Raw genomic sequence first — 288,358 nt, 5'->3', positions numbered from 1 at the left:
TATTTTAGGTCCAGCTTTATATTTTAAATATATTTTAAGTGTTTTCTGGGTCAATATGTGGGATGAGAAAAACAAAGTAATGTTTGAGCAGGAGCTTAGAAACAGTGGTATAATTATTTCTTGGCCTGTATCGCCTTGTTATGTTCAACTCATCCCATAAAGAGTTTGAAAGATAAAAATCCTGCTTTTTCTAAGGTTTACATTTTCTGGGATCTAGTTCTGGTACGCAAGGCCATGCCAAGTCTACTTCTGTGATTTGGATGAACTCAAGCACTTGTAAGTAAATCATAGAACATTTAGCTATTCCTTTTTAGTAAACATCAAACCAGCATCAGCAGCCTTTCTAAACAGGGTTGTTTTTAGAGTGTTTCAGAATTTTATGATCTTTCCAAAGATACCAATGCCATCTAATCTATGAACTGCAAAGATCATCTTCCTTTCCGTCATTAAAAGGAATATAATGAAAATAATTATAATTATGCCCAATGCACGATGGACATTTCTAGGGTAACATGGTTTGAAATTGGACGCAGATTTTAATTATCTCTGGCACTTCCAAGCTATGTGACTTTGACAAATTACTTACATTAATTTTTTTTAGTTAAGTAAAATAATACATGATTTATAAGCTTCTGTGTGAAAAATATCTACTCATTACCTAGAACATTGATAAATATTTTCCCTCCTTCTATAACCTTGGTGTGATCCTCAAGTTTTCAGGTCATTCTCTGGAGGGGTAAATTAAGTTTACAGGCCATAAGAGAGTTATAAATTTGCTCTCTGCTCCTCAGGCCTCCCAACAGAATTAACAAGAACCTCTGAAACTGTTTTCTTCCTCAAATGGCCCACCTGGAAATTCTATGCAGTAATGAGAAATAATAGGACCAAAAAGAAAACCCAGGTAAACTTTTCCTAACCTGCTACCAAACTTCTACCAACCACCGCAGGCCAGGGTCTGAAGTCAGCCAACCCACAGCCTTCTGGTGCCCCCTGGAGGCTGCCAGCATCATACCTCACTCTGCAAGGAACCCCAACCTTTCAAGGGTGAAAAAGGGAAATTCAACGTCTCTTACATGTGTTAAAGTTAAAAAAAGAAATTATCTCAACTTTTCATTATCAGATACAAGCATCCATTTTTAGTTTCTCACATAGAAGAGTTTTCTTTCTGTGCTCATTAACTTCCTGTTTTAGACATCTGACTTCTTTAGAAGAAATAATAACAAACACTGGAGACAAGATCATAAAAACCAACATTCTCGGGAATTGAAAATCAAAATCACAATGAAATACTACTTCAAACCCATTAGGACGGCTATTATCAACAACACAGAAAACAACTAAGTGTTGGTGGAGATGAGAAATTGGAACCCCTGTGTGTTGCTGGTAGGAATGTAAAATGGTACACCTACTTTGGAAAGCAGTTAGTTCTTAAAAAAAATAAAAATAGAATTACCATATGGTCCATCAATTCCACTTCTGGGTATATATCCAAAAAAATTTGAAAGCAGCTACTTCTACTGCCGTATTCATGGAAGCATTATTCACCACAGCCCAAAGGTGGAAGCAACCCGTATCCATTGATGGATAAATGAATAAACAAAAATGTGGTAGATATACAAAGGAACATCATTTAGCCTTATAAATTAAGGAAATTTTGACGCATGGCATAACACGCATAAATCCTGAAGACAGAATGCTAAGTGAAATAAGACAGTCACAAAATGACCAATACTGTGTGATGCCCCTTGTGAGGGACTGGCAAGTCGTCAAATTCATAGAGAGGGTAGAACGGTGCTCTCCAGGGACTGGAGGCAGGGGTGAATGGAGAGTTTTTAGTAACAGTTACAGAAATTCAGTTTTACAAGATGAAAAGAATTCTGGAGATGGTTGGTTGTAATGGTCGCACAATAATGTGAATGTATTTACTGCCACTGAACTATGTGCTTGAAAATAATTAAAATGGCAATTTGTATGTCCTATATGTATTTTACCACAATTTAAAAAAATAAATTAATTTAAAAGACTTTTAAAAACACAACATATCAAGAAGAGCCATATATAATGTCCTTTGAGAAAAAGTATAGAGTGCTTTTTAACAAAATGATGAGTTTGAAACTTTGGGGACAATGAATATATTTTCCTTTGCTGAGGCAGGCATGGGACATATGTGGAAGGCAAACAATATATGCCAACTTCCTCTCCTTCATTTTCAACAACAGGGCCAGACCCAGCCCCTCAACTAAGCTGGTAGGCAATAATTTTCTTTAGTAGCTCCCTCCGCATGCTAAGGTTTCCCCTGTCTCTTCTTTCCATTCAGAAAACCTCATCGGAAAGATACAACACTCATCCACCCACAGGTGAAATATCTCATCACAGCTTCAAGTGGCACCTCCCCAGGAATGGAGAGGTGACATTTGGCCAGCCTCGAAACCCTCAGCTAAATGAAAAGCATGCTTACATTGAAATTTGAGTCTTAAGCTGCAGGATGAGAGTGAGCACTTGGGTTTTATTTCACAAGGCACTTAAGCCACACTATCTCACTATTTCAGCCTTGGGTGATCAGGCCTTGTATCATGGAAAACTTCTTTTAATACCATTTCAGCTTTGGGTGATCAGGCCTTGTATCATAGAAAATTTATTTTAATGCAATTTCAGCAATGGGTGATCAGGCCTTGTATCATGGAAAATGTATTTTAATGCCATTTCAGTTTTATACCCTTAGTAAAATAAGAATAGGAACAATGTGATTTACATATATATATTTTTTAAATTAGACAAGTTCATTCACCAATTACATGCCAACTATGCACCTGAAACCAAAGCAGGCCCTGGATAGTCAAAACTGATAATGCACAGTCCTTAGTCCAAAAGAAACAAGAAAGGTAGTTAAGCAAAAGATTATTCATAACATGTCATGTCCCCTTTTCCCCTTCCACCAAGACTGCAGGGGATAACCCTCATAACACTGTTGTACATGTTTTATTATAGTATTTATTGAATCACATTTAAGTTATGTGTGTTCATATAATTTTATTTTATTTTTATTGTTTCACATTCACTGAAGGTACAAAGAATTAGGTCACACTGATTGTATTTGTTAGGTAAAGTCCGTCTTATAATTGTGTCCTGCGCCCAAGAGGTGTGCCATATACCATATGCTCCCATGCCTATCCCCGTCCCCTCTCCCCACTCCCTCATTCCCCTGCCCCCTACCTTGAATTGATTTGAGTTTTTCTCTTATGAAAGTATGTATTAGGTCATCTACTGGCTTCATATTAGGATTGAATACATTGGATTCTTGCTCCTCCATTCTCCTGATGCTTTCTTTACTAAGAAGAATGTTCCAACTCTATCTTTTTAATTGCTGAATAGTATTCCATGGTATACATATACCACAGCTTATTTTTTTATTTTTTATTAAATAATAGCTGTGTACATTGATATGATCATGGGGCATTATACACTAGTTTCACAGAGCGTTTGACACACTTTCATCACAATCATTGACATAGCCTTCCTGGCATTTTCTCAGTTATTGTGCTAAGATATTTACATTCCACATTTACTAAGTTTCACATACACCCTCGTAAGATGCACCACAGGTGTAATCCCATCAATCCCCCTCCCTCTACCCCTCTCCTCCCTTCCTCCCCTGTCTTCCCTCCTCCCCCTATTCTTAGGTTGTAACTGGGTTATAGCTTTCATGTGAAAGCCCTAAATTCATTTCATTGTAGGGCTGAATACATTGGATACTTTTTCTTCCATTCTTGAGATACTTTACTAAGAAGGATATGTTCCAGCTCCATCCATGTAAACATGAAAGAGGTAAAGTCTCCATCTTTCTTTAAGGCCGCATAATATTCCATGGTGTACATATATCACAATTTATTAATCCATTCGTGGATCAATGGGCACTTGGGCTTTTTCCATGACTTAGCAATTATGAATAGGGCTGCAATAAACATTCTGGTACAAATATCTTTCTTATGATGTGATTTTTGGTTTTCTGGGTATATGCCCAGCAGAGGGATTACAGGATTGAATGGCAGATCTATTTTTAGATCTCTAAGTGTTCTCCAAACATCTTTCCAAAAGGAATGTATTAATTTGCATTCCCACCAGCAGTGTAGAAGTGTTCCCTTTTCTCCACATCCACACCAACATCTCTGGTCTTGGGATTTTGTGATATGGGCTAATCTTACTGGAGTTAGATGATATCTCAAAGTAGTTTTGATTTGCATTTCTCTGATGATTAAAGATGATGAGCATTTTTTCATATGTCTGAAGGCCGCGTGCCTGTCTTCTTCAGAGAAGTTTCTCTTCAAATCCCTTGCCCAGCCTGCGATGGGATCACTTGTTCTTTTCTTGCTTATACGTTTGAGTTCTCTGTGGATTCTGTTATTAAACTTTTATCGGAGACATAACCTGAAAATATCTTTTCCCATTCTGAGGGCTGTTTGCTTGCTTTACTTACTGTGTTCTTGGCTGTGCAGAAGCTTTTTAGTTTGATCAAGTCCCAGTAGTGTATTTTTGAGGTTGTTTCAATTGCCCGGGGGGTCCTCCTCATAAAATACTCGCCCAGACCAATTTCTTCAAGGGTTTTCCCTGCACTCTCCTCAAGTATTTTTATAGTTTCATGTCTTAAGTTTAAATATTTAATCCAGTGAGAGTTTATCTTAGTTAATGGTGAAAGATGTGGGTCCAGTTTCAGTCTTCTACAGGTCGCCAGCCAGTTCACCCAGCACCATTTGTTAAATAAGGAATCTTTTCTCCACTGGATGTTTTTAATTGTCTTGTCAAAGATCAAATAACAGTAAGTAGCTGGATTCATCTCTTTGTTCTCTATTCTGTTCCAGACATCTACCTCTCTGTTTTTGTGCCAGTACCATGCTGTTTTGATCACTATTGATTTGTAGTAAAGTCTGAGGTCTGGTAGCGTGATTCCTCCGGCTTTGTTTTTATTTCTGAGTAATGTCTTGGCTATTCGAGGTTTTTTCTGATTCCATATAAAATGAAGTATTTTTTCAAGATTTTTAAAGTATGACAGTGGAGCTTTAATAGGGTTTGTGTTGAAATTATATATTGCTTTGGGTAATATGGACATTTTAACGATATTGATTCTTCCCAGCCATGAGCATGGTATGTTTTTCCATTTGTTGACATTTTCAGTTATTTCTTTTCTTAGAGTTTCATAGTTCTCTTTATGGAGATCTTTCACGTTCTTTGTTAGATAAATTCCCAAATATTTCATCTTCTTTGGCACTACTGTGAATAGGGTAGAGTCCTTAATTGTTTTTTCAACTTGACTATTGTTGGTATATATAAAGGCTACCTATTTATGAATATTGATTTTGTAACCTGAGACGCTGCTGTATTCCTGATCACTTCTAGGAGTTTTGTAGTAGAGTCCCTAGTGTTTTCCAGATATACAGTCATATCATCTGCGAAGAGTGAAAGTTTCATCTCTTCTGACCCTATATGGATACCCTTGATCACCTTTTCTTCCCTAATTGCGGTGGCTAAAACTTCCATTACAATGTTAAAAAGCAATGGAGACAATGGGCAGCCTTGTCTGGTTCCTGATCTGAGTGGAAATGATTCCAATTTAACTCCATTCAATATGATATTGGCTGTGGGTTTGCTGTAGATGGCCTCTATCACTTTAAGAAATTTCCCTTCTATACCGATTTTCTTAAGTGTTCTGATCATGAAGGTATGCTGGATATTATCAAAAGCTTTTTCTGCATCAATTGAGAGAATCATATGGTCTTTGTTTTTTAATTTGTTTATGTGCTGGATTACATTTATAGATTTACGTATATTGAACCAGCCTTGAGACCCTGGGATAAAACCGACTTGGTCATGATGTATAATTTGTTTGATGTGTTGCTGGATTCTGTTTGTTAGGATCTTGTTGAATATTTTTGCATCTATATTCATTAGTGATATTGGTCTATAATTTTCTTTTCTTGTTGGGTCTTTTCCTGGTTTGGGGATTAGGGTGATGTTTGCTTCATAGAACGTGTTATTATACCACAGCTTATTAACCCATTCCTGGGTTAGTGAGCATTTAGGTTGTTTCCATATTTTGGCAGTTGTTGATAAATTGAGCTACAATAAATAGTCTAGTACAAATGTCCTTATGATAAAATGATATTTTTCTTCTAGGTAGATGCCTAGTAATGGGATTGCAGGATCAAATGGGTGGTCTAGTTTAAGTTATTTGAGGATTCTTTTATTAGGGTTTCATAATTCTCATAATTCCATACTTCCTTCCAAAAAGATTGTACTACTTTGCAGTCTCACCAGCAGTCCCTTCTCTGCACATCCATGCTAGCATCTACAGCTTTGAGACTTTGTGATGTAGGCTATTCTCACTGGGGTTAGGTGATATCTCAGGGTAATTTTGATTTGTAGTTCTCTGTTGGTCAGGGACAATGACCATTTTTTTCTAATATTTGTTAGCCATTCATCTGTCTTCATCAGAGAAGGTTCTGTTCATATCTATTTCCCAGTGGTAGATGGGATTGTTTACTCTTTTTTTGTTGATTAATTTGAGTTCTCTATAGATTCTAGTTATCAACCCTTTGTCAGACTCATATCCTGCAAATCTATTTTCCCATTCTGAAGGTTGTCTTTTTGCTTTACTTGTTGTGTCCTTAGCTATGCAGAAGCTTTTCAGCTTAAGTCCCATTTGTTAATTTTAGTTGTTGCAATGGCCACTGAAGTCTTTGTCATAAAATCTTTCCCCACTCCAACATCATCAAGAGTTTTTCCCACACTTTCTCCTAAGATTTGTATCATTTTGTGTCTTGGATTTAAATCTTGTATCCGTCTTGAAGCAATTTTTGTAAGTGATGAAAGTTATGGGTCTGGTTCCGGTCTTTTACATGTGGTTATCCAGTTCTTCCAGCACCATTTATTCAATAGGGATCCTCTTCCCCACTGTAAGCTTTTGATGGGTTTATCAAAGATCAGCTGGCAAGTAGAGACTGGTTTCATCTCTTGGTTTTCTATTCTGTTCCATATGTCTGTCTCTTTTTTGTGTCAATACCATGATGTTTTGATTACTGTGGACCTGTAATCTAGGCTGAAGTCAGACAGACTGATGCCTCCAGCATGTTTTTATTATTAAGAATACCCTTGGCTCTATGGGGTTTTTTCTGGTTCCATACAAAATGAAGTACTATTATTTCCAGTTTTTCAAAATATGATGTTGGTATTTTAATGGAGATGGCATTCAATCTACAGACTCAAAATGCTTTGGGGTAGAATAGACATTTTTGGTAATATTGATTCTTCCCAGCCAAGATGGAAGATGGTAATATTGTTCCATTTGTAGTTTCTTCTTCAATTTATTTTCTTAGCATTTCATAATTCTCTTTGTGAAGATCCTTCAACTCTTTTGTTAGGTATATTCCTAAGTATTTCATTTTCTTTAAAGCTCCTGTGAAGGAAATTACATCCTTGATTTGCTTCTCAACATGGCTGTTATTGGTATATACAAAGGCTACTGATTTGTAGACATTGATTTTATACCCTGAGACATCGTTTCCTGATCATTTCCAGGAGTTTCACACAGCTAAATTTTAGAAGACACCATAAACAAAATGAAAAGATAAATCATAAACAGAAAATATTTGAAATGCTTTTACTCAACAAAAGGTTATATACAAACTTTACAAAGAATCCCTACAGACCAATAAGGAAAGATAAACAATACAACAAAAAACATGGCTAAATGATATGAACAGGTAGTTCAGAGAAAATAAAACTTGAATGGCTAATAAGTATGAGAAAATATGGTGGTTGGCATGGTGGTGGCTCATGCCCATAATCCTAGCACTCTAGGCTGCTGAGGCAGGACAATCCCTTGAGCTCAGGAGTTCTTCCAGACCAGCCTGAGCAAGAGCAAGACTCCATCTCTACTAAAAATAGAAGGAAAAAAAACTAGTGGGGCCCTGTGGCTGGTGCCCATACTCCCAGCTACTGGGGAGGCTGAACTGAGGCAGGAGATTTGCTTGAGCCTAGGAGTTTGAGGTTGCTGTGAGTTTGGCTGATGCCATAGCACTCTAGCCTGAGTAACAGAGTGAGCTGTCTCAAAAAAAAAAAAAAAAAAGAAGAAAGAAGAGAGAGAGAAAGAAAAGAAAAGAAAATATGGTATTTATTTCTTCATGATCAGGGAAAATAAATTGACAGTAATATACTACTACACATCCACCTCTTTGACCAAAAAGAAATGTAAATACTGGCAGTTTTAAGTATAAACAAAGTAATCGGGAAAAGGAGTAAAAACTGCAAGAGGAAATGTCTATCAGTGCCACCACTTTGGAGAGCAACTTGGCAACATTAAGTTCAGTGAAATGTGCCCAACAATTCCATTTTTTAGGACTATACCTTAGAAAATCTCTTTAATTTTTCCAAAGAAATTTGGGTTAGAATATTAATTATCATGTAACTTACAATTGCAAAAAAATGAAAACAATCTCAGTATGACCATATAATCTGGGTTACCAAATTTTGGTATGTTCAAATAATGAAAAACTGAATGAACATTAAGATAAATTACTGGCTAGGCAAGCTTTGAAATGAGCAAACATGATTCATTTATACTCAGAAGAATATACACAGTTTGATGCGATTTGTATAAATTTTTATTTTATTTATTTATTTTTATTAAATCATAGCTGCGTACATTAATGCAATCATGGGGTACAATGTGCTAGTTTTATATACAATTTGAAATATTTTCATCAAAGTGGTTAACATAGCCTTCATGGCATTTTCTTATTGTGTTAAGACATTATATTTTACGCTTAGTAAATTTCACATGTACCCTTGTAAGATGCACCGTAGGTGTGGTGTATGAAATTTTAAAAATTTATAACATCTATGTGTTAGATATAAAGTTCACGCATAGTAAACACATAAAAACCAAAATAAGATGGTTAAACATCAAATGCAGTTATCTCCATGGGAAAGGAAGGAGAATGGAACAGAAGGAAGTATATAAGTGGCTCTTACTACATTTGTAATGTTTTATATCTTTTTAAAAAATATGAAGCAAATTTGGCAAATTAAAATTTAACAAAACTTGTTTTTCTTTTAGATTTTTTTATTAAGTCATTTGTACATAGATCATAAATACATTTATGCCATTATGGGATTTGATGTGTTGATTATTTGCACAAATTGGTAGTGCTTACATACTACTAATCAACATAGCTTTCACCTCATTTACCCAATTACAGCATTAAGACATTTGTGTTCTACACCTGATAGATCCAACTTGTACTTGCAATATGTTCCATAGGTGTGGTCCCCCTACTAACCCTCCCTCTATCAACCCATCCCCCTCCCTTCCCCTCTCCTTCCCCTTCCCTCCTTCATCCTAGGCTATAGTTGTGTTTCATTTTTCATATGGAAGTATAAGTGATTATAAATTGGTTTCACAGTAGTACTGAGTACATTGGATATTTTTTTTTTCCATTCCTGAGATACTTTACTAAGAAGGATATTTTCCAGCTCCATCCATGTAAACATAAAAGAGGTAAAGTCTCCACTTTTTTACTGCTGCATAGTATTCCATGGTATACATATACCACAATTTATTAATCCATTCATGAGTCAATGGGCACTTGGGCTTCTTCCATGACTTGGCAATTTTGAATTGAGCAGCAATGAACAATCTGGTGCAAATATCTTTATTGTCAAATGAGTTTTGGTCCTTTGGGTATACACCTAGAAGAGGAATTGCAGGATCAAACGGCAGGTCTACATTTAGATCCCTGAGTGTTTTCCAAACTTCCTTCCAAAAGGAACATACTAGCTGATGAGTAACGAGGTTTTTCTATAGACTACTTCAGGCTTCTTCAATACTTGACATAGTTTTTAAGTTTTGTGTTTCTCAAGATTTTTTTTTTCTTTTTTTGAGACGGAGTCTCACTATATCACCTTCGCTAGACTGCTGTGGCATCACAGCTCACAGCAACCTCAAAGTCTTGGGCTTAAGTGATTCTCTTGCCTCAGCCTCCCAAGTAGCTGGGATCACAAGCACCCACCACAATTCCTGGCTATTTTTTGGTTGCAATTGTCATTGTTGTTTAGCTGGCCCAGGCCAGGTTCAAACCTGCCACCCTCAGTGTATGTGGCTGGCACCATAACCACTGTGCTACGGGTGCTAAGCCTGTATTTCTCCAGATTAAAATGTCAGTGTGGTGGCAATCTCAGGGATGTTTGGGAAGGAATGAGTATGGAGACAGGGAGACAAGTGAGGGAGATACATGTGCAGGAGAGAACTAATGAAGAGCTGAACTATTGCTGGGGCAGTCGGGATAGAGAGAGGGGCCCGGATTCAGGCTGTGGTTAAAAGCTGGTCTCCATGTACTCCATGTATTTGGTGACCTATTGAAGGTGAGTGATGTAAAGACAGACAGGAGACCAGGCTGGTGTGGCTGCTCACCAAAATGGAAATTCCTGATGAAGAAACTAGAAAATATTTAGAGATTAATACAATGAATTCAGTCGTGGATATTTTGAATTTGAAGTGCCAATGCAGTGTTCCAATGGTAGAGTCCTGTACATGAGTGGAATTGTGGGGATTGAAGTTCAAAGAAAAGGTCTCTGGGCTAGAGAAGCAGAATTTGGAGTCATGATAAAAGTGATGGTTGAGGCCTTGGAAGTTCTGGAAGTTCTAGACTTTTGGTAAGGTAAGAATGACCTTTGGCAAAGTTCAGTGTTTGCTTAATGACAAGGAGTTCATGATACGTGGGGCACATTAAGTGTGTGTATCAAAATGTGATATTTTGGGTCAGCTACTCGACCTCTTCTTATCTCAGACCTCTTACTGGTCTGGGAAAAGGCAAGAAAGATATCACTAAGAAGAACATCTCTAGGATCTCAGACAGAATCTGTTTTCTTGGCTCTCTCTACCTCTGCTTACCCTAAGTAGACAAATGTCAGGGGGCAGCTCTGAAAGTAACTCAACTATAATATCCCAGACAATAGTAGCCAGACTGGAACCTGGAAGCACCAGATAAAGACAGGACAACATCAGGGACAGCTCACCTGGATTTACAATTTACAGGGGCAGCTTCGCGGGCACGTAACACGTGCACACAGAGCTCCACTCTCAGAAATGCCTGCACTTGGTTAAAAGCTCTGCTGTTGCATCTGACATTCTTAATAATTTTTGTCTTTGAACTTGTGTTTTGTAAATGAAGTTTAATGAGACAATAGATCGTGGGCACGAGAGAGGAGATGCAGAGGAACACGTCCACAGTGCCTTGCACTTATTTATACATAGTACTAGTAATTACGATGCAACTTTCCTAACACTCGTAACTTGTTCTAACTTTGAGCCTCATTGAACTCCTGCATCATGAGTTCACTAAAATTCTGTGCCACTTCCATAGGAACACATCTAAAACTGAGTAAGTGGGACCCTGACAGCCCTGAGAGTCAATACTTTTCATTTGAACCAGAACTTTCTTCAAACAAAGAAGGTAATGGTGTCCTCAAATACACAAGTATCCAAAGAACTCTATAATATTCTTTCATATTCACATCACTTCCCTGTATTAAAATTGACACTTAATTGACATTAAAAAAGCCTGTGGCTCAAAGGAATAGCGCACCAGCCCCATATGCCGGAGGTGGCGGGTTCAAACCCAGCCCCAGCCAAAAACTGAAAAAAAAAATAAATAAATAAGGAAAGATAAGACAACCCTGAATTCTTTTTCCTTGCAGGTCTTCCTTACTCATCAGTAGGTCAAAGACAGCCAGTGTTGGTAGAATGTGTATGCAACAAGAAGCAAATACAATAGTTGCTTGCATTTTAATTGTTCAGATGAGAATGAAATATTTATGCACGTACAAACTACAAAATACCAGTAATTCCACATATGAGTAAAATACTCTGATTAAAATTAGCACTGCATGATGTAAAGATGAATAGTAAAATTCATGCTAATAATTTGAATTTAAAATTTTTCTCCACTTAGAATGATTACCCCCATTATGTATTATAATTAATAAAGCAATTTCACAAGGAAAAGCTTTATACGTTAGTACTCTTCATGGCACTTTTTCCTGCTTGTGAACAAAGGGCCCACATGTTTATTCTGCTTCGAGCTCCACCCAGAATGTAGCCAACCTTGGTAAATTTCTGTCTATTCCAACTGTGACAAAAGTTTATTTTTTTCCTTATTTATTCAACCAACTTAGAGCTTTTTATCCTTCCACAGTGACCAAGTTTCTACTTGTTACTGAGGATTTGGAAAAGGTAGAGGAAAAGCACCCGAGGGAGAACACAACTTTTACATTTGGGGGTTATTGTAACTAGGATGTGAACCCACCCTTTTTTTTCCTTTTTTTTTTTATTGTTGGGGATTCATTGAGAGTACAATAAGCCAGGTTACACTGATTGCAATTAAAGAAGGAGTAGGTTAAATGCATTCATTTACATTTGGGGGTTATTGTAACTAGGATGTGAACCCACTCTTTTTTTTTTTGAGACAGAGTTTCACTATGTTGCCCTCAGTAGAGTGCCATGGCATCACAGCTCACAGCAACCTCAAACTCTTGGGCTTAAGCAAGTCTCTTGCCTCAGTCTACCAAGTAGCTGTGACTACAGGTGCCCACCACAATGCCAGGATTTTTGTTGTTGTTGTTGTTGTTTTTTAGAAGGCCCAGGCTGGGTTCAAACCCACCAGCCCCTGTGCATGTGGCACAGGCCCTAGCCACTGAGCTATGGGTGCCAAGTCTGAACACACTCTTTGATCTCATCCCACTACACACCAGAAGAGGAAGCAAAATATGATACTTTCGTTTCTGCACAGTGAAATACCCCATCCCACCCCATCTATGTTTTCCTGTCCTGCCTGAGACCTGGTGTGGGGTTAACAGACAACCTATCCTCACTCCCAGCCTAAACTGCCAACATCCCGTGAATTAAATACTCTGCGCTTCAGTCCAATCTTTCTAGTTTTTTCAGAGAGGCACACCCTCTATATATTTGTTCACTTTCTACTTGGGGAGCAGGATTTTTCTCAGGTGTGCCCACCACTATCACAAACTTTAAGGCTGAGAGAAAAGGGACTTCCTAGGTAGCAAACGTAAGGATCTAATCCTGTTCCCCTGCAAGTCCTGTCTGGAAAGTGATCCGGTAGGTTACCGTTGTAGGTTATGTCACTTTGCACAACGGACACAAACTTGGGGATGTTTCCCACCTCTAAGTTCTGCGCAGCCCGGGAGCAATTACTGAATCTGTTCCATCCATAGCAAGAGTTAGAAAAGTGCCTCACAAGGAACAAGGTGAAGGAACTTAACGATCCCTCTGTGATACATCCTGCACCGTTGTCAGCCTGGTCAGCATTGGAGCTCTTACTCGGGGGGCCCCATTTCAAGGGCAGAGGAAGAACACCTGTCCCCCTTGTGGAACTGGATCCCAACTCTCCCGCTCAGCGGGCGTTCAGGAGCTTCAGAGCACCAAGCACCGCACTATTGCCCCCTGGTGGATGATGAGGTGTAACAGCTTTTCCAGGCTGAACGCCTAAGGGAAGAGTATTTTTCTAAGCTCCGTTACCAATGTGATGCGTGAAGCCCAGTAACCGGCACCTTAATTTATGCTCTCTCCAGAGCAGTGAAGCATTTTGCCATAGACCAGGCAATTTAGCTGCAATACTTCTCAATCACCAGCAGTTTCCACCACTATGTCATTTATGGGTGAAGTGAAAGTCCACTTCTATCTCTGGAATGCTACTTCTTGCAAAAGAATTCCAAGTAGCAATTAGTACCAGAACAGGCACTCAGCATCCACGGCATCCAGTCCCCGGCTGTTGGACTGGCCGGAAACTTCTAGTTACAAGAGCAGTTCAGTCACCGACCTCCTCTTCTCTTCCAGGAATGAAACCCACTTCTTAAGAACTAGGTGAGCATGGGTGGAAAATGAACGTTCAAGCATTCCAGATAACTAGTAGGTAAATCTAACATTTCCTCCTCCTAGGATACAACCAGATCCTAGAGAGTTTATGTAAAAAGTATACATCCTTGTCTGAAAACTACTCTATATCATTCTGAACATAGAACTTTTAAAAATCGATATTGAGAACTCTTCTATTCAACATGATCCTTTATCCTACATGTTGGGATACCCCATCTTAGTTCACCTGTATTGTCCTATCCTAGACAGCATAGGAAGGGAAGAAAATAAAAATAAATAAGGATTGTAAATAAAGAGAAATATATTTCTTTACAGATGATACTAAAATACAAATATTTTTAAAAGAAATTATTCAAATTAATAAAAGTATAGCAAAGTAACTGGATATAAAATCAATATTTAAAAATCAGTTGTATTTCTGTACACCACAAAACCCCAAAACTTAAAAAGCCTACTTTTCCAGAAAGTGCTATTTTCCATAACAAAAATGTAAAGTAAATCTAGAAATTAATCTGATAAAATATGTTTAAAACTTTTATGAGAAAAATCATAAAACATTATTGCAAACCATTCAAGAACATCTAAGGAAATAACAAGGGTACCTCAAATCTTAAAAGTCCCAACTCATTCTAAAGTAACATATGGATTCTATGCATTACAATTAAATTTATGCAAGCATTCTGCTAGGAATTTGACAAATGTTAAAATTTCAGTGGAAAGGGCCCAGACAGTGTAAGGAAAGTGGAATAAAGAGAGAGGGGGGGTGACAGAGGAAGAATTATTCTATCAAAATGTATTATGAAGTCAGAGTGATTGGCAAATTGGCAATGTAACTTACTTGGAAACAATGTAGATGTTTGCAGATGACTAGGGAAAATTTTAACTATTCGGTAAATGGTACTGGGATGTCTGGACATCCATTTATCTCTACCTCATAGTACCTACAAAAATCCATTAAAATGAATCAAAGACTTGAATGTGAAAGGTAATTAAAACAGACATGGTAAAATTTTATTCTTGGTTTGGGACTAGGTAATGATTTTAATTCAAAGAGCAGCCTTAAGTCCAAAATCTTAGATGAAAGCTTTTACAATGCACAAATAAATCAAGGAGCCCAATGAAAAGAAGCCATGATGTAATGTCTCATTCAAATAATTACAGTCAGCAAATAAGTACTTAAACATACCTAATTTTCATTAAACCTGAAAAATACCCCAAAGCAGAGAGGCATTCTGAAATACATACAGGCTTACACATCTTGCAACTTCCTGTTAAAATGTTCTTTTTGTCACTAAAAATAACCCACTTTACTCTAAAACAAATTTTAGCTAAAACTTTACTTACTGTGATATTGATATTATTCACGTCTTTCTTTTCATGGGAATTTGATATGTCTTATTCCATCTATTTACTTTCAAATTCTATATTTTATAATACTTGCCTTAGATGCTGTCCTTACAAGAGCATAAAGCTACATTTTCAAACTAAATAATGATCTCTTTTGTTTTAAAGGCATGTTTTTTACATTTGTTACCTTAACAGATAAGTTTGAACTTATTTCTACCATCTTTTTTTTTCCTGGTAATCATGTGGGGGGTTTTGGCCTTTTATATTCTCCTTTGCTTCTTTCTAATGAATTGATGAATTTTCTTTATTTTCATTTCTTTCTTTCTTTTTTTAACTTTATTGTTTTGGAAGAAATGCATTTTATGTATTTTATATCTGTGCTTTTTTCCCCTCTGGTTAACAAAGTCCAACATTAATTAAAATCCCTGTCTTCCTTTCAAATAGTACAAGGACTTTGGAATATTGTAACAATGACCACTCTCCCTCTCCACTTTACTATTGACTATTTTTGTCCAAATTATCTTTTGTTGTTTATTTCTAGTTGAAGATCCCTCAGATTTACCATTTTATTTGCTGACCATGCCTTTTTTATTTCACCCCTCCCCTTTGGGCTTGATTTCTTTCTTCTTGAAATACATGCTCTGTCTTCTTTATGTATGTATCTATTTATCCTAAATAATAGTTTACCTAAGTATGGAATTCTAGACTGACAGAAAGTTTTCCTCAGAACTATGAAAATACTGTTCCATTTTCTTCTAGCATTTTGTGTTATTGATGAGAAGCGTCTTATTCATCAATTTTTCATTCCTTTATAAATAACTTGTGCTTTCTTTCTGATTTATGTTCTTTTTGTATTCTAAGGTTTTATGAGGTGTTTGCGTGAATTTGTCCTATTTATTCTGGTCACAGCTTAGGTTTCTTCAATCTGAAAATTCACATATTTTGGCGATTCAGGAAAATTCTTGCTATTCAATGTGTAGCATACTTCCTCGTTGTATTTTCTAATTCTCTTATTCTCCATTTAATACGTTTCTTCTTTTTAATTTCCTTGTGCTACACTCAACTAAGTTCTTTATTTTTCCCGTCAAGATTACTACTGCTTCTCTATAACATGACTAATCTGCTAGTTACCCTATGGTTTGAGTTTTTTCATTTTTATGACTATGTTTTTATTTCTACATACACATATTTTTAAAAGCTGTCTCCTCTTTTTTGTGATGTCCTTTTTCACAATAGTTCCTATTTCTTTTTTAACTCTTTAAATATTTTGAACTTGGGTGGCACCTGTGGCTCAGTGGGTAGGCTGCCGGCCTCATATACCGAGGGTGGCAGGTTCAAACCTGGTCCCAGCCAAATTGCAACAACAAATAAAATAGCCGGGCGTTGTGGCGGGCGCCTGTAGTCCCAGCTACTCAGGAGGCTGAGGCAAGAGAATCGCCTAAGCCCAGGAGTTGGAGGTTGCTGTGAGCTGTGTGATGCTACGGCACTCTACCAATGGCGATAAAATGAGACTCTGTCTCTACCAGAATTAAAATAAAATAAATAAATAAATAAAATATTTTGAACAATCTTATTTTAGTGTCTTTTTTTTTGAATTGTTCTGTTACCTGCATTCTCAAGGCACTAGTTATCTGGTTTCATTTGCTCATCCTCAGTTATTTATTTTGATTTATTGGAGTTCTTTCCTCGTGAAAGTATCTTACAGAATAGTTTTGTTCTTTTTTCTCTTGCAACCTAATAGATTTCAAAGATCCTAAATATATTGTTAGGTTATGTTAGCTTTGAGTTCCTAAGCCATGAAGTAATACAAATTTATACCCAAATCTGGATGTGGTGCAAATTTGAGGCAATAATTTCGAATAAATGCCTTTTTCTTCTAGTCAAAATGTTGGACAAATAAAAACACCTTCATTCTTTCTTCCAGCCAAGGGTAGAGATTGTTTAGTTCTCTTCTAACCAGTAAGGCAGTGCAGCCAGGGCTCACCCTTTATCCAGAAATCTCACTTCCATATTTCCTTGGACTGAAGCCATGTCACCTCCTCTAAGGGAGTATTATAATCCCAAAAGATAGCTTCGGGTTGGTTTCAGCCTTTGGTCATTGCTTAGATTTTATTTTTCCTTTGTATCTGGAACCCAGAAATTTCTCTTGCTTTATTTTGAGCTTGATTAGGGGGTCACAATTTTTAAGTATATTTTTTACCCAACATTTTTAAAGTTATATTATGAGGACCTATCTATATTAATATAGACTTTCCACCACCCATTTTAGGAAAAAAAAGTGCTAATAGAATTTCACCCACCTGGTACCATCTCTAATGGCACACCCTACCCTTCCTCCCAACAACAACCCTTTTCACGATTCTGCTATTGATTTTTCCATGTGTCTCTTTGTTCACTTACCACCTACTTAAATGTCTGTAATGGCCTGGCTGTGCATAATTTAAACTTCATAGGTGCATGTGAATGTATGTAATACCACATTAAATTGCTTTATTTTATTCAACTCTATGTTTTCAGATTCAGTCGTGCTGACATAAGTAACTCCAGTTCACTAACTTTCTCTAGTGTATAGTGTTCCTTTTTGTGACCATTTCATGATTTATGTTATCTATTCTCATATGGTATGGTCTGAATGTGTCCCTCAAAGTTCTATGTGTCAGAAACTAAATCCCCAATGCAACAAAGTTGAGAAGCGGGATCTCTAGGAGGTGATGAGAGCATGCCTCATGAAGGGTAATGGCCATTACCATGGAGTGGGTTAGCGATTACAAGAGTAGGTTCTTGATAAAAGAATGAATCCAGCCCCTTTCTCTCTTCCACATGTACTCTCTTGCCATGTTATGCCTTTCGCCATATTATAATACATTTATATTTGCATTTTTAGCTTTACTAAAAATTAACACATTTATTCAAAGTTATTGTATAAAAGTTATAAGCTGTGCCTCTATGTGTGATAAACATCTTACAAATTCTCCCATTCCTTTGCTTTCCTCTTCATAGCTTCCACATAGAGCACAGATATTTCACCACATTCTCTCTCCCATTCTCAGTCTCAACCCCCAAATCTCCACATGATCTTAACATTCTCTAGGCCTTCTACTTCCACAGCAGGAGTGCTTGGTGGGCTTCCCCACCTCCCACTTTCCTTTGACTCAATGAAGGTAAATATCCCAACCACCTAATAAATAACTCTTTCCCCTCTCTCCTTTTTTAACTCACTTTAATACAGGACATTACCTTGTGAATAAAATTCTTTAAATTTTTATACAAGTGACATCTGAAATTAAATTAATACATTAATCTAAGTATATGTGCTCTCTTTGGTAATGATCTACATGTTTATTTCAACATCTATATGCTAACGGAAATAATGGAATATAAAAGGACTTACTGTGATGCAAAAATTCTGGGCTTCGTAGTTGACCTTCCTGGGGAGAATGCAAAGCTCCTGGAATACATACACCAGTGTGGATAAATACATGTACATTTGATTTGGGAGAAGCTCTATAACTTCCACCAGATTTTAGAAGAAGCTATGGCTCCATAACAACGTGTAATCAACTTTCTACTTACGGGATAACTTTCAGGTACATATGGATGAGATCAGCTCCATTCCAGCCCACTGGACAGGAGGGGCTCCTCAGCACTCTTCCTCACTATACACAGCTCTTTGGCATGGTCTGGGTCTACTTCTTCAGGGAAGCAACTATAGATTATAGCTAAACTATCTTTCTGATCTATAATTTTACAATTTAAATTATAAATTAATAACCTTGCCCACCTTTGTAAATATTTCTAAGTTAAAGCCACAGATACATAAAACTGGTAAGTAGACATGTATTTGTTCTGATCAATTAAAACAATATTAAATGGCAAAACACTAATTCCTTCACATACACAATTAACATACTAGAGCATTTTTTAAAATGTGTTTAAGATATATTTCTATGGAACTTCAAGGAAATTGTTCATTTTTATGAAAAAGAAGAAAGAATAGAAGAATAGAAGAATCACAGAAGATTGTTAGGGCAGTGAAACTCATCTGCAGTGATACTGTCATGGTGGATACATCATTACACATTTGTCCAAACCCATCCAAAGGTGAGGAGCCTGCAGCCTTGGGGCCACATGTGACCGTCTGGATCCCTGAGTGAGGCCTTTGACTGCATCTAAAATTTGCAGAACAAATTCTTTTATTAAAGATTTGGTCAGGGGGTTGCACTTGGGGATCTGGAGGGCCACATGTGGCTTTGAGGCTGCAGGCTCCCCATCCCAGCATGTATCAACATAAGTTCATCAATTGTAACAAATGTGCCACCCTGGTGGGGAATATTGATAATGGAGAAGGCTATGCATGTGTCCAGGAAGGGGGTATATCATAAATTTCTGTATTTTCTGTTTAATTAAACTGTGAAACTAAAACTGCTCTAGAAAATAAAGCATGCTCTATGTTTAAAAAAAAAATAACTTTTTTGACCTCAACTAATTGCTAAGGATATACCTTTCTCAATTTATTTATGAAGGTCCAGTTAATACATCCATAGAGGAGGAGGCATGGAGCCATCCACATTCATGGCTTAATTTCTGAACTGATGGAGTAAATTTCTGACAACAGAAATATTTGTATTGACAAAACATGTGGTTTGATTAAATTTGCTCATTTATTTTATAAATGTGGTGTAAAGTCATTAGGAGAGTTTTATTACTCAAATTATGAGGCTAAGTCAGAGTGGCCTTTTAAATCTATAAGTTAATTAGAACTCTATTTTCAGAGCACTGAACATAGCTACCCCTTTCTTTCAGCAAATATATTTCCTTTCCCTATTACAAATAAATTGCAATGTAATTCATGATTTCTCCAGTTTGCCATCATTCATATTATGGTATTTGGATAGATCAGCAAATATAATTATAAGTTACTTTACGATCCATGTCTGGGTACATGAAGGGAGCCTACATATGCATATTATAGAAGAAATGAATCTCAATTCAAGCACTTTCTGAATTCAATGTACAGTTTAAACACATGCCCAAGCATGGCTGTCATTTTGATCTATCTTTACTCTTTATACATTTTTTTTTTTTTTGCTTTCTTTGTAACTTCAATGTGGAAGTTAACTCAGCATTTCTGCTTTCTATTATCTTTTCTTTTTTTGCCATCACTTATTTTTACTACTTTATCATCACTTTCTTTTGTTTTTGTTTGTTTGTTTCTTTTTTATGTGTGGGGGGTTTTTGGCCAGGGCTGGGTTTGAACCCGCCACCTCCGGCATATGGGACTGGCGCCCTACCCCTTTGAGCCACAGGTGCCGCCCCATCATCACTTTCTTGATGTCCTTTCTATAAAGCTTTTATCAGTTCATTCTTGTTAAGTCTGCCAAGTTTTTTCCCATCTCGAATTCTCATATGCCAGATCTGACTACTTTTTCCAGCTCCATTGGAAATCATACCTGACTGTCCATGTGATTGGGACAGGGCTGACTCCACCACCTTCACCTCTGAGCCACAGTAACTGGTCAATAGGCACAATATTATGGTAAAATTAAACTGGAAACAGTGAGTTCTTAATTTTTCCAGGGTTTTCCAGGCTGGTAGAATTTAAGATTGGAGCTAATGAAGCCATCTTGCCTCAAAGGAAGATTCTGTCTGAAGATTATCCCACTACAGAGGTGAACAGAGCAAAGTAAATGAAAAGTTCTAAAGAAATTTTTCAAACTGTAGATCTAGTTGTGCTTGACAAATCCCTCAACTTTTCATTCATATGAAACCAGTGATTTGCTTAGACCAATTTGAATCATGTTTGTCTTGTGTTAAAATGAGTTTCAATATCTTATTTTATTGTAAAGTATTTTATTTCCATTCAATAAAAGGCAAGATCCTCCTATCTAAATCCTAAATGTCCCCAGAGAAGAACACTGCATTAGTTGATATACATTAGATTGGAAACACTAGAAATGGAAAGAAGAATTAGGTGTATTCAACTAAATTAAAAGGGTTATTTATTTGCTCATCTCTGTAACATTTCAGAGGTGAACGAGTTTCAAGCATGACTGAGTCCCAGAAGTTATGCGAATTTTACCAAACTTTAGTTCTCCATTAATCCCTCATTCAGCTTGACATCATTCTCTGAGCTTGACAGATTTTCTCCTTGTGGACATACTATGTAGAATGATCACAGGCAACTCCAGAATTGCACACAGCTAAAGCTTCTATGATCTTTAGAAGAAAGGCTAGGCTTTCTCCATTTCTAAGTATTCTGTTTATCCCTTCATTTCTACATCTGAAAAAAAAAAATTTCACCACAAACATACAGAGTCTGCAAACGTCCAGCTCTGTGGTCAGGAGGAAGGTTCTTGGGATTAGAGGTCTCACTGATGCCTCCCAAACTGGGGCAGGTGGAGGTGTAGAGAAGCAATTTCCCAAGTGGAAAAAACACTAAGTTGACCAGCCACATTTATCTCTTGTCCTTTACAAGAATCCACTAAAATGAGTGAATAAACTGATAAAAAAAATTATGAGATTGGAAGAAGCAATATCAGTGAATGAGAGAATGCAAAATAATCTCGGAGAGCAAAAACCAAATACAGAAAGAACCAATTATCTAGTTGGAAGAAGTCAAAGCCTAAGGAGTGGGCAAACAGTGACAATATCTGGAAGGACCTGAAGTCACCTGGCGTGACTGAGGGTAAAGACAAGGTGAAGAGCTGTAAAAGAAGATAGGGGTTGGAGTCTTTATATGGAGTAGTCAATTCCTCCCGCTTGCTCACGAGCAGAATTCCAGAAACCTTTCATTTCCACACAGCAGGCAGTTCCAATACTGCTCCGACAGGCTACTGAAGTTTCTTCTCTGAAGAATTTGAATGAGACACACTAAAGCCTCACAGACAGCCAGACCAGCAGGGTAGGATATGGGCTTAATAATAGAGAATTAAGTTACAGGCTCTGTGTAGCTTCACAAGACCCACCACATTAAACCTTAGTGCAGAATGCTTGCAAGCTGCTTATCTAGTCCCAAGAAGGAGATGAGAGGTTTCTATGTTTCACCACATATTTATATGTGGGCCAGCTGCAGTGGTGCATGCCTGTAATCCTAGCACTGTAGGAGGCTGAGGCACGAGGATCACTTGAGCTCAACGATGCCAGACCAGTCTGAGCAAAAGTGAGACCCCATCTCTACTAAAAGTAGAAAAACTAGATGGGCATTATGGCAAGTGCCTATAGGCCCAGCTACTCGGAAGGCTGAGGCAGGAGGATCACTTTAACCCAGGAGTTGGAGGTTGCTGTGAGTATGATGCCATGCCACAGCACTCTAGCCAGTGTGACAGAGTCTCATTGATTTTATTTATTTATTTTTTTTGAGACAGTCTCACTTTGTCACCCTTGGTAGAGTGCTGTGGTGTCACAGCTCACAGCAACCTCAAACTCTTGGGCTCAAATGATACTCTTGCCTCAACCTCCCAAGTAGCTGGGACTACAGGTGCCCACCACAACGTCCAGCTATTTTTAGAGAGAGAGTCTTGCTCAGGCTGGTCTCCAAACTCCTGAGCTCAGGCAATTCACCTGCCTTGGCCTCCCAGAGTGCTAGGATTATAGGCATGAGCCAACTTCATTGATTTTTAAGTATATTCACAGCTGTATGCAAACATCACCGTAGTCAAATTTGCAATGTTTTTATCACCACAGAGAAGCCCATTCCCTTTAGCTCTCAGCCCCTTATCATCCTCCTCATTCCTAAGTGATCACCAAGATACTTTATGTCTCTGTATTTTTGCAAATTTTGAACATTTCATATAAAAGGAATCACATAATACATGGTATTTGTGACTGGTCCCTTTACTTATTCAAGACCAGCTTAAGCAAGAGCAAGACCCCATCTCTATTAAAAGTAGAAAAATTAGCCAAGTGTTGTGGTGGGCACCTGTAGTCTCACCTACATGGGAAGCTGAGGCAGGAGGATCACTTGAGCCCAGGAGTTTGAGGTTGCTGTGAGCCAGGCTAATACCATGGCACTCTAGTGTGGGCAACAGAATGAGACTCTCTCTAAATAAATAAATAAATAACAAAGAGATATACAAATCTTTTGATACCCATTTCACTAACCAGGATTTTGTTAGAGCTTGGAGGACAAACCATGTTGACAGAGTCCTTTAGTTTATGTCTACACAACACAAAGTGCCCTTGCTGATGCCAGCGATGTAATTTGATAGAGTATATATGGCTAAAGTCCCACTTAATTTCACCAGGTCCTTTACTGTGCTTCTCTGATAGGATTCTAAGATTTTATAATTGCTGGCTCTGGTAGCAAAGCACTTGTCCCGCGCCTACCCATAGCTAGGAGGGGTCTGAAAATTTGTCAGTACTCTCGAAATTTTATGGATTTTTAGACACATAAATCCAAAATTTAAGAAATTGTCAAAGTAATCCCCAACAGACCAGGAATTTAGGTCAGAAAGGCCATATATACCTCAAACAGAAAATGCCATAAATCCTTTACATTTCTTTGGCAGGTCTAAAGAGAGATGAAGTACTTAGATCTGTGAATCACATGGCAAAATTAGATTAGCTCAGTCAATTCTTGCCATGCCCCTCTTAGGGGGAGAAAGTCCATGCATGCTACATCATGTCCCTGGGAAAACACAAAACTTAATTATTCCATTACCCTGGTCCCTTCCACCTCCTGAGCCCCAGAAGCTTCTGTGAAAATGCACAGTGTCCTCTGGATAAATGTCCAGACCAAAAAGATTTGGCCTAAAAGTTTTAAAATCAAAACTTTTCATCTTTTTTACCTCTAACTCTTTAGCTCTTTCTAGCAATCCCAACCCAAAATGCTCTCAAAAAATAACTTTTCTTTAATCCAATACTGATTTTATTTTTTATCTATATGATTAACTGAGTTTTTTCCACTCAACTTCATGACTCCTTATTTGATTAAGGCAAGTACATTAACTGATTGATTTGGTTGCCTGCTTATCTGGTCTCTGTGATAAACAAGTGGAATCTTAATTTAGTCATCCACTTTATAAGCTTTACCAGAGCCTAAATTTTTGCTAAATCTTTCTAAAATGCTACATTTAATAGACCCCTGGATTCTATTGAGTTTTCAGGTCCTGTTTGCAAATAAATTATCAGTTTTAAGTATTACAGCTAAAGAATGTAAATTATCCCCATTTTTAGAAACATAGAATACAGTCTTTTGTCATATAATTTCTGTATATAAACTTTTCTTGGCATGAAACAGCTAGCATTAAACTGACAACACTGCAACACATGTCTCTACCCAAAAAGGTAAACTATGTGCATTGCAGAAGAAATGAGACATGTTTTGAGCACAATCTCTCTCAGATCTCTGGAAATGTTTTGTCCCTGTTGTTCACCCTGACAATCAGATTCCAAGTACTATTCCAGAGGAAACTAATCCAGATTCTGAAAAATAATCAACATGAAGTTCAACATGCTTCATTCTCTACCTAAATGACTACCTGGAAAATTCATGTTTACCCTGCCAATCTCAGTTCAAATCCTGCCTCTATTCTGAAACCTTCAGTATCTGGTAAATTTCACAGAAAGGAAGAGACAGAAATGGATTCTGGTTAAGGAATGGAAACAAAAGATTCCTCCCAGAAATCTCAGGAAGAGTAGAGCAATGCAGGCTTTGTACAGCAAGGGTCCATAGCTTAGAAGTATAAACCCTTACTTAACCAGGGCTAGAGACGGGGATAAAACTTACATTGACCATTGGTAAGTAATTTCCACCTCCACTCCTGCCCCAAGATTAAACAGAGAACTTCTTGGTTTTTTTTTGTGTGTGTGTGGTTTTTGGCCAGGGCTGGGTTTGAACCCGCCACCTCCGGCATATGGGACCAGCACCCTACTCCTTGAGCCACAGGCGCCACCCAAGAACTTCTTGTTAAAGTAGAGAAAAATAACACTTACCTAGACAGTAGATTTACTGCCACTAAGTCTTCATCACAACATCCAGTTATGAAACTGAGAAACCATTGTTTATACAGGGCAATGGTTGGTTGGTGAGAATTCAGGTACTTTTCAGTTTAGATTTTTACGATGGTCATGTATTATTTTGTAAACAAGAAATAAAGCTTTATAAAAATAATAAAACAAAGAATAATGGAGAAGTAGAAAATGGTATAAAATAATATTTTTAATTAATAGGAAAGGTATTAAAATATATTACCTGTCACCATGATCAGAGGTCTTAATTCTACTTAGGAATCCTTTAAGAAATGGCTGATTCTTGGACTAGAATATGATCCCTGGGAGCAATGTTCAAGATCAACCTGGGACTTACTATTATGCCAGAAAGTAACATATCACAAGGGCACAAGTTTCAAATTGAAGAGCCAAATATGAGGAAATTTTTATTTTTAAGAGACAGGATCTCACTTACTCTGTTGCCCAGGTTGGAGTCCAGCGGCATGATCACAACTCACTGCAGCCTCAAAGTTCTGCTCACGCTAATCTCCTGCCTGAGCTTCCTGAGTAGTTGAGAACATAGCCTGGCTGATTTTTTTAAGTTTTACTTTTTATAGACACAGAATCTTGCTATGTTGCTCAAGTTGGTCTCAAACTCCTGGCCTCAAGCCATCCTCCCGCCTCAAAAAGTACTAAAATTACAGTTGTGAGCCATGGCATCTGGCCCCCTTAGAGAAACACTGACAATCAAAATAATTAAGGAATGGGTGGCAGTCTATTTGTTCGCAGATACTCTTAATAAATATATGCTATTACCTCTAAAATAAATAATTAAGTAATGAATTAGAAACCATTGAAAAATAGTAATTTATTAGTTCTTACCGATATAAATAAACAGAGAAAGGAGAAGCTCTCACAGTAAAAAGCTGAATGCCAAATGGAAAATGTAAGAGAGTCCAGTAATTGGAAAATCACCATTTTTATGACTTTATAATAAAGATTGCATTAGACAAAAACATCATTATGATACTAAACTGGGGAAGGGAATTTTTAAAAGGAGTAGAGTATTTATATCAGTGGATCTAAACCTTCCTAATGCTGTGGCCCTTGAATACAGTTCCTGTGGGTCTCAACCCACAGGTTGAGAACTGCTGATTTATATGGTTGGTCTAAAAGTGTGACAATGAATACTGCCTACTCGTTATAAAAAGTAGTAATTATATAATGGAGAAATAAATAGGACAACATCCTAAGAGAGTGATAAATATTAACCTCACTTATGAGGGACAGATCGACATCATGTGCCTGCATTTTTGATACACAGAGAAAGACATAATGTAAGGAGAAAGAATAAAGGAAGAGTGTGGAAATGTTCCAGATTAAAGGAGGTCAAAGAAACATGACTAAATGCAATCCTAGACTATATGTGGAATCCTGTTTTGGAGAGGAAAAATGTTACAAGGGACATTATTGGGTCAATTAACAAAATTAGAATGTGGATGATATATTAGGTAAAAGTATTGTACCAATGTTAAGTTTGCTGACATTAACAGCATTACTATAGTTACATAAAATAATACTTTTATTCTCAGGAAATATATTCTGAAGTAGTTGAAGGCAAAGGTCCACAATGTAAGCATTTTATGAATGATTCTAAAAAAAAATCGAGCAAAAAACAGTATGTGCACATGCAAACACGCACATACACAGAGTTCTGCCAAGAGTACCTTATCTTTTTTTTTGAGACAGGTTGAGTTCTATAATGTCATAGTTCACAGCAACTTCAAACTCTTGGGCTCAAGCAATCCTCTTGCCTTAGCCTCCCCCAAGTAGCAGGAACTACAGGTGCCTGCCACAGTGCCTGGCTAGTTTTTCTATTTTTAGTAGAGACAGGGTCTTGCTTTTGTTCAGGCTGGTCTCAACTCCTGAGCTCAGGTAGTCCTCTTGCTCTGCCTCCCAGAGTGCTAAGATTACAGGTATGAGCCACTGGGCCTGGACTAAAGTACCTTATCTTGACAGCATCTAACATTTATATTATTTTAATTGCATAATTGCTGTAACTAATGTGTCAAATATTTTTCTACATCTATTCACATGATCTCTTTTACTCTATTCACATGAGTTTTCTTTTTCAGTTTATTGATATGTAGCTTATATTAATTAATTTTTATTTTTCATTTTTTGTACTAAATTTGCTTCCCTTATTTGACCTTTTAAAAAAATTTTAGATTACTATGTGGGTACAAATGTTTAGGCTACATTATTTTCATTTCTAAGGTAAAGTTCAAGTTGTAGTTAAACCCTTCACACAGAGGGCATAATTAATTTTTTAATGTTAAACCAACCTTGCATTCCTGGAACAAACCTTACATGATCCTGATGTATTATTCTTTTTTGTATATTGGTACACCAAATTTTTAAATTTTTCTTTAGAACTTTTGCCTCTATGTTCATGAGGGGTATTAATAGGTAACTTTTTTTTACTTGTAATGTGTTTGTCCACTTTTGTTCTCAGGATAATGTCCTCACAGAATGAGTTGTAAAGTATTCCATCCATATCAATTTTCTGGAAGAGTTCAAACAAAATTGTTATCATTTTTCTTAAATATTTGGAAGAAAGCAAAGCTATCTTGTGTAGCAGCCCGTATGCCTATGGCTAGAGGAGTGAGAGTTATAAGAAATACCTGTATAGCTCAATAATGGAACACCTTGGTGGAAAGGGCATGGAGAGGGATTTAGTTCTGCTAACAAGCATAAGAGCTCGCGAGATAAGAGCAGTGGTGAATTGGCAGTCTCTACACCTGTGGTGTTGAAAGGCTCGAGATCAGCCTTATATTAGGCTGGAGGAGAAGGCAATCAGGAGCATGTGCATTCTATCACGAACTTGCTTACTCTGACTCTGTCTCTTCTCCTGCCTGCAGAATGCCAGCACGGTGTCTCTCTGCTGAAGATTACCAAGCTCTGCTAAAGACTAAGATCTATCTATTCTAAGAAAACTGCTTTACTCTAAGACACTCACTCTTTCTCCTACTGAAGCAGATAGCCTTCAGGCACCTAAGAGAAACTGTACCTGAGACCTGGCCAGTCCCGGGCCCTGACAATCTTGGCATGAAGTTTTTCTCTTTAGATTTTAACAAAATTTTCTATTTTTTTAAACAGGCATAAGGCTATTCGGTTTATGTATTTTTTTTTGAGCAAGCTTTGGTAGTTTGTGACTTTTGAAAAATTTGTCTATTTCATCTAAGTTGTAAAATTTATAAGTATAATGTTGTACATAACATTCTCTCATTTTCTCTTTTTCTATCTATAAAATCTGTAATGTATCACCTTTATCATTTCTGAATATTTGTCATTCATGACTTCTCTTTTCTTTCTGATCAGTATGGAAGAAGTTTTCTCAACTTTAGTGATCTTACTGAAGAACCATCTTTGGGTTCACTGATTTTCTCTATTGTTTTTCTGTTTCTTATTTCATTATTTCCACTTTTATCTTTCAACATCACTGATATCCTTTCCTTTCTTCTTTTTTTATTTTACTTTTTATTAAATCATAGCTGTGTACATTAATGTGATCATGGGGCACCATACACTGGTTTTATGGACTGTTTGACACATTTTCATCACACTGGTTAACACAGCCTTCCTGGTATTTTCATAGTTATTGTGTTAAGACATTTACATTCTACATTTACTAAGTTTCACATGTACCCTTGTAAGATCCACCACAGGTGTAATCCCACCAATCACCCTCCCTCCGCCCATCCTCCCTCTTTTTCCCCTTCCTCTCCCCTTCCCCCTATTCTTAGGTTATAATTGGGTTATAGCTTTCATATGAAAGCAATAAATTAGTTTCATAGTAGGGCTAAGTACACTGGATACTTTTTCTTCCATTCTTGAGATACTTCACTAAGAAGAATATGTGCTAGCTCCATCCATGTAAACATGAAAGAGGTAAAGTCTCCATATTTCTTTAAGGCTGCATAATATTCCATGGTGTACATATACCACAATTTATTGATCCATTCGTGGATCGATAGGCACTTGGGCTTTTTCCATGACTTAGCAATTATGCATTGGGCTGCAATAGACATTCTGGTACAAATATCTTTGTTATAATGTGATTTTTGGTCTTCTGGGTATATACCTAGTAGAGAAATTATAGGATTGAATGGCAGGTCTATTTTTAAATCTCTAAGTGTTCTCCAAACATCTTTGCAAAAGGAATGCATTAATTTGCATTCTCACCAGCAGTGCAGAAGTGTTCCCTTTTCTCCACATCCACACCAACATCTCTGGTCTTGGGATTTTGTGATATGGGCTAATCTTACTGGAGTTAGATGATATATCAAAGTAGTTTTGATTTGCATTTCTCTGATGATTAAGGATGATGACCATTTTTTCATATGTCTGTAGGCCGTGTGCCTATTTTCTTCAGAGAAGTTTCTCTTCAACTCCCTTGAAGTTGCAATGGGATCACTTGTTCTTTTCTTGCTTATACGTTTGAGTTCTCTGTGGATTCTGGTTATTAAACGTTTGTTGGAGATATAACCTGCAAATATCTTCTCCCAGTCTGAGAGCTGTCTGCTTGCTTTACTTACTGTGTTCTTGGTTGTGCAGAAGCTTTTTAGTTTGATCAGGTCCCAGTAGTGTATTTTTGAAGCTGCTTCAATTGCCCAGGGGATCCTCCTCATAAAATACTTGCCCAGACCGATTTCTTCAAGGGTTTTTCCTGCACTCTCTTCTAGTATTTTTATAGTTCCATGTCTTAAGTTTAAATCTTTAATCCAGTGAGAGTCTATCTTAGTTAATGGTGAAAGATGTGGGTCCAGTTTCAGTCTTCTACAGGTTGCCAGTCAGTTCACCCAGCACCATTTGTTAAATAGGGAATCTTTTCCCCACTGAATGTTTTTAATTGGCTTATCGAAGATCAAATAATGGTAAATAGCTGGATTCATCTCTTGGTTCTCTATTCTGTTCCATACATCTACCTCTCTGTTTTTGTGCCAGTACCATGCTGTTTTGATCACTATTGATTTCTAGTATAGTCTGAGGTCTGGTAGCAGCATTCGTCCTGCTTTATTTTTATTTCTGAGTAATGTCTTGGCTATTTGAGGTTTTTTCTGATTCCATATAAAACATAGCATTATTTTTTCAAGATCTTTAAAGTATGACAGTAGAGCTTTAATAGGGATTGCATTAAAATTGTATATTGCTTTGGGTAGTATGGACATTTTAACTATGTTGATTCTTCCCAGCAAAGAGCATGGTATGTTTTTCCATTTGTTAACATTTTAGGCGATTTCTTTTCTTAGAGTTTCATAGTTCTCTTTATAGAGATCTTTCACGTCCTTTGTTAGATAAACTCCAAAAAATATTTCATCTTCTTTGGCACTACTGTGAATGGAATAGAGTCCTTAACTGTTTTTTCAGTTTGACAATTGTTGGTATATATAAAAGCTACTGATTTATAAATGTTGATTTTGTAACCTGAGACGCTGCTGTATTCCTTGATCACTTCTAAGAGTTTGGTACTAGAATCCCTGGTGTTTTCCATATATACAATCATATCATCTGCAAAGAGCAAAAATTTGATCCTTTCTGACCCTACATGGATATCCTTGATTGCCTTTTCTTCCCTAATTGTGATGGCTAAAACTTCCATTACAATGTTAAAGAGCAATGGAGACAATGGGCAGCTTTGTCTGGTTCCTTTCAGAGTGGAAATGATTTCAATTTAACCCCATTCAGTACGATATTGGCCATGGGTTTGCTGTAGATGGCTTCTATCAGTTTAAGAAATGTCCCTTCTATACCAATTTTCTTAAGTGTTCTGATCATGAAGGGATGCTGAATATTATCAAAAGCTTTTTCTGCATCAATTGAGAGAAGCATGGGTCTTTGGTTTTTAATTTGTTTATGTGCTAAATTATACTTATATATTTACGTATATTGAACCAGCCTTCAGACCCTGGGATAAAACCGACTTGGTCATGATGTATAATATGTCTCATGTGTTGCTGGATTTTGTTTTTTAGGATCTTGTTGAATATTTTTGAATCTATATTCATTAGTGATATTGGTCTATAATTTTCTTTTCTTGTTGGGTCTTTTCCTGGTTTGGGGATCAGGGAGATGTTTGCTTCATAGAACATGTTGGATAGTCATCCTTCTCTTTCTATATTTGGAACAGGTTGAGTAATATAGGTACTAATTCCACTTTAATGGTTTGGTAGAATTCTGTCATGAAGCCATCTGGTCCCAGGCTTTTCCTTTTAGGGAGATGTTGTATGTTTGATGCTATTTTAGAACTTGATATTGGCCTCTTCAACATTTCTACCCAATTTGGGCTAAGTCTTGGAAGGTGACATGCTTGCAAGTATAAATCAATTTCCTTCACATTTTCATATTTCTGAGAATAAAGTTTCTTGTAATATTCATAAAAGATTATTTGAATTTCTGAGGAGTATGTTGTTATTTTGTCTTTGTCGTTCCTGATTGATGAGATAAGAGATTTTACTTTTTTTTTTTTTATGGTGAGGTTAGCCAAAGGTTTATCTATTTTATTGACCCTTTCAAAAAACCAACTTTTTGATTTATTGATCTGTTGTATAATTCTTTTGTTTTCAATTTCATTTAATTCTGCTCTAATTTTGGTTATTTCTTTTCTTCTACTGGGTTTGGGGTTGGAAAGTTCTTCCTTTTCCAGTTGCTTGAGATGTGCCATTAAGTTGTTAACTTCCTCTCTTTCCGTTCTCTAGAGTAAGGCTTGCAGTGCTATAAATTTCCTTCTTAGGACTGCCTTTGCGGTATCCCAGAGGTTCTGAAAATTTGTGTCTTCATTGTCTCTTTGTTTCAAAAATTTGGCAATTTCCTTCTTAATCTCATCTCTGACCCAGCTATCATTCAGCATAAGGTTATTTAACTTCCATATTTTTGTATGATTATGAAGATTCCTATTGTTACTGAGTTCAACTTTTATTTCATGGTAGCCCAAGAAGATGCACGAAATAATTTCTATGCCTTTAAATTTACTGAGGTTACACTTGTGACCTAAGATGTGATCAACTTTGAAGTATGTTCCGTGGACTGATGAGAAGTATGTGTATTCAGTTTTGTTGGGATGAAATGTTCTATAGATGTCTGCTAAATCCAAATGTTGGATGGTTAGGTTTAAATCTAAAATTTCTTTACTCAGCTTCTTATTGGAGGATCTATCTAACACTGCCAAAGGAGTATTGAAATCTCCGACTATTATGGAGCTAGAGGAAATCATGTTGCTCATGTCTGTTAGAGATTCTCTTATAAATTGAGGCACATTCTGGTTGGGTGCATAAACATTAATAATTGAAATTTCATCATATTGAGTATTACCCTTAACAAATATGAAGTGACCATTCTTATCCTTCCTTACTTTTGTTGGTTTAAAGCCTATTGTGTCTGCAAATAGAATTGCAACACCTGCTTTTTTTTGATTACCATTTGCCTGAAATATGGACGACCATCCTTTCACCCTGAGTCTATATTTATCTTTTAATGTAAGATGTGATTCTTGTATGCAGCAAATATCTGGCCTGTGTTTTTGTATCTAGTCAGCTAACCTGTGCCTCTTTAGAGGACAGTTTAAGCCATTCTCATTAATGGAGAATATTGATAAGTCTGGTAAAATTTTGGGTATCGAGTTTTTCGAAAGTCCAGTGGACATTTTTAATCCTTTCGCCACTGTGTAAGTTGGAGTTTGATCAAACTCCAAGTGAGTTTACTTTTGTGGTAGAGGATTGCGTTGGTCATTATGAAGAATAGCTCTGAGAATATCCTGAAGAGCTTTTTTGGTTATGGAAAATTTCTTCAACATGTGAATGTCATTAAAGTATTTAATTTCTCCATTATAAATTAAACTCAGTTTAGCTGGATACAGGATCCGGGGTTGAAAGTTATTTTGTTTTAGGAGATTAAAAGTTGATGACCACCCTCTTCTGGCGTGAAAAGTGTCTGCTTGAAAAGAGATCTGCCATCAATCTAATATTTTTCCCTTTGTAGGTAATGGATTTCTTACGTCTGGCTGCTTTCAGAATTTTCTCCTTCATATTAACTTTAGTCAAGTTAATTATGATATGCCTGGGGGATGTCTTATTCAGGTTGAGTCGTGCTGGGATTCTGAAACTGCTATCTGAATTTCAGAATCTCTTGGCATGTCTGGAAAATTCTTTTTCATAATTTCATGTAGAAGGGCCTCTGTACCTTGCGAGGCCACTTCATCACTTTCAGGGATTCCAATGAGGTAGATACTCGCCTTCTTCAAATTATCCCAGAGCTCTCTGAGAGAATGATCCATTTTTGCTCTCCATTTCTCTTCCTCTTTCAGAGTTTGAGAGCGTTCAAAGGCTTTGTTTTCAATGTCAGAAATCCTTTCTTCTGCTTGCTCCACTCTGTTACTGAGGGATTCTACTGTATTTTTCAGATCTTTGAGGCCTGCAAATTCTTGCTTCAGTTCGTCAAAATGTTTGGTGGTTTTGTCTTTAAATTTGTTAAATTCTTTTTTTTTTTTTTTTATTTTTGGCTGGGGCTGGGCTTGAACCCGCCACCTCCGGCATATGGGACCGGCGCCCCACCCGTTGAGCCACAGAGACAACTTTTGAATTTCTCCTCAAATTTCTAATTCCGACTTTTGAATTGGTCCTAATTTCTAATTCCAAATTTTCAAATTTCTAATTCCAAATTTTCTTCCATTCTATTAATCTTGTTTGCAATCGAAATTCTGACATTGATTTCTGACATTTCAGCCAGCTTTTTATGAATGGGATCTTCACTTACATCTGCCATATCTTTTCTTCAACGGGTTGATCTATTCTGGTTATTCATGTTACCAGAGTTTTTTCACTGATCCTGCCCCATGATTATTTTACACTGTTCGACTTTTCCCCTGGAGGTTTGTCGAGGACCTGTACAGTGCTACAGCCTGAGAACCTGGGGACCTGTTTGGTGTGGTGGGGCTATGTGGCTCTGTCTTATTTTCATCTGGTCTTTGTCCGACCCTAGTGAAACAGTTACTCTGGGTTGAAGTCTCATCTGTGGAGAAATACCAGCAATTAAGTCACCCCACCCCCCACAGGCAACAATTGGAAAGGAAAACCAAACCTTCCTACAACCACACACCCAGGGCACCACTTGGATAGTCCTCGGACAATTGGCTCAGTTCAAAAGGTCCAAATCAATTGTCTGAGTCAGCACCTGTCTCAGATGGGAGATTTAAAATGGTCTCTGGCAACTAGATTGCAGGGTCTTCTGACAACTCAAATATGACTTCCTCCAGTGCTCTGTGAAGTCAGGAAGACCTACCCAGCAAATAGATTAGTCTCTGAAGGTTGATGCCTCCTTCCCCACCTTTCACCTCTTTCACACCCAATCACTGATAACCTCTGCAGGGCTGTGACCCAGTTGCCTTTAATGAGCAGATACTACAGGAGTTTGTACCTGCCTGAATCACAAGGAAATCTATATCTGCTCAGCCAGGCCACTGCTCTCTGCCTCTATCCAGCAGGGGAAGGTGAGGCCTGACAACCTCGGGTGCTTGATGGAGGCTGGGGGGGGTTCACTCAGTTCCAGCCCCACCCCTGATTGATGTTACTGACAGGACAGAACAACTTTGTGGGAATTTGTTTCTGTCCCTGCTAAATTCTACTGCAGAAGAGAAGCTGTTTTGAGTTCCCAGAACCTGCACCTCAGGCCCTGTCTTTGTTCCTGCCAGTTTATATTCGCAGCACGGTTAGCTGTCAGTTCTAGCCTCCTGCCTTCCTTTGTCTATAGGCTGATGATCCCCTGAGGGCCGGGTGTGTCATAGGCTTAGTAAAGTGGTCCTCTGGGTCAGCCTCACCCTCCGAATCTCCCGGCTCTGCGTGTGCATTTTCTAGTCCCCGCGTTCCACCCAAGCCGGTACTGCCACAGGCAAACCCTTTACTCACACAGCCTGCATTTCTGTCCCAGATCTGTTCCGCAGTGGTTGCCACCTGAGAAGATGCCCAGCCTCCTCTGGTTGCCCAGAGAGACAGGGGGTGTGACTTCGCAATATCCGGGGGTGAGCCCTATTGTTGCCAAAAATGGCTGCTGCTCTTCACCTTGGGGCACCGCTGCTCCGGCGTGGTTCCCTCTCAGCTGACCATCCTCTCCTCACTCCCATGCTGCAGAATCAGCACTGACTAGCTGCAGTCCAGGCCCTGTCCTTATCCCTTGAGAAATTACCCAAGAATCTGGACTCCTGGGGGACAAGCCTCTAGATCTCCAAGTGAGAGTGGAGGGGAGTACTGGGTGCTCAGAATTGCAGGTAGAGAATATATAGTTTTATACAGTTTTATGCCCGGCAGGAGAAAACCATGCCACCCTAGTAGGGGAGGTAGGTCTAGTTTTTAGAGGGTCTCTCCCGTGTAGTGTAGTGGGAGGACCTTTGAACTCTGCTTGTTTGTTTGTGGGGCACTCTGAGCCATTCTCATGGGGGAGGGGACTCCTGTCTGCTTGGTGATGGATTTTGTACCTTTCATTTGTATCCTGGGCATTGCAGCTTGCCTCAGTGGGGTTGATGTGTGTTCTTCAACCTTCTCTCTTGGTGCAGCTCTAATCCACCAGATTACTTGCTAAATTTCTGTCCTTTAACTCTCCTTCTAGATGGGAGCCTGGGAAAGTGGACTTTCAGGGATCTTGGTGAGTTTTAAGGTAGTGGAGGATAGTACTTGAGATTTCCAGGAGGAGTCTTCCAGCGTTGGAGGTTTTTCTGTAGAACACAGCTTTATTTGGGATCGATGGATCCAGGCTGGGGGGTCTACAAGGCGAATGGCTGTGGGGGGTACTGTAAATAATTGTGTCGGGACAAGGCAGGAGCGGCACATTGTGCACAGCTTCCTGTGGATCTCCCTCACCAGCCATGTCTTCCTTCCTTCTGTTACTTTAGATTTTCTTCACTTTTCATTAGCTACTTTCTTAAGACAGAAGCAGAAGTTGGATTAAGACCTTTTTTATTCTTTTTGTAAAATAAGCATTAAAGTATATTTTGTTTAAAGTAGCAGTAGTTGAAATATTACTTTAGCAAATTCTGATGTTGTATTTACATTTTTATTCAGTTCATATAACTTCTATTTTCCCTTTTTTTTTATTTTACTGTGTTAGTTTCCAAATGTTTGAAGATTTCTATATCTCTTTCTGTTATTGGTTTCTTATTTAATTTGGAGAACAAATTTTGTATGATTTTAATAATTTTAAATTTATAAAGACTTGTGTTTACTTCCTAAATATGCTCTATCTTGGCAAATGTACATGTGAATGTGAAAAGAATGTACGTTCTGCTGTTGTTGGGTAAAGTATTCTGTGGCTGGTAGTGTTCAAATATTCTACATTCTTATTGATTTTGTGTCTACATATTCTATCAATTATTGAGAGAAAAGTATTCAAATCTCTGAATTAAATTGTAGGGTTGACTTTTTCTTCTTGAAGTTCTCTCAGTTTTCACTTCATATACTTTGAAGCTCCATTACTTGGTACATGTACCAATCAGTACTCTGATGAATACTGAAGGGGAAGGTTACATCTCTAGAGTTTCCTTTTTATGCAGCATTTTCCTCTCCAGTACTCTGACTCAGATTCATTTTATCAACTTAGTGAGTTTGCCAGATTTTGCCTAGTTTCCCTCTCACTGTGCCACAGCCTAAAAACTCAGTCCGAGCAGTAAAACTAGGGCATAGAGCTGACCTCTTTTGTCTCCTGTGTCACCATTACTGGCTTTCAATGCCTGGGTCCAGCATCTTAAAAACTAAACACCATTTTTTTTTTTTTTTTTTTTTTTTTTTTACATATTCTGTCTGTTTCTTTGTGTTTGTTTCAGGATCTTTCTCATGATACTCTGTGAAACCTCTTCAGCATGTGGTAGATATTCAGGGTTGGGAAATTGAGCTGAATCATTTTGCTCTTCTGAATGCCCTTTATTCCAGGTGCTAGGGTATTTTTCAAAGGAATTTATTTTGTTATTTTATAGTTTATTATATAATGTTTAATACATTCAAAAAGTACATATAATATTTACATGTTATGAATAATAATAAATTACAAAGTAAATAAACACTTATGAATCCTCTACCTAACCTAAAAAGTACAAGGTCTAAGTTTGCAAACACACCCTTAAAAAAGTGCTACATACCTCATTGCTGAATATCACTATGGTCACCTTTGAAATACTTAATACACTCTCAAAGCAATTTTGGAACCCTTTCTGGAATGGCCATCAGAACTATAATTGTGCCTTGAAGGGTGGAGTAGGTGCTGGCATCACTGCATAGCTTCTCAAGGGGAGTATCCCAAAGGTGACTATAGTGATAGTCAATGATGAGGTATGTAGCACTTTTTCTAGGATGAGTTTGTAAACTCAATTGTCTGACCTTGTACATAATTATTAATATTATTGCATCTAACTGTGGGATTTTTCCCTCTGTCATCCCCCTGAATCCACCTCTTTGCAAAGGTAATGGCTATCCTAAATTTTTATTTTCCTCTTGATACAAAAAAAAAGTTTTGTAATGTATTACATGTCCCTAAACACTATACTGTTTCATTGTTAGTCTGTCTTCATGGCATATGTGAGTGTTACAAGCCTGTTTTCTGCATAGAAATAGAAACTTAGGTGACTCTATACACGCATGATTTACTGAAGGCCAAGAAACCAACTGAAACCACAGCCGGATATAGTTACTCCTTCCTGATTCAGATCATAAGTCATGCTAATATTCACAAGAACTAATACTAAAGCAAAGTCACTGTGGAAAAGCATTCCTTCTAGATTAGTACAAACACAACCTCAAAAGTCTTTATAATCATAACACATCATGTACTTACTACCGATTGCTTGGATCTTTTAAAGATGCAAACTGGATTTGATCAGAAAGTCCTGCTGATTGAATAATATGGAACACATTTATTAATCCCAGTGCTTTTTGCCAAAAATGAAAAGATTTTCCTCTCATTGAATGTTGAAAATGCTTTTTAGTAATGCATACAGTTTCATGTTGGCAAACTTATATTGAGAGACACCAAGGAGTGATTTATTTCTTCGATTTGAAAATCAATAGCAATATTTCACCTATGTTTATGTACCAAGGACTGATGCACCAGGAGCATTTTGTTAATGAAAGTACTGTTTTTATATTATGTAGTAATAGAATCAAATAATCTCAGAATTAAAGATACAAATGTATTATCTCTGCTCTGATAATCTTTTCATAAATGAGGTTGCCTGATTCCACCTAACTCTCTTTAGTCAGAGATATAGGACTTCATTCAATAGCTCAGCTAACACATTCATCTTAAAGTCCTCTATTTTGTCCATCAAAGATGGTATTGTATTTATGCCTGAAATTATTATTCCTGAAATTAAGCTCCCACTTTATGCCCCAAGTGTAATATATGCAACCCTGTATTGCACAGGGACTCTTCTTCTTTTTCTGATAATAGTACTCCACTTTCCTATAAGTAAACCATTTCATATGGCTCAGGTAGAGCATATAACCAGTCCTGATGAATGAACAAAATTGTTGCCCCAAGCCAGAGTAATTAGTTCTAAAATGGCCATGTGATCCAAGCCTGGCCAACCTTGTCTAACATGTCTAACATGAGGGCCTTTCTCCAAGGGCTATCAGAAAAGAAATATTTCTTTGGAAATCTTTAAAACTATTATAGGACTTATACCCATTTGGATATAAGTCCTATAATGTCAACAGCAATCTTATCTGCCATTTGAGAGAATATTTCCAAGAAATAGCAATCCAAAACCCTTATAATATCATTGAGCCATGTGTATTGGCTCATGCCTATAATTTCAGTACTTTAGGAGGCTGAGGGTAGAGGATCTCTTGAGGTCAGGAGTTCCAGACCAGCCTGAGCCAGAGTAAGATGCTGTCTCTACAAAAATACAAAACATAGCCAGATGTGGTGGCCAATGTCTATAATCCCAACTACTTGGGAGGCAGAGTCAAGAGGATCACTCGAGTGCAGGAGTTTGAGGTTTCAGTGAGCTACAATGATGCCACTGCACTCTCTAGCTTGGGCAACAGAGTGAAACCGTGTCTCAAAGAAAAAAAATATACATATATAGGAAACCCCCCAACCCTGCAAAATCTGCACCTGAAACCACTCTGTTCCCTGGACTTTTACCTAAATAAGCTAAAAAGACATTTCTCTTCCATTCACTAGTTTAAGTAGCATTTCTATGCTTTCACCTGGAAGAGCCATGGCTAACATGCAAACTTATACCTGAAAATGAGATTCAGCAGGCAGTAGATCTTAAATGAGGAATAAGCTTAGTCCAGGTGGAATGTTATGTGGTCATAGAACAGTTGATTAAACTGTGTGTATTATGTTTAAGGATACAAATCACATATTTAGCAAAAATATATTCAGAGACTTCTGCTTTCAACCAAGATACTAAGAGAGACTAGACTTGCTCTCCTGCCACAAACAAGTAAAAAATAGGAAAAAGACATGAAACAATCATTTTCAGACGCAGAATAACAGGCAATCTCTTTCAGTGATTCCTGAAAGAGAAAATCAATGAGGTGAACTCTCAGAGTGCCAGAGCTTACTGCCTAGAGAAAGTTTCCAGGATGCAGCGCGGGGAGGAGAAATCCAGGCAGAACCCAGCAGTCTCCTGGATTGCAAAGGCAGAATTGGGGGTTTGCAGAGGTCAAGGAAATTAAAGTTTGGGCAAAGAACTAAAGGGGAGAGAGCTCCAGGTAAAGGAAGTTCTGGAGATCATTAGAGGTCCTCCCCACCCTCACTGAGTTTTCACTTGAGTCCTTATTATTGCATGTACATGAGAAACCATGGCCATGGAAATAACCACCTTGAATAGTGTGGGGAGAGATCACTGGAGCTTACACAAAGCCAGAAATAGTTGCTGTTTCCTTCAGTCAGAGAAGAAAAATGGCCTAACATGTGGGGCATCAGAAGGATACTGATTCCCAAGTGGCAAAATTAGCCCTAGACTAAAGGCTAATCTGGTGCCACCTAACAAAATTTTCAAAACAAGTCTGAACAATATTAAACTATTTATTACAAAATAATTTAACTGTGTCCTATAATAAAGCTCAAGAATACCTTTCTTAAAGATAGTGGCCAGGAAAGTAAATTTTCAATGTCTGGCATATAATCAAAAATCATCAGGTATTCAAAGAAGCAGAAAAATAAGACCTTTCATAAGTGGAAAACGCAATCAAAATAGAAACAGATGGTGGAACTAGTAAACATAAACATTCAAATAATTATTATAACTTATTCCATATGTTCACATATGGAGAGGGAAAACATAAGCAAGATAAGAAGAGAAATGAACAACATAAAAATGATCCAAATTGGTCATCCAGATACAAATGATGCAATGTCAAAGATTAAAAGTACACTGAAAGAAACTGTAACTCAAATAGCACCTTTGTCTGGAATTCAATTCAACCGTTACTGGGTAGGTGGCCCACTCAACTCTATTTCCTCACTTGTTAAGTGGAATAAAAATAGCACCCGTCATAATAGGTTGTTAAGAGGATTAAACAAGTTAACAAGTGCAATTTAGAACAGTCATTGGGGCCAGGCATGGTGGCTCACGCTTGCAATCCCAGCACTCTGGGAGGCTGAGGAGGGCAAATCGCCTAAGCTCATGAATTCAAGACCAGCCTGAGCAAGAGTGAAACCCCTATCTCTAAAAATAGCTGGGATTTGTGGTGGGCACCTGTAATCCCAGCTACTCAGGAGACTAAGGCAAGAGGATCACTTGAGCCTAAGAGTTTGAAGTACCCTGTTTCCCCAAAAATAAGACAGTGTCTTATTTTCAGGTGTGCTCCCAAAGATGCGCTAGGTCTGATTTTCAGGGGACATCTTATCTTTCCTGTAAGTATTTTCAGAGGATGTCTTATTTGGGGGGAAACAGGGTAGCTGTGAGCTGTGATGCCACAGCACTCTACTGAGGGTGATATGGAGAGACTCTGTCTCAAACAATAAATAAACTAGGGGCCAGCCTAGTTTCTGCCTCTTTCCCTACTTGGTTTAGTCTGTCCTGATGTTTATCAAATTCACTATTCACCCTCTGACCACAGGAATCCTTGAAAGTCATGACTTTAATCACTGAAACCTCAATTGTGATAGATATTCTAAAGAATTTATTTTATTTCTCTAGGTCAGATGTTTACTTCCAACAATTACAGATAATACACACACAGCAATTTTTCAAAGTTTCTATTACTGAAATAATGAATTTGACCAAATCCTTTAACATAAATGATTATATTTTAGTTTATCATCTAGATTATAGATAATAGTATCTAAAGAATAGTGTATTATATAATCTACCCTGTTATTTATAAATGCAATTTCTGCTAATGAAAAGTAATAAGCTAATTGTATTTTAACAATAGCTATAGGGTTTGTTTTTTTTTAGAATTTCTATATCAAGGAAGGTTTTTATATGCTATCTCATTTCATTCTCACCACAACTCCATTGGGTGTATACCATTGATGTCCCTATTTTACAGATGAGAAAATTCAGCAGAAATGTCAAGTGACATTGAAGTCCCATTTTCAAGAAGATGGTGATCCTGGATTCCAGTCCATGTCCTTCTAAGTTAAAAACGTAAGTTCTTAACCACTCTGCTACACTGGACAAATACTAGATAAATGCCTTGAATAGATCTATAGATTTAGCACTTTTTATTGTATTTCAAATGCTATGTTAACTAAAACACAAAACAGGAAGATCTGTAATTGTTAAGGTTGAGAGGGCTCTGGAAGTCTGCAGACAGAAATAAATCCTGAAAGGAGAGGATGACCGTACTATACTCTACGTTGGAGCCTCCACAAATTCAGACAAGTATAAGATTTAACTGTAGTGAGGAGCCAATTTTTTTATTTTCTTTCTAGCTTTTCCTAGCTTCTCCTTCACCACTCTTTAAACTGTCCTAATCTGCTTTCCTACTGTGACTTATTTCCGATAATGTACAGTCTGGATAACAGCATCCTCACACCTCGTGGGCTGTGTTGCTACACATGCTGGGAATGATGAGGGCTGTGAGACACTGTGGAGCTACAAGTCAAGCCATCATCACTCCAAAATGAAGACATGAGCTCTGCTGGTGGAGGGAACTGGCCGAAGGCAGTGGTGTGGAAACCATGGGAGGATCCTCAAACTCGGTCAGAGCTGACTGGCAGAGCATTCAGATGAAAAATAACATCAAATCAGCATCCTCTATTTGTTGAATTGTGCACCTTTCATCATAAAATGCACATTCAGTAATCTGTCCTATGTACATGTGCTCATTATCTAGTCGGGCATTAGGCTTGGTACAAACAAAAAAAAGGTCCCAGATCACGTCTGGTAGAAAATTCAAATATGTCACCAGCCAAACACCACCAGGAATATAAGTGCATTCAAAGTTTCATTTATTATTTCCTGCAGGAAAAGAGACCCTAGGCCATAGGGAACAAACGGGTGTCTCAGACTGTAAGAGCAGGGACTTGTTAAAGCATTTGAGATTGGACTTAAGTTAGGTAATTTGGGGGAAGGTTCCAGGAAACAAAGATTTTCTCTAGATCAGGTGCTGTCAGAAAGGGGAGCAACTAAGAAAATGCCAGGAAGGCTATGTTAACCAGTGTGATGAAAATATGTCAAATGGTATATAAAACCAGTGTATGGTGCCCCATGATCACATTAATGTACGCAGCTATGATTTAATAAAAAAAAAGGAGGGGGAGAGCAATTCTGTGATTAGATATGGTAATATTTATCAGGTGGAGGGAAGAATGAAATGGGTTTAAATCTGTAATTTGTAAAGTAGCAGGAGACACCATCATAAGGAGAAAGGTGTGTGTGTGCCATTTGGGGGGCTAGCACAGTGTTCTTATTTCCGTCAGGGATTGGATGTGATTGTAGAGGCTTCTTATTTTTGTTTTGATCCATTAAGTGGTTTATACACATAACAATGTCCCACAATTTTGTTACTCTATGAAAATGTTGTTCATCAGGATGACACTGGGGCTTCCCCGGGAGTCAGAACTGCTTTTTCTTCCTCAGTAATTTGCTACACTCTACTTTGATAAGGGCTAAATCACAAGAATACACACATGTTTGAGAGCCTGATAAATTACACTCACTAATAGATATTCTTCCAAAAGGGGGTTCACATGAATGGTGTATTGAAGACTACAGAGTGGATGGAATTTATTGGGTGAAGATATCAAAGGACATTTCTAAGCAAAAGCCATTGCTGGGAGCTTTGAGTAGAACAGTCCTGCAAGAACGAATGGAGCAGTGGAGCTGTGAAATTGGGGCTGAGTCAGTAGTCTATAGTCAAGTCATAAAGGAATTTGGGCTTCATTCAGCTGGTCATATGGATCCATCAAAAATGATTTGAATCTGTGAATAACATAACTAAATTTATGTTTCAGAATGCAGCAATTAGCATTCGGAACTTTAGCAACAATATGGAGAAAAAACCAGTCTGAGGAGGTAAAAAGATAGAAACCAGTTAGAAACTAACTTCAAATAAGAAATAATTAGTGTCGTCAGAGGCAGAGCAAGATGGCGGCCAAGTAACAGCTTCCTTGCATCTGGGCACCGTGAGTCTGGGGAGATAGGACTCCAGGCATCTCTGGCTGGTGGGATCTGCCTATCATCACCCCTGTGAGGATACAGGGAGTCAGCAAGAGACTTCTGGACCCCAAGAGGAGGACTAAAACAGTGGAAAAACGGCAAGTGGTCGTGTGTGTTCAATCCATCTAAACCCACCCGCAACTGTAAGTTCAGTAGCAGCGAGACTGCAAACCAGAAAGGCCTTACCTGTGAACTGTTTTGGTGTCTTTGGACTTGGCACTCAGTTGAACTGCCTTGGGGAGAGCCTGAGTGGGAGTGCAGAGAACTTTGGCCATTGTCTAGGGCCCCAGTCTGAGCTGCTGAGCCAGATGGAGCTAATAGTGTTTGGCTGTGGGTCACAGGGAGCCATTGTGAGCGATATGCCCCGGCAAGCTCCGCCCTCAGGGTTGCAGAGCTAGAATCGAATGGGAGCTGGTAACCCAGCGACCAAGTAGCCTAAGGATGGGGTCTGAGCCACCTTGTAGCCCTAACCCTCAGGGGCAGAGTGAGACCAGTTTTGGCACACTGGGTAAGTGGATAGCCACTTCAGCAGTGATTCCAGCAACAAGCACTTTCCTGGGAAAGCTTCTGCTCAGCAAGTTTACAAGTTCAAAGTGCCTTTTAAGGGGGCTGAAGAGAGATTTAGGGTGTCTACCTGCTGGGGTTTGAGAAATCAGCAGCCTCCATTCGTATCAGAATTGTGATCAACATCTCATACCCCAGAAGACCACGTGTTACCCAGACAATATTCAATAACATATACATACTGCTTTGCTTTTGGTTGTGGTTTTGGTTTTGGTTTGGTTGCTTTTTTTTTTGTTTATTTTGATGTTGTTGATGTTGTTTTGTTTTTTAATTTCAACCTTTTACATACAGATCCTTTTTCTTTCTCAATTTTTCTAGTTTAATTATAATTTCCCATTGCTGCCTTTTTCAATAACTAGAACTTCATATTTGCTAGTGTTTCTACCACTATTATTTGGTTTTTCACCCAATTTTATCCCATAAAGTTTTCTGTTTCCTTGTTTTGGTTTGATTTATAGCATTTTTGTCTTTCCCCTCTACTTGGTGGAGGTGGGGTACTGTGTCTGATCAGGTTAGCAAAGAGCTGCTGACCTCAAGGGAACCACCCAACTGGGCACCCACAGAAGGTGGGGTTTTTTTAAGGTTGTGTCAAAGTACCCGACTGTACACCTATATTGCTCTGTCTCCCTCTTTCTGAGTCTCTCTTCTTTTTGTCCATATTCCTTTCACCCACCCCCTCTCCTTTCTCTATTTTTCTTTTTTTTTTCTTATCATTCAGTCCTCCTTTCTTTCATCCCTTTTTTCCTCTTCATCCTTCTCACCCTTCTGGTCCTGTAACCCTTAGTCCACAGGCACGAGAACTTAAAGAGCAAGAGGAAGTGAAAGGAAAATTAGGGCAAGGAAACAGATAAAAGAAATCACTCATGAGGAAGAATCAGCAGAAAACTCCAGGCAACATGAAGAACCAGTCCAGAAGAACCCTGCCAAGGGACCATGAGGTAGCTACCGCAGATGATTCCACCTATAAAGTAATGTTAGGAATGACAGAAAGGGAATTTAGAATACACATGTTCAAAACAATGAAAGAAATGATGGAAACAACAAAGGAAACTGCTAATAAAGTGGAAAATAACCAAAAGGAAATCCAAAAACAGAATCAAATAAGAGATGAACGATATGAAGAATATAAAAAGGATATACCAGAGCTGAAGGAACTGAAACAGTCAATTAGGGAACTTAAAGATGCAATGGAAAGTATCAGCAACAGGTTAGACCATGCAGAAGAAAGAATTTCAGGTAGAAGACAAAGTTCTTGAGATAACTCAGATAGTAAAAGAGGCAGAAAAGAAGAGAGAGAAAGCAGAACGTTCAAGGTCAGAATTGTGGGACTTTATGAAGCATTCCAACATACGAGTTATAGGAATTCCAGAAGGGGAAGAAGAATGCCCCAGAGGAATGGAAGTCATACTAGAGAATATTATAAAAGAAAATTTCCCAAACATCACCAAAGATTCTGACACCCCGCTTTCAGAGGGATATTGGACCCCAGGTCACCTCAACTCTAACCGAGCTTCTCAAAGACACATTGTGATGAACCTGTCCAAAGTCAAGACAAAAGAAAAGATTCTAAAAGCTGCCAGGAGTAAGCGACAGTTGACCTACAGGGGCAAATCCATCAGAGTGACCGCAGACTTCTCTAATGAAACTTTCGAAGCAAGAAGACAATGGTCATCTACCTTTAATCTACTTAAACAGAACAATTTCCAGCCCAGAATTCTGTACCCTGCTAAGCTAAGCTTCAAAATTGACGGAGAAATCAAATCATTTATGGATATACAAACATTGAGGAAATTCGCCACAACAAGACCAGCTCTACAGGAAATACTTCAACCTGTTCTGCACACTGACCACCACAATGGATCAGCAGCAAAGTAAGAACTCAGACATTAAGGGACAGAACCTAACCTCCACATCGATGCAAAAGATAAAACTAAGCAATGGACTCTCACCAAATAAGACGAATAGAATACTACCACACTTATCAATTATCTCAATAAATGTTAATGGCTTGAATTCCCCACTGAAGAGACATAGATTGGTTGACTGGATTAAAAAACACAAGCCATCCATTTGCTGTCTGCAAGAAACACACCTGGCTTCAAACGACAAATTAAAGGTCCGAGTCAAGGGTTGGAAGACAATTTTTCAGGCAAATGGAATTCAGAAGAAAAGGGGAGTTGCAATCTTATTTTCAGATACATGTGGATTTAAAGCAACTAAAGTCAAAAAAGACAAAGATGGTCACTTTATATTGGTCAAGGGAAAAATACAACAAGAAGACATTTCAATTCTAAATATTTATGCACCCAATTTAAATGCTCCCAGATTCTTGCAACAGACCTTACTCAGTCTGAGCAATATGATATCTGATAATACCATAATAACAGGGGACTTTAACACTCCTCTTCTAGAGATGGACAGATCCTCTAAACAGAAATTAAACAAAGATATAAGAGATTTACATGAGACCCTAGAACAACTGTGCTTGATAGACGCATATAGAACACTCCACCCCAAAGATAAAGAATATACATTCTTCTCATCACCCCATGGAACATTCTCCAAAATTGATCATATCCTGGGACACAAAACAAATATCAACAGAATCAAAAGAATTGAAATTTTACCTTGTATCTTCTCAGACCATAAGGCACTAAAGGTGGAACTCAACTCTAACAAAAATGCTCGACCCCACCCAAAGGCATGGAAATTAAACAATCTTCTGTTGAATAACAGATGGGTGCAGGAAGAAATAAAACAGAAAATCATTAACTTCCTTGAGCATAACAACAATGAAGACACAAGCTACCAAAACCCGTGGGATACTGCAAAAGCAGTTATGAGAGGAAAATTCATCGCTTTAGATGCCTACATTCGAAAAACAGAAAGAGAGTGCATCAACAATCTCACAAGAGATCATATGGAATTGGAAAAAGAAGAACAATCTAAGCCTAAACTCCGTAGAAGAAAAGAAATATCCAAAATCAAATCAGAGATCAATGAAATTGAAAACAAAAGAATCATTCGGAAAATTAATGAAACTAGAAGTTAGTTTTTTGAAAAAATAAACAAAATAGATAAACCATTGGCCAGACTAACGAGGAATAGAAAAGTAAAATCTCTAGTAACCTCAATCAGAAATGATAAAGGGGAAATAACAACTGATCCCACAGAGATACAAGAGATCATCTCTGAATACTACCAGAAACTCTATGCCCAGAAATTTGACAATGTGAAGGAAATGGATCAATATTTGGAATCACACCCTCTCCCTAGACTCAGCCAGGAAGAAATAGAGCTCCCGAACAGACCAATTTCAAGCACTGAAATCAAAGAAACAATAAAAAATCTTCCAACCAAAAAATGCCCTGGTCCAGATGGCTTCACTCCAGAATTCTATCAAACCTTCAAGGAAGAGCTTATTCCTGTACTGCAGAAATTATTCCAAAAAATTGAGGAAGAAGGAATCTTCCCCAACACATTCTATGAAGCAAACATCAACCTGATACCAAAACCAGGAAAAGACCCAAACAAAAAGGAGAATTTCAGACCAATCACTCACGAATATAGATGCAAAAATTCTCAACAAAATCCTAGCCAATAGATTACAGCTTATCATCAAAAAAGTCATTCATCATGATCAAGTAGGCTTCATCCCAGGGATGCAAGGCTGGTTTAACATACGCAAGTCCATAAACATTATCCACCATATTAACAGAGGCAAAAATAAAGATCACATGATCCTCTCAATAGATGCAGAAAAAGCATTTGATAAAATCCAGCATCCTTTTCTAATTAGAACACTGAAGAGTATAGGCATAGGTGGCACATTTCTAAAACTGATTGAAGCTATCTATGACAAACCCACCGCCAATATCTTGCTGAATGGAGTAAAACTGAAAGCTTTTCCTCTTAGAACTGGAACCAGACAAGGTTGTCCTCTGTCACCTTTACTATTCAACATAGTGCTGGAAGTTATAGCCAATCCAATTAGGCAAGATGAGGAAATAAAGGGAATCCAAATGGGAGCAGAGGAGGTCAAACTCTCCCTCTTTGCTGATGACATGATCTTATACTTAGAGAACCCCAAAGACTCAACCACAAGACTCCTAGAAGTCATCAAAAAATACAGTAATATTTAAGGATATAAAATCAATGTCCACAAGTCAGTAGCCTTTGTATACACCAATAACAGTCAAGATGAGAAGCTAATTAAGGACACAACTCCCTTCACCATAGTTTCAAAGAAAATGAAATACCTAGGAATATACCTAACGAAGGAGGTGAAGGACCTCTATAAAGAAAACTATGAAACCCTCAGAAGTGAAATAGCAGAGGATATTAACAAATGGAAGAACATACCATGCTCATCGATGGGAAGAATCAACATTGTTAAAATGTCTATACTTCCCAAGGCTATGTACCTATTCAATGCCATTCCTATCAAAATACCAACATCGTACTTTCAAGATTTGGAAAAAATGATTCTGTGTTTTGTATGGAACCGGAAAAAAACCCCGTATAGCTAAGGCAGTTCTTAGTAATAAAAGTAAAGCTGGGGGCATAAGCATACCAGATTTTAGTCTGTACTACAAAGCCATAGTGCTCAAGACAGCATGGTACTGGCACAAAAACAGAGACATAGACACTTGGAATCAAATTGAAAACCAAGAAATGAAACTAACATGTTACAACCACCTAATCTTTGATAAACCAAACAAGAACATACCTTGGGGGAAAGACTCCCTATTCAATAAATGGTGTTGGGAGAACTGGATGTCTACATGTAAAAGACTGAAACTGGACCCACACCTTTCCCCACTCACAAAAATTGATTCAAGATGGATAAAGGACTTAAATTTAAGGCATGAAACAAAAATCCTGAAAGAAAGCATAGGAAAAACACTGGAAGATATTGGCCTGGGGAAAGACTTCATGAGGAAGACTGCCATGGCAATTGCAACAACAACAAAAATAAACAAATGGGACTTCATTAAACTGAAAAGCTTCTGTACAGCTAAGGAGACAATAACCAAAGCAAAGAGACAACCTACACAATGGGAAAGGATATTTGCATATTTTCAATCAGACAAAAGCTTGATAACTAGGATCTATAGAGAACTCAAATTAATCCACATGACAAAAGCCAACAATCCCATATATCAATGGGCAAGAGACATGAATATAACTTTCTCTAAAGATGACAGACAAATGGCTAACAAACACATGAAAAAGCGTTCATCATCTCTATATATTAGAGAAATGCAAATCAAAACAACCCTGAGATATCATCTAACCCCAGTGAGAATGGCCCACATCACAAAGTCTCAAAACTGCAGATGCTGGCGTGGATGTGGAGAGAAGGGAACACTTTTACACTGCTGGTGGGACTGCAAACTAGTACAACCTTTCTGGAAGGAAGTATGGAGAAACCTCAAAGCACTCAAGCTAGACCTCCCATTTGATCCTGCAATCCCATTACTGGGCATCTACCCAGAAGGAAAGAAATCCTTTTATCATAAGGACACTTGTAGTAGACTGTTTATTGCAGCTCAATTTACAATCACCAAAATGTGGAAACAGCCTAAATGCCCACCAACCCAGGAATGGATTAACAAGCTGTGGTATATGTATACCATGGAATACTATTCAGCTATTAAAAAAAATGGAGACTTTACATCCTTCGTATTAACCTGGATGGAAGTGGATGACATTATTCTTAGTAAAGCATCACAAGAATGGAGAAGCATGAATCCTATGTACTCAATTTTGATATGAGGACAATTAATGACAATTAAAGTTATGGGGGGGAAGCAGAAGGAGGGAAGGAGGGAGGGGGTGGGGCCTTGTTGTGTGTCACACTTTATGGGGGCAAGACATGATTGCAAGAGGGACTTTACCTAACAATTGCAATCAGTGTAACCTGGCTTATTGTACCCTCAATGAATCCCCAACAATAAAAAAAAAAAAAAAAGAAATAATTAGTGTCGGAACTGAATCTGCGGCAGTGGCAATGGAGGACTTAGGGGACACAGGCATAGCTCTAGTACATTACTGACCAGACTTGGGGATTCCATCCTCTCCTAGAATGCAAGCTGCATGAGGGCCACAATCAGGTGCATTTGCTCGACATTGTTTACCTAACAACTGGTACAGTGTCTAGCATATTGCAGCTACTCAATTTAATATTTGTTAAATTAATAAGTAATTTGTGAGGGATGGATTGGGGGACAAGAAGCCAGTGAAGGAAGTATAGTAAATGTTTCCAAGTCATAGTTGAATGACAAGTCACTCAATGATGATTTAATAAACTGAGACAAAGTAACGTATTTTTGGAGGAAGAAAATAATTTTAGACAAAATAGATATTGTTGGGTTTATGTATTTAAAATTTTTCAAGAATTATATTTAAAATGATAATAACCTAACGTGTGTCAATCACCCAAATAAGAACTCAGAGTCCCAAAGTATTACCTTATGTTAAAAGAGGGTAGCTATTTCCTTCCATGCTGAAAACTGTCCTGCAATGAATAAAAGGCCTAGATTTATGAATTATATTTGCTGACAGAGCTAAAAATTAAAGTTTTGGAAAATATAATTGGCATATGAGCTGAAAATTTTTCTTGCCTTTATCATAATGTTTTTCAGATTTATTGAGGTATAATTGATACAATAAACTGTGTATGTTTAAAATATAATGTAGGGCATTGCCTGTGGCTCAAGGAGTAGGGCGCAGGCCCCATATACCAGGGGTGGTGGGTTCAAACCCGGCCCCGGTCAAAAACTGCAAAAAAATTTTTTTAAAATAATAAAATGTAATGTAATGAGTTTTGACATATTTACACACCCCTGAAATTGTCACCACAATCAGAATAAAGAATATATCCATCATCTCCAAATGTTTCCTTATGCCCCTTTGAAATCCTTTTCCCCCTCTCCCCCTTTGTCACTCTGCCTCCCTAACCTGGTTCCAAGCAACCACTGATCTGCATTCTTTATATACAGCTTAATGTGTAGTTTTACAATTTTGTATAAACAAAATCCTAGTGTATGTCTTCTTTTCTGTCTGGCTTCTTTCACTTAGTATAAGTCTTTTGAGATTCATTCATGTTACTGCATATATGAAAACTCCATCCTTTTTTATTGCTGAGTAAATCCATTGTATGGACATGCAAGTAATTTCTGTATCGATTCTCTATTGATGGACATTTAGGTTGCCTGGTGCCAGGCTCAGCACCTGTAGCTCAGCGGCTAGGGCTCCAGCCACATACACCAGGGCTGGCGAGTTCGAACCCGGCCCGGGCCTTAAACAACAATGACAACTACAACAACAAAAAAAATTGAGGTGTTGTGGCGGGCGCCTATAGTCCCAGCTACTTGGGAGGCTGAGACAGGAGAAGTGCTTAAGCCCAAGAGTTTAAGGTAGCTGTGAGCTGTGACACTACAGCACTCTACGGAGGGCAACATAGTGAGACTCTGTCTCAATAAATAAATAAATAAATAAATAAATAAAATATGTTAACAAATTCTTTGATATTACTCCCTTCAAGGGTTAAGCCTAATTTCTCTCTCGTTTTTAGTATGAACTAGGCTTAGCAACTCTTTCTTGATGAATAAAGTGAAAGACGATGATATGAAACTTCTGAAACTAGGGCATATAAAGATTTTGGACTTTCTCCTTGCTCCCTTTTAGATCACCCACTCCAGGGGAAGCTAGCTGCTATGCTGTGAGGAAACTCAAACAGCCCCACTGAGAAGCCTGTGTAATGAGAAATTTAGGTCTCCCGTCAGCAGTCATGTGAGCGAACAAGGTTGGAAGCAGATCCTCCAACCTCAGGCCAGACATCAGATGACCATAGCCCCCTTTTGACAGCTTACCTACAGCCTTATGGGAGACCAAGACCAGAACTACCCAGGCTAAGCTTCCCCAAAATTCCTGACCCACAGAACTTGCAAGATAAATTTTGAGCTAATGTTTTAACAGGGCAGTAGAAAACTAATATTGGTTATTTCAGATGGGGGGTTACTATAAACAAAGATGATATGACTATCTACAAAGCTTTGTATAAATCTATACTTTCATTCCTTTTGGTTTATTATATGTTTTGACTCCATTTTTATCTTGCTTTATATTGTTTTCCATTCAAGTATCAAGTTGACCCAACAAGGTTATAAGCTCCAGGTACTTACTTAATATTCCACACAATGCTGAGCACCACACTAATTAACTGGTAGATGATCAATATTTTGAATTGAGATAAATTGAGGACAATAAGTAGTCAAATGACTTTCAATAGGTCCCTCAGAGAAGGAGACGGTGACACAGGGTTGTTGGTGGACCCACTGATTGACTTCCCCATCCCTGTTCCATAAAAAATGATTTGATTTGCTTTGGATTCAGGACAGCCATTCAGTTTGGAGTTCACAAAGCAAATTTTGCCCTCAGGTGCTGTGAGTTCTAACATGATCACCATACATAAATGGGGAAAATTAATCCAACTCCATCCTGGTAAACATCTGAAGTGACACACTTCTCAAAATAGAAATAAAATGTACTTGAGCATGTTCTCAGACTGTGCCCTCTCTCTCCCAACCATTTAAGCTGTGCTGAGGAGAACCGAGTGTGGCACGGAGGATTTGACTAAGATTTCTCTTTCAGTTTTCAGATCTAGTTGGAGAGAGCAAGTAGAGATTACACAGAAATGCCTTTTTCACTGGGTTTCTACTGGTTTAGTCTCTTTATCTGGCATGGAGAATACTAAGATTTTTAAATGGCTAAAACTACCTCACAGAAATGTTCTGAGCAAAGGAGGTATTACCAAACTGACTTTATGTTAAATATAATTCCGTCTATTAGCAGCAGATAGGAATCATTACACAGCTGTTCTTGAGAGCTAGTAATAACATGGACTTTTCTAAAATATTAATGAGATTTTCTGTTTTGAATTTTCTTATACTAATCTTGCCTCTATCCTGCCAATAAAGTTGCCCAGGGGACACTAAAAATTGTTAAAACAGGAATGCAAAGAGGAAACCATAGTGCTAATATTCAGTTTTTAATGCCCAAAATGCAGCGACTTTTGGGAGGGATGGTATAAAAAGAGAGCAGAATTTTCTAGATTCCCTTATCTCCCCCTTTAAAAAGCTAAGATAGGTCATCTTATTCATAAGGATTTTATTAAGGTAGAGTCCATCAACTCAGGAAGGCTGAGAATGCAAATCTTTTCTCAGCCTAGCGGATCAGGCAGTGAAGAGGCAGAATGGAAAGGAGCAGACGCAGTGTGACGGGGACACATCATGGCTGCCTTTGTGCCCAACCTTAAAGCACACAGTGGCTTTAGGAACATGCTGAGAGGCATGTGGGAGCCCATGGGCCTCAGAGCTATTGGTATGCATCCCTCACTGCAAACTTCAGAGAAGGTCTGCACTCAACCACTCTCAGTATAGAAAGGAGCAGTGTAATGGAGGTGGAGGAAGAGCAGGTAGATGTGGGGGCCCGGATGCCCCTGTCAGAAATCCAGAAATCCCTCCATTTCCTGGTGAAGGTGTGGGGAGGCAGTGAGAGCACCCCAGGACCAACAGAGAGCTTTCTGATCTGACTTCAGGTCCAGAGCAATGGCCCAAACCACAGTGGGACAGAGGCATCAGGAATAATCCCCAGAAGGCCAGTGATTCCATGGGATCCCAGCAATTACCAGATTTAGCAGAAGAGAAACCCAGGCACTCAAACAATCCTATAGTCACTGTATGGTTCCCAGCACTGATCCACCTTATAAAGCTCCATGGAATACAATCCTTTTCCATCTTCACCCCCCAGCTTAAAGAGGGCCAGAAGAGGGTGGGTAACTCTGGATCTACACAGTCAATAGTCAAAAAGAGAATAAATAATCTAAGGGTGCAGTTTAAGTTATTAAGTAAGACCAGAGAAGGGTTAAAATTTCATTACCCTTTTTTATTTCTTTCTGTTGTCCAATAAGGTAGAGCTTATGAGGAAAAAATAAGCCAATCATAGAAAAATATAGAGGCTCCTGTTTATTTCAGCATGAGAATTTGATGTCAATAAATCTGTACACCCACTATACTACTTTATAACTATATTAGTTTGCTGTGCTGCCATAACAAAGTAGCACAGACTAGGTGGCTTAAATAACAGAAATCTGTATTCTCACAGTTCTGCAGGCTGGAGTTTCAATGTGCTAGCAGTACTGATTTCCTCTCAGGCCTGTCTCCTCTTCTCCGGGCATCTTCACATCCTCTGTGTATGTGTGTGTGCCCCAATCTCACCTTCTTACAAGGACATTGGTCATTTTGGATGAGGGGTCACCTTGGTGACCTCATTTAACCTTAATTATCCGTTTAAAGGCCTTATCTCAAAGACAGCCCCCATATTTTGAGGTAGCAGGGGTTAGGACTTCAACATAAGAATTCAGTGGATAGGGCAGAGGTCTAAATTCAGCCCCTAAGAGTAAATAATCAGAAATTAGAGTTAAAATGTTAGAATTATTAATTTTTTTCTAATCCAAATAGTCATAAGTATAATTTTAGGGTTTATCAACTCTGCCTTAGAAGCTCTCATTCATGCACAGAAAAAATATTTTATTCTCCATGTTATTCTAAGATTTCATAGAAAACACAGTTCCACACAGCATCCCAGACCTACTGAGTCTGCTGTCAGGATGCGTAGATTCTCTATGGTACCAAATAGAGGACATATGGTTATTTTCTGCTACCCACAACCTCTGTTTTCCTGGGTCTTCTCTGTTATGTGGAACCCTAGTACCACAAAACAAGATTCTCTGTCCTTGCCTAACCAGGGGTGAACTAAGGACCAAAAATGACCACTTGGACTCTTTCTCCCAAGGCTTTGAAATTTAAGTGGATGGGAAAGAATGGTTGGGACAGAATCCTGAGAAGACTGCTGTGTACTTAATGCCACCCAGATTCCTGGAGATAGCTCAGCTTCTGTTATGTTCCATGCCTGGTTCATTACCGTCTTACTATTGTCTTTCTGTACTTTCCTCTTCTGTTTACTCACCAAAATTGATTCCTGTTGTTCCGAATTCAAGATCTGCAACCAGTGTGACCACCAATATCTGAAATAGCCAAGGAGATAGATGCAGCCCCGGTTCAAGTAAATTATGGCAATCAGTAATTAGTATCCTTTAATTAGCAACTTTTCATAAATTTCTTAGCTATGCAATAATTGCTAAAGCATGAACTACAATTTACTAAGAGATTTAGCCCTAAGAAACCATCTGTGAAACAACAGATAGTGCCTGCCAGGAAAACCGTTCCCTTTCTCTAGAAGCAGGAGAGCCAGCTGAGAAATCCAATTACCAGAAGGCTGACATTCCCAATGTTCTGGTGCTCAAAGCCCAACATCTAGACCTAAAAACCATGTTCAGGCTTGAAATATTAGAGCTCTAACACAAGAGTTTAAAAATCCACAAAAATAAGCAAAAGCTCTTTGAGGAAGCTAAGAAATAAGACATGACTGGAAGCTAAGATAGGCTGGAGTCTCTACTTACCCTCCCTCTTCTACAGAATACAATGATGGGTCAGCAGTCAGGAATCAAAATCTGTAATATTCCCCCATTTGGGCCCTGATTTTGAGCCATATCAATATCAAAAACTATGAAGAGTTGGAATTTTACCCTACATAAAAACTCATGAGTAAGTTTGCTGTGGTATCATGGAGCTGGCAGAAAACCCCAAACTTCTAGGTCAAAAGCAAAGGACTTTATTAATCCCAGCAATAGCAATGGCCAGAGTACTGGTGTTTGCATAAATTCCTCATGCTGGAATTCCCACAGGGTGATGTGAAGAAGGCTTCCTCATTCCTTCATACAGCATTGATTACATTATAAAAGACAAAGTTTGAGCCTAGGAAACCTAAATCTTTTATGATAAACAGTAAACCTGCCTGACCATTGCCTTAGAAGTAGACATCTTTTCTTATTATCCTGATCAGGAAACAATTCTACTTTTTGTCCCAGAGAGAGTCACTATCTTATCAAACCTATTGCTGTATAATCAACCTTGAAAAGACAATCTGGAACAAAGGCAATTAGTGACTGTGTTTATAAAATAGGCAAAAACATGAGACCCACAGAGTATGTGTCCCAACAATCAGTGCCTAATAAAATACCTTCAAAATAGGCATATTTCACTTTTCTTCAGAGAAAGAAAATGAAGACCAGAGAAGCTAAGGAACACCCTAGGCCCCACCGTGGTATAGTTAGTATTTACACATAGACCTGCCCTTTCTCTGGCCCCTCCTGACTAAACCACTCTTGAGACCTATGTGTGTTGTTGGTTTATATTTATGACAAACCTAAAACCATGACAGCTCCTTCTAGGAGGAACCTTTCTATCTGTTCATCACACCCTACAGGTTGACAGATTTTATCTTCTGATAGCCCGGAAGAACAAAAACAATGCTTTATAAAGGAGCTGAGCATGCCTCCTCCAAAATGAAATTTCTTTACAGGAGACCCCAGATTCTACCTATCAACAACAACGAGAGGGGAGGGAGAGAGCTGCTGTCCAAAGTGAAAGGAGAATATCCAAGAACCCGAATGAGATATTTGCTCTCTGTTGTCCATTTACGAGAATCAGGCTGCAGAAAACCTGGGAAGAGAGCTGAAATCTATCTTAGGAGGGTGGAAAAGCGGGAGCTTCTTGTTAAAACCTGGGCAGATTTAGTAGCTTGTTTCCAGGATGGCCACCAACAAGTTCCTTTCTCCTTATATGTATATTTCACTTCCATAAAAAGAAGTAGGGTCTATTCTTCTCCTTCCACTCAACTGCTACTCTCACACCTTGAATCTGTGCTGGACTTGGTGAATTCCTTAAATAATACAATGTGCCAGAAGTGGAATTCTGAGACTTGTAGACTTTAAGTCTTAAGAAGCCTTGTAGTGTCTGGGTGCGTGTAGCTCAAGCAACTAAGGTACCAGCCACATACACCAGAGCTGGTGGGTTCGAATCCAGCCTGGGCCTGCCAAACAACAATGACAACTACAACTGAAAAAAAAAAAAAATAGCCAGGTGTTGTGGTGGGCGCCTGTAGTCCCAGCTACTTGGAAGGCTAAGGCAAGTGAATCCCTTAAGCCCAGGAGTTGGAGGTTGCTGTGAGTTGTGATGCTACAGCACTCTACTCTTGAGGTTCTATCTCAAAAAAAAAGAAGAAGAAGAAGAAGCCTTGTAGCTTCTGTCCAAGTTTATTGTAATGCCTGGGGATAGTATAAAAAAGTCTGACCACCCTAAGATTGCCATGCTGGGGATAGTATAAAAAAATCTGACCACCCTAAGATTGTCATGCTGTGAGGAAGCACAAGCTGGTACTTGGAAAGATAGAGCTGTCCAAACAGCCCCACACTTTCAGCCATCTCAGCTCATACACAAATCACCTACACTAGGAGCCACATTGGACATTCCCACACCAGCAGATATCACAGGGGGAAATATCAACCAACAGGCAGAACCAAAGTCCCAGATATCTGGCCATGTATGTAGCATCTCTAGCCACCTCAACTATGTCCTGTCCAAATTCCTCACCCACAAAATCATGCATACACATGTCGTGTGATAGTTGTTGTATGACACTAATTTTTTTTTTTTTAGCAGTTGTTGGCCGGGGCTGGGTCTGAACACGCCACCTCCGGCATATGGGGCTGGCACCCTACTCCCTTGAGCCATAGGCACTGCCTATGCCACTAAATTTTAAGGTAGTTTTTTAAGAGGCAAGTTAAGTGCCAAAATAAGCATCATTGAAGTACCTATTGGAAAAGTGGTTTAAAAAATAAGATTGGTGTAAGTATCAAAGAGATGTTTTAAGTCTACATTGTGAGCTAACTAGAAATTTAACAGAGCAATTAAAACTTAGAGTCATTCATAGACTTAACAGGATTAGATTTTCTAATGATATTTGAAGTCTCTTTCAGATACGGATTGACCTGAGGTTAGAAGAGTTATTTTAGGGTAATATATCTCAACCAAGAGCAATTTCATCCCCCAGTATTTGGCAATGTCCAGAGACATGTTAGTTGTCTCAAATGGGAGAAGCTAGCATTTAAAGGATGGAGGCCAGGGCTGCTGCTAAATGTCTTGGGATGCACAAAGCGGCCTCCCATAACAAACCTTCCCCAGCCCACATCATCAGTAGTGCCAAGGTTCAGAAACCCTGACCTAGGGTAGCAGAGACAGCTATACTAGAGTAAGGGGGTTGGCAAAGCCTTAAATTCTTTCATCTGGGGAGAAGCTTTTCATATTCAAATATATGTAATAATATGTTGAATGTTTATGTGAATCAGAACATGAGGGTTTCAGTTAAATATATAAAGAAACATTTCTTCAGGTATTTACTTGCTATTTTATTTACAGTGTGCGATGACTTGCCCTGTGAATTTCAAAATAAGTTCCCCGACTTCTATGAGCTTCTGTCTAATGTGGAAAAGAACATGTCAAGGGTCACATTACAGTGGGAAAATGGCAGCAGCAGAGGATGGAAAATAGGACAAAGAACTCCAGAATAGGCAAGAGATTTCCAGAAAAGGCTTCAAAAGGAAGGAGCCCTGAGTTGACAGCACTCCATGGATAGATGTAAACACGTCAGATAAGAAGTTGAAGAACAATAATCGTGGTAAAAGGGACACCATGAAAAGGCATAACTGGTGTGCGAGGCTAATTAGTTTTAGAAAATAAATAGTTATTTCTTTTAATAGTCTATGTGCAATTAGGAATTAAATCAGCTCTAGAATCATTAACAACTGCTGAAAATTTGACTGGAAAAAAATGCAATGGCTCATCATTTTAATCTCCACGGGAAAAATCAGGACAAATAAGCAAGTTCTCAGAATCTAATTTCTTCATGCTTCAAAGATTAAAAAAAAAAAAAAATTTAAAAAGCCCACAAAAACAAATTTGGCCATGGCTCAGGAAAAAGATTTAAAGCTGATAAAAGCTTTTTAAGGATCCAAGGCTAGCCTAACATGTAAGAGTAAAGAATAAAGAGGGTTTATCACAGGCATGTAGAAAGCATTAGATATAAAAATATAAGTTAAACTGGAAAATAGATTTTGGCTTTGTTGTTCTCTGAAACTTTTCTTTTTTCAGGTTGAAACAATCTTTTTTTTTTTTTTAAATTCCATTTAAAACCCAGAAGATCCTGTGATAAACAACTGAAAATCTCATATGCTATTACAGGCCTTCTCTTTTCCTGCATTTTGTCCCCATAGAGACACAAAAGAAAATCCCCATGGGCTTCAGAATATGTTAAGGACCTTAGTTATACAATACTCAATATGAACTGGTTTTACTTGTAAGCTTTTATTATTCAGAAATAATATGATTTGACATTTTAAAATAGCCCCAGAGACTATCATAACATTTCTATAATCATTTGCCACAGTCATGTATTCCAACACCCAAGAAAATGTACCTGATTTCATAAGACACGTTTCCCTTGGCAAAATACCTGCTTCAAAGTGGAGGGAAACTTCTCACTTCACATTCTGACAGCCAGAACATCACTAAAGCCGGTATGTTAATAACGGGTTGTGGACTGACTAGAAACTGACAACCGAAGCCCTCTCACCAGGCTGTTTTGGTTGTGCTTAAATAGATAGAGGTCAGACTCTCTGGGCATTAAGTAACCCTGTTTTCTAAAAATCAGTTGTTATGTAATTATTTCAAAGTAGGTAAGTGGGACTTATGCTAGCATAACTTAACTAGTGCCAGGGCCCCACATATAAAGTGCATGACGCAATGATCCCCTATGCAAAAAGCAAAAATCAGATCATCCCCAGGGGAGCTTGTTTAGATTGTTTTTATCCATCCATAGCAGTTTTCTAAGAAACACTTCTCCCTGTAGCTTTTAGACCATTGCATCAACATAATCTATGGTGCTTACTAAAAAGGCAATTTCCTTGTGTCCCCCCTAGTGGGTAAGAATCTTCCATTTCATTCTTTGGCAAGCTATAATTTACAAACCGTGCCTTAATGCTGAGCCCAGAAAAAATTTGCATAAAAATTTACTTATTTTGGATTGAATTCACTTAGTATACAGAATAGTACTCAAAATATAAATTTTAATTTCTTTAATTAATGGTATTGAGTGGTTTTGGCCTATACTTACACAATGGGTTACTAACATTTGGGAATAGAGGAAATCAACTATTTATTCCTTGCTTAAAAAATAAAATATTTCACCACATTTGTCAAAGACAGTAAGCCATGGATGGTAGGTGTTTATATTGTTTCCTCAGTTCCCACTTCAGAGGAGTTTGATAGGGTTGCTACAACAGATAGAGGAATCTGATTTCACAGGTCATATTTCCCTGAATAAAGTATTCTTTTTTTAATTTAAACTACAAAGGTAGCCTAACCCAAGGACGGAGAATTGATTTAACTTGAGAGCAAAAACAACCTGAGGAAACAATATTAAAAAGAGTAAAGTGTCTGTTTTTAGATCTCTAAGTATTCTCCAAACATCTTTCCAAAAGGAACATATTAGTTTGCATTCCCACCAGCAATGTAGAAGTGATTTGATCCTACAATTCCTCTACTAGGTATATATCTAGAAGACCAAAAATCACATTATAATAAAGATATTTGTATCAGAATGTTTATTGCAGCCCAATTCATAATTGCTAAGTCATGGAAAAAGCCCAAGTGCCCATCGACTCACGAATGGATTAACAAATTGTGGTATTTGTACACCATGGGATATTATGCAGCCTTAAAGAAAGATGGAGACTTTACCTCTTTCATGTTTACATGGATGGAACTGGAACATATTCTTCTTAGCAAAGTATCTCAAGAATGGAAGAAAAAGTATCCGATTTTATAGCTTTCGTATGACTTATTTTGTAAGCCAATCTCAGCACAAGAATATGGGGAAAGGGACAAGGGAGGGGAGGGGAAACTGAAGGATGGGTGGAGGGGGGGTAATTAGTGGGTCTACACCTCTGGTGCCTCTTAGAAGGGTACGGGTGAAATTTACCAAATGTAGAATATAAAAGTCTGAACACAATAATTAAGAAAATGCCATGAAGGCTATGTTAACCAGTTTGATGAAAATATTTCAAACTGTATATAAAACCAGCACATTGTACCTCATGATTACATTATTGTATACAGCTATGATTTAATTTAAAAAAAAAAAGAAAATGTTTTTGAAAAAAGAGTAAAGTGTATTATACTGACTGTATTTTTCAATTATATTATACCATTTATATGATTGAAACCTGTCTTAAAATCAGATACTCCTGTAGGTCTTTAGTTTGCCCACAGCCCCTGGCAATGTGTTACTAACACTTTGGGAAGGAGGGTGCGTGTGGAAGGAGTTGAGCTGTTCTGTGACTAAAGGAATGAATGACACCTCCTGCTCATTCATCCCCATGTCCACAGCCCATTGTCTCTGAAGTAGATTCCCAGAGGAGCTGATCTGTCAGTTAGCAAGAAACTTCAGACTTGGCCAGATTCGTCTTGCTGCCATTTTGTGACATGAACAAGATGAGTGAGCAGAGGAAATTACAACAAGAATGAGCGACAGGAGAGCAGAAAACAGATAAAAAGGCAGAGGGGAAGCCTCCGAAAGAGCAAGGTGGGTTTCCCAGTTCTAGTTGATATAAGACCTAGCCGAATGCCATTAGGTGTCCTTAGAAATCTCGAGATTTCTAAGTACCTACAATAGGCCTCCTTTCCACCTTTGCTTTGAGCTTATTTCAGTGGACCTCTGTTCTTGCAGCCTTGAAAAGAACTATCAAGTTTGTAAGAGAATGTGAGGAATGATTGTGTGAACTCCCATACAAAGCATTTATCTTTTGGTTTAATTAGTGCCTGCCTTTTCTGAAATAGCTTTTGTGCCTTTTATCAGCATTTTGTTACATATTATATGAATAAGAATTACAGAGATACTCCATTTATAAGTGGGCAAGAGACTTTAACAGAAACTTCTCTGAAGATGACACATGAATGGCCAACAAACACATGAAAAACTGCTCATCATCTCTAATCATCAGAGAAACGCAAATCAAAACCACTCTGAGATACCACCTAACCCCCATGCGAATAGCCACGTCACAAAGTCTTGAATCTGGGGCGGTGCCTATGGCTCAAAGGAGTAGGGTGCCAGCCCCATATACCAGAGGTGCTGGGTTCAAACTCGGCCCCGGCCAAAAATTGAAAAAAAACAAAAAGTGGATATGGAGAGAAGGGAACACTTTTGCACTGCTGGTGGGATTACAAACTAATACAATGTCTATGGAAAGAAGTATGGAGAAATCTCAAAGACCTAAAAATTGACCTTCCATTTCATCCTGCAATCCCATCACTAGGTATCTACTCAGAAGAACAAAAATCATTTTACCTAAAGGACATTTGCACCAGAATGTTTATTGAAGCAACCCAAGTGCTCCTTACCCCATGAAGGAATTAATAGTCTGTAGTATATGTATAACAGAGAGTACTATTCAGCCATAAGAAAAGATGGAGACTTTATATCTTTTGTGTTTACCTGGATGGGGTTGAAACACATTCTTCTAAGTAAAGTATCTCAAGAATGGAAAAAGAAGGTATCCGATGTACTTGATGCTAATATGAAACCAATATATGAACAACTACAGGCCCACAGGGAAGAAGAAACACTGGTGTAGTCTAGCAACAGGGAGGGGGACAGAGAGGAGGGAGGAGGACTGGCTGGATCCCATGTAATGTGTCCAATGTGAGGGTGTTCAGCACGCCTCCTGGGTAAAGGGCTCAACTACAATTTGAACTTTACCTTAGAAATGGAAACAATGTAACCTAAACATTTGTACCCTCATATTTGTCTGAAATTAAAAACAAACAAAAAAAGAGTTACAGAGAGAAGGTATCTGGATTCAACTTATACTGCCTTGACGTGAATAAATATAGTCTTTAATCAGTTAAATTTCCTTTAAGGAATAAAAACTCAACATTTATTAAATGCACTGCATGGGCAAAGATCTTTATAGTCTTTAGCCCCTTAATCTGTCTAGCCTTATAAGGTTCAGGCTTAGAGAGGTAAACTGAATTGCTTGATAATCAAAGTTGAAAATGACAATGTTGACACTGTACTCCAGGCCCCTACTTCCTAGTTCAGAAGAACTCTTTCTACTAGGTCAGTATCTTTCAAAAATATACTACACATATCAAATATGGTTTTATGAAAAAAATTAAACATTTAATATCTTGAAAAAATAACCTGAATCAAATATTGCTTGATGAGTGTATGTACCTAGTAAATAATAGTACATGTGGCATACAGATATGGCAAAAATCTTGAAGAGAAATGATTAAAGTTTGAAAATCCCCCATTACAAGTTTAAGATGTCAACAACATCTTGAAAATCTTTTCAAAATGATCCAGTGATCATATTAAGTTGAAGATTTGGATGTGAGTTTTTTTTTTTTTTTTAGAGACAGAGTCTCACTTTATTGCCTCCCTAGTAGCTGGGACCACAGGCGTCTGCCACAATGCCTGGATATTTTTGTTGCAGTTGGCCGGGGCCGAGTTTGAACCTACCACCCTCGGTATATGGGGCCAGCGCCCAACCCACTGAGCCACAGGTGCTGCCTGGATGTAAGATATTTTTAAGAAAGAATACATCTGTGCATTCTATTTCCATATTATATTGAAATATTTAGTGTACAGAAGATATTACCTTTTTATATAATTCTTCTATCATCAATATTCAAGGTACAAATATAAAAATAAAACAAATATTTTCAATATCCAATACATATGCATTAAAATTTCTGAGCAACAATATAAGTACACACTGTAAAATATTCTTGCCTTTTAACAAATGCTAAAAATTACTTAAGCAGCTGCTCAGCAACTTTGTACATTTTGAGAAAGTTCTCCAAGTAATCAATAAAATGACACAGAGTAAGGAAGGACGAGGAACTTCAACCACTAAAGACACATAGTGATCTCTGAGTAATGTACTACCTTGGATGTCACATTCATGTGGTAAAATCCCCCTGGAAAACAAAAACAACTACAAACTCAAAAGTGGGCATGACCCACTCTTGGCATAAACACAGGAGCTCTCACAGCCAAAAAAAAAAAAATCTTTTTCCTATTAATTGTGAAATTCTTTCAGAGAAATGTACATGTGCCATTGAGGGGATTTCTGACATTGAATCATCCTCCTTGCGCAGGAGCCTGAGTACAGCAGCAAAATAGAACTGGATTAAGGAACCCAAAGGGTCATGCTCCCAGCAACGTCCTCTACTAACTGGAGAACTTTGGATAAAGCTTTTCATTGCTCTATGTCTTTATTTCCTTACTGAGAAAGTGTGAACAAAAATACCTACCTGACTAGATTGGAAGATTATTCTAAATGTATGTCATAAATTGTCAAGTACTGCATGCCTGTTAAGCACTCATATGCTTAGAAAAAGAGTTAATGAAAGAATTAAATTTTTCTCCTTATCATGCGATATGCTTGCCTTGCTGTCTCCTAAACTGCATGGGTTTTTTATGTTTTTTTTAAAGAGGCACAATTATTCTGCAATATAGAGTAATATTGAAAACCTGAAGGTTGGAAGCATGTTTGTAGTGGGATATGGAAGAGATCCCATATTAATGAAAGGGTTTTTTTCTTTTTTTTTTTTTTTTCAAAAAACATTACAGCAGATTTGGTGGTGCATGGTCCAACTCAAATAAATAAAAAACTACTCTCTTTAAAATTGGAAGAAATAATGAGGAATGTGTTTATTTTTCAAAACATAGGCTCCGCAAGTCTGGCAAAATATTTGAAGTTATGAATTCGTGCCCTCTGCAGCTGGCTCACACCAATGTCAATTCTGGTTTGAGAATGTTCTTTCTTTCACTGCCAACTTGGATCTTTCTCGGGTTCTGAATGCTTATGTCATTTTTTTCCTAAGACTTCAACTGAGTTTTACTTTGCAGATAAAATTACTCTAGAAGCAGTTTTAATCAACAGGCTTAATGAGTGAGATTGTTGCAGAGTTCCCTGTGTTCACAGAAGGCTTTATTTTCCCTGTTTAGTTACTTTAGAAACGTTTCTGCGTTCATTGATAAATTCACTTTACTTTTACACAAGACACACGGTGCCCTTGAAGATCACTTGGCATCCTTTGCCTTGGTTTAGATGTCAAATATGTTGAACATTTCTAAAAGCCATTTCTCTTTCAGATGACCTATTAAGGTTGTTTCAAGTACTGTGATTCTAAATTGTCTTTTATTTCTCAGTAATAATCTTCTGCTTAAATATCTGGAAGGAAAGTTGCTTACTGTACCCTCTAGTGGTGATTGTAACATTCCTTTGAAAACACGTATGTGTTTATCTCCTTTTTTGGCCCTTTCCTGTAAATTGAATGCACAACGTAAAAGAATTTTATCAACCTTTAAGGAGATACAAATAATAGAATCACTTGTATTTCACCATCACGGTGTTTATAATTGCATTAAAAATTGTTTCACAGGAGAGCATCTCATTTCCCTCACATTTTATTAACCCAAATTTTATTTCATTGTTTAAAAAGAGTTCTAATTCTTCTTCTTCCATTTTGGAATATTTTCATTACTTAGTTATTTAGACTACTGGAGGACCTTCATCTCCCATTATACCATCTGTATTTAAATGGAGAAGCCCTTTCCATACATGTGTAGTCATAGTGCATTACATTTTCCAAGAATTCACAACATTTAAAGTAAAATAAAGAAGCCACATGTGGAATTTTCAATTCCATAAGAACTAGGATTTATCCCTATGAATCCTTACCCAGTCTTCTGTTGTTTCATTCTTTCTTTCTCTGTCTTCCCTGCTATCAATTTTCTCCCCACCCAAAATGGCCCAGGGCAAATCTCTGAAATGAAAGCAAGCATATGTTTTGGAAGAGCTGCTGCCAAGCAGACTGCCATCACTCTATTTTTTTCTCAGGTAGAAATTTAATTAGATATTTTTATTCTAAAGTTCTTACTTCCAAACTCTAATGAGTTATAGTTTGCAGATGGAGGGTGAGAATAAAAGCAGTTATGAAAAACAAAGGAGATAATCAAGCAGAACAGGTGGTTCTCAACAAAAACTTGAAATTAAGATTTGTCTTCAACTGAGAGCAATTATAAGGTAATCATAAATTAAAATGGCTTTAATAAACAAATAAAAATGTCTTGTTCCTGGGTAAAAAGACTCAGTATTTTAAGTTGTCAATTTCTTTGAATTAACCTGTAAATTCAATGGCATCCCAATAGAATTTTAATAAACTTGAGCAAATGTTTCTAAAGTTTATCTGAAAGAACACGCAAGTGAGAATATCCAATAATAACAGCAACAAAAACTGAAATAAAGGCCATAGAGGGAAGGAATACATTTAATATGTAAAGGTGATATGAAATCACAATAAATAAAACAATGGGTTATCAGCTCAGTAAAACCAAGATATCAAAAAGGAATAGAAAAAACAAGGATTAATAAACTGTATTTTAGTAAAAGCTAACATTGGCATTTGAATCAGTGAAGAAAAAGGAATTGAAGCAACTGATGAATCATCCATCTCCCCCACCAAAAAATACAATGTCCTACTTTTCTCCTCACGTCAAACTGGAAGTTCAGTCATCTTCCAAACACATTTTCTAGGCCGAGTTTGCAAACTTAATTGTCATGTTATGGGAGGATAGCCCTCACGGCCATTCCAGAAAAAGAGTTCCCAAATGGCTTTGAGGGGTGGACTAGGCATCAGTGTGCAGCTTCCCAAGGGGAGAACTTTGAAGGTGACTGTAGTGATCGTCAGTAATGAGGCATGTAGCACTTTTTCTAGAATGAGTTTGTGAACTTAATTTCAAATATATCCATGTGCTAAATTATAAAGCATAATAAAATATTGAAAACAAATGTTTTAAGATGTCTTGGAGTGAGGATACCATTAATGAACATATTATGAAACACGGAGGTCATAAAGAAAAATACCTATAAATATAACTTTATGTAGATTTAAACTTTGAAATTATTTATAAAAATCTTCTGCAGTTACAGTCAGAAGGCAACAACTAGAAAAATAGTCATAATCTAGGTGAAGACAAAGTGCTAGTTTTCTAATTCACAAAGACCCATCTTTAGTCACTAGGAAAATGACAACCCAACAAAAAAATGGGAAGCAGTGGGCATAAATGGGTAGCAGTGGGCATAAATGGTCAGCAGAGGAAATAAATGGTCAGCAGTGAGCATAAATAGGCAGCAGTGGGCATAAATGCGCAGAGTGGACATAAATGGTCATCAGTGGACATAAATGTGCAGCAGTGGGCACAAATGGGCAGCAGTGGACATAAATGGGCAGCAGAGGACGTAAATGGTCAGCAGTGAGCATAAATGGGCAGGAGTGGACATAAATGGGCAGCAGTGGACATAAATGGGCAGAAGTGGACATAAATGGTCAGCAGTGAGCATAAATGGGCAGGAGTGGACATAAATGGGCATCAGTGGGCATATATGGGCAGCAGTGGATATAAATGGGCATCAGTGGGCATCAATGGGCATAAATGGGCAGCAGAGGACATAAATGGGCATCAGTGGGCATAAATGGGAAGCAGTGGACATAAATGGGCATCAGTGGGCATAAATGGGAAGCAGTGGACATAAAAGGGCAGCAGTGGGCATAAATGGGCAGCAGTAGGCATAAATGGGCATCAGTGGGCATAAATGGGCAGTAGAGGACATAAATGGGCATCAGTGGGCATAAATGGGCAGCAGAGGACATAAATGGGCAGCAGTGGGCATAAATGGGCAGCAGTGGACATAAATGGGCAGCAGTGGGCATAAATGGGCAGCAGAGGACATAAATGGGCATCAGTGGGCATAAATGGGCAGCAGTGGACATAAATGGGCAGCAGTGGGCATAAGTGGGCATAAATTGGCATAAGTGGGCATAATGAGCAGCAGAGGACATAAATGGGCATCAGTGGGCATAAATGGGCATAAGTGGGCATAATGAGCAGCAGAGGACATAAATGGGCATCAGTGGGCATAAATGGGCATAAGTGGGCATAATGAGCGGCAGAGGACATAAATGGGCATCAGTGGGCATAAATGATCAGCAGAGGACATAATGGGCATCAGTGGCCATAAATGGGCAGCGGTGGGCATAAATGGGCAGCAGAGGACATAAATGGTCATCAGTGGGCATAAATGGTCAGCAGAGGACATAAATGGGCAGCAGTGAGCATAAATGGGCAGCGGTGGACATAAATGGGCAGCAGTGGACATAAATGGGTATCAGTGGGCATAAATGGGCAGCAGTGGGCATAAATGGGCAGCGGTGGGCATAAATGGTCAGCAGAGGACACAAATGGGCAGCAGTGGGCATAAATGGGCAGCAGTGGGCATAAATGGGCAGCGGTGGGCATAAATGGGCAGCAGAGGACGTAAATGGTCAGCAGTGAGCATAAATGGGCAGGAGTGGACATAAATGGGCAGCAGTGGACATAAATGGGCAGAGGTGGACATAAATGGTCAGCAGTGAGCATAAATGGGCAGGAGTGGACATAAATGGGCAGCGGTGGACATAAATGGGCAGCAGTGGACATAAATGGGCATCAGTGGGCATCAATGGGCATAAATGGGCAGCAGAGAACATAAATGGGCATCAGTGGGCATAAATGGGAAGCAGTGGACATAAATGGGCATCAGTGGGCATAAATGGGAAGCAGTGGACATAAAAGGGCAGCAGTGGGCATAAATGGGCAGCAGTAGGCATAAATGGGCATCAGTGGGCATAAATGGGCAGCAGAGGACATAAATGGGCATCAGTGGGCATAAATGGTCAGCAGAGGACATAAATGGGCATCAGTGGGCATAAATGGGCAGCGGTGGGCATAAATGGTCAGCAGTGGGCATAAATGGGCATCAGTGGACATAAATGGGCAGCAGTGGACATAAATGGGCAGCAGTGGGCATAAATGGGCAGCAGTGGACATAAATGGGCAGTGGTGGGCATAAATGGGCAGCAGTGGACATAAATGGGCATCAGTGGGCATAAATGGGCAGCGGTGGGCATAAATGGTCAGCAGTGGGCATAAATGGGCAGCAGTGGACATAAATGGGCAGTGGTGGGCATAAATGGGCAGCAGTGGGCATAAATGGGCATCAGTGGGCATAAATGGGCAGCGGTGGGCATAAATGGGCAGCAGTGGACATAAATGGGCAGCAGTGGGCATAAATGGGCAGCTGTGGGCATAAATGGTCAGCAGAGGACATAAATGGTCAGCAGAGGACATAAATGGGCAGCAGTGGACATAAATGGGCAGCGGTGGGCATAAATGGGCAGCAGTGGACATAAATGGCCATCAGTGGACATAAATGGGCAGCAGTGGGCATAAATGGTCAGCAGAGGACATAAATGGGCAGCAGTGGACATAAATGGGCAGCAGTGGACATAAATGGGCATCAGTGGGCATAAATGGGCAGCAGTGGACATAAATGGGCAGCAGTGGGCATAAATGGTCAGCAGAGGACATAAATGGGCAGCAGTGGGCATAAATGGGCAGCAGTGGACATAAATGGTCAGCAGTGGGCATAAATGGGCAGCAGTGGACATAAATGGGCAGCAGTGGACATAAATGGGCATCAGTGGGCATAAATGGGCAGCAGTGGACATAAATGGGCAGCAGTGGGCATAAATGGTCAGCAGAGGACATAAATGGGCAGCAGTGGGCATAAATGGGCAGCAGTGGACATAAATGGTCAGCAGTGGGCATAAATGGGCAGCAGTGGACATAAATGGGCATCAGTGGGCATAAATGGGCAGCAGTGGACATAAATGGGCATCAGTGGGCATAAATGGTCAGCAGAGACCATAAATGGGCATCAATGGGCATAAATGTTCAGCAGAGAACATAAATGGCCATCAGTGGGCATAAATGTTCAGCAGAGAACATAAATGGGCATCAATGGGCATAAATGGGCAGCGGTGGGCATAAATGGTCAGCAGAGGACATAAAGGGGCATCAGTGGGCATAAATGGGCAGCAGTGGACATAAATGGTCAGCAGTGGGCATAAATGGGAAGCAGTGGACATAAATGGGCATCAGTGAGCATAAATGGTCAGCAGAGAACATAAATGGGCATCAGTAGGCATAAATGGGCAGCAGTGGACATAAATGGTCAGCAGTGGGCATAAATGGGAAGCAGTGGACATAAATGGGCAGCAGTGGGCATAAATGGGCACCAGTGGGTATAAATGGGCAAAGCACAGAGGAACAAATACAAATGGGCAAAAAATGAAAAGATGCTCAACCTCACTGATGATGAAACACAAATCCAAACAGGAAAAACAGAAACACAAATCAAAACATGCTGAAAAAATTTGCTGATCAGGCTGGTAAAGGTCAAAAGAGTTGATAATGCAAAATTTGTGAACATGTGATGAAGCAGGGAACTTTAGTACTACAGGTGGCAGTGGAAATGAATACAGTATTTCTGACAAATAATCATTAAAATGTTTTTCACTCAGTAATTCTATTTCTATGCTTCTAGGACTTTATCCCATAGAAATACTTTACATGAACGTACAGAGATATAAATAAATAAAGCTATTTTTTAATTATTGAAAATAACCCAAATGCCACTATAAAAAAAATACTATGGCAGTTCCTAAAATAATTAAGCACAGAATTGTCACATGATCCAATAATTTCACTTCTGTGTATAAACACAAAATAACTGAAAGCAAGAACTCAAACTGTTCAAAATAGCCAAATAGTAGCAACCCAAGTGTTCATCAACAGATGAATAGATAAACAAACGTAATATGCACATACAATGAAATGTGATTCAGCCCTAAAAAGGAAGGGAATCTCATTCATGCTACTACCCTGATGAGCCTTGAAGATATAATATGCTGAATGATATAAACCAGTCCACGAAAGGACAAATAATGTATGACTCCACTTACATTGAGGTTCCTAAAGTAGTCAAGTTCATAGAAACAGAAAGTGGAGGGTGGTTGCTCAGTGGGTAAAGGGTGTTTGGGAAGTTAGTGCTCAATGGGCATAGAGTTTCATCTGGGGAAAGGAAGGGGGGGTAATTGTATAACGATGTATATGTACTTAATATCACAAAACTGTATGCTTTAAAATGGTTTAAGTGATAAACTTTAAGTTACATATCTTTAACTACAATTAAAACAAATGTTGTAGGCTTCTGTGACTTGGTCTATGTCAAAAAAATAAAAAATGTCAAATAGTGAATGTTGGGATATTCACTATACTTACAAGAAAAGACAATTAAGTTAATGAACTCATCCTAGAAAAGTGCTACCTACCTCACTATGGTCACCAGATGGCTGATGGTAGTACTTCAAAGGTGACTGTAGTGATATTTAGTAATGGGGGATACAACGCTTTTCTGGGGTGAGTTTGCTAACTTAATTGTCTGACTTCATACTTTATCCACTACAGTATTTTTGAAATAAGTGCTTGTTGCAATATTTTTTAAATTACCAAAATGTTCATCAATAAACTATACTATAGCCATTAAATGGAGATGGCCTGCAATTGTTAGAAAGAGCGAAGTGGACATACTTATATGGAATGATGTACAAGATATATTGTCAAGCGAAAGAGGAAATGTAAAAGTGTATTATAGTTAGTTTATATATTTCTTTTGTAAAAATAAAATTATATCAAGTTAACCAAGGGTAAGGCCATCTCATCCAGATGGTGGGAAAAGCATCATCTTTGTGGTTCTCTTCTTGGGAACACAGAGCTAGATCTTACTCTTTTGTATGAATGACGATTTTCCTTTAACTGATTGACATTTTCCACTGTCAATCATAGTAGGAAGACATTCATCCTGAGCTAGGGAATGAGGACTTAATGAGCAGGAATTAGACTAAGGTGAGAAGAGAATTTTCTTCCTTTTTCTGGGTTCGAGACTTATGACAGTGAGGGATCAAGAGCCCTGACCTGTCCTTGACTACAAGGAGACAAGCTGATGATAATTCAGGAAGCCGGCTGGGCCCCCAGAGAAGACTGGGCTTGAGCTTCAGTAGCAATTTATGTTTCTTGTAATAGCTTCCTTCCAGAGTCCTTGATTTTCTGTAAGGGGAGATAATGGTAGAGCCCATGTCCATACTGGTGGGCAGCAGTCATTGCCAAAGAGCAGCCATGTCTTCAGGGGCAGAGATGATGAGTTTCATCACAGGAATGAGGAAGAACTCTTTAACAAGAAGAGGGCAAGGACCTCTGGGACGTGTTCCTTAGCACATGTTAGGCAGCAAAAACTACTAAGAGTATCTTGAGAGACATTCTTTGGAGGAGATTCCATCATAACCAATAAAGAAGATTAGGCTTGAGGTCTCACTATCATGGTTTGAATTAGAGTAATTATAACCCAGATATTGTCTAGGATCTTTCTGACCTTGAAGGATAAAAGTGATTCAACCACTACCCCTAAGTCCAGGTTCTGCAGTATTTAAAACTTGCCCAAGTATTCTGTGAACTCAGTGGGGTCAGGCAGCAAAGGAGGAAAGTGTCTCCCAGCCTTCTCTGCCTCTTGGCCTAGGAGCACCTGCTGTGGTCTCTTTTCACACAGCTTCAGTATGGTCTTGACACCCAGCCCCTTCCTTCCTTCACCCGTGCCCACAAGAAATGTTTGCTCACACCAGGCATCTTTTGGACATAACATAACAGTCTTCTCTAAGCAAAGGGATTGGAGGTAGGTGGTACTGCCAGCAGCCCATCCCCAGGACAGATTGCTGAATCCCAAACACTTTGGGGGCACCCCAGCATCATGAATTCTCTTCACTCCTCTTCTAGGCACCACCTCCATCAGCCTCCTTTGGCTCCCCATCACCCCATTTATTTTGCCTTGATTATTTCTTCTATAATCTGCCTTCTGCCTTTTATTAGGGAAGGGGAATAAAACCTCTCCTTGTCTCCTGCACAGCAATTCTGTGCCCTGTTCTTTAAAGTCTGGGCATCAACCAATTCCTTGGCCAACATCATTAAGATTTCACCTTTTAACTCAATCATTTATCAAGATACTTTTCAAAAAAAAAAAAAACTGGCTGCAATGTATGATGAATTTTCAGATCAGCAGTTAAGATAACAAAAATATTTCCACTTTATTATCTAATATTGATAGATAAAAGGTAGAAATAGATAGGCCCCCAAAGGGTGAGGAGATGATTTATTAAACTACCAATAATAAATTATCTCTAAGAGAGTGGATCAGATTATTCTCATTTTCTTCAATGGGTATTTCCAATGCTCCTTGAATTTTTTAATAAACATATATCATTTTCCACCGGAATAGCAAAGGTGAGGCAGACTCAGTCCCTGTCCTTGAGGTGCTCATGGTCCAGAACATGCAGATGGAACTTGGTGTGACGCAGCTGGTCAGTCTGACTTAGCCCTGCCTATCTGAAGAACTGAGATGTCTCATCTGATTATCTGTTCTTTGGGAAACTTATATTGTTGTAAAACATTCCCTAAGTGGCAAAAACTCTACTTCCTGTCTCCCAGAACCACAAATTGCCATCAATTCATGGGTTTAATGTGTTTTCCTTCAAATAAAATTGGCACTTGATTTTTTCCTGCCATTCACACTGTCAGGTTTTAATTGAGAACATCCAAATACGTTGTCTGTAGCTGTAATTCCTAAGAGCCGGATATAGTAGTAGGCATACTTTTCTGCTTGTCCTGATTAAAGAAGAAGAAGAAGAAAAAAAAAAACACAGAATTCTAATTCTACCAGTTTTTCTTCCCCCCAGGTTTGAAATTTAAACTATTTTAATATTTATGAAATGAAGCAAATTTTTAGTGAAAGCCATACTCAGTAATTGGAAAATCAGTTACCTTTTATCCCTTGGTTAAAAAGAGGAAGTAGGTCAGTTCCTTGTTAATATTATTAGCAAATACTATTTATAGCATGGTATAAATTACTGGGAAAAGACATCCTAATTTTGACTTTCAAGCAGGAGGCAATAGTTAACTCATTCTTATTTTTAAATATATTAAGAATGCAGGGGACCAATTTTTCAGGAAGGGAGAGTATGCCCTTGCCACCTTACCAAAAAAAAAAAATAATAATAATAATAAACTGAATTAAATTGCTAAGACATTTTCACTACTCATACAATGTACCTGCTAGAAATGTTTGTCACAGCTGCATAATTCAGCCATGTCTATGTGATGGAGAGAAAAATATAAACTTAAAAATAAAATATGTATTATATGGAGTTAGTTATATCCCTTTATTTATAGACTTTTCTGCATGTGTTTCTATCATAACTTTAAAACCAAAATTCTGGTAGATTTCCCTGCATCTAAGTCTTATGGCAAGGAGATTTAAATTGACCACCCACTAAACTGAGTACGTCTAAAATGAATCATGAGGTATTTATGCACATCATCATATTAAAGGCTAGGAAATGATGTTTATGCCTGGCTAATTACGAAACTGAGAAAAGGGTTTCTTAGAGGCAACAAGATTACCAAGCAGCCTCTGTGTGTGAACACATTAGAATAAACAACAATTTGGACAGAAAATACAAAAACAAATTTCTCAAGAAGATCTGTATGATTTGCTACTTCCCAAGTCCATCCAACTCTGGGTAAAAACATGAGAAAAGTCTATTTCTCTGCCTTGCTCCTAAATGACCTGGAAGGATGGTGACATCAGCCTTCAACATTTAAAAAAGGAGGAAACCATATTTCAACTAGAAGGGCTAGGAAATATTAAAACTTGTCAGATTGGAAATTTCCACATCTGACAACACACCAAAAGCTCCCGGGACAAACATGCTCTCACTCACTGCCCTACTTCTAGTATCCTCTCCTTTCTGAAGGCTCCTCAGTTCTTAGCGCTGCTCCTGGAGGGATGTTGCCCACAGCGCCAGAATAAATGGCTCCCTGCTTAATGCTCAGTGCTGATCTCCTGCATGAGGCCAGGGAGCTTGTCAACACCATCCTGTGATGAACAGGTGTTCCAAGGCAAGTCTCCAATCTGCAGAAGGAGTCTTTGATCCACAGGGTCACTTTTGAGCTTTAGACTGGGGTCCAAAGCAAGAAGACTAAAGTCTGAGTCCCTGCCTCATAAAAGTTGCAAAATTTAGACCAATCTTGACCAAAACCAAGAACTCAGCTCTGAATTATAATTTTCACGTATTAATCTCTCTTCTAGTTCTGCAGATCTGTAAATCCATGGATGATTTCAGTAACTTGAATTGTGATTCTATCTTTGGTAGTTGAAGAATGACCATGGATAGGCTGGTCCATCCCCTATCCCCAGGATTCATCTTCTTAGCCACCGCTGATCAGCTGCCCTACCCCACTCCTGTGTTTCCCTGTAATATTTGATCTATTTATAGAATGCTTATTTCCTTCAGCCAGTTCAATCTATAGGAATACATATTAGATTATTATTTTAGTTTTGAAAAGCAGAAGACAATTTTTCCATGATTTCCTCCTCATTGCCTATCTTTTTAGGCCATGGGTCTGGGTCATATTAGAGTTCAGTTTTCTTCTCTGATTTTTATCAAGGTAGGGAGAGTCCTTCAGATTTACCATCTGAAATGGTTGTGTTTCCCACTACTGTATTTTCCATGTATTGTGAAATATTCACATAGCTAGCTCAAGAATATAATAAATAGCCCAGGGTTCATGAAAGAATTGCTTGTTGAAGAAACAAGGGGTAGAATTGAGAGTGGCCCCGCAGTCGTCTTTATTATCTAATCCATTTTTTTTTCTGCCACATCCATTCCCTTCATCAGCTACCATGGCTTTCACAGAGAGCTTACGTTGTGCACACGTACTTTATGTATTATCGTGGGCTATTTTAAAAAGCTAGAATAGGAGTGGTTTTTGTCTTTCTTCATAAAGTGATTTCTCTGTAAATCATTAAATAATGTTAGAACATGTTATGAGTGGAATTGTCATCCACCCCACAGATCCCCATGCCAAAATTCATATGTTCAAGTCCTATGAATGTGACCTTACTCTCAGAGATATGTACCTTTACAGAGACAATCAAGTTAAAATGAGGTCATTAGAATGGACCTCCACCCAATATGACTAGCGTGAACACAGAAACACAAAGGGAAGACGTTGCAAAGAGACACAGGGACAGAACAGCCATGTACAAGCCAAAGAGAGAGGCCTGCAACAGATTCTTCCCTTAGGGTCCCCAGAAGGAACCAACCCTGTCAACACTTGATTTGGGACTTCTGGCCTCCAGAATTATGAGACAAAAAATTTCTGTAGTGTAAGCCACCTAGTTTGCAATACTTTGCTATGGCAGCCCTGGCAAACTAGCAGATTACGACGGCTACCTCTTTCCCTTCTTCCTGAAGCTTGAATTCAGTAATAATAGTTCTCTCAGAAATAAGTCGCAGTGCTTGAAGTCTGGCACCCAAGATCTAAACTTAGATTTTTGATGTTGCAAACTCTGGATTAACTCCTCTGGAAGGTAATCAGAACAATAGCTACCATTTGGAGAGCCTTTTCTATATGATAGCTCTTTCACAGACATCATCTGTCACAGAAGTGCTAGAAGACATGTGCTGATACTATCACTGTTAGACAGATGAAAGAATTGAGAATCAGAGAGGTCCCAAGGATCAGAGAATCCCAAGGTCACACAGTGGTTGAACTGAGATTGAAACACAAGTAGTCTGACTACAGAGACTGTGTACAATATCTTTGCAGAAACCACATGAGGTGCTTCCCTGACCAGAATGTCTACCTCCAAAATAAATAAATAAAATGCCCAAAACAGTGGAATGATTAAATAATTTTGGGTTTATTCATACAATGAAATATAAAATACACCATATAAACAATGTTAACAAACATAAAGCATAGAATAAATGTAACAAATAATAACATATAACAAAATAATGACTTTACAAATAACTTTATATTTTATATTCATTTAGTGTCATGGAAGAATGTTCATGACAAAATATTGAATTAAATGGTAGTATACAAATGCTGTCTGCAAAATAAAACCTCAATTTTGTACTTACACATTAGAAATAATGTTGATTATGACTAGTGATTGGATAAAGAGGTGGTTTTAACGTTTTTCTTTAAGTTTTCTGTCTCCAATTTTTTATGGCTATCTACTATCTTTAAAATCCAAAAATTAAGGTGTAGTAAATACATAACTCCTAAAGTGAATCTCCCCTAATTTCTAGCATTGAACAAAAGGGAGTCTGTTTTTATTTTTATTTTTTTCTGTGACAACTTTGGCCACTTCTGTCTAGAGATAAGGTGGCCTCCCATCCTGACCTTGTCTGGATTCAATTCCTTCATTTTCATAAGAAAATATCAATTCTATGACTAGCTCAACTGACTCTGATAGATATGTCCCTCACTGGCAGTATAGATTATCTATACATGAGTGTTTCTCTAGAGAGCATAACCTTGAACTCTGATGCTCAAAACACTTAAAAAGCTTCACTGGAAAAAAAAAAAATCAGATAAAACTCCCAGTTGGCCATACAATAAATCTACTTCTACAGAACAATTTACCACCAAATCGTACAACTGTATCCCACAACCACCTCATTGAACACCTTACAGAATTACCTTTACTGAGCTGAATTTTGCCATGAAACCACTACCTTACATTGAGAGACATTGTAAGTATTAAATAACAGCCTTGTGAAACCCATTATTGCATAATATGAGCAATGCTATTGAACACCTGTACACCACATCACTACACTTTAGGAGAGACTTTGTCCTAAGTCAAAAATTGCCATAATTTAAGCAACAGGTTTATTTTCATCTTGTGGACACTAATTGTACTATCAATTTGCTAATTACGAGTCACATACACAATCCTGTCTGTCTCTGCTGCTGTAAACCTCAGGGCAAACATGCAGTATTCCTCTGGCAAATGTGTGATAGTTCCTGACTTTCTCCTAGCACTCATTTCTGCCTTTTAAAAAAGTTTGGTAGGCTCCTTCAAAGCCTTTCTACAACAAGAAGGAGGAAGGGGAGAAATGAATGAATTAATGAAATAGAGAAAGAGAGAAGAGAAAAAGAAAAGAAAATTTGTGATGGGAACTTATAGCTATGATTTCAAGTCAACACAATACAGAGGAGAGTTTTATTGCTTCATCTGTTTTTCTAGAACAATCTACAGTGAGTCCAGAAGAGCTGACATGAGGAAAACATGACAAGTGGAAGATTTTTCCCCACTGCTTGGTTGCAAGAAGAATGACAGAGTCCAGGTCCCAAGTATACTTACAGCTCTGACAGTGATCACAGAAACTGCCTAAAATGGACTGTTTGCTTAGGAACTAAGCCAGCTGCATTGGATCCAAGTGAACAAGTCAGGGAGGCAGAAAAATAGTGACTTTTTTCCTTGTTCCTTTGCAATTTGTCAGTTCAAATTCTATACTGCACCTTTACATATGCTCCCCTACTTATGGACTATCAACTTCAGAAAAGTGGGGACAAAACAGGCGTCAGAATAGGGGAGAGTCCCTCTGCCTCTCTTCTCCAGCAGTGTGATCACTTGATTAGGGCCACTTGGCTACCAAGACATTTAACCCCCAGCTTTTCAGAACCCACCCTGTTCATACCTGAGAGACCTTTCTCTGTTTCCTTTCTTACCCTGTTCACAAGATTTCTATCATTTGTTGGGTTTTTTCCTTTTTTTTTACTCAATGTTTAAGTTTGGTGTTTCAACTTCCCTGAAGGCAGCATTTGATCTCTTCCTTTCCGGTAAACAGCAGTGTGGCCGGCCTAACATTCCCTCCAGAACACTTTCTGCCTCGGAGGTGCTGAGTCACTGAAGGGAGCCACAGACACTCTGTGGGCAGCAGTCAGCAATCGAGAAAACAGAATCATTTCCCAGGACTTGAAAGGTTACTTTCGAGAGTGAGCCAACTCAGGAGGACAGGGAAAATGGGTGAGAAGTTCATGGAGGGTAAAGGCACAAAGTCCACTTCACAGGGTTTCAGGAAGATCATTTTTCAGAAATGAAAATAGTATGAATGGAAAATTCCCCATTGTGTGGCAAGAAGGCAGTTCATCAGGCCTGGGCTGGGACCACAGAGAGTCTGTGGAGTTTTCAGTCTCCCCCGCTGGCCTCCACCTTTGGGTTTTCCACTAGTTCAACAGGGAGATGACTTTTGCTCCTCCTGTAATAGAAGGGTACTGAGAGGATAACCGTGTGAAGTTCTAAGCTTTGGGATGTCTTGATTTAGCTACTGATCTTCAAATATCTACTGCTTCAAAACCAAAGTCTGGATACATTTGAACTTTCCACTTTATATTTCCCAAAGGTCATTGCATTAAAAGCAAATTTTTAAAAGAATAAAGTACAGCAGTATATACATGAAAAGTTTGACACTGTAAGCTTTCAAAAATGGACATTGGTGACAGCATCTTGTCAACCCACAATATTTCAAAATAAAAAAACAATTTAAAATATAGATATTGGTCCTACCCAAATACAGAGAGTATTCCCCATAAAATACTGTGTAAGTGTGATATTATAATAGCATTCCACCCCAACACATCTTTCGTACCATTCAAACAATATGATCTCATTAAATTAGAAATATATAATCCTACATACCCTGGCAAGAACATATGAGGTACGTATAATTTATCCCATATTTCAAATAATAAAACAGGCTCAGAGAAATTAAGCAACTAATTTTGCTAATACTACCACAAGAGCAGATGCCTGGTCTACCTGAACACACAGCCACTCCACCCAGACTGTTCAGCCCAGCCATCTGCTACACTGACTTCTATCTAACTTCCTCTTTCCAGCTACCCTATGGAAAAAGCACAAAATTTAGAATTTTCCCTCACTGTGTAACCAGACAGGTAGACAGTTGTTTGGACCTAAATTTCCTCAGCTGTAAAGCTGGGATAACACTGTCTACCCGCTATGTAAGAACATTCCATGGGATCATGTATATAAAGCATGGAGCACCATGCCCACCTCTTACTAGGTGCTTAATGAGTAGCATGGTATGATCACACCATTCTTCCCTGTACTGAATACACTGATATCTAACGTGTGTGTGTGTGTGTGTGTGTGTGTTATGGTTCCCCCCGCTAGATTAAAAATCTTCTTTTATACTCTTCTTGTGTCAGTTAAAGTACTACTGATTACAAGTTCTGGAAACCAGACTCACACTGGGTTAAACAGAAAGAAAATCGATCACCTCACACTGGAGGAAGGCCAGGGCAGGCTGGACGGTTGGTTGGTTCTGCAGTCAACAATGGTTTAAGGACATGGATTCTTTCTCTCTCTTCCATTATCTATAGTATCTACGTCACCCTGTGGCTTGTTACCTTCACTGGTGACAGGCTACAGTAGCCTATGGCAATAATCAGGAGTGATCCTATTTCACTCCTCTCTGCCAGGAGAGGAAGGCTTCTTCCTTGTCGTTCTAGTAAGGACAAGAAAGTTTATTTCCCACGTAACTATTCAGCCTTTCTTGGCATTTCATTGGCCCACTCTGGCTTTAGCTTGCCCACCAGGAACCAGTCACTGATAAAGGGAGATGAATTTTTCAGGATTAACTTCATCATCATCAGGAAGGAAGCAGAATTTGTCTACTACCCTCCTCAAAGCTTTGTAGGGCTCAATTAATATTTCTTAGATGGATAAATTAAGAAGAACAAGCTTATTTATGACTATGGGTGGAAATTCAAATAACATCCAGAAAATTAACAGTGCATTGGCAGAAGTAAACCATGTCTGTCTGATTTTAGAACCTACAATGCCCATAACGTCCACTCATTATATAGAAAGGGCTGGTAAGAATTTCCCACACTTACATACAGTTTAACTTAGAACAATCCTATTGTGACACTAATTAACTGAGATCTATAAATACACTTCTCAAGTATAGATGACATGATGTGCAAGAGAAAAACAAGTCTCTTAGCACAGTATCTACATCAAGCTTCTCAGGAGATGATTTAGGTGGTACATAGTCACTGAATTAAATGACGTTGAATTACACAAGAATTCATCTCTATTTAGCACCTTTCCAATCTGCCTGAAATGATCAAAGCAAAATCCAGTTTAGTGCTCTGAGGCTTTAACATTCTCTAACATCTCCCCCTAGAACTTGAAGAGCATCTACCTAGACATTTAAACTTGTTTTGTTTTCAATTATTTTTACAGTTATCTTGTATTGGCAATAAACAACATTTGACTTTGATATAGTCACACAAAGTGAGAGAGAAAGGGGTGATAAAAATTTCCTGCACTCCATACAATTTACCTTTAAAAATAAATCTATTTTTTAAAAAGAAAACCAATTAAAATAATTCATTTAGATATGAGATTGTACACGAATGTGTTAAAAATTGCGATGGCAATCATGGCATGTAGTGATATGTGGATGCAGAATAATGTGAATGGAACTATTATGAGAAGACTAATGTAAAGCATTTACCTGGGATGACTAGAGGATAATTGCAGATGTTTAATCTAAGGACAAATAAAATGGATGCAAAGAGGGCAATTATTTCAGAAGCCACTAGAGGGCAGCATATCAGTAACTATAATGACAATGGGGTGGCACCAGGTCTTCCTTATGCCCCTGTTCTGCAAAGCGTGGTCCCCTGACCAGCAGCGCCACCAGCGCCTGGGAGCTAGTTGGAAGGGCAGTCTCCGCGCCCATCCCAGCTCTGCTGAATCAGACTCTACATTTTAACAAGACTTCCAAGTAATCATGTACATTGAAGTTTGAGAAGCACTGACTTAGGCTCAAAGCTTTGGGGTCCTCTTTGCCTACTTTTCCTTCTTTAGAAACAGGGCTGACATATTTATAATTTTGAAAAAGTGTATCTTCCCATAGACTCTGCAGTCCCACTGCTTGGTTGGAATCCCAGTTATTCCTCTGGCAGCATGACTAGGAAAAAAGACCAAATTTCCAACATTTAGAACATTGCTTTGATAAAGTGGTATTCCACAAACAGATGAATAAATAAATCAATTATGCGGACCCAGGGAAACCTAATGTTTTGACTTACTGCGTCTGCGTCTGTGCCATCCTTTACTTTGGTGTTTGGATGAAGAATAAGAATTTATTTGTGCCTTTTAGTGTCAACTGCTGTAAATAAGACATGAAATAAATGAGTCCACACATACAGATACATCCTCAAATATTCTTGCCACATTCAGGTGAACTTTTTTGGAACCTTCCTTCATAGACAATGTCTGCTCCTGCTAAAATAAGGCTCTTGGTGTGCAAAGTGTTTACCAGGTAGAAACAAGAAGGCTAAAGGAATACTACTTCTTACTAATTTCATTGGTTTCAGAACACCTCGGCTCAGAGAAATTGAGGAAATCAAGGTAAAAATAAAAAACACTTGTGGTTCCTGGCCTAAAAATCAATACGTTATTCTACCCAAATATCAAAAGAAGGACTTGTATATTTTGAAAAATATAGTTAACACCCTAAAGAATACTCTGGTATTTTCTCTTTTAATAGGTACAAGAGCAGGAGATTGAAAAGGTAAGGCCACGCTCCAAAAAGTCTAAAATATGAGCCTCCTATGTGAGCTTTGTGTATTTTCCGATCTTTCTCCCACTCCAACTCGATTTACACTTGAATGGTTTCTCCATTAGTTCTGGTGCCAGAATGTATTAAGAAGAAAGAGAAGTCTAATTGGTGGGATTATTCCTGGGCTGAGGTGCATCTTGCAGACTCCACCTCTGAACACCAAAGGGTAACTGGTCAGTAACTTGAAAAGGCAGCATTGGAGAAAAAAGACTCTATTTGTTTTAAAATAAATCTACTTAAAGAGGAAAAAAGCTAATTAAAAATAATTAATTTAGGAAAGCGTTTGTACATTTGGGTAATATGTAGCAATACGTGGGTATGGCAAAAATACCAAAGTGTTATGAGATGACTAAAGAGTGAATAGCATTTATTGTCCTTTGAAATAGGGAATTTTTCAAAGGAAACTGGTGTTCTCATAACCCCAGCCATTACCAGTTCATAAAGTTTTCTCTATCATTAAAGTCTAGGTGGTAGGACATTTTGTGAATTTTTTGTGCCTTAATTTCATTTTTATTTATTTATTATTTATTTTTTTATTAAATCATAGCTGTGTACATTAACGCAATCATGGGGTACAATGTGCTGGTTTTATATACAATTTGAAATATTTTCATCATGCTGGTTAACATAGCCTTTCTGGCTTTTTCTTAGTTATTGTGTTAAAATATTTATATTCTACATTTAGTAAGTTTCACATGTACCCTTGTAAGATGCACTGTAGGTGTGGTCCCACCAATCATCCTCCCTTCGCCCATCCTCCCCCCTCCCCTCCTCTCCCTTCACCTTTCCCCATATTCTTAGGCTGGCTATAATTGGGTTACACCTTTCATAGGAAAGCTATAAATTAGTTTCATAGCAGGGCTGAGTAGACTGGATACTTTTTTTCCCATACTTGAGATACTCAGCTAAAGAAGAATATGTTCCAGCTCCATCCATGTAAACATGAAAGAGGTAAAGTCTCCATCTTTCTTTAAGGCTGCATAATATTCCATGGTGTACATATACCACAATTTATTAATCCATTCATGAGTTGATGGGCACTTGGGCTTCTTCCATGATTTAGCAATTATTAATTGGGCTGCAATAAACCTTCTGGTACAAATATCTTTGTTATAATGTGATTTTTGGTCTTCTGGGTATATACCTAGTAAAGGAATTGTAGGATTGAATAGCAGGTCTATTTTTAAATCTCTAAGTGCTTAATTTCATTTTTTAACCTTCATCAATTCAATCATTTTTTTCTTCAGTCAATAAATAATTTTGAATACCTTCTTGGGATATAAGAAAAAACTAGAGAAACAAGGTCTCTGTTCTGGAGGAAGTGACTTCTAAAACATGAGAGAGTAGACAAATAAAGGCCAAATAAAGCTTATGTTGGGTAGTTATAACAAAAGAAGAAACAGAATAACAGAGCTGTGAGTGTGGAAAGTAAATAACGTTAAGCACATCACCAGGTAAGGGTTCTCTGAGAATGTAACGTTTGCTCTAAGCCTTGCAGAAAGAGACTTCCAATCAGAGGACAGCTAAGAAAAAGACCCCAAGGTGAGATCAAGTTTGGCATATTTAAGGAGCAAAAAGAATTAGCGCGCCTGTATCAAACTGATTACGGTAGACAGTGGAATGTTTGAAACTATCTAGTCAAAAATTCAGTGAATGGATATATTTCTGTGTGGTGTGGGTCAAGATGATGTGAGAGCACAGTGCAGAGCCCAGAGGCCCCAGGTTGGCAGCTCTGCTGTGATACCAGTGGTTTGTACCACCTAGGGTTATGGGGAAAGGAGACACGGCTGGGTTGATCTGAAAGTTCCACCACTGCTCAGAAGTGGATCTATTTGAGTGAACTTCACCATGAACTGAAATAGTATCTGATCCTGCCGCTTTATGTTGTCTGTTGCACATTGAGCTACCTCGGAATGCTCAGTCATGGCGTCTTTTAAAGAGAAAATTACAAGTTAGAAAATTGAACCTGCTCATGAAAAATATCAGATATTAAAAATTTTAGACCAATCTGTAACTTTTATAATTACCTTCTGTTGAGAATCTATTTTTTCAGAGCATCATTATTCTTCATAATTAGTTCTGTAATTTCCCCACAGAATATGATCCATTTCATCGGAAAGGCTAATACTAAGCACTAGTAGTTGATCACTGTCTGTCTATAAGTTGCATTGCTTTTTATCCAAGAAAATATTAGTTCTTATTAGACAGATAGAGATCTATTATGAATGTCAATGTAACTTAATTAAAGCATGATATTAATCATAATATGATCTTCTGGACTCAAATACTTCCCCAATGATGTTTGCTTACCTAGCTCTTCACTGATGAAGTGCAAAAATAAATCAGATGAAAGTATTTTTGATGAGTAGAGAGATTTAGCCAAAGCCTTTCTTAATGAAAAAAATAATGTAATAGAAAGTATAGAAAAACAATGTATCTGCTAAATCATGTCCAAAATAGGACTCCCAATAAAATAAGAAATTTGTCTTATTGATTTTATACCTAAACATTAAGTGATATTTATTAAATTGAGTATTCATTGCATGTACTATAACTATTAGCAAGACAAGTTCATGCCCTCTACTAGTGTTCCTAAATTTTATTTTTTATTGCACAAAGCAATTTTAGGCATTAGAAAAACTTTAGCATCAATCACAGTTTTCTTGCCTGGTATTTACATATATAATAGCATAGAAAAGTGAAGTGTCTTTTGCATTAGTGAGGATGACTGCAACTTCTTTGGGGAAAATTGTGCATTTCTTAGAAAAAATATTTTAATTAATTTTTGCACAATAAGGCCCCAAACTTGGTGTCAGGGTGGAGAGGCAGTGGAGGTGAGTGTTGAGGCAATGAGATGTTAATCTGCTCTCCACAAAAAGCTATCTTTTTTGAATATAGAGAGTGTTGGCACTTCCTGGCTGGGGTTTTTAGTTGTTCCAGAAAAAGCAGAGTTGTCGTGGAACTAAGGAGAGAAAGACAACATAGATGCGTATGAGAGAAAGGGGGACAAGAGAGCAATCCTGGGGGTGCCTGGACTGTGGCAGTAGAAGAAAGAGTTAGCCCAGAAGGCTGGCAGGACCTGTGGACACTCAGGTGACACCTCAGTTGATGTCAGTCGAAATTCTTTTGAACACAACTAGCAAAAAAAGCAACCAGCTGAATTTAAAAATGAATAGAAATTGGGGGCTCAAAGAGCTAAAAAATCACCCAGCTGTTTTGTTTTTGTTTTCTTTTCTTTTTTTTTTCCTGTTTGTAGAGATGGGGTCTTGCTTTGCTCAGGCTGGTCTCAAACACCTGAGCTCAGGCAATCTACCCACCTCAGTCTCCCTGAGTGCTGTAAGTACAGGTCTGAGCCACTGCACCCCGTCCCAAAAGATCTGCACATTTTGTGAGGGTTGAGGTGAGATTTGGTCAGGGCACAGACCCTTTGAGAAATAGTTCTTTGAGTTGGCCTCCCTCATACATCACCTTTGCCCTCCGGTTGGCTCCACAAGATAGCTGTAGCATCAGCTGAGACCACCCACTCCCCAGGCACATTTAAAGGAAGAGAAGAGGCAGGCTCCTTCCGGCATTGAACAAGGAAAGTTCCATGTGCTGATCGTTAGGCCTAACTAATAAAGGTGTCAAGGGAACTTGCTTCCTTGATTGGCTTCAACACCTTAGGGCTCAGGCCCAACACAGAAATAGAGTTGAACATTACAGAAGAGGTAGGGGCAATGCTTGGAAGACAACGTCAATGTCCTTTATAAAATCTAACTACCTCACTGAACTTTTACAGTTAACTGCTAAAAAAATCCCATTTTAATTCTCTGTTCATAGCTGCTACATAATGAAATCACTTTAACAATGCCATATTCTCAGAGTCAGACAACACCGATTTAATCCTAGCATTTTTAGTGAAACCTACCATACTGAGGACTGGGCATGAGGAAGTTGATAGCAATTGTAAAGTGTCAAAGAATCAGCAACTCAGTTCTCCTGAAGGTAGAAGTTGGATATTGGAAGAACTTGGGAGCCCTTAGACAACAGAGGGGTGTTGGCCCCTGGGTCCCCACAGTCAGAAACCAAGGCACATTGCCGGGATCTAACGCCAGCTGTGCAGCCTGGACGAAGAGCCCAGCTGTGGGGCTCAAAAGGATTTTTAGGACTCCCTTCTGGGCATCCTTGCACCAGCATGTGGGGCTCTCTCAATAAATACCAAAAGTCTGAGTAGCAGGAATTCCTGCCAGCAGTGCACAGTTGGAGTGATGTTTAAGGCAGCAAACAATATTTTCCAGATGTACACACTCAGTCTGCTGGGAGTTCCGCTTGGGAGGAACAGCATGAATGTTTTTCCCTGCTGACTGAATAAGGCATATGGCTGGTGCCCTTCTAGACGTGAATTAGAGAATTCGGTTGATTTGTTCTAACACAGTAAAGAAAGAACTAAAGAATAATGAAAGTGAAGGGTCTAGGAATTAGGAGGCCCTGGGGCTTAGCTGGAGGCTGATGTTTACAGTACCTCCCTTCCTTCCTGAATGATTTGTCCATTTGTCTATTCCACTTTGCCGCTATGCAGGGGGTTTGGGAACATGCAGGTGAACATGTGTATGGCACTCTCAAAGATCCTGAAGTACTCTGTGAAGATGTGGGAATCATTTTCTTTTTGATCTTTTGACTCACACTGAAATTTGTCTGGCAAACGCTTCCCTTTCCAAAAGCTTTTATAAAGTATACCTGGTAGAACGTTATTTATTGTCTACTTAGCAAGGTATTTAAAGATTAAATACATGAATATTTGCATTTTAAAGACTGTTAACCTCCTTGATTATAAACCCAGCCAGGAAAATAGAACAAAGTTTGGTGGCAAATGCATTATTTATGTGAATGTTTTTAATTAATTGATTTGAATAATTTTCATCGTGCTGGTTTGGATTGACAGATAACGTATGCTGTTCCGTAGCTGCTGCTGCAGACTCTTAAAAGAGAGCAGTTTTTCGTCTGGGTACACTGACCTTGATCAGAAGAACAGATTGTGTGCTGCAAACTCGTCTCAGCTGCTACAAAGTTCTCTACTTCAAAAATATTCGTCTTGCAGGTGCTGAAATCCCCACCCTTCTGTCTTACAGCTTAGAAGAATTCATTTCCAGGAGCCAGCTTCTAAAGTGTAAATATTACTAGGAAAAGTCATGTATTTAGCCAACTCACATCTGGTTTATATAGAATGTCTCCTTGAATTTAACTCTTCGTCTGGGACATTATAGTTGGGGGTGATACCTGAGGTTATTTTTTTTTCCATACCATCTGAATTTTTTATATCTGGATTATTCCTTATTCCTATAGAGTTTGCTATAAAATTAATCCACAGATAAATAGCAACACCCCTAGATTATGTAACCCATCCCCTGAAATACGGGCAGCAAAACACATTATATATTGATGTTGCTGTGAATATAATTATAACCTCATTGATAATAGTCATGCATTTATCCCTTTTGAGCTCAGTGTTGTGTCCTATTTTTACTATTCCATTTTGTCATTTTCTAACCAAAAAAAAGTTACCCCGTTGCTAGGTAACCTCGGCAATATTGTGTGTAGCCCTCTACTTCCTGCATTCTTCTGGCTTCTTTCTTGTGGTTTAATTATAATTGTTTTTCTTCTGAAGTCTCTCTCCCCATTCATGGCTGCCATTGTCATCGTATAACTGTCAGGGTATTATTGTCACAATCGAATTCAGTGATGAGAAGCCACAATTTGCTCATCCTTCAACAGAATAGAAAATTGACATGTTCTTAAGATGCATCTGCGCGCTTTCAGAGAAATAGTTCCTCTCTTAGAGGTTACATTCCCAAAGAAGGCTTTCAACATTTGGCAACCTTCCCCCTCTAATTTGCCTCTTCCTCCCAACCCCATCATAATGCCTTTCCTTCGAGAACTAGGCTTGCATCTGGAATACAGTGGTGTGTGACGATAAAATTCTGACAGAAAGAAAAATTGTGAGCAATGCTCAGCCTATAAGCTACCACACATCAACAACAATAAAAATGATAGGAAGCACTGATAAGTGACTTACGAACATTGAAGTCACTTAATCTTCATACAGTCTGTGAGGTATTATGGCTCCCATTTCACAGATGAGAAAGCTGAGATGAGTCTGTGGAATAGTGTACTCCTAGCTACAATTTAGAATTATTCTCTATTGTTCCTAGTAAATAATGGAGCTGGATCAATGCCTTCCAATTCTATTGTTTCCTTACACATCCCCAACCCTCATCTCCCCGCTAACATTTATGGGGCTTTTTCCAGTGCATGAATGACTAAGGATTATTTTCTGATTTATGAAGATATGCCTTTGAAATCAGAAAACAGGGAGTCAAAGCCCACCTCTGCCACTTGCCAGAAATATTGTCTTAAGACAATTCTCTGACTTTACTTTTCTGGATGTATTTTATTTACTCATATTACATTTTTGATAGAAAAAACATTCCCCAAATGCCTAAGTCTTCTACTAACCTATGACTTCTTTGGTGGCAAAGTCAGTCTTTTGTTTCTATTTTTATATCTCTACAGTACTTGTCATAACACCTTGCACATGCCCAGGTAGATACTCAGTGTTTGTTTATTCAAATTTGTCAATATTTTTTCCCCAAATGGTTAGCTACATTTTGCTGGTATTATGAGAACTGGCAAAATAATTTGAGAAGACCTCATTTCCATTTACTTCCCCAAAAAATGTCAAGTCAGGGTCATGCTTTTACTTGTTTCTTGATATTTTGCTTATAAAGGCTAAGATTGTGGCCCATAACACCGAGATAACAGCTGGCTGGTTCTGTGTGAGCGGCCCAGGGGCGCCGGAGCCCGAACGGGAGTGAGCGTGGGGTGGTAGCTGCCTGGGAGAAAATCCCATGGGGGGAGGAGACAAGATGGCTGACTAAAGCCAGCTTTCCACAGAGGCTTCCGTTCAGAAGGAGAGTTAAAGGACAAAAATTCAGCAAGTAACCTGGTGGATTTGAGCTGCACTAAGAGAGAAGGTTGTAGAATGCACGTCAACCCCGCTGAGGCGAGCTGCGACCACAAGGATACAAACAAAAGGTACAAAATCCATCACCAAGCGGATGGGAGTCCCTCCCCCATGAGAATGGCTCAGAGTGCCCCACAAACAACTGGGCAGAGTTCAAAGGTCTTCCCACTACACTCCACGGGAGAGACCCTCTAAAAACTGGACCTACCTCCCCTACTGGGGTGCCACGGCATCCTCCTGCCAGGCATAAAACTGTATAAACTGTATATAGTCTCTACCTGGAATTCTGAGCTCCCAGCGCTCTCCTTCGCTCACACCGGGGTCTGAAGGCTAGTCCCAGTAGGTCGGCGGAGAGGGGACTGCACCAGAGTGGCAGTTCCCTGAGGCACAGTGCGACAGCCGTCTTTTGGTGATAATACGGCCAGGCATAAAACTATGTAAAGCTGTGTGTGTTCTCTGCCCGCAAACCCAGGCTTCCAGCGCTCCCCGCGCTCCCCTCTGCTCTCACTCCAAGGTCTGGAGGCCTGTCCCCCAGGGGTCCAGACTCTTGGGCGATTGCTCAAGGGGTGTAGACAGTGCTGGGCTGCAGCCTGTCGTGCAGACTCTGGGATATGGAGCGGAGAGAGGACGATTGGCCGGAGGGGAGCTGCACCGGAGCAATGGTTGCCTGAGCCATAAGGCAGCAGCCCTATTTTGCTAGCAATATGGCTCACTACAGAATATTCTGAAGCCACACCCCCTGTCTCCCTGGGCAACCAGAGACTCTGAGTTTGCCTGAGGCAACATAAACTTGCAAACCAGGGAAAATCCCAGGGCAGGGCTGACCCAGAGGTCTGCTTTACTAAACCTAAGACGCACCTGGCCCTCAGGGGATCGTCAGCCTATAGACAATACAAGAGCAAAGACAAGCTGATTTGGAACTCAATTCAGCTTTTCTTCTGCAGGGGAAACGCAGAGTTGTTCTGTTCTGTTCTGTCAGTAACATTAATCAGGGGTGAGACTGGACCTGAGTGAAAACCCCTCAACCTTCATCTAGTGCCCGAGGTTGTCAGGCCTCACCTCCTCCTGCTGGAGAGAGGCAGAGCGCAGCAGCCTGGCAGACTTCCTTGTGATTCAGGCAGGTACAAACTCCTGGAGTACCGATTCAGTACAGGCAACTGGGTCAGCCAACTGCAGGGCTATCAGTGACTGGGTGTGAAGTGGTGCAAGGTGGGGAAGGAGGCAGCAACCTTCCCAGACTGATTTATAGGCTGGGTGGCTTCTCCTGACTCCACACAGCACTGGAGCAAGCCACACCAGAGGAGTCACCAGACCCCTGTGATCCAGTTCCCAGAGACCTCTTAAACTCTCTCACCCGAGACAGGTGCAGAGTGAGACAATTGATTTGGACATTTTTGAACTGAACCAATCACCTGAGGACAAATCAGGTGGTGCCCTAAGTGCATGGTGTCTTTTCAAATTGTTTGCCGGTGGGGGGGGGCGGGGTGACTTAACTGCTGATATTTCTCCACAGCTGAGACTTCAATCCAAAGTATCTGTTTCACTAGGGTGGAAAAGAAACCAGCTGAAAACAAGGCAGAACCATTTAGCCCCACCACACCAGACAGGGCCCCAGTTTCTCAAGCCACAACACTGTACAGGCCCTCGACAAAGCCCCAGGGGAAAAAATCAGAGGGAGTAAAACAACAATGGGGTGGAATCAGCGGAAAAACTCTGGTAACATGAATAACCAGAATAGATCAACCCCCCCAAGGAAAGATATGGCAGATGCAATTGAAGATCCCTTTCATAAACAACTGGCTGAGATGTCAGAAATCAAATTCAGAATTTGGATTGCAGACAAGATTAACAAAGTGGAATTAGGAATTTGAGGAGAAATTCAAAAGTTGTCTCAAGAATTTAACGAATTTAAAGACAAAACCACCAAAGACTTAGACACACTGAAGCAAGAATTTGCAGCCCTCAAAGATATGAAAAATACAGGAGAATCCCTCAGTAACAGAATGGAGCAAGCAGAAGAAAGGATTTCTGACATCGAAGATAAAGCCTTTGAACGCTCCCAAACTCTCAAAGAGGAAGAGAAATGGAGAGCAAAAACGGATCACTCACTCAGAGAGCTCTGGGATAATTCGAAGAAGGCGAATATCCGAATCATAGGAGTTCCAGAAACAGATGAAGTGGCCTCGCTGGGCACAGAGGCCCTTCTGCATGAAATTATGAAAGAGAATTTTCCAGACATGCCTAGAGATTCTGAAATTCAGATAGCGGACAGCTTCAGAACCCCAGCACGACTCAACCCCAATAAGACATCCCCAAGGCATATCATAATTGACTTCACTAAAGTTAATATGAAGGAGAAAATCCTCAAAGCTGCCAGGAGAAAGAAAACCATTACCTTCAAAGGCAAGAATATTAGAATAACTGCAGATCTCTCTGCTGAAACTTTTCAAGCCAGAAGAGGGTGGTCATCGACTTTTAATCTCCTAAAGCAAAATAACTTTCAACCCCGGATCTTGTATCCAGCTAAACTGAGTTTCATTTATGATGGAGAAATTAAATACTTTAATGACATTCATATGTTGAAGAAATTTTCCATAACCAAATCAGCTCTTCAGGATATTCTCAGACCTATCCTCCATAATGACCAACCCAATCCTATACCACAAAAGTAAACTCACTCAGAAACTTCGGATCAAACTCCAATTTCCACACTGGCGAAAGGATTAAAAATGGCCACTGGACTTTTGAAAAACTCGATACCCAAAACTTCACCAGACTTATCAATATTCTCCATTAATGTGAACGGCTTCAACTGTCCTCTAAAGAGGCATAGGTTAGCTGACTGGATACAAAAACTCAGGCCAGATATCTGTTGCATACAAGACTCACATCTTAACCTAAAAGACAAATACAGACTCAGGGTGAAAGGATGGTCATCCATATTTCAGGCAAATGGTAATCAGAAAAAAGCAGGTGTTGCAATTTTATTTGCAGATACAATAGGCTTTAAACCAACAAAAGTAAGGAAGGACAAGAACGGTCACTTCATATTTGTTAAGGGTAATACTCACTATGATGAGATCTCAATTATTAATATCTATGCACCCAACTAGAATGCACCTCAATTTATAAGAGAAACTCTAACAGACATGAGCAACTTGATTTCCTCCAGCTCCATAATCGTTGGAGATTTCAACACTCCTTTGGCAGTGTTGGATCGATCCTCCAACAAGAAGCTGAGCAAAGAAATCTTAGATTTAAACCTAACCATCCAACATTTGGATTTAGCAGACATCTACAGAACATTTCATCCCAACAAAACTGAATACACATACTTCTCATCAGCCCACGGAACTTACTCCAAAATCGATCAATCTTAGGTCACAAGTCTAACCTCAGTAAATTTAAAGGAATAGAAATTATTCCATGCATCTTCTCGGACCACCATGGAATAACTCTTGAGCTGAGTAACAACAGGAATCTACATACTCATACAAAAACATGGCAGTTAAATAACCTTATGCTGAATGATAGCTGGGTCAGAGATGAGATTAAGAAAGAAATCGCCAATTTTTTGGAACAAAACAACAATGAAGACACGAACTATCAGAACCTCTGGGACACCACAAAGGCAGTTCTAAGAGGGAAATTTATAGCACTGCAAGCCTTCCTCAAGAGAATGGAAAGAGAGGAAGTTAACAACTTATTGGGACATCTCAAGCAACTGGAAAAGGAAGAACTTTCTCACCCCAAACCCAGTAGATGAAAAGAAATAACCAAAATTAGAGCAGAACTAAATGAAATTGAAAACAAAAGAATAATACAACAGATCAATAAATCAAAAAGCTGGTTTTTCGAAAAGGTCAATAAAATAGATTAACCTTTGGCCAACCTAATCAGGAAAAAAAGACTAAAATCTCTAATCTCATCAATCAGAAACAACAAAGACGAAATAACAACAGACTCCTCAGAAATCCAAAAAATCCTTAATGAATATTACAAGAAACTTCATTCTCAGAAATATGAGAATCTGAAGGAAATTGACCAATACTTGAAAGCACGTCACCTTCCAAGACTTAGCCAGAATCAAGTGGAAATGTTGAACAGGCCCATATCAAGTTCGGAAATAGAATCAACCATACAAAACCTCCCTAAAAAGAAAAGCCCAGTACCAGATGGTTTCAGGTCTGAATTCTACCAAACCTTTAAAGAGGAATTAGTACCTATATTACTTACCTGTTCCAAAAGGTAGAAAAAGAAGGAAGACTACCCAACACGTTCTATGAAGCAAACATCACCCTGATCCCCAAACCAGGGAAAGACCCAACAAGAAAAGAAAATTATAGACCGATATCACTAATGAATATAGATGCAAAAATATTCAACAAGATCCTAACAAACAGAATCCAGCAACACATCAAACAAATTATACATCATGACCAAGTCGGTTTTATCCCAGGATCTCAAGGCTGGTAAATCTATAAATGGAATCCAGCACATAAACAAATTAAAAAACAAAGACCATATGATTCTCTCAATCGATGCAGAAAAAGCTTTTGATAATATCCAGCATCCCTTCATGATCAGAACACTTAAGAAAATCGGTATAGAAGGGACATTTCTTAAACTGATAGAAACCATCTACAGCAAACCCACAGCCAATATCATATTGAATGGAGTTAAATTGAAATCATTTCCACTCAGATCAGGAACCATACAAGGCTGCCCATTGTCTCCATTGCTTTTTAACATTGTAATGGAAGTTTTAGCCACTGCAATTAGGGAAGAAAAGGCAATCAAGGGTATCCATATAGGGTCAGAAGAGATCAAAAACTTTCACTCTTTGCGGATGATATGATAGTATATCTGGAAAACACTAGGGACTCTACTACAAAACTCTTAGAAGTGATCAAGGAATACAGCAGCGTCTCAGCTTACAAAATCAACATTCATAAATCGGTAGCCTTTATATATACCAACAACAGTCAAGTTGAAAAAACAGTTAAGGACTGTATCCCATTCACAGTAGTGCCAAAGAAGATGAAATATTTGGGAATTTATCTAACAAAGGACATGAAAGATCTCTATAAAGAGAACTATGAAACTCTAAGAAAAGAAATAGCTGAAAATGTTAACAAATGGAAAAACATACCATGCTCATGGCTGGGAAGAATCAACATAGTTAAAATGTCTATACTACCCAAAGCAATATATAATTTCAATGCAATCCCTATTAAAGCTCCACTGTCAGACTTTAAAGAGCTGGAAGAAACAATACTTCGTTTTATATGGAATCAGCAAAGACCTCGAATAGCCAAGACATTACTCAGAAATAAAAACAAAGCAGGAGGAATTATGCTACCAGACCTCAGACTAAACTACAAATCAATAGTGATCAAAACAGCATGGTATTGGCACAAAAACAGAGAGGTAGATGTCTGGAATAGAATAGAGAATCAAGAGATGAATCCAGCTACTTACTGTTATTTAATCTTTGACAAGCCAATTAAAAACATTCAGTGGGGAAAAGATTCCCTATTTAACAAATGGTGCTGGGTGAACTGGCTGGCAACCTGTAAAAGACTGAAAGTGGACCCACACCTTTCACCATTAACTAAGACAGACTCTCACTGGATCAAAGATTTAAACTTAAGACATGAAAATATAAAAATACTAGAGGAGAGTGCAGGGAAAACCCTTGAAGAAATCGGGCTGGGCGAGTATTTTATGAGGAGGACCCCCTGGGCAATTGAAGCAGCTTCAAAAATACACTACTGGGACCTGATCAAACTAAAAAGCTTCTGCACAGCCAAGAACACAGTAAGTAAAGCAAGCAAACAGCCCTCAGAATGGAAGAAGATATTTGCAGGTTATGTCTCCGACAAAGGTTTAATAACCAGAATCCACAGAGAACTCAAATGCATTAGCAAGAATAGAACAAGGGATCCCATCGCAGGCTGGGCTAGGGATTTGAAGAGAAACTTCTCTGAAGAAGACAGGCGTGCGGCCTTCAGACATATGAAAAAATGCTCATCATCTTTAATCATCAGAGAAATGCAAATCGAAACTACTTTGAGATACCATCTAATTCCAGTGAGACTAGCCTATATCACAAAATCCCAAGACCAGTGATGTTGGCGCGGATGTGGAGAAAAGGGAACACTTTTGCACTGCTGGTGGGAATGCAAATTAATACATTCCTTTTGGAAAGAGATATGGAGAACACTTAGAGATCTAAAAATAGATCTGCCATTCAATCCTGTAATTCCTCTACTGGGCATATGCCCAGAAGACCAAAAATCACGTCATAACAAAGATATTTGTACCAGAATGTTTATTGCAGCCCAATTCATAATTGCTAAGTCATGGAAGAAGCCCAAGTGCCCATCGATCCACGAATGGATTAATAAATTGTGGTATATGTACACCATGGAATATTATGCAGCCTTAAAGAAAGATGGAGACTTTACCTCTTTCATATTTACATGGATGCAGCCGGAACATATTCTTCTTAGTAAAGTATCTCAAGAATGGAAGAGAAAGTACCCAATGTACTCAGCACTACTATGAGACTAATTTAGGGTTTTCACATGAAACCTATAACCCAGTTACAACCTAAGAATAGGGGGAAGGGGAAAAGGGAGGGGAGGGAGGGGGGAGGTGGGTAGAGTGAAGGGGATTGGTGGGATTACACCAGCGGTGCATCTTACAAGGGTATATGTGAAACTTGGTAAACGGTCTGTGAAGCTAGTGAATGATGCCCCATGATCATATCAATGTACACAGCTATGATTTAATAAAAATAAATAAATAAATAAAGGCTAAGATTGTGCACTTTTTTTTTGAGACCGAGTCTCACTTTGTCACCCTGCGTAGAGTACTCGCAAAAACCTCAAACTCTTAGGCTCAAGTGATCCTCTTGCCTCAGCCTCCCGAGTAGTTGGAAGTACAGTTGCCCACCACAACTATTTTTAGAGACGGGATTTTGCTCTTGCTCAGGCTGGTCTCCAACTCCTGAGCTCAGGCGATCCACCTGCCTCGGCCTCCCAGAGTGCTGGGATTACAGGTGTGAGCTACCATGCCTGGGCCTTAAGGTTCTGCTCTTTCCACAACAAGACCAAAACTTCTCAAAAGTTAGATTTATACCATTTGTACCCTCTTCCCAGAAGAAAGGAGAAGACATAAATGAATGATAGAAGATTGACCACAGAGTTAGTTTTACTGGCCTCGAAGACAGAAGGAACAAATTTGTCCTAGAGATGATGTGAAACTTTATGTGCATCTACTTTTATAATCTCCTCTTCTTGAGAAAACAGCCAGTTTAGGCGCATAAATTAAACCAGAAAATAGGGCAATGGACATCTATTTCCTAAACACTTTTACTTGACTAGCCAAGAAATAATAGATTAAGGTTAATTGTGGTGCTATTCTTTTGCAAAGCACATTGAATCTTCATGAATACTCGGACGTTAACCCACCTGAAGAAGAGAAGAAATAGGGGACAAGCCTCTAATTTAATTAGGTGATTAGTCATTTAATTTTTTTTGTCTTTTTTTCTTTCCTTTTATAACTTATCTCAGGATTGTTTAATAAAAGAATCTAAATTAGAAAGAGAGAAAGACCCTGATTGGTGAGTTGAGTCATGGGAAAAGCTGTATTTAAAATGAGCATAAAAAACAAAAGATAAAACAGAAAGGGAGTTTGAACCTTGGATAATTGTTTAAACTTTGTGCTTGTATTATGCAGTATTGTTTTTTCATTCACAATTTTTTTTATCTTGGATTTAATGGTATTATTTGGGTCACAAATCTCCAAACAATAAAAACGCGAACTCTTCCTGTTTTTTTTTTTTTTATTGTTAAATCATAGCTATGTACATTAGTGCAATCAAGGGGTACAATGTGCTGGTTTCATATACAATCTGAAATCTTCTCATCAAACTGTTCAACGTAGCCTTCATGGCATTTTCTTAGTTATTGTATGTAGACATTTGTATTCTGCCTTTAGTAAGTTCTAGTCCTGTTTTGACTTATAGGTTTCCCATTGATTATTTGATAATTAGCCCATTATATTATTCTATTTCAACTATATCAAAATTCACAAATTCAAAAAAATACTAGGGTGTCGAATGTGTTTCAAGAGATATTTAGTATTTCTTTATAGAACAGTTCTTATCTTTTTTCTAACCAATGCTTTATATCTTTCGAGGGGGCCATAAGATTTATTTATTTAGTTTTATTTTCAGGGATCATCTTTACATGTGGCACTCCAGACTCTTTTTGGCATTACTGTTGTTAGTGGAAAAGAAACCATACTCTGTAAAATAATTTTTAAAAAATTTTTTACATATCTGATGAGTGTTTATTATAATATTGTTATGAATGATGGGGAAATGTGGCTATTTCTGTGCTATATAGCTACTTAGGAGACTGAGGCAAGAGAATCACTTAAGCCCAGGAGTCTGAGGTTGCTGTGAGCTATGACGCTACAGCACTCTCTACCCAGGGCAACAGCTTGAGACCCTGTCTTAAAAAAAAAAATTAACTCAAGAAATGTTAGAATGCTTCTCATATAAATTAACACATCAAATAAGCCTAATTAGTTTAATATCTTTCTTTTATAGATCACTTCAGAACTTCCAGGGGCCTTCTGGAGTGTCCTAAAGTGAGTTTAAGATTTAAAAATTTTAATTGATAATTTGATTTTAGGAAGTTTATTTAAAAATCTCAAAAAGTTCACTTGGTAAAATAATTTTAAAAGGTTTATTCTGAGCCAAATTTGAGGGCCATGACCCAGATCCTTGAGCAAGTGGACTCATGAGGGTGGGGTTACAGTTTGTTTTCATACATTTCAGGGAGACAAAAATTATATATGAGGTCATAAATCAATATGTGGAAAACATACATTGGTTTGGCCCAAAGAGGTGGAATATACGGAAGCGGGGGAGCTTGCAGGTTGTAGGTAGGTTTAAAGATTGTTTAGTTGATAATTGGCTGAAATTGGCTTTGCCTAAAAGTAAGTGAAAAGAAATGTGTAAGGTAAAGGGTCTGTTAATTAGAGACAAAGTACCAGACAAGACTCAAATGGTTTGTTTTGTATATTGAGGACCTAGAGGCAGGTCCTGCAAAGCCTGAGGTCTGTTAGTGAGTCACGAGGACGTCTCTAAGAAGGAGAGGGGCATGATGAGGCCTGTCTGATCTCCTTTCTCAAGGCTAGCAACTTAGTTTTGGGGATTCCCTTGGCCAAGAGAGTGTCCAGTCAGTCACTGAGTGGGGGACCCTTAAGATTTTATTTTAGTTCGGGCGATGCCTGTGGCTCAAGGTGGTAGGGCACTGGCCCCATATGCTGGAGGTGGCAGGTTCAAACCCAGCCCCGGCCAAAAAAAAAGATTTTATTTTAGTTCACACAGTGAAACTATTAGACTCAGGTCAGTCAATACATTGTGTGGGTGCTACCATCCCCCAATTCTACATTCAAGGTAAATATCATTCACTGACCTTTCCTGTTCAGCCTGCAGTGATCCTTCTCAGGGCCACATACCAGACCTATCCTACTAATGGAATCTCAGCCTAAAACCTTTTGGCCAATCTCTACCAGAGATTAACCCATCCCCTTTATTTTCTTGAATTATTGCAAAAACTGTAAATAAATTATTTTAGGATTCCTTTTGCTACCTGTTCAGATGTTCTTCTATATTAATATGTTTTTTCCTCTTAAATTAGAAAACGATATTCATTCACTATGACAAGGATTCTTTAATAGGAAAAAAAAGCCCTTCCCAAAAGAATTCTCATCTTGAGGTTTATTTTACACTTTAACTGACAGAAATGAGCCAAAATTTAATCTAGGTGCCTTCTAAGTGAAGACGTGGAATCAGAATCACAAGATAAACATGGAATCTTAGCTCTTTGTATCTTTTGTGCACCCGCTTCATGTATTCTTAGAACATTTTTACATCAATCAAAGCCAGAAGTACTGCATTTGTTATTTTTATATCCAGAATATATGCTTTCTCTCTCGTGTTGCTGAAAATAAACTCAGCCAGTTAGAAGTGATCAGCTTCTCAAGCAAAAGATGAATTTTGGGTTCTTACAATACAGTGGCATTGTCCCTCTGATATTTTTATCAAATAACGTGCTCATTTGCTTCAGGCTGGAATGTGGAAACTTGTTTAGAGTTCATTCTGCAACAATGTAGAACATGTCAATTTTCATGCACAATAAATTCTAGGGGAGAAAGGACAAATAGTTATGATATTTAATTAGAAATGATGTTCGTATATGCTATTTTTCTTAGGATCAATTTTATCAAAGTTCTAACAAATGTTATTGGTTTAAGTAAAGTTAAGCACAAGTTGCTGGGGTTGTTGGAAACAGAAGATAAAGGACCTAGCACAATGTCATGATAGAGGTAGGTTCTGGTTGTTCGTCATGTGTGTGTGTGTGTGTGTGCACACGTGCGCGCGCTTTTAAGGGACAAAGTCTCACTCATACTGGAGTAGAGTACAGTGATTTGATCATAGCTTGCTGCAGCCTCAAACTCCTGGCTCAAGCCATCTTCCTGCTTTAGGCTCCAACTAGCTAAGCGTACAGACATGTGTCACCATGCCCTGCTAATTTTTCTAAAAAATTTTTTGTAGAGACAAGGGTCTCACTATGTTTCCTATGCTGGTCTTATACTCCTGGCCTCAAGCAATCCTCCCATCTCAGCCTCCCAAAGTGCCTGGATTACAGGTCTGAGCCATTGCCCCTGGCCAACATTAGTTTGACGTCAGTAATTAAAAACTGGTGTCTCCAGGCAAGTCTTGGTAAAGTGAGGTATCAAAACAAGGCTTTGGGCACCCCATGGCCATGTGGTAAAGCAGATCTGTCTCATAACTGTATCTAGTTGGAAATATAAAGTTCAGATAAAATACAAAAGCTGAAGCTATAGCTAGGCCACCTTCACATCCCTACTGGCATTGTGGATCACACCTAAGGGGCTTGTGAAGAGATGAAGAATAAATGAGGTTTCCCAGGAGAGGGGGCTCAGCACTAGAAAAAGCCAAGAATGGAAAATTTTACAATAAAACATTTTAAGGGGTAGATAAGCTCATTGAAGGAGTCTGAGACAGGAAGGAAGCAAATCAGGAGACACAGGTGGTAGAGAACTCAAGCGAAAACTACAGATCCAAGGAGGGAAAGCTGTACTCATCAAAGCTTTTTTTTTTTAATAGAAAATTTAATTTCTAGTACACTCAAATTGAGAGTACAGAAGAGGGAAGTATCAAAGCAAGGGAAGGGAAGTTTAGAGATAGGATTGTAGGAAGTTGAGGAACTATTTACCACATTACTTCTGTTTCCATGAGAAAATGAAGATAAATTCATTCAATAAGTAAAATGAGTTGAATTATGAACGCTTGGAACAGCTGCTATGCAAAATTAAAAAGTAAGACACCAAAGAATAAGCAAAAATATTTTGGAGGACTTTGAGAATCCAGATGAGCTTGGAAAACGCAAATTGTAATGGCATTGATTTATACCAGGATGCAAGTTCCTCCAGCAGCCCAGGAGCAGATGGCAGCAGGGAAAGGTTAGAATGAATTCATCCTTGCTTATAATACAGTGATTTCAAATAATGCATCCGAAACCAACGACAGCTGAAATCATACCTGATATCTGACTCCATAAAATCAAAAAGTATGGTGTATATTTTAAAGCTTGAACTGAGAGTCCAGTAACCTGTATCATGTCACTGGCTCTGCCCCTACCTAGCTATGTAACTCAATTAAGTGACCAGTCGACTTGTCTTTCACTTTTCTGGCTCTCAGATCATCTCAGTTATCTCTGAGATAGTAAAGCCCAAGTGAGGAACAGCTTCCCTAGTGAGGGTGGAGGAGAAGTGTTTCCAGCCTTCTCTCAGCTGTGCTGAGTTTGAAATGCTTATTGACATACAGGGGAAGATAGCAGGGGTACAGCAAATGCTACAAATCTGGAACTTGAGGGAAGTGAGGTCTGAGCATATGTATGTGGATGACATCAGTGCAGAAATGCTTTTTAAAGCCATAGGCAAGTGAGATCATCTAGAGACAGAGAGCAGTGCAGCCAGGGTAAAGACAACTGAATCCCATCACACTGCAATATGCAGAGTCAGGAACTGCAAAGGATTATCAGTGACGTGGATAGAAGGGAGAGTTGGGCTCAAGAGGACAAGATGAGCAAGGAGAGAATGTGTCAATCCTGCCAAGAGAAGAGGGGGACAAAGAGGTAATCTCTGGAGATGGCATCATAGCAAGCACTAGTGACCACAAAAGAGCCATTTTAGTGGAGGAAAAGGGTCAAAAACCCAATAGCAATGGGTTATTTACCTGCTAGATTATAAAGCTAGCAGGTAAATAACACATCTTTCCGTACATTCACTGTGAACCTGAAGCAAAGAAATGAAGCTGGGGCAGGGAGGGCATATGTGGTCAAAAGAGATTTGTTTTGTTAAAATATCCTACAAACTTGACTCAGCTGGGCTGCAGCCAAGCTGTTATGAATTGGTATTAGTATTTCTGTCTGGCTCCCTGTCCTTAGGAACAAATGTTCTTCCTTTCTGTGTTTTTCCTTTCTTTCTGCTTATCATGGTTTCTTGGTCTTTTTAGCCTTAGAACCTGCAGTTGTTTAATTCATGTTAATCTTGGTATGTGATGAGTCAATCAACTTTTTCCCATTTTTAATTCTTGAAATACATCAAATTACTATTCTAGAAAGGATGTCAGATTTAATCTAATCATCTTATTTTATCGGTGATAAAATTAAAACACCAAACGGATAAGAAAAAATGCTTCACTCCTGGATCCAGATATACAATCCAGGAATCAATACCCTTACTGTCTAACAAAACATGTTTGTCTTCCTCAGATTTACCTCAATATGTCTGAACACTTTTTTCATCCCAGGGTCAACTCCTTGCACTTCTGAATTCACTAAGCATTTTGCCCTTAACCACTGAGATCAGAAAGTTAAGCCATTTCATACTTCATCCAAAGCAATTTCTATGTACACTTTTATTAATATATTGAAGAAATCTTTTGAAATTTTGAATTGGGCAATGAGGGGTGTTTTGTTACAAATGGTGGGAAATGCTTTGTTCTTACAGATTAGGGGCCTCTCCTGCCAGGTCATGAGATCACAGAAGACAAGAGTCTGACTTTGACTTTCCAGAGCATAACTCACTACTTGCTCACAGCAGATGGTCAAAAAATCCTTACTTATTGATGGGAAGAATGAATCGAATAGTAGCTGCCTGCCCACTTCTTAGAAAACTGCACTGCAATTAGCACTTTTGTTCTAATTCTTGGACAGGCCATAGCTTTCCTTTCTTTGGTTAAGGCTTCCGTTTAACAGCTACCTTCTTTGTGTTTAGATTATGTTGCTTATCTCTGTGTTCCTTTTGTCAAGTCTGTATCACAATAGTTTCCTTTCTTCCCTAAGAATCTGTAGAACTAGATGTCTGCTGTATTATCCTTTCTGGTCCTTGACCTAGTAAGTAAGAATCTCAATATCCAATGATTATATGAATCTGGATCTTTACATGGGATGTTAATACTAGTATTAACTTATGAATTAAAAATTGAGAACCTAGGTTTTCTTAGGGCTGTTTTATAAACATACAAAAGTATTCACTTGGCTGGGTACGATGGCTCATGCCTGTAATCCTAGCGCTCTAGGAGGCTGAGGTAGGTGGATCACTTGAGCTCACAAGTTCGAGAGTAGCCTGAGCAAAAGTGAGACCTACTAAAAATAGAAAATCTGAGGCAAGAGGATCACTCAAGCCCAAGAGTTGGAGGTTGCTGTGAGCTATGATGCCACAGTACTTTACCCAGCCCACAGCTTGAGACTCTTGTCTCAAAAAAAGAAAAGTGTTCACTTAAAGAAAATAATATTTCTAAGCATGTCATTTTCTATACACTTTACAGAGATTGTATGATTCAATGATATAAGCCTTGACTTTAAAGACAATTACTTTTATATCTATTTCTGAAGCTCACCCTGTAGAAGTGACTTCATGTGGAAAATGAAAAGTGAGTCCTATTGAATAGTTGTTGGAAAAGTGAACCTTTCCAAAATCCATGTGAATGTCATTTTAAATAGAAAGTAAGAAAAAAAAAGCTGAATTCCAATTAGGGGAATTATTCTTAAAAAGCTATTTTATGGGGAGTGTCTAGTTTTATTATTTTTAAGCAAGGAACATTGATATTTTATGTTTTATGGTAAAGAAAATGGAAATTAAGTATAGAAATTTTAAGAGGAGAAAAATTGTGCTATTTCTAACAATGTTTTTTAGGATGTTTTGTAAGGTCCAAAGAGATTTGACTCAACCTTAAGAAAATTTTCTTTAACTTAACAATAGTTTAAGGTGGTTTATAAAATCTAAGATGGGTAAACAGAAGCTCTTCAAAAAGAGATAGACAAATGGCCAATAAACATTTGAAAAAATGCTTAACATCACTGATCATTAGGGAAATGCAACTTTAAACCACAATAAGATATCACCTAACCCCTGTTAGAGTATATAAAACCAGCATGCTGTATCTCATAATTGCATTAATATACACAGCTATGATTTAATAAAAAATATATATATATAAATCAAAAAACACCAGATGCATGGATGCAGACAAAAAGGAATGCTTATACACTGTTGGTGGAATTGCAAATTAATACAGCTTCCATGGAAAACAGTATGGAGATTCTTACAAGAACTAAAAGTAGACATACCATTTGATCTAGCCATCTCACTACTGGGTATCTACCCAAAGCAAAAGTCATTGTATCAAAAATACATATGCACTCAAATGTTTATTGCAGCACAATTCACAATCACAAAATGTGGATCAACTCCAGTGCCCATCAATTCATGAGTAGATTAACAGAATTTGATATATGTATACCCTGGAATACGACTCAGCCGTAAAAAGCATGGCTAATGCCTTCTGCAGCAATGCAGAAGGAATTGGAGACCATTATCCTAAGTAAAGTATCCCAAGAATAGTAAAACAAACACCACATATACTTGCTGTACACACACATTTGTTGTTGTTGTTGTTGTTGTTGAGACAGAGTCTCACTCTATCACTCTGGGTAGAGTGCCATGACATCACAGCTCACAGCAACCTCAAACTCCTAGGTTTAAGCAATCCTCTTGTCTTAGCTTCCCAAGTAGCTGGGACTACAGGTGCCCACAACGCCTGGCTCGTTTTTCTAGTTTTAGTAGAGACAGGTCTTGCTTTGCTCGGGCTGGTCTTGAACTACTGTGCTCACGCAATCCACCTGCTTGGGCCTCCCAGAGTGCTAGGATTATAGGCATGAGCCACTGCGTCCAGCCATATGCTTGCTCTTATACTGGAACTAACTGATGAACACATATGTGCACAGAAAAATGTAAAACTCAGTTGTAATCAATCAGGGAAAAGGGGAAGGAAGTGGGACATGGGAAAGTAGGGGAAGGGCAAAAGCCTACCTAATGGGAACAATGAATACTATCTGGGCGATGTGCACATTTACAGTCCTAACTCAAGTATTACAAAAATGATCCATGTAACCAAAAACATTTGTACCCCCTTAATACTTGGAAATTAAAAAATAAATAAATAAAAAATAAAGTCTAAAATAGGAAGAAACTCAAAAGTAATTATGAGATAAGCAGATAAGCTGAATATTCATATTTAAGAAATTTAGGATTTCCTGACAACTTTTAGAAAAGTTACTTCGTATGCCCATGGTCCTTTCCACCTCTGTAAAATGATTTGTCAGTGAGGATTTTAACAAAGGCAAGCCTTACTATCAGATAAAGTGCTTTGTGGAAAACTTTTAAAATATTGAATTTTAAAATCTAATTTTCCTGTAGAAAGTAAATTACTAGCCCACTTGAGATTAGGTGAATTTCATATTAGCATAATCTAGTTACCACTATATACCAGAAAGAGAAAGGATTGAAAGGGGCAGACTCAACAGAGCAAATACAAAATATCTCATTGGAAATGCTCCCAATTTGAATATTAAGGAAATTTATAAAGCTTGAGATTTTTTCACCAGAATAAAACCCTGCTGATATATGTCAGAGTTTAACTCTAAAACCACCAAGTCATGGTTATTCCTCTACCCCAAGGAACAAGTGGAACAAAGGGGGAATTCATACTTGTCGATTTATCCTCACATTTGATGTGGATAGGAGATCCCACATTACAATTCCTGTTAAAACATAAAGCAAGGGCAAAGATTTTTACCACTGCTGAGAGAGCACCTTATTCCTAGCAAGCACCCACCTGTGTGTCAAGAGCCTCCTGCCAACCTTGTGTTTTCAAAGTCAAAGGAAGCAGATCCATGGCTAGAAGTTCAGTGCCTGGTTGTAGCTCAAGCCATGCTCAAGAAGTTTTGAATTAAGCAATGGTAGAGACAGAGTACAGAGGATAGGAAATGCTGGTCAAGAAGGCAAGTGATGAAACTAAGATGATTTTTTAGCATTTGGAATTTTCCAGATGTAAAAATGTAATCTACAAATAAAACACTCCTTCATGTATACCAAAATGGCTTCTTTGATGCAGGGAGAAAAATCTTTGTAGGGTGACAGCTAGCGGCCTTCCAGGGCTCCACTGATCTTTCTGAAGTAAGAGCCAGATGATGCATTCTTTTCTTCCTTAATTTGTGCTTTTAAGTGTGCATGGTAGAGAGTGGGTGGGTGGAATTTTTACAGATATTTTTGTATCATTTTATAGTTTCTCCTTTTATATGATAGATAAATTGTGGGAAAGCTGTGTGCACACCAAACTATATTTGAAATGTCCTCATTGAGTTTGCTGAATAAAGAGAAACAAGCACGTATTGTCTGGTAAAGTCAACAGTCACCCTGCCATCTCTTTTGTGTAAATCTAGACATTCATAATTGGGTTTGATGACAGGCTGGTCCACATGCTTTATTAAATTCCATATTTATATAGCAATTTTCCTTCTTCTATGATATAAAAATCACTAATTAACTCTTCCAATTCTCCTTTGAGGATGAGGGAGAAGCATTATTAATCCAATTTTATTTCTATATGTGATTAACTAAACCACTTTGACTGAAATGAGGGCTAGTTATTATCTCCCTATCATTCTGATATATAGTACTGGAAAAGACAAATAGGTGAATTCAAAACTGTCAGAGATTTACCTATGACAATGGATTTCTCATTACCACTGACACCGTAATGTTCATTCATTAATGTATTATTAATGTATCATTAACTGTGGATAGAAGCATCGTGTTGAAAATATTTAGAGTACATAGGAATCTAACATAGTATTAAATACATGGGCTGGCAAACTATGGCCCACAGATCAAATCCAATCTATCATCTGTTTTTTATGGCCCATGAATGTAGTTTTTACATTTTTAAATGGTTGAACAGGTTCAAGAAAGGAATCACGTTATGACACATAAAGGTTGTGTGAGATTTAAATTTCAGCATCCACAGATAAAGTTTTATTGGAACACAGCCATACTCCTTCACTTATAATGTGACAAATGCAGAGGTGAATAGTTTTGACAGAAAGTATATGATGTGCAAAACCTAAAATATTTGCTATCTAGCCCATTACAGAAGAAGTTTGCTAACACCTTGTATGTAATGTAGGAGGAAGTTTGCATCCCAGAAATAAGTAGCCTAGCAATAGAAAATAGTATTCATATTTGGTTAAAATGAAATACCAAAATACCATATTATAAAGTTGTCTGATATTAAAATAATGTATAAATAAGGTCTAATAATCCAAGTGAAAACTAGTCATACTGAAATATTAAATATACAGGTAATGTTAAAATAAAGTTACATTAGGGGCAGCACCTGTGGCTCAAGGAGTAGGGTGCTGGCCCCGTATACTAGAGGTGGTAGGTTCAAACCCAGCCCTGGCCAAAAACTGCAAAAAAAAAAAAAAATTATTAAAAAAAAATAAATTTACATTATCCTTTTTCAATAAAAAAGAGAAAAATTCATTATAAGTAACCAACTGAGCTAACCAGCCACCCACACAAATTAGTTATGAACAGATGTGAAAATAAATCTACATCATTTTCATTTGGGGGCACTTTGGTCTATGATACAAAATTTCTTTGGGTATTAACTAAAAAAAATGGAGGAACAAAAAAATGAGTAAAGAAATAACTAGATTGAGATTATGGAGAGGTAAGTGTTAGCATAATTAGTGACATAATTGAGTGAGTTATCACAGAGGAAACATGCTTGGTGACGTGGCCAACACACTTCCTGAATCTACCCATCTGCACGATTTTCAACAGTTCTATTTTGGAAATGTTGGCATTCTTTCTGATAATGACTACAGACTTAAATAATTTCATAGGGTATTAGTAAATACCATAGTCAATATTTTAAAGCACTACCTGGATAATCAGTGTGATTCATTAGCCTGTTTAGCAATTCTGACAGGAGGCTGAAGCCAGACACAATCCTTGAGCTAATAGAGCCTAGGATTTACACTATATTTTAAAGTAAATAAAGCTATTTAATCAGGAAGGAAAATAAAATCACTTCTTGTTCATCGATTCTACCTACCTGAAAATAAATGCTAATGCTCTTCAATCACGCCTGATCCTTTCATTCTAAATTTCTGGTATGGTCTTTTGACACACTTGGATTACATAACTTCCAGAATGGTCATGGGGTGATAAGAGAACAGGATTCTCCTGGAGGCAGATAGGCCTCCAGGACACAGGAAAGAGGTGTGAGAACCGGAACACTGTTGGTAGCTCCCAGGGTAAGGCAAGATTCACTGCACCACTTAGCACAAGTCGCTCCCCCTCCCACCTTGGTGGCAGCTTACTTTGCTCTGCCATTGTTTCTGCAATTCTTGCCATAACCTGCTAAATTCCCAACAGATACTAATCTTTGGGATTCAGAAATAAGAAACCAGAATTTCTGAAAATACTCAGGAATTTCTCAAATCATAAGTAATTTATGTTGTTCATAATATTTCATATGCTAAGTGATAAATTATAATAATAATCACTAAATCTTTTGTGATAGAATTACACTAACATTTTTAGAGATTTTCTATAAAAATGATATACAAATCAATTATGGTTTTTTTATGACCCTCATACCTAGTTATATGATATTTCAATAATGCATAAAAATCTCTGATATTTTTTTAAAAATTATTATTAATACATAATACAGTAGAATAGTTGACCTCCATAGTTGACCCCCTCTCTACATTGACCACCTCCTTAACTTGACCTAATTTTCATAGACTGGACAAGTACCACATGTACATGTCAGTATATTAGGCCTAGTTTCTTTACCACCCCTTCATGGGGTGGTCAACTTACAGAGGTTCTACTGTAGTTGTATATCATTACAGGGTACATGTAATGTTTTGATTCAGGCATACATGTGAATTAATAAAATCAGGGTAATTTGGGCATCCATCACTTCAAGCATTTATCATTTCTTTGTGTTAGGAACATTCCAATTTCACTCTTTTAGTTATTTTATTCTATTTTTTCTCTTATTATTTTCAAGTATACCCTAACTTATTGTTATTAAGTCACTTTGTTATACAAGCTGGTAATTTTTAAATAATACGAAAAGAAAGTAAGAATAACATTAAACAGTGTCAAATAAAAATAATTTTAAAAATTAAAAAAGAATGCCACAAATATTTAATATTTAAAATGATCATTTGTAAAGTAACACTTTGAAATATACCTAGGACTAATTGCCCTGTTCAAAAGAAAAAAAAATTTCTTTCATTTTGCATTGATGTTGGTCACATTATTAACAGTACACTAAAACATCCTCAAGGTCAGCGTTGGGTATGTGTGGCTTTAAGTAAGTTCATCTCTTTGTTTAGTGATAAATATATTTTGTTCATTTGCTCTGATTTTGATTTTGCATTTGAAATCAGTATTGCTTTTGATAATTCAGATGTTGCATCCTTTTTTGATTTTATGTAGGAGTGTTCACATCTTTTTCTCTCTTTTTTCTGTTACAGTAGTTACAAAGATCTACAGCCTATAGTGAATATTCATACACTGAAAACACCAGAAAACATTATTGGACAGTATTCATTACTATTCAATATGTTAAATAGTATGACTGGGTAATTTAACACTCAGATCTCCTAGTGAGGTTTATAGCGCTTCACAGATTTGCCTATTTAAAGACCTAATTGCACTTCAAAACAAATTTGTTTTAAGAACACTAAGATTTGTATAAAGTATACTATCCATATAAACATTAAATTTTTTTTATCTCACCATTAAAAAGAGATGGGGTTCTCTGTGGATTCTGGTTACTAAACCTTTTTTCAGAGATATACCCTGCAAATATCTTCTCCCATTCTGAGGGCTGTCTGCTTGCTTTACTTACAGTGTTCTTAGCTGTACAGAAGCTTTTTAGTTTGATCAAGTCCCAGTAGTGTATTTTTGAAGCTGCTTCAATTGCCCGGGGGGTTCCCCTCATGAAATACTCACCCAGACCAATTTCTTCAAGGGTTTTCCCTACATTCTCCTCTAGTGTTTTTATAGTTTCATGTCTTAAGTTTAAATCTTTAATCCAATGAGAGTCTATCTTAGTTAATGGTGAAAGGTGTGGGTCCAATTTCAGTCTTCTGCAGGTTGCCAGCCAGTTCACCCAGCACCATTTGTTAAATAGGGAATCTTTTCCCCACTGAATGTTTTTAATTGGCTTGTCAAAAATCAAATAGCGGTAAGTAGCTGGATTCATCTCTTGGTTCTCTATTCTGTTCCAGATATCTACTTCTCTGTTTTTGTGCCAATACCATGCTATTTTGATCACTACTCAAACGCATCAGCAAGAAAAAAACAAGGGATCCCATCACAGGCTGGGCAAGGGATTTGAAGAGAAACTTCTCTGAAGAAGACAGGCGCACGGCCTTCAGACATATGAAAAAATGCTCATCATCTTTAATCATCAGAGAAATGCAAATCAAAACTACTTTGAGATATCATCTAACTCCACTGAGACTAGCCTATATCACAAAATCTCAAGACCAGAGATGTTGGCGTGGATGCAGAGAAAAGGGAACACTTCTGCACTGCTGGTGGGAATGCAAATTAATACATTCCTTTTGGAAAGATATATGGAGAACACTCAGAGATCTAAAAATAGATCTGCCATTCAATCCTGTAATCCCTCTGCTGGGCATATACCCAGAAGACCAAAAATCACAACATAACAAAGATATTTGTACCAGAATGTTTATTGCAGCCCAATTCATAATTGCTAAGTCATGGAAAAAGCCCAAGTGCCCATTGATCCACGAATGGATTAATAAATTGTGGTATATGTACACCATGGAATACTATGCAGCCTTAAAGAAAGATGGAGACTTTACCTCTTTCATGCTTACATGGATGGAGCTGGAACATATTCTTCTTAGTAAAGTATCTCAAGAATGGAAGAAAAAGTACCCAATGTACTCAGCCCTACTATGAAACTAATTTGGGGCTCTCACATGAAAGCTATAACCCAGTTACAACCTAACAGTAGGGGGAAGTGGGAAAGGGAGGGGGGGTGGGTAGAGGGAGGGGGATCTGTGGGATCACACCTGTGGTGCATCTTACAGGGGTATTTGCGAAACTTGGTAAATGTAGAATGTAAATGTTTTGGCACAGTAACTGAGATAACGCTGGAAAGGCTATGTTAAAAAAAAAAAAAAAAGAATGGCAAAAAAAAAAAAGAGATGGGGTGACGAAAACACATTGGTAACATTGTCATGGTTACAAGCAGAATTGACTAGCTGGCTGGCTTATGACTGATTCTCTTCACTGTCTGCTCTGTCGTGTTCTCAGAACTATCCACCTTAACCTTGAACTTCACTCATCTGCTTCAAATCAGACTTGCTTCAGACTTCTTGCTTCGGACTTGAAATCAGTGGTTTCTGTGGATCCAGTAATGTCTCTATGTGGATTAATTATGTTTTAATTTTCATAGGAGAATTATACTTTTTCTGTTTTCCTGATTTCTCAACTGATTTTTCTAGGGATCAGCATTCAGAAAAACAGAAATTTCCTAAGTAATGGGGGAAAGGCAATTCCACTAGAAATACTCACTAATCCTCTCTACTGAGGCATCATTATTGGGCCTCACAAGTCTTCCACTCATGGCTTTCTACTTGCTTTCAGCGTATGTGTCTAATTCGCCCATCTCACCTCCATTGCCACTTCTGTACACTGCGCTCTCCAGGCTACTCTTGGACCAGGTGCTTACCTCTGCTCCAATCTGCTGTGTTCTGAAGGGAAGGGGGGGCCAAGGACCTCTAGGCTGCTCCCTCGGTTCCAGGTTAGGAACAAGGCTGCTTTTCTCAGGAGTTTTTGGCAAGCTAAGCATAGCAATTAACTACTATAATTCACATACTATCCCTATGAGTTGCTAAAGCTTCCTTTTGGGGAAACTACGGCCTGTAAGCTGAAATATTACAAATTATCATGTGCAGAGTGATTACCCTGTAGGTCTATTTTTATTGTTGAGCACGAGTGTACATGTTGAACCAGAAACAGGCAGAGCTGTAAAGAGAGAAAACGTAGGACTTAGGGATTGGGGGAGGGTCTCCCAAAAGACAGGAGCCAGGGAAGGAGAGGACAATGTGCAGAGAAGAGGCCAGGAGAAGGAGCCCCTTTGGGTGGCCAAATCAAAGACGCGATTTTAGAAACAATGAACAAATGAGCAAAGTAAGAGTCGAGTGTCTTTCCTTCCAATGACGTGTCCTCTTTGATTGGCTTATTATCCGCTTTTCTTTTTTCTCTGTGCTTTCTCGCATAGTTGTAAAGTGATGATGTAACAGACATCAGCTGTCTCCCCTGACCCCTCTCCCTTCTTATTTGGTAAGAAATAAGACTTGGACTTATTCCTCATTAAGACCTGGACTTGGCGGCACACATGGCCATCCAGATTAGAGACTGACTTTTCCTTGCAGTGAGGAGTAGCTGAGTTCAGGTCAGAGAGATCTAAGCACAGGATTATGTGGCAACTTCCGGACTCGTCCTTCAGAGACGGCACCTGGATGCTTTGCCATTTTTCCTTCCTCATTACTGCTTCCATTTTGGCTTTGAGGCTGAGTCCCCAGCTTTGAGGCACAGTGGAACAACAAGATTCCTGCCTGTGCACTGTCACCACTCCAGCATGAGACTGCCAGACAGACTTTCGTTTAACAGGGAAATAAGCTTCAGTCTACTTTAAGCCACTGTTCTTTAGGGCTTTCTTCACACGCATCTGAAACTAATCTTAAGTAATATAGGTGTCAGAACTTTGCTATAATCTACCCTTTGTATACCGAATCATACATTTTTATTGCCAATCTTTGTAACTATAATTTTTAATGGAAATTTACAACTTCATCTCACAAATGTCCCATAATTTACATAAGCAATTCCCTATTATTGGATGTTTAAATTAGTATTTATTTATTTATTTATTTAGCTTTAAAATATCCCTAGTTTCTTTCTTTTTTTTTTTTTTTTTGAAACAGAGTCTCAAGCTGTAGCCCTTGGGTAGAGTGCTGAGGCGTCACAGCTCAGAGCAAACCTCAAACTCTTGGACTTAAGCAATTCCCTTGCCTCAGCCTCCCAAGTAGCTGGGAGTATAAGTGCCCGCCACAATGCCTGGCTATTTTTTTGTGGCAGTTGTCATTGTTGCTGTAGCTGGCCTGGGCTGGGTTCGAACCCACCAGCTCCATGTATGTAGCTGGCACCCTACCCATTAAGCTATGGGTGCTGCCCTAAAAGCTAGTTTTAATATGCACATCCTTACTAGAAAAACTAGATGAGGATAATAATTTTTTTATTAGTCAATTACCACAACACTATAGCTTTCTCGTTTTCTTTTTTTTTTTTCATTTGTGCACTGCCTTTATATTCTTACAGTTAATTTCTGGGTTATTTATTATATTTCACTATTCTATCTATTCTTAGGCCAATATTCTGTTCATTTTAATTATCATACCTGTAAAAAATGACCTAACTATAGCTGTTATTAAATACTTATGACTCTAATTTTTTTAAACGTGGTTCAGTCTGTGTTATTCACATACCTAATAAACACATTTTCATTTTTAGAGCTGAGTCTGTTGTTTAAAAGCAATGCTAATAATAATTGATACCTTGCTTTCTAACTAAACAATATTTATTTCACAGTTCCATTTGTTTTATTTGAGTCCTACACGGAGCTATTATGACATTATTCAGATTAGCCCCATTCAACCACTCTTGTCTTCCAAAATTTAAAACCAGAAGATTTTTAAAAGGAAGTTACAATCAGGCTCACTGAAATTGTTGTGAAATGCTCCTAAGAAGACAGCTGTCAACTCCTTTGGCGATAGCCCCAGCGTTTGCTTCAGATTATTGATGGAGTACCACAGTCAGGTCAAAGCCAGTTAGCCTCTTGCTAACTTTGGTTGCAGCTGTCTGCAGTCATGCTGAGCATGAGAGGCCTCGCAGCTCAGACCATCACAAAACTGTTCTTTGCCTGCTTCAAAAATAAATCTCTCTAAAGTAGGACAAGTAATTGAAGCTTTGTAATTTTTCAGCTTGGGGCCTCAAGTCTGATCTTGAATTGATAAAGCATTAGTAGATCTGTGTAGAAAAGAAGTGAGAAGCTGTTGTTTGAATAATAAAACATGAGAGGAACATTTTGCAGATTTTCAGTTTGCCCTGCTGACGACAGGATGATATACCATTCTCAGACTTCAACTGGCTTCTCAGAATAGCATCTATTATGTGCAGAGGAATATGGAATAAATATATTCTTCTGTACTTCAAGTGCTTTAACTACCAATAAGGTATGCTTCAAGTGTAAGACAAAATTCAAGCAAATCTAAGATAAGGGTTTTTGTTTGTTTGTTTGTTTTTTTAAAGCTTAAGTACCAACTAGATCAGCTGGAAATTCTCTGTAACTATGTATTTATACAAATTTGTTTTAAAATGCTATAAAGAAAAGGAAATAGCCACTTGAATCAGTAGCAAGAAAGTGGAATGGAAGTCCTCTGAGGTGAGTGTAGATAACTTTAAGAAATTCCATAGAAGTTAACTTTGACATTAAGGTAGTCTAAGACAGAAAAATGAATTGCATGGGGATGATGATCAGATTGGAAATGAATCATCAGGCATTTACTGCCATGAAACAGTCTTAGCTTAAGTCAAGCGGCTTATAGCACAAGGAATTTTATGAAACAAAAAAACTAAACGGAAGAGTAGAAAGGTTGTTCTGAGTCAGAGTTTCCCAATTGGTGCCAAAAGAACAATTGCCACAGGATGTAAATATGTGTGCTATCAAAAAAGTGTTCCCTGTTAACAGTGGTTAGAAAAAGGCTAAATTAAACACATTTCTCTACCAAAGGACTTTCTGAGCCTTCAGGAGGCCACAAAAGATTTTGTACCTACCTCCAAGAAGGGCTTCAGGATGTGGCAATCTCCCAATGAACTTGATCTTTAATGACCTCTCTTTCTGTCTACTGAAACAGTGGTTTAGAGAACACAGCTCAAAAGAAAATTTAGGTAGTTATTCAGACCTTTTTTTCAGCTGGTGAGGGGGATGAAAAGTCAGGTATGCCAAGAGAGCAAATGAATGCTTTGCTCTCTGTTATCCTACAGGCAGGAAATTTAGGAATGCTACTATGCTACCACCCTGAGGTATTAAATAGTTCTAGGAAATTGTTGCATTTTTTTTTAATATCTGAAGAGTATATAAAAATTAAGTTTTGAAAGAAAAAAGGAAATTCAGACATCTACTGTAAAGTTATTAATTTGTTCCATTTATAAAATAGTAGAATTTTAAACCTGGGAAAGATCTTGAAAGAACATTTAGTTTAGCTGATCCCCTGATTTACAGATGGAGACATTGAGCCCAGGTCATTTAAGTGGTTTGGGGTTATTTAATTAGTTATGAGTATAATGAGGCCAGTTCTGATAACTCTCATGTCTTGCTCTCCAGTTCTTTTTTTTAAGGAAGCACATAAAGAGAAAAGTAAAATTCTTCCTTCGCGCAATCCTTCATCTCACAGTCTTTTCCAGAGTTAAGTCTTATATTGCCTTTCTATTTTGTACCCAATATTTATACTTCTCCAATTTTTTTCAAAACTACATATTAATCTGTTAATTTATTCAATAAACATTCAGTGAGCACTGACCATATACAATTTGAGTCTCTGCTTTCAAATCACTCAGTGGAAGAGACAGCATATTCTGTAATAAATACCATGAGTGAAATTAGATAGGAAACAACAAGTCACATTCTTGACTTGTGAGAAATCAGGGGAGGTTTTCTAGAAGGGATAAAACTTAACTGAGTCCCTCCGAGGGTAACTAGGAGTAAGGCAGACGAATAATGAATTGAGGTCATGAGAGCAGACAGCAGAAGCATAGAAGCAGGGAAGTTGTATAGTGTTGTGTGACTCTCGATAAGGAGCAAGGCAGGGAAATAGTTTGGAGTTGGAGTTTAAGAGATACCAGATCATGAAGGACCTTGCATGCAATGCTAAGGATTTTGGAGCTCACACATTAAGAAGATCCAACTGACAGCAATAGGGCAAAGGGATTAGAATGAGAGATGACAAGAGGCTCTAGCAGTGGTCCAAGGGAAAAGCAATGGCCTGGAACATGATATGGGAGATGGGAAGGCGGTTACAGAGTGGAGGAGCAAGAATAGAAGCAGGGAGTCTCTCACTGAAGAGAGATGAATGTGGCCCAGAACTGGGAGATGAAAGCGAAGCTTGAGAGGAGATTGGTTTGAGATACGTTTTGCAGATATACATCACAGGACTTGTTATTAGACTAAATGATTTGTAGGTGTAGACAGTTAGGGAAGGGAGAGTCTCTGGCTTAAGCAGCTGAACAGATCCCTGGTTCTGAGCTGCACAAGCAGGATTAAAAGAAAACTCTTTTTGGACATGTTCAGTGAGACACTCAAGAGAATAGAGGCCAGGCCTGGTGCCTTGCTCCTGTAATCCCAGCACTCTGAGAGGCCAAGGCAGGCGGACTGCTTGAGCTGAGGAGTTCAAGGCCAGCCTAAGCAAGAGTGAAAACAAAAAAAAAAAAAGGGAGTCGAGAGTTACGGCAGGCACCTGTAGTACCAGCTACTTGGGCGGCTGGGGCAAGAGGATCAATTGAGCCCAGGAGTTTGAGGTCACCGTGTGCTACAATGCCACAGCACTCTACCCAGGGCCACAGGGACTCTGTCTCAAATAAAAAAAGAGAGAGAATGGCAAGCTGATCACTGGATATCCAAGTGTTGAGTGCAGAGGAAAGGTGTAGGCTCTCAGAGATAGTAATCTGAAAATCTTCAGCATATAACACAGATCCTGTGTTTAACGTCATAGAATGGAGAAGATTCTCTCTGGGCACATGCACAGAAAGAGGAAAAGACTCAAGACAGGATACCAAGGGCAGGAAAATCAGAAGTAGACAACTACAGAGGCCCAAGAATGGTCTAAGAAGTGGGGGTTAAGTAAGATGAGAGATGAAACGGCTGTCTGATTTATCAAGTAGGAACTCAGGGGTTGAAGAATAAATAGGATATGAAGAAAATGGAAATGTAGGAAATATGAGAGAAATGTATGAGGTGCAATGCTGGAGTTGGCAAGGAAATATGGAAATATTAGATATGAGTGGCATCACAGATAGATTTGACATTGAAGGGGAGAAAATTGAAGGTTTTTTTTTTCTTTCCTAAAAAGCTCCTCTGTTCTGTATAAAATAGAAGCAAATTTGTCTCCTGAAATAAAGAAGGACATGGTATACTTCAGAGGGTTTAAAAAGACTAGTGAAGATTTGCAAACAAATGTGGGGAATAAATGATGGAGCCACTGGCAATGGACTCATGTAATTGTTTTTGTTTGTTTGTTTTTGAGACAGTCTCACTTGGTCACCCTTGGTAGAGTGCTGTGGTGTCCCAGCTCACACCAACCTTAAACTCTTGGGTTTAAGCAATTCTCTTGTCTAAGCCTCTCGAGTAGCTGGGACTATAGGCACCCGCCACAACACCTGGCCAATTTTTGGTTGTAGTTGTCATTGTTGTTTGGCAGGCCTGGGCTGGGTTCGAACCCACTAGCTCTGGTGTATGTGGCCAGCACCCTAGCAGCTGATCTACAGGCACCAAGCCTAAAGTGCTAATTTTTATAGAGGACTGATGAACTTCTGGACTAGTGTCCTAAATCAGTTTGAGTTGTTATAACAGGTACAACAAGCTGGGTAGTTTATAAACAACAGAAATTTATTTCTCATAGCTCTGAAGGCCTAGAAGTCTGAGATCAGGGTGCCAGGATGGCTAGGTTCTGGTGAGGACCTCTCCCAGTTTGCAGACTGTCAACTTCTTGTATCCTGATATAGTGGGGGCCCAGGTCTCTGGCTTCTTTTTATAAGGGCACTAATACCATTCACAAGGGCAATGCTCATGATCTAACTACCTCCCAAAAGGCCCATTTCAAAATAGCATCACCTTGGGGATTAGATTTAACCTAAGAATTTTGGAAGATACAAACATTTGGTCCCTAACACCTGCCTTTCAGTCAATTATCCCCACCTCATGTAAGCCTGGCAAGTGGAGTCAAATAGACATAATTCAAAACTCTACTACTCACCTGGCACTGCTGACACCTGGATTAAAGTCTGGGTGCAGAGAATAAATAAATAAATAAAGATTAGTTACCCAGAAGTCATAGTTTCAAGATATATTTCATTGCCTGTGACTTTAACAGATTAAATTGAGATTTTTACCTTCCTTGTTGAATATGTAAATCTAAAGTTTACTTATGTGAATGTCCTCTCCCTCTCTCCCTCTTTCTTTCTTCCTTCCTTACATTTTTAAGGATAGGCTCTCACTCTGTTGTCCATACTGGTGTGCAGTGGCACAATCCCAGGTCACTGTAGACTCCAAGTCCTGGGCTCAGTGATCTTCCCTGCCCCAGCATCCTGAGTAGCTGGGACTCCAAATGCACTCCTGGCTAATTCTTTTACATAAACTTTTTTTGTAGAGATGAAGGTCTTGCCCAGGCTGGTCTCAAACTCCTGACCCCAAACGATCCTCCCATCTCAGCCTCTAAAAGCACTGAGATGAAAGGTGTGTGCCACTATACATGGCTTCATATTTTTTTTCTGATAGGTAAAAAGTGTGTATTTTCTAGCTAAAACTGTACTCCAAAATACAAAACAGAAATGAGTTCCAGAATTCTCTGGAATATGATGTTGCTATTAGGAGGGGGGAAACGTAATTCAGAGTTAGAAAGCAACTTAAGGGCGAAATCTGGTATGAAATAAAATTTTAAAATAAGGCATTTATTGAATAAAGATGGTAAGACATAGAAAAAGATTAAAACAAAATAAGACATTTAACTACATTCCCATCAGAATCACAACCTATTATTTATTTACATAAACTATGAATATATATTGACGTACATTATACTTTCTACTACAACTTTCATAATCTCAAGAATTGGAATTGAAGGTCAAAAGTATAAAGGGTTATAACATAAGGACTTGGAAATCAATGATATCCCTCTACTACAGTGTTTTTCAACCATTTTTTTTATCTCACGGCACACTTGAACCTATAGTTAACTTCTGTGGCACTCTTAAATTAGGTTGATTTTTAAAAAAGGGAGATTTAAAAACAATGTCTTTACTGTGCTTTGAACTTTTTTTGAAAATATCAAGGCAACAGATGATCTAATACAAGGTGGGAGGTAGGGGAGATGAGGGAGCAGAGAGAGGGGAGCAGAGTGGGGGGGGTTCAGATATATGGCATGTCTCTTGGGGGCAGAACACAATTATAAGAGGGACTTTACCTAACAATCAATATAACCTAATTCTTTGTACCCTCAATGAATCCCAAACAATAAAAAAAAAGAAAAGAAAAGAATTTATTAATGGTCTTTAAAAAAATTCATAGCATGCTGGTTGAAAATCACTGCTCTACCAGGCAGTATAATATAGAGCGTATGAGTGTAGGCTGTGGGGTCAGATTGGCTAGCCTCAAATTCTATTCAATTATTTCTATAATGAAAACTTTGAACCAGTTAGTTAACCTGTTTATCACTCTTTTTTCTAAAACATTGGAGTCCATTTTATAGTACAGGGTGTCCCATAGGTTGCCCCTAAATTCACCATTAATGCAGGGAAAATGAGAAATTATAGCTAAATGTACTTTTATTTACAAAATGTTCTTTACAAACTTTTACAACTTATTTACAAAATATTCTCCACATGTTGGTCACTTCTTCGTAAAATTTTGTAATGCATATTTTGTAAATAAAGGTATGTTTAGCTATAATTTCCCATTTTCCCTATGTACGGCAACTTTAGGGGTGACCTTTGGGACAACTCGTATACATCTTAAATAATTTTTGTGAAAATTAAATGAGATCATTCATATAAAGTGATGCAAGTGCTCAATAAATGCTAAAATAGGCCTTTAATTTTTCCCCCAATTTATGGATTATCAAAACAGAAATTCTTATGTAAGAAGAGATGTATTTTGAAACTAAATGGACTAAGTTAATTTGAGAAAATATCTTGTATTTATTAAAGAACATTGCTCTTGTTTAAGTACAAAAGTAATTTTCTGTTTCATTCACTCATTCAGTAGTCAGTGAATATTTATTGAACAGCTAGTATGAGCCAAACACTATTCCAGGTGTTTGACACAGAGACTACATCAGGGAACAATGAAAAACAAAGCCCCCTACCTTTGTGGAGCCTAATTCTAGCAGAGAGAGAGATAGTAAAAAATACACACAAGAAGTAATTTTAGAGTGTGTTAGTAGGTGAAGTCTATTTCTCAAATGCTATTGAGGAAAACACGTACCAAGTAGGGAGTAAAGGGAGTTAGGAGTAGAGGTTGGGATGCTGAGACCTGAGAACAGAAGGGGGTTAAGGGAGGTTGTAATTTTAAGTAGAGTAATCAAGGTAGTCTTAATAAGGAGGTTACATTTTCAAAAATACTCCAGGAGATGAGGGAGTGATCTTTTGAATTGGTTTCTAGGGCTGCCACAGCAAAGCACCACAGACTGTGTGCATGAACAACAGAAATGTATTTTCTCACTGTTCTGGAGGTTAGAAGAAGTCAGAGATCAAGGCGCCAGCAGAATTGATCTTTTCTGAGGCCGCTTTCCTCGGCTTGTAGGTGACCCTCTTTGCCTTATGTCTTCACATGGTTTTTCGTCTGTGTCCAAATTTCCTGTTTTTATAAAGATACAGTCATCTTGGATTTGGGTCAATTCTAACTCTCTCATTTAACTTAACTACACCATAACAGCCCTATTTGTTATAGTCATAGTATGAGGTAATGAGGCTAGGACTTCAACATACGAACTTGGGAGAATACAATTCAGCCCCTAGCAAGAATATCCCATGCAAAAGGAAAGCAATCCAAACAAACACTCTACGATGGTAACTAGAAGTATTGGAGAACAACCAAGGCTAGGGCAGGGGGAGAGCAAGTGAAACTGGGGGGAGGGCAGATTATGCAGGGCCTTCTAGACAGTTATAAGATCTTAGTATCTTCCTGAGTGACATGGAGAAACATCTTGAACTTTCAGTAGGGTAGCAACACATTTCCTTAACATTTTATAAAAACCACTGACTGCTGTGTTGAGAATTGACTGTCAGGAGCAAGGGGAACAGGAAGCCCAGTTAGGAGTGTCTTGCCATGATCCAGGAGAGAGGACAAGGCTCACACAGACCAGGGCTGAGCTGCAGACAGTCAGGATGCACTTTGATATTCATATATTCATCAATCAAGCATTTATTGAGTGCCTACTACTTGCCAAGTTGGGACTTCTATGGGGGGGGGTAGAAATTCGGATAAATTCATAACCAAAATGATGGATACAAGAAAAGGAGGGGACTAAGAGAAAATGGTTTTCTTCAAAGAGAAAAAAAATAAGACAGAGACTTACAAAGACAGCAAAATATAAAATCATTAAATGATTGTAAAAAGGAATTTAATTAGATATCTGCTCGACTATTAAGAAATGTGCTTATAAGGCCAGGAAGGATGATATCCTAATTTTTTTAGAAAGTCTGATTCCATGCATTTCCCCTTACCTTTTGGTTTCTCCTTATTTTTTACATTTAAAATAAAAATGGACATTGTTTTCTATTTTCATACATCTACAGACATCTGGTTGCAGCATGTGGATCATTTCAAAAGCCCTGGAAGGGAAAGAACTAAAGTGAAGCAAAGGGCAAGATACAGAGGGGTGGAGGGACGAGTAAGGAGGAAGGAAACAAGGAATGCCAGATGGGGGCGCTAAGCAGGCAAAATGCATCCAGCCCCCATTCCACAGAACAAACTCACAAATCACTTAAACTGCATTTTGATTAGGGACTAAAAGGAAAATGACGTGGCTTTTATAATTAGCATTAACAACTATCATGTTTTTGAAGTACATTGTATTGGTTAGCTAGCGCTGACTAACAAAATACAGTCATGCACCACATAAGAATGATTCAGCCAACAACAAACTGCAAATACAGCAGTGGTTCCATACGATTGGAACATAGCATTTTTACTGGACCTTTTCTATGTTTAGACACACAAATACTTAATGTTATAGTATAAAAGCCACAGGATTCAGTAGAGTACATGTCGTACAGTTTGAAGCCTGAGAGCAATAAGCTGTACAGAGCCCAGGTGTGTAGTGGACTCTACCATCCAGGTTTGGCAGACCTCACTGAGAGCATAACAAAATCTCCTAGTTACATGTTTCTCAGAAATATTCCCATCATGAAGTGACACATGACACAGACCAGTGGCTTAAACAACAAAAATGTACTTCCTCACAGTTGGAGGCTGAAGTCTGAGATCAAGGCATTGACAGAGTTGCTTCGTCCCGAGGCTTCTGTCCTTAGCATGTAGATAGCTGCTTTCTCTCTGCATCCTTCCTGTGTACTCACAAATCCCTGGGGTCTCTCTGTGTGTCCACATTTCCTGTTCTTCTAAGTACACCAGTCAGATTAAGTTACAGACCTCCCAAATGAGCTCATTTTAACTTAACCACTTCTTTAACCATTCCCAAATACAGTCACATTCTGAGGCACTGGAGTTTAGGACTTTGACATATTTGGGGGAGGGGCAGGAAGGACACAGTTCAGCTCCCAACAATGGTCTTAACCAACTTCATTTAATTTTTTTTAATTCTTCTTTATTGTTTAATTTATTTTTATTTTTTAAAACTTTATTCAAATTAATATGAGGGAAAATTTTTTTCATATATTCGTTGACTCCATGTAGGAGTTTAATTTATAACTTGAACGAGAATGAAAACTAATTAATGGAGCATAAAGTAAAGTACTTTAGCCTTTAGTAGAATTCCAACGAAGATGCAATAAACATTTGAACTGGCACAGAGGTTCATGCCACTTTGGGAGGCAGAAGCAGGATGATTGCTTGAGGCCAGGAAGTTGAAACTAGACTGAGCAACTTAGTGAGACCCCATTTCTACAAAAAATACAAAAATTAGCTGGACATGTGCCTACAGACCCAGCTACCTAGGAGGCTGAGGCAGAAAGACAGAGTGAGACCTTTGTCTCAAAAAAAAAAAAAAAAAAGTTTAATTAATTAAAAAAAAAAAAACCCAAACCATTTGAACCACTGCCTTTTAGATATTAAGAAATTAAAGTTTGAAGGGCAAAGTGAGCCTTCAGGCCGTATGTTACAACCTAAGATTTTCAGGTGAAGTACTTAGATTAATTAGCTTTCTCTACAGTTCTGTAAATAGAACAAAAGATGAAAGATCTATTTTAACTTAGCTGATTATGTGTGAAGCTAATGCATAATTTCTATCAACATGCAGTATGTTCAGTTGATTTTATGTATTCTAAGTTCTTATTAAGGTAATATGTTTCAGAAATAAAATTCAAGAAAAGTTTTCTACATTTTTTGGTTTTAAAAATTCTGCACAGCTTGAGAGTAATTATTTGTCCATATTAAAGGTTGGCTGGCCGATAAAAAGGTATAGAGGGATATTAATTCTCTGCTAAAACTCAAAGCAAAAAAAATTCATTTAAGCTACTGAGAGACCACTTCATGTTCCTTATCATAGTTTACACTTTTGTGGAGCAGAGGGAACTGTAGTTTGGGCCAAGTTCTTAGGAATTGGAGTCAAAGCATATTACATTTTGTGAAATGAAAACGTGTGCTTGAGTGTCTATTGTATTTTCTACAAACTTTTCTTTCAAGTGTCAATAAATATTTATCTCTCTAAAATGATACCTATTTCTCTTCCTCTGTACTTCTTATTGAAGAAAATATGGATCACAGAAGATAAAGCGAAATCTAACGCTTTGACTTTATAGCTGTTGGAATTTCAGGCTCATAGCTGTCTTGTGTTCCTGTTTAAACATTTGCTTATAAAGACGGTGTTTAGAGATGGCTGCTATCGTGTATTAATTTCACAGTGGGCAATGCTGTCAGTCAATTACATTGTCCCATTTCTTTCTGGCCTATCTTTTCAAGTTGTGAATTCTAAATAAATAGTGTGTTAAATTATCTCACATAATTTAAAAATAGCATGTCATTACCATCGGCCACCAAGTAGAATTATTTAATTTTAAATCCTTTCTCTATTCACTTACCACAGAAATGGTTCTGTGATCAATTTGAACTTTTACCATAATGGCAAAATAATTAACAAGGATTAATGATCTGAAACATTTTTAACTAATCACTAAAGGACATTGCATTTCTTGTGACTAGCAAATATATATTTGCTATAAAATAGGTTAGATATACTTATTTATTTCACCCATTCAACACATATTTATCAAGTTTTTACTATGTGCCAGGAACTGAAATCACAGAGTTCATATCCCTAAACTAAATAAAACAAACATGTGATTTACTATATTGAAAGGCATTAAGTGCTACAGAGAAAAACAAAAGCAGGGAAAGGAAGTTGGGAATATGCTGTTTGAGGGTAAAGAGGTTCAAATTAAAAAAGAATAGTCAGGGAAGATAACATCTCTGCAAAGATGTGAAGGAAATAAGGGAGTGAAAACATGGATGTCTGGAGGACAGTTAGGTAATCAACTATCCTGGCTTGCCTGGAGCTAAGGAGTTTCCCAGAGTTTCAGACTTTCAGTGCTAAAACCAGGGCAGTCCCAGCCCAGGAAAATGAGGACAACTGGTCACCTTCTGAATGTTCCAGATAGTGAATAAAGGAAGAACAAAGGCCGCAAGACAGAAGCATGCCAGGCAATTTCAGGAACTGGTAAGGAGGCCAGTGGAACTAGACAGGAGAGGAGGTCAGACATAACAGGGGTCCTCTCCTCAGGGCTAATCCACCTACCTGTCCCCAGCTGCTGCCACCAAGTGTCTTTTGGTAGTACTTGCCCTTGAATGAAGGGAATACTGCCTCCCTCAAGGTAGCCTAGAAAAAAAAAATTAGGAAAAATATATGTCATGAATACATAAAGTATCTGTAAATGCTAATCTATTTTATCATTTACTACCATAAAATATACCCCAATATATTATAAAAAGTTAAAATTTATTAAAACTAATACATGCTAGGCCAGGCACAGTGGCTCACACCTGTAATCCCAGCACTTGGGAGGATGAGGCGGGTGGATTGCCTGAGCTCACTGGTTCAAGACCAGCCTAAGCCAGAGCAAGACCTCATCTCTAAAAATAGCCAGGTGTTGTGGCAGGTGCCTGTAGTCCCAGCTACTTGGGAGACTGAGGCAAAAGAATCACTTGAGCCCAGGAGTTTGAGTTTGCTGTGAGCAAGGACGCCACAGCACTCTACCAAGTGTGACCAAGTGAGACTCTGTCTCAAAAAACAAAACAAAAAAACTAATGCATGCAAACACTTGCAGACTGTACATGGCAACATGTGCAGTTGAAAAAAATGAAAAAAAATTTAATTCAGCATTAAATCCTAACTATATAAAATTAACTATAATACATATTGTATGTCTATAATAATTTCATAGCTACCCCCTGTTGCATTGAACTCAAGTATTGTATCTGCTTAAAACACCATGTGACGCTAATTAGTTCAGTGTAAGCAGTTCACCTCTCCAGTACATTTTATTATCACAGTAAAAAGTGATCTCTCATTGTTCTCCAGTATTCTTTACTGAGTTTAGTGCAATACTGTAAATAATGAATAACACCATGAGACCCATATTAAGTGCCACTAGTGACGCTGAAAGTGCTCCCCAGAAGCAAGGAAAAATCATAACATTGCCTCAGAAAGTTGCATTGCTTGATATGTGCCAGAGGTTGAGGGCGGCAGCCATGGTCACCCACTATTTTGAACAGATGATTCATCTTATAGACAGATAATATAAAACTTAAGATACGAAAAATATAGTACATTACTATAAATGTAATTTCTCTTTCTTATGACTTTCTTAATAACATTTTTATTTCACGACCTTACTTGTGTAAGAATACAGTATATAATACATGTATAACATGTGGGTTACTCAACTGTTTCTGTGATTAATAGGCTTCTGGTCAACAGTAGGCTATTCATAGTTAAGTTTGGGGGAAATCAAAAGTTATACTCAATTTTTGAAAGTGCAGGGGTGAGTGGCCCTAACCCCTACTTGTTCAAGGATCAGCTGTAGTCCCCCCTTTTCTCTTTGTCACATGCACACACAGAGAAAAATATAGAAATTTCTTAATTGCCTATTTCAAATTATGCTTCTGAGCTTCATTACAATTATTGCACAGGAAGGAAGAACTGGGCTATAACCCAAATGGAAATTTTAGGTCTGCTAAAGTTTTGGCATTTGCCCCTGTGTCTCCAAATGCAGAGAGTAAGTAGATCAACTCTTTAGCTCATGCAGGAAATTTATATGTTCTTGGATGGATCCCATCATACAGAGAATTCCATTGTGCTATTGGGATGCCAGTTTTTTTTTTTTTTTTCTTAAGTAGGTACATCAGAAGCAACAAGCAAAAGAGAAGTTCTTGTCCTCAAGGGTTTTATTCTACTCATCTATGAGTAGAATATTGAAAATGTTCATAATAAACGGCTTACTCCAGCATCCCTTAGAACCTTAATTTCCTGTGGAACCAGCATTTGTAGGCAGTAAGGGGGTTGAGGAAACTTCAAATGGGAAGACAACTACCTCCTTTTTAATCGTATGCGCCAACTTAAATGTTCAGCTGCTCAAGAATTATATTAACTGCATTTGATATGGCCAACATTTTATATTTCAGGATTCACTGAAGAGTTTCCAGGCTGACGGTAGAATCCAAATTCACATTACTTAGGAACACAATGAATAGGAAAACACTAAGTAAGTGGCAGCTCCACTGTTTATCATATACATGAAGAGGCTTTTTGTCCTTCAGTACAAAATGTTGTTTTTAACAAACTCATTCAGTGTAAAAGTTTCTCTGACATATGAGATTTTTCTAAATATGTATCAATTTTTTACATGATTAAAAATTTCTAGAAACTAGTAAGCTTAATTTAATTTCACGTATAATCTATGTATCCAGTGCTAACTGTTCAGACTCAGAAATAGACAAAAATACCCTTTTGTTTTATAACCTATTTATAAAGCTGTGGGAAATACAGTGGTTTGAGGGTAAATAGAACTGAATGTTTTCCCAAATCTGAAACTGATCCACATGTGGACTAGAATAATAGACTTTAGAAGCAATATGCCCTATAAACAATGAATTTATTTTTCTAATAGGAAAGCAAAATTTGAAAGTTTCTTCAACAAAAACTTAATTTTAAAAAAATGGACAATGGAGCGGTGGCTGCTGCTCAGTGGGTAGGGAGCCGGCCACATACACCAAGGCTGGCAGGTATGAACCTGGCCTGGGGCCTGCTAAACAACAATGACACCTGCAACAACAAAAGAAATAGCCAGGCATTGGGGTGGGCGCCTGTAGTCCCAGCTACTTGGGAGGCTGAGGCAAGAGAATAGCTTAAGCCCAAGAATTTGAGGTTGCTGTGAGCTATGACACCACAGCACTCTACCCAGGGTGACAGCTTGAGACTCTGTCTCAAAAAAATAAATTAAAAAAAAAAAATGGACAGTGGTGGGGACCCAACCACTCCGAGTTCCAGGGCTCACTAAAGAGTTTCACAACTGCCAGCAAATCCTTTACTCTTCAGAGCCCTGGCTTTTTTTATCTACTAGATGGATTGATACCTGCTCTATCTCTGAGCTGATTGCATGCATGTGAGCATGATTTGAGAACTAGAAAGAAAAACAAGGTGCTATTTTTTCATTTCTTTTACTTTTTAATGGAAGTAAAAACCACATATTCTCTCCTTACATTGAACACAGTTTTAAAATTAACTGATGCAATATGCAAGGAAAGTGCTTTAGATCTTTAGAAAACATTTTATATTCACATAAATTCAAGTGCAAATATACACACGCACGTAAACCTATCAGCTAACAGAATCCTACAATGTGCACACAGTAGCTCATTTTGGATGCTCATTGAATGAATCCGTGAAACTGAAAGCAACAGAAGATTAATGTCTGTTATAAAAAATCATGTAAGTTTTTTAACATATTGAAGTTAGTAATTTCTACAAATGATAAAGGTTTTAATTTCTATAGTTATATTTAAATTTCACAGATCTGTAGTTTTACAAACAGAAATCTGGACTCATCCAGTGATATCATCCAAATGTATTAGATGCTATTTAAATTACCAAATGATAATTCCTTGTGAAAAAATCAAAAAAATACTAAATATTAGAGTTGCACACTACTTTAATCAAGATGAGTAAATGTTCCTTTATGGGGTTCAGCATTTTTCTTCCACATCAGAGATTAGGTAACATGTCACTGTTGTCCTTTTATCTGCCCAAACCGAACAGGTCTCTGTGCATGGCCTTCAAAATGTGTCCATTTCCTCTCGCTTCTGGGTCATTACTGGTGGGTTCCACTTTATCTTGATTATAAGGACATTAATTCCGTAAATATTTTTTCATTTTAGTGTCTTAAATGATTTAGGAAATAAAAAATTATATTAGAGTTGCTTAAACTAATCATGGTTGTTAACACATCGTACTCTGGGCCACCAGAGATGGTAGTCCAAGAGCTTTATATGCATTAACTTAGTCCTCACAATCATCTCATGAGATAGGTAAGCCTACTGTCCTTGTTATACTGACAAAAACATGAGGTAGAGAGAAATATAAAATCTTACCTAAGGTGGCCCAGCTCGTAAGTCCTAGAGCCAGGATTTGAACCCTGATAGGCTGGTTTTAGATCCAGTGCCGAGCGACAGTCTTTATTGCTGTCATCTAAAGAGCTTTATCACACTTACATGTGTCATTCCACATTTTCTTGCAGCCACTCCCTCCAAGGCTGGAATAAAAATCACATCTTACCAAACACACACTTGCAGACACTCTATGCTAGGGACTGGCAAACTTTTTCTGAAGGACAAGATAGTAAAGATTTTAAGCTTTGCAGGTCTCTCAGACTCTGTTGCAACTGCTTGAATATATTACTGTAGCACAAAAGCAGCCACAAACAATGTAAGCGAATGAGCATGGCTTCATTCCAATAAAACTTTATTTACAAAAGCAGGCTCTGGGCCAGACTTGGCCCATGGGCCATAGTTTGCTAATTCCTGTTCTAGCCTTACTCTTTTTTATTCACCGAAGTGACTTGCAACTGTTCGTGGGCACAGCTTTAGTTTAGCAGGAAATGGGTCCTTTCTTGCCTGAATGCACAAACAGCTCTCAGAAAAAGACTCTTTCCTCATACATTACTTATTCTACAGCTTTTTCTTTGCCTTTCTACCCAATTCTAAGCCCTAGGTTTAAACCTTGGGTGCCAATTCTCCATTCTTTTTAGAAAGTTCAATATGTTTTTGTTATTGAAATTCCTAAATAAAACATTTAGATTTTTATTATGCATTTTTGTTCTCCAAATGTGAAAGGCTACAATTTTCCTACCTTCACTATAATAATGATTCAGGAAATGATCATGAATTGGACATTAAAACCATGAGATAAAAATTTGTTTGGAAAAAGGATATTCATTGGTCTTGATATATACTCCACAAATGAATTCTTTTATTGGTTGCAAAAAAAAAAAAATGTATCTGTCAATGAAGAAATCTGATGGGCTCCACTTTAATGACATGATCAAACTAAAAGTCATTAGTAATGGAATAAACTGGAATTACGTACCTCCATCTGTAATGTGACGGGAAGTACACAATGTTACCTATATGATATTTTTGGCTAAAATGTTTAACCCAAGTCTGATCATAAGGAAAGAATCTGACAAATCCAGATTATGGGACATTCTACAAAGTAATTGGATTTAGATTCTGAGCAAAACAAAGAAAAAAGTTGAAGCCCGTTTTGGCTTATATGGAAAAATATATGACACCAAATGCAAGGATAAACCTTGATTGGACCTCAGACCTAAAAAAACTGTGAGACATTTTTGCAGCTTGAAATGAATATTAGATGATATTATTGAGTCAATATTAACTTTGTGGAGTGCTAAAAAGGAATTCAGTAATTCTGCTCTCAAAGAACTCACCACCTATGGGATGAAGACAGAATAATAAGCAAATAGTCACACATTAGGATAGCTTTGAGTTTCTCTATATCTAGATAATCATTATATAATTCAATATATAAGAAACAGAGATGTCACAATAAGTCCACATAGTTATCAGGCTCCATAATAAGGCACATAGTTATTAGAAAGCCGAGTTTGGACCCAGCTATTAACCATTTGAAATGTGTAGTCTAACAGAGAAGCAAGAAAAATAACTAAGTCATACTCTGCCTTGTAAATTCCTCATGATATTTAAAATAAAATACCAAGGGGATTCCCCCCCCCCCACACACACACCCCAAAAATGAAGAGAGATAACATACAATTAAGTAAAGTAAAGCTTCAAGGAAAAAAAGACATTTAGAAACAGACCTTGAATAAAAGAACGGATTTCAGCATGCAGATATGGTAGAAGTATTTCCAAAGTGCAGAGGCAGGAAGAGGCCCATACCTGAGAGCATAAGTGATTGAGTTTTCTCAAGGCACAGAAGACAGAGAGTCTTGAATACCAGACTGAGAAGCAAACATTTAATTCAATTAACAATGTTTTTGAATGAAGCAGTACTTTTATTTGGCTTATGATTTTAGGATAATTAATCTAGTAAAAGAATACTGATGAGAGCAGATTAAAAATTGAAAATAAGGAGAAAGAGTTAGGTGATATATTCATCTTTTCTTGCTACCATAACAAAATATCAGAAGTAAGGTGGGCTTAAGTCATCCTCTTTGCCTCAGCCTCCCAAGTAGTCGGGACTACAGATGCCCACCACAATGCCTGCTATTTTTAGAGACAAAGAGCTCTTGTTCTTACTCAGGTTGGTCTTAAAACTCCTGAGCTCAAGCAATTCACCCACCTTAGCCTCCCAGAGTGCTATGATCACAGGTATGAGCCACCATACCCAGCCATTGGTGTATGTTTTTATCTGTTTTGTCAAATATCAGATGGCAGTAAAGGATTATTTTCATCTCTGGGTTGTCCTGATCCTTAGGTCTCTGTCTCTGTTTTTGGTTCAGTACTATGCTGTTTTGTTTACGATGGGTTTGTAGTACAGTTTAAAGTCTGGTAAAGTGATGCCTCCTGATTTGTTCTTATTGTATAAGGTTGCACTGGCTATTCAGGGTCTATTCTGGTTCCATATGAAACATAGAACTATTTTTTTTAGAGCAACAAAAATTACATTGGTATTTTGATGAGGATGGCATTAAATCTGTAAATCACTTGGGGTAGTATAGCCATTTAATGTTGATTTTGCTGATCCCTGTGCACGATATGTTTCCCCACCTGTTTACATCTGTTGAAATTTCTGCCCTCAGTGTTTCATAGTTCTCCCTATAGAGGTCTTTCACATCCTTAGTTATTCCTAAGTATTTTATCTCTTTTGTTGCTATTGTGAAAAGTATCGCATCTTTGATTTGATTCCTCAGTCTGACTATTGTTGGCTTATATGAAAGCTATTGATTTTATAATTGTCTTGAAATTCTTTTTTGTGTGTGATCAAAGTGGCTTTTATTCCACCTGGGTGCAGGTGGCAGAGGGTGATTCCTAACCAGGAAGAAATCCACTGTCTTGAAATTCTTAATATTTTTGTCCTTGAACTTGTGTTTTATAAATGGAGTTCATTGGCACAATGGAGCATATGAAGGAGCAGATTAGATACATACAAATATCTGTTGCTCTTTGCCACCTCATTTGCATGTAAGCCTTCATAAGACTCATTAGCACAGAATTGTGGTGGACCCACAATGTGTGAGGTTCAATGAGACGTGAAGCAAGTGAAAGGCAAGAATATTATGTCTATGCTTGAGCAAGTTGGGGAGGAGAGGGCTGACACCTCCAAGAGGACACACCCTCCCTTCGAACCAGAACTTACTCCATTCAAACACAGAATGACAATGGCATTCTAAGAAACATGATGACTCAGGAATACTATCAGATCCTTTCTTATTCATGTCCTTTCCTTTACTAGCCATTCACTAAAGGTGAAGATGAAAACATAATAGGAATGGGGAAAATAGGGTAACATCAAGGTTCCTTGTCTTCAGTCCTTCTTTACTCATTAATAAGTCAAAAGTACACAATGTTGATAGGGTGTATGTGGATCAAGAAGTGAAATAAAAACAGTTGAGTTAGTTTTACATAAAGTTTCCATTGTTCTGTTAAGAACAAATGAATATGCATGTACACAAATTGTGTGATTTCTATAATTCTACATATGTTAAAGTTCTATTTTGGTTTGAAGCTAGCATTGCACCACATGAAGATAAATAGTAAAATTCATGTTAATCATTAAAAATTTTAACTTTTCTTTATCTAGAATAACATTAAACATCAAATAAAAATACTATGACAGGTTGAAAGAGAGACCACCTGAGAAAGTAAAAGCTTTATATTTCAGTGCATATAATGGTACTTTATGGTCAAGAAAGGTCCCCCTCATTTTATTTTGCACTGGGCCCCACTAATTATTTATCTTGCCCTCAGTGTGCATGTGTGCGTGTGTGTGTGTGTGTGTGTGTGTGTGTGTCACAGAAAAAGAGAGGAGCAGAGAAGAGAGGGCAGGCACACGTACAAGGGTTTCAACTCGGAAAATGTACATAAACCTACCCTGTGCCAGATCAAAACTGAAGAAGACAGATTGTACTCTGGTGAGTAGAGAATGATGAATCAAATCTAGGACTTGTTGAGTTTAAAATAAGAGCACAACTTTCAGGTGGAAATATCTAAAAAATAGCTGGGCTTGTATGTGGTGCTTCTAAAAGACATTGTGGGAGAGATATAAATTTTAAAATGAATTGTACAGAAGTAGCAGATGTTTTATTAGCAACAAAAATATGAAAATCATGAGGCTAAACCTTAAAATAAATGTGCCTCATTTATTTGAAGAAAATAAAAATATTTCTGATGAACACAAAAGAACACTTGAATAAAACAAAAGCATATTGTGTTCTTGGATCAGAAGACTCAACATCATAAAAAATGTCAATTCTTCCTAAATTAATCTGCACATTGAACCTGATCTCAATAAACTTAACAGTAAGAATTTTTTTAAATTTGGAAGTAGACAAGCTGATTCTAAAGTTTACATGTAAAAATATATTAACAAGAGTAGCCAGGAAAAATTCAGAAAAGAGAAATGGGAGGGACTTTCTACTGTATAATATAAAGCTGTAGTCATTAAAATAGAGTACAGAATGTTCACAAATGAAATAAAATGTCCAGAAATAAAAGTGGCATTTCAAGAAGAGGTAAAATCATTCAGTGAATGATATTGGGACAAGTGGAGAGTAAGCTGGAAAAAAATCAGATTTCTACCTGACACTTAAAATGTAAATGAACTCCAAATGGATCAAAGATTTAAACCTGAAAACAGACCCATAGATACAGAATAAAATAAGGAAGGATTTTATTTTGAATAATATTCACATGGGAAGGGAAGTATGGCTGAAAATTCAGAAGCCATTAAAGAAAAGATTGGTAAGTTTGACTTATATAATAAGCCCAAAAATTCTGCAGGCAAACTAGCAAACCCAAACCATCCTATATAAACTAAAAACTGATGAATAACACAGACAACATGTGTCAGAAGCAAATTGCTGTCAATTAATAAGAAAAAGGACTAACTATTCAATACAAAATAGGAATCAGTGGCTAAACGGTGTTAAAAATACTTCACTAAAGAAAAGACTGGACAGAGTGTCTGGTGCCTGTAATCCTAGCACTTTGGAAGGCTGAGGTAGGAGAATCATTTGAGCCCAGGCATTTGAGATTGCAGGGAGTTATGATGACGCCATTACACTATAGCCTAGGCAATGGAACAAGACCCTATGTCAAGAAAAAGGAAAGAAAAAGAAATACAGATTGCTCTTAAACTATTTAAAAAATTTAAATAGCTCTTAAAAATTTAAAAAATATTTTAAAAATGACACCAGTCCTTAATTATACATACATCTTTTACCTCTCAGACTGGTAAAAATGGAAACATTTTATAACACGGTTAACAAACATGCTGGAGAAGCTGTAAATTGGTACAACCTCAATGAAAGGCAATTTCACAATAATCAATCAAAATAATAAATGTACATTTAGCAGACTAAATGTTTATCATTAGAAAACAGGTTTAGGCTTGGCTCAAGAGACCAAGGTGCCAGCCACATACACCAGAGCTGGCAGGTTTGAATCCAGCCCGGGCCTGGCAAACAACAATGACAACTACAACCAAAAAATAGCCGGGCATTGTGGCGGGCACCTGTAGACCCAGTTACATGGGAAGCTGAGATAAGAGAATCACTTAAGCCCAGGAGTTGGAGGTTGCTGTGAGCTGTGACGCCACAGCACTCTACCCAGGGTGACAACTTGAGGCTCTGTCTCAAAAAAAAAAAAAAAAAGAAGACAAGTTGAAAAAGTTACAATGAGGCCTGGTGTGGTGGCTCATGCCTATAATCCTAGCACTCTGGGAGGCTGAGACAGGAAGATCCCTTGAGTTCAGGAGTTTGAAACCAGCCTGAACAGAACGAGACCCTGTCTCTACTAAAAATAGAAAAATTAGCTGGAAAAAAAAAAAAAAAAGAAAGAAAAATTAGCTGGGCATTGCAGTGGGCACCTGTAGTTCCAGCTACTGGGGAAGCTGAGGCTGGAGGATCATTTAAATCTAGGATTTTGAGGTTTTGTGAGCTAGAATGATGCCACTACACTCGAGCCTGGGCAACAGAGTCAGACTCTGTTTCAAAAAAGAAAAAAAAAATTATAATGTATTCAAACAATAAAATACAATGCTCTCTTGTGTGTACAGGGAAAAATTTCCAAAATCTATCATTAAAAAAAAAAAAGTGATCATGACTATATTGCCAGCACTTTGGGGTGTATGGGCAGGAGGCTCACTGGAGGCCAGGAGGAAGACCAGCGTGTGTAACATAGTGACACCCTGTCTCTAGCAAAGAAAAAAATAATAAAATAAATTGCCATGCATGGCAGCATATGCCTGTAGTTTTAGCTACTCAGGAGGCTGAGGCAGAGAGTCATTTAAGCTCCAAAATTCAAGGTTACAGTGAGCTATGACTGGGCCACTACGCTCCAGTCTGGGCAAATAAATGAGACCCTGCTCTTAAAAAAGAAAAAAACAGGAAAAAATGAGAACAAGGTAAATAATATTCATAGTATGGTAATATTTGTGTGGTGAAATTATATACACATATACATACTTATATATGGATTCAGATATTTATAAATGCATAGAGCCATGTTTAGATGGCTCCACAAGCGATTTTTTATTTTTGAGACAGAGTCTTACTCTGTCACCCTGTGCAGAGTGCCATGGCATCATCATAGCTCACAGCAACCTCAAACTCTTAGGGTCAAAAATCCTCTTGCCTTAGCCACTCAAGCAGCAGGACTACAGGAACCTGCCACAATGCCCAGCTAGTTTTTCCATTTTTAGTAGAGATGGGGGTCTCACTTTGCTCAGTCTAGTCTCGAACTCCCGAGCTCAAGCAACCCACCTGCCATGGCCTGCCAGAGTACTGGGATTACAGGAGTGAGCCACCATGCATGGCCTCCACAAGAGCTTGTTCATAGAGATTATTAATAGTTTCTCTCTTCTCAGAAGAAACTAGATGGCCTCCGTAATCTCAGGGATAAAAAGAGATTTAGTTTTTACTCTATATTATTTTGTATTTTTGAATTTGATATTATGTTCATATAGTACTCATTCCTAACAAACATTTTTGGATTAAGAGAGTCAATATTTAAAAACAGTGAGGCATTCGAATGATAGGTCAGATCGATCTATCTGAAAGTTCAGGTCTCTGAGTGTAAGGACATTGGCAGAAGAGGGCCAAGGACCATGACAAGTATCTTTATTTAAAAGAGGAAGAAGTATCAGCTAGAGGACTGACACATGGAAAACTGAATAAACCAATGTCATGGACATTGAAAGAGAAGAGTTTTAAGGAAAAAATTAAGATTCTAAAAGACAAGATAAATACCCTTAACTATTTAGCTGTGGAATTTTTTATATCAATATCAAACTTTTATATCAATATCAAATATTTTTATATCAATATTTTATATCAACAGCTAAGTGTAAAAAATACACTTAGCTATTTAGCTGTGAAACTTTTTATATCAATATCTGTAAAAAAGTATGGCAGAAAAAATATCACTGTATTTATAAAAGCAACTACCACAAATCAAGAATAAATAACATTCTACTTGAAAAATGAGTAAAGAATATTAAGGGACAATTCACCAAGGAAACATGAATTGCCAATAAATATATTAACTTGTAACTCAGGAAATACAAATTAAAAGAAGAAATCTCTGCCTATGCACTGAGAAAAAATCTTTAATGTAATTCTCAATGCCCATGTGAATAACAATTGGGACAGTGTCTTTGGAAAGCAGTTTGTTAGTACAGAACAAGAGACTATATAACTGTTCTTTCTTAGACACTATAATTTCACTCCCAGGAATCTCTACCAAGGAAATAATCAGAATAGTCTAACATTATACCAAAAGATGTTCATTGTAGCAATATATCTGATAGCAAAACGGAATTCAAGTGCAATGTTCATCAATAGAAAGTACAGTTCGTTCATAGGATAACACTATATGGTTATTAAAATGACATTCAAAGATTATCCTTCTGTGCAGAAAAGTACTCATGGTCCATACTTAAATGTTAAAAGCAGAATATAACATCCTAGACATAGAATACATATATATATGTATTTGTTTTATTTTGTTTTGTTTTTAGATAAAGGCTCACTCCATTCTAGATAGAGTGCAGGGGCTTCACGATAGCTTGCTGCAACCTCAAACTCCTGACCTCAAGTGATCCTGCTGCCTTGGCCTCTCAGAGTGCTAGGATTACAGGCCTGAGCCACCACACCCAGCCAATTTCGAAATAACTGTTTCCACTGGTTTAGTAGGGAGGCAGCAAGTAGTGAATGAATGGTGAGCAATCATTTCAAGTCTAGATATTCTTCATCCTCCAAGAAATCTGTCACTGAATTGAAGGAAACAGAGAAGATAATAGTTCAGAAGAATTCTTTGAATTTCACTTTTTATAAATAATAGAAACTTAAATACGTTTGTAAGCATAGGAAAAGGATCCACCCACTGGACAATTTGGATGTCACATGACTAGATTCACTTTATAGGAAGATTTTCATCTCATTCTAAAACATACACATTGCAAGTGGTTCCACAGTTTAAGCAATACATTTATTATGGATGACTAGGATGGAGGAACTTCCGCTGGCTCTGCTATTTTCCCAGCCTTCCGCAACCTTCCCCAAAGGAGGGAACACTAAGCAGATCAATCTTAGATTTGGTGGGTCAGGGACCAGTGCATGAGTTTGTAGATTTTGTCTTCTGCTCACCCATTTGCTGAGCTGCTAGGAACCTGGAGCAAATGGGCTTTCTTTTTCTCCCTTTTTAAGGATCTGATGTGACTATTTCCATTTAACCTCTTGTATATTTCATCGATTTACTTTCTGGGCTGCATTCTGTACCATTTCTTCAGCTCGGTCCCTTAATTTGCCAGTATTTTTCTTTGACTATGCCTTATGTGTGCTTTAACCAATCAATTGAATTTTTTTTAACGTTAACCCAGTCTACCTTTATATACATACTTTTTAGTTTCTAAAAGCTTTATTCACAAGACAGCTGCTTTCCATTAGCTCCCTTCCTGGTCCTAAGTCCTTTCTTCAGGTTAGTCTGCCCTGGCAGTTTCCAGCTTACTGCTACCCTATCTTTCCCCAGGTCCTGTGAGCCTAGAAGAGCACAAAATTATTGTTTCAGAGCAGAAGATGCCCTTCTCCTATTTTCTTATGAACTCCTTCCAATCAAACATTCTGTGCTCACCATTCCATCAAAACTGCTTTTCTGAAGGTCACCAATAACTCTGTGTTACTAACTGCCAATTCTCAGTCTCATCTTATTTGTCATCTCAAATCTTTTTGTACTGCCATAACAGAATACCCAAGATTGGGTAATTTATAAGAAACAGAAATCTATTTCTAACAGTTCTGGAGACTGGGACGTCTAAGGTCAAGGCACAAACAGGGTCAGTGTGTGATGAAGGCCCTTTCCTCATAGATAGTGCTAACTAGGTGTCCTTACTTTGTAGAAAGATGGAAGTACAAAAGAGACCTTCTACACTAATCTATTCAAGGCCAATGCCAAGTTCCAAATGTGCGTTTCTGGTCCAGACCTCCTCTAACTCCAGGGCATTTGTCTAGTTGCTAATTCTAACTTTACACTTACTGTTTAATAGGCATCTCAAAGTTAACAATTCCAAAACCAAGTTATTGAGGTTCCCCTTCCTCTCAAACTGCTCTTCCTCACAATCTTCTACATAGTAAATAATAGGATATTCTTATTTTAAGTACTCAGACACCTCAGATTTCTCTGTTTCTCTCATAGCCCATATCCAATGTGTCTGGAAATCCTGGTGCTCTATCTTTGACATACAACCATAATCTAATCATTTCCTACCAGAATTTAAAGCACTTCCTCTCACCACTGCTGCCACCATGCTGGGCCACGCAGCATGCCTGTCCTGCTGCTTAGAGCAGCAGCCAGAGCTCAAGGAATCCTCCAGCCTCAGCCTCCCTGGGGTAGCTGGGACTATAGGCATGCACCAGCATACCTGGATAATTTTTAAAATTTTTTGTAAAGATGGGGTCTCACTTTTGCTCAGGCTGGTCTCAAACCCCTGGGCTCAAGCAAATCCCCCCTCCATCTCAGCCTCATAGGGGGCTACGATTAAAGACATGAGCCACTGTACTTAGCCCAGAGTGAATTTTTCTCACTTTTGCTCAGGCTGGTCTCAAACCTTTGGTCTCAAGCAATCCCCCCATCTCTGCCTCCCAAAGGGCTAGGAGTACTGTCACGAGCCACTACACCCAACCCAGAGTAAGTTTTTAAAAGCAGAGATCACACCTATTATTCCTCTGCTCAGAGGTATTCCATTTTTCTACTTGCTCAGAGCCGAAGCTTCAGTCTTCAGATTTCCCTAAAGACCCTACACAATCTCCACCCCCAACCCCTCTCTAGCTGTTCACCTCTGCCCCAGCAGGTCTGATCTCACCTCAGGGCTTTCATTGGTTTCCTCTCCTTGGAATGCTCTTCTCACAGATGCATGTCCCCACGGCTTCCTGCCTCATCTCCTTCAGTCTTTGTTCACTGGTGACCTTCTTGGTGAGGCCTTCTTCATCACCCTATCTACAATACAACCTAGCTGCTATTCTCTGTCAGTTATCTCCTCTTTTATTTTTCTCCATAGCATTTATCTAACACCTGCATATTTTACCTTTTTTTTATCTATGGTCTATCTTCCTCTTTTATTCACTGTAGCATCTTCAATTCCCAATATAATACTTCAAAATAATAAGTACTCAATAAATATTGGTTGAGTGAGTGGAAGAAGAAATGCCTATAAATACTCATTCTTGGAGAGAGTATGGGAGAGGGGTAGGGAAGCTATGGCCTTAAGGAGGCCACAGTTAAGGATCTAGAAGGCCACATGTGGCCTTAAGGCAGCAGCTCCCCCACCCCAGGGAGACAGAGACAGTCCCTCTTGTGTGGGAAAGTATTACGTGAGCAGTATTTTTAGAGCTGTGTCCTTCAGCAAGCCTCAGCTCAGACACGCATAGCCAGTGCATTTTGCACCTCAGCACACTTGACTTCATTGATTTACATTCCCCATCTGTCCTTGGCAGGCTGTTGAGGTTTCTACCCCCAGCCCACAGGTACTTCTCATTTAGATCCTTCCCTCAATTGATGCTCTGCTCATGCAGCCAGAGCAAGAATACTCAAAAATTTCCTCCAAACAGTATGTCCTTTAGTGCTTCTCACCTACTGTATACACTCTTTCTTCTGCTTTTTTTTTCCTTCCCTCAACCTAGATAATGGTGAATTTTCTTCTAGACTCAGTTCAAATGTCAAAGCCTCAGTGAACCTGTTACCAGACACCCTAACAGTGACTCACCTCTGGGTCCTGGTAGCATTTTGCATAGCATTTACTTACAACTGTAGGATGTATCATGTTACATTGAGTGTTTGTTCAAGTTCCTGCCTCCCAATGAGACTGCGAGTGAGCTCATGACATCCTGGTCTTCATCTCCAGGACCCTAACACAGCGCTGGCACTCTAGTTTCAGTTGAATGAACAAAGAAATCATTGAATGTCTTTTCCTGTGCTTTTTCTCACACTCATCTTCTGTCCAAGTAAAGTGTTTCAAAGTTGGTCATATGATGTGAGAATGACACATCTTCCTGCATACAACCAAGTGGATGCCTGAACACAGAATCTCTAAACACTTCCAGAGGCAGACACTTGAAAGTATGTAGTCACAGTTTCTATAAACAAGACACCCGGGGATTGTTTGTTGGGAGGGTAAGCTGAGCAGCAGCAACAGCTCTTGCCCCAAATTTGCAGCTGTACTTCAGGTGGAAAATAGATGATGTATTTTTTTAATCCATAGGAATGGTAATAAATATTTATTGGGTTGCATAATTTTTGGTCGGGGCTGGGTTTGAACCCGCCACCTCCGGCATATGGGACTGGCGCCCTACTCCTTGAGCCACAAGCACCGCCCTTGGGTTGCATAATTTTTTACATAACAAAATAGGGTTGAAAAAAATAAAGTTTAGTGAGGGCCCACTTGGTGGTCTCCATTCTTGGAGTCCCCAAAGAGAGCACACTTTTTAATTCCTCCCCACCCAAATTTAAGACAGTATTAGTGAGGCCTGAAATTAGCCAGTGTCACATGTTTTGAGCACACTGATCCTTGGTGCTGGAATCAAATAACTCCACACCCTAAGAAGTGGCTTTAACCCAGGATGACACAATCTGTGTTTGTCAAATTGCCAACTTAAGAAAGAAAGAAAGAAATTGTTTAAAGGCTCTTTGTTATATAATGTTTTATTCAGAAGGAGAGGAAAAGTTGGACTGATACAAAAGGCAATTCTTTCCATTTTTCCACTTTATCCCACAACCAAATCAAATCTTTCCTTCTGTGTTGCTGGTGCCTCCTCGGACTTCCTGCACCAGGACTTCTCAGAAGCTGCCCTTCAGCCACTGCTCTGGGACGGCTGCACACACCTCTCCAGGGCAGCTGGAAAGAATGACTGAGTGGAAGAAGCCTGGCGATGGGTGGAGATTATTTTTAAACGTGTTCTGTTCCTATTTTGCTAAAGAACACGGGATTTTCTAAAAAATGTAGACAAACAAGAGAGTCATTTCTGACCACCAGAGAATTGAAGCTCAGAGGGAAACACTCCTCCCTGGCTTCAGATTCTAAGAGTCCAGAGCAGAATGCATTGCTTGATGGCTGAGGTAAATACTCTTGACCTTTGTGTTCAGACTACTGACTAGACACGTTAGAAAAACAAAGGGGAACCTTATGATTTGGACCAAGCTTGTTTTTAACATTCTTTTCTGTCTTACTAATATCTAGGACCTAGCCCCATATTGAAATACCATGGAACTGAAAGGAAAGAACTTTCTGTGTAACTTAACTAATACCTTTTTAATGAGACCTGAATATTTCACTGTGCAGATTGAATTTGACAATCAAGTCTTTTTATCTCTTCAGCTTTGCATAAAATATTTAGTAAGCAAAAAATTGTATCAAGCAAAATTGTATTTTTCTATCATAATCACATATAAATTGAAGGGTTTTTTTTTTTCTGGGCTATGATTTCAAAGGAAGATTAGCAAATGAGAAAAAAGTACTTGAGTATAGATTTTTAATATAAAATGATGAGACTAGAAGTAATTTACAGCATAATTTTAATACTTGAGAGGGTAATAAGATATTCCACAAAAATCACCTTTCCAGGGTGAGGCTCTAAGAAGCACACAGCTTGCAGTGAACATCTATTGTTTTTATCTGTCTGTTACCCTTTCCTTTCTCTCTGGTGGGAAGGCCCTTATCTCCCTTGGGGTGAACTTTCTCCCATGATGGAAACTGACAGTTAAAATACTCTGCCCCCAACACCCCGGGCTAATCTTGATCTACTGGCTGGTGTTTGAATGTTCCTGTGACCCAAAATAATAGGCACTCCTGATATTTTTCTACAGACACTGGAGAATGTATGTACAGCAAGTGCTTCCTGGGCTCTGCTCCCTGTAATCTAACACAAACTGATTTGCTGTTGAACAAACTGCAGACAAATCCAAGAGGAACAGATGTGAGCGAATGGGGTAAAAAGAAAGATGCCTATTAAGTATTGTTTCAGAAAATCCAGTGTTCCTCCACCCTAATCCAGTTCAAATTGGCTTTGTCATTTGCAACCAAGGAGGTATAACTCAAGAACACACATTTGAGATTTATTGAAAAGAACTATAAAAATTGGCATAGCCAGTTTACTATATTCTATTATGTACCACATTATATTATATTATGTAATATATTGCCAGAAGCATTTAAAACCATTTGCCTGACCAATTTGATTCTCACTGGGCCTCCTTTGTTAATCTCTATTACAAAGTTTATATAAATTAAGAGTGACAGCAAATTGATCACTGACAATTAAGGACTTTTTCCTAGCCTGAAATTTTATTTCATTTTCTATAATTCACAATACTTTCAAAACACTCTTGATGCTTACCACATAAACTTGTATTATGTCTAAATTATGGACCACATCTATTTACACACATACGGATGATACTGTGTATATGCAAATACTTCTTAAGGCTTATGTCAGCCAGTAGTCAGGAGGCCTGGATTCTAGTGATATTTTGTTAACTAACTCTAGAGTTACGTGTGTTGCTTAACTTCTTGGGATCTCAGGAAAAAGAGGATGTTGGAATCAACAGGGTATCTTCCAGCTTTCAAATCCTGATTTCATAACCAGAAAAATAAATCAGTTTTGTTAGAAAAAGGTTTTGCTAATTTTACAGAAAGTAAAACACTGTTTTTAACTCTTTCCTATCGACAGTTTACCAAAAACACTTTGTGGAAGTGTGACTGAAGGTAGTGAGCAACACCTGGTATGAGTGAAGACAAACTATGTTGGCCTTGGGAAAGTTCTGTTGTTTAAAAGACTCCAAATATTAATACTTTGACCTACAAAATGAATTAATAAGATGCCAAAACAAACAAAAAGCCCCAAACTAAAAAAACCTTTAAGATGTCATTTATATAATTTCAGAATTATGAAAGTATATTTAAAAAAATACCAGATTTTTAAAACTGCCTCAGTATAAAAGAACATTTTTGAGTGGATATTAAAATATCGAGTTAGTCAGAACTAACAAATAGGGTATTCAGAGTAATTTCTTCGAGAAATTATTAAACATTTTCTTAAAATTCAGTAATATATTAAATGCACATTACACAATATACATTTACTATTTTAAAATATACTTTGTAAATTTTCAAAAATTGTTTTGAAATGTTAACTAGTCTAAATTTCCATTTTTGTTTTGCCCACAAGGGCACCGCAAGTGATGGGATGAAGAACACCAACTCATCTTTGGTTTTGGCACTACCAGCTTGTAGCTTCCTAACCTGGTATGTTTATGATGATTCTGGTTCCAAGATATAGAAATGCAACCGTGTTATCTCAGGTAACAGGGTGTCAGAGTTTGGTTTTTGTTCATTTGGTTTGTAAAGAATACTTACGGAAATGAGAAAAACTGCAATCTCAGCCATGATATCAAGCTTCCCAAGATCAACAGAAAACAACCTAATGAACAACCCAGGGTCCTGGGAGGAAAGGAATGCAAACTGAATTCTTTTTGGAATGCAGAATTTAAAGTGTGTTCAGAACCCAAGGCATCAGAGAGAGGTTGTGGTCTTTTCTTTACAGAGGGGTTCTCGTCCTAGTTAGTGGAACATCCAATCACCTGAGGAGTGTTTAAAAGTATAGATTTTTGAGGCACCCATGCCAAAAGGTCTGGTCTAGTTCATCTGGGGAAGTGCCTGGCTCACCTTGTTTGTAAAAAGCTCCCAGCCAGATTTTGGGTGCCCTGCTCTATGGAATACCTGATTTATTGCTCCTTCCCTTGGAGTTGGCTTCCCAAGTGCCTCACTACTAGCTGGCTCCTTTAGCTTCTACTCTTTATGCTTGGCTTTTCCAGAGGGAAGACTGCTTCTGATCTTCAAGCCTTCCCTTGAATGTCACCTTCTCAGTGAGGCCTTCCCTGTTCCTGTTACTAAAAACTGTACCCTACCTCCCTGGCACTTTCCAGTCCCGTTCCTTGCATTACTTTTATCCAACATTGTTGCCTTCTAATATACTATTTGATTTACTTGTGTTTATTGCTCGCCTCATCCACTAGAATGTAAGATCCAAGAGGCACAACTTTTGCGTTTTGTCTATACCATATCTCCAGTTCCTAAACAGAGGAGATGCATGCTTTCCACTTAGTCACTGGTTGACATTAACTTCTGTTCACTGGTGATCTGCACCCATGGCCAGGGTCTGTGCCTCCTTTTTTATTCAGCTTCCCCAATGGATTGTCTGACTGGACAGTTTTTTGGGACTGAACTTTTTCCCAAAGCCACTTTTATGAATGGGCAAGATTTCACTGTTTATAGGTTGGTGCCCACCCAGGGGTGATCAACTGTGATTCAGGAATTATACACACAGCACAAAGGAGTACTTTCTAGAGCCACCTCTTCAGCAGGTACTGTGGGAAGAACATTTTCTCCAAGAACCTGACTCTGGTGCTTGGAGGGAATGTACCTAACCCTGCTGAGCTTCAGTAAAGTGGCAGTAACTATCCCAGTCTGCCCAAGACTGAGCATTCTTCAGAGGTTCTAGTGAACAATATATGGAACATACATGTTTTCAATATGAATTTATTATAAAAATAAAACAAAATGAGTACGAGAAGTTATAATTTTAGATGACAGTTAAATGGGGCTTAAAAAAGCCTAAGGGAAGTTGTAGGGGAGACATCAGGAATGCAGAAACTTGTTGCTTAATGTATCTTTTGGATTCTTTTCCCCCCACCCATGAATGTTTTTTAAATGTTACTCTCATTTAAAATAAATTGATTTCTAGTTGGCAAGGGCTTCTTGTACATAACTTCCAAAGTGATATTTAAGGGGAATAAATGCAAAGATGCACAGTTTCCAGAACAAATTGCAAAATACAGGTTGGAAGAAATACGGTTTTCTAGCTGTATATATGTTAAAGATCTAAAAAAGATTTGGGAGTATATTTGTTTGTTCTTTGCCAGCAAGAACATGACATTTATGAACAGTATGAGGTGGTAGAAAATAATGTGATTACAAGCAGGAATATCATTTGGAAATATATTCCTTAGAATGCAGGAATTCTACTTCTCAAGTTTCCTCTTTATACTTGGGATATTGGATTCATTCTATGTACCACATTTTTTAAGAGGCACTAGAGTATGTTTAGATGAGAGAGGATGGAGGAGATGGATGGGGTTAATAAGGACAGGTGTGAAAAAGCACATACTATGATTGCTGACCTCAAATGTTTACAAGGCTGCCTAAGGAAGAGACACCAGGTTGGGCTGCACTCAACAAATGTTAGTACTAGATTCAGATTCACTGAGAATTTTAGCACACACTGTATTCATATTTATAATAACGATGTAAGGTGCTATGATTATGGCTTACCCTTCTAGAGTTGAGCAAACTTATACATGTAGTTGGAAAGGTTTGCTACTTCTGCTAGATCACACAGCTAGGAAGTTACAAAACTAGGATTTGACAACACCACTTTGGAGTTTAAGTCCAGGGTGTTTCTACAATACCATTGCTACCTACCAAATTTACAGGGAGAAACATTTCAGGTCAACACACGGATGAGCAGAATTATTCAAAGATGAATATGTGAATGAGGTAGTGAGTGGTTTCTTATCATTTAGAGTTCAAACATGCTGGACAGCTACTTTGCAAGGATCTGATAGTTACTTCATTCTATATAATACACACAGAGATATAGATATACCACAGAGCTGAAAAAACCCCTAATGCTTAGTGAATTTGAGAGACTGATCTGAGTGCACTCAGCAGTTATTGGAAAATATGCACCCAAATTTCACTCTCTAAATTTGCAGTCTAGTTCTATTATCGCGGTTACCCCTCATCTGATAACTAGGTAATACGAAGTGGAAATAGAGGGTATGGAAAGAGAAAGGGCAGGGATGTTTTGTGAATTACTATAACGGATTGTCTTGCATGCTCTCGCTTTATTAGGATAAGGAAAGATGCAAGAGATTTAAAATGATAAGCAGAGAATGCCACATAGTAGAGAAAGGAACAGAACACTGTGGAAGGTTAAGGCAGGCAAGGACTATGGATTTTATTGCATTTCCTATCTGTTGGAATGAGTAATGATTTCAGCCCTTCAGCAAACAGTTGAAGAGAATCTTCTTTGTGCTGAACACTGAGCTCTGCTCTGGGCAGTCAAAAATGAACTCGATAAAATCCTCATCCTTTGGAGGAACACACAGCCTAGGAAGAAAAGATCACCATGCAAAGCAGGAGGGAAAAAGTACTAAGAATTATCATAGGGAATACTGTAGATAAAAGGTTCTGTGAACGCAGAGAGGAAGTAGTATTTAGTTCAGTGTATGTGTAGAGTGAGGATGTGGGTGTGATGAAAGGTGGGGATGTTAGGAAAGATTCCAAAGAGGATCTGATGCACTACTTCCTGTCTTTAAGGATAGTAGAGTTCACCTGGTTAAATGAAGGATAGATTTCAGATGGGGAAGGCTAGAAAGCAGAAACAGAGCCTGTTAAATCTCTGCATGGTATGAAGCTATGTTAGGAGTTGTAGGCCAGAACAGAAGAGGGTAAGAGATCACATTATAAATGACTTTTTATGCCATGGTAATGAATTTGAAGTTGATACAACCAAGTGGAGAGCCTCTCATGGATTTTAAGGAGACATGTCATGCTTGGTTCTGCGTTTTTGGAGCATTCCCTGGTAGTTCTATGAAACTGAAGCAGAAGTGAAATTAGAAAGGCGTGACCTAAAGACTGGCCAAAAGTTGAAGTGGAACAGACAGATTGTTAGTCACAGATTTAAGAGAAAGAATTCATACATGGGATTTTAAATCAGAGTACTTTAGTAGAGAGAAATTTGGTTGCCTACTTGTTGGCATAGCAAGATTTTAATCAATGGAATTAGGTGAGACTGAAGTGAGTGGCTGAGGGAATAACATGGAAGTCCTGGAATTGGAACCACATGGCCACAGGGATCTGTGGATTCACTGATTATTCAGGAAATAATATAAAAATGCTTTGAGCATTAAAATAAGAATCAAGAGTCTGAAATCAGGACAATTGGAGAAAAATGCCTAGGTTGGTACAGATGGGGAAGTAGCCGTGGTCAGAGAGAGCCCCATTTGTGGATTACTTGTGGACTGCCCAATGGAAAGATCCTCAGAACAAATACCCTGAATCCAGACCTTCTCCACCGCAACCCTTTGCCCTCCAGCTACCTTCACCTTTCAGCCCCACCAGCACTCCCTCTTGGCATCTCCTGGCAGTGGGTGGGTACTCGGGAGCAAAGGAATCCCGGTAAACCGAGAATGTTGGAATGCTGAAGATCTTGGAGACCTCGTACTCGAACCTTCAGGATGAGGCTAGAGGAAACAATTTGCCAAGGTGTCAAGTGACGGGCCCTTCCTTGAGCCCGGACTTCCTGACTCCAGGTCCAGGGCTGTTCCCACTGCCCCTCACAGTCTCCTGGCTCCGGAGCTGGGAGCTGGGAGCTCGGCAGGGGTGGGGACCGCAGGGTCCGCCGGGTGCGTCAGAGCGCCCCCCACCCACACATTCCCAGGGGGACTCCCGGCCCGCCCCCTTCCAGCGCCGGGCCAGGTCCCTGGGCCGCCGTCAGCCGGGCGCGCGCGGGGTCGCGCGGACGCGGGTCGGGCGGCGGGTGCCGAGAGGTCGCCGGGCCACCCGCGCCGCTGCCCCCCGCCTGACGCACGGAGGGGCCGGACGCAATTTGCCGCGAGTGTTGGAGCCGCCGCCGGGCCCGCTCCGCCCCCAGCCCGCCTTCCTCCCGCCTCGCCCTCCGCCTCCGCCCGCACCTTGCCAGCGTCCCCGTGTCCTCCCCAGCGCCCGGGAGCCGCCGGCCGCGAGCGCCAGCGCCGACGCCAGCCAGGTGAGTGCGGCGGCCGCGCGGCCCGGGCGGCCCGGCCGGCCCGGGCGGGAGGAGCGCGCAGGCCCGGCGGGGGCGGGGGCGGGGGCGGCGGCGGGCCGGGCCGGGCTTTCCTCCCCCGCACGGGCCGCGGGCGGGCGGCCGGGCTGCGCGGGGAGGGACGCGCGCCCCCTCCTCGCCGCCCGCTCCTCGCGCCCCCGCCGCCGCAGACAAAGCGCCCGCGGTGGGAGCCCCGCGGGCCGCCCCTGCCTCCGCGCCGCCTGCCGGGCGCGGCCGAGTCCGGGCCGCGCGCGTCTCCCCGCCGGAGCGCCCTTGTTCATTTGTGGGTGAAAGGGACCCGCATCGTGCAACAGGTTTGGGCGTTAATCCTTTTTTTCCTGGCAGGTCTTGTTCTCCGGGCGTGCAGGGAGCAGATGCGGCTGCCGGCGCTGGGGCTAGTCCCGGTGTCCAGCGCCCGCGGCTGGCTCCTTTGTGTGACCGGTGGCCAGCCCTGCCTGGTGGGTGGAGGACACGGCTCGAGGCCCCTGGGCTGTGCTGCGGAGGCTCCTGGACGTCTTCCTTTTGGCGTGGGGCTCGGCTTCTCAGGGCCTGCAGGAGGTTAATATCCCTCCAGCCTTTGGAGGAGTCACAAAGAGGAGGGAGGGAGAGAGCGGGTTGGCCAGGGCATTTATAAATACACATATATATATATGTACACACACACATATATATATGTATGTATTTGTGTTCATATTTTAGGTAGACCTATATCAGAAATCAGCTGCAATGCTGACCAGCTCTTGAGGGGTCGGGCGGGATTTCACCTTGGGATGCACGGTTTGGCCCCGCTGCTGCTGTGACAGCCCCCGTGGTTCTCCTGGTGCTTTGACATGTTTCTCTCTTACACAGACATCACCGGAGAAGTTGGGAGTGCTGTTAAGGGAGTAACTAGATAGCAGCTGTTTGACAGTCATCGCTTTCTTCAGGATTTGTCTGTGTCAAGCGTACCCACCAGGCATCCCACCGTAGCTTGGCAGGCCCTCACATTAAAATTGCCACTCAGAAAACCCCCATGTTGGTATCTCTTAATCCATATTTTTCCCTTTCTGCATTTCTTCCCTTCTTCCTTTCCTTTCTTTCTTTTTTGGCTTGCTAAATCTTATTTTCTTGGTGTGAGAAATTTTTCCCCTAAGAAAGAATGCTTAATAAAGTACAATTTATCTTTGTTTACATACCTTGGGTCACGCCAGTACCTAGCTGGTTTCATTGGTATGCTATTTTGGTGTAACAATACTAAATAGAAGGAAGATATATTCCTTTTGCTTTGAGCAATAAAATACTTCTTTGTTCTAGAACCAGGAAACCTTTACACATAATACTTTTTGTGGCCAAAGTTGGTGACTGTCTTTACCCCATGACTGACTACACGAAAAAAATCCCCAAAAGGCCTCTAAAGCATTGCACAACTCTATAGATTGTTTTTATATTCCACATTCCAGGAAATCATTTTGCTGAATATTTATTTAAACGTTTTAGACTAAATTTAACCTTGAAAATTGGGCTTACTCTAATAAGTTCTCCAACATTAGAATTGATTGTCTGTGAAGAGTTTACCAAACATTGTAGTCCCTGGGAGTAAGAGTTGAAAGAAATAATTGATGGAAAAGATTAAATGCCAAAGATGGACTAAGTATGTGACAGCAGAATGCAAGACATAGAAAGTGGTAAAAAAAAAGGTCATCAGGTTTCATCTATTGGAGTTTTAGTTGATTGGCAGACATATAAGGACAGTTTAAACAGGCAGTCTTACTAACAATGTATCTGAAAGTAAAATATGCACTAATTGAAAAAAACAGAAAAATCACATTTTGATTTTTTAAAAAATATACTCTATGAGGACTCCTTGCAGCATTTTCTGTTTCCTAAAAGCAAACTGGGTATTAATGACAATTCTGAAGAAATGAAATTATACTAAATGAATCTGATTTGTACAGAGTATCTCTGGCATAGTAGTTTTACTTTCCTAAATATGCCATTTATCTGTGTAACATCTAACTTCAAAGACTTCCCAAGCTGTTGAAAACAACAAGAGCAATCTCTTGAGAAAAGTAGGATATTTACTTATAAAAAAATTGCAGAAATGTAAATTTCTGTAAAAAGTTTTCTTTGAGATGTAATGTAAATGCCAGAGAACTCACTCTTTTAAAGAATACAATTCAGTGGTTTTAGTATAGTCATAGGATTGTGCAGACATCACCACTACTAACTCAAGAAAATTTTCATCACCCTAAAAAGAGTTTCATAACCTGTAGTGGTGACTGCTGTTTCCCCCTCCCTGGTCCTTGGCAACCACTAATCTACTTTCTTTATGGATTTGCCTATTCTGGGCATTTCATATAAATAGTAGTTTTCATTTAGCATGATGTTTTCAGGGTTTGTTCATATTATACCATATATCAGTATGTTATTCCTTTTTATGTCAGAATAATATTTCATTATATGACTGTGCCACATTTTGTTTATCCACTGGGCAATCATTTCTACTTTTTGGTTATGAATAATGCTGCTTTGGATACTCATTCATTAGTTTTTGTATGGACATGTATTTTTAGTTCTCTTGGGTATATATCTAGGTATAGAAGCGCTGGATCATATGCTAACTCAGTTTTAGTTTTTGAGAACTGCTAAACTCTTTTTCATACCTGCAGCACCATTTTGCATTCCCACTAGTAATGTATGAGAGTTCCATTTTCTCCACGTCCTTGGCTATACTTGTTAACATTTGTAGTTTTGATGATAGCCATTCTACTGACTGCGAAATGCTATCTATTTCATTTGTATCTTATTTTTTCATGTTCTTAATTGGCCATATGCATATCTTTTTTGGAGAAATGTCTTTATGATACTTTTTAAGTTTATGTTTTTTACACATGCAGTTTCTCATTTAATCTTTTGGATAATCCTGTAAGGTATGTTTATCCTTATTTTACTGCTAGGAAATTAAGGTGCAAAGGAGTTAAATAATTTGCTTGTTTTTTAACCCCACAGTTAGTTAGTAAAAGGCATGGTTGAAATATAAACACAGGTCTTCTGACTCTACTTCCTGCATTCTTTCCATGTGATGAAGCATACAAGAGTGAAATTCTGTGTGTGAATTTGCTTGGCTAATGGGCAACAAAGTGGGAAAAACAAATAAAAAAATCAAATGAAACATTAACAAAAAAGCAGGTGCTGTGGCTATACTGCTTCACAGTCACTGGATCTTACTATGTTCTTTTCCAATAAATTCTTTGTTTTCTCTCCTATCCTAATAAGGTGGATCTGATTTCCTTATGTCCAGTGGAGAAACAGAGTCAGGGTGATTAAACCTGTAACAGTGTCTTAGTGGCATAGCTGGCCCTAGAACCCACTGTTCACTCAGACACATGTTGTACTTTGTATTCCCTTGAAACCTCTACGTTCTCATTTTTCCTTCTAATGGAAAAATAATTGAATAATTTCACATTTTACATAAATGTTAAGATTTTTCTGGATTAAACTGAAATTAACTTTTATTTTCCAAGAGGATAATTTGCCAGTTTTCACTTTGAAGTACAGGATTACCAAGGTACTTGTTTCAGTTTTTTTGTTGGTATCACACATATCTGCAAAATTCTCACCTCCTTAGAGGTCAGGTAGGAGCCATGTGTTATTTATCCATCTTTGCACACCTGTGTTCCAGCATAGTGCCTGACACATAGCAGGGACTGTAACCTTTGTTGAATGAATGAATACAAATGTATTGTTTAAATTAAAACAATTATCTAATTTTTTTTTTAGCATAAAGGCAATTTTTTTTAGCATAAAAACAGATTCCTGAAAATGAAAATCTTATCTCTAACATGACCCCCAAAATAATAAATGATGGAAATGAGAATTTGGCTTAAAACTAGACACTATCTTGTGGGAGGAAATAGCTGTTGTAATAGGCTCTTATGTACCTGGTATCTGGCACATGTTTGTTTTTCAAGTACTTAGCTCAGTAGCCACACATGATAGTTGTGCCACAGTTGTTTATTAAATGAATGAATGAGTAGTGAGTGAATGAAATAATTAGTTTTCACTATGACAAGTAGAGGAGATACAGAAAAGGGGTATTATATATTTTAATTGTCAAACATGATATGTGTTTATTTTTTATAATTCAAATACATTTTAAAATCCAAATAATGATATGTACTCACATAAGAGAAATACTTGGGTCAGTTCAGGGTGGGCGGTGGAAGGGGGGTTAGTAAAAAGGGGGATAGGGTGCTCCCACTTGAGGGTCACAACATTACCATGTGTTACACATCTCTTGGGGGTGGGACACAATTCTAAGAGGGACTTTGCCTAACAAATGCAAACCGTGTAACCTAATTCTTTGTACCCCCGATTAATCTGAAACAAAAGAAAACAACAGTATATGGAGTAAAAGCTGAAAATCTCCCTTTAGTTCTTGTCTTTTTCCCTTTCTGCTCATCTGAGACTATTCTGGTTTCACATAACCACTGTTAACGGTTTGAGGTTTGTATTTCCATACCTGTAGCTTTGCATTGATGTGTGTATGTGTGCAACATAATCAGTTACATGCCCCACCATACATACATGTAAGTTTGTATTCACAGTGGTTTTTCTTTTAGAGATGGCATAATGCTAAACATATTTTCTTTTTCACTTAAATGTATTAAGACTTTTGCATCTGTATTCACAAAAGGTAAACATAATATTTATGTTTCCTTTTAAGTTTGCAATCCTAGCCTGATAAGAGTAAGCTGGCCTCCAAGGATGAAGGGGAAACTTTTCACCCTTTTCTGTGCTGGAGAACAGTTTAAAATAGTCTGCCCTACAAACGTTTACTGGAAATCACCTGACAACTGGGGGAGGGAGAAAGTCTGAGATGACCTTTCCCATTTTCCCTGTTTTTATTGTTCTGTCAAGTTTCAGCAGTTGTTTTCTATTACCTTTTATGAGTAAATTGATGAAGGTAAATGATTAAATAAATTAATGTGTGCAGGAATGGGAATGGACTTTTCTTAGAGAGACCCAGGGTGAAGTCCTCCACTTCTGTTTGCTAAATGTGTAACCTGTGGCAAGTTTATTTACCCTCTTCAAAGTTGTTTTCTCACTGTCAAATGGCAATAATTTCTACCTCACAGGAATGTGGAAACTGTTAAATGATATGTGAGCTACTGTGTGAAAAGACTCAGTCGTTGCACCTAATAAAAATGAAAAAACTTATAAACTAACATGCCATAAAAATGAAAGTTTGTTACCATAGTTAACATAATTATGTTTTAGCTTAATAGACACAAATTTAAGGAGATAGGATGGTGGAGGTAGGGATGATTTCCACAAAAAAATCGAAAGGATCTGTAAACATTTCTAGGTCTTTTAGAGTTTAATTCTGGCAGTGATTTCTAAATTCTCATCCTCTCTTTGAGGCAGGATGGTAGGTAAAAGTAGACCTGGAATTAATCTTGTGTTATCACTTGTTAGCCCTTGACTTGGGACAAGTTAATCTCTCTCAGTAAAAGGGGATAACACTTACTTTATAGGGTAGTTATGAAAAAGGAGATTAATATAGTGCCTGGCACGTAAGAAGTGTTCAAACAGTTATTTTCCACCCCTGCATGGAATGAATGCCCAGTAGTGACAAGCCTAAGATACTGGGCTCCGCTGTTTTAAAGCTGCTTGGTGGAGTTAAGAACATTAAGCCCTAAGTCAGAGTTTTGGTCTGTACTGTGTTAGCCATTAGCCTTGGACACGTCACCTAATGCTCACATCCTGGTTTCTTCACCCATTTAAAAAAAAAAAAAAGCAAGAGAACTAACACTTAGGGAGGACCTATTTTGTATGTGTTCACTAGGTAATTTACAAACCTTATCTCCTTTAATCCTTCCAGTAATCCTGTCAGATAGAGATGGTTGTCATTTCTCTCTTTCATAGATGAAGAAACAAAGGTGAGGGGCTGAGAGGACCCCTCAGCCCTTGCCGTGTTTTTGTCACACTTCCAGCTTCTCCTTGTGGGGATGGTAGGGCATGCCCTACGTAGGAGGAACATCAAATGAGAGCCTATTGTAAGTGGAAATAACAACTGTACAAATAAACTGAACCAGTGTATTATGAGACTCCTTACTTATTAATGATTTCCATTAATAAAATACAAATGGAGGGCTGTTAATGTGTTCTAATGCCTATACTTAAGAGTAGTAATTTTAGTTAATACTTTGTTCTCATAATTGCTTTACCTAAATAATTTATTACTTAGTCCTCCCAATATTGCATTTCCAGTTTAACCAGATACAGGAGAGGGGACAGGTAATGTTCCTAAAGAAGAAAATAAATTCATTTCATAGTAGTACGTTTTATGTTTGAGAGCCGGAAAGTACGGTTCTCTGGCAGTTTGGCATTTGCAGAAACTGCAGATTCTTGGAAAGCAGAGAAAAATCTCCGCATTATAATTCATTGTCTTCTAGTGGACTTGCAGAGAGTCATTTAGAAAATGAACCTGCCTTTGTCAGCTGGTTTGTAAAGAGCTATTGATTATATTCTTGAAAGATAGGAATATCGTCTTTCCTTTAACAGGGGTTGCCAAAGGTTTTGCTTATGTGTTCTGTTTTATTTGATCAGATTCAATGGTATTGATTTAGTATTTCTGCAAGCTTTGTGCTAGAGATATGCAAAACAAAAAATGCTGTTGGGAGATCACAAATTAAATTTTGACTCAGTCATAGTATAGAAATTTTAGGAATTCTATCTATTAGGGCTTCAGTTAGCATATTTGTTTAGTAGAACTGGGAATTCCTATGTTTAGAGAATTTTTATCAGAAGAGGTTTGAATTGCACTATGTAAATTCTCACTGAAAATGAATGCTTTTTTTCCCCAAATATAAAACATCTTGGAGTTATATATAAGAATTAGAAGACATAGTTCTTTCCTTCAAGGCATTTATAATCTAGTTAAGCCAAGTCAAAGGACAGATGGCTCTTAAAGGTTGTGACTTCTCTTTGTAAAATCAATTTTGCTGCATTGGGCTTTGGTAAGGTGCCATATGTGTCTCCTGGGGAACAGTTTCAGAGACAACCGAACCCTTTGAGTTGTGTATCTTAGGTATGTTGGTCATTTTTATAAGGTTTCTCTTTACTATAAATAGAAAAGGTACTATAAATACCTCATACTGTTTGCTATAAGGACCATGAATAGTTCCCCTTCTCAGTATTCTTCTGCTTATCTCCAGGACTGCCTGGGTTTTTCTTTTTTGCGATGTCTACTGGAAAGCCAAAGCTAGATTTGTGACCCATCCCAGAATAGGCAAATAGGTTTATGTTGTACAGTTTTTAGCCTTTTTCCTGGAACTCTTCTCGGTTCTTTTCTTTCTACTTTTATCTTTAGTTTTTTAACTTTTTATTTTCTATTCATTCTGGTGTCTTTAATACTTCACAGAACAAAATAGGATATATACCGAGTATAAATACATGTATATCTTAATGCTATTACCAGTTCTAACCACCACAACAAGGCAATTTAATTTGTAAAAAAGTTTTTTAAGAGACAGGTCTCACCGGAGTACAGTAACATCATCATAACTCATTGTAACCTCAAACTCCTGGGCCTAAGTGATCTTCCCATCTCAGCCTCCTGAGTAGCTGGGACTTACTGCCTGGCTGGTTTTTTTTTTTTTTTTTTTTTTTTTGTAGAGACAGGGATCTTATTATGTTAGACTGGTTTGAACTCCTGGTCTCAAGTGATTGTTTTGCTTTAGCCTCCCAGAGTGCTGCAAATTAGGCACGAACCACTGTGCCTGGCCATAACTAAATATTGGAATGAAGGGAGTCACACGAATGTTTTGGTTTCCCAGTACATGTGAAGTTAAGTTTACAGTATATTGTAGTCTATTGCGCTAATAGCATTATGTCTAAAAAATAATATATATCTTAATTAAGAAATACTTTTTTTGCTAAAAAGTACTACCAGTCATCTGAGCCTATGCAATGATGTAACCTTTTGGTTGGTAGAGTGCCTTGCTTGATTTGCTGAAATTTGTGCTGGCTGCAACAATTTCTTAAAATAAGAAGATGAAGTTTATTGCATTGATGACTTTTTTCCATCAAAAATTTCTCTGTAGTATGAATTACTGTTTGATGGTATTTGAGCCACAGTGCAACATCTTTCAAAATTGGATCAATCCTCTCAAACCCTGATGCTGCTTTATCAGCTAAGTTCCTGTAATATTCTAAATCCTTTGTTGTTATTTCGACAGCGTTCACAGCAGGTTCAGTAGGATTAAATTCCTTCTCAAGAAACCACCTTCTTTGCTCATCCATAAAAAGCAAAAAGCAACTCATCTTTTCAAGTTTTATCATGAGATTGTAGAAATTCAGTCACATCTTCAGGATTTGTTTGAATTCTAGTTCTCTTTATTTTATATACCACATCTGCAGTTACTTCCTCTGCTGAAGTCTTAAACCCCTTGAAGTCATTCATAAAGGTTGGAATCAACTTTTTTCATATACCTGTTCCTGTTGAAATTTTGACCTTTTCCCATGAATCAAGAATGTTCTTCATGGTTACTAAAATGGTGAATCTTTTCTAGAAGGTTTTCAATTTACTTTACCAAGATCTATCAGAGTACTCACTGTCTATGGCAGCTATACCCTTATGAAACAAATTTCTTAAATAATAAGGTTTGAATTGCTCCTTGATCCATGGGCTACAAAATAGGTATTACGTTAGCAGGCATGAAGAAAACATTAATTTCCTCATATATAACCATTGAGCTTTTGTGTGACCAGGTGCATTGCCAGTGGGCAGTAATATTTTGAAAGGAGTCTCTTTTTCTGAGCAGTAAATCTCAATAGGCTTAAAATATTCTGTAAACCATGCTGTAGAATAGGTGGATACACTGTCATTCAGGCTTTGTTGTGCCATTTAGAGTGTACAGGTGAAATAGTTTTAGCGTAATTTTTTTTTATTTTTTGTGTCAACCTTTTGCTCGCTGCTTCAGCTGGAGTGCAGTGGCTCTATCAGCAACCATAGCCCATTGTAGCCTTGAACTTCTAGCTTCAAGGGATCCTTCTGCTTCAGACTCCTGAGTAATTGGGAGTACATGCATGCACCACCACATCTGGTTAATTAAAAAAGTATGTTTAGAGACGGGATCTCACTACGTTGCTCAAGCTGGTCTCAAACTCCTGGCCTCAAGCAGTCCTCCCAACTCAGCTTCCCAAGTGATGATGGGGTTACAGGTGTGAGGGAACCATTGTGCTCATCTGATTTTTGGCATACTTCTTAAGGGCCCTAGGATTTTCAGAATGGTAAATAAGCATTGGCTTCAACTTAAAGTCTCCAGCAGCCTTAGCCCCTAACAAGAGAGTTAGCCTGTTCTTTGAAGCTTTGAAGCCACTACCTTCTTTCTCAACATTTAAGTCCTAGATGGTGTCTTTTCCCCATAGAAGGCTGTTTTGTTTCCATTGAAAACCTGTTGTTTAATGTAACCGCCTTCATCAGTGATCTCAGCTAGATATTCAGGATGATTTGCTGCCGCTTCTACGTTAGCACTTGTTGCTTTACTTGCATTTTTATATTTGAGAGTTGTCTTCTTCCCTTCAACCTCAGGAACCAACTCTGCTAGCTTCAAACTTTTGTAGTTTCCTTGCCTCTCTTATCTTCATGGAATTGAGAGTTTGGTCTTTGCTCTGAATTAGGTTTTCGCTTCAGAGAGTGTTGTGGCTGGTTTGATCTTCTATCCAGAGCACTAAAACTTTCTCCTTATTAGCCGTTTAACTTTGTTACCATTTGTGCATTTATTGGAGTAATTGCACTTTTTATTTCCTTCATGAAAATTTCCTTCGCATTCACGACTTATCTGTTTGGCACAAGAGGCCTGTCTTGGCTTTTAACTCGCTTTCCTTAGTGAGTTTACCCATTTTTAGCTTTTGATTTAAAGAGAGACATTTGCTCTTCCTTTCACTTGAACACCTAAAGGTATCGGAGGGTTATCAATTGGCCTAATTTTGGTATTGCTGTGTCTCAGGGTATGGGGAAACCTGAGAACACGAGAGAGATGGCAATCGCCAGTGGGTGGAGCAGTCAGAACACATGTAGCATTATTGATTAAGTTTGTGTCTTCTGTGGGTATGGTTTGTGGCACCCTCAGTTACAGTCGTACAGTGGTAACATCAAAGATCACTTATCACAGATCACCATAGCAGGTATAATAATTATGAAAAAGTTTGAAATATTGTGAGAATCACCAAAATTTGACTAAGTAACACAAAGTGAACACATGCTATTGGGAACATGGGCCAATAGACTTGCTGAATGCAGGGTTGCCATAAACCTTCAGTTTGTAAAAATGTATTATCTGCAAGGCTCAGTTAAGTACAATAAGATGACGGGTGCCTGTAAGTAAGCCAGAAATCCATGAAGAGACATATCAAGGTAAAAAGATGAATGTAGTAGTGACCAGATATGGCAAATTGGTTTTATTTCATAGGCCAGCTTTGATTGGTAATGGTGACTGCCTAGAACACTGTGTTGAGAAGTACTTGGAGGCAGCATCTGGCTTTAGGTGGGAAGGGGCACTGTGATCACTTGCGTGGGTAGCAGTAGTGATGGCCTGAGTGTGTTTGCTGTCCTCAATATACATAAAATATATAGGATGCTAAATAGCACAGCAGGTGGGTAGCTTTTAAGTTTAGAGCTAGGTTTTTCAGGGAGAGATAGGATTTGAGGAAAAAGCTGGTGACTTGTTGGGAATGGCAGTCATATTGGCTTATGTTGAGTAAAATGTCCGTAATGCCTCGAGGAGAAAGGAGATTAGTAGAAAAACTGAAAAGTAGACGTATGGAATGCCTTAATGATAAAGGAATTCCTTAATGATAAATAAGGGAGATTATTCTTTTTTATCTCCTCATTTTTTTTCTAATCAATCCCTTGTGTTATTTCTGCAGTCTTTTTCTTATTCAGGTCCTGGTCATCCTTTTTATTTTTAAAGTTAATTATTTTTTGAATAAGTAATCTATTAATTGTTTCAAAATGTAAAAGGTATAAGAGGTCACATGAAAACTTTTCCTTTTATTTCTGTTCCTTAGCTATTTTGTTTTCTTTTCCACAAAGTCAACCAGTGTCATCAGATTCTTAGTATTTTTCCAGAAGTATCTTATGTACATGTAACTGCTTTCACATCCTTTTTACACAAATGATACTTCTCTGCCTGTGCTTCTTCCACACCACACACAGTGTTTTGCACCTTACCTTTTGTACCTTTTTTGAGATTCTTTTTTCATATCGATACATGAAGAGCTTTCTTTTTTCTTCAGATAAACTTTGTGTTTTGAAGTGATTTTAAATTTACACAAAAGTTGCAAAATTTGTGCAGAGTTACTAAATACACCTCACTTGATTTGTTTCCCCTAACATTATCTTACTGTGGTACATTTGTTGAAACTAAGAGACCAAAATTGGTATGATATGTTAACTAAACTTCAGACTTTATTTGGATATCACCAGTTTTTCCATTAATGTCATTTCTCTGTTCCAGGATCCCATCCAGAATACCGGATTTTTGGCCTCTCTGCTGTCCTGACAGTTTCTCAGTCTTGATTTTTATGGTCTTGACAGTTTTAAGGAGTACTGGTCGTGTAATTTATAGAATGTCTGTCAGTTTGGCTTTGTATGGTGTGTTTCTCATGGTTATTGGGTTATGGCTGTTTGAAAGTAATACCACAAAGTTGACTTGTCTTTATCATCATATCACATGAGGGGGTGATAATTTACATGACATCACTGGTGATATTGACTTAGATCCCTTAGTTAAGGTAGTGTTTGCGAGGCTTCTTCACCATATTGTCACTATTTTTGCCTTTCCATATTCTGTTTTTGGAAGGGAGTCATTTCAGTTCAAACCATCCCCAAAGTGGGAAGGAAAATTAAAGTTGCTTGATTAAAAAAAATTATTAATATTACTAGGTGGGTACCATATATCTTATGTAACTGTTTCCCTATTGAGATATATGTATGTAGTATACATGTGTGTACATATATTTTTAGGTAGTTTAGCATATTGTAGTAGTTAAAAGAACAGGCTTTGGAGCTAGACCACCTAGTTGAAATCCTGGCTCTACACTAGCAATGTGATCTTGGGCTACTTTTACTCAGCTCCTAGCTTCTCCAGCTGTACCATAGAGATGTTAATAGCACCCATCTCTTAGGATTGTTGGGAAGATTAAATGAGAAAATGTATAAAGTGCTTAAAACAGTGGCTGCCACTATAACTAAGTGCAAGATAAGTATTTGCTGTATTAAAGTTTTATTACATATTCTTGTCATTACAGTAATAATACAATCATTTTGTATATGTTGTTTGACACACAGTGGTGGCTGGTGGCTATAAGATAAAATCCTAGAAATGGGATTTTTAGATCAAAGACACTTGTATTTGTAATTTTGATAGATAAGCCAAATTTCACTCCATAGAGGTTGTATCCTCTTGTATATCCACCAGGAATATATAAGATCTGTGTTATTGTATCCAATGTGTTGTGAAATTATTTGTTCTTTGCCAATCTACTGGTGCATTTCTTTTATATGAATTAAGTGTATTTTCATGGAGCCATTTGAGAGTTTATGTTTTGATACTGCTTTGTTGTGAACTCAATTGTGCTTCATCAGGTACGAATTGATAAAAAAAAATGTTGCTTGGAGGAAATGATTATAATGACTCAGTAAGGAATAGTTTGGACCTAGAGAAAACTAGAAGAAGTACTGTTATTGCAGGATGGACAGACTGAGAAAGGGGTTGCCGGGGCGGTGCCTGTGGCTCAGTTGATAAGATGCCGGCCCCATATACCGAGGGTGATGGGTTCAAACCCGGCCCTGGCTGAACTGCAACCAAAAAATAGCTGGGTGTTGTGGCGGGCGCCTGTAGTCCCAGCTACTTGGGAGGCTGAGGCAACTTAAGCCCAGGAGTTGGAGGTTGCTGTGAGCTGTGTGAGGCCATGGCACTCTACCGAGGGCCGTAAAGTGAGACTCTGTCTCTACAAAATAAAAAACAAAAACAAAAACGAGAAAGGGGTTGCCAAACTGCTGACTTCTTTTCTAGTGTGACAGACAGCATGGTGTCTTGGAGAGAGAAGAAGTTTTAAGAAGAATTACCATGCAACATTTGAAACCAGCAGTGAATGAAGCTACAGAAGTGGGATTTTTGTATCAAAGTAAAACAAAAATTCAAATTAGTCTGATACACCTTCCATTATATACATTTTTTTTTATTTTCCAAATAATAAGGCACGAAGTAAAGGTAGCTTGCATATATAATTGTAATTAACTTCAGTATTCAATTTTAGAAGTTATTTCTCCCATTTTGTCTTCCAATATGTCTAATTGTTACCAGTTAGTAGCTTTTCCCCCTGATATCAAATACTGTTTAATGGTCATTATCATTATTAAATTGCCTTCCCCTCAAACCGTGTTCTACCCTAGCTTCCTGATTCTCAGACACAAAATTGCTGACTTACTTTTTATCAGCTGGGTGGGAGTGGTGGTCATTGTGGGAGTGGTGGTGATTGATCCTTTGCTCTTTTCCTTGTGTTTGAGTTTCAGTTTGGGAGTCTGTGTTTTAATGCATCTCTTCTCCCCAGACATTCATAGTTCATTTATCCCTCATGGGATTGAGTCCATAAAAACTCTGGGATGTGAACACAGATTTCTGGGGGTCGGAGAGGAACTGGAGATACAGAAAGGGTCACCATGCTGAAGGAAGGAAAGGGATATCAAATCAGGAAAAGGAAGTAGACATGATGAAAATTCTCTGGATCCTTGGAATTTGAGAATCTTGGGTTCTGAATAATTAAGGTTAAAAGAGTGGTAAGGGAGGGCAAAGGACTCAAGTAACCTATTAACTCTCTGTACTGAGTTCTCCCAGGTGTGGTATCAGTACTAAAGCAATTCTAGTGGTGTCAGCAAAATAAGAAACAAAGCCCCTACTTCCTCGAGTAAACCAAGTCAACCCAAAAGGTAAAAATTTCTCCTAGCTACCTTAAAATAAAAAATAAGTTCATTGAAAGATGGTTCAGTCCTTGTTTAGTTTTTTTCTGATTTGATAGTGGAAGGTGGAAGTGGATAGTGGACTCCTGGGATGGGAAATGTGAAGAATCCATTGAGGAGTTGGAAGGCAAGAGAGATGGCAGCTGAGAGGCACTCAGAAGACTAACTGGGTTGGTTTTTCATTGTTTTTTTTTTTTTTACACTTTTACTGGGTCTTGGATTATCTTTATTCACAAATAAAAAGTTCTATACCAGATAATCCCCTCTGTAGCAGAGGTAGCTAACCAGGTATCCATCGTGAGTTGCAGTGACTACCCACACTTTGTAATTTAGGGTTGTGTCTCATTATTTTCGGGAACACAAGCTTATTCTCTCTCTTTCTTGGAGAATAGCAGGAACTCCAAGCTTAGAAATAAAGGGTCCCTGAGTAAAGCAGTTGGCAACACTTGGACTACAGTTTAATTCTGTCTTAAGCATATAATTTCTGTTAAAAGGCCATTTGAGTTAAACCGCTTTTATACCTTGTGAGAATATGTAAGCCTGTCCGATATGAGTAATACCTTAGTGTGAATCATTAAGCAGAAAATCATTATTTTTCTCCTTCATACATCGCTGACATCAGATACTATAGAAATAAGAATGTCGATGGGAGAATTTTATTATTGAATGCATTGCTGACATCACATTTAATGTATTGCTGACATCATATACCATAGAAATAAGAATGTTGATGGAAAGAAAGTTTTATTATTTATGTCTAGTCTCAGTGCGTTCAGGCTGCTGTAACAAACTACCATATTTTAGGTGGCTTATAACCAACAAAAATTTGTTTCTTACCATTTTAGGGGCTAGGAAGTCCAAGATCAAAGCACACTGACAGAGTTGGTGTCTGGTGAGGGCCAGCTTTTTGGTTTATGGATGACTGTCTTCTTACTGTGCAAGACCAGCACACAGATATTGTACTTGTTTTGTTAAATTTACACCTAAGTATTTAATTCTTTGGAGTGATTATCAATTGTGTTATCTTTTTTAATTTCATTGTTCACAAATTCATACTAGTATGTAGAAATACAACATATTTCGCGTGTTTATCTTGTATCCTCCAACTTTACTGACCTCAGTTATTAGTTTTGGGGTAGATATCTTGAAATGTATGCAATTAGGTCATTTGCAAATAGGCCCAGTCTTATTTCTTCTGTTTTGGTCTTTAGCCGTTTATTATGTCTTGCCGTTGCACTGACTAGCACTTCCAGCACTGACTAAAACTTGTGGCACTCTGTGGAATGAGATTTGTGAAAGTGGACACACTCGCCATGTTCCTTCTATTAGAGAAAAGCATTCGGTCTTTCACAATTAACTCTAATGTTAGCTGTCAGTCTTTTGTATAAGCCTTTCTCAAGTTGAGGGAGTTCTGCTCTAGGCTTTTTTTAGAGTTTTTACCATGAATTGGTGATGAATTTTGCCTGTCGCTCTTTCTGCAACTATTAATATGATTGTGGTTTTTCCTTTTTAACTTGTTAATATGGTGGATTACACTGATTTTCTAATACTGACTCAGCCTTACAGCCCTCTAATGAATCCCACTTGATCATGTTATGTCTTTTTTTAATGTATTGCTGAATACTGTTTGCTAATATTTAGTTTAGGATTTTTACATTTGCATTCATGTCTTTGTTTTTGGCATCAGGGTTAATACTGGCTTCATAAAATGAAATGGAAAGTGTTTCCTCTTCTTTCATTTCTGGAAAAGATTGTGTAGAATTGGTGTTAATTGCTAGACTTCCGCAGCGAGACTATCTGGGCTTGGAGATTTCTTGCTTCCATTTTTTTCCTCTTTGAATTTTATAAATTATGGATTTACTTCATTTGGTAACTAAAGAACTATTCTAACTATCTGTGTTTTGTTAGGTGGGTTGTGGTAGTCTGTGTTTTTGAAGAAGTGGCCCATTTAGTCTAAAAGTGTACAGAGCTGTTCATAATACTTCCTCCTCCTCTTGCTGTCTGCGGAGCCTGCAGTGGTATCCCTGTTTCATTGTAGATATTGGTATTTGGTGTCTTCTCTCCTTTTCTTTCTTTATTCTTTCTGTTTTCTCTTTCTGCTTGCTTTTAGTTTATTTTACTCTTCTCTTGGAGCGAGAGCTTAGATTACTGGTTTGAGAGTTTTCCTTTTCCTAACGTGTACGTTTAGTGCTATAAATTTCCTTTCAGCATTGCTTTTTCTGTGTTCTGCATTTTTTTGGATATATTGTACTTTCATTTTCACTCAGTTCAATGTACAGAACCTCTGTAAGCTGACCATCCAAAGGACTTTAACAAACTGACCGACGACATACACAGGTGGTCAACACAAGGAACTTCCATTGAGTACATGTGGTGCATGTCTAGTCCATGACAATTAGCTCAGCTTAAGGAGATGGTCAATGTAGGGAGGTGGTCAGCTGTGGAGGCTCTACTGTATTTTCCTTTTTTGGTCCCTGGGTTATATAAATTTTTCAATTTATTTATTCATATACCCTGTTGTACTTTTAAGACATTCCTAATTATTTAGCATCTTAAATAATGCTGTCAGAAATAACATCTTTGGGTAGCTTCCAAATTCTAAAGGTGAGCTTTCTAGACTTCTATAAATGTATAAATGTATAAAAACCTTGTTAGGTAATAAAAGAATATGTGGAATAAATATAAATAAAGAATAAATTCTGAATGGAATTTGATAATGGGAGCCCAAGTCCTGTTCCATAGGTTGGATTTAGGCCAACTGCTGAATGGATCTTTCCAATGAGTTTTACCATTAGTCTTCTGTTTTCAGTCTGCCGCCTCCTCATGGGTTATTTAGAAGTGTATTCCTGGATTTCTAAGTTTTTAAGATTTTTTTTTGTTGTTCTGTTACTGATTTCTAGTTTGAGTCTTGTCAGAGGAAATATTTTATAGGAGTCCAGTTTTTTGAAAATTTGAGGTTTGCTTTATCCCTCAGGGTCTATCTTGGCGTGGTCTATCCTAGTATATGATTCATGGGCATTTGGAAAGGAATGTCTGTTCTGCTGCTGTTTGGAATATTCTGTGTATATGACTAGATTCTGTTGATTTAGGATTATTGAGCTTTTCTATGTCTTCATTGAATTTTTTGTCTAGTTATTCTACCACTTTCTGAGAAACAGAGGGCGAAAGAGAGACTGAAGTCTCCAACTGTAATTGTGGATTTGTGTCTTTTCAGTACTTCAGTTTTGCTTCATATATTTTTCAACTTTTGTCATTTGGTGCATACACATTTAGGATTGCTATGTCTTCTTGATGGACTGGCCCTTTTATCATTATATAATATACCTCTCTTGTTGCTAGTAATTTTCTTTGCTCTGAAGTCTACTTTGTCTGATATTAGTATAACCATTCATCTTTTACTTTGGTTAATGTTTATGTGATTTATCTTTTTTCCATCCTTTTACTTTCAACATCCATTTACTGTTATATTTGAAATGGTTCTTTGTAGGGAGCAAATAGTTGAGTCCTGCTTTTAATTCACTCTGTTAATGGCTTTTAATAAATGTATTTAGATTATTTATATTTAGTGTAGCTAATGATATCAATGTTAGGGCTTAAGACTATCTTTTTATTTTTTGTTCTCTATCTGTTTTTCTTTTGCCTTTTTATGGGTCACTTGAACATGTTTTAGAATTCCATTTTGATTTATCTATTGTGTTTTTTAGTGTATTTTTGTGACTCTCTTTTGGTAGTTTCTCTAAGTATTACATTATATATATACATAACTTATTACAGTTTACTTTGTCATCATCTTACCAGTTTGAGTGAAGTATAGAAATCTTACCTCCCTTTGTCTCTTTATTCTCCCCATTTGTAATATAATTGTTTTAAAAAGTTTCTAAATAGAACCTTGTCAGGCAGATGTAAGTTTGCTTCAGCTGTCGAACGTAATTTAGGAAACTCAAAAGGACAGTGAAAGTCTATTGTATGTAACCCATATTTTTGCTTATCATATTTCTTCCTGCTATTCTGTGTTTCAATTTTTTAATTATCTTTTCACTTAGAGAACTTATTTTAGCCATTCTTTTAGGGTATATCTGTTGGTGAAAATGCTGCTTGGTTTTTCTTTTTTTTTTTTTTTGACACAGAGTCTCACTTTGTTACCCTCAGTAGAGTGCTGTGGCATCGTAACCCATAACAACCTCAAACTCTTGGGCTCAAGTGATCCTCTTGCTTAAGCTCTTGAGTAGCTGGGACTATAGGTGCCCATCACAGCAATCGGCTAGTTTAAAGATCTTGTTCAGGCTGGTCTTGAACTCCTGAGCTCAAGCCATCCACCCACCACCCCCACCCCTGGGTCTCCCAGAGTGCTAGGATTACAGGCACAAGCCATTGCACCCAACCCATCTGAGAATATCTTGATTTCTCCCTCATGCCTAAAAGATATTTTTGCTGAGTGTAGAATTCCGAGTTGACTGTTTTCAGCACTTGAAAAATATTGTGCCACTCCCTTTTGGCATTCATGGTTTTCAGTGAGAAACCTACTGTCATTTGAATTATTTTTACCCCCATGGGTAAGATTTTTTTTAATTTTCTGAATACTTTCTTTGTCCTTAGCTTTCAGAAATTTTATTATGATGTAACTTGGCACAGATTATTTTTGTGTCTTTCCTATTTAGGGTTCACTCAGGTTCTTGAATCTGTAGGTATTTGGCCCTGGCCAAATTGGGAAAGTTTTTACACATTATTTCTTGAAGTACTTTTTTTAGTCCCTTCATTCCCTTTTGCCCATACTTGTGAGACTTTGATATCACAAGTATTTGATCTTTTGTTGTGGTTTCATAGGTACCTGGGGATCTGTTTGTTTGTCTTTTAGTCTATTTTTTATTATTAAGAGAATGTGGTTTCTCATACTTTATAATTCACTGGTTCTTTCCCTTATTCCATCATTCTGTTGTTGAGCTTATTTACTGAGCTTTTTTTATTCAGTTATATTTTTCAGTCCTATAGTTTCCATTTGGTTCCTGTTTATATTTTCTATTACTTTGCTAAGAGTTTCTCTTTCTTTGGTGAATCTATTTTTCATTTGTTTCAGGCATGTTTGTAATTGCTTGTTGAAGCGTTTTTATCATAGTTGTTTAAATTGTTGACAGGTAATTCCAACAGTGCCCCATGTGGGCTCCACTCACATAGCAGGGATGGGTGATATAAGGGGATGAGGGCTTATTGCCAGAAGAATGTCTTGGAGCTCTACTTGGTCTTCTCTGGCTCTGCCCTGCAGGGAGTGTTGGATACCTCCTTACAGACTTCTAAGAGTAGAAATCTAGGCTCCCCATGTGGCTTTTGCTGGCATGGGTGGGAGTGAGCCTACAGTGCTTGGCTAGAGTAGCAGTATTTTTGTCTTAAGTTTTCTGTCTTGCTAGACTGCCCTTTCCTGGTCTTTTGGCTAAAGACTTTTATTGGAGCTTTGTTTTTGTTTTCCACCATTGGTATTTCCAGATTGCCACCTTTTCATTTGCAAGTTAAAATATAATGAGGCAAAAAGCAAACACAGGGACACATACTACCAAGTTGTTTCTAGTCAGTCCACCTTTCTCTCTTTACCTTTCACAGACTTCTTAAGCTTGTTTTATCTGTAATGTTTTTAGGGCTTTTAGTGGCACTTAGTGAGATACATAGGAAAAAGTACATCTACTCCATCTTCCAGGAAGTGGACTGCTGAATTATTCCCTTTAAAAAAAAACCTCTAGTAACTCTGCTGCCTAAAGACTAACACAGTTTCTTGGTTTGTCATTCAGTCAGCTTTGAATCTATACACAATCTTAGCTTTTTCTACATTTCCACCTCCTGTTTATCTCTGTCACACCATTGTATATGATGGAACCCTGAAAGTTCTCCTTTGTTCTGTAAGATTCTGCACTTATACTGTTTGTATAAACAAGGCCTTGTGTTCTTCTTTCTGAAATGTCCAAATCCTTATCTTAGGCTGTATATCCCATCACCTTGTAACTTGCAGGTTGTTAGGTATTTTTATCATTAAATATTTTGAAGGATGTGGAACTATAATTATTGCAGAATGTCAAATAATGTGTTCTGCACTATAATAGTTTCATATGCCTTCTGAAGCAATTCATTGTAAGTTTGATTCTTAAAATACTTGTTCACCATCATATGGTTGTGGAGGACCTACTCTTGTTGGTATTGGACTGGATTACTAGATAATTTAGATAATTTAGTTGAATGACATTTCATTCAGAATAAGTGTTATTAAAGCTAAATAACACCTTAATATTTTAGGCTGTGTTAATAATTGTATAACATGGCTAGTGGTTTTGAGTCCTAGCTGTGCATTGTGGAGCTTTGAAATAATTCCTGTGCTGAAACCCAGAGATTCTGATTCATTTGGTTTGGTAGGGGGTGTGGCGCCCTGGCATTGGTTTTTTTTTTTCTTTTTCTTTTTAAGAGACAGAATCTTGCTCTGTTTCCTAGGCTGGCTGATATTTTCTAAAAGCTCTTTAAGTGATTCTAAATATGTAGCTGGATTAAAAATCTAAGTAAGCACGAGTGGTTTCAGTTATTTTAAAGTTTTGCCCTGGAATGCTTCCATCTGTATAGGCTTAAACTTTGTATTTCAAAGTTTTTACCTTAATAGATTTTTAAAAATTCTGTTATACATCCTTCAAATGACTTACCCATGTGATTGTAATATAAAGGTTATGTGAAATGTGATCTAATTTGCAAAGCGAAGACAACATTTTATGAAAATAATCAGATTTCTTTAGGCAATTGAAAATTATAAAATCCAAGATCATTTTCTCAAACTTTTTAAAATACTGATTTCTTAAAAAAAGAAAAGAAGGTAGTATTAGAAATAGTGCAGAGAATATAGCATCTTATATAGACCATTTAAACCATAGATGTTTTTGTTGAATTAATAATTTTAATCTGATTTTGAATGTTTATTTTCTGGCAAACACCAAGATACTAGTGACCCTTTAGGTCTCTCAACTAGTGGTGAACAAGGAATTTACTGCTAGGGCAGAGAAAGCAGACGTTAGTATTGATGAGTGAGTGTGCCAGTCTTGAGTGTCTTATGGTAAAATTTCTATAGACATTTGGCATCTAAGTAACGTATTTTATTTAGAGACTGATAAGACTTTTGAATAAAAGCAGGTAGGGATTAGGAAAGAAGGGTAAGTCAGAGGAAGGAAAAAAGGAGAAAAGAGGTCAGATAATAGAGAACATAGAGAAAAAATAGAATCGAAGATAAGAATTCAATTAACTTTTATGACAGCAAAGCCTTTCCTCTAAGGAAGAAGAAATTAGGTGTTCTAGTTTGTTATTTTAGAGACAACCATTCAGTTTGGTTAATTATATATGACCTCTGTGAGAAAAATACAGAAAGAATTGTAAATTGACACACACTTTTTCCTGTACTTAGTAATTAATTGGTAATAACTTCCTAGTTTCTTATGGAAACTGAGGTGACTACTTTGAAAGGCTGATCTTAGGGAATGGTAGTGAGAATTATTGGATAATTGTTGAGTTACTTTTCAAATTTTCTATGTTTCTAAATGTAGTGTATACTACAAGTATAATGTGTTATTTAATGTATACATATGGAAGCTAATAACTTTTTTTGAGACACAGTCTCACTCTGTTGCCCCGGATAGAGCGCTCTGGCATCATAGCTCACAGCAACCTAAAACTCTTGGGCTTGAGTAATCCTCTTGCCTCACCTTCTTGAGTAGCTAGGACTACAGGCACCCACCACAATCTATTTTTAGTAGGGAAGAGGGTCTCCTCTTGCTCAGGCTGGCATCAAACTCCTGAGCTCAAGCAATCTACCCACCTCGGCCTCCCAGAGTGCTAGGATTACAGGTGTGAGCCACCATGCCCAGCTAGAATCTAATAATGTTTGAAAAATTTGGTTGATCTATAGTAGGATTTCTAAGGGGAGATCATGGGAAGGTATTATTATTATTATTATTATTATTATTATTATTATTATTATTATTTGCAGTTTTTGGCCAAGGCTGGGTTTGAACCTGCCACCTCTGGTATATGGGACTGGCACCCTACTCCTTGAACCACAGGTGCTGCCCAGGTATTAGTTTTCATTATGCCATCAGTCTTCTGTGGGCTTCTTCATATAATTATACAGTTTACCCTTGAACAATATGGGTTTGAACTGTGCGGGTCCACTTACACAGATATTCTTCCACCTCTGTCACCCCAATACACCCCTTTCCTTCTTCCTCCTCCTCAGTCTACTCAATGTGAGGATAAAGCCCTTGAAGATGATCCACTTCTACTTAATGAGTACTATATATACTTTCTTTATAACATTTTCTTTTTTCCAGCTAAGAATATAGTATATAATACATACGACATACAAAATATGTTAATCAACTGTCCACATTATCTATCAGTAAGCCTTCAAGTCAGTGGTAGGCAATAGCAGTTAAGTTTCTGGGGAGTCAAAAGTTATATGCAGGTTTTACTGCACTTTTTTTTTGCACTTAGTAATTGTGTGTGGGGGTGTCAATGCCTCTAAACCCCATGTTGTTCAGGGGTCAGCTTGTATTTAATGCTTACAGTATTATTTCAAAACTTGTATGCCCTAGTTAGATCTCTATCCTTATGGCAGTAGATAAAGCTACCAAATCCATGGACTCTGCTTTGTGATAAGTGGGGCAAGGGAGGTCTCTGTACTTCCAGACACTGAGGGCAGATTTTGAACTTACGCTTTATGCTACTGAAGGCAGACCTATTGAAGTATTTGGTACATCTGTCTATTACCATTGCTTACTCTGGAAAATAGTTACTTTTCTTATTCTAAACAAAAATAAACTAAATCCTTATAAAAATTAGCTCTTAAAAATATCTCTACGTGAACTCAGTGGTTTATCTTATCACTGAACTAGACTTTGGATTTAAAAGGAAGGGGCACAGACACAATGGTAAGTAAAACTGGCTCAGTCCCTGACCTCATGAAGTGTATACGTTTAATAAATGCTGAATTCTATGCTTATAAGTGTAGGCTATGATGGAAACATTTCGGTAGAGCAGAGCAAGCAAGGATCAAATCATACCAGGTCCCCCCAAAAGTCTAAGAAGTGATTGATCATCAGAAAGCCATCAGAAAAACCAGGAAGGTGAGGATCAAAGACAACAGTAGCAGTGCTAATTTATGTAGTTAGGATTTTGCATATTCTTATGTCATGTTTTTTTCATGAAAGCTTTCACATGGGTATTCTGTAATTAATAATTTAAGGATCTCTGTTTCAGAATTAGAAAATAATTTTATTCCTCACTGTAATATATCAGAAAGGAGGGCATATGTCACATTTGTGATGTTTTCTTTCTTTTTTTTTTTTGAGACAGAGTCTCACTGTGTCACCCTCAGTAGCGTGCTATGGTGTCACAGCTCACAGCAACCTCAAACTCTTGGGCTTTCTCTTCCCTCAGCCTCCCAAGTAGCTAGGATTACAGGTGCCTGCCACAATGCCTGACTATTTTCTTTTTATAGTTGTCATTGTTATTTGGCAGGCCTGGGCTGGGTTCAAACCCACCAGTCCTGGTATATGTGGCTGGTGCCCTAGCTGCTGAACTACAGGCACTGAGCCTGTAATGTTTTCTTTTAAACTTCTTTGCAATGTATAAAATTGTCTTAGTTTCAAGCACTGATTAAATTTTTTATAAAATTGGATTTCAGTCAGGAATTACTTCTTTTAAAGCACCAAAAAGATGATTCTTAAACTTAAATACTGTAAAATAAAACTACTTTGGGTAGTTTTTTTTGCATAAATTTATTTTGGGTCCAATTCATGACTTTAAAGCCTGTGAACTACAAAGTGTTTTTAATCACCCAACAGTAGAATATAAAAATTGGGTCACATTTTCTCAGAACCTTTGGAAAGTGCATACTCCAAACCATCAGTGATACATGGTTGGCTGACAATAAATCTTCTTAAATCTAAGAAAAAAATAAAATAAAATAAAAATTCTACGTCAAATTATCTGTTTTGCAAAGATGAATGTAAAAAAAATTAAGTCTAGGACTTGTTGTAACTTAGATAACAAGCAAGAGCCATGTGTCATCTCCCCTGTGAAAATGTGTATTAGGCTTAAAATTATTTTTTAAAAAAAATTTCTTAGGTTTTCCTTGGTCAGCCTACTGACTGGGGACATCACAATATTTTATTTTGTATCATTTACTATATGCTTGTATGGTGTGTGTATGTGAACATACTCATTGTAACAAACACTATATGAGAATCTCTTATATTCCAGGTAATTCCAAAATAAAAATGATATGGTTCCTTCTGTCAGTACACTCGTGTTAGGAGGGGAGGCAGGGAATAATGAGGGGTAAGTGTAATGGAGTGGAAGGTGAATGATAACACCGAGGAGGGAGAGCGTGGTTACACGTCCTCACATGGAGCGTCGTGTCGGGGAAGGGTTCACAGAGACTGTGAACCTGAGACAGGGTTTAAAACATGAGTAGAAATCTCCTGGACAAAGGATGGTCAATAATGATATTGACAGTAAAGGTGACAGCATAGGTCAGGGCACAATCATGTCACAGCATGGCACATTCCGGGAGCTGCACTTGGTTTCTTGCTGATGAGATAGAGAGGGAGGCAGTGATACAGGCTATGAAGTAGGAAATACTTGATTTCCTTAAGTACTCAGTTTGACTGTTGCTATCTCTGACATTTCAGTTTGACATTTGTTTTTTGTTTTCTTATTGTGAAAGTATACCCTCATTCTTCCACATGCATGTTTTGGCTTGCGATTCTTTCAAAAGTTCTTTTTAGAGCAATTTTTGTGAAACCATGGATAAGTCCAAAGTTTGTGTTGTTTTTGAATATAAGTTCCATTGTGGAACCAATGCAATGCAGACCACTTGAAATGCCAACGAAGTGTTTGGGAAGGACGTGATACATAATATTATGTCCTTGGTTTCAAAAGTTCAGTTCTGGTCATTTTAATCTTGAAAATGAGTTTGTCGGTGATCTCAGACCAAGGTTTATAATGATGAGCTAAAAGCTATAGTGGAAGTGAATCTGTCTCTACCTGTGTGTCAGTTAGCAGCAAGGTTTGACATTACTATTCCAGCAATAGTGGACCGTTTGAAACAACTTGGTGAGGTCAAAAAGCTGAACAGATGGGTTCTGTGTGAATTAAACAGGTGTCAGAAGAGAATTTGTCTTGAAGCTTGCATTTCTTTGCCATCACGACGTAAAGGCAAACCATTTCTACACTGTATTGTTATGTGTGATGAAAAATGGATTGTTTCTGATAATTGCAGGCATTCTGTACTATGGTTTGATAAAGATGAAGTGCCGAAACACAGTCTAAAACCAAATATTCATCAGAAAAAGCTAATGGTGTCTGGTGATCTAGCACTAGCATTATCCACTACAGGTTCATGAAGTCTGGTCAGTGGATTATAGTGGCTGACACTACAGCCACCTGGATGATGTGATCTTGTCGAAGAGTTAGCTATGGGGCATCATTCAGGATTTTCAAGTAAATTAGTGAGATGATTAATTCTGCAAGTGGATGAAGGGTAAATTGAAAGGGGGATGAGTCTATAATCAGGAAATCTCTGAGAAGTTATTTAATAATTGAGGCAATAGTGCTATTGAAGAGAATAGGATAGAGTCAGCAGGTTTTGTGCCGTTTAAGGATAACATGAGGATTTCTCTTACATTTTTGCCTTTTATAATACTATACACATGTATTGGGGAATAATACAGAAAAGCTTATCATCAAATACTATTGTAACACTACCTAAATGTATTCTGTTTTGAAATAATTTCAGACTTAGAAACAAATTGCAAAAATAATTTAAAGAATTTCCATGTAGCCTTCACCCCACATTGTCCTAATATGAACTTATTTTTTTATCATATTTACTTTTTATAAAGCAATAAATAATTACTGTTTCTTTTCTGAACCATTTGAGAGTGGCTTGTGAACATTATGTTTCTTTATGCCTAAATACTTACTTCCATGTGCATTTTCTAAAAAACAAGACAGTAAAGGCTTTTTAAAAAATAGAATCAAGGTATAATCAGTCATTAAAAATCAGGAAATTAAATTGACCTATACTATATAGGCTTTATTTAAATTTTGCTATATTTCTGTATGTCCTTTTAAGTAAAAAAGAAAATATTTTTCTTGTTTTAGGGCCCGTGCAGGATTTCTGTGCTATTTTTCAGTTGTCATGCTTCCTTAGTTTCCTTTAATCTGTAACCCTTCCTTGCTATTTCTTTGTGTTTCATGATAAGACATTTTTGAATATTTTAGAAATATACTACAATTTAGGATTTTTTGATATTTCCTCATGTTTAGATTGAGGTTATGCATTTTTTGGCTGGGGTTCTACAGAAGTGATATGCCTTCAGTGTATCCTACTTGGAGGCTACTGTTTTGTTCCATTACTGGTGATGTATAAGCTTTTATAAACTTGTTATGTTGGAGTTTTCCAGATTTCTCTACTGTAAAATTGCTGTTTTTCTCTTTAAACTAGTATGTATCTTGTGGGGAGATACTTTAAGGCTATGTAAATAATCCTGTTTCTTATAAAATTTTTGCTCACTGGTTTTAAGTTGAAGTCATAATTCATACCTGAATCAGTCTGTGTCCTTTTGACATATGCCATAAATCTTTGCGAATTTTCTTATATTCTGGGAACAGGTGTTCTAGAGTCATCCTATGCTTTGCTTACCCAGACTTAGAATTTGCCTTTCTTTAATGAGCCCTAATTCCTTTTAGTGGGAATGGTATTTAGAAATCAAAATCTGGGCATTTGTTCTCATTGCTACTGAGCGAGCATTACTTTTAGCTCTCGTGTTAGTCAGGGTTCTTTAGAGAAGCAAACCTATGGTGATCGGAATTGGCTTACATGATTATGGAGGTTGGCAAGTCCAGTCTTCAGTGTGGGCCAGCAGGCTGAAGACCCAGGGAGAGCTGGTGTTGGAGTTTGAGGGCACTCAGGTAGGAAGAGTTGACGTAACAGATGAAGTGTGAAGGCAGTCTGCTGGAGGGACCATCTCTCACTGGGGGTTGGTCTTTTTGTTTTATTCATGCTTTCAACTGATTGAATGAGCCCCCCTGTATTATGGAGGGCAGTCTGATCTACCATTCAAATGTAAACCTTTTCCCAAAACACCCTCACAGAAAATATAATAATATTTATCCAAATATCTGGGTACTCTATGCCTAGTCAAGTTAACACATAAAACGTAAGAGCATATACACACATGTACTCTCCCCACATCTGTCTCTGTGTATTAAAAACTATGATGAGGGCAGCGCCTGTGGCTCAAGGAGTAGAGTGCCGGCCCCATATACCAGAGGTGGTGGGTTCAAATCCAGCCCTGGCCAAGAACTGCAAAAAAAAACCAAAAACAAAAAACTATGATGACATATTCCTGTTCTAAACATCCTTGTGAGGTTCATTCTAGCCTCCCTCCCCCCTTCCTTTTGAAACTTCCTTTGACAGTGAGAAGCCTGGCTTCTGTTCTTCCTGGTATACTTATTTGCTTAGTCCTAGAATATACAAAGGAAATTCAGAATTGCTAATCCTTAAGAATGTAAAAATCAAACTCTTTATGGAATTTAATGTTTATTTACGGCTCACTTTTGTTTACAACCTGAGAATATGTAGCAAAAAGATAGTTCAAAAGTTACTTAGGTTAGTTCTTCCTTTCCCCGTTTAGTATTGTTATGTTAGTCATCTGAAATGCCATAGAGATACTGGTTTGATTTTCATTTAGGATTTTTTTTATTCTCTCTCATCTTTGTCGATCTCCTTACTTTTCTTTGAGTATGAGTCATATAGCATGGTTTCAAAGTCAGCACCATACAGAAACCACACCAGGGAAGGGCGGGTGGTCCCTGTCAGCTCTTCCACTTCTCTGACCACCTGCCCGTTCCATTTTTCTCCCCCACTCCCTAGGCAGTTACTCTGATTAGTTTCTCATTTATCTAACTCTTTTGTTTTTCTTTACACAAAGTGAACAGGTTAATATATGTCTTCTTTCCTACACAAAAGTGGTACAATGCATATATTCCTGTGTACTTTGCTTTTTCCACTTAACAGTATATTCTGGATATACATATTATTTTAATAACATAAGGAGTTCTTTCTTTTTAGAGTTGCTTAGTACTTCATCGTGTAGATGTACTGATTTCTTTACTCAACCATGGTCCCATCTATGGACATTCAGGTTATTTCCAGTGGTATTTTCCAATTATAAGTAATGCTGCAATGAATAATCTTGTGTAGTATCTATTTTTATACTGTTGCAATGTATCTTCTCCCTTCTCACTTCTTATTTTGACATTTGTCCTCCCCCACTTTTTTTGGATTAACCTTGTCTCTCTCTCTCTCTCTCTGTCTCTCTCTCTTTCTTTCTTTCCTTTCTCCTTCCCTCCTTCCCTCCTTCTTTCCTTCCTTCCTTCCTTGTCTCACTATGTCACCCTAGGTAGAGTACTGTGGCATCAAAGCTCACAGCAACCTCAAACTTTTGGGCTTAAGCAATTCTTTCGCCTCAGCCTCCCAAGTAGCTGGGACTACAGGTACCTGCCACAACGCCCATTTGTTTTTGTTTTGTTTTGTTGTTTCTTTGCTGTTGTTGCAGTTGTCATTGTTGTTTGGCAGGCCTGGGCCGGGTTCGAACCTGCCAGTCCCAGTGTAGATGGCCACTGAGCTATAGGCACCAAGTCATTGTCTGCTTTCTTAATTTAAAATAAATCCAGGATTTTGATTTATGAATTAGATATAATGATTTTTTAAATTCTCTACCTAATTTTGTTAATATTTATTATTTCTATTCTCCATTTTCTCTTGGTTTACTTTGTACTTTTTGAATTAGGAATTTATTTTTCACATAAATATTTAAGGCTACAGATTTTCCACTGTTCAGTGTATTTAATGTGTCTTTTCATATTATGTTTTAGTGTAATAAGTTTTATTTAAGAATAACAAAGAGAAAGTTTAGAGCACTTTCAAAGAGAATTGGAAGCGGGTTCCTCTCATGAAAGAGGGGAGATGAGAGAGATTCCTACTAGTTTTTAGAAAATCTATAATTTCTGTTTGTACTTTTCTATTTCAAGAGTCAATAGTAGCAGGTTTTAGTATTTCAATGTAGAGTGCCCTTTTTTGATTTTATTAGTAATATCTATTTTTATTAGAATTTGCTATCAGAGCATTTGTATTATTCTTCTTTGTGGAACTTACTGTTGCTTTTTAAATGACCTACTGTGTTATTACTTTTTTGGTTAGCATTTATGTCTGCTTAAGAAGGAGGTATTTTATCAGGGTATAAAGATTGATATGTACCTCTAAGATCTACCTATATTACATAGGTATTTTTACATTCAGGGTATAAAGAGTATAAAGGTTGATATAGACCTATACTATCTATTTATGTTTTATGTGCGTTTTTTATATTCTCAGTAAAGTTCATGTGTGTGTGTCCCTGTGTCTTTTTTGCATCCTTGTAATTTCTGTCTTTTAAAGATAGTTGTGTTATTTGATCTTCATTGTGAGTTGTGGCTTATAACATTAATTAGTGTGTCTGTATACTACTAATGGACTGAGTTTGCATTCAAGATGAAGCCTGTGTGCTTCCTGATGTAGAATGAGTCCCAGGCCCTCTAGTCCCTCACTTAGGGCAGGTCCTTTCTACCACAGGTTTGTGTCTTGTGGCAAAATCATTGCAACATCTTTTTGTTCTGCCACTGTCTTTTTTTTTTTTTTTTTGGCCGGGGCTAGGTTTGAACCCGCCACCTCCGGCATATGGGACTGGCGCCCTACTCCTTGAGCCACAGGCGCCGCCCGTCTGCCACTGTCTTTATAGACTATAGCAGATCTCTTCCCCACTCCCATTACACACATGGATGTCTTTGTTAAAAAGGGAATAACCCCCCCAAAAAAAAAACAACAAAAAAAACAACTAAGAGTGTAATTGAGTTATGATACTGAGGCCAGGAAGAATGTTGAGAAACTTTCTTATCTACAACACACACAGAGCATATTTGTTGTCTGTTGTGTCACAGAGGCTGCCCGGTAGCACATGAAATGGCACTAGTCCTCAGCAGTCCCCAGTCTACAGTCCTCAGCAGTTGATAGACTGCAGATTTCTGAGAGGGGAGGGATCATAAGGAGATAGTTCAGGAAAGATGATTGTCTTATTTCCAGTTCTTTTAATTAATAAGCATTGCAGCCAACGTGAGTGAACTTTGGCTGAAGGGAGAGTTAGTAGAAGAATTCTAGTGAATTGCCGGCACTGAGTGGCAGCCCAGTCCCCTTACAGTCCTGAAGCCAGGGTAAGAGGTAAAGCAACTTGGTTAAGGTCATACCACTAATAAGGGGCAAAGTTCAGAGTTGCTCCCAAGTCATTCGGGCTCTGGTCTTTATCATGACACCCTGCCCCCTCTGCTCATTTTTAGGGGATCCGAAAGTAATGTTGAGGACTCCATAGGCAGTGTGGACGTGCTGGTGCCTCCTGCCTAAGCTTTGTACCAGAAGCAGCGATCACTCTTGAGAAAGCCATCTTTACTTTAAATCAATTTTTGTAAATAATTGTCATACTTCCTCATTTTAGAAAATTATATATGTTGTTTTTTTCCCATGAAAAATGGTAGTTGTTCTAATAGCTCCTTTAGAATGTAGTAGTAGTTGATGGTAAAATAGGTATTATTTTTCCTCAACTATTACAAATAATTCACTAGCAAAAATCTTTTATTTTTGACTATTCAAAGAAATCCTAAAGTACAATCACTTGTGTATTCTTTCTGTCAGATAATTTGCTGAATGAGAGGTGGGTGGTAGAATCAGGAGCAATCTAAATAGTGCAAGAAAGTACTATGGGCTCAGAAGTTGTGCAGATAATTAAAGTAAGAAAGTAAAGTGGAGGGGGGGGGTGATAGTAGTAAATATTGTATTCAAAGTTAAGTTGTAACTTCATAAAATGGAAAAATGTACATGTTAAATAGTGACTTTTTCCAAGTGTTGAAACATAGATAATGAATACTCACTTAGATTATCAAAGTGGTAAAAGCAAATAAGCCAAGACATTTCCAGAAGCCGAAAGTCAGAGCTGCCTCGGCATAAAGAAGGCTTTATAAAGTGCCTCTCTTCATTTGTGATGTGAATGGGCTGGGTCCCAAAATGTTTCAGTAAATGTTCCTGAACTCTGTAATTTAATATTCTGTTCAAAGTAAATACATGCTCTATTCGTAGTGCTTTGACAAATTTAAAATTATCTAAGCTTTTTTTTTCCCTTACTTCTTCTTCTGCTTCCTAATTATTCTACTAAGTGGCACCTACATGAGAAAGATGGCAGGATCCTAAGAAGGGAGCTTATTCAGCAAATATTAAATATATATTTTTCATTGGCTGTGCTCCAGGCATTGTCCTAGGTGAACAGACACATTCAAACGATAAAGACAGTACCTATTTTAGATTTCAGAAGTAACTTTTTTGGCTTTATTCACTATATGTAAATAAAATAGATTGCTACTAAATTTGGAACATACTCTGAAGTTGTAAATATGTGTCATAGTCAAAAATCTTGGGCATCTGTTTCTTTTCTGGATCCATCAATGTGACATTTATTGATTCTGCACCTAGAAGATCTGCCTGTTCTTCTGACCAGCCACTGCTATTCACATACCCCAATGAATGAGTGCTGTGGACAGAAAATTTTGCTTTTCTTAGAAATTTAATCACTTAACAAAAAGTATAATATGCTGATAGAGAGTGAGAGGGAGACTGCTGAGAAAATGACTATAGTGACAAAGGCGAGAAAGGCCTAGAGAGACAGGGAATGAAATCCGGAAGCTGGGATTCTGCCTGCCTCCCGGCCTGCTTCTTTTTATCTCTGGCTATCTCATTTATCAGAATTGGTTTCCTCCCTCCTCAGCAGTCCTTGGTGGGGTCTGAATGCTCACGTCTTTCTCTGAGGGCTTTGGAGTATGATGTTGAATAGGAGAATATTTTAAGAGTATGTATAGTCTCTTTTTTGTCTCCTCTTGAGATTTTGAAATAAAATATTATGGCAAATATTTGTAAGGGTTATAGCTGCCTTATTATTTATATTATTTTTAAGGGTTATACATTCTTGGTATGTTTAGTTAGTCTTTTTAAATTTTATTTCAAACATACGGAAACATAGGAAATAGTACAAGGACCACTTTTTACCCATCATCCACTTTCAATAATTATCAACAAGTGGCCGTCCTATTTTCCCATCCCCATTAGTGAGGCCAATCCCAGTGCTGTTGTCTGAATGGCCCCCGCTATTTGTGTGTTGCAAGTTAATCCTCACTGTCAAGAGGAATAGCCTTTGGGAGATGATTAAGTCACAAGGGCCCTGCTCTGAAGAATGGGATTAGCATCCGTATAAAAGGGCTCAAGGTTGAAAGGCGTGCTCTATTGCCTACGTTCTGTCATGTGAAGACACAGTGTTTGAACTCTTTTTGTCCTATCTCTTCTGCCACGAGGACACTTAGATGACATTATTAAAAAAAAAAAAAAAAAGCTTTCACCACGCCCTGAACCTGCCTGTGCCTTGATCTTGGATTTCTCAACCTCCATAATTGTGAGACGTAAGTTTCTACTATTTATAGGTTACCAGGTCTCAGGTTTTTTGTTATAGCAGTGCAAATAGATTAAGTCAACCATATTTCATTAAAGTGTTTGTCACTGCAAGATAAAGTACTCTTTAAAAAACATAACCTTGATATCCTATCTTAAAAAATGAATGTTGCACTTGTTAAAGCTTTTTATTATTCATATTAAAATAAAGCTTGCTATGTTAATCACTGAGAAGATGAGAATTAGTATAACTTAAGGCTTCTGAGTAGGGCCTTTGTAGTAGATACAGGGAAAAAACCAAATGTCTTTTCTTCTTTTGCGTAGTCAACACAGAATACTTCATCTCTGGTCACAAAAATATGTGGCTGTTTTTCCTTACCAGCAAGTAGCCAGTTTTCCAGTGGACACCAGTGGAGTATTCTAAAATGTATGTCAGTTCTGACACTGATAGTATCAGATCCCACAGGTTGAGGGTGAGCCACGAGGCCGCCTCCCCACTTCAGAGGCCATTTGCAAGCCCCCGCTGTGACCGGCGCTTTTGCTGACCACCTGTAAATTGGGATTCCTTTGACTCTCTCCTCAAATTCAATTAATTTGCTAGCGTGGCTTACAGAACTCAGATCAGCTATTACAAAGGATACAGAGCACAGCCACATGGAGGAGATACCCAGGATGAGGTATGTGAGAGCTCTGTGGACATTCTACCCTTCAGCAACTTCAGTGTGTTCAGCAATTTGAAAGTTGCACAAACCCAGCCCTTTGGGTTTTTGTGGAGGGTGCTTTATTATGTTTGATTACATCATTGGCCATTTGATGATAATGCAACCATTGGGCCCCTCGCCCCTCCTTGAAGGTTAGGGTGAGGGTTGGGGAGTGAGGTGAGGGCAGCAAGGTTGTTAGGGGAGTTGGAACTTTAAGTTCCCACCCTCTATCACATGATGGGTTTCCCACACAAATAGCCCCCATCCTGAGGCTGTCTGAAGAGCAGCTGGTCAGCAGTCATCTCATGAACATGCAAAAGCACACTCTTCACTCCAGAGAGTCTAGGGTTTGGGAAGCTCTGTGCGAGGATCCACGGGTAGAGACGGAATGTACAGTACATTTCTTACATCACAGTATCACGCCCTTGGACTCAGACAGCCTTAGGCTTAAATGTCAGTTTTGCTACTTACAAGGTGCATGACCTTGAGCAGATTAACCTCCATTTCCCTAAGCCATAGATTCCTCTGCTGTTAGATGGTGACTGACAACGATTCTAACTTCGTAGGATTGTTGTGAGTTATCAGTGAATACACAGAAGGTGATTAGGATAGTGCTTTGTGCATAAGATGTGATCAGTAATGTTAGCATGATCGCTATTTTTATTTGTGAGTGTGAGGAAATACATTTAATTAGAGATCCCACCTTTTAGGGGAAGGCAATGTTTCAAAGTAATGTGTGTTCAATAATGTTCTCAACCTCTTTCTTAGGGAATACAGAACAATCTTTGTACTGTTCTAATTCAAAGACATGTTTTATACCTTTTTCAAAAGCAAACTTTATTGTAATATCGTTGAAGGGAATAGATATTTAGTCTTTAATCAAATCTTGGATGTCTTTGTGTTGATAAGAAAACTTTGAAATAACCTAAGAAATAAGAACTTTATTTTAATTTTCCCTTGAGGTTAAAAATAAAAAGCAAATCTGAGTTCTCTTTGTAGTATTAATTTATAGTAATAAAGAGTTTGGTTAACCTGTGTATATAATGATGGTGTCAACACTATTGCTTATATTCTCCTTTCTTCCCTTCATTTAATCTATTTAATCTTTTTTCTCATTGTTTCATCCCCTCCAGAATGTACAGTGTTGCAAGAAATTTGTCTTCGCAGCTGAAATTTTTTCATAGCAGTATGTTCTAATTATAGTGTAAGTCAGGAGGATAAATCACTAAGCATATGTAGTTCATTTGACAGACTTTCTGGAAAATATTGTTTACATATTGCTCGTTTCTTTCTTTAATCCTTAAAGTGCACATCATTTTTATCTACATTGTTTTGCTTTACAAAGTGGGCAGTTCTCTTGTTTATTTTTAAAATTATTTTTTGACAGCTTTATTGAGCTAAAATTTATATTCCATACAATTCACCCATTTTAGTTACGCTGTTTATTAATTTTTAGTACATTTCAGAGCTATGCAATAGTCACTACAATTTAATTGTATAATATTTCCATCACCCCTAAAAGAAACATGGTGTCTATTACCAATCGCTCCCCATATCTATCTACCCCAGCCCTAGGCACCCACTGGTCTACCACTTTCCTTCTCTTTGGATTTGCCTAATCTGAATATTTCATATGAATAGAATCATACAATATGTGACTGTTTGTGTCTGCTATCTTTCATATAGTATAATATCTTCAAAGCTTATCCTCTATTATGTATCTATATTTCTTTCTTTTTTTTTCCTTTTGCAGTTTTTGGCCAGGGCTGTGTTTGAACCCACCACCTCCAGCATATGGGGCCGGCACCCTACTCCTTTGAGCTACAGGCGCTGCCCTCATTTTTGTTGCCTAATAGTATTCTATTATGTAGATGTCCATGTTTTGTTTAGCCATATAGAACTGATGGACATTGGGTTGTTTCCATGTGTTGGCTATTACGAATAATGTTGCTAAGAGCATGTACAAGTTTTTGTATAGGTAAGTTTATAATTCATTAAAAATTAACGTACAAAGTACTGGCTTTCTGCTATTGTTTATATGTTTTTAATTTTGATTTTGTTGTGTGACAGTGCAATGTAGCGGGGAGAAACACTAGCCAGCGTTTTTTTTTATTTTTATTTTTATTTTTTGTAGAGACAGAGTCTCACTTTATGGCCCTTGGTAGAGTGCCATGGCCTCACACAGCTCACAGCAACCTCCAACTCCTGGGCTTAAGCGATTCTCTTGCCTCAGCCTCCCGAGTAGCTGGGACTACAGGTGCCTGCCACAACGCCCGGCTATTTTGAATCCTGTGTTTTGCACTGCTCCTCACTTTCTGTGGGCCTTAGGAGGGTAGATCCGTGAATGCTTCCAGATCTCGTTTTTCTTTTCTCTAAAAAGAAAAAGTTTGGAGTAGATGATCTCTGTGTTTCCAACTCTATGATTTATAAATCTGTTATTTTTTTTAATACCCTAAACAATGACTGCTCTGTGCCTCAGACAGAACAAGATAAGTTGTTAGTAGAATTATATGTGAGGATGAAATAGTCTTGGAATATAAAGAGGTATCAGAATAAAATTGCAACTGTTTTAGCCTTTTTGATCAAGAAGACCTTAGTGGGAATGTTTTAACTGTGGCCTCAATGGAGGCCAGTGGTAGAAAACGAATAAACCAGTCGTTAGTGGAGGAAGGAAAATACAGCTACTAGCAATAGATGCCATTTATTGAGTGCTTGCCATCTTAAGAGTATACTAAACACTACATGTACAGATTAGCTCATGGGATTCTCAATTCCGTTTGAGCTAGGTTCAGTGATAAATGCTCATAAAAGAAACAAAAGCAATTGCTAAAACTGCGTAACTAGTAAAGTGGCCATGATTTTTACCACTGCACTGACATGCATTTTAGGGAGGACAACTCTTTGGAACAGAATGCCACAGTAAAGAGATCTTTAGGAAGGGAGGTTTGCTTAGGAAAGATAGCTAACGCTAATCTAACAATCCTATGATGGACAAAAGAAGTGGTCACTCTGAATACTTAATTTTTCATATATTACTTGGTCTATGTAATAGTGAAATGACATTTTAATTATTGAGCAATTTCAAGCATTTACAGTATGTCCAGTATTGTTCGGGTAGTTTTGCCATAAAAAATACCGTATATACATATGTACATATACACACACACACATACATATATATATATTTTTTAATGAGACTTTTATGGAGAATAACTCATGCATTTCACTGGCTTCTTTCTGCCTTGGCATAGTTTCCATTTTTTGGAACAGTTTTCTGTTTTTTAAAGTTAACTTAAAACTTTTTTATACCCTTTTTTAAAAAGAAACTATTTTTACCCCTATAACAAAAATATGTAATATCAAAACCTCAGTTCTTCTTACAGATGTATTATTTTGCTTGAACAAAGGTACTGTTTTATATATTTGTGGTATCTAATATGAACACTAAGCATTAATTTGTATGTCAATTCGTTGGAATTAGGGACTCTATAATCTCTTCCCTCCTTCCTTTTTCCTTCCTTCGCTGAGTAACTAGGTCTGATTTATATGGTAAAAATGTATCTTAAACTATGTTCAGATGCATTAGAATCTTGTATACCTAGAATGCTGGATTTGGTCTGAGCTCAGCTCAATGGAAGGCATGCATGTCTTTGCTGAAAATAGAGGAAGAACATTTCTTTCTAAGAGGAAGATTAGGAGAGAGGATATTTAGTGATAACAGAGAAATTCTGAGTTGAAGAAGACAAGAAACACCTTACGAAAATTGTAGAGGGATTGGAATCTAGAAATCAGATGATGGAATTTATAAAGTTGCTGGGTCTGGATCTGCTTCCCCCTCTGTTGATGGAAGGAGACCTCACCCAGCCAGGTGAACGCAGTAGACACATGCACGCTTTAGAAAAGAAAGGGGTTCAGGCTTCGGGAGCATGACAAAAGGCTCCGATGCAGAAGGTGTGCATTTTGAGAGCTTATCGCAAGGAACCAGGAGCAGGGGGTGCACACTGCAGCTGGGGATGCCAGAAGTATCTTTACCCTCCTGTAATTCCACAAGTGTGATTTGCTTCTCTGAAGCAGTGATTTATTTTCCTTTTTGCTGCCCTGATTTTGGTGAAGAGGAAGTCAAAATGAGGATTTATCCTCACATTAACACAGATAAGAGCCAATGATTTAAAAAATATTTATATATTGAAGACATTTTAAAACCTGAACCTTCAAAAATGGAGGTTTGCAGCTACCAAGGATTTGGCAGAATTGCTAGAGAGGTGAGCCCTGAAGGATGGATTTCCTCTGCTTCTAACCTTTGTGGACATCAGTGTTGTATAGCTCTTGAGGAGAACGGGCAGGGTGAAGAGGGTGGTCTAGTAGTGATTGCTTATATCGTACAGAAGTTTTTGGAAAGGATTAAAAGTGATGGGCTGTCATTACCATTGGTAGTAGACATCTGAATTTTCAAAGCTTAAGGACTTTTAATGTCTCACTGGACCACTTAAGGTAAAGTTCTCATCTCTCAAGGTAGATGACCAGTATTTTCACAGAAAAACTCAATAAAAATCTTGAAGTCTTTTTCTTTTTTCCTTCTTCCTCTTTTCTTCCTTCACCATAACTAAGTCTGATTCATGTGGTAAAAATGGTATTTAGTAATATTTTAGCTTTTAGGTTTTAGAGGAATTACACTCTATGATAGACCTGTATGCATAAAATAAGTCATTGTTTTATCATTCTTGTTTTAAATCTAAGAGATTGTTCTTTCATTTAGAATTTCTAATATTGTTATAAAACCAGATTATTAACCATACACTGGCATCTGCAACAACACAAAAAATTGCATAAATTTTCCACTGTCACTCTGTTTCATTGATGTAGTGCTCTAAAGCCAAGCAGCATTGGTTTATTTATGCATAGTGTTACATATGGCTGTATGACGTTATTAACCCAGCCAGGGAGCGCTAAGTACCTATACGTGTGTTCATATGTTCGTTTGTTTTAATTGCCAAGATTGCTCTTGTTTTGTAATAACAGTTGAAAGTATTTCTAATCTCCATTTAAGAATAGCTGTAGCTGTATCATGTACAAGAAATACAAAGCTGAGAAGCCTACATTCTGATTTTGCTCATTGCCATTATGTGTCTACATGATGTTGACTTATGTAGAGATGATTTAGGTACCCTTAGGCTATCCTAATAGGCTTTCCCTGGTTGCTAAAAAATGCTCTTTGAAGAATCTAACTGAATCTTCCAAATAAACTGGTTGATTTATGCTTATTGAGGAAGGAGTTCCAGTTCACCCACTCATATCATCAATTACAATCTCTTATGAAATGCAATTTGCCCAGTCTTGATTAAAAGGCCTGGCAATCCTCTTTCCTGCTACTCAATATATCCTCTGCTGCCCTCTAATGGCCGACCATCAATGTTACCCGCTGATGTCCATCTTAATAGCCATCAGGAACCTGCCTTTCTCCAGCCTCCAGCAACTTAGGTAGCTATTGCATCTCTTTGAAGGAAAATCATGCACGTGTGAATCTTGACTGCCCATTAAGGTTTTGCCATTCAGGTCACTGCGATAATGTTAGGATTTCCAGTGTGTTTTGCCTTACTGTTTGTTTCACATATTTGTTCATTTTATTGTTCTTTTATCTATCTACTAATTCATCAGGTCTTTTGTGGCATTCTTTTGCCTCAATATAGTAGGTTCTTAGTATAAATTTGTTGAGTGGATGAATGGATGAATGAATAAATACAAAAATGCATGAAACTTGGTCTCTGCTCTTAAGGAGAGAAGATATCAACTTAATTACTAGTTAGTAGCCCTTATTTTCCTCTTTTTAATTTTCTAAAATCTTGGGAAAGATGATCAAACTGGAAGATGAATACAAATATTAGTGGAACCCTAGGCTCCCCACATTTTTAGTTCTTAGAATTCATCATCCCTAACTGTGGAAGGGCTCTGTTTCAGGTAGAATTTACTTTGTACCTAGAAATGATGAATTTGGTCCTTCTTGTTTTTTGTAGAAGGTGACACACAGTGATGGTTTCATTTTCATTTATATTCATCAGTCTTCAAGCCTTCATCTGCTATAAACTCTGGCTTTCTGCCTCCTTTATATTTAATAAACTGTGACTTAAAATAGGTCCTGTTTTAAATGACCATATGTGAAATACAACAAGTACAGTGGTGTGTACTTAGTTTTTTCTTTGTTAAATATGTTACGAATGCCTTAATTCTTCTATTTATTAGCCTGCTTTATTTTTCATTATACTTTTCATTGTTTTATGTCAGGTAAATGTTCATTTGCCTCATTACTTGTTTAAAAGTATAATCCACTCATATATTAAGATCGAATAATTATTTTCTTGTGAAAAATAAAAATCTTTGTTCCAGTGGGGAACATGAACTGGAACTTTTATGTTATTCACATTTTATTGTAGAGATGGTGGTGGTTAGTTGTATTTTGCAAGATTTCCCCTTTGTTTTGTGTATTTATTTTTATATTATCTGTTTTAACCAATCTATGAGATATTAAAATAACCAGAAGGGCAAATTCTTTTTTTTAATGGCTGTGCTGAAAACTAGAAAACAAGTAACTTTTGAAAAATGAAATTTAATTTGAAGTAGTGGGACAGTAATTATTTTTCATTAGCCATCTCTTTCGTGACAATGGTGAAAGAGATTGATGGAAAGAGAGCTGTAGAAGGGAGGAAGCTATAGAGTAAAAGTAATTATTTTTGTGTCTTGATGACTGCTTTATGTTTTATCTATCAGTTCATTTGATCTTGGTTCACACACCTGTTTTTCTCATTACTTTAACCTACTTTTTCAGGATATTTTTAACACCAAACAACAAAACAAGCTGTTGGATTAAAAAAGTAAACAAGGCGGTCTGTAAAGCTGTTGTCCCCACCCCCACAGAGCTGAGCAGCAGACCATCACTGCCTAATGTCCACTCCTGCCCAATCTCCCCCATCCCCCATCTGTGGAAGCATTTTTGTCTTCCATGAAACTGGTCCTAAGTGCCAAAAAGGTTGGAGGTTGCTGGGGTAAAGTAAAGGAAAGTTTGGATAAAGCACCTGTCCCTGAAGAGACAGTGATAAAATGAAGGATTGCTTCCAGATAATAATAGTTTGCCAAAGTAAATCCAGACCAAGAAACTGAAATCCTTTGGCTCTTCCCTTCAAGTATATGGAAAAAACAATGGTGAAAAATTAAACTTGAGCACTTATTGGCACAAAATCACTCACAAAGCTTCAGTAGCCTAGGTTTTACTACAGGGATCCCCTGCAACTTTTATGCCTCGTAGGGATCTTGGGGATCCCATATGTTCTTATCTCTTGGGTCCTATTTAATTCAGCTTTACAATGACCCGGGTTAAAACCTCAACATATTGGTGAGCATTCTTATTCAAAACAAATGGCAGAAGATTAAAAAAAAAAAAAAAGGGCTTAAGTGATCAGAGATGCTGTCTACTAACCCTAAATTGTAGTTATGCGTCTTACACCAATCAGATTTCACCACTGACTAAAAAAGAAGTAACTAAAGTGTAATTTACAGAATTGATGAGAAGAATGGAGAAGTAGGCTTAAAAACAGAAATTGGAGGCAGCTGAGAATTTGTGCTCACAGCATAGGAAAAATCTCAGTAGGAAGCCAGTTCTCTTTGTAGATTAAGTTGTCTCTGCCACTGCATTACTTTTAGCACACTGTACCCTATAAATGCATTAATGTACACAGTTATGATTTAATAAATAAAATAAAGATTGAAATCCTCTGTGGGAGCATCCCATTGACAGCCTGGGTCGGACATTTTGCTTGTAGCTTTCAGGAGCCCATGAGGTCTAACTGTTTTTTATAATAATTCTTAGGTATCATTGGATTAAAAAACTGTAAATTTTTTTTGAACAATTTAAACAAGTAAAAAAGTTGTATTGACATTTGCAAGGATGGTATAAAATCATGGATAGGCAGAAGTGCTAGTGCCATAGCGTGAGTCATAGCATTGCTTTACTAGTGAGTTTTATGCTTTTGTGTGTTCTCATGATGGTAATGTCCTTTTATTGCCAGGGGTTAGCCTTCCTTGAGCATTTCTTGTGGGGCCATTCTATTGATAATAAATTCCTTTTGCATTCTCTGGTCTGAGAATAATTAGTTTCTCTTTCATTTATGAAGGATAATTTTACTAGATATAGTATTCTTGGATGGTGTTTGTTTTCTTTCAGCATTTTGAAAATATCATCTTATTCTCTTCTGGACTATAAGGTTTCTGCTGAGAAATTAGCTGTTAGTTTGATGGAGTTTCCATTACAGATGACCAGAGGCATTTCTCTTGCTGTTTTTAGGATTTGCTGTTATCATTGTCTTGAGACTTTCTCTTTTTTTTTTTTTTTTTAGACAGAGTCTTACTCTGTCACCCTGGCTACCTGGCTAGAGTGCTGTGGTGTCAGAGCTCACAGGCACCACAAATTTCTGGGGTCAAGTGATCCTCTTGCCTCAGCCTCCCCAGTAGCTGTGACTATAGGTGCCTACCACAATGCCTATCTAGTTTTTCTATTTTTAGTAGAGCCAAAGTCTCGCTCTTGCTCAGGCTGGTCTCAGACTTCTGGACTCAAGCAATCTATCCTCCTTGGCCTTCCAGAGTGCTAGGATTACAGGCATGAGCCACCACGCCTGGCTTCTTTGGTTATTTTTTAAGGAATATCTTTCTCTTTGGCAAATTTCTCATTTATGTTCTGAATTGTTTTTCTGATTTTTAAAATTCTTTTCCAGAATCGTCTTGTATCTCACTGATCTTTTTGAAAGTCATTATTTTGAATTTTTTCTCTGTGATTTTAACATTTTTTTTTTTTTGATGAAGGTCTATTGCTAGAGAACTATTGTGTTCCTTTGCAGGTGTTATATTTCTTTGTCTTTTTATGTTTCCTATAGCCTTATGTTGATATTTGCACATCTGGCATGGCAGTTGCTTCTTTACATTTTTAAACTTATCTTAATAAATGTGGACTTTTTCCTGAAGGTTCACCAGGAAAACCTTCGTTGGTTAGATAGGGCACTTTGGCTTTGATTCTGGATGCATGAAGTAGTGCAGTCTCTTTATGATTTCTTTGGCTGTAAACAGTATTATTGATATCTTTGATTTCCTTAAAAGGTTAATGTGTGGTTAATAGTGGAAATGGACCATTCATTAGGTAGGCAGATCAGTGTCCAGGCCTCTAAGTGGCACTTGCAAGTAGGTGCCAGCTGAGGTGGTAGTGGCCCAAAGTTTAGTAGGCCCAACCTCAGGCCTCTGGATGGAGTGTTCAGGTGTTTAAGATGACAGATTGGATTGGGCAGTTCCTAGATCCTCAGGCTATGTACTCTTTTTGTGGGTGTGTGCTACATCTCGCTCCCCAAGAGTGAGAGCAGGCATTGGTGGGTAGCTGTCAGACCCCAAGCAGAGTGCTTAGGTGAGAGGCAGCAGTAGCTGCACTGAAGCCTGGCCCTGGACAGAGTGTTCTTACTCTATTGTTCAGGCTAGCAGAGGGGCATAATCACAGCTCACTGTAACCTCAAATTACTGGTCTTGAGTTATCTTCCTACCTCAGCTTTTTCCCAGCTAGGTTATTTATTATTATTTGTAAAGGTGAGGTCTGTTTAGACTGGTCTTGAACTCCTGGCCTCAATCAGTCCTCTCATCTTGGCTTCCTTAGAGCTATTATGCCCAGCCAATATCTGGGATTTAAAAAAAAAAAAAAAAAGACTAGATTTTTTTCTGGGCAAGGCTATGACTTGAGTTTTGAGCTCCAGCTGGCAGTTTAGTGCCTAAAATGGGAAAGGTTCCTAGCTGGTGTTTGTTGAATAAGTAATATACTTTGAATGTAAAGAGTCATATTTTCTGCTCTACTGGGAAATTGTTTTCAAGAGTGTTTGCTTACACTAAATGCAGTAAGATTTCACAATGCACGCCAAGGAACTGCCGTATGTTGTGATGGTGGGTAGGTATAAGATGAGCCAGTGGAAGAAGGGACAAAATGTGATGGAGAATATGCTGTTAGACATGAAACTAACTATAAGAGGATGAGAGAATTGAACATCTGAATTGCTTATTTTGTTTTATTTTAAAGGTCCCACTCTTTTCAAAATCCTATTTTGAGAATTTACTGAGCTGGCCAAGCTTCTGAATGCTTGTCACGACAAACCACCCATTTAAGGGAAACTGTCTTACTCTTGCTGTAAGCTCTTGACGGCTTGGCCAAACAGACCCTGGAAAACTGAACCAAGAAGAACAAATTGTGGCCTAGGACAAAAAGATGTCCTGGGATAATGAAATTTTTCCTTAGAGAATTTAAAACTATAAAATGTGGGTAGATGGAGATAGTTTGCAGTGGGAGAAAAAACAAACAGTGTATTTGGAAATATTTTGAGGTAAAAATGAGGATACTATGTGTTATAGGGAAGCAAAAATTAAGAGATATCGGGGAAAGCCATTCAATAGTGGAGTGGAAAGAATAAAATATTTGGAAGTAAGCTGCACAATTGATAAAGAAAGCAACTAAAGATTGCCTCATTCCTTTATTTTATTGAGCTACTTTTATGTACTACACAAAGTTGAGCCCAAGAGTATTGCTCTGAAAAACAATTAAGCCAGTTATTCATTATTCTCCATCAGCTATCATATTGTCTACCACAGGACTTTTTTTTTGAGAGAAGAGTCATTTTGTCGTCCTCAGTAGAGTACTATGGCATCATAGCTCACAGCAACCTTAAATTCTTGGACTTAAGCGATTCACTTGCCTCAGCCTCCTGAGTATCTGGGAATACAGGTGCCCGCCACAATACCCAGCTATTGTTAGAGACAGGGTCTTGCTGTGACTCAGGCTGGTCTTGAACCCATGAGCTCAGGCAGTCCACCCACCTCGGCCTCCCAGAGTGCTAGGATTACAGGCGTGAGCCACCGTGGCCTACCTTAGGATTTTTGAAAATGAAACTTTGGTTGTCACAACTGGGAAAGAGAGATACTATTGGTATTTAGTAAGTAGAGGCCAAGGATACTGGTAACTGTTCTACAATGCAGAGGATAACTCCCTACAAAAAGAATTATGTGGCTCAATGTCAAAAAATAGAAGGGTGAGAAACTCTGGGATAAACCATCATAAGTATGTGTTTCATAGAAAAAATATTGCTAGTTGACATTTTAAATTTTTGTGTTTTCAGGAAAAAACGAAGTTCGCTGGAGTAACATGGAGGCCTCAGTAATATTACCTATTCTAAAGAAGAAACTAGCCTTCCTTTCAGGTATGTTTTCTTCTTAAAATCAAAAGTGTTTGATATATAATATTGTTTAAACTTTTCTTTATAAGTTTGACAGGAATACATTTTGTTTTTCTTTTTATTTTTTTTTATTGTTGGGGATTCATTGAGGGTACAATAAGCCAGGTTACACTGATTGCAATTGTTAGGTAAAGTCCCTCTTGCAATCATGTCTTGCCCCGATAAAGTGTGACACACACCAAGGCCCCACCCCCCTCCCTCCGTCCCTCTTTCTGCTTCCCCCCCCATAACCTTAATTGTCATTAATTGTCCTCATATCAAAATTGAGTACATAGGATTCATCCTTCTCCATTCTTGTGATGCTTTACTAAGAATAATGTCTTCCACTTCCATCCAGGTTAATACAAAGGATGTAAAGTCTCCTTTTTTTTTAATGGCTGAATAGTATTCCATGGTATACATATACCACAGCTTGTTAATCCATTCCTGGGTTGGTGGGCATTTAGGCTGTTTCCACATTTTGGTGATTGTAAATTGAGCTGCAATAAACAGTCTACTACAAGTGTCCTTATGATAAAAGGATTTTTTTCCTTCTGGGTAGATGCCCAGTAATGGGATTGCAGGATCAAATGGGAGGTCTAGCTTGAGTGCTTTGAGGTTTCTCCATACTTCCTTCCAGAAAGGTTGTATTAGTTTGCAGTCCCACCAGCAGTGTCAAAGTGTTCCCTTCTCTCCACATCCACGCCAGCATCTGCAGTTTTGAGATCTTGTGATGTGGGCCATTCTCACTGGGGTTAGATGATATCTCAGGGTTGTTTTGATTTGCATTTCTCTAATATATAGAGGTGATGAACATTTTTTCATGTGTTTGTTAGCCATTCGTCTGTCATCTTTAGAGAAGGTTCTATTCATGTCTCTTGCCCATTGATATATGGGATTGTTGGCTTTTTTCATGTGGATTAATTTGAGTTCTCTGTAGATCCTAGTTATCAAGCTTTTGTCTGATTGAAAATATGCAAATATCCTTTCCCATTGTGTAGGTTGTCTCTTTGCTTTGGTTATTGTCTCCTTAGCTGTACAGAAGCTTTTCAGTTTAATGAAGTCCCATTTGTTTATTTTTGTTGTTGTTGCAATTGCCATGGCAGTCTTCTTCATGAAGTCTTCCCCCAGGCCAATATCTTCCAGTGTTTTTCCTATGCTTTCTTGGAGGATTTTTATTGTTTCATGCCTTAAATTTAAGTCCTTTATCCATCTTGAATCAATTTTTGTGAGTGGAGAAGGGTGTGGGTCCAGTTTCAGTCTTTTACATGTAGACATCCAGTTCTCCCAACACCATTTATTGAATAGGGAGTCTTTCCCCCAAGGTAAGTTCTTGTTTGGTTTATCGAAGATTAGGTGGTTGTAAGATGTTAGTTTCATTTCTTGATGTTCAATTCGATTCCAAGTGTCTATGTCTCTGTTTTTGTGCCAGTACCATGCTGTCTTGACCACTATGGCTTTGTAGTACAGATTAAAATCTGGTATGCTGATGCCCCCAGCTTTATTTTTGTTACTAAGAACTGCCTTAGCTATACGGGGTTTTTTCCGGTTCCATACAAAACGCAGAATCATTTTTTCCAAATCTTGAAAGTACGATGTAGGTACTTTGATAGGAATGGCATTGAATAGGTAGATTGCTTTGGGAAGTATAGACATTTTAACAATGTTGATTCTTCCCATCCATGAGCATGGTATGTTCTTCCATTTGTTAATATCCTCTGCTATTTCCTTTCTGAGGATTTCATAGTTTTCTTTATAGAGGTCCTTCACCTCCTTCATTAGGTATATTCCTAGGTATTTCATTTTCTTTGAAACTATTGTTAAAGGAGTTGTGTCCTTAATTAGCTTCTCATCTTGATTGTTATTGGTGTATACAAAGGCTACTGACTTGTGGACATTGATTTTATATCCTAAAACATTACTGTACTTTTTGATGACTTCTAGGAGTCTTGTGGTTGAGTCTTTGGGGTTCTCTAAGTATAAGATCATGTCGTCAGCAAAGAGGGAGAGTTTGACCTCCTCTGCTCCCATTTGGATTCCCTTTATTTCCTTATCTTGCCTAATTGTATTGGCTAGAACTTCCAGCACTACATTGAATAGTAAAGGTGACAGAGGACAACCTTGTCTGGTTCCAGTTCTAAGAGGAAAAGCTTTCAGTTTTACTCCATTCAGTAAGATATTGGCTGTGGGTTTGTCATAGATAGCTTCAATCAGTTTTAGAAATGTGCCACCTATGCCTATACTCTTCAGTGTTCTAATTAGAAAAGGATGCTGGATTTTATCAAATGCTTATTCTGCATCTATTGAGAGGATCATGTGATCTTTATTTTTGCCTCTGTTAATATGGTGGATAACGTTTATGGACTTGCGTATGTTAAACCAACCTTGCATCCCTGGGATGAAGCCTACTTGATCATGATGAATGACTTTTTTGATGATAAGCTGTAATCTGTTGGCTCGGATTTTGTTGAGAATTTTTTATTCTATTTTCATGAATGAGATTGGTCTGAAATTCTCCTTTTTGTTTGGGTCTTTTCCTGGTTTTGGTATCAGGGTGATGTTTGCTTCATAGAATGTGTTGGGGAAGATTCCTTCTTCCTCAATTTTTTGCAAAAATTTCTGCAGTACAAGAATCAGCTCTTCCTTGAAGGTTTGATAGAATTCTGGAGTGAAGCCATCTGGACCAGGGCATTTTTTGGTTGGAAGATTTTTTATTGTTTCTTTGATCTCAGTGCTTGAAATTGGTCTGTTCAAGAGCTCTATTTCTTCCTGGCTGAGTCTAGGGAGAGGGTGTGATTCCAAATATTGATTCATTTCTTTCACATTGTCAAATTTCTGGGCTTAGAGTTTCTGGTAGTATTCAGAGATGATCTCTTGTATCTCTGTGGGATCAGTTGTTATTTCCCCTTTATCATTTCTGATTGAGGTTACCAGAGATTTTACTTTTCTATTTCTCATTAGTCTGGCCAATGGTTTATCTATTTTATTTATTTTTTCAAAAAACCAACTCCTTGTTTCATTAATTTTCTGAATGATTCTTTTCAATTTCATTGATCTCTGATTTGATTTTGGATATTTCTTTTCTTCTACTGAGTTTAGGCTTAGATTGTTCTTCTTTTTCCAATTCCATAAGATCTCTTGTGAGATTGTTGATGTGCTCTCTTTCTGTTTTTCAAATGTAGGCATCTAAAGCGATGAATTTTCCTCTCAAAACTGCTTTTGCAGTATCCCACAGGTTTTGGTAGCTTGTGTCTTCATTGTTGTTATGTTCAAGGAAGTTAATGATTTCCTGTTTTATTTCTTCCTGCACCATCTGTTATTCAACAGAAGATTGTTTAATTTCCATGCCTTTGGGTGGGGTCGAGCATTTTTGTTAGAGTTGAGTTCCACCTTTAGTGCCTTATGGTCTGAGAAGATACAAGGTAAAATTTCAATTCTTTTGATTCTGTTGATATTTGTTTTGTGTCCCAGGATGATCAATTTTGGAGAATGTTCCATGGGGTGATGAGAAGAATGTATATTCTTTATCTTTGGGATGGAGTGTTCTATATGCGTCTATCAAGCACAGTTGTTCTAGGGTCTCATTTAAATCTCTTATATCTTTGTTTAATTTCTGTTTAGAGGATCTGTCCAGCTCTGTAAGAGGAGTGTTAAAGTCCCCTGTTATGATGGTATTATCAGATATCATATTGCTCAGACTGAGTAAGGTCTGTTTCAAGAATCTGGGAGCATTTAAATTGGGTGCATAAATATTTAGAATTGAAATGTCTTCTTGTTGTATTTTTCCCTTGACCAATATAAAGTGACCTTCTTTGTCTTTTTTGACTTTTGTTGCTTTAAATCCACATGTATCTGAAAATAAGATTGCGACTCCTGTTTTCTTCTGAATTCCATTTGCCTGAAAAATTGTCTTCCAACCCTTGACTCGGAGCTTTAATTTGTCTTTTGAAGCCAGGTGTGTTTCTTGCAGACAGCAAATGGATGGCTTGTGTTTTTTAATCCAGTCAACCAATCTATGTCTCTTCAGTGGGGAACTCAAGCCATTAACATTTATTGAGATAATTGGTAAGTGTGGTAGTAGTCTATTCGTCTTATTTTGTGAGAGTCCATTGCTTAGTTTTATCTTTGCATCGGTGTGGAGGTTAGGTTCTGTCCTTTAATTTCTGAGTTTTTACTTTGCTGCTGATCCATTGTGGTGGTCAGTGTGCAGAACAGGTTGAAGTATTTCCTGTAGAGCTGGTCTTGTTGTGGCGAATTTCCTCAATGTTTGTATATCCGTAAATGATTTGATTTCTCCATCAATTTTGAAGCTTAGCTTAGCAGGGTACAGAATTCTGGGCTGAAAATTGTTCTGTTTAAGTTGATTAAAGGTAGATGACCATTGTCTTCTTGCTTGGAAAGTTTCATTAGAGAAGTCTGCGGTCACTCTGATGGATTTGCCCCTGTAGGTCAACTGGCGCTTACTCCTGGCAGCTTGCAGAATCTTTTCTTTTGTCTTGACTTTGGACAGATTCATCACAATGTGTCTTGGAGAAGCTCGGTTAGAGTTGAGGCGACCTGGGGTCCGATAGCCCTCTGAAAGCAGTGTGTCAGAATCTTTGGTGATATTTGGGAAATTTTCTTTTATAATATTCTCTAGTATGGCTTCCATTCCTCTGGGGCATTCTTCTTCCCCTTCTGGAATTCCTATAACTCGTATGTTGGAACGCTTCATAAAGTCCCGTAATTCTGACAGTGAACGTTCTGCTTTGTCTCTCTTCTTTTCTTCCTCTTTTACTATCTGAGTTATCTCAAAAACTTTGTCTTCTACCTCTGAAATTCTTTCTTCTGCATGGTCTAACCTGTTGCTGATACTTTCCATTGCATCTTTTAAGTTCCCTAATTGACTGTTTCAGTTCCTTCAGCTCTGCTATATCCTTTTTATATTCTTCATATCGTTCATCTCTTATTTGATTCTGTTTTTGGATTTCCTTTTGGTTATTTTCCACTTTATTAGCAGTTTCCTTCATTGTTTCCATCATTTCTTTCATTGTTTTCAACATGTGTATTCTAAATTCCCTTTCTGTCATTCCTAACATTTCTGTATAGGTGGAATCCTCTGCAGTAGCTACCTCATGGTCCCTTGGCGGGGTTGTTCTAGACTGGTTCTTCATGTTGCCTGGAGTTTTCTGCTGATTCTTCCTCATGAGTGATTTCTTTTATCTGTTTCCTTGCCTTAATTTTCCTTTCACTTCCTCTTGCTCTTTAAGTTCTCGTGCGGGTGGAAGTTGCAGGCGGGTTTAGATGGATTGAACACACGCGACCACTTGCCGGTTTTCCACTGTTTTAGTCCTCCTCTTGGGGTCCAGAAGTCTTTCGCTGACTCCCTGTATCCTCGCAGGGGTGATGATAGGCAGATCCCACCAGCCAGAGATGCCTGGATTCCTATCTCCCCAGACTCACGGTGCCCCGATGCAAGGAAGCTGTTACTCGGCTGCCATCTTGCTCCGCCTCACATTTTGTTTTTCTATGAACATTTTGTTTGAAGGGTATTCTGAGACTTCTTTTAATCAGAGTGGATAGTTGTGTGAGCTAACTGCCTCTCTGCTGGTTCATGGCAAGCCACCTTTTATTCTGTTCTGTAGTTTGATTAAAATGGCTCCTACAAGCAGATGTCATCATGTCTCATTTCTTATATAAAATGTAAAAATTAATACTTGACTAACTGGTAACTAAATTGTTTCTGTACTCTAATCAGTATTTATATTGTATCTTTTAACTTTTGTCTTCCATTTCTTCCATTTTTCTTCCATTTCTAGAGTTGTATTTTATAACTCTACTATTGTACTGAAATTTTCTTTTTGGGAAATGGAAGACAAATATCAGTGATGGGCAGTGCCTGTGGCTCAGTCGGTAAGGCGCCGGCCCCATATACCAAGGGTGATGGGTTCAAACCTGGCCCCGGCCAAACTGCAATCAAAAAATAGCCGGGCGTTGTGGCGGGCAGCTGTAGTCCCAGCTACTCGGGAGGCTGAGGCAAGAGAATCGCTTAAGCCCAGGAGTTGGAGGTTGCTGTGAGCTGTGTGAGGCCACGGCACTCTACCGAGGGCAATAAAGTGAAACTCTGTCTCTACAAAAAAAAAAATATATATATATATATATATATCAGTGATGCTGTTTTCAGTTTTTACTGTTCAGGATTTTTTATACAGGCTTGAATTTATCTTCAGCTTTTAAGGCAAAGTCCATGTCAGCTAAGAGAATTTATGGAGAAGCTGTACAATGCTAAGTAGACGCTTTACTAGCAGGGCTGTGATACGTTGGGTGATGGGCTCTCCAGGAGCATTGCGGTGATCTGGAGTTTGCGTGACGCTTTACAGTACTGTGGTCCTGCCATTCTAGGGTTACTTCAACTATATTAGTAGCTTTCTCTTTCTCTCCTCTGTAGGATAGAAGATTGTTTCAATTCCTTTTTAAAAAATCATTTCTTTTATATATTTATTTAATTTCAGAATATTGGGGTGTATTATACATGTTTTGTTTTCATACTGTTTTAAAAATTAAATCATAGCTGTGTACAATAATGCATTTATGGTGTACAATGTTCTAGTTTTATATACAATTTGAAATACAAAAAACTGGTTAACATTGCCTTCACCACACTTTCTTAATTATCGTGTTAAGAGGTTTACACTCGGGTGGTGCCTGTGGCTCAGTGGGTAAGGCGCCGGCCCCATATGCCGAGGGTGGCAGGTTCAAACCTGGCCCCGGTCAAACTGCAACCAAAAGAAAGTAGCCGGGCGTTGTGGTGGGCGCCTGTAGTCCCAGCTACTCGGGAGGCTGACACAAGAGAATCACTTAAGCCCAGGAGTTGGAGGTTGCTGTGAGCTGTGTGAGGCCACGGCACTGTACCCAGGGCCATAAAGTGAGACTCTGTCTCTACAACAACAACAACAAAAAAAAGAGGTTTATACTCTACACTTAGTAGATTTGACAAGTACCCTTGTAAAATGTACCCTAGGTGTGGTCCCACCAATTACCCTCCCTCTACTTTCCCCTCCCCCTCCTCTTTCCCCTTCATCTTGGGCTGTAGTTGGGTTATAGCTTTCATATGAAAGTGTAGGTGGTTATATATTGGTAGAGCTGAGTACATTGGATACTTTTTCTTCCATTCTTGGGATATTTTACTAAGAAGAATATGTTCCAGCTCCGTTCATGTAAACATAAAAGAGGTAAAGTCTCCATCTTTTTTAAAGCTGCATAATATTCTATGGTGTACACATACCACAATTTATTAATCCATTCATGGGTTGATGGGCATTGAGTCAAAGTTATAAGTGTACCCTTCACCCAGGTAGTGTGCATACTGTACCCAATAAATGTGAATAAACCCATCTTCTTGTCCCTCCCCCAGCTTGATTTCCATACACACACTTAAGCGTTGAATGATTAGTTCAGATTTGATATTGAGTATATGTGTTTGTTTCTCTGTTCTTCTGATGGTCACTTGGAAGAATGGTTTCCAGTTCCATGCAGGCTGTCACAAAAGATACTAGATTACCCCTTTGTTTATGGCAGAGTAGTATAGTAAACATGTACCACATTTTATTAATGTAGTCATGTATTGATGAGCACTTGGGTTGTTTCCACATCTTTGCAAGTGTGAATTGTGCTGCTATAAACATTTGAGTGCAAGTGTCCTTTTTGTAAAATGACCCTCCATCCTTTGGGCATATACCCAGCAGTAAGATTGCTGTATCAAATGGTGCATCTATATTGAGTTCTTGGAGTTCTCTCCATACAATTTTCTATAGAGATTGCACTAGTCTGCAGCCCCACCAACAGTGTGTGAGAGTTCCTTTCTCTCCACATCCACACCAGCATCTGTTGTTTGGGGATTTTTTAATAAGAGCCATTCTAATTGGAATTAGGTGATATCTCATGTGGTTTTGATTTGCATTTCTTTTATGATTAGATGGTGAGCATTTTTTCATGACTTTGTTGGCCACTAGTATATCTTCATTTGAAAGTTTTCTGTTCCTGTTTTTTGCCTACTTTTTAATGGGATTGTTTGATTGTTTCTGGCTGATTTGTTTGAGTTCTTTGTATATTCTGGTTATCAGTCCTCTATCAAATGCATAGCATGAGAATATTTTCTCCCATACTGTAGGAGCTACTGATTTGTGTATGCTGATTTTGTAACCTGGGACTTTGCTGAATTTATTTATCACTTCCAGGATTCTCTTAGTTGAGTCTGGTGTTTTCTTGATATAAGATCATATCATCAGCAAAGAATGATAGTTTGATCTCTTCCTTCCTTATTTGGACCCTGTTGATTTACCTTCTTTGCCTGATTACTCTGAAAAGAACTTCCAACCCTTTGTTGAATAAAAATGGAGATAGTAGGCAACCTCTTCTGGTTCTAGTTCTAAGTGGGAATGCTTTTGATTTTTCCCCCATTCAATTTGATGTTAGCTATTATAGATTTGTCATAAATAGCCTTTATAATTTTGAGGAATGTCCTATCTATATCAGTTTTGTTGGGCATTCTTACCATGAAAGGATCTGAATTTTGCTAAATGCTTTTTCTGCGTTGATTGATAGGATCATATGGTCTTTGCTTTTGCATATATTTATGTAGTAGATTATAGTTATAGATTTGCATATTTTTATATTATTAAATCATAGCTGTGTACATTAATGCAATCATGGGGCACCATACACTGGTTTTATAGACTGTTTGACACATTTTCATTAGACTGGTTAACATAGCCTTCCTGACATTTTCTTAGTTATTGTGTTAAGACATTTACATTCTACATTTACTAAGTTTCACATATACCCTTGTAAGATGCACCACAGGTGTAATACCACCAATCACCCTCCCTCCACCCACCTCCCCCTTCCCTCCGCTCCCTTTTCCCCCTTCCCCCCATTCTTAGGTTATAACTGGGTTATAGCTTTCACGTGAAAGCCATAAATTAGTTTCATAGTAGGGCTGAGTACATTGGATACGTTTTCTTCCATTCTTGAGATACTTTACTAAGAAGAATAAGTTCCAGCTCCATCCATGTAAACACGAAAGAGGTAAAGTCTCCATCTTTCTTTAAAGCTGCATAATATTCCATGGTGTACATATACCACAATTTATTAATCCTTTCATGGATGGATGGGCACTTGGGCTTTTTCCATTACTTAGCAATTATGAATTGGGCTGCAATAAACATTATGGTCCAAATATCTTTGTTATAATGCGATTTTCGGTCTTCTGGGTATATACCTAGTAGAGGAATTATAGGATTGAATGGCAGATCTATTTTTATTTATTTTTATTTTTTATTTTTTTAATATATATATTTTATTAAATCATAGCTGGTACATTAATGCAATCATGGGGCACCATACACTGGTTCTATAGACTGTCTGACACATTTTCATCACACTGGTTAACATGGCCTTCCTGGCATTTTCTTAGTTATTGTGTTAAGACATTTAAATTCTACATTTACTAAGTTTCACATATACCCTTATAAGATGCACCGCAGGTGTAATCCCACCAATTGCCCTCCCTCCGTCCACCTCCCCCCTCCTTCCCCTCCCTTTTTCCCTTCCCCCTATTTTTGGGTTATAACTGGGTTATAGCTTTCATGTGAAAGCCATAAATTAGTTTCATAGTAGGGCTGAGTATATTGGATACTTTTTCTTCCATTCTTGAGATACTTTACTAAGAAGAATATGTTCCAGCTCCATCCATGTAAACATGAAGGAGGTAAAGTCTCCATCTTTCTTTAAGGCTGCATAATATTCCATGGTGTACATATACCACAATTTATTAATCCATTCGTGGATCGATGGGCTCTTGGGCTTTTTTCATGACTTAGCAATTATGAATTGGGCTGCAATAAACATTCTGGTAGAAATATCTTTGGTATGATGTGACTTTTGGTCTTCTGGGTATATGCCTAGTAGAGGAATTATAGGATTGAATGGCAGGTCTATTTTTAGATCTCTAAGTATTCTCCAAACATCTTTCCATAAGGAATGTATTAATTTGCATTCCCACCAGCAGTGTAGAAGTGTTCCCTTTTCTTCACATCCACGCCAACATCTCTGGTCTTGGGATTTTGTGATATAGGCTAATCTTACTGGAGTTAGATGATATCTCCAAGTAGTTTTGATTTGCATTTCTCTGATGATTAAAGATGATGAGCATTTTTTTCATATGGTCACGCGCCTGTCTTCCCTTGCCCAACCTGTGATGGGATCACTTCTTTTCTTACTTATACATTTGAGTTCTCTGTGGATTCTGGTTATTAAACCTTTGTCGGAGACATAACCTGCAAATATCTTCTCCCATTCTGAGGGCTGTTTTCTTGCTCTACTTACTGTGTTCTTGGCTGTGCAGAAGCTTTTTAGTTTGATCAGGTCTCAGTAGTGTATTTTTGAAGCTACTTCAATTGCCCGGGGGGTCCTCCTCATAAAACACTCGCCCAGACCGATTTTTTTCAAGGGTTTTCCCTGCATTCTCTTCTAGTATTTTTATAGTTTCATGTCTTGAGTTTAAATCTTTAATCCAGTGATAGTCTATCTTAGTTAATGGTGAAAGGTGTGGGTCCAGTTTCAGTCTTCTGCAGGTTGCCAGCCAGTTCACCCAGCACTATTTGTTAAATAGGGAATCTTTTCCCCACTGAATGTTTTTAATTGGCTTGTCAAAGATCAAATAATGGTAAGAATCTGGATTCATCTCTTGGCTCTCTATTCTGTTCCATACATCTACCTCTCTGTTTTTGTGCCAGTACCATGCTGTTTTGATCACTATCGATTTATAGTATAGTCTGAGGTCCGGTAGCGTGATTTGTCCTGCTTTGTTTTTATTTCTGAGTAATGTCTTGGCTATTCGAGGTTTTTTCTGATTCCATATAAAACGAAGTATTATTTTTTCAAGATTTTTAAAGTATGACAGTGGAGATTTAATAGGGATTGCATTAAAATTATACATTGCTTTGGGTAGTATGGACATTTTAACAATGTTGATTCTTCCCAGCCATGAGCATGGTATGTTTTTCCATTTGTTAACATTTTCAGGTATTTCTTTTCTTAGAGTTTCATGGTTCTCTTTATAGAGATCTTTCACGTCCTTTGTTAGATAAACTCCAAAATATTTCATCTTCTTTGGCACTACCGTGAATGGAATAGAATCCTGAACTGTTTTTTCAGCTTGACTATTGTTGGTATATATAAAGGCTACCAATTTATGAATGTTGATTTTGTAAGCTGAGACGCTGCTGTATTCCTTGATCACTTCTAAGAGTTTGGTACTAGAATCCCTGGTGTTTTCCAGATATACAATCATATCATCTGTGAAGAGCAAAAGTTTGATCTCTTCTGACCCTGTATGGATACCCTTGATCGCCTTTTCTTCCCTAATTGTGGTGGCTAAAACTTCCATTACAATGTTAAAGAGCAGTGGAGACAATGGGCAGCCTTGTCTGGTTCCTGATCTGAGTGGAAATGATTTCAATTTAACTCCATTCCATCCGATATTGGCTGTGGGTTTGCTGTAGATGGCCTCTATCAGTTTAAGAAATGTCCCTTCTATACCGATTTTCTTAAGTGTTCTGATCATGAAGGGATGCTGTATATTATCAAAAGCTTTTTCTGCATCAATTGAGAGAATCATATGGTCTTTGTTTTTTAATTTGTTTATGTGCTGAATTATACTTATAGATTTATGGATATTGAACCAGCCTTGAGACCCTGGGATAAAACCGACTTGGTCATGATGTATAATTTGTTTGATGTGTTGCTGGATTCTGTTTGTTAGGATCTTGTTGAATATTTTTTGTTTTCTTTTCTTGTTGGGTCTTTTCCTGGTTTGGGGATCAGGGTGATGTTTGCTTCATAGAACGTGTTGGGTAGTCTTCCTTCTTTTTCTACAGTTTGGAACAGGTTGAGGAATATAGGTACTAATTCCTCTCTAAAGGTTTGGTAGAATTCTGGTGTGAAGCCATCTGGTCCCAGTCTTTTCTTTCTAGGGAGGTTTTGTATGGTTGGTGCTATTTCAGAACTTGATATGGGCCTGTTCAAACTTTCCACTTGATTCTGGCTAAGTCTTGGAAGGTGATGTGCTTCCAAGTATTGGTCAATTTCCTTCAGATTTTCATATTTCTGAGAATAAAGTTTCTTGTAATATTCATTAAGGATTTTTTGAATTTCTGAGGAGTCTGTTGTTAGTTTGTCATTGTTGTTTCTGATTGATGAGATTAGAGATTTTACTCTTTTTTTCCTGGTTAGGTTAGCCAAAGGTTTATCTATTTTGTTGACCTTTTCAAAAACCCAACTTTTTGATTTATTGATCTGTTCTATAATTCTTTTGTATTCAATTTCATTTAATTCTGCTCTAATTTTGGTTATTTCTTTTCTTCTACTGGGTTTGGGGTTGGAATGTTCTTCCTTTTCCAGTTTCTTGAGCTGTCCCATTAAGTTGTTAACTTCCTCTCTTTCCGTTCTCTTGAGGAAGGCTTGCAGTGCTATAAATTTCCCTCTTAGGACTGCCTTTGCCGTATCCCAGAGGTTCTGATAATTCATGTCATCATTGTTGTTTTGTTCCAAAAATTTGGCAGTTTCCTTCTTATTCTCATCTCTGACCCAGCTATCATTCAGCATAAGGTTATTTAACTTCCATGTTTTTGTATGAGTATGCAGATTCCTGTTGTTACTGAGTTCAACTTTTATTCCATGGTGGTCCGAGAAGATGCAAGGAATAATTTCTATTCCTTTAAATTTATTGAGGTTAGACTTGTGAACTAAGATATGATCGATTTTGGAGTATGTTCCATGGGCTGACGAGAAGCTGGTCTCTCTTCGACCCTAGTGAAACAGTTAGTCTGGGTTGAAGTCTCAGCTGTGGAGAAATACCAGCAATTAAGTCACCCCCCCCCACAGGCAACAATTGGAAAAGGAAAATCAAGCCTTCCTGTAGCCATACACTCAGGGCACCACCTATATAGTCCTCAGGCGATTGGCTCAGTTCAAAAGGTCCAAATCAATTGTCTCAGTCAGCACCTGTCTCAGGTGGCAGAGTTTAAAAGGTCTCTGGCAGCTGGATCGCTGGGGTCTGGTGACAACTCTGGTCGCTTGCTCTGGTGCTCCGTGGAGTCAGGAGGACCCACCCAGCAAATAGATCAGTCTGGGAAGGTTGATGCCTCCTTCCCCACTTTGCACCTCTGTCACACCCAGTCACTGATAGCCCTGCAGGGCTGTGACCCAGTTGCCTGTAGTAAACAGATACTCCAGGGGTTTGCACCTGCCTGAATCACAAGAAAATCTATTTCTGCTCAGCCAGGCCGCTGCGCTCTGCCTCTATCTAGCAGGGGAGGTGAGGCCTGACAACCTTGGGTGCTTGATGAAGGTTGGGGTGTGTTCACTCAGTTCTAGCCCCACCCCTGATTGATGTTATTGTCAGAACAGAACAGAACAACTTTGCAGGGATTTGTTTCTGTCCCTGCTAAATTCCCCTGCAGAAGAGAAGCTGTTTTGAGTTCCCAGAGCCTTTGCCTCAGGCCCTGTCTTTGCTCCTACAGGTTTGTATTCGGTTAGCTGTCAGTTCTAGCTACCTGTCTTCCTTTGTCTATAGGCTGACAATCCCCTGAGGGCCAGATGCATCTTAGGCTCAGTAAAGCGGTCCTCTGGGTCAGCCCTGTCCTGGGAACTTCCCTGCTCTGTGCGTGCGTTTCTAGTCTCCGTGCTCCACCCAGGGTGGTACCACCTCAGGCAAATCCTTTACTCATGAAGCCTGTGTTTCTGTCCCAGATCTGTTCTGTGGTGGTTGCCACCTGAGTAGATGCCCGACCTCCTCTGGTTGCCCAGGGAGACAGGTTGTGTGGCTTCAGAATATCCAGGAGTTAGCCCTATTGTTGCCAAAAGATGGCTGCTGTTCTGCGCCTCAGGGCACCGCCTCTCCAGTGTGGTTCCCCCTCAGCCGACCATCCTCTCCTCACTCCTGTGCTGCAGAGTCAGCACTGACCAGCTGCAGTCTAGGCCCTGTCCACACCCCTCGAGAAATAATCTAGACTCCTGTGGAACAGGCCTCCAGACCTCAGAGTGAGAGTGGAGGGGAGTGCTGGTAGCTCAGAATTGCAGGTAGAGAATATATACTATTGGGCGGTGCCGTGGCTCAGTGAGTAGGGCGCCAGCCCCATATGCCGAGGGTGGCGGGTTCAGACCCAGCCCCAGCCAAACTGCAACAGAAAAATAGCCGGGCGTTGTGGCGCGCACCTGTAGTCCCAGCTGCTCTGGAGGCTGAGGCAAAAGAATCGTGTAAGCCCAAGAGTTAGAGGTTGCTGTGAGCCATGTGACGCCACAGCACTCTACCCAAGGGCGGTACAGTGAGACTCTGTCTCTACAAAAAAAAGAAAAAAGAGAATATATACTGTTTTATGCCTGGCAGGAGAATGCCGTGGCACCCTAGTAGGGGAGGTAGGTCCAGTTTTTAGAGGGTCTCTCCCATGGAGTGTAGTGGGACGACCTTTGAACTCTGCTCGATTTTTTGTGGGGCACTCCAAGCCGTTCTCATGGGGGAGGGCACTCCCATCCACTTGGTGATGGATTTTGTACCTTTTGTTTGTATCCTTGGGGTCGCAGCTCACCTCAGTGAGGTAGATGTGCATTCTTCAACCTTCTCTTTTGGTGCAGCTCTGATCCACCATGTTACTTGCTAAATTTCTGTTCTTTAAGTCTCCTTCTGGACGAGAGCCTCTGTGGAAAGCTGGCTTCCGATTGCTCTGCCCTTCATGAACCCTACATTTGCATATGTTGAACCATCCTTGCATCTCTGAGATGAAGCCCACTCAGTCTTGGTGAATTTTTTTTTTTTTTGATGTGTTACTGGATTCAGTTTGCTAAAATTTTACTGAAAATGTTTGCTTCTGTATTCATAAGGGATATTGGCCTGTAATTTATCCAAAGGACTGTGGAAAATTTCCCTGGCCTTTTCTGAAATCTAGATATCCAGGTGCAAGAAGCACAGAGGACCCCTGGGAGATTGATTGTATAGGGGCAGTCACTATGATACGTCATTAGGCTCGCCAAGGTAAACACAATGGAGGCCACACTACCGGCAGCAAGGTGAAAACCATGGGTGGCCTACAGTGGGATACCAGCAGACTGAGTGCAGATCTCTCAAATGAAACTCTACAAGCTAGGAGGACTAGGAACCCATCCTCAGTTTTCTAAAACAGAATATTGGCCAGCCTAGAATCTTATATACTGGAAAACTAAGTTTTCTGTATGAGGAAGAAATAAAGACCTTCTCAGATAAGCAATCACTGAGGGAATCTGTGATTGTCTGTGATGGTCTGTGAAGAGCAGACCATCCCTCCAGGAAGTACTGAGACCTGCAGTGTAGAAATAGCACAACAGACACCTACCAGTGTAGGATCACCTAAAGCTAAGTTCCAGAGCTGAGATACCACAGCGGCTCCAGAGGTAAAACAAAGCAGTAACGTCTACACGTAGAATCAATAAAAATCTACCACACATACTTATGCTTTCAATAAATCTGAATGACTCGAATTCCCCACTGAAGAGACATAGTCTCGCTGAATGGATAAGAAAACACAGATCAAGTTATTTTCTGTCTCCAGGAAATATATCTAGCCCATAAGGAGTCATTCAGACTGAAGGTGAAAGATTGGAAAACAGTATTTCATGCAATTGAAAACCAAAAGAAAGCCAGTGTAGCCATTCTCTTAAACGCCTACATCCAAAAGATGGAAAGATCACAAATCAACAATCTAAAGAATTGTCTCAAGGAATTGAAAAGGAAGAGCAAAGCATTCCCAAACCCAGCAGAAGAAAAGAAATAACCAAGACCAGAGCAGAACTATGTGAAATTGAGAACAAAAAACTATACAGAAGGGTGGCGCCTATGGTTCATTGAGTAGGGCACTGGCCCCATATACTGAAGGTGGTGGGTTCAAATCTGGCCCTGGCCAAACTGCAACAGAAAAATAGCCAGGCGTTGTGGTAGGCGCCTGTAGTTCCAGCTACTTGGGAGGCTGAGGCAAGAGAGTCACCTAAGCCCACGAACTGGAGCTTACTATGAGCTGCGTGACACTACGGCACTTTACCGAGGGCCATAAAGTGAAACTCTTTCTCTACAAAAAAAAAAAAAGAAAGAAAAGAAAGGAAGAAAGAAAACAAAACTATCCAGAAGCTCAATGGAGCAAAATACTGTTTCTTTGAAAATAAATAATTAAGAAGCCTCTTGCTAGGTGAACTAGAAACAGAAAAAAAAGGGACTCTAATAAGCTCAATTAAAAATGAAAAAGGGGAAGTCACGACTGATAACATGGACATACAAAACATCATTTCAGAATACTATAAAAATCTCTATGCCTATAAATGTGAAAATGTGGAGGAAATAGACAAATTCTTGAAAACACACAACCTCCAGAGGCTCAATCAGAAAGAAATAGAACTCCTGACCAGACCAATATCAAACACCGAATTGAAGCAGCAATAAAAAAAATCTTCCAACCAAGTTAAAAAGGCCCAGACCATACGTTTTACACCCGAATTTTACCATACCAACAAAGAGGAACTTGAACCTGTACTGCAAAAATTATTCCATAACATTGAGAAAGAAAGAATCCTCCCCAACATGTTCCATGAAGCCAATATTACCTTTATATCAAAGCCAGGAAAGGATGTTTCAATTTCTGTTTCTCCCAACAGTGTATGAAAATGTCCGTTTTCCCACACTGTTGTCAATAGTGGAATAATCTTTATCGTAGACAGTTTTGCATTCTGTGACACTTGTCTCTGTGCTGCATTTGACCTTGTTGACCATATTTGTTTTTCCTCTAGGCTTTTGCCCCTCTTATACTTTTACACTGGTGATTGCTGAGGGCATGGAGTTAAATGTAATCCTGAATATTAAAGCTGTCCTCTACATACAATTCTGCCGTAGGTCAGAGTGCCCCAGTTCAGGTGTTAACCTTCTTGTAGGTTTGGTTTAATGTGTAAAGCTTAGCAATTTTGAGAAGTAAATAAAAGATCTCTTAGCCCATCCCTCTTAACTTCCTCTCTTGACCATTGATTATTAAAGCCAGTACTTTTCAAACATTTTTAATGATAAAATCTTTTCAAACCAACAGAATTAATCAGGATATACCATCTAAAAACTATTTGATTCTAAACAAGAAAATATGTAGTTGAAGTCATTATTAAGTTGAACCATCTGAAATTGCCATTTATTAATGTTAAATAAAGAGCTTGATTAGTATGGTAATATGTATGGTTAATCTAATGAGGGACAGAAATTTGTTTATTTTTTTAGATCTCTAAGTGTTCTCCATATCTCTTTCCAAAAGGAATGTATTAATTTGCATTCCCACCAGCAGTGCAAAAGTGTTCCCTTTTCTCCACATCCGCGCCAACATCTCTGGTCTTGGGATTTTGTGATATAGGCTAGTCTCACTGAAGTTAGATGGTATCTCAAAGTACTTTTGATAAATAGATCTGCCATTCAATCCTGTAATCCTTCTACTGGGCATATACCCAGAAGACCAAAAAGCACATCATAACAAAGATATTTGTACTAGAATGTTTATTGCAGCCCAATTCATAATTGCTAAGTCATGGAAGAACCCCAAGTGCCCATCGATCCACAAATGGATTAATAAATTGTGGTACATGTACACCATGGAATATTATGCAGCCTTAAAGAAAGATGGAGACTTTACCTCTTTCATGTTTACCTGGATGGAGCTGGAAAATATTCTTCTTAGTAAAGTATCTCAAGAATGGAAGAAAAAGTACCCAATGTACTCAGCCCTACTATGAAATTAATTTAGGGTTTTCACATGAAAGCTATAACCCAGTTCAATCTAAGAATAGGGAAAGGGAGGGGAGGGAGGGTGAGGTGGGTAGAGGGAAGGGGATTGGTGGGATTACACCAGCGGTGCATCTTACAAGGGTATATGTGAAACTTGGTAAATGGTCTGTGAAGCTAGTGAATGATGCCCCATGATCATATCAATGTACACAGCTATGATTTAATAAAAAAAAAGAAAGAAAAAGAAATATGTTTATGATTAGCATGTCATGAATTTCATTCATGTCCCTAATAGTCCTATTTTCATTTTATACCTTTCTGTTTTTAGTAATAGATTTCTGGAAATCTTGTAGAATTGTTTCCTTCAGTATTTTCTGGTTTTTAAACATCTAGAATTGCGATAAAATGTCAGTTGGGTCAGAATATTGGGGCTTTAGTCAAGTCAAGCCTGTAAGAAGCTTCCAATGATGCTATGTGTGTATAAAAATACCCAAAAGTCTCATTTTAACCCTTAAGACAAACTGAAGGGGACTTGAGCGTATATTGGGTGTGTGTTCCACCATCTGGCTCTCAGGCTTTGATATCTAGATCCCATGAGGTCTTCTCAGCTGGCAAGGACTTTATCTTTGTTGCTTTATGAACAACATATGCCTTTCTGACCTTTGTGAATTAACTCAGATCATTTCTCATCAGAATGCTTTTCTGACTTGGTTTACAAATTCTATTCTATTCTTAAGACTTAACTTCTTAATGAGACTTTGCTCACTGCAGCTTTTACCATTTTTAAATAATTTTTTATAATATTTTATAATATACATTATACAAGTTAGCAAATAAAGTATTATATTTCATACTGTTATTTCTTATGACTTAATATGTTATTAAGTTATGACTTATGACTTCTTTTTCTTCCTAAGTTGACTGGAAATTTATTTTTCTTGCTTATTGTGCCAGGCACTTGATAAATGTTTGATGAATTGATTACAATAAGAAGCAAACTAAATGGAAGAAAATTAATGAAAACAATAATTGCTACTTTGGGTGAAGATTTCATGAATGAAGTCTTTTCCTTTATTTTTTTCTATATTTTCTATAATTTTGGCATACTATTATATACATTTACAGTTTATAAGTAGCATTAGATATTTTTAAAATTATGTCTTAAACCTGTTAATAGTTTTAGTAACATTGGATTCAAACATAATTGAAGTGATGCCTCAATATCTACTACATGTTAAGTTAATCTGTTCTTTCTTTATAGGAGGAAAAGACAGACGAAGTGGCCTCATTCTGACAATTCCATTATGCCTTGAACAGACAAGTATGGACGAGCTGAGTGTCACCTTAGACTACCTCCTCAGCATTCCAAGGTGACTCTAAAGGTGTCCTTTCTTAAATCTTACTGTTTTCATTCACTTAGTAAAGAGTTCTGCTATAGTTGATGTACACTTTGCTGTCTTATCTTTTTTTATTAACAATGAAATTATAGTTATAAATACTAGAATTCATGTTTAAGGCAGCATCACAAGTTAAATACTTAAGTTGTGATCTTGTACACTTAATGATGTACAGATTTCCAGGACATATGTGCTGTCACCTTTTAGAAACACAATGATTGAGCATCTGTATGTCATGGGACTTCAAAAGAATTAGAGAAGTTAATTTAGTAAAACCATGTTTTATTTAGGTAACTATTGTGCTATATTGTTATAAATACATCTGTAGGTTTTAATGAGTGAATTGAGGCTATTAGAAGTTTAAAAATGTTTTTTATTTTTAAAAATACAAAAAGTTGTTCAAGTCTACTCATCATTTCAACATCAAACAAAAAAGCTTCCTCTGCAACCTCCTATCTCACAACTGATATCTGAAAGCTGAAGTGTGACTGCATGTTAGAATCATCTGAAGAATTTTTTCAAAATTCTGATGCCTATGTTTCACTGTTAGAGATTTTGATTGAGTTGTTCTTGGAAAGCCTGCTCATCAGAATTTTTTTTTTAAACCTTTAAGCTTCCCGTGTAATTCTAATATGCATCCAGATTTGCAAACCACTGCAATAAAGCATAAGAATGAGGGCAGGGATGGGTGGGGGTATGTGTGTTTGTAAAATGTAGTGGTAGAAAAAGGAATAAAAATATCTCATGCAATGTTTTTAAGCTAAAGCTAGTGAATTTAAACATTTTAGTCAGAGTAAACATTCTTTGTATTTTCCCTATATTTGCATTTTATTGACACAACAGTTTACTTCATTTTAAACCATTTTCCAGCATACAGGCTTAAAACTATATTTTCTAACAACTAGTTTTAATTTACACATAATTCCAATATTGTCCTTTAATTTGTTACATTGCTGTTTATCTTTTTAGTATTAGGAAAATAGATGTCTTCAAGTAAGGATTTAGTTTTTTCACTTTCTGGAGAAGAAAGATATCAGATTCCCCAGTCAATGTGTTAGTATTGAATAACCTTGGTAATACTTTGAGATAATTTGTATTAGTTACCATTGGATAACAAACTGGTTTGTAGTTAACCAGTATTAACCAGACTTAACAGCTAATAAATTACAAAATAAGTGTTCAGAGATGGATTCATAGAAGGTTAAATGTGTTAGGCAACTTGGAAACCATCTGAACCTCCTGCCAGTTGACTTTCAGAGAGTTAGGGTCACTTTTCCACGATCACAGCTAGTTACTAGTAGAGCTGGGACTAGAATCTCCAATTCCTCAAACCAATCCAGAGCTTTTTCATCCTTCAAATGAATAGAGTACAGTGTAGTTACCTCTTATGTGAAGTCCGGTTTTGAGGTTCAGATGAAATATGAAAATTACTTATTGTCAAAATTACTTTTGAAAAGAACTGAAGGGTGCATCATAGTTTGTGCTAATTTTCCATGAATAGCCAGGTTTTCCTAATTGAGGACATTTCCTCCGTTTCTGTAATTGAGGTTGACTTTCAGAAGACACATTTGGCTTGTGATTAGGTTTGTTGTAAGAAAATGCAGGCTTTTGTATACTAGGATAATGCTCAGCTGAGCAGCATGCTCACCTAAGAGCAGGGAGGAACTAAGGCAGGCTAAGGGACTAGCAAATTTACGCACATCTCCTGGTTCATGGACACTCAGGGGAAGGAAAGCAAAATAGCCTACACTATTTAAATTCTCTCTCTTTCTCTCAAATCATTACACATATGAGCTACTTTAGTGTAAATCATAAACCGATTTCTTACCTATACTTGCTCATTTTTAACTACCAGAGAGAGGCAAGGTGCTATGCTACATATTTTAAATGGGTAACTCAGCACACTTGAGAATGGGGGGACATTTCTTGACTCTTTTCCTTACAGGTTGTCTATAAGTTTATTTTTTGTTTTGAACTCTGGGTAGAAGCCTGTGAAAAATGGAGTTGATCAGGTCAGCTGTAGCCTGGCCTGAATACTAAGTTTATGTTCAGATAACTCCTATCCTGCTCTTTGTGGAGTTTAAGACTAACCATTACTGCCCCATATTCTATAAAGGGCTAGTCGTAGGTTTAATAAAGACTGACAAATTTGGGCCATCCAAAGTGTTTCTTCAGAATTCTGCATTCTTAAATATAGGCTTACTGGACCTGGTAACTCACCAGTCCCAGCCATCTCACAAATTTATTAGAAAATCAACAAACCTGCAATAGTTGTCTACTCAGCAGAAGTTGTTTTGGTGGATAAAACGTTTATCGGGGCTGGTCTTGCCTCCCTTTTAGAAATTTAAATTCAAAATGGACCTTCAAATTTACTTATGATGATGATTGGGAGAGAGCTATGAAAAGAATAGCCCAGATTTAAGGAAATAATAGATAACATTAAGTCCTTTAATTCTAATAACGGCCCTATGAAATGAGCATTGTCATCTTCATCCACATCTTATATATGACAGAACTGATATATAGGGAGCGTTATGGGAGCAGAGTTAGGGCAAGAAGCTACATTGCCATCGAGCTGCAGTTCTGTACTTACGATCACTGTGCTGTAGGGGCCTGTTGCAATCATGATGCCATTGCTGTTGGTAACTGATAGTAAATTTACATAAAACCTGGAATTATCACAACTGATAATTAATATATAAAAATAGATCTAGTGACTATAGTAAAATGTAAAAGAAATCTTATGAAAGAATTTCTTTAAAAAGAAATATTAAAATCTTACTTGTTTTAACATTGTCTTTGAACGGTATATTCAGTATACATTTAAAATTACGGTATTTTCTTGCTCAAAGGGAAGTTACTTTTCATCCAATTATAAAATCACAGAAAATCACTCAGGTTCTATTTAAATTGTCTTTATAAGCTGGGTGCAGTGGCTCATGCCTGTAATCTTAGCACCCTAGGAGGCCAAGGTGAGTGGACTGCTTGAGCTCAAGAGTTCCCAATCAGCCTGAGCAAGAGTAAGACCTTTACTAAAAATAGAAAAACTAGTCAGGTGTAGTGGCAGGCACCTATAGTCCCAGGTACACGGGGGACTGAGGCAAGAGGATTGCTCAAGCCCAAGAGTTTGAGGTTGCTGTGAGCTATGATGCCAAGGCACTCTACCCAGTGTGACAGTGAGACACTGTCTCAAAATAAAATAAAATGAAATAAAATTTAAAGAATTGTCTTTCTAGAAATGCTACCAAGTACTTTCACAGGTTATTCTTTTTTTTTTTTATTTTTGATTAATATAAAGGTACATACATTAGGTTATATAGTTTGGGTATGTTAGGTGAAGTCCAAGTTGTGGTTGAACCTTTCACCCAGGAGCTGTGTCCTGTATTCCTACATTATGCCTGTTAGGTGAGAGCTTACCAAACTTCTCTCTCCTCCACCAACCCCTCCTCCCTCCTTCTTCTGATTATTCTTGATTAGACATTCAACATCTGTTGAAGATACCCTTTCATTTTCTTAAATTGATTTTTTTTTAATTCAAGTTTTTATTTTAAGTCAGGTTTCCTACCTTGTTCATGGTATAGAGGAAACATCAGGATGGAGAGGTTTAATGACTTGTCAGATGCTGTACAGACAAGAAGGTCCTAAGTCTTCAGTCATACAGTGAATATGTGAAGTCTACAATGAACTCCTCATCATTCTAGGCACTGAGAAAATGGATAAACAGAGCTGATCTAGTTTCTGTCCTTATGGACCTTACCCCCTAATGGTCACACAAACAAATATTATAGCTAAGTACATAGCATGTTGGATATACATGAGTGCTATGCAGACAAAGCTTGGAAAGAGGAGAGCGATGGAGGTAGAAGGTATGTGGTGATATTTTACAAAATGACAAGATAACATTTTACCAGAGATGATTGGAATCAGGGGTAGGCCTGCAGATAAGTGATGAAAGGGCCTTGGAGACAGAAGGAGCAGTATGTGCAAAGGCCCTGAGGCAGGAGCAGGTTTGGTCTGTTGTGTGAACAGCAAGGAGGGTAGTGTAGCTGGGGCAGTTTGAGACAGGCCAGAGTGAGTTCACAGAGGACCACGTAGGCCATCCAAGGCTTCAATTCTGAATAAGAAGGAAAACCTTTGTCATGTTCTGAGGAGTGATGTGCTGCTGTGTGTAATCTAATATTTTTAAAGGCCCTCAGTATTTAAAGCACTGTTCTAGAAACGGCCAAGGTATTAGTAAGATAATCTTGCTTTCTGGAAGCACAATATCTAATTAAGTTCTAAACAAGTAATTACAATAAAATCATAAGTGCAATTAGTCTTACGTAAGTATAAGCAGAGTTGTATGAGTGGAAGAGGAGTCTCTGTAACTCAGAGAAATGAGTGAAGAGCTGCGGGATACTGAGCCCAGGAAACCTACTGACATTCCCTTTCTATGGGAAAAGCGAGTGAGCTTGCTAAGCATCCTCGTCTGTTTCACGTGGCTGTTAACTCAGCCACGTCACCCTCGAAAGGCTCTAATCGAGTAGGAACAAGGAGGCAGGGATTTAGAATTTTTTTTTTTTGTTACTGTTCTTAATATATAATTACAAGTATGTTAAGTAAGATAGGAATGCCCTTTATAAAGAGCACAAAATACTTCTAATTATGTTCTTATTAAAAGCAGTTTAAACCATCCTTCTGCTTACAGGAATGAAATTTTTTTAAAAGCCCAAACTAATTTATTTCAAGTACCTGAAAAACTAGTTGGTATTGCAATTTTGAAATAGTTGTCTTTGGATTGTGTATATTTTCATTGCCTAGTTTAGAGAAATGTAAGAAAATTATGACTAAGGGTGTTTGTAAGTCCTCTGTAAGATGAAGTTTATGCCTTTAAGAACACTACAGGTAGTATTTAAAAACTTCATTACTGTGATTCACGTACAGATTAATGTATATAATATAAATTGTAAATGTTTTGTGCAAAACTTAATTAACAAAATGGTTGTGTAACCTGTATGTCAGAGCTGTAGACGCCAAGTTATGGGAATGGCCTGCTTCTCTTTCTGGGAGGGCCCTGCACTGGACAGCCCTGTGTCTCAGTTCTCCTTCCTGCAAACTCCCATCATGCATCGCGAGAGTCCTTGAGTTGTTCCCTCTTCTCCAAAAAATCACTCAACAGCCAGCTACCCTGATCTGCCTCATCTCCCATGGGCTTGTACCCTGAGTCACAGCAGGCTGCCTAGATGTCTCGTTGGTGGGGATCTCCAAAAATTCCCTTGTTACCTGAGACCACAGACTGTAATTAGCTGTCCAGTTTACCTCCCTTCCCAGGTTTTTTTTTTTTTTTTACTTTTGTTGACTTAGACATAATAATTGTATTACCTCTTCTTCTTTTTCCCAAAGAATACTTAGTGAATCCTTTATTTGTAATTCAAATCCAAAAATAGAGTACAGGCAGTCCCCAGTTTAGGGATGAGATCAGTTCTGTGGTTTTGTTCTTAAGTTGAATTTGCATGTAAGTTGGAATAGGTACACTTACCTATTGTAATAGACTCTAATCATAAGAGCAAATTGTCAGTTGGAATTTTGTAACTCGGGGACTGCATATACTAGCCTGTGTTTATAAGTGCAAGTTGTACATAAGTCAGATGTTTGTAACTTGGGGAATGCCTGTATTTTTTACTGAGTTATAATTCACATATCATAAAAATCAGTGTTTTTTTAGTGTATTCACAGAGTTGTGCAACCTTCTCACTATCTAATTCTATAACATTTTCATCAGCCCAAAAGAAACCCTGTACTACTGTTACTCCACATTCTCTCCCCACCCCCTGTCAACTACTGATCAGCTTTCTGTGCTTGTGGATTTTCCTATTCTGGATATTTTATATAAATGGAATCATACAGTGTATGTCCGTTTGTATCTAGCTATGTTGTAGCGTGTGTCAGTACTTCATTCTTTTTATGGTTGAATAATACTTCATTGTGTGGCTGTAACACATTTTGTTTCTGTTTATCAGCTGATGGACATTGGATTGTCTACTCTTTGGCTGTTGCAAATTATAATGCTGTAAATATTTATGTGCAGGTTGTTATGGATATATGCTTCAATTTACACTACCTCTTGATTTTTTTTCTTGTTTGCTTTGGAAGCTCAGCTTCTGTCCTTGCCTACAGAGCAGCCTGAACCCCCTCTACACTTTTGGCAATATCATCATCATCATTCTCATGATCTCACTATTCCTCAATAGAACTGGGCATGACTTTTCCATGAACCCTCTTAAAAGTAATGTGACTGCTTAGAGGAAGTAGGGAGTAGTATTAAAATCCTCAGGACTGTTGTTGGATTTAAATCCCAGGAAAAGGTCTACCATTTGCCTTTCCTATGAATTTATGAAACTTTTGGGTGAAGACAGCTTTCACTACCAAATCCTTGCTCTGCTAAGCAAACTTGCATGTCCTTCCATAGTAACGGAAGGAGGACATTTGAGATCCTTGATCCTTGATGTCAATTTTATAAGTAAAATAGTAACAATCATAGTTATGTGAGGTTTGTCCTGTAGGTTGGAGTTTTACCCTACAGAAGTTATTGCATATTACTAAGGGATGTAATATGTATATCTCAGAGCTGGGATGTGTTTAGTAAATACTGGAGTAATTGAACATAACATAGGAATAACACATTTTCTAACACTCAAGATAATATTGTGCTGGTCAAGTGACTGAAATGCAAATTTGAGAGCAGAGGCGGATTAGACATTATTATCTCTTCAAGCTTTGAATCATCATGTACAGCAAGTGTTACCTCCTTTTATTAAATTTCCAAGAAGCTTATTTTCAACAGTTTAATAATAGCTTATTTTCTACCTGTTTTGAACAATCAATTCACGAATCTAATGCTTCTGGCAGGAAGGAGAGACAGGGACGTAACACACTTGGCAATCCTTAGCCACCTACTTCACTGCACTCCCATTTTCCAGGTAAAGTAATTGAGAGACTAGTAGGAGAACTGCTTGAATGTTGCTTTGATCTCTTCACTTTTTAAGCCATTGAATTTCTGTGTTTTTGAAATAAAATTGTTAACATTTCTTAAAGTGAGAAAAATAAATTGTTTGAGAAAATAAAAGAATACTCTGAAGAATATTTTTATTAACAATATGAACCAAACTATGTGAGATAAATTCTCTCTATATGAATAAGCTGTAAACCTCTTTTGTTTAGAATTGTGAAGAATAAAATCTGTAGCTTATTTTAATACTTGTTAATTTTGCTTTGTTCTAGTGAAAAGTGTAAGGCTAGAGGATTTACGGTGATCGTGGATGGCAGAAAATCACAGTGGAATGTGGTGAAAACAGTAGTCTTAATGCTACAGGTAATTTTATTTCTGCCTATCAGAAAACGGTTTTCATTTTTTAGCAACATATAATGGTGAAAATGGCAAATGCATTTCATTTATTGGACCATGTCAGGCTTCTCAGCAGTGACTGAGTTCTGAAAATGAACGTATCCCTATTAGGTTGTTCAGGTTCAGTTTTTATAGCCTTGAATTCAAGTAATGAAATGAATCTCAACCGTATTCTAAAGGTTTGTTGTTAACTGAAAATAATACGTCATTTTTACGCAGGGAGGTCAGTGATGTTAGAAGGGTGGGGGCAGGCATTACCAAACTCACCTGGGAGCTTTGCACTGGGGCGTCTGTATCACTCTGCTCCTGCTCCTCATTCTGATGCTATAGGCAGGTGGCAGGATTGAGTAAGTGGTTGGAAGAGGCTTCTCAGGTGATTCTGGTATGTCTTTCCCTTCTAATCCCCTATTTCTTCAAAAAAACTCAGTGTTTGTGATGTTCTTAATATCTATTTATAATCCAGAAGAAATTTATTTAATAGCTGTGTCCTTGGGGATTTTAGCAGCTCACGGTTAGCATTTAATGAGCACCTATGATTACAATGTCCTTGAGTTCTGATGTCAGTATTTTGCATTATTTTTCCTTGTGTTCCTCACAGAATGCCTTTGTGCTCCCTGGTATATAGTAGATGCCCAGTAAACATTTGTGGATTTATTTTTAGGGTAATGTAATGAAGATATGATTTAAAATGGAAAAATAACCCATTTGAGTGATTGGAGGGCAGATGATTCTTAAGCATCTTACTTTCCTTGGAAGGGGTTCTAGAGAAGGTAAAATTTGAGTTAGATACAAGAGATTACCTAATTTAAATGAAAGGAAGTGAAAAGGACATTCCTGGCAGGGATTCTTGATCATAGCTCAAAAATGAGCAAATACAATGAAAGGAGTTGATGGCAAGCCAGTTTAGGGAAAATTTAAGTTGACAGTAACATTGGGATAGGGAACATTCAATGTTAGGTGAATGTCAGTGATATTAAAAAAAAAATAAGAATTTTAAATCAATTTAAGAAATAGTAATATAATTGGCAGCTGCTTTAGAGTTCTGTGTAAAGGAATGTAATTTAAACATTTAAATTATAATTAAGGAGAATGGATTCTTAATGTTTTGTCTTTTATGTGGGATAGTTGGTTAAAAAAAAACCTCAAGGGGTGGGAACAAAATGCTAATGTTAGTTTTTAGTTTTAGCGCTATGCTAAATAAGTTTGCTATATAAATGATCTCATTTAATTTTAGCTTCACAACAGTTCTCTACCCATTACCTCGTTCTTCTTAAATGTTTGACTTAAACTTCCCATTTTGGAATCTCTCTCACTTGTGAGAAAGGACATGGCCTCAGGAGAATCAGTTTCTAAGGGGGTACAAATTGGCATCCCCTCATAACTTTTTCTGTCAAAAAATGGTTCCAGCATTTAATGTTCCAAATCTTGCAGATCACCTCGTCTCTGTGCAAGTTGTTAAAATAACCATTAGGTGAAAATCCATTAATCGTGACCTTGTGTTCTTCCCTTCATCCTGCCACTCAACTGTGTCACAGATGAGCTGTGTGGGACTCGCTGTTTGAACTGGACTTTGATCAATGGCAGTTTTGAAGAACAGTCAATGGATGATTTAATTCCCTCTTGCGATTTCTTTTCTGATAGGTATTTTAACAACTTTTGGATATATTAACAGTTAACTTTTTCAGAAGAAGAAATGGCCTGTTTATTCATAGTCAGACAGTTCCTACACATGAAGTCATTCATTGCTTTTATCTCAGAAGGAACTGGCACCAGTGGTTTGAGAGCCCAGATATCAGTGCTGGGTCTGCCTTTAACTAGTGTTCTCTAAAATGAGGTGCTTGGTTTCTCTTGTTTCTCAGGGATTTCCCATTCAGTGATCTTGAAATAATTATTTTCCACAAGGAAATATATGAATAAACTTCATATCTACCTTAAATTTTCCAGCACCTCTAATAAAAGCTTTGGTAACATTGAATTTACTTTATTTACCTTAATCACAGCCCAATCCTTGTAGCGGGCAGTAGATTTCTGAGATGCCCAGAGATGTGTGTCTATCAAAAGGTTTTCTATTTTCTCCTTAAGAAATGATTATACAGTGCTGTTGTTTAAAGTTTAATACAGAGGTTGGGCCCTTGAGTTTATAAATAAAATTTTCTGGAATTCAGCCAGGCCCATTCATTAATATATTGTCTCTGGCTGCTTTCACATGACCTCAGTAGAATCGAATAGTTGTGATAGAGACTTTATGGCCTGCAAAGTCTAAAATACTGGTCTATACAAAGTCTAACAGGCTGGTCTCAAACTCCTGGCCTTATTTTCAGGACATCTCAGAAAGGATATATAGACCACTGGGCTAGAATGTATGAATTGGTGTGGTAGAACTTCAGAATCAAACAGAACTGATTTCTATTTTAGTTTTATGACTTTTTCACTGTTACCTTAAACAAGTTACTTTAATTTACTCTTCCGTCATATTGGGAGAATGGGATTGGCTTGTTAGTGAGGAGTTATTTATTCAAGAAATTTTTGCAGACTGTGTTGTATATGTCAGGCACCATCATAGGCAGTGAAAATTACAGGGGTGATGTGCTGGATAAGCTACCTACCAATGGGAAGCTTATCTTTCACTTGCGGAGTCAAGACAATAAGGGATTAAGCAAATTAATAATAATATAATATCAGATGGTGATAAATGCTATGAAAAAAATGCAGCAGTAAAAGGAAACTACGTCAGATGATGCCACTTCAGATAGGGTGGGCAGAGAAGAACCTTCTGAAGACGGAATATTTGAATAGAATCAGCAGTAAACTGAAGGGGCACTCCTATGTATAAGGCAAAGAACATTCCAGCTGGAGGAAATGGTGTGGGTAGGAACCTGGGGTGGGAACGGACTTACTGAAGGGGCACTGAGAAAGTCAGCAAGACTGTAGCAGAGGAGTGAGCTAGGAAGTGAGAGGTGTGAGAGGTCAGCAGGGCCCTTACAGACCTTGGGAAAGAGTTTGACACTGAGCACGAGACAGTGTCAAGTGGGAAGACCTGTTAGGAGGATATGTTAGAAAAATCAAATTTAATAATTTCTCAGCTAAAAATTAGGCCTTGCCATTTAATATAAACATATCCCTAGTACAGAGATTCAATAAAACTGTGTGCTTTGTTTTCCATTAATTTTTTTATTTTTTTGAGACAGTATCTCACTAAGTTGCCAGGGCTAGACTGTAGACGTGTCATCATAGCTCACTGAAAACTCACACTCTTGGATTTAAGCAGCCCTCTCACCTCAGGTTCCTGAGCAGCTAGGACGATGGATGTATACCACTATGCTTGGCTCATTTTTAAAATTAAAAAATTTTTTATAGAAATGAGATCTCGCTATGTTACTCAGGCTGGTCTCAAACTCCTGGCCTCAAACGATCCATCTACCTCAGCCTCCCAAAGTGCTAGGATTACAGGCATAAGCCACTGCAGTCAGCCTATACATTATAAATCAATATAAAATGATGCCCATGTACTAGTTATATTATTGGAAATCTTTTCTGAATCACCTCTTCTTTCATGTACTTCTGTATTACTATGTATGTTTCAAAATTTGGAGAATTTCTTCTACTTTATTTTAATTTTTTAATTTTTTTCCAAAGGTCTCTTCCTTAACCTAATTATAAATATCTAGTAATTTGTATATTTAGTAAATGATTCATTTTACATGTGTGATTTGTAATTATTTTTCTATATTTTGTAGAATGTTGTTCCAGCTGAGGTCTCCCTTGTTTGTGTAGTGAAGCCAGATGAATTCTGGGATAAGAAAGTAACACATTTCTGTTTTTGGAAAGAAAAGGATAGACTTGGCTTTGAGGTAAATATAATATATAAAAAAGGAACAAATGTATGTTATATCTTTAAAAATAGGATTTATCGGTATTACTTTGTTCAGTATTGGTTATTAAGTAATGCTTAATTAGTGCTTAAGTATCTCAGATAATTATTGAATGAATGATGGTTCTTTCTTAAAGATCACAAAAGCTTTCTTATTTTTCCTTTGTCTCACTCTTGGTTAACTCCTTTGAACAAGAAGAACCTTTAGTATTAAAACAATTTTATTGCATTTCCAAAATGAATACTGGGACATCCTGGACATTTGAAAATTGAACTTGGGGTCATTTTCTGTGATATGCCATAGTTATGTTCTGGTATCTGGCTTGGTTTTGAGACATGAACAGTTATCTGTCCTTTAATACTGACTTTGCTCTCTCTCTTTTACTTTTCCTGTGTGAGAGCACATCTTGTTACAGGTTAGAAATAAGCCCTAAGAAAGAATACACATATAAACAATTTATTGTATTTTCTCTTTCATACCTATTAATTTTCAGTTTCCTAGTAGGAGAGTTGATAAATGCCAAAGTTTTCAGTGTTTAAATTAGGTGTGGAAACTTTGAAAGGTACAAATCTAACCCCAACCCAGCAGAATGTAGACATTCGGAACTTACAAAGAGTAGGACGATAAAGATCTTATGTTGGACTTTTTCATATTGTACATTCATTTTTATTTTTACCAAAGTTAGTGTCAATATATTTTTGTTATGGAGGAAATATCATCAATGTATATTAATAGAAAGACTTAGGAAAGCCTAGTTTATTCTTTCTGTTAATACATTTTATTTGTAAATATTTGTGGGTACATGAGAAAATTTGTTTCCTGCATAGAATGTGTTAATCAAGTGAGGATATTTATCATCCTAGTTTATTCGTAAATGAGGTAGTTTGAAATATATCAAAAATGTGTAATTTTTGTCTTCACTTAAAATAATTTAAGCTATAATTTATATGCAGTGAAATTCTTTCATTTTGGTATATAGTTCTGAGAATTCTAACAAGCACACAATTATAAAACTCCTACCATAATCAAGAAATCAGGAAATAATCACCCCCCAAATTCCTCCATACCCTTCTGTAGTCAGCTCCTTCTCCATCTTCAGCTTCTGCTTGGTGGCAGAGGAAAACAGTTGCTGTACTCACAAATAGGGGATTCCTGCAACTCCTCCACAGACTTAGTAGTTTCCCATATTGGCTTACAGAACTCAGGGAAACACTTCCCTTACATTTACTGGTTTATTGTAAAGGTTTGATTTTTGACCCACTGTATGGTCTGTGTCGGTAAGTTCCTTGAGTACTTACAAGAATATGTATTCTGCTGTGTTGGGTGGAGTGTTCTGTAGCTGTCACAGTGATTCATAGTATTCAGCCCTTCTCCGGTCTTTCAGTCTTCAGTATTTGCGGATTTATTTCTTCTCTCAGTTCTGACAGTTTTTACTTCATGTTTTGAAGCTTTATTTAGTGCATAAAGATTGAGGATTGTTAAATGTTCTTGGACCACTTTATTATTATTAAATGTCCCTTTTGATTCCTTATCTTTGGTTCTGAAGTGTACGTTTTTCTATTCATTTATCTATTTGTATTTAAAGTGGCTTTTTGTAGCTGCTGTGTAATTGGGTCTTGCTTCACATCCAGTTTGACCATCGGTCTTTTCATTGGTCTGTAAGACCATTTATAGTTAATGTAATTATCTATATGGTTGTATAGAATCTACCATTTTGTTGTGTATGTTTTTTCTACCTTTACTATTGAGTAGTTTTTATGATTATGTCTTGATCTCCGCCATTAGTTTATAATTTCCATCTCTCAGTTTTTAAAATGGTTACCCTAGCATTTACAATATATCACTTTAATCAGAGGCTTACCTGCAAATAATAGACCTCTTCACAGCAAGCAGAAGGACCTTAAAGCAATGTATCCCTAGCAATTCCCTCCTATTTTCCGACATTTTACTTTCACTATTCTATTAATAGATAATATATTGCAGCTATTTTTGCTATATACAGTCTGTTGTCTTTTACAGCAATTAAAATTTTTAAAATGAGTTTTATATTTACCTTAATTCATGCAGTTTCTGGTGTTCTTCTTTTCTTTTTTGTAAATTCAGCTTTTTGTCTAGTATCACATTCCTTCTGCCTAAAGTACTTCTTTAGTATATCTTGCAGGGAAAATATGTTGGCATTAAATTTTCTCAGCTTTTGTTTTTCCTGAAAAAAACTTTCTGTTTCAGCTTTGAAAATTGTTTTCAGTGGTATAGAGTTTTTTGTTTCATAGATATTTTTTGCCTTTCATCACTTTAAATATGTGAGGTTTGGGGCACTGGCACTCTGCACAGTTAAATCCAGATATAATTTTTGATTCCTCCAAAGTTAACTGCTAATAGCCTACTGTTGACCAGAAGCCTTACCAGTAACATAAATAGTTGATTAACACTTATTTTGCAAGTTACATGAGTATACAGTCTTCTTATCATGAAGTCAACTAAAGAAAAGAAAATGTTGATCAAGTCATAAGAAAAAGGTAATGTATTTACTTCTTATTAAGTAGAAGTGGATCATCACAAAAGTCTTCTTCCACATCATCTTCATAATTAATAGGTGAAGGAGGAGGAAGTGGAGGGGTTGGTCTTGCTGTCTCAGTATAGCAGAGGTGGGAGAAAAATTCACATATAAATGGACTTGCATAGTTTAAATCTATGTTGTTCAAGGATCAATTTATTTTAAAGTGCCTTAAGTGGGCGTTATTTTTAATTTTTTTTATTTTACTTTTTTTTTAAAGAGATGGGCTCTCATTTTGTTGACCAGGGTTGACGCAAACTCCTGGGTTCAAGCTTTTCTCCCTCCTCAGCCTTCCAGTAGCTGTAACTACAGGTGTGCACCACCATGCCTTGCTTGGAACTGCCTTCTCATTGGCTTGGCCACTCACTTCCATAGTTCTGACGAGAGTATCTTTGGTTCTCTTCATTTGTTAGGTGTCTTTTCCCACCTTGGGCTACTTAAAGATTCTACTTTGATTTTGGTTTTTTAATTTTCTTGTGTCTAGATGTGTTTGATTTGGTATTTGTTCTGTTTGGTTTTCTCTTGGATGTCTCATTTGATGTCCACCAACAGTTTTGAAAAATTCTTAGATGTTTTCTTTTCAAGTATTTCCTCTACCTCATTCTCCTTTTCTACTCCTTGAATTCCAGTTGAAGGTGTATTATACCATTTGAAATGTTTTCACCATTTTTGGTTGATTTTCTGTGTTATTTTTCCCCCAGTTTTTCTTTTTATGTTTGGGTATTTTATTGATCCATTTTCAAGTTCATCATTTGTTTCCTTGGTTGTGTTGGGTTTATGGATGCTGTCACTGAAAAATTTCTTCATCTCAGTTACCGTGTTTTGGGGTTGTAACATTTCTGTTTGATTCTTCCTCATAGTTTCTACCTCTTTCTTGAAATTCCCCATCTGTTCTAACATGGTATCTTGTGATCTCTATGTCACAGTTATCTTAAATTTCCTGTCCGATAGTTTTACCATCTGGTACTGTCTTACTCTGGTTATGCTGTTTCCTTTGTTTTTTGACAGTTGTTTCCTTTCTTACTTTCTTCATGTGCCTTGTTATTTTTTATTGAACATTGTTGTTCAGGATTTTAGGAACTGAGGTTAGTAGTATTCACGCCTGTACATGGGCCGAGCTTGCCTTTTGCTGGGCTTTAGTAGGTTAGGGGAAGGACTAAGTTTTTCTAGCCAGGAGTTGAATTGGTTTGGGGTTTTGTTGTTGCTATTATTTTCCTCGGTGTACTACTAGCTTCAAATTCCTCTAGGTACTTGTGTTGAAGATGGACACTGGTTTGCCGGAGAGATGTTTTCCCCCATCAATTGTTTCACCCTGAGCTGCAGGTCTTTCTTTGGTGCCTGTGCCTTAGAGAAAGTCTCTGTCTCTGCACAGTTGACCCCCACTCAGCAATAGGCTAATGTCACTTGTTACTCAGTATTTGCCAGAGAGGCATTTTCTGTTCAGAATCAACTTCAGTTTTAGACTGGCTATATGTGTGTCCCTGGGTCTAGGGGCCCTCCTGGTGATGTTGCCCCTGCCCCCGCTGTAGAAACCTTTTATGTTAGTAGTTTGGGCTTATAATATATTCCTGCCTCCATGCTGTCTCCAGGAATAGAGTTTTTCTTTTTTCTTTCTCCAGCTGTGGGGGGTATGCAATTATACCCTAAGGTCCGTCAGCAGGGTTTGCTGCCCTTCCCTGAGCACCGTAAAGTCCCCCCTCCCTCCACCCTGCTGGTAATGGCTGCTGTTCCCCTCACCTGGACCTATACTCTGAGCGGCTTTTTTTTGAATCTCTTACTCTTCTTTCTCATGAATCCCTAGGAGGTCTGTAGAGACGAACCTTCAAGTGAGAATGAATTCTTCTTGTGTCTGGACTTCTCAGGGGTTCTGTACTTTCCCACTAACCTTTATTATTTTTAGTCTTTATTGATTCATTAAAAATTTTAGTTGGCTTGTATTATGTCTGGCATTTTCTCCAGGTAAGCAAAAGCTCTAGTTCCATCTGTCCTTGAAGGCACAGGGCTTTACTTAGATTTCAGGTAAATTGTTTTTTCTCTGAACTTAGCACTCCCATTGGTTTAGAAAAGTTGTGATACACAGATTAATTTGTATATATGTTTTTGACATTGTTGTAAGGGTTAGAGCAATGATCATTCTAGCTTTCTGTATCCTAAGTAGAAGCCAGATTTCTTCCCCCACTTTTTCAACTTTTGTCATTGGTAGATATGATTATTATGTAGACTTAATGGAAGAGTGTGAGCTAATAGCGTAAGGGAAGACCGTCCAGCCTGCTTGATTACATTAGGAAGTGTGTAGTTGTGTGGAAAACTACATCCCAGGGAAGAGAGACAAAGGTGTAGTCAGGAAAGAAAATAAAAGCTGAAGTCAGAAGGCTTGAATATTGCCTTAAGAGTCAGGATCATGGTGAATGAGGACTTTAGACAGGCAGTGAGGCCTGTAGTTCATAGCCAGGGACATGCAGGAAATGTTGCTCTGAGAGAATACAAAATTAACTGGGAAGTTGGTGGTTCAGAAACTAAATCTGTGAGCAGGTTAGGGGAGAAGAGCACTTTTATGAGGAGCTTGTAACATCCTGCTTAAGCACAGGCATCTGCTCAGAGATGCTATGCCTAGGGGCTCTCATGATGATGTTGCCCCTGCCCCTGGCATAGGAAACTGTTATGTTAATAGTTTGGGCTTATAATATATTCCTGGCTCCATGCAAGAATGGATCTTATATAAATTAAAAGTAACTAAATAACTTTGCATCTTAGAAGATAAAGTAAAAGAATTCCTTTCTGCCTTGGTATGATGTCACAGGTTGTTATTTTAAAAAAGAAGCATTAAAGCTTCTTGTATTAATATGTTTTCTTAGACATTAAAGAGATTCAGCTAGGATGTTTTCCCTGTAAATAAGCACCGGGCATTTATTAAAAGCCTGGTATCCTACAGAGATGAGAGTAGTTTCAATTGTTGGTTGATATGTTGCCAAAACATGTTCAAGTTTACAAGGCAATTTAACACCAGCCATTAAGTGATACTTAGAGTTATAGGTAATTAAATTCAATATAGATGCTTGTTTAATTGCAAATTATTTTCCCAGGTGTTATTTTGGATAAATTCGGCTATTGTGATTAAGCCTGTGTTTGTGTACGTATTTGAAATATTTTCAAAAATCTAACTTTTGTATGAGTACTTGTGATCCTGTAAGCAGGAGTGTATGTTTGACAGTTCATCAAAGAAACACTCAGTGGTCATTTTAGTGACATCTGTTCCCACATGATTTCACATTTTCTTGCCCGTTATTCTTCTTAAATTGTTGCTTCTAGATGACCTCTCTCCTATCCACTTCTCCCGTGTTTTTCATCAGCCATTGAATATTCATCTCTCATTGCTAACCTTAATGTTTCTCCCTATATCCTTTCTATCCCTGAAATAGGTACTTACAGTTCAATCTCCTTTTTAGTAACTTGCATATTATATTCAATTACTTTGTGTCCATCAGCAGCATTATACCTGGGGACATGATAGATGTTGTTAGCTGGGTGATAATATTTATAGTTTATTTAGTGACAAGATAAAATTGAAGGATACTGGCATTAATCTTATCCTTAAATTTAGAGACTAATAATCAAAAGGATCTCCACCGTCCTATCTTTATTGTCACTCATGACAGTAAAAGTGTTATTTATTGGTAATGGTAACCAGCCACCATTATAAATTGATTTCTTCCCTTATCTCTTCTTAATATTGTATCTAATCCTGTTCTTCTTTGAGATCATTCTAATGGTAGGATGCAGACCCAAAGACTTTTAGAATGTTCCTCTCTCAAGAACACCTCTGTCTTCATCTATTCTGATTCTTTTCAGTTTTTGTGTAAACTTATTTTCCCTTAGTGAGAAAAATATTCTCCAATCGTAAACAGATATAGACATCAAAATAGTTTGTCTGAACATGTACACACATATGCATGTTTGCTAAGTGCACAAATACATATATAAGGACATTTTTATCTGGATCTTACACACATTCTTAGCATAAGAGAAATAAAAATAAAACATTGTAATGCTACAGAATGAAAGTTTCATTGTTAAGTTCTTTGGAAGTGTTTTATTAAAAAAACAGTGGCATATCAGATAAGCAGAGAATAGAGCATTTAATATTTCTGTCACATATGACACAGAACTAATTTCTTTGTTATTCAGAAAACTCTTGTTTACAAATCAGTAAGAAAAAGGCAACAAATATGGATAGTTTAACCCACAGACTTTATGGTCTTCCTATATATAATACAATTCTTATCTCATCTAAATTTAAAGAATTATACAGTTCATCAAGATGTTACCACTGGGGGAAACTGGATAAAGGGTATGGTGAGATCTTTCTTATTACTACATGTGAATCTACATAATTTCAAAATAAAAAGTTTAATTAAAAAAAAAAGAAAAGATAAATGTTCTAGGTAAAGATGAAAGAATAAGAGTAAAGGACAAACAAATTTTGAGTCTTTCTATGAGTTAGATTCCAGAATAGAGAAAATCTTCACAAATGTTTTAATTAAATATGGTAAATACCTTTCTCTTCAAACTTCTTTAATCATGATATTTGCTAGTTAATATAATATTATGGGTTAGTTATTTGATTTGCCTTGACCATTCTAACACATATAAAATAAATGGAAAAGTAATATTTATGTAGGACTTTACTGTTAAAAATTTTTTATAGTTTTCATTTCCTTTGAAAGAACTTGACAACAGTTTTAAATGCTTGTGTACAGTAGTGATCTTTCTTTTTCTTTCTTTCTTTTTTTTTTTAATCCTGTCTGTAGTTCTACTGTTTTATTCTGGTTTCCTTTGTGCTAGTTATTAGGTTTCATATTTCTTTGGGGGCAGATCTGATAACTGCTTAGTAAAATGATAGCTACTGTGAATGTAACTAATAATCTTTTTCTTCATATAAGGTTATCCATACATATTAGAATGTTCATAGAGATGAATATTTGAAAATAATATGTAGCAGTTAAATTAGAATATGATCCTCACCACATTCCTAAAATGATAAAGCATGTGTTAAAGTATAATTTCCCTAAAAGTAAAATCATCACTCTCACTTTCCCTTTTTAGTAGCTCAATTTTATTTCAGGCCTATGTCTTCCATTCCTATCCCCAGTGGTTTTTTAATTTTTCTTGTGCCTTAGAATGTGCTTTTCATAAGGAAATCCACAGAGGTGAAATCACACCCCTCTGTGATGTTTGCTGTCACTGCAGTAGAGTTGAATTGTTTGTTCATTTAAACTTGGTTTGTCCTCTGGGAAACAGTTGTCTGTAATTGATACATTATAATCTGGAAAGTGGTGCCGTTTTCCAAAGGCAAGCGGACAGTTACCACCTTGTTTGTAAACAGAGTATATTTTTGCAGTATCATAGAGGGAGGAACCCTCTTTCATAGTAGGGATACCACTCCTAAATCACTTCAGAGGTGATTCTGGGGTATAGAGAATTTGCAGAGAATAAGATTCTTTCCTACTATTGTAAATATTTCAATGTTTTTCCCTTCATTCTTTTTATAGATAAATGTTTCTAATGGTCTGGAAATTGTTGCTGGTCTTTCCCTAGCCTCATCTGGCCTTTCTCCTCACTCTCTCCCAGACAGAGATGGAGATGACTGCAGTGGAAACTGAGCTATTTCATCACAGCAGATAGTTCTCCAAACTGTTAGTTTGGAGTGATCATGATTTTGACTCTGCTGATTATTTAAACTAATGTGTCTATCCAGACACACTAACTTTGAGGTACATTTTATGTTGATAGAGTTCTGTATAATCTACATGGCAGGTCTACTCTCTTCACCTTGAATAGTCACTGATGAAGTCTATGAAAGTGTGGATTTTATAAAATGTTTTATAATGATGGAGAACATGAGTTTTATATAGCTTTCTATGATCTTCCCTTGTTTATATCTTTTTTAGATAGGTACAAATATAATAGTAGTAATCTTAGTCAACTTTTTTCTTTGAAAATTATTTTTCTTGAGAGATATGCTCTTAAATATATTTATGTCATAAAAGACAGTGAATCTGTACTCTTTGCATTTAAACTTGATTTTAGAAAAAGAACTTTTAACAGAAATATTCAAATGGAAATAAACTTTGGTTGCATCTACCTTTTAATTATGAATTTTTCCTTTGGCTCATTAAACTAGAAACCTGTTTATCAATGATTTTAGTGTATTTGGGAACTGCAAAATTTAGAAAGGAATGTATATGGTGAGATTAACCAGAGTAGGTAGAAAAGTGATATGTGCTCTTCATTGGGCAAGACAGGTAACATATTAGAGAAAATGGCCAAAATTAAATGTATAGGATGATGACTCATTAGATTTATGTCCCCTTAGAGCTTAAAAAAAGCATAGATAATTTAACGTAGCTTGCCTTCTTTGGCAAATCAGGGAAATAAGCTTAGAGTGGTGAATTCCTTTAGGTTGTCTTCCGCAAGTAGGCTAGTGAATTTGTAGCAGAGCTAGGGTACAAAGCTAGAATGATTGGCTTCTAGTTCAGTATCTTCCCAATTATAAAATAATGGTCATTTCCCTAGGAGTGGGATTTGGAAATAATTTGGGATAGTCTAACAAAGCCTTTGCCCTCTGTGCTATGACCAACGGGGCAATGTCATTTTGGGTATTTTCAATAAAGGCTTTAGAAACAAACCAGAAACCTTTAATCTACTTCTTTTTGCTAAAAGCATTACACAGCTGTCTCTGGAATATTGCAGAGAAATGAATAAAATGCTCATTTCCTTGGTTAGAAATATATCTGATTTATCCTTAGATCTTCAGCCCTAAGATACATAGCTTCTAATAAATGATGTTCGTAATAAATATATTTAGTTCCCACCAAATAATAATTATTAAATGAATGAATAATACATCATTAAAAGTTAGAAAATATAGGATGTGATACTGGGATTTTTTGAAGGAGATTCTTTTTTTAGTATTTAAATAGAATGTTGTGGCAAATAAGACATAATAGAAGAGCAGAAAGACCAATCATTATATTTTGGATTTTCTATTCAGTTGTCTTTTCAGGAGATGGTGCTCTGGAGGATGATATCTTTTTTCGAATGTGAATTGATGTTCAATTTAGCAAGTAATTTACTTCCTCATAGAATAAATGTATGTTTCCTGGTTTCATTATTAATGTATATTTAATTCATAAATCACTAAACAGTTTTGGAGGAAGGAAAAGCTCCTCCCTGGAATCTGATTGTGTTTAAACTTGCTAGTGTGAAAGTCTCTCAAAGAGAATTAGTGGCAGATTAAATGGTTTCTGAGGCATAACTCTACTTACTGTCTTTTTATTAACATAAATTTTTTTTTTTTTTTTTTTTTTTTTTTTTATTGTTGGGGATTCATTGAGGGTACAGTAAGCCAGGTTACACTGATTGCAATTGTTAGGTAAAGTCCCTCTTGCAATCATGTCTTGCCCCCATAAATTTTTAAAACCTGTTTTCATCCTCCTCCGCCTTCTTCAAATACAATTTTTTGTGTATATTTGAGGTTTACAAATGATATTATGGGATAAATATAGACAGGAATATGGTTACAATAGTGAAGCATATTAACTTGTCTGTCCTCTCACATGGTCACTTTTTTGGTGACAGGTACCTAAAATCTACTTATTTATCAAAAAACGCAATACAGTACAATTCTATTAACTTTAGTCCTCTGCTGTACACTAAATCTCTTCTTCAACTTACTGTTTAATGTTTATCATCGCGCCTATCCCTGAGGACTAGTCGAAAGAAGGTGCATCAGGGCAAGAGGATAAAATAAAGCCCTCTGTGACAAACTGTGTACCAAGTGAAAACCACTTTATGTATTATTATTCTTGTTCTGAGATGTTTATTTTAAATCAGTTGACATTATTACCTAGACATGAAAACAGTGAAATTGATTTATGTCAGACTCCTCATACTAGAGGCAATATTATATTGCCATTTAAAATAGTATACTATTATTAAAATAGCCAAAATGTAATTTGATATTGTATATCTTATTTGTTTTTTTTTTATTATTTTTTATTTATTATTATTTTTTGAGACAGAGTCTCAAGCTGTCGCCTTGGGTAGAGTGCCGTGGTGTCACAGCTGATAGCAACCTCCAACTCTTGGGCTTAAGCGATTATCTTGCCTCAGCCTCCTAAGTAGCTGGGACCACAGGCGCCCACCACAATGCCTGGCTATTTTTTGGTTGTAGTTGTCATTGTTGTTTGGTGGGCCCTGGCTAGATTTGAACCTGCCAGCTCTGGTGTATGTGGCTGGCACCTTAGCTGTTTGAGCTACAGGTGCCAAGCCTTGTTTTATTTTTAAAGTGGAAGAAAGAAGCACGTGCACTGTCACCAGCTTTCCTGTCATTACTGCCTCCAGATTTATCCCTGTTCTCCCTCTAACCTCCTGTGTGCTGCCTTAGAAGACCTGTCCTCTCAGCAGCGTAGGGGTGAGGTCCATCTTGCCTCTTCTGTCAGTGATTTCACTGTTTGGGTTCTTCTCTGTTTTTAGTTTTTTAGTACAGTAGTCCCACCTTATTCACAGGGGGTACGTTCCAAGACCCCCAGTGGATGCCTGAAAACAGAGAGATACTAAGTCCTGTTTACACTATGTTTTTTTCCATCTGATAACCAGATGGCTACTCCATGACTAACAGGTAAAGTACAGGATGTGGATATGCTGGACAAAGGGATGATTCACCCCTGGGCAGGGGAAGAAGATGACACAAGATTTTATCATCCTACTCAGAATGGTGCACAGTGATTATATTAATATAGTATTATATTATATATTATAACTTGTTTATTTCTGGAATTTTTCTTTTAATAATTTCAGACCACAATTAACTGTGGGTAACTGAAACCACAGGAAGTAAAACTGCCTAGACTACTGTATGGTATTTGGTATATGTTCTTAAAAAGGATGCCTGTATACATGAAGCTTAATAGTAAAACAAACGTTAGGTACCCATGACCCAGCTTAAGAACCCAAACACCAATACCTTGACATAAATCTGTGTGCCCCTCCTTGATCCCATTCACCTGCCCTGTCCCTTAACACCTAACTTCAATGTGTGTTTATTCATCCTTTGCATTCTCATTTTGTGTATGTGCGTGTGTTTATGTATTAAAAAGTTAACTACTAAAGGGCAGCGCCTGTGGCTCAAAGGAGTAGGGTGCCGGCCCCATGTACCGGAGGTGGAGGGTTCAAACCCAGCCCCGGCCAAAAACTACAAAAAAAAATAAAAGTTAACTACTTAAGACAAAACCTTAGAAGAAAATAGGGAATGTTTATCTTTTATTCTGTTATGTCTATACCTAGATATTTAGAGATACCACTTAGGAATGTTTCTTTTTTTTTGGCCCAGGCCAGGTTTGAACCCACTACCTCCAGTATATGGTGCCGGAGCCCTACTCCTTTGAGCCACAGACACTGCCCCCATTTAGGAATATTTCTAAATAATATATTTAGTTTTATTGATTTTAGAGATTTATAAAAAGATATACTTTTAGTGTTCAATGACTTGGTTTCTCTCACTCGCCATATTTTAGAATTCATGTGTATATTTCCAGCAGTTGTACTTGATTCATTTTCACAGCAGAATGATGTTCCGATGGTAATTTACTTATTTTCCTGTTAATGGACATTTTAGGTTGTTTCCATTTTTTTCTACTGTGAATGATGCTGCTGTAAACCTTCTTACATATGTTCCCTGATAAATATGCACAAGATTTTCTCTGCAGAATATCCAGGCAAAGGTTATAGAAATACGCACATTTTCCAGATAATGACAAATTGTTTCCCAAGAGATGTTCTAAATTGTATATCCACTTGCAGTGTATAATAATTTCCTCTTTTCCACAACCTTGCTAACACTTTATGTCACTTATTCTAGAATGTCTCATAAAATAAGGTAGGAATATTCCCTGCATTTCTGTTCTCTGTAAGCATTTTGTTTTAAGATTGAAGTGATCTGTTTTTTGTTTTAAAAAATTCCCTGTAAATTGCTCAGGCTAGTGTTTTCTTTCCGAGAGTTTTCTTTCTTAAAGAGAGATTTACATTTGTTTTAGTTTTTTTCATATTTTTATTTTTTAGTATGAAGAATTTTGAGTACACAGGTTAAAAAAACAGTATAATTAACTCCATGTATCATTACACGCAATTCCAACAAACATCAACCTGTGGTAAATCCTGCCGCACCTTTAATTCCCATCCACTGTCCCCAACCCATAATATAGTGAAAGAAATTGCAGGTATGTCACTTTACCTTTGAAGATTTTGAGATGTGTCTTGTAAACATAGAGATTCTTTTTAAAACATACAACCTGATAACCATCATCATACCCGTAAAAGAAACAAAACCTTAATATCAAAGAGCTACTTGGTTTCAAATTTCCAGTTAATAAATATTGTAAAATAACTTTAGTTAAATTTAGGCATCATGTATATTTTAGCTTTTATTTTAAAAAATATATTAAATTATATACATACATACAGATTGATTTGTCTTGAGATACAAATAATGTTCACACATTGCATTGGGTTGCAGAGTGTTTCTAAATGAATATGGTTTTAAGGTCTTTTAAAGGATTGCTGATTTGATTGATTATTGATTTCCAGCTTGATTTATTTCTGATGATACAACTTGTTAGTTTGAAATTTACCAAGGCTTTCTTTATAGACTAACACATATTCAGATTTTTAAATATTTCATGTTTGCTTGAAAAGGACATGTGATTCTCTTATCATTGGTTGTGGGATTCTGTATTTGCCCATTGAATGCAGGTTTTTAATCCTTGATTTCTCTTTCTCTTTTCTTACATTTTCTTTTCTTAAAGAGACCATGTTGTTTGTCCTATAGAGTTTCTGGTAGACCGCATGTTTCCACGAGCATCCTGTGGTATATAGTTTAGCACGTTCCTCTTCTGCCTTCTCCAACCTCTATATTTCTGTAAATTGATACCTGGATTCACACAGTAAGATATTCAGAGTTGATTTTCTTTTTCCGAGGCTATTCATGAACAGTGGCAATAGGTTGGTCCCTTGACCATGAAACTCATAATAGTTGTCTTCTCTTTTGTGATAGCAGCCATTGGTGTTCAGTGTCTAGGTCCCTTAGTTCATTAAAAATTATGAAATGTTGGTCCAGTTCTATTAGTCCTTCATTTACTATCTGGAATCCTTTTATAATGAGAAACTTACCTTCATTTCTTATTTGTCTATTCAGTGATATAGTTTGTATATAAAAGGTGAGATAAATGCTAATTTCCTTTTATTTGCTTGTTTTCAATATAATTTTGTTCTCTAGCTTAATCCAGTAGTGATTATTATCTCTTTTGTGTCAGTGTGACCTCATTGATTTAAACATATTTAATGTTTTGGTTCATGGCATTTATTAGTCCTATTGATGTACAAATCCCTCCTTGACCAATAGAAGCTTTTCATGTTTTTTTTTTTTTTAACCATAAGTAGTCTGTGATTGCTTTTTCGATATCTCGATTAAAAAAATATTCCAAGTTCCTCGTATCTTTCTTCATTTCTCCAGGGTGCCCTGACTCTTTTTAATGAGAAATGGTATTTGGAAATCACAATCTAGACGGCTGGGTATGATGCATATTTCTACAGAATTGGTCGTCCTTTTTAAACCTTTCCTTGGACACAACTAGAAAGTATACTTGTTCATGTGCATGTCTTTATTTAAGATGAAATGCATTATAGAGTTTAAATTGATATCCCTGATTCAAATTGAGCACCATAGGGTAATTTTCTTCCCTCCAAAACCTTCCTTTCTCTTTGCCCCATCCCATTTTCTTAAGGATGTTGGGGCTGGCTGAATTCTAAAATCCTATATTTCTCATGCACTTTGTTCCTTATCAAGTCATCTCACAATAGCAGTACTAAAACTGTCACTAGTAGTATGATTACTGAAAACGTGAACAATCTAATATTTTACTTCACTTCATTGGTTATAGATAGTCTGTTTTTATGTCAGTTTTGATAAATCACACTTTTTATAGGAATATGTCCTTTTCTTCTAAATGTGTATAGTTATTATCACAAAATTGTTTTATATCCTTATTTTTAAAATTTTTATCTACCCAAGATAGTACTTCACTTACTTTTTTAAACTATTGCTCTTGATGAAGTTGTAGTCTTTTCATTCTAAAGTTATTTATTTGCACCTTTTTTTCTTTGTCTTGTGAGGATATTGTTGATTTCATTAGTCTTATCAAGAAACAAGTTTTGGATTTTTTGAGATTCTGTAATATATTCGTTTTATATACCATTAATTTCCTGCTTCTCACCTCCTTACTTCCATTTCTTTGAATTTATTCTGTCTTTTTCCTCCTCTTAGTTAAGTCACTTAGCTCATTAGGCTTTCTTTCCTAATGTAAATATTAAGGCTATTAATTTCCATCTTAAGTATTGTTACCAATAGTGATTTGTTGTAAAGCCGTAATTTGATAGAGTCCATTATCACTGATAGTTTTAGGAATTTTTCATACTGCTTTGGGTATATTCCTAAGGATAATTTTTCTCCCTGTTAGCAAAGATATCTTGGTGATTTCCCCTCATTTATTATTTATATTATAACTTTATATATAGTATAGTTGTACCTAGTTCTGCATAATGGCTCTGTTTCTAAATTTTTCTTTTCCTCCTTTCTTTTTCTCTTAGTCCTCCACGAGGCTTCCTTAAATTTCCTTTTTATAAAAAGTCAATTTCTTGAGGTATAATTTACATAGAATAAATTAATTGCTAGTTTTATAAGATTTTGCAAACACGAGTAGTCTTCTAATCTTTGCTACAGTCGAGACACAGAGGAGTTCCAGGATTTTTCTTCTGTGTTCTGTAGTTACTCCTTCCACCGTTGGTGTCTGGCTTTTCTTCAGCTTCACACTAGTTGGATTCCCTACAACCTCACCTCTCTTACTAGTCCCAAAAATGTTACAATTTTTCAGATTATTTGGCTTTTGTTGTCATTATGGAGGACATGCTGCTCTTTCCAGCTAGGCACATTATTTTTTTAATCAGGTCGTTTTTAGTAAATACAAATTCCCATATACTGTTTTTTATTAACATCACCATTTGAATATTTTCCTCCTACAGATGTATTTTCTTCTATAGTCAATTGTATCTTCAGTAAAATTTATTTAGTTTTTTGCGAGTGGAGAAAGGTGCGGGTCCAGTTTCAGTCACAAAAATTGATTCAAGATGTATAAAAGACTAAATCTAAGGCACAAAACAATTAAAATCCTTGAAGAAAGTGTGGGGAAAACACTGGAAGCTATCGTGCTAGGGAAGGACTTTATGATTAAGACTTCTGTGGCAATAGCAACAACAACAAAAATAAACAAATCGGAGTTAATTAAACTGAAAAGCTTCTGTACAGCTAAGGGGCAACAACCAAAGCAAATAGACAACCTACACATTGGGAAAGGATATTTACATATTTTGAATCGGACAAAAGCTTGATAACTAGGATCTACAGAGAACTCAAATTAGTAAACATAAAAGAGGCAATTAATTCCTTGTATCCCTGGGCAAAAGACATGAATAGAACCTTCTCTAAAGAAGACAGATGAATGGCTAACAAACGTGAAAAAATGCTCAGTATCCCCAGTTATTAGAGAAATGCAAATCAAAACTACCCTGAGATACCACCTAAACCCAGTGAGAATGACCCACATCACAAAGTCTCAAAGCTGCAGATGCTGGTGCAGATGTGGAGAAAAAAGAACACTTTTACACTGCTGGTGGGACTGCAAACTAGTACAACCTTTTTGGAAGGAAGTATGGAGAAACCTCAAAGCACTCAAGCTAGACCTCCCATTTGATCCTACAATCCCATTGCTGGGCACTAGACTGTTTATTGCAGCTCAATTTATAATCGCCAAAATGTGGAAACAGCCTAAATGCCCACCAACCCAGGAATGGATTAACAAGCTGTGGTATATGTACACCATGGAATACTATTTAGCCACTAAAAAAGATGGAGACTTTACATCTTTTGTATTAACCTGAATGGATGTAGAACACATTATTCTTAGTAAAACATCACAAGAATGGAGAAGCAAGAATCTTACGTACTCAATTCTGTTATGAGGACGATGTCCTAGTACATGTTGTGGGTTTGGGGATAGGGAGAACTAAGAAAGGGAAGGAAGGAGGGGATGGTGGGACACAAAGTGTGACACACCTTTTGGGGGTGGGACACAATTATAAGAGGGTCCTTATGTAACAAATGCAATCAATGTAACCTGGTTCTGTGTACCCTCAATGAATTCCTAACAACAAAAAATTATATATTTTTACAAATGTCTCTTAGGTACTTATCTAATTTGTATTTAAAATCTTTTAAAATTTAGAGTTAAAATATTATTTTAATATGTTTTACATTTATGAATTATCTGATTTTTTTCTCCAATTTTTAACATTAGCATATGTTATTCTGAGTTATACTCTGCAACTGGAACACTTGTTTTACTCATATAATCAAAGGAACATTAGAAAAACTTTAAAGTGTGTGTGTATATATATATATATATATGTATTTTTTTTGAGACAGAGTCTCACTATGCCACCCTCAGTAGAGTGCTGTGGTATCACAACTCACAGCAACCTTAAACTCTTGGGCTTAAGCAATTCTCTTGCCTCAGCCTCCCAAGTAGCTGGGACTACAGGCATCTGCCACAATGCCCGGCTATTTTTTTGTTGTTGCAGTTGTCATTGTTTAGCTGGCCTGGGCTAGGTTCAAACCTACCAGACTCTGTGTATGTGGCTGGCACGGTAAACACTGTGCTACTGGCGCCAAGCCTAAAGTGTGTAACTTTTTGATTGCCAGGTTTATTATTCGTTGTGCTTATCATTTTCATGTAATTAGTTAATTTTAAGGTGATATGAAAATACTTTGCTCATTACATTATTAAGGAAGTGATTTTTATTACCAAGAAATTGTTAATATCAATAAAATATTTGGGGGGAATATTTTATGTAAGCTGCTTGTATCTCTTATTTTTTGAAATGTAATATTATAGTTAGATTCTTTTTAGCATATATCTACAACTTATATTGATTTAAATATTAACTAAATATATCATTATGTTGGAAATAATATTGCATATTTTATTCTAATTTAACTCCTTATTGCATTCATGGACCTTAATAGTGATTTACTAAGCATTTTTTTTAATTTTCCTTTTATAGGTTATTTTAGTGTCTGCCAATAAGTTGACTCGTTATATAGAACCATGCCAGCTAACAGAAGATTTTGGGGGGAGTCTCACCTATGATCACATGGACTGGTTAAATAAGAGGCTGGTTGGTATATTATAATGAGATAAAATGTTATTTTATGTATCAGTAAGATATTTTGATAATTTCATCATATTAAGCAACTAAAATAGATTAAAACCCCTTTTACAAAAATGGAGAGTTGTAGTACATACGAAGTACAGTGCAGTTGGACTTGACTTGATTAGTAGCCTTTTGCCATTTGCGAGGTATATAATCTTCAGCAATATATTGAATCTCTTGCCTTGGTTTCTACATGTCTCATATGGTAGGGAACCTGATAGAACCTAACTTGTGAGAATGTGGGGAAGATGAACTGAATATATAAACCCTGTAGAACAGCACCTGACGTGATGTAGCACCATATAAGTCTAAGTTGTTACTGTTGTCAGCAGCTTTGGTAAAAGTTGAACATTTTTAAAGTAGGATAGCAGAGTAGCATAATTTGTGGAGAGGTAATCTAGTTGATATATACCATTTTTAGAGGATATTTAAATATCAGCTGGAATTGTCAACTTGAGTAGTATCATTTTATTTCTGAAAATGTATCTTCTTTGTCAGTCTAAACTTTTGAAATCGGCTCATCTGTATAATTCAGTGTTGTTTTTTTTTTTTTTTTTTTTTTTTTTTTGTAGAGACAGAGTCTCACTTTATGGCCCTCGGTAGAGTGCCGTGGCCTCACACAGCTCACAGCAACCTCCAACTCCTGGGCTTAAGCGATTCTCTTGCCTCAGCCTCCTGAGTAGCTGGGACTACAGGCGCCCGCCACAACGCCCAGCTATTTTTTGGTTGCAGTTCAGCCGGGGCCGGGTTTGAACCCGCCACCCTCGGTATATGGGGCCCGCGCCTTACCCACTGAGCCACAGGCGCCGCCAAATTCAGTGTTGTTTTACTTAACCATTAAAAGAACATACTTCAAGGGCGGCGCCTATGGCTCAGTGAGTAGGGCGCCGGCCCCATATGCCGAGGGTGGTGGGTTCAAGCCCAGCCCCGGCCAAACTGCAACAAAACAATAGCCGGGTGTTGTGGCGGGTGCCTGTAGTCCCAGCTGCTTGGGAGGCTGAGGCAAGAGAATCGCGTAAGCCCTAGAGTTAGAGGTTGCTGTGAGCCGTGTGACGCCATGGCACTCTGCCCACGGGCGGTACAGTGAGACTCTGTCTCTACTAAAAAAAAAAAAAAAAACATACTTCAAATTAACTCAGTTTATATTTTATGATAATTTTATTAGAGGATAGTAAACTTTTGGTTTTCTCTGAGTGGATAACCATTTCTATTTCTATTATATTTGGAAAGTATTACCAACATGTGATTGTCCACTATACTACGTATAAACTAGACTTACCCAAATACCTTTTAGAACTATTTGAATAAATCATATTGAAATTATAACTAACTTATTTTTCTACTACATGTTCTTAACTATTACAAGTAACCAACATGGCTTTACAGAACATAAAGAAAAGTTCTGTAACTGGTATCAAGGGCTTAGAATTTATCTGAATAACATTCATATAGTTACAACTGTTATTGGTACAAATCTTTCTCAAACACAGAAATAAAAATATAACTGTCACAATGGAGAATAAAAATAATCTTTTAATGTATTTAAATTTTAAGAATTCCATATCCATTTAAATTAGTCATTGTTTGAGGAAGCAGTTTTGTCTTCTCTTGCAGACAGGGTTGTACTTTGGTGGTTGAATTGCACTAAGTGACTTCCTGGGAAGGAAAGGGAATACTAGCTGGCTACTTTATTGCTCTTAACTGACAATCCTTGTTACATATTAATTTTTAAGAATGTTCTTTAGTACATTAATAAAATCTCGTATTGCAGGTTTTTGAGAAGTTTACAAAGGAATCTACATCATTATTAGATGAACTTGCTCTGATTAACAATGGAAGTGATAAAGGAAACCAGCAAGAGAAAGAAAGGTAGGTGGCCAGTGGCCTGCAGTGACTGGCCTGTCCTTGCAAAGCTGTGATTAATGTGATAAAAGAAACCTCTGTGTTAATGTAAGCTGAGAGAACTACAATAAACAAGTCTGCATTTAATCAAAATTGACATACAGTATTCATGAGAATTTACATTGAAAACTTATTGATTTGAATCAGTTGCTTTACAAAATCCATTTTTGATCAAGTGTTTACCTTTTCTGACACTGTAAAATGTTCAGTTACAAGAATATGTTTTCAAAATGAAACAATTTTCTACCTTTTTTAGATTTCTACTCTTTGCTAGTGAAAAACATGAAAAGGTTACAGCTTAAAATAAAATTATTATAACTGTCTTTAAATGCATTGGCACTTAAATGTCTGACTCGTAGAACTTCCTCTGTCCCCATAAAATGTGATATTTATGAGCTCAACTTGGGAAATTTAGTGTTTTATGACATAGGATGAAGTAATAGTTGAGTTGTATTATCTAAATGTACTACCTAGATTTATCATTTTAACATATTTCTAGTACACTTTACAACCTTGTCAGGTTTAATTTTTTTGTTAGTATACCAAGTTTCTCTCCCCAGATAAAAAGCACTGCAGGAAGCAAATAGTCTCTTCTTGGTCAATTGATTATTACTGGTCACTAGAGCAGTAATTTTTCATTGGAAACTCAAATGTATCAATAATCATTCTTGTCTATTTCCTTTGAATCTGACCTTGAAAATACAGTGGAACCTTAATAAAATGCTTCTTGTTATTCCATGAATCTAAATGTAGTCACATATTAATTAACCGAGATAATAAGAGAGATGCAGGATCATAGTTTTAACACCAAATTTTGATTAAAACAAAGTCAAAATGCAAAAAAAATAAGGTTTGAATACAAACCTAGTTAATGTTAAGAATAGCAGAAGGGAACATTACTGTCTTATAGAAGCCGTGTAGATGTAAAATTATAAAATTTTGCATATGTGTATACAAAATATATACGTATTTTAAGAAAGGAAAAAACTATTAAAATTTGAAACAAATATTCAGTGGATAAATACTAACTGGATCACTTTGATACAATACTATAACTAATAACAATAAACAGTATTTTTCCAAGTAGTGTACTTTATGATTTATCACATTGGTATTTCACTGGCTACAGTATACAATGTTCTCCAATTTTCTTCCTTATCTTTAAGAGAAATTAGCTTGGTGGCATACATGCTTCAGATTTTCATGTTTGTGTGTCTCCATTTTGATATGTATTTATAAAGGAACTTCTTAAGTTATATGGATAGAAGCATAACTTTGTTTTATTTATTTATTTTGAGACAGAGTCTCACTCTTGCCTTGGGTGAAGTACATCTTAGCTCACAGCAACCTTAAACTCTTGGGCTCAAGGATACACTTGCCTCAGCTTCTGTAGTAGCTGGGACGACAGGTACCTCCTTCAGTGTCTGACTAGTTTTTCTATTTTTAATAGAGATGTGGCCTTGTTCTCACTAACGCTGGCCTCATACTCCTGAGCTCAAACAATCCACCTGCCTCAGCCCCCCAAAGTGCTAGTATTACAAGGGTGAGAACATCGTACCCGGCTAGAAATATAACTTTAAAAATTACTCTTTTGGTGCTTGCCAGGTCTGTGGATTTAAACTGCCTTCCATCAGTTGATCCTGAAACAGTTCTTCAAACAGGTAAGGTGAAAAAACATGTTTATTAGTGATCATAATCCAATAAGCCAATTAAATCGTTTAGTTCATTAAATAACCATTAATTCAGCATGTATGTGGTACCTGTGTTAGGAAATCAGAAATTTTTCAAACTGCTTTTGATTTCAATAGGCAGTACATTAATATACTTTATAATATTAAAAAAATCAATAATGATGATTATTGGGTTATTTTCTTTTCTATAAAATGAATATATAAATTTCTCTTTCATTCAGTTGCTGTGTGCATTGTTGAATATTCATTATGTGCCAGGCATTGCATTTTTATGTATTTGTATGTATTTTCATATTTCATTCTTCTAACCACCCTTTATTTTCTCTATTTTGTACTTGAGGAAGCCAAAGCATAAACATGTAAAATAATTTGTTCAAGATCAAGCTATCAAACTATTAGGCTCTATCACTATAACTCAAAGCAAGTCTAAATCCAAACCCATTAGCTAAACTGTCCTACAGTTATCTGTGTAGAAACACTTAGCACCTTGCAATGCCCTTGCACATAGCAAGTGCTCAGTGCTGCCTGATGTGCACATTCCAGCCCAGATATCTCTAGTAGTGATCTCACAAACTCTAGGGAAACAAATTGAAGTTATTTCCAATGGAAATACCTTAATTTTATTTCTAATCAGTTTTTTCTAAAAGTTGGTAATTATTTTTATTTTGATTTATTTTTTTATTAAATCATACCTGTGTACATTAATGCGATCATGGGGCACCATACACTGGTTTTATAGACCGTTTGACACATTTTCATCACACTGGTTAACTTAGCCTTCCTGGCATTTTCTTAGTTACTGTGTTAAGACATTTATATTCTACATTTAGTAAGTTTCACATGTACCCTTGTCAGACCAATTACCCTCCCTCTGCCCATCCTCCCCTGTTGCTGTGTATCAGGCCCTGTTCTAAATACTTTGTGTATGTTTACCCATTCTCCACCACAGTCTTGTGTAGGGAATATTATTGTCCCAATTTTAAGATGGGAAAACTAATGCATAAAAAGGATAAGTAACTTACATAAGCCGTATGGCTAGTAAATACCTGAGTTGGGACTTGAATCCAGGCAGTTTTGTTCCAAAGTATGTTCTTTGAAGACATGATAATCTGCCACTTTTAAAATGGAAATGATATCCACAAGGAAAATGTTAAGGGTAATAACTGTCAAAGTAGAAAAAAGTGTTCTGCTGTTAATGGCTTTTATGAATGCATATAAAAAGACTTAGCACAAATCTTTAAAACTGGTGTTTTTCCAATTATAAAATGTAGTGAAGAGTAAAGAAATAAATTCAGAATATCTTTATTGTAGTGATTCAGGCATGTTTTTCCAGTATGATATACATCTTATTTCCTTAGAGAACAAAGAAATACTTGTACTGTCTGAATTATTATATGTTTAAAAGGTACGGTAGACTTAGCCAAAACACTGCTTTAGATTTAAAACTTAATTCCATCTATGTATTTATTAACATTTTGAAAGCTTCTTATTTTAAGCCATTGAATTAAGAAGCTTTTAAAGTTTGTATTTTAAAATTAACTTTGCATGCTACAAGGTCCTATTTTATATGCTGGGATTCAAAAGAGGGTATAAAACAGAGAGGTTTAGAATAATGGTGGATACTTTTTAGAAACTGTAATACTTCCAAAACACAATAGTTCTGTTTTTATCTATTGAAAGTCATTTAAATTTAGGATATTTTTCTAAATAAAGATAAAGGGGATTCAAATATCTGTACATGTGTTAGGAGCTAAATTTTAATCAGAACAGTTTTATCTTGGAAAAACAACTTTAATTACTTTTAAAATTGTTTAATTCCTATATCATACTAATGTATACAGCTATGGTTTAATAAAAAAATTAAAAAATAAATAAAATTGTTTAATTCCTATAGCTTTAGATATTGCACTTTCTACAATTTTAACTCATGTATGAGTAGATTTCCTACATGGGTTTGCTGTAATTGAATCCCATTCATTGAAGTTATATGGCCCATTATGATTCATAGTTAATATGTTATAGGGATTCTTATAAATAGAGATGATTTACATATTACCTTGTACCATTAATAAAAGTGTTCCCTTTAATTGTACATTTCTTACAACTTTTTTATTAAGTGCTGTGACTGAGAATACAGATTAATACTGAAATTTTACAACATATCCCTTGGATTAGTGCTATCAGACAGAAATCCTAGAGTATAATTTTGCTATACAGAGAAGTAAGATTGGATGGCACAGTACCCTGAGTAATGAATCCACAATAACAAGAGATAGATAAGTAGGAAAAATATATACACTCTCTCTCTCTCTCTCTCTCTCTCTCTCTCTCTCTCTATATATATATATACAGACACACACACACACACATACATACACAGTATATGCTGGATATTTACACCATATATATGGTATGTACAGGGTGTCCATGAAGTTCGTGTGCACACTATTTTAAATTACACACAAACTTTATGGCTGCCCTGTGTATTTATGGCATATGATGTAGCATTTCACTATACCGTCTGATTTGTATAGTATATATGAGCACACATAAATATACATACACATACACATGCAATTTTTCTCTTTATTGTGATGAATACATTTTTTTTTGTGATACGTAACTTTTTAAATTGCGCGTCAGTACTTGTAGCCTGGTAGGTAGGTAGACATGGTTTTAAAAACAAAGAACTAAAATGATAAAATCAAGAAGGAAAACTTTTATTTCTTATAGACATTAATTACAAATATCTTTTATTGGTAAAGGGCATGAATTGTTATCCGAATTACAGCAGCGGCGATTTAATGGCTCAGATGGTGGGGTCTCGTGGTCTCCCATGGATGATGAACTACTTGCACAGCCACAGGTTATGAAATTACTAGACTCGCTCCGAGAGCAGTACACCCGCTACCAGGAAGTCTGCAGGCAACGCAGCAAGCGCACACAATTGGAAGAGATTCAACAGAAGGTGATGCAGGTGGGTATCTGTCTGATTGGAAGGCATTGAGCTCTTTTTCATTCTACATTTTTTTCCTGAGAATTTCTACTGTGTAACTCACTTTTTTCTTAATTCCATATATTAGCTGACTTCTGACTGACTTTTTACTAAGTTTATTTAAACTATACAAAGAACTTTAGGCATATCAAACTGAAGTCTGAAACTATTTTTAATTATTTATCTTTTGACAAGTAGCATATGCATGAAAATTATTTCTCACAGTGATGACTTAGGGCACTCAGCTCATTCTGACAAGATGAACTTCCGAAATAACTAGTTTTTGGACACATCATTAGTGGTCTCAATGTATTCTTTCAATAAATTAACGTTTGATTATTGAGATTTGATTTATTCTTAATTTTCAATAGCTTGTTTTTTTTTTTAATTTGGGCATTATGATGTGTTTTTATTCTAGCAAAGTACGTACATGCAAGTAATTCTAATATTTAATTTATTTTTTATGATATTGATAGAAAATATTAAATGTATTTCTTATGAATTTTTAGTTTCCTTTAAAAATGATTTTTGGGCCTAGTGCAGTGGCTCACACCTATAATCCTAGCACTCTGGGAGGCCGAGGCAGGTGGGTTGCCTGAGCTCGTGAGTTCGAGACCAGCCTGAGCCAGAGCGAGCCCTTGTCTCTATAAAAATAGCCAGGCATTTGGCAGGTACCTGTAGTCCCAGCTACTTGGGAGGCTGAAGCAAGAGAATCACTTAAGCCCAAGAGGTTGAGGTTGCTGTGAGCTCTGATGCCGCAGCAGTCTACCGAGGGTGACAAAATGAAACTGTCTCAAAATATATATATATATAATTTTGGGCTAGGCACAGTGGCTCATGACTGTAATCCTAGAACATTGGGAAGCCGGGGTGTTGGATTGCTTGAGTTCAGTAGACAAGTCTGAGCACGAGCAAGACCCCGTCTCTACTAACAATAGAAGAACTGAGGCAGCAATGTCCTTAAGCCCAAGAGTTTGAGGTTGCTGTGAGCTATAATGATGCCATGGCTCTCTACCAAGGGTGACAAAGTGAGACTCTGTTTTTTAAAAAAAATTTATTTTTGTAAGAAAAGTAGGCTAAAATGCCCAAAATCAATACTAAAGGAAGGTGTTTGTGTTATTTAGATTACACTCTGGATTTTTATCTGTTGAATAATGAAGAAAATAAATCTTTAATAAATAAATAAGTCTTTATCTAGATTCATTCATTCACCAGATTAATATTTATTAAGCATTTGTATTACATGGAAGGAATTGTGTTAGGCTGTATACAGGATATAAAGGTAGACTTGGCTTTTCCTGTCGATATAGTTTAAGGAAAGAATGTGTTAAGTGTCACCAAGACAGGCCTGCAGTGCTCTGGGCAGTTAGAGGAGGTATTTCTATGGCTGCAGGTAATCTGCGGAGTTGCCCTTGAGTTTGTGCTCCAAGAATAAGACTTCATCATGCAGTGATAAACTTTTAAGGAACTGGAGGGTGAAGAATAGTGTGAGTAAATAATAGCAGCATGAAATGCTATGCTGTGTTGAGGGAAAAGGAAGCAGTGGGCACCATGGGCAATTCATGGCCTGTAAGAGTCCCAGAGCATCATCAGGGAGCAGGACCCCAATCTCAGCTCCTCCACTTCGTAGCTGTGTGACCACAGACACAGCGCTTTACCTGCATGAGCCTTGCTTCATCTGTCCTCTTCCTTTTTTCTCTTCCTCTCTTTCTTTCCCTGTCTTCCTCTTTTCCTTAATTTAAACAGGGAAAACAATTACAAGAATATCTTTAATTTGTAAAGACCATGAATAGTCATGCCTTTTTTGAAAGACTAGTGTTCAGAAATAAACCAGCCATCAAGTAATGTAGTTACTATATTCATTTCTACTGAAATAGACTCTACTTTAAAGGTCAGTTGCTGGCAAACCTTTTGTATGAAAGGCCAAATATTTAGGCCTTGTGGACCAGTATAGTCTTTGTTGCAGCAATGGCTATTTAACTCTCCTATTGTAATCAAGAGCAGACATAGACATTATATAAATTAATGGACATGAATGTTCTTCAATAAAACTTTATTTATAAAACAGTCAGTCAGAATTGGTCTAGTTCATGACATTTGAACTAGAGCACCAGGATGTCAGAGAAAAAAAAAAAGACTTGAAGAAAGAAGTTGGATCATGGAAGATGTTAAATTCTGTGCACAAGGATTTAGTCTTTATTCCATGATAATAGCATATAAAGTAGGAATTTCTGAGCATGCACTATGTGTAACTTTTCCTATATAAGTTAAAGACAGTTTATTCTAAACCCAGATAAGTTTTAGCCAGTTGACTTGAGATTATTTTAGGAAACCACAAAGATGGAATAACATGGTACAAAATTTAGCTTCTGAGCCTAGGGGATCTAAGTCCACCCACCTTGTCCCCTTTACAGTGACAACAGCAATAATAATAAAAACATGTACATATTTAATTGGACTATTACAAGGATTAAAGAAGATAATTTTTATAAAATGTTTAGTGCCGGGACTGTAATGAGTCCTTTATTAATAATTACATTATATTAGTTCACTCATTCAAAATGAATGGCTATAATAGTGTGACATTGGGTTAGGCTTAGGAATGTAACGGTAAGTAAAAATAGACAAGGTTATCACCTTTATGGTGCATAATTACATTATGAAACAGAGTGTGAAATCACAACTGTGCCAAGTGCTGAAAAGGGGAATGATCGAAGTAGGGTTGGGATAAGCAAGATGACATAGGAATGCATCATGTTCTGACTTGCAAGAATTAGTATCTTGGCTTGTAGGATGCTGGTGCCCACCTATGGAACACTGGATGATATTTGGGTTTGAGTGTGGATGGGAAAGTGTGTGGAGAATTGTGAGTTTGGTTGTGGACGTATTAAATTTGAGGTGATTTTTGTGACATTTAAGAGAAGATGTAGAATGGAGGTCCAGCACAAGTCTAGAAGTTAGAGAAGTCTGTGCTCGGATGTAATCTTTTGTCATCTCTGTGTGAATGATCATTAAAAGAACTGATGTCCTTGTGAATTGTGCTTCAGTAAACATTCGAGTGCACATGTCTTCATGATAAAATGATTGTATGTCCACTGGGTAACTATCCGATAGTGGGATTACTAGATCAAATGGTGGCTCTACTTTTAGTTCTTTGAAGTATCTAAGTGTTCCTTCCTCTCAGTATCCGTGTCAGCATCTGTTATTTTGGGATTTAATTCTTTGAAGACTCCATCTCTAAATAAGGTTGGTGGTATCACTGAGGTATAGGAGGTCAGAACTGCAGCATGTAAGTTTTTTGGTGGAGAACACAATTCATCCTGCAATAAGGGTCAAGTTATTGTTTGGGTTTTTTTTTTTTTTTAAATAATATGGGAAACTTAAAAACTATCAGGGAGTATTTGTTTAGAGGGGCAAGGTAAATATATAAGTGAGAAGGAATAATTAATACTGCTAAGTTCCTGATGAGGTAGAAGAAAATGGAATTCAAAGGACATTCAAAAAGATTAGCTTTAGAATGGAAAAGTAAAAACTCCTCTGTGTGACAAGAGGCGCCTCTGTGTGCAAACCAGGAAGTGGAAGAAATTACTGTGTGATTTGCATGAGAGAGAAAGGCCACCTGTTTGTTGCTATGGGTCAATGGAGGGCAGTTGAAGAGGATCAGAAGTTTGAAGGGGGTGGAGGAGATTTCAAATTTTCTTTGTAGGGAATAGAAAAGTGAAATTACCACTGTCAACCTATATAATAAACAGCTCTCTAAAAGAGAATGATATTTGTTTGGGAGTAGAGCACTGCAGTGGGAATGCCAGAGTAAACCATGTGCATGTTTGGGGAGGTAAAGGAAGACAAAGGCTTTTGAAGGAACAGAAATGAGGAAGTTTACATAATTGTTTTGAAATAATTATCCTTGGCTAGGAAGATCAATAACAAGGGTGACGCCAGTCTGAGGTGGGACAGGCCATCGCTGGGCAGGTGTGCTTATAGAAAGATGTTTTTGTGTACAGTTGTGATGGCTTGTGTGCAAGGTTGTGGTTTTTGTAGTTTTTTGCGAAGGTTTTTGTTTTCAGGCATGCAAGCATGAGGACCCTCTCTTCCTGGACTTCCCCAGCTATATTTGTCAGGGGTTTTTTTTGGTTTGTTTGTTTGTTTATTTTTAAGCATTAGTGACTCCATTTTAATTGTCACAGAAATGTAGTGGTATATTTGGGTAGTGTTGATCTTGAATTTATGGTGGAAACTTCCTGGCTTTGTAGGTGACCCTGTCTGACAGTTTGCACCTGGCCATTGAAGTATAAGCACACAAATAGAATTCACCCAACCAGTGTACTTTGCTAAATGAGAAGAATGAGTATGACAGAAAGACGGGGGGCAAAGGAGCTTACGTATTGGCAAATGCATTTTTGAAATAATGGGGCCAGCTCAAGTGCATAAGGAAGAAACTGGAGAAGGGAGACGACAATTATATTTATAATGATGGTGATTATGGCCATGAGATTATTAAAAACAAGTAAACTTCATTGCAATTCAATTTTCTTTATGAGGGTTATAAATAAATTGGTTATAAGATTGATTCTGTTTTTCCACAGGTCACATTTGAAGGAAGTATTTCTCTTACATATATTGAACTATGTAGTAATATATATTTATCTATATAGTAACATATATTGAACATAAGTTGATCACACAGAGCATGAACTATACTATCAGTCTTGCAAATTTGAGGAAAACGTTAAAAAAAAAAGTTTTGCTTGTACAGAGATAAGTGTAAATTAAATATCTCTATTGATGTTAAGTAAGTTCCAATTGTTTATACTAACTTATCACTGGAAACATAATACAAAAAAATCAGCTCTGGTAGATAAACTATAATAAGTAATAACTATGATAGTTATTAGTCGCTTACTCCCCAGAGTACAAATTGGTAGCACCACTTCATGTGTTATGCAAAGGTTCTCCATGTTGCTGCTTCTGCTAGAGCTAAAAAGTAGATTTCTCATGCTTCTGGGTAGGAGGCAATGCAACTTCGCTGAAATGTGCTATCAAAATTCTCAGTGTTTGTTATGGCAGTAATTACTGCCAGCACCGCAGATATTATTTCTAGAATCATCCACAGGCGTTTTCTTCCTTTGTAGAGAGAAATCATAGATGCCAAATAGGATAGACTCAGAGTTGCGTAAATGCACAGCTGGCAACTGTGTTCTCAGTTCCTCACAGCTTTCTCCAGGTCATGATGCTTGACATATCCTTCTGCCCGCTTTGACCTTGCATGCTTCCAGATAGCCTCTCCTACAGCCTTTAGAAATAAGCCTGCCTATGGAAGAGGGATGGGTAGTCCTGTGCACATATTTGACCTGTGCAAATATTTGTCATAGTACATTTTAAGAGGACATCTTCAAGGTTATACTTTGCATATAAATGTAACCATTTGAGGGGTCACATTGATATGGATTTGGCATAGAACTATTTTTACAGTGTGTTAATATTCAGATTGATTGAGCAAGATGTCCTGAATGAAATTATATTTTATAACCTAGTTTGGCAAACTGCCATTATTAATGCATTGAAATAAAGAGTTGTTTACTGGGGCATCAACCTCAATTTGTATCATTTTTATTAGAAATAGTCATACTTTTACTATATCTACATTACTGATTTTGCATACTAAGCAGAATTACTTTCAGCATGCATTAAAGCTATATGTACATGCATTTGGCTAAATAACTGTTTTTTTTGCAACAAGGCAATGTCTTTGCTTTATTTAAAATTTATTTTTAACTTTATATCTCTTTGAAAGTTCCATGCTAATGATTTTCCCCCATCGATCATGATTTTATTAACCTTTTGTTTCTAGAATGTTCTAAAGTCAAAGTTTAAATGTTTGAATAGTGTTTTAAAATTCTAAAAATAAAAACAATATAACATTAATTATTTAAAAAATTTTAAGATACTTTTACCCCACTATATTTAGAATTTAGATATTTCTAGTGAAGTAGTTATGTTAAGTATTTAAAATCGCTAAAAGTCATTTTGTCTCAGTGTTTCTATATCCATATTTGTAAAGTGTTGAATACAACATTTAGTTCGTGGACCTCCTTAAGAAACTCAGGGTTCTTATTGTAAAATGCAGATGTGAGAGACTTTATGAAGAGTGAGCGGACAAAAGAAACAAGGCTACTGAAAAAAGTGGGGAAAACAAAGAGGCTAGCATTTATTGGAATCGGTGATTGTGCTAAATTTCTTGCATATATTAGTGGTGTCATCCTGACAATAGCTCTGTGTGGTAGGTGTCATTAAGACTATTTTAAATGTGGGGAACCCAAGTCTTCCATCCGGAAGTGCAGAGCCAGAATTCAGACTTTTGCATGTGCTTTCTCCATATAGTGCTGCTCATGGGTCTCTTTTGTGAAAGAGTGATACCTCCCACAGGCTGACAGGGAGAAACTGATTCCTGGTTCCCTGCCCTTCCAAAGATAACTCAAACAAAAGATGAAAGCAGAAAAAAATGGAGGTATTGAGGAACAAACCATTGCATTCTAAAGAGCACCTAGCAATAGAATTTTGCAAATGAACTTAGTTAGCACTATGAAAACAGAGGTTAGCCAAAAGGAAATTAAAGCACTTAGAGATATTCCATTGAATCAGCAGTAATACTTTGTTTTGAGTTTTTCTCTCTGGTATTAAACTTTATAAAGAGAGTTAGCAGTTGGAAGTTAATATATTATTACTTAAGACTCTAAAACATAAGAGGCAGAGAACATTAAGAAATAAATTAGGAAAGGTCATATGCCTTGAATAAGTGAAAATTTGCAATATATTCAAACTCATTAATATTTTAAAAATACTTTGAAAGATTTCTGTTCTTTTTCAATTGGCAGAAGTATTTAAAAAACAATAGTCAGTTTGTGTACTTTGTAGAGGTTATTATGTAGTTAAAACCTGGGTGTTTCAGATAGAAATGTGTGTTTTAGAAAACAAGTTTATAATGTGTACAGCCAGTAGAGTTACAGCATCTTGGATCTAAGAAGATCTTTACTGGAAACCTTTCCTAGGAAGAAAATGCTGTGTATAACTGCTATACATATGTATGAAAATTATACATATATATTCATCATAGAATTACTTAGAATTGATGGAAATTGGAAGCATTCTACATGCCCAGCAATAGAAAATGTCTTGAGAGCAGGTATCATAGTTATGTGAGGTGGTGTATTACTTAGCTTTTAAGAAGGGTAGATTGATTGGTTGGTTGGCTATATGAAAGAGAGGGAGGAAGGCCAGCAAGTGGGGGTTGTCTTCCTAAAAAAAGGTTTGTAAGACCATTGAAAATTATGGTAAGTTTAGCCACATAGAAAATCCTTATAGTATTATAGTTTAATGGTAGGTTAAAAACAGGATAGAAACTACTTGTATTCTATGAAAATTGGCTATAGCATCTAAAGCTAGCGTAGCATATGAAAACTCTTATGCATGTGAACTATTAATGGAAGGAAGCACAATAATTTGTCCCTTGAAATCCACAGAGAATTGGGTCCAGGACCCTCTGCAGATACCAAAATCTGAGGATGCTAAGTCACTTACATAAAATGGCATAGTATTTGCCTATAATCTGCACATAGCCTCCCCTATACTTTAAATCATCTCTAGGTTACTTATGATATCTAATGCAATGTAAATGCTACATAAATATTTTATATACTACATTAGAGTGTTTTTTGTTGTATTATTATTTTTATTGGGTTTATTTCCAAATATTTTTGATCCATTGGTTGAATCTGAAAATGTGGCATCTGTGGATACAGGGGGCCAACTGTATACATGATTTTTCCTTATGATATGGTACTCTTACATGATTATAAAAAATAGGATATGTAAACTGTTAGATTTTAACCTGGTAATAACAGAAATGTGCTGTTGTGTTATAAAGTTCAAGGGAAGCCTATCCACTGGGTTTATGATACATGCTGCAGAGATATCCTCAGTCACTTCTTGGGAGCTGTCCTAAGCTTAGATTTAGGGCATAACCATTCTGTTCTTGAGTTCTTCCTAATTTAGCAACAGATAAAGCTTGATAATATTTTATTTTTCCTGTTAAAATTACTTAATAGTGTGTATGAAATTTCTGAGTATGAAACTGTGTGTATGTGATTTCTGATTGTGGTGGAAAGTTTAAAAAATCCTCTTCTGCATAACAATTTGATCTTTGCTTAACTATCTAGCTCTGTTTCCCTGAAGACTTGAAAAAATCAGAATGTCAGCTATGTTACTAGGCCAATATTGCTTATAGTAAAAATTATTCCAGATCCAGACTGGGAGAACTATTTGGTAGAAGGCATAATTTGGGGTATTCTTGAATTTCATGACTCTTAATGTACGGCCCTTGGGGCTGTTAAGTTTTTTGCAGGAGTGTGGGCTTGAAGCGTTCAAGCCAGAGCGTCTCCTACACTTGCCCATTCAGATTTGCTCTCCTTACCCTTGCTTCAGGGACTTGACAGAACAGCACCTCACTGCAATCACCTCCCTGTGTCCTTGTGAGCAGATTATTGCCAGTGTAACCACAGTAGGTTTGAATGTTTAGTTAATCTAGAAGGTATTAGAGTGGTATAATTCTACAGTTTTAAATTTTCTTTTCAAAGCGGGAAAGTAGTATTTTAACTTCATACTAGTGAATTGACTAACTTAATATTATTTAATTCATGACCTCAGTTTTATCAGTGCTTTGGAAAGAATCAGGGCACATGGCGTTTAATTCTAGTTTTTTAACAATTGATTATGTTACCTTGGACAAGTCGCTTAATCTCTCTGAAACTCAAGTTTTTCTAATTATTAGATAAGAACTTTGATATCATTTCTGATATTTCTTCCAACTCTTAAGTCCTAAAGTTCTCTGATTCTCATATCATCATATGTGTATTTTAATCTTCTTTTATAGAAGCAGTCCAGATTTCTTTTACCCTGCCAGATGATCAGATAGCTGAAAGCCTAAGGTGCAGTAGTGTGTATTTTTCCGAATTAAGGTTATGGAAACACTGTTCCATTATTATAGCCGTGTCATTCCAAAACACACACTTACTGCAATTGAATTTAAAGACTTGAACTTTTAGAGGGAAAAATCCATTAGAATGCAAGTTTAGAAAGCTTTTGATTATATAACAATTTTATCTCAACTTTCATTTATAGGTTGTGAACTGGCTTGAAGGGCCTGGATCAGAACAACTAAGAGCCCAGTGGGGAATTGGCGACTCCATTAGGGCTTCCCAGGCCCTGCAGCAGAAGCATGAAGAGATTGAGAGCCAACACAGTGTGAGAGGCTTTTTCCTTTGCAAGTTACAATGCTCTTAGGACGTGCAGACTTAGTAGCGTATGTGGTGCTAAGTGACAAGTTACTATGAATTTGGGGAGAGGGGCATCAAGTACAGTATGTTAAATGCTTAGGGGTCATAACGGACATGTGACCACTAACCTTCATTAGGAGGTTAGTTTTAGTTTTATTTCCAACATAGTTTAATTATATTTTTATAGAAGCACAGTATGTATGAAATTTTAAAGCTACAGTGAGAGAAAAAAGAGGTATAATAAGATTTGTAGTTTATCTAAAGATGGTACATGTATACTTCTTATACTTTTTCTAATTAATACTTGTAAAAGACTTAAAATGAAATCTGATAATTGAAAATGTATGTATTTTATGCGTTTCACAGTTTCTAACATAATAAGTTTTTTATGCTAAAAAATTAATATTCAATAATTTATATTTAACTTACAACACTCTGAGGATATAATCTTTCGATTCTCATGGTACTTTTTAAATAATACTTTTTTAATGTAGATTGTGATTAATTTGAACCTGGTGGATTGTTCTAGAGTGTGTCACAATAGTATCATACCATATCATATAGTATAGTAAAATTTGTTCCTCTGTTTAATTCCTAAAAACAGTATTTGCATAAGAACATTATAGACTTCACATATAAGAGGATTTACTTGTTAAAATATCCCAAAAGTTCTTCTAGTAGGGTACATGATGCATAAGGATCCTAAAGACAATTATTTACATTTTATTACTTTTAAAAGATGCTAACAGAAATTATTATAATTAGAAATTGGATTTATACATACTGTGCTATATATATATATACACACACACACATACATATATAATTCACAAAGGAATTGGAAAGTACATTTTATATATATAATAATATGAATGAAATTACAGGTGGTGTATAATAGTGATTCCTATTAGTTATTTTTGTGTTTTTAATATATTTCCAAGGTTTTAAAATCAGCTTAAGGAAACAAATTGCCTATGGGTGGCCCATATGCTTAAGCATACTTATAACGTGGAATCACTATACAGAATTTTTTAATTGAAAAGGAACTTATGGATTATTCTCACCCACCACTTTATTCTAGAGAGAAACTGCAACACTACATATTTTAATCATTGAGTAGCTGGACTATGATTGAAACACAGATCTCTTTTTACTTGGTGGGATCCAGGGATATGCTTAAGATAGAGCTTTTATTTTTCACTCTTACACTCTTAATACTTGAGAATGTATACATGTCTGTTGACATCTGCATTCATAGATATGCTCCCCAAAGAAAAGAAACACGACGGCTGTTCATGGACTTCATTTCTTTAAATCCTATGTGATATTTGGGCTTGGTTTCAAAATTGGGACGTAGGGACAGTATAGATGAAACAGGATTGACCATGAGTTAATAATTATTGAAACTGGATGGATTTACTGGGGTTCATCATTCACTAATCTTTCTACTCTTGAATATGGTAAAAATTCTGCACCCTAAAAGGTTTAAAAAGATGATTGTACTTATTTCAACCAATAGATGGCACTACATTGTCACCTTGAGGATAGGTTGTTTGATGCTGAATGAATGTAATAGCTTATGTCTGATATTTAAGATATTCTAATATTTCATTTAAACCTTTCTCTTCTCTTCATAAATAAAAGTCAACAGTTTAAAGAATGTATTAAAATTGTTCCATCTTTGGAAATTATAATGACAAATTTCTAGTATTGACAGCTAATTAAGGGTTGGATTTGGGAAGATTCCTAACATACCATTTGGTATTAAAACACAATGTCAAGCGTTAAATTTTAGGTTCTACATAAAAGCATAATGCAGATATAAAGCTACAAACCCCAAATTTGTTAGGATATTGACTACTAATACATAGAAAAATGAAAATTCTACTAATATATAATTTTTGTCAAGGATTACAAGTTTATTTGGCTTTTAAATACAACACAGTAGAAAAAATGTTAAGGTACATGGAAATGAATGTAGTAGCTGACAAGTAATTTAAAGGTATTTTATCTCTGCGATGAATCTGATTTTATCTTTTTGGTGGAGGGAAGTGTATGGTAGGAGCAGCACGTGATAGGAAAATGCAGCCAAAACTGTCAGTATCCCACCATCCCCTAGTGCTGACTTCTGGTCTCCAAAGTGACTGCATGCTGGTGTTTTGTGCCTTGAATAAGCAGCAAAACAACAATGGGTCTACATGACAAGTCAACACCCATTTCTCCCTAATATCTAGTCAAAGTAAAATCAATTGGGGTGACTGCCTGAGTGAGTTGGCAATGGAGATTTCTGTCTCATGGTATGATGCACGAATACTCATTTCACCAACTATGCATCACCACAAATGTATATGTGATTGCGGTGTCAGTCCTCATTGCTTCTGTCCCTAAATGTGAACCTTCAGACTCATTTCTTACTGACCATCTTAATCTAAATTCCAAACCTGAGTTTTGATATCTTATTTTGCTATAAAATAATCATTTTCTACATAGTTAAGTATACCTAAGATAGGTGAGAGATAGACCAGAGAATGGCCAGGAATGAATTGAATGCGGCCTGTTCATCTAAGGTTCTATGTACATTCTGCGTTCTACTTTCTAGGACAAAACATGTTGATGAGTTATAAATGTATACAGATGTGTAAGCAAGATTTCCCCCCGACATCCCAGGGATATTAATTAATTATTTGCGACACCCTCAATCAGTAATATCAATGTCTCTAGTTTCAGGTGTTAATTTCTTGAGATATACTAGTCGGTACATTATAGTGACATACCTGGTTAGGTTGTTAGATCTGTTATTTTACAAATTCAAATGAGGAAAGAAATCAGCTTCTCAGTGGTGGTTCTTAAACCTTAGTGGCTTAAGAGTCATCAGAGGTGCTTATTAAAATGCATAATTCAGGGCCACACCCCCAGAGACTTTGATCTAGTAGCTCAGAGGTGAGCTTAGGCATTTTTAATAAGTACCCCAGATGGTCTAATGTGGGTAATTTTCACTGAGAAATGCTATCCTTGGGCTCTATTCTTTAGTTTACTACTTTTCTTAGAATCATTGCTGTTAATTCTTCAAAAATTTAGATCTGTTTATTTAGAGCATTAACAAGTCATAAGTACCGAGGAGGCGGAGCAAGATGGTGGCCGAGTGACAGCTTCCTTGCATCTGGGCACCGTGAGTCTGGGGAGATAGGACTCCAGGCATCTCTGGCTGGTGGGATCTGCCTATCATCACTCCTATGAGGATACAGGGAGTCAGCGAGAGACTTCTGGACCCCAAGAGGAGGACTAAAACAGTGGAAAACCGGCAAGTGGTCGCGTGTGTTCAATCCATCTAAACCCGCCCACAACTTCCACAGGCACAAGAACTTAAAGAGCAAGAGGAAGTGAAAGGAAAATTAGGGCAAGGAAACAGATAAAAGAAATCACTCATGAGGAAGAATCAGCAGAAAACTCCAGGCAACATGAAGAACCAGTCTAGAACAACCCCACCAAGGGACCATGAGGTAGCTACTGCAGATGATTCCACCTGTAAAGAAATGTTAGGAATGACAGAAAGGGAATTTAGAATACACATGTTGAAAACAATGAAAGAAATGATGGAAACAATGAAGGAAACTGCTAATAAAGTGGAAAATAACCAAAAGGAAATCCAAAAACAGAATCAAATAAGAGATGAAAGATATGAAGAATATAAAAAGGATAAAGCAGAGCTGAAGGAACTGAAACAGTCAATTAGGGAACTTAAAGATGCAATGGAAAGTATCAGCAACAGGTTAGACCATGCAGAAGAAAGAATTTCAGAGGTAGAAGACAAAGTTCTTGAAATAACTAAGACAGTAAAAGAGGCAGAAAAGAAGAGAGAGAAAGCAGAACGTTCACTGTCAGAATTATGGGACTTTATGAAGCGTTCCAACGTACGAGTTATAGGAATTCCAGAAGGGGAAGAAGAATGCCCCAGAGGAATGGAAGCCATACTAGAGAATATTATAAAAGAAAATTTCCCAAACATCACCAAAGATTCTGACACACTGCTTTCAGAGGGCTATCGGACCCCAGGTCGCCTCAACTCTAACCGAGCTTCTCCAAGACACATTGTGATGAACCTGTCCAAAGTCAAGACAAAAGAAAAGATTCTGCAAGCTGCCAGGAGTAAGCGCCAGTTGACCTACAGGGGCAAATCCATCAGAGTGACCGCACACTTCTCTAATGAAACTTTCCAAGCAAGAAGACAATGGTCATCTACCTTTAATCAACTTAAACAGAACAATTTCCAGCCCAGAATTCTGTACCCTGCTAAGCTAAGCTTCAAAATTGATGGAGAAATCAAATCATTTACGGATATACAAACATTGAGGAAATTCGCCACAACAAGACCAGCTCTACAGGAAATACTTCAACCTGTTCTGCACACTGACCACCACAATGGATCAGCAGCAAAGTAAGAACTCAGAAATCAAAGGACAGAACCTAACCTCCACACTGATGCAAAAGATAAAACTAAGCAATGGACTCTCACCAAATTAGACGAATAGAATACTACCACACTTATCAATTATCTCCATAAATGTTAATGGCTTGAATTCCCCACTGAAGAGTCATAGATTGGCTGACTGGATTAAAAAACACAAGCCATCCATTTGCTATCTGCAAGAAACACACCTGGCTTCAAAAGACAAATTAAAGGTCCGAGTCAAGGGTTGGAAGACAATTTTTCAGGCAAATGGAATTCAGAAGAAAAGAGGAGTTGCAATCTTATTTTCAGATACATGTGGATTTAAAGCAACTAAAGTCAAAAAACACAAAGATGGTCACTTTTTATTGGTCAAGGGAAAAATACAACAAGAAGACATTTCAATTCTAAATATTTATGCACCAAATTTAAATGCTCCCAGATTCTTGCAACAGACCTTACTCAGTCTGAGCAATATGATATCTGATAATACCATCATAACAGGGGACTTTAACACTCCTCTTACAGAGCTGGACAGATCCTCTAAACAGAAATTAAACAAGGATATAAGAGACTTAAATGAGACCCTAGAACAACTGTGCTTGATAGACGCATATAGAACACTCCACCCCAAAGATAATGAATATACATTCTTCTCATCACCCCATGGAACATTCTCCAAAATTGATCATATCCTGGGACACAAAACAAATATCAACAGAATCAAAAGAATTGAAATTTTACCTTGTATCTTTTCAGACCATAAGGCACTAAAGGTGGAACTCAACTCTAACAAAAATGCTCAACCCCACCCTAAGCCATGGAAATTAAACAATCCTCTGTTGAATAACAGATGGGTGCAGGAAGAAATAAAACAGGAAATCATTAACTTCCTTGAGCATAACAACAATGAAGACACAAGCTACCAAAACTTGTGGGATACTGCAAAAGCAGTTTTGAGAGGAAAATTCATCGCTTTGGATGCCTACTTTCGAAAAACAGAAAGAGAGCACATCAACAATCTCACAAGAGATCTTATGGAATTGGAAAAAGAAGAACAATCTAAGCCTAAACTCAGTAGAAGAAAAGAAATATCCAAAATCAAATCAGAGATCAATGAAATTGAAAACAAAAGAATCATTCAGAAAATTAATGAAACAAGGAGTTGGTTTTTTGAAAAAATAAAATAGATAAACCATTGGCCAGACTAACTAGAAATAGAAAAGTAAAATCTCTAGTAACCCCAATCAGAAACGATAAAGGGGAAATAACAACTGATCCCACAGAGATACAAGAGATCATCTCTGAATACTACCAGAAACTCTATGCCCAGAAATTTGACAATGTGAAGGAAATGGATCAATATTTGGAATCCCACCCTCTCCCTAGACTTAACCAGGAAGAAATAGACCTCCTGAACAGACCAATTTCAAGCACTGAGATCAAAGAAACAATAAAAAAGCTTCCAACTAAAAAATGCCCTGGTCCAGATGGCTTCACTCCAGAATTCTATCAAACCTTCAAGGAAGAGCTTATTCCTGTACTGCAGAAATTATTCCAAAAAACTGAGGAAGAAGGAATCTTCCCCAACACATTCTATGAAGCAAACATCACCCTGATACCAAAACCAGGAAAAGACCCAAACAAAAAGGAGAATTTCAGACCAATCTCACTCATGGATATAGATGCAAAAATTCTCAACAAAATCCTAGCCAATAGATTATAGCTTATCATCAAAAAAGTCATTCATCATGATCAAGTAGGCTTCATCCCAGGGATGGAAGGCTGGTTTAACATACGCAAGTCCATAAACGTTATCCACCATATTAACAGAGGCAAAAATAAAGATCACATGATCCTCTCAATAGACGCAGAAAAAGCATTTGATAAAATCCAGCATCCTTTTCTCATTAGAACACTGAAGAGTATAGGCATAGGTGGCACATTTCTAAAACTGATTGAAGCTATCTATGACAAACCCACAGCCAATATTTTACTGAATGGAGTAAAACTGAAAGCTTTTCCTCTTAGAACTGGAACCAGACAAGGTTGTCCTCTGTCACCTTTACTATTCAACATAGTGCTGGAAGTTCTCGCCAATACAATTAGGCAAGACAAGGAAATAAAGGGAATCCAAATGGGAGCAGAGGAGCTCAAACTCTCCCTCTTTGCTGATGACATGATCTTATACTTAGAGAACCCCAAAGACTCAACCACAAGACTCCTAGAAGTCATCAAAAAATACAGTAATGTTTCAGGATATAAAATCATTGTCCACAAGTCAGTAGCCTTTGTATACACCAATAACAGTCAAGATGAGAAGCTAATTAAGGACACAACTCCCTTCACCATAGTTTCAAAGAAAATGAAATACCTAGGAATATACCTAACGAAGGAGGTGAAGGACCTCTATAAAGAAAACTATGAAATCCTCAGAAAGGAAATAGCAGAGGATATTAACAAATGGAAGAACATACCATGCTCATGGATTGGAAGAATCAACATTGTTAAAATGTCTATACTTCCCAAAGCAATCTACCTATTCAATGCCATTCCTATCAAAGTACCTACTTCGTACTTTCAAGATTTGGCAAAAATGATTCTGCATTTTGTATGGAACCAGAAAAAACCCCGTATAGCTAAGGCAGTTCTCTGTAACAAAAATAAAGCTGGGGGCATCAGCATACCAGATTTTAGTCTGTACTACAAAGCCATAGTGGTCAAGACAGCATGGTACTGGCACAAAAACAGAGACATAGACACTTGGAATCGAATTGAAAACCAAGAAATGAAACTAACATCTTACAACCACCTAATCTTCGATAAACCAAACAAGAACTTACCTTGGGGGAAAGACTCCCTATTCAATAAATGGTGTTGGGAGAACTGGATGTCTACATGTAAAAGACTGAAACTGGACCCACACCTTTCCCCACTCACAAAAATTGATTCAAGATGGATAAAGGACTTAAACTTAAGGCATGAAACAATAAAAGTCCTCAAAGAAAGCATAGGAAAAACACTGGAAGGTATTGGCCTGGGGAAAGACTTCACGAAGAAGACTGCCATGGCAATTGCAACAACAACAAAAATAAACAAATGGGACTTCATTAAACTGAAAAGCTTCTGTACAGTTAAGGAGACAATAACCAAAGCAAAGAGACAACCTACACAATGGGAAAGGATATTTGCATATTTTCAATCAGACAAAAGCTTGATAACTAGGATCTATAGAGAACTCAAATTAATCCACAGGAAAAAAGCCAACAATCCCATATATCAATGGGCAAGAGACATGAATAGAACTTTCTCTAAAGACGACAGACGAATGGCTAACAAACACATGAAAAAATGTTCATCATCTCTATATATTAGAGAAATGCAAATCTAAACAACCCTGAGATATCATCTAACCCCAGTGAGAATGACCCACATCACAAAATCTCAAAACTGCAGATGCTGGCGTGGATGTGGAGAGAAGGGAACACTTTTACACTGCTGGTGGGACTGCAAACTAGTACAACCTTTCTGGAAGGAAGTATGGAGAAACCTCAAAGCCCTCAAGCTAGACCTCCCATTTGATCCTGCAATCCCATTACTGGGCATCTACCCAGAAGGAAAGAAATCCTTTTATCATAAGGACACTTGTACTAGACTGTTTATTGCAGCTCAATTTACAATCGCCAAAATGTGGAAACAGCCTAAATGCCCACCAACCCAGGAATGGATTAACAAGCTGTGGTATATGTATACCATGGAATACTATTCAGCCATTAAAAAAAATGGAGACTTTACATCCTTTGTATTAACCTGGATGGAAGTGGAAGACATTATTCTTAGTAAAGCATCACAAGAATGGAGAAGCATGAATCCTATGTACTCAATCTTGATATGAGGACAATTAATGACAAGGTTATGGGGGGGGAAGCAGAAAGAGGGATGGAGGGAGGGGGTGGGGCCTTAGTGTGTGTCACACTTTATGGGGGCAAGACATGATTGGAAGAGGGACTTTACCTAACAATTGCAATCAGTGTAACTGGCTTATTGTACCCTCAATGAATCCCCAACAAAAAAAAAAAAAAGAAAAGAATGGAAACATTTTTAAAACTTAAAAAAAAAAAAAAAAATGTCATAAGTACCATAAGTAAGACAGTGATAGAAATCCTTTCTATTTCAGAACATGACAGCGATAATTTTTTTCATGTAATGTTTTCTACTTTAAAAGTCCATTAACCATTATGCTAAGTATACAGTTTTAAAAGTATTTTATATGTATTATCTAATTAAATCTATCCAATAGCCAAAAAAATAAGTAAGGCACATATTGTCACCACCATTGAACAAAGCAGGATTTTTCAACCTCAGCACTATTGCTACTCCGGGCTGGATAAGTCTTTGTTGTAGGAACTGTTATGTGCATTTGGCAGCATCACTGGACTCTATTTACTAGATGCAGTTATGATGACCAAAATGTCTCAGACATTGCCAAATGTTCCCTGGAGGGCAAAACCACCCATCGCCTACTTAATGTAATGTCAGTAAATCCAAGTGCCGAGTGTGTTTTATGCATTCATTCAGCACATGGGAATTGAGCACACACTTCATGTTACATGTTGCTCTGGGCTCTGACAATATAGTATCACATGAAATTGGCATTTAAGTTGGGGAGATGGGGAGTGGAGAGCAATATAGGTGTGACTTTTGAAAAAGGCCTCTCTGAGGACACGATATTTAATCACAAATCTCAAAATGAGGTGAAGGAGTAATCCCAGCAATGGGTAATTGAGATAGAGGACACAGCAGTAGAAACACTCCGAGGCAGGGACAGGATTGAGGAACAGCAGGGAGGTCAGCGTTGCTGGAGTGTAGTGAGCAAGGCAGAGCCACAGAAGATGAAGTGGAGAAGGAGTTGGGGCCGAGACAGGTGATGCCTTTTTAGCCCGTGAACAGGAACTTGAAGTTTATTGTAAATGCTATGAAAAGTCATCGGAGGGGTGCTCGAGCAGAGAACTGATTTTTATGTTTTACAAAGATCACTGGCCGATGTGTAGAGTTAAGGGGGTGAGGACAAGCAGTGACAGTGGAAGGCATGAGGCTGATAGAATGGACTCAGTAGAAGTAAAGAAAACTGACAGACACAAGGCTCACTCAGTGAGTCTTGCTCACGGGAGAATTAGGCTTTTGGTTTTAGCAAATGTGAAGATGGGAAAGACTGGGAGAAAAGCTGGTTGGGAAAATGGAGAATCAATTATTTCAGGTGGCAGATTAAATTTTACATACCTAATAGTTATCCAGATGAAGATGGCTAGTAGGCAGCTGGGTATTAGTATCTGGGGTTCAAGAGAGGGGTGGAAGTTGAGGATATTAATTAACTTAGTAATTATTAGCCTATGGCTGTTATGTAAAGGCATAGGACTGGATAAAGTCATCCAAACCAACTGAGTATCGATTTAGAAAAAAGGAGAGCCTCTGAAAACAGGACCCTGGGTCAGCATACATGTAAAGGGCAAGAAGAGGAAGGTTAGAAGAAGCCATTGTGTAAGGAGGAGCAAGTGATCACTTGTCTAAATGCAGCTGAGGTCCAATGAGAGCCCCAGATTTGGCAACGTGAACTTTTAGGTGAACTTGAAAAAACTGGTTTTACAGTGTAGAAAGGACAATATCCTAATTAAAATAGATTAAAAAGAGAATGAAAAACAAAGAATGTGTACCAAGAATTCCTTTAAAAGAGGTTTTTTTAAAAAGAAAATAAGGTTTAATATCAACATAGTGAAATGCACACATATTAAGTGTATATTTTGTTGTTTAATATGTTATAGTTTTTTGTATGCTGGTAAGAATGATCCAGTTGAGAAAGAAAAATTGATGGGAGAGAAAGAAGATAATTAGAAGAGCAAAGCTTTGTGTAAGGAACAGAAGATAAGGTATAATGTAGAAGCAGAGAGGCTAGCCTTAAAAGAAGGGACAGGCCCCCCATTATTACCTAGTGAGGACAGAGCACAGGGGTACAGAAGAAGGGGTGTTCATACATTTGTTGGTGGGAAGGTAAGAGAGTTCTCATCTGATTGCTTCCCAATGAATCAAGAAATAAAATCTGATAGCCAGGCGTTGTAGCGGGCACTTCTAGTCCCATCTACTCGGGAGGCTGAGGCAAGAGAATTGCTTTAGCCCAAGAGTTGGAAGAAGTTGCTATAAGCTGGGATGCCAGGGCACTCTACCAAGGGCAACATAGTGAGATTCTGTCTCCAAAAAAAAAAAAGAAAAGAAAGAAAAGAAAAAGGGAAAAAAAAGAAATAAGATCTTTGGCTGTGAGTGAAGAGATGAATATCAAGTTGGAAATTTAAGGAATAAAAAACCCCAAATAATCCCAAGAATGAATTTTGAATAGAGAAATATAAAAGGATTACCAAAGACCCATTTGAGTTTATTGAGTTACAGATTTAAAAAGAGACTTATCCACATGGTTGATTTTATCTAGCCATGTTCAACCCTCTGATATAGGAGGGAAACCAGGTTTGTGGTTTGGGCAGGTAAATCTGATGGAAGGCAGGTAAGCAGGGCACAGGCATAGGTTGTATGCAAGGAGGTGCTTACAGACTTTGACCCAGGATGGAAGTGAGGACATGGGCTCTCACGTGCTGGACAGTAAGGCATGCTGAGGTCAGTAGAGTGATGGACTCCATGGGTTGTGGGTATGAGCATATTCATAGAGGCATATGGAGGAGTCAGGACCTGATGGTCAGAGAATGGGATTCATGAAACTGAGATTTTGAAACTGAGTAGTTTATGATAACAAGTTTTTATTGCCCATGGTGGAGGTTGCTGAGATCAAATGAGTACCAGATGGTTGGAAGTGAAGGAAAGAGCCAAGGAACTGGAATTTCAGGGTGTTGGTGGAGGAGCCTGTACCAGGGCTGGTGCTCAGAGGAAGGCGGTGACCTTTGATGAACCCCTCCGGGGTGCAACAGGAAAAGCTGCATCAATGTGATCCCACAGCACGCACTTCAAAGGAGATGTTGTATTTGAGAGGAGAGGGTGAGGAAGTGGTCTGGAAGCAGTAATGAGTAAAGAGGTAACCATTAAACCCACCTTCAGCTCGTGCTGTGTCAGGTGTGGAAACAAAAACAGTCATCAGTTGATAGGGCTGCAGGTCTGTTTCTCTGAGGGTGGACAAATTTCACTCAGAACAATAAAGAAAAAGGAACATTTAGAGGCCAGCATGAGGATATGGGGGATTTTGCTATTGGTAGGCTGTGAGGTCTAGGGGTCACAGTAGAAGGATTTGGGGGTTGAGGACTTTTCATCATCAATTTATGTAATTCCTACCTTAATTTTTTTTTATGTATGTTTATTAGTTTATCTGGAGAAATTATAAAATGTAATGTCCCCCAGGAAATCATTTGATTCCTAATTTACTTTGCAACGCCTTGATTACAGGAATGGTTTGCAGTATACGTGGAGCTTAATCAGCAAATTGCAGCCCTCTTGAATGCTGGGGACGAGGAAGATCTTGTGGAACTCAAGTCGCTGCAGCAGCAGCTTAGTGATGTTTGTTACCGACAGGCCAGTCAGCTGGAATTTAGGCAAAATCTCTTACAAGCAGCTCTTGAATTTCATGGTGTTGCACAAGATGTAAGTGTCTACTCTGATTGCTTTTCTTTTCTTCAAATTATCTGAATACTTACCTGCACATAATTTTTGCAGGTTTGCATGCCTCCTAATTATTTTTCTGGAACAATAAAATAATTTGCTGGTGGGGGTAATGAGATAAAACCTTTGATTTCTTTTAAACAAATTTTATTTTTAAGTCTGCATGCAGTTAAACCTTTTATTGTCTAACTAGAGTGTTCTAAACTAGTAGATATCTTTCATTTAGACTGTTTCTCAGTGATTAAGCTTTATAACATAGACGGAAATGGAAGCATCAATGATATTTCGTATTCTGCTGACCTGAACGTACTTCTTTGTCTTTCCTGGTGCATGCATCTGTGTCTTCCGTCTTCCAGATAACATGTATCCTAATTATTCGTCCTCGTCTTTTAACAGCATAGTCTTTTCAAGTGTAACTGTGATAACCTCATTAGCTATAAACCTCATTAATCATTAAACACTTTAGATGCTGATTACATCAGGGTTATCTCTTTGGTGTCCCTCTGCTTTAGTTGTCTCAGCAGTTGGATGGCTTATTAGGGATGTTGTGCGTAGATGTAGCACCAGCTGATGGAGCATCGATTCAGCAAACTTTAAAACTGCTTGAAGAGAAGCTGAAAAGTGTTGGTAAGCAGATTTTAAAAATGCTGAAACATAAGGGTTTTTTGTTTTTTGTTTTTTTTTTTTGTAAAAATACCATTACTTTGTTAGACAATTAAGTCAACTTATATTGAACTAATTTTAATTATTGCAGGAAATTCAGGAAAAAGTAGTATAAAAAAGGTTTTATTCCCTTAAGGGGGTATCCTTTATGCTGAAAATGTTTTCATTGCTGGTTGGTCACTCCACCCTTCGCTGGGCCTTTGCCCTTCTCGTTTCCCCAGCTATATCTACAGGTGCTGTGTCTTGCATATACTATGCACAGTTATTTGTAGTGCATGCGTAAACTGTAATTAGCCGTGAAGTGTTCTGTGGTGAACCCTGTATGCCCCAAATTGTGTTGGATGCAATGATTTTTGTTGTTGCTATATCCTAACCTTGTGAAAAAATAATAGTTTGGTTTTGTGCATTTGTTTCTTCAAACTAGGAATATTGCCAGGTTATATAGTCTCCAAGGGAAGAAGGGTCCGATTATTTTAAGCTAGTTCTATCATTTGGCATCAACGTCTTTAAAATTTTTCTACAGTAGGAAATATAATGAGGGAACTTCCTTAAGTCAGAATATGAAAATGGAAAGGGGGGGATCGTAATAAGGAGGGGAGAAAACAGGAACTTAGCAGAAGCAGCAGCAGAAGACTCATAGAAAGTGGTGACACATGATTATACCAAATTAATTAACTACTGGAAACCACTTGAGAGAATCCATTTGAAAAATTGTGTTTGTACTGACCTTCCACTTGCTTGCAGCTTTTGTTACTTTAACAGATAATATGCATAATGAAGATTTAATATTTAATATGCCAAAAGAAATTTATTTAAAAATGTCAGGAGTTTTCTTGAGTCATACTTTTCCTTGAAAAAGAGAATTCCTATAAACATACCTAATTTGGAGTTTTATAAACGTATCCTAAATGTCATTTCCCATGGTGTATAATCTGGACTGTACCTTCACTCACAATGTTCACATCCTTTTACACTGATGATACATTACTTGAGTACTTTGAAATCTTAACAAGTGTGTATATATTTTTAAACAAAATATTTGCCTCATTCTCCTAAGAGTCAGACTGCATGAGAGCAGAAAGAGGAAAAAATAGAAAAATAGAAATTCTCACACTTTTTGTTTAAGCTTTCAGTTTTGTTTGTTTTTTTTAAGTAATTGTTATTTATGGAAATTTGTCTTTTGAAAATTCCTTTTAAGGAGAATTTGACATGAGGGAAAGCTTTAGTTCAAGCCACATTAAGAAGGGTTTTACTGTTTGAAATGTCTACAGGGCTTCATCCCAAGATAGTGTAATGTACAAAGCTGTTATATTTGGAATTCAAGAACATTATCTACTGAAAGGATTTATTTGGGGCAGGGAAAGTACCTTAGTTGTTTAAGGGATTAACCTAATAACTTTTGTTGTAGATGTGGGATTGCAAGGTTTGCGTGAAAAAGGTCAAGGTCTCCTGGATCAGATCTCCAATCAGGCATCCTGGGCTTATGGAAAAGACGTAACCATCGAAAATAAAGAAAATGTGGACCACATACAAGGAGTGATGGAAGACATGCAACTTAGGAAACAAAGGCAAAGTTTAACTGTTCATGCTAATTTTTACCAAGATAACATAATATTAATTAACATGAAAAGTCACATAATTTATATTTTATGTACAAACTAAAAGTTCTTACCTGTTAAATAATAGGCATGTAGTAGGTTTTGAGTGGGTGTGATAGTTATTGTATATGATTGTACTAGCAGATAACGACAGTTTGTTCAATTAATGGGAACTTTTCCCCTTTCACTTGCTAGTAAAAATTTCAATTATACTCAGGTACTTCACATTTCATCCCCATGGGGTAGCCTAGGTGGTAGCCTGTGTCTCTGCTCTACTTTAAGAATACCTTTTTGGAGAATTTTGATTTTCCATCTCCATTAATTTGAGAGTTGTTCTTCTGTGTGTCATCCACACTGATCTGTCTCTTCATCTAAATTTTTATATGGTGTCACACATCCATTTTTCTCTTATTTGCTGTAGAAGGATTAGATAATGGATTAATGATGTTCAATTTCGTTTGATATTGAACTAGGAATTTAAAATATTCTTTGAAAGTTCAGTTCACCACAGCAACTGTGAAGTATTTAGAAAGTAGAGGCTTAAAACTATGTAAGTGTGCACAATCTAGCATGGTTATAAGAAATTTTGCGCACTCAGAAATATTAAAAGCATCAACAAAACTTTACAGAAATTCTCCCCCTATATCACAAAGAAATGGTCATGCATGAGGCAGAAGTTCCTTCTATAGCCTGCCTTCACCCATCCATTTATTATTTTCTCCATAGAGGATGAGAGCGCTCTCCTCTTTATCAAAGCCAGTGTTTCCCTGATTCCAGTGATTCTGGTCACCCTCCTGTCTTCTTCACTTCATCACCTCCCATTCTCTACTCTGATCCTTGCCTCTCTCTTAAATGCTTAAATCTCTCCTTTTTAAAAAAAATTCATTCACATTCATGTACCTCGCTCTGCAACTCTTTGTCTTCTAGTGTCAGAGTTCTTCTTCCTTACCACTAAGTCATGAGAAGGTTTACCCTGCATTCATACTACTTCCCCACCACCTCCTCCAATTTACTTTCTTTTTTTTTTTTCGAGTCTCACTATGTCACTCTTGGTAAAGTGTCATGATGTCACAGCTCACAGCAACCTCAAACTCTTGGGCTTAAGCAATTCTCTTGCCTCAGCCTCCCAAGTAGCTGGGACTACAAGCACCCGCCACAACGCCCGGCTTGTTGTTGTTGTTTAGCAGGCCCAGGCCAGGTTCATACCTGCCAGCCCTGGAATATATGGCCGATGACCTACCCACTTAGCTCTGGGCACCGGGCCTCCAATTTACTTTTGAACCCTCTTCAGTCTGACGTCTGCCCTCACTATTTCACTCCATTTGCTCTTACTGGTATTAACCAGTAACTTTGCAGGTGCCATATATAATAAATACTGGATCTTACTCAAAATCCAGGGAATACTTTCAGTTCTGACTCATTTCACTTAGATTATTGTTGGACATGACTGACATTTTCTTTCTTCTTGAAGCTCCCCAACAGCCTTGCCTTCCTTGAAAACACCCTCCTGATCCTTCTCCTGGCACTCTGTTTTTTCCTGGTCTTCTTCACTGATTTCTTGGCCCCTATCGAAAGTCACTGCTTCCTGAGTTTGTTCTGAGGCTAACTTCTCTTCTTTTTATGTGTTCCCTAGACGGTCTCACACCTTTAACGACCTCCTTCAGTGTGGTCATGGTGTAGCAGTTGTGGCTTTTACCAATATGCTGCTCCTGCACATCAGACCCCTAACTCCAGCCTACTAAGTATTTCCTGCTGGATGCCTCAGTACTGCCTACCTGGTATATCCAGGCTGGAATTGTTTCTTGCTCTTCTCGTTTAATTTCCTATCTAGGTTAAAGTTACCATCAGCTACCAATTTGGGGATTTATGCTAATATACTTCATCTTCCTTATCCATTACAGCCCAATCAAATGTTCACATTCTGCTCTCTGAATCTCAAACATTTCCTTGTTGAGGCTCTTCTCTTTATCTGCCTCTGGCCTTGCTCCTCTCTAGCTGTTGTATACAAGAATAATCTTTGTAAAGTACAAAGATTGTGTAACGCCTCATTCAGTGACCTCCTGTTTTCTCAGATGAAGTTCAGTCTTCTTGGAATAATGCAGGAGACCTTTCGTAATCCAATCCTTCATAACCTTAACCTCCATAACTTTCCCACAAAGTCACACACTTGTATTTAGTTTTCTAAAATGCATCCTTCTCTTTCATGCATCTATAATTAAGAATACTTGCTCATTTTCTACTTAGTGGGTTCTTATTCTTTAAGGTTCAGAGATACTTATCTGAGCAAGCCTTTTTGGATTTTGAAAGCGTCAGTCACTCGCTCCTCTCTACTTCTATAAAACCCTTTACATAGTTCGTTCCATAGTTCTTACATTGTTTATTTGAAAGTCCATCTCCCAAAATGGGAGCGTCTTGATAGTAGAGACCTCTATCTTGTTTTTTCCCCAGAACACTATCCAGTACCCGACACATGGTGTGTTGAATACAGTATATATATGATATCATAAGATATCCTCTTCATCATTAAAGGGTCTTACATTTTTTTTTAGTTTTAGATTTTATAAATAATTCTCATCACTTCCCTTCAGTCCACTATGGAATTACTTTAACCAAGTTACATTTTAACATTGATACTACTTTTATTGAAAGCATCTTTATTTAAAAGATGTCTTGTGATAGCTACTTCTGTACTGTTCCTAAGCTTTATGTAACGACATCAACTGTAGTAGAGCCCAAAGCCTGTTGGGTACCTTGTTATTTTTAATCAGGACTGCAGTGGGAGTCCCTCCTCCTACCTGCAGTACCTGGAATTGCCTGGGAATGAAGGAAGTGGACCAGAGCCCAGTTAAGTCAAATCACCTTAAAAATTTAATCTGCATTATCCAAGCAGACCACAGTGAGATTAAAAAGTTGCGTTTCTTTATAACCAGAAATCATTGAAAGGTTTTTCTCTTAAGAATATAGGTGGAGTGGTCTTTTTAATGAAGAATTAAATATGATTGTAGGTAACATAATATAATGAGAAGTATTTAGGTTTTAAAAAATTCCTTGAAATGTCATCCTCTAAATTAGAAACTTTACATCTGTACCTTTGAAACTATTTAATGCTAATTGGCGATGGAGGTTTCTTTGGGTTTTAGTGTGCTGTTGCGTTTATGCTTTGCTTCAATATTTTGCAGAGTACGTGCTATCCTCGGGAGGGTTTGTCATTCGGTATAATTCAGGTATTTTGAGGTTTTGATGTAACATAGTTATAGATACTTATCAAATTCTTACAAATCAATACAAAATAGTTTCTGTCTCTGTAGTAGAGGACTAAGTATTTTAGTGTACTATAAAATGTGTGCCAGACAATGACATTACAATAATAAGCAACAAAACTGAAATAATGAAGTAAATTTATGTTTGGGTTTGTTAGATGTGAAGATATGGTAGATGTGCGAAGGTTAAAGATGCTGCAGATGGTGCAGTTATTTAAATGTGAAGAAGATGCTGCCCAGGTAAGGATCACTTGGCCATATTATATCATTATATTTTCTTAGAAGATTGATTACATTTAACTGCAAACAAAAGTGTATTTTTCATGGTCCTATGAAAGCAAATTCATTAAGTCAGATTCTATAATATAATAGTTAATCCTATTGAAGAATAAATTTGGTATTCCTAGCTAGTTGACTGATCTCCTTTGACTTATCCTCTCAACGAAATTCTCTATTGAGCTAGAGATTGAGATTATTTATTATTGTTACTAAGTTGACAGTTAAATCCCAGGAGAAAGGCTTGTGTAGTATGTTGCTTTTTTAACCCACAAGAGAATTTTAATGCCAGATAAAGAATTTGATATCTTTGTGTAGTGTCTGAGAACATCAGTTCAGTTTGATACACATACAGAGGAAATTTCTGACGTTTAAATAGTAAAACGTATCTAATGAGATCACGAGATTTATATTGTAGAAATACATGATCTTCTATGATAATAATTGTTAAAGAGTACTGCTTTTTAGTAAGTTTGCCTTCAAATTTAAATTTTGAGGAGTAATAGAGGGCATAATTTATTTATTTTGGCATTGAATGAAATAAGCTATTTAGAACTTAAGTACTAATTGACAGATTATCATGATAGCGATCTTTGTATAATTATGACCTATTGATACAGTAAGTAAAGATATGAATACAGCTTTATTGTTACATATTTTCATTTAGGCCGTGGAATGGCTAAGTGAACTTCTGGACGCTCTACTTAAGACCCACATCAGATTGGGTGATGATGCTCAAGAAACGAAAGTTTTGCTTGAAAAGCATAGGAAATTTGTTGATGTTGCACAGGTGCAGAACTGGTTATCTTCCTTTTCTACAGGCTCACTGTTTGACTAGCTTTCTGCATGATTATAATGTAACTTTATCCTCCAACGTCCAAGAAGGTTAGTTTTGTTATTCCAGATATATCACAGAAATAAGAAAATGTCAGCTGGTGTATCAAAACTAGCCTGCATAAACTTGAGAGGGTTTATATTTCCCCAAATACAAGTTCTGTATGCTCCCTCTGCTTTATGTCATATATTATAGCACTTTTTTCAGGCAATCCAAATGTTCATTCACAGAAGTAAATGAGAAATATATGTTAATATCAGTAAATTAGAAATCCCACTTTCTACATCTTACTGGTATTAACGTAATACAGAAATTTTTTATGGTGAGAAGTATCTTAATTTATAATTGAGTTCATATTGTAACAGTAGTGGTTTCCTATATGGAATTATAAAGTACCTAATTTCACCCACTTGTTTCGATTAATTCATGAGTAGGTATTCTTTTTAGCCAGTGAAATTTAGCAGACTGAGATGGAGAAAACAGAATAGGAGGGGAAAGCCTAATGAGAAAGAAACTTCCTATGAACTAAAAGTATTTCTTCCCATTTATTATTTATGCATTCAGATAATTTGCAATAATAAATACACACTGATTTCTAGTAGGGTCACTTAATCGCCACCACAATCCTCCTACACACCTTTCCCATCCTTCTCTGTAGAACTCTGCCATTATAATTTCGTCTTTACTTTTTCTTCTTTAGAGCACTTATGATTACGGCCGGCAGTTGCTGCAGGCCACAGTTGTGTTGTGCCAGTCTTTGCGCTGCACTTCTCGGTCATCTGGGGATACACTTCCTCGGCTGAACAGAGTATGGAAACAGTTTACAATAGCATCTGAAGAGAGAGTGCATAGGTTGGAAATGGCTATTGCATTTCACTCCAATGCTGAAAAGGTTTGCTTTTTTTCTTTTTCTAAATGTATTCTCAATAGTATTTATTACGTACATTGGAAATGTGTTCATTTTAATAGTGTAATTGTACAACTAATCTGTTTTTCAATATTTGTATTAGTTCCATTGTTAATGTTTGTTTAGGTTATAATATATTTTCTGAGAGAGTTCAATTAAATTTTCATAATCCACCCCAGGGCTTGGAGTACTGGCATTAGACAGTCGGGAACCACTTGGAGGTCCTCTTTACGCTACTTCTCTCTTTATAAAACCTAAGGTCCAGCGTGTGCCCTCTATTCTGTAGACTATCATGACTTCAATCTTTTTCATTATGCCAGTAAAGGAAACTTTGCTTTGGTAACTAGTACTAATTGTCACAAATTTTTTAAAAGGTAATTTTATAGTTTAAAGTGGAGACATAAAAAAATGAGAATGAGGATAAAATTATTTTCTATGTGTTAGCTGTAAAGATTCATTTTAGAATTTTTAATGAATCTGAGTCATCAATTCCAAAAACCAAAAGTAAAATATTCGGTGTTATTTGGGCAAATTTTTAATAGAACATTTTTCTTACTCTTCCCTGTAAAAATTTATTGCATCCAAGCCTAAAGTTTCCATTCAGAAGGGGAACTTATCATGTAGTTAACTTTGCTGTGATGTCTTCTAATGAAAGTTTATATATAGACCATGTACAGTATACTTTTTTAAAGATATGACAAACATAAGCTGTACATGTAATAGCCTGGTCTGTAGAACAGAAGGAACTGATGTTCCAAGAAATGTCAATAATTAAGCAAATTTCTGTCTGTTTATGAAACACATCTTTTGGAAAGTGTCCACAGTTAACTCTTCCTTAGCTGTCCACTGAACCTACAGATGAGTGTTTGGTTGAAATGGGCCTAATGATGATGAATGAAGGTATGCAAAATGCCATAACTTGTTTACCCACTGAGTGTTTCAATGAAATGTTTTATTATAAAGTATCCTATTAACATAAAAAAGTATTCAGACCTTAAATGTTCTGCTTGGTGAAATTACACAGGTGAAAGTGAATACCTGGGTAATCGGTGTTCTGTTCACACAACAAAACATTACCAGCACCCCAGAAACTCCCCCTTCCTCTGGCAGTCACAGTGCTGTTCCTCCCCACCATCCAACAGTGACCATTAACCCAATTTCTAGCACCACTGGTAACTTTTTAGGATGTTACTCTTAAAATCTACCTGCAAGAATGTGTTCCACCCCAGCCCTGGCCAAAAACTGCAAAAAAAAAGTCTGCCTGGAAAAATTAATAAAAAAATAAAAAGAATGTGTTCCAGCTCAATCCACATTAATAGAAAAGATGTAAAGTCTCCATCTTTTTTGATAGCTGAATAGTACCCTCAATCCTGAATCCCAAACAATAAAAATAAATAAATAAAAAATAAAATTCAAAAAGTTAAAAAAAAAAATCTAACTGCAAGGACATTTTAAAATCTAGACCTCTTTAATAGGTTTTATCAGAATTAAGATGGTTGAGAGTTTTTAACATTTCAACTTTTTTCTTCTTGCTTATAATTTTATTTAAGGTTATTTTACTATGCAAACCTATATAAAGCCTCTTGTTGTCAGATACTAATTTCCTTATGACCATCTTCTATTTTATACATATTTAGTATAAATATACCTATAAGCAAATTATATAGTATAAAGATTGCAAAAATATCTAAATTAAATCTTGAGTTTTGAAATATAAAAATAATTCATTTATCATCAGGGCTGAAATAAGCATGATTAAATTAAGTGGAGTATAATGCAAAAATAAATACTTCTTTTCCTTTTCCCTCTCCCAAATTTTGTAGTACCGTTTTGTAGTTAAGTTTAATTGATAATAGTTAAGGGGAGGGGGGAGAATAGTGTCTCATCAAGGACTGTAGCACTTCTTATATTTGAACCTGATCGTTTTACATCAGTTAGGTCAGTACAGTGTCTGCCTAAGTCTTCACATCAGTTACGTCTTTGTACCCTTAAGGATATATTGTTTTTTATTTATATTTTATGTTTGGTGTCTGTAAGCTCCTTGAGATAGAATCTATACTTCTTCACATTTCAGGCAGCTTAATTAAATATAAAATGTTCAACAAATGGTTTACTAATGAATGAAAGAATAATTAAACTTATTTTCCAAATAGAAGTTTAGTTTTTTTTTCTTGGAAATCACCCTAGACCTTTTTGTACTGTAATGATGTATTGTTGGTAGGGATGCTGTATTTCATTTTGTTTGAATTTCTTGAGCCAACTTTGCCAGTAACGGATCAACCACGTACCGTGATATACATAAAGATGCTAAGAAAAAACAAAAAAACATTCCATTCTACTAAATTTGCATGTGCTTGATTCCCTTTCTGTCTCTTGATGATATTACCAGATTTTGCAAGACTGTCCAGAAGAGCCTGAAGCTATTAATGATGAGGAGCAATTTGATGAAATTGAAGCAGTTGGCAAATCACTTTTGGATAGATTAACTGTTCCTGTAGTTTATCCTGATGGGTATGGTGCTTGTTCTTATGATTTTATGTTTTTATCAGTGTAGTCTTAAAGTCATTAAGAAAGGGTATCTGTTCTTTCAAAAGCCAAGTAAATTAGCTTTAGTCTATATCTTCAATTTCTATAAATTGGTTTAAATGAAAAGAAATCTAAATAACTCTTAGTAGCAGTGACAGTTGGTACTTGCTGACACCAGATGTGTTACTTCTTGACAGCTTGTTGTAGAAGAATGATCACTGAATAGACTGGAACACTTGGTTCTAGCCTTGGCTGTGATGATAAGGAACAGTGGGATGACTTAGGGCTTCATTCAGCAAAGGGACGGGGAAAGGAGGGGGCTGTTGTTTAGTGAGCTCATAGTAGGTGCTGGGCACCTTCAGTTACTTTTGATCAAGAAGGACTAGGTCAGTATGATTTTCCTGATTTACAAGTAAAGAAAATGAGGCTTAGAGAGATTAAGTAAGTTGCTTAGAAGTTTATAGCTTCTGCGTTTTAGAGTTAGGATACATCTCAGGGTTGTTTGGCTCCAGACTCATTCTCTTTTCACTGTGCTATGTATGACACCCTAATTTCTTCATGTGTAAAAGAACGGGGTCCTGATTTTCTTGTTCCTTTCCATTTCAAATAATCGATGACAAAAATATGAAATAACCCAGTGTAAAATAAGTAGATCAGTAGAAGAATCAGGAAGAGCTTTATCCCTGGTGATGTAGACCTTCTCTCAGTGAAAATAATTCAAAGGTGATCCAGAAGATATTCAATCAAAACCAAACCACTGAATAGAAACATAAGTATGGGGTGGCGCCTGTGGCTCAAGGAGTAGGGCGCCGGTCCCATATGCCAGAGGTGGCGGGTTCAAACCGTGCCCTGGCCAAAAAAAAAAAAAAAAAGAAACATAAGTATGTTGTGGTATACTGTGAGGAAGGAAGTGTGGACTCCAGAGCCACCTGTTTCAGCTCAACCAGTAACCAGCTGTGACACCTTGGGCAAGCCGCTTAACTTCTCTAGAGGACTTTCTTTATCTAAAAACAGAGTTACGTAATAGGCATACCTCCTCAGGTTACAGGTGTGGGACAATGACCTGAGCTAAAAGTCCGTAATGTACTTGAAACAGCAGATGCTGTTCTACTACTGTGTCAGGAGCTTCCTTCCAGTGATTGTTTGGGAATGATATTGAAAAGATAGCATTCCCTTCCGGTCAAGAACATTATTCATGGTCTGCACTTAGGTAATCTCAGGTCATGCATAAACTTGAATACACCTGCAATAAAAGAGAACAAAATTTAGTTAGCAACCATATTATAGGACCTGGTTGTTCCGTGCCAGGATCCCTTACCTCCTTCTCCCCCCATTTCCGCATCTCACCGCCGGTCGTCTCCTAGTCAGTCCCCCATTCTGCTCGGCTCAGCCTAGGAGCATCTCTCTGGTGTTTCTGCTTGGGCTTCTCTTTCTGAGCTCTACAGATAGTTCACATCTCATTTCCTCATCCTTTTAAGAGGAAAGAATAAGTACTGTATATTCAAATTTCACAAACACCCTCCTTTAATATTCGAAAGTGTTATTTTATTCCATTTTATACTCATGTTAAAATTTATATCTATTTTAGGTATTTGGATAAATTAAGTATTTCTCAAAGGCATGTATATTTTCATAATTGTTAATATAATGATAATCTGTTAAATTATATAAAGTTTGGTTGACAGATTATATAGATTTATGTTTTATATGTTGTCCTGATAAAATAAATGAATGGTCTCTCAGGATTCACTGTTTTAAGGATCCCAATTCAAATCTTGATTTTTCTACTGTGTGATCAAGCTTCACATTTAACTTTGTAGGCCTTAGTGTTTTGATTTAAAAAAAAATGAAGAGGTTAACCAGATAATTTCCAAGAACAATTCCAGTCCAAAAAGATTCTGTGAGTCTGAATATAGTTATCTTTCAAAATTGAATAAAATAAAATTTTTTCTATTAATATGCCAAACCATATCTTAACATTAAAATGAATATGTAATTTACTTCCCAGCTCTACTAAGCAATTGGAGTGGCCCTTAGCACTCATGCACGTGTACACATTTTGTGTATGCATACGGACCCCAAACTAAAAAGCAGAGTATCTCCAATTTTGCATTCTTTGGTTTATTGAGATTACCAGAATTACATTTGACATGCTATTTACATCACTAATATATTTCTCATCGTGTCTTAATGTATTTTATGACATTTAAAAAATATTTTTCCTACTGAATTACAATTCAAAGTTAAAAAGTATGTCTGTGAATGAACTGATTTTTACACGTCACCTAGCTCACATATGCTTTCTTATGTTAATCTTTACTTCCATTTGCATTCAGTGCAGTTCATAGATTTGTATTAATGTGGGCTTTGTCTGTGTTTTTTGATTTTAGGACCGAGCAATATTTTGGGAGTCCGAGTGACATGGCTTCTACTGCAGAACACATCAGAGACAGGATGAAACTAGTTAGTCTCAGAAGGCAGCAGCTGAGACATCCTGAAATGGTGACCACAGACAGCTAATAGCCACCAGCTTCCCCCAGATCTGCAGTTCACACCCTGCATGTCATCGGCATCCTACAGCATTAGTCCCAGTACATTACAATGCATTTCACAGCCAGGATAAGCCTCATTTCTTTTCACGACACATTTCTCTCTATGTGTTAACCCCTTGCAACCACCAAGGCATACTTATTTAACATGCTTTGAGATCATAGATTCCCACGTATCTTAAAAGAAGGAACTATAAAACATTGCACTGAAAACTTACATTAAAGCTTTACCTGACCTGTCAGTTTGTAGATGAACAACTGATAATAAGCTTTGAATGGTGCTAATAAGACTTTAGGAATTCTCTAACAAAATGGTTGCCCTTCCTCCCCAGGTGATACGGTAAACTTAGACTGTAGTTAAACTGTTATTAGTAGACAGTGGTGTCCTCCACATTTTACTTTGTAATTTTTCTTCAGAATTGATTGTTTTTATTGTGTCAATATGGAGAAAACCCTTCAGATCTTTGATATATCATATTCATTAAAAGACATTTTCCTATTTGTATTGATAATGTATTAAAAGTTGTCTGTGCTTAATAAAAGGATTCTTTAAACATCTTATTTAATTTGGTAGTTATATCCTATTTCTAAACATGAGTGCCTTATTTAAAAGGGCATTCTTAGGATTGTGAGGATGGTTTAATACTTGTTTTTTCATGGTGGTTGCATGTATTTTTAGCCAGGAAATTCACATGTAAGCATGTGTATATAATAAATAAGCATGTTTTATTAAGAAAAATAATTGTGAAGAACAATTTAGATGTTTAAGAACTTATTAATAATGGAATCTTATTTCTGATTTCTCTCTTCAACTTGAAAACTATTATCAAAATTATTAACTACCCTGAAGATTTTTTGTCTTTGGGGGAGGAAAGCTAAGGAAGAAGGCAAACATAATTACTTCAGTGTAATCCTTTATAGCAGAATAATCTTTCTGGTACTAAAATAGCAATTGTTAATAAAATTTAATTTCTCCTGATAGACTAGAAGTAAAGCAAATCTAACTTGGCCAATAATAACAACTGTACGACTCCTTTAGAAATAAAATTTACCATAAAATGTTAGTGCTTTTAAGTTTATATTAAGTTTAAATGGCAAAATGCATATAATTTAAATTTTGTGTATTTTTATTTCAGAAAAATTTTTTAAAAGATTGAAAATAATTTTTTAGGCTTGTGATTGATACAAAATTATGCAAAGAATTGTATGCCGTATTCCTTATCATGGTCTATAAACATGCTCATGTATTATTCCCCAATGCAAAAAGCTCCCTCTGAACCTGCTGGTCTCTCCAGCCTTCTTCACTGCCAGACTCCTTGGAGAAATCCACACCCACTGCCCCCACATCCACATTGCCCGCTGGTCCGCACCTTACAGTGTGCTCTTACACCACTGCCCAATCATCCGTATCACCCACTGGTCCACACCTTACAGTGTGCTTTTACACCACTGCCCCCACATCCACATTGCCCGCTGGTCCACTCCTTACAGTGTGCTCTTACACCACTGCCCAGACATCCATATCACCCACTGGTCCGCACCTTACAGTGTGCTTTTACACCACTGCCCCCACATCCACATTGCCCGCTGGTCCACTCCTTACAGTGTGTTCTTACACCACTGCCCAAACATCCATATCACCCACTGGTCCGCACCTTACAGTGTGCTTTTACACCACTGCCCCCACATCCACATTGCCCGCTGGTCCACTCCTTACAGTGTGCTCTTACACCACTGCCCAAACATCCATATCACCCACTGGTCCACACCTTACAGTGTGCTTTTACACCACTGCCCCCACATCCACATTGCCCGCTGGTCCACTCCTTACAGTGTGCTCTTACACCACTGCCCAAACATCCATATCACCCACTGGTCCACACCTTACAGTGTGCTTTTACACCACTGCCCCCACATCCACATTGCCCGCTGGTCCACTCCTTACAGTGTGCTCTTACACCACTACCCAAACATCCATATCACCCACTGGTCCGCACCTTACAGTGTGCTTTTACACCACTGCCTCCACATCCACATCGCCCGCTGGTCAACTCCTTACGGTGTGCTTTTATGCAGCACTGTAATGACCCTGTTATTTTGAAAGTCAACAATGGGCTCCTCGTTACTGAACTGAATGGTTTTTTCTTGATCTACATCCCTTTCCCTTTTCTCTGCAACATTTTTACCATTGAGCAGCCTTTCCTAGACAGTGCCTCCTCCCTTGAAGATGCTACCTTCTGCCATATCTCTGAGTACGGCTGCATAACTCTTATTTAAAATGTTTCTACTAAATATATGCTCTCTCAATTCTGTCCTCAGAATGCTTCTGGGTCTTCTTTAGGTCGCTTAAGAGTTTTTATTTAATTCCAATGTCATTTATCACATCTCTGGTCCAAAATTCTAAAACTGTACTTTGTCATTAACTGCTTACTTGACATTTCAACCTAGATACAGGATTTATCATAGTTGTCACCTTTTCCCTCCTGGAGTAATTTTGGTTCATGGTGCAGCCTTTCTAGTTGGATGTGCCAGAAAATCTGGGCACTGCTGCCACTGCTTCCTAGAGCCCATCCAGGAAGTTCTTTCTGTACTTGATAATCCTCTCAGCCTTTAGGGGTTTCCTCCTGTGAGTATGAACTTTTGTGATTCTTCTTTCCGTCTTCATGATGGTGCTAGCCACATTCTGCAGTCGCTTATGTCCCTAGCTGCTATAAGCCTTTTGGGGGGGAGGAAGCTTGTCCTGCTTCTCCTGTTCCCAGTCTTTTGCTCATGCCTAATAGAGGCTCAGTTCTCCTAAGTGCAAATGGTCTGTTGTAGGCGTTAGTAGTAATCTCTTTTACCTTGCAGTCTGAAGTGTGTTTGAAAGACACTTATTTTCTATAGTTAACTCTGACTGCTGAGTGAATATTCTCAGAAAGAAGCCATTTGGTGGTTTAGATACTTAGAAGCTGGCTATTTAGATATTTCATTCCTCTGCTCAATATCTATTTCTTCTGAATTTCAGAGTAATCTGCTGGAAAGGAACTGGTTTGTTAGTAATTCTGCCATCAACTCACGGACTTACAATTGCCAAATGAGTTAATTTTCATATACTATAAGCTATCCTGTCCACAAAAAAAAAACAACATGGAATAAGGCAAGACCCACAAATATTATTTGTAAAATTTCAAATTAAGTATTTGCTGCTGTTTTCTATATGTGTATCTGTGTATACACAGAGTTAAGAATGGAAACTCAACAATGCCCTAACATGGCTTTTTTTTCATAGGGTCATAGTTCACTAGAGTATATGTGAAAAAGTGACTAGAATCTGTTTGTACATCATAAATTCATATATAGAAATTGTTTGTAGGCCGTAAGTTTGTATTGGCCTGCAAATGTAACTGAGAAAGAGCCACCCGTTTCCAATCGGTATGTGCCACAATCTTTCACATTAGCCCACCTCAGGGAATTATTGAAGTGTTAGTTGGGCTAGTTTTGTTTTGGTTTTATTTTTCATTTGAAGGATTTCTCGTTCCCTTTCTTACCATGTTTTTCTCCGATAGAAGCTCAATATGTAACAGTAATTTTGGCATCTGTTCTTCACACAAGTCTAACGCAGCAGTTATGGTGCAAAGATGATAACTTTATTTTAAATCAAATTGGCTTTGTTCCCAGTCCTCATTGTTGGAGACCTTATTCTGCTAGGATGACTCATTGGTGATGTTGACGAAACTGTTCAGTTTGCCAGCTGGAATATTGATAGCAGGTGGAGGCTTCATTGCTAGAAAGAAGATTGGATACTTCACTCACTTTATAGGGATTTAAATTGCTTATTGTTCCCAAGTGTTACCTAGTCTTAATCTGTTTGTTGTTTTATTACCTCATCAGTTGACATATGGTATACTATTTAGTTTATTGTCATTAGTATTATTAGTGTCATACTCCATACAGTGGATGTGATAATTAAGTTCCTTTCCTGATGATGCTGAGTAAACCATATTCTCATCTTAACCCATTGTAACCAATGGTGTGATTGTGAGGTTAGCTGAATCTATCTCACTGTGTAGTCTACCATTGGAGAAGGAATTCAGAGTGCTCTACTATATTGAGGTTACTTGCCAGTAGAAATATTAATCTGTACTTCTCACATCCTACTCAAAGTAGGTAAAACTAACAGGCGCTGGCTGCTAACATCCTCCACGTTGTGAGCCTGTAGGGAATGCTATAGGCAGAAACAAACACCAGTACATATATTTTCTTTTCTTATTTTAAAAGTGGTTATAAAACCAAACTATACATTAAAATGGGTGGGAATTATATAGACCAGAACTGTTAAGGCAGGGTTCGCTGTTGGTATTTTAATCCTTCAGGCTCTGGTCATTGTTCCCCAGCGTAGCATAAATTCTTTGGAGTAATGATGTGGCATTCAGACTTTGGCGAAAATGCTTCAGGTTCATAAAGCTGCATGTTGTTTTAAAAATGCCTCTCTCATTTCGGTCTCCCCTTCCTCAGCTGACTCGCTCTCTCTGCACCATCATTCTTGCCATGGGCCTTGCAGGCTGCTGCCGTCTGGCCTCTCTGACCACCTGGTCCAGCACCTTGGTGATGGATGTGTTTGTCATGGTTAACACAGGCTCAGATGTGATGGTGCCAGTAAATATATTTTCATCAATGACAAGAGTGGTATGATTAGTGTATCTTTGCTTAAGCTCACCCAAAGGAAAAATTCTCTAGGATTCAAAAGATTGGTTGAAACATCCCTGGACAGTTAACCTTAACTTTCAGTATGAAAAATGCCTAAAAATAAAAACCTGCAGTTGGGAGGAGAACACACTCTGCTAGATCCTTACACCCTAAGGATCTAGGGCAGTAGGCACTTAATGAGGCAAAGTGAGGGAAAGCTTGACGTTCCTGACCTTAGTGTGTGCTGCCAAAGTCAAGGTTTAGCTGAGAAGCTTAAATAATGGCGAGAATTATAGAGGAAAGAACATAAAAGCTAAAATAAGAACTGTAGTGACTATAATGGGAAAGTTTGAATACTTGGCTTCAAATCTAGCTGTGGCATTGACCGTGACCTTTACTTTAAAAAAGAAAACAAAAACAATTTTTCTGGGACTGTGAAACAGAGAAATCATATCTAATAATTTTAAGAATGAAATATAATGTAAAAAAATGCTGAAAACCAAAATATTATTATATAAAATGGAAGGAATCATTGCCTAATTATCTTTCAGAATAGAAAATAGACTATTCTTTAATCTTGCTCTGGTCTTAGGTAAAAAGTAGAGATGGTGGGGAAGTGATGGCACGTTGCTTATATTCACCTCTCAGCGCCATCTCCCTTCCGCCTTCATCCCAGTTCACCAGGGTATGAGGAAAAGCTACGTACAAAATTACATACAGAAGAGAGTAAGGGTGGAGTTGGTGAGCGTATCAGTAAATAACAAGGCTTTGAAATCTCAATTAGCTGTTTTCATGGGAAGATGACAACCAGCAAGATGGAAAACAAGTGATGATTATCACCTACTTTGAGGTTGACAGAGCATAACACAAGTTCATTAATAAATAAAAGAAAGTCATACTTAGAGTGAATTAGTGAGTCAGCACCAACCTGTACAACAAGAGCGTAAATCTGTTAAGACATTTGTAAGTATCTTCATAATGAGGTAAAGAAAAAAAAGTGACAAGAGCACCAGTAGTACTGGTTGTGGTTATAAAAGAGCCATCTCTTCTTGGTAAAACCCAGGCCGTGATGATGAACATTAAAAGACAGGTCGGGTAAGAGAAGTAGAGAACTGAGGATGCGCCGTCCGATCGCACAAGTACAGGGGAGCCTTTCATGCTGACAAAGATTATGGCTATCATGCTGAATGACTCATTACTGTGATATTTTAAAGCAAACTTGAAAGCTGGAGAATAGACAGTGGTCCTTGTACTTCAAGAAAAAAGCAGAACTTGTACTAGAACATGAAGTACTTAAAGGTCCAAAGAAAGCTGGGACTATGACTACACATTTTGAAAGCAGTGAGTAAATTTTTCATTGAGGTTACTTT

At 37.6% G+C, this 288,358-nt stretch overlaps 1 protein-coding gene and 1 long non-coding RNA gene across 7 annotated transcripts; one reads left to right on the top strand and one right to left on the bottom strand.

Annotated features, from left to right (window-relative positions):
- Window positions 1-120,759: 120,759 nt before the first annotated feature.
- On the bottom strand, window positions 120,760-122,946 carry LOC128589802 (uncharacterized). Its single transcript, XR_008381132.1, has 3 exons — window positions 122,818-122,946; window positions 122,079-122,186; window positions 120,760-121,209 (listed from the first exon to the last, which is right to left on the bottom strand). It is a non-coding gene; the product is annotated as an uncharacterized LOC128589802 (long non-coding RNA).
- A 25,492-nt stretch (window positions 122,947-148,438) lies between these two features.
- Window positions 148,439-282,884, top strand: SESTD1 (SEC14 and spectrin domain containing 1). 6 transcript variants are annotated; one of them, XM_053597671.1, is made up of 19 exons: window positions 148,439-148,661; window positions 149,043-149,255; window positions 193,191-193,271; window positions 212,366-212,474; window positions 219,762-219,852; window positions 223,623-223,736; window positions 241,543-241,656; window positions 243,464-243,561; window positions 245,200-245,255; window positions 248,051-248,262; window positions 257,458-257,580; window positions 269,497-269,691; window positions 270,222-270,336; window positions 271,781-271,940; window positions 275,389-275,470; window positions 276,174-276,296; window positions 277,042-277,233; window positions 279,638-279,759; window positions 282,165-282,628. In XM_053597671.1, the coding sequence occupies exons 2-19, from the start codon at window positions 149,072-149,074 to the stop codon at window positions 282,292-282,294; spliced, it is 2,301 nt and encodes a 766-aa protein (XP_053453646.1). In that variant the 5' UTR covers window positions 148,439-148,661; window positions 149,043-149,071; the 3' UTR covers window positions 282,295-282,628. The 6 variants fall into 6 exon arrangements, with proteins under 6 accessions (XP_053453646.1, XP_053453648.1, XP_053453649.1 ...); XM_053597674.1 differs by lacking the exons at window positions 148,439-148,661; window positions 149,043-149,255 and adding exons at window positions 148,788-149,011; window positions 154,605-154,735 and having other exon boundaries at window positions 282,165-282,884; XM_053597673.1 differs by lacking the exon at window positions 149,043-149,255 and having other exon boundaries at window positions 148,442-148,661; window positions 282,165-282,884.
- Window positions 282,885-288,358: the final 5,474 nt, after the last annotated feature.

This window comes from Nycticebus coucang, chromosome 7 (assembly GCF_027406575.1).
Source record: "Nycticebus coucang isolate mNycCou1 chromosome 7, mNycCou1.pri, whole genome shotgun sequence".
NCBI classification, from domain to species: Eukaryota; Metazoa; Chordata; class Mammalia; order Primates; family Lorisidae; genus Nycticebus; species Nycticebus coucang.
This window is presented reverse-complemented; position numbering and strand designations above follow the sequence as displayed.

Bases quoted from the DNA above. Each gene is read 5' to 3' on its own strand.
- SESTD1 (XM_053597671.1), top strand. From the start codon at position 149,072: ATGCGGCTGCCGGCGCTGGGGCTAGTCCCGGTGTCCAGCGCCCGCGGC. The intron at 241,657-243,463 runs GTTGGTATATTA...CTCGTATTGCAG, and splicing joins ACTGGTTAAATAAGAGGCTG to GTTTTTGAGAAGTTTACAAA. The intron at 269,692-270,221 runs GTAAGTGTCTAC...CCTCTGCTTTAG, and splicing joins TTCATGGTGTTGCACAAGAT to TTGTCTCAGCAGTTGGATGG.